The sequence below is a fragment of the Phalacrocorax aristotelis genome, chromosome 25 (genome assembly GCF_949628215.1).
Source record: "Phalacrocorax aristotelis chromosome 25, bGulAri2.1, whole genome shotgun sequence".
In the NCBI taxonomy this organism is placed as follows: Eukaryota; Metazoa; Chordata; class Aves; order Suliformes; family Phalacrocoracidae; genus Phalacrocorax; species Phalacrocorax aristotelis.
Window position 1 is genome coordinate 1,006,130 of NC_134300.1, and position 267,611 is coordinate 1,273,740.

General features: G+C 56.5%; 22 protein-coding genes and 2 long non-coding RNA genes across 67 annotated transcripts in view; 10 read left to right on the top strand and 14 right to left on the bottom strand.

Moving 5' to 3' along the window:
* The first annotated feature begins 780 nt into the window (after positions 1–780).
* Positions 781–5,266, top strand: LOC142048235 (uncharacterized). Its single transcript, XR_012657441.1, has 3 exons — positions 781–866; positions 1,641–1,795; positions 2,002–5,266. It is a non-coding gene; the product is annotated as an uncharacterized LOC142048235 (long non-coding RNA).
* A 2,380-nt stretch (positions 5,267–7,646) lies between these two features.
* On the top strand, positions 7,647–21,583 carry ADAR (adenosine deaminase RNA specific). Of its 3 annotated transcripts, none has more exons than XM_075074836.1 (15): positions 7,647–7,870; positions 9,993–11,534; positions 13,177–13,366; positions 13,474–13,631; positions 14,034–14,175; positions 14,367–14,584; positions 14,835–14,991; positions 16,014–16,185; positions 16,771–16,864; positions 18,248–18,376; positions 18,477–18,610; positions 19,102–19,284; positions 19,766–19,878; positions 20,442–20,569; positions 20,828–21,583. In XM_075074836.1, exons 1-15 carry the CDS (start codon positions 7,662–7,664, stop codon positions 21,066–21,068), a joined length of 3,810 nt encoding a protein of 1,269 aa, XP_074930937.1. In that variant the 5' UTR covers positions 7,647–7,661; the 3' UTR covers positions 21,069–21,583. The 3 variants fall into 3 exon arrangements, with proteins under 3 accessions (XP_074930937.1, XP_074930938.1, XP_074930939.1); XM_075074837.1 differs by having other exon boundaries at positions 7,760–7,870; positions 13,177–13,379; positions 13,493–13,631; XM_075074838.1 differs by lacking the exon at positions 7,647–7,870 and adding an exon at positions 8,663–8,829.
* A 1,847-nt stretch (positions 21,584–23,430) lies between these two features.
* On the bottom strand, positions 23,431–27,208 carry CHRNB2 (cholinergic receptor nicotinic beta 2 subunit). Its single transcript, XM_075075047.1, has 6 exons — positions 26,795–27,208; positions 26,130–26,275; positions 25,987–26,031; positions 25,474–25,583; positions 24,402–25,362; positions 23,431–23,768 (listed from the first exon to the last, which is right to left on the bottom strand). Exons 1-6 carry the CDS (start codon positions 26,835–26,837, stop codon positions 23,598–23,600), a joined length of 1,476 nt encoding a protein of 491 aa, XP_074931148.1. The 5' UTR covers positions 26,838–27,208; the 3' UTR covers positions 23,431–23,597.
* Positions 27,209–27,550: 342 nt separating this feature from the next.
* Positions 27,551–36,151, top strand: UBE2Q1 (ubiquitin conjugating enzyme E2 Q1). The gene is made up of 13 exons (XM_075074934.1): positions 27,551–27,929; positions 29,222–29,326; positions 29,681–29,785; positions 30,131–30,181; positions 32,293–32,433; positions 32,993–33,077; positions 33,554–33,614; positions 34,155–34,245; positions 34,348–34,406; positions 34,676–34,724; positions 34,968–35,063; positions 35,235–35,301; positions 35,726–36,151. The coding sequence occupies exons 1-13, from the start codon at positions 27,645–27,647 to the stop codon at positions 35,755–35,757; spliced, it is 1,227 nt and encodes a 408-aa protein (XP_074931035.1). The 5' UTR covers positions 27,551–27,644; the 3' UTR covers positions 35,758–36,151.
* A 3,606-nt stretch (positions 36,152–39,757) lies between these two features.
* SHE (Src homology 2 domain containing E) lies at positions 39,758–44,005 on the top strand. The gene is given in 7 exon segments (XM_075075003.1): positions 39,758–40,024; positions 40,026–40,290; positions 40,928–41,054; positions 41,887–42,195; positions 42,685–42,835; positions 42,941–43,060; positions 43,499–44,005. Coding segments are annotated over 7 exon segments (1,290 nt in total). The 5' UTR covers positions 39,758–39,893; the 3' UTR covers positions 43,686–44,005.
* A 938-nt stretch (positions 44,006–44,943) lies between these two features.
* On the bottom strand, positions 44,944–48,338 carry IL6R (interleukin 6 receptor). Of its 3 annotated transcripts, XM_075075028.1 has the most exons (10): positions 48,179–48,338; positions 47,242–47,496; positions 47,033–47,156; positions 46,702–46,886; positions 46,458–46,618; positions 46,230–46,374; positions 46,104–46,147; positions 45,895–45,973; positions 45,708–45,816; positions 44,944–45,630 (listed from the first exon to the last, which is right to left on the bottom strand). In XM_075075028.1, exons 1-10 carry the CDS (start codon positions 48,258–48,260, stop codon positions 45,441–45,443), a joined length of 1,374 nt encoding a protein of 457 aa, XP_074931129.1. In that variant the 5' UTR covers positions 48,261–48,338; the 3' UTR covers positions 44,944–45,440. The 3 variants fall into 3 exon arrangements, with proteins under 3 accessions (XP_074931129.1, XP_074931128.1, XP_074931131.1); XM_075075027.1 differs by lacking the exon at positions 45,708–45,816; XM_075075030.1 differs by lacking the exons at positions 45,708–45,816; positions 47,242–47,496.
* Positions 48,339–49,084: 746 nt separating this feature from the next.
* Positions 49,085–59,582, bottom strand: ATP8B2 (ATPase phospholipid transporting 8B2). 6 transcript variants are annotated; one of them, XM_075074948.1, is made up of 27 exons: positions 59,387–59,582; positions 58,175–58,233; positions 57,376–57,489; positions 57,093–57,191; positions 56,842–56,903; positions 56,618–56,690; positions 56,184–56,254; positions 55,935–56,014; positions 55,551–55,709; positions 55,388–55,476; positions 55,117–55,313; positions 54,184–54,392; positions 53,917–53,960; positions 53,676–53,841; positions 53,414–53,602; positions 53,097–53,212; positions 52,786–52,950; positions 52,588–52,699; positions 52,343–52,448; positions 52,066–52,210; positions 51,796–51,979; positions 51,378–51,601; positions 50,959–51,042; positions 50,495–50,740; positions 50,212–50,350; positions 49,989–50,119; positions 49,085–49,887 (listed from the first exon to the last, which is right to left on the bottom strand). In XM_075074948.1, the coding sequence occupies exons 1-27, from the start codon at positions 59,415–59,417 to the stop codon at positions 49,600–49,602; spliced, it is 3,582 nt and encodes a 1,193-aa protein (XP_074931049.1). In that variant the 5' UTR covers positions 59,418–59,582; the 3' UTR covers positions 49,085–49,599. The 6 variants fall into 6 exon arrangements, with proteins under 6 accessions (XP_074931049.1, XP_074931048.1, XP_074931047.1 ...); XM_075074947.1 differs by lacking the exon at positions 59,387–59,582 and adding an exon at positions 59,164–59,293; XM_075074946.1 differs by lacking the exons at positions 58,175–58,233; positions 59,387–59,582 and adding an exon at positions 57,580–58,146 and having other exon boundaries at positions 50,495–50,560.
* A 922-nt stretch (positions 59,583–60,504) lies between these two features.
* AQP10 (aquaporin 10) lies at positions 60,505–62,657 on the bottom strand. Its single transcript, XM_075074817.1, is given in 8 exon segments — positions 60,505–60,625; positions 60,701–60,920; positions 60,990–61,028; positions 61,031–61,108; positions 61,189–61,225; positions 61,227–61,338; positions 61,423–61,530; positions 62,527–62,657. Coding segments are annotated over 8 exon segments (846 nt in total).
* A 309-nt stretch (positions 62,658–62,966) lies between these two features.
* On the bottom strand, positions 62,967–64,948 carry HAX1 (HCLS1 associated protein X-1). 2 transcript variants are annotated; one of them, XM_075075065.1, is made up of 8 exons: positions 64,811–64,948; positions 64,390–64,595; positions 64,128–64,279; positions 63,972–64,017; positions 63,738–63,853; positions 63,471–63,621; positions 63,255–63,397; positions 62,967–63,108 (listed from the first exon to the last, which is right to left on the bottom strand). In XM_075075065.1, exons 1-7 carry the CDS (start codon positions 64,861–64,863, stop codon positions 63,279–63,281), a joined length of 843 nt encoding a protein of 280 aa, XP_074931166.1. In that variant the 5' UTR covers positions 64,864–64,948; the 3' UTR covers positions 62,967–63,108; positions 63,255–63,278. The 2 variants fall into 2 exon arrangements, with proteins under 2 accessions (XP_074931166.1, XP_074931168.1); XM_075075067.1 differs by having other exon boundaries at positions 64,390–64,571; positions 64,811–64,914.
* A 1,694-nt stretch (positions 64,949–66,642) lies between these two features.
* UBAP2L (ubiquitin associated protein 2 like) lies at positions 66,643–98,868 on the bottom strand. 17 transcript variants are annotated; one of them, XM_075075312.1, is made up of 29 exons: positions 98,806–98,868; positions 94,816–94,945; positions 94,167–94,244; positions 93,620–93,730; positions 89,846–90,014; positions 89,414–89,509; positions 88,631–88,676; positions 88,247–88,359; positions 86,539–86,598; positions 82,936–82,988; positions 81,357–81,442; positions 80,723–80,894; positions 79,644–79,842; positions 78,115–78,392; positions 77,121–77,293; positions 76,177–76,366; positions 75,511–75,565; positions 74,882–75,056; positions 74,612–74,684; positions 73,745–73,940; positions 73,560–73,648; positions 72,817–72,870; positions 72,088–72,169; positions 70,368–70,585; positions 70,173–70,278; positions 68,888–68,955; positions 68,367–68,564; positions 67,880–67,930; positions 66,643–67,253 (listed from the first exon to the last, which is right to left on the bottom strand). In XM_075075312.1, the coding sequence occupies exons 2-29, from the start codon at positions 94,903–94,905 to the stop codon at positions 67,158–67,160; spliced, it is 3,375 nt and encodes a 1,124-aa protein (XP_074931413.1). In that variant the 5' UTR covers positions 94,906–94,945; positions 98,806–98,868; the 3' UTR covers positions 66,643–67,157. The 17 variants fall into 17 exon arrangements, with proteins under 17 accessions (XP_074931413.1, XP_074931410.1, XP_074931408.1 ...); XM_075075309.1 differs by having other exon boundaries at positions 78,115–78,395; XM_075075307.1 differs by having other exon boundaries at positions 86,524–86,598.
* Positions 98,869–98,903: 35 nt separating this feature from the next.
* On the top strand, positions 98,904–102,783 carry LTAP1 (lipid transport auxiliary protein 1). Its single transcript, XM_075075323.1, has 7 exons — positions 98,904–99,120; positions 99,799–99,900; positions 100,160–100,268; positions 100,488–100,541; positions 100,858–101,024; positions 101,157–101,215; positions 101,640–102,783. Exons 1-7 carry the CDS (start codon positions 99,052–99,054, stop codon positions 101,836–101,838), a joined length of 759 nt encoding a protein of 252 aa, XP_074931424.1. The 5' UTR covers positions 98,904–99,051; the 3' UTR covers positions 101,839–102,783.
* Positions 102,784–110,526: 7,743 nt separating this feature from the next.
* Positions 110,527–127,071, top strand: LOC142048449 (uncharacterized). 13 transcript variants are annotated; one of them, XM_075075352.1, is made up of 11 exons: positions 110,528–110,736; positions 114,057–114,190; positions 115,025–115,142; positions 115,395–115,465; positions 116,257–116,332; positions 117,392–117,454; positions 117,617–117,686; positions 119,504–119,582; positions 121,492–121,555; positions 123,997–124,130; positions 125,167–125,333. In XM_075075352.1, exons 1-11 carry the CDS (start codon positions 110,605–110,607, stop codon positions 125,231–125,233), a joined length of 1,008 nt encoding a protein of 335 aa, XP_074931453.1. In that variant the 5' UTR covers positions 110,528–110,604; the 3' UTR covers positions 125,234–125,333. The 13 variants fall into 13 exon arrangements, with proteins under 13 accessions (XP_074931443.1, XP_074931453.1, XP_074931450.1 ...); XM_075075349.1 differs by lacking the exons at positions 116,257–116,332; positions 123,997–124,130 and adding an exon at positions 116,823–116,898 and having other exon boundaries at positions 125,167–125,345; XM_075075342.1 differs by lacking the exons at positions 116,257–116,332; positions 121,492–121,555; positions 123,997–124,130; positions 125,167–125,333 and adding exons at positions 116,823–116,898; positions 120,245–121,102 and having other exon boundaries at positions 110,527–110,736.
* Positions 127,072–129,725: 2,654 nt separating this feature from the next.
* On the bottom strand, positions 129,726–130,867 carry LOC142048239 (uncharacterized). The gene is made up of 2 exons (XR_012657442.1): positions 130,177–130,867; positions 129,726–130,050 (listed from the first exon to the last, which is right to left on the bottom strand). It is a non-coding gene; the product is annotated as an uncharacterized LOC142048239 (long non-coding RNA).
* A 7,997-nt stretch (positions 130,868–138,864) lies between these two features.
* Positions 138,865–143,013, bottom strand: SSR2 (signal sequence receptor subunit 2). Of its 3 annotated transcripts, none has more exons than XM_075074988.1 (6): positions 142,926–143,013; positions 141,504–141,658; positions 140,873–140,971; positions 140,376–140,484; positions 140,128–140,205; positions 138,865–139,810 (listed from the first exon to the last, which is right to left on the bottom strand). In XM_075074988.1, exons 2-6 carry the CDS (start codon positions 141,656–141,658, stop codon positions 139,700–139,702), a joined length of 552 nt encoding a protein of 183 aa, XP_074931089.1. In that variant the 5' UTR covers positions 142,926–143,013; the 3' UTR covers positions 138,865–139,699. The 3 variants fall into 3 exon arrangements, with proteins under 3 accessions (XP_074931089.1, XP_074931088.1, XP_074931087.1); XM_075074987.1 differs by having other exon boundaries at positions 142,806–142,956; XM_075074986.1 differs by having other exon boundaries at positions 141,864–142,932.
* Positions 143,014–155,112: 12,099 nt separating this feature from the next.
* Positions 155,113–165,090, top strand: CCT3 (chaperonin containing TCP1 subunit 3). The gene is made up of 14 exons (XM_075075477.1): positions 155,113–155,359; positions 156,782–156,843; positions 157,297–157,347; positions 157,444–157,506; positions 158,424–158,520; positions 158,895–159,012; positions 159,203–159,389; positions 159,861–160,010; positions 160,493–160,625; positions 161,088–161,169; positions 161,293–161,473; positions 162,766–163,011; positions 163,900–164,031; positions 164,721–165,090. The coding sequence occupies exons 1-14, from the start codon at positions 155,329–155,331 to the stop codon at positions 164,823–164,825; spliced, it is 1,638 nt and encodes a 545-aa protein (XP_074931578.1). The 5' UTR covers positions 155,113–155,328; the 3' UTR covers positions 164,826–165,090.
* Positions 165,091–165,187: 97 nt separating this feature from the next.
* Positions 165,188–169,511, top strand: GLMP (glycosylated lysosomal membrane protein). The gene is made up of 6 exons (XM_075075478.1): positions 165,188–165,290; positions 165,751–166,008; positions 167,099–167,281; positions 167,430–167,648; positions 167,814–168,091; positions 168,426–169,511. The coding sequence occupies exons 1-6, from the start codon at positions 165,216–165,218 to the stop codon at positions 168,592–168,594; spliced, it is 1,182 nt and encodes a 393-aa protein (XP_074931579.1). The 5' UTR covers positions 165,188–165,215; the 3' UTR covers positions 168,595–169,511.
* A 784-nt stretch (positions 169,512–170,295) lies between these two features.
* Positions 170,296–173,456, bottom strand: TMEM79 (transmembrane protein 79). The gene is made up of 4 exons (XM_075075479.1): positions 173,355–173,456; positions 171,583–172,425; positions 171,129–171,342; positions 170,296–170,832 (listed from the first exon to the last, which is right to left on the bottom strand). Exons 2-4 carry the CDS (start codon positions 172,313–172,315, stop codon positions 170,628–170,630), a joined length of 1,152 nt encoding a protein of 383 aa, XP_074931580.1. The 5' UTR covers positions 172,316–172,425; positions 173,355–173,456; the 3' UTR covers positions 170,296–170,627.
* Positions 173,457–174,481: 1,025 nt separating this feature from the next.
* Positions 174,482–202,119, top strand: SMG5 (SMG5 nonsense mediated mRNA decay factor). The gene is made up of 22 exons (XM_075075468.1): positions 174,482–174,633; positions 181,400–181,498; positions 182,114–182,237; positions 182,892–183,048; positions 186,190–186,279; positions 187,582–187,671; positions 188,605–188,683; positions 189,283–189,408; positions 189,829–189,897; positions 191,807–192,015; positions 192,160–192,297; positions 193,392–194,090; positions 195,916–196,085; positions 196,371–196,446; positions 197,127–197,302; positions 198,400–198,558; positions 198,768–198,827; positions 199,659–199,818; positions 200,211–200,301; positions 200,921–200,995; positions 201,346–201,484; positions 201,885–202,119. The coding sequence occupies exons 1-22, from the start codon at positions 174,557–174,559 to the stop codon at positions 201,966–201,968; spliced, it is 3,147 nt and encodes a 1,048-aa protein (XP_074931569.1). The 5' UTR covers positions 174,482–174,556; the 3' UTR covers positions 201,969–202,119.
* Positions 202,120–208,143: 6,024 nt separating this feature from the next.
* On the top strand, positions 208,144–213,313 carry PAQR6 (progestin and adipoQ receptor family member 6). Its single transcript, XM_075074818.1, is given in 6 exon segments — positions 208,144–208,432; positions 208,512–208,600; positions 211,982–212,136; positions 212,341–212,497; positions 212,616–212,748; positions 212,958–213,313. Coding segments are annotated over 6 exon segments (909 nt in total). The 3' UTR covers positions 213,044–213,313.
* A 1,306-nt stretch (positions 213,314–214,619) lies between these two features.
* BGLAP (bone gamma-carboxyglutamate protein) lies at positions 214,620–215,677 on the bottom strand. The gene is made up of 4 exons (XM_075075135.1): positions 215,557–215,677; positions 215,193–215,237; positions 215,037–215,103; positions 214,620–214,842 (listed from the first exon to the last, which is right to left on the bottom strand). The coding sequence occupies exons 1-4, from the start codon at positions 215,615–215,617 to the stop codon at positions 214,710–214,712; spliced, it is 306 nt and encodes a 101-aa protein (XP_074931236.1). The 5' UTR covers positions 215,618–215,677; the 3' UTR covers positions 214,620–214,709.
* A 1,064-nt stretch (positions 215,678–216,741) lies between these two features.
* On the bottom strand, positions 216,742–221,441 carry PMF1 (polyamine modulated factor 1). Its single transcript, XM_075075144.1, has 5 exons — positions 221,182–221,441; positions 220,984–221,089; positions 219,419–219,519; positions 218,565–218,760; positions 216,742–218,201 (listed from the first exon to the last, which is right to left on the bottom strand). Exons 1-5 carry the CDS (start codon positions 221,424–221,426, stop codon positions 218,148–218,150), a joined length of 702 nt encoding a protein of 233 aa, XP_074931245.1. The 5' UTR covers positions 221,427–221,441; the 3' UTR covers positions 216,742–218,147.
* A 993-nt stretch (positions 221,442–222,434) lies between these two features.
* Positions 222,435–232,419, bottom strand: SLC25A44 (solute carrier family 25 member 44). 4 transcript variants are annotated; one of them, XR_012657464.1, is made up of 7 exons: positions 232,282–232,413; positions 231,145–231,274; positions 228,156–228,265; positions 227,074–227,809; positions 224,955–225,082; positions 223,421–224,405; positions 222,435–223,061 (listed from the first exon to the last, which is right to left on the bottom strand). XR_012657464.1 is itself a non-coding variant. In XM_075075142.1 (6 exons), exons 4-6 carry the CDS (start codon positions 227,693–227,695, stop codon positions 224,214–224,216), a joined length of 942 nt encoding a protein of 313 aa, XP_074931243.1. In that variant the 5' UTR covers positions 227,696–227,809; positions 228,156–228,265; positions 231,205–231,274; positions 232,282–232,413; the 3' UTR covers positions 222,435–224,213. The 4 variants fall into 4 exon arrangements, 3 of the variants coding, with proteins under 3 accessions (XP_074931243.1, XP_074931241.1, XP_074931242.1); XM_075075142.1 differs by having other exon boundaries at positions 222,435–224,405; positions 231,205–231,274; XM_075075140.1 differs by having other exon boundaries at positions 222,435–224,405.
* Positions 232,420–233,735: 1,316 nt separating this feature from the next.
* SEMA4A (semaphorin 4A) lies at positions 233,736–239,599 on the bottom strand. Its single transcript, XM_075075137.1, is given in 16 exon segments — positions 233,736–234,473; positions 234,592–234,704; positions 234,789–234,955; positions 235,045–235,160; positions 235,261–235,450; positions 235,704–235,854; positions 235,934–236,103; positions 236,199–236,329; positions 236,440–236,556; positions 236,669–236,777; positions 237,229–237,327; positions 237,426–237,488; positions 237,614–237,774; positions 238,928–239,068; positions 239,553–239,577; positions 239,579–239,599. Coding segments are annotated over 16 exon segments (2,382 nt in total). The 5' UTR covers positions 239,585–239,599; the 3' UTR covers positions 233,736–233,850.
* A 5,790-nt stretch (positions 239,600–245,389) lies between these two features.
* Positions 245,390–267,611, bottom strand: part of LMNA (lamin A/C) — a 23,363-nt gene continuing 1,141 nt past the window's right edge. Inside the window, exons 2-12 of the mRNA XM_075075139.1 lie at positions 251,207–251,363; positions 250,919–251,044; positions 250,625–250,795; positions 250,396–250,521; positions 250,068–250,288; positions 249,774–249,978; positions 249,530–249,637; positions 249,221–249,340; positions 249,037–249,135; positions 247,482–247,739; positions 245,390–246,861 (exon numbers count right to left, since the gene is read on the bottom strand). Coding sequence (XP_074931240.1) covers positions 246,829–246,861; positions 247,482–247,739; positions 249,037–249,135; positions 249,221–249,340; positions 249,530–249,637; positions 249,774–249,978; positions 250,068–250,288; positions 250,396–250,521; positions 250,625–250,795; positions 250,919–251,044; positions 251,207–251,363 — 1,624 coding nt within the window. The 3' untranslated portion in view covers positions 245,390–246,828. The remainder of the gene's footprint in view (positions 246,862–247,481; positions 247,740–249,036; positions 249,136–249,220; positions 249,341–249,529; positions 249,638–249,773; positions 249,979–250,067; positions 250,289–250,395; positions 250,522–250,624; positions 250,796–250,918; positions 251,045–251,206; positions 251,364–267,611) is intronic.

Consider the following 267,611-nt stretch of genomic DNA (forward strand, 5'->3'; position numbering starts at 1 on the left):
TTCCCACTGAGCACTGCTAAATCCAGGCGACGAGTCAAAAGCCTTGCTCAGAGCCTGGCAATGCCGCGCCGTGAGCTTTGCCTCGCTCCGTCAGCGAGCGGGTGCTGAGGCAGCAGCCTGAGGGACCGGCTGCCCCAAAGCGCATCCCCAGACGTGGGGCAGGAGGGTGCCAACAGGCATGGCCAGCCCCCCCGCCCCGGCTCACCCAGCTCTGGGTGTTGCGGGGCCAGCGGAGGAGGAGGGGGGTGATGTGCAGTGGTTGAATCGTGATGAATTGATAAATTGGGCTTTTTGTTTTGAGCTAATACCGGTAAATCCTAAAAATACCTCCAACAATCTGGGGGACTCTTTGATAGGTGGTTAAAACCCTCGAGCTTTGTTTCCAGTATTAGTGGCTTAGCGCAGCAAAGCCCTAATGTACGAAGGCAGCTGTATTTCTCATACTGCCCACGGAGACAAGGCAAAATTCGTTTAATCTTTGTGTGCGGCATGAAATCTGTTTTTATTAATGGCTTGGGATTAAGGCTTCTCCAAGGAAAAAGAGAATCACGTCCACAAGGCAGACCTCCGCCTCCCTGCAGCCGTTTGCCCTTCGCTTTCCCAGCCCGGGGAGGGAGGAAGGGAGCATGCTGCTGTCGGTGTGAGGGTCTGGGCATCTTCACCCATCCCAGTGCGACGTGCCCACGGCAGCACCGGCGCGTGTGGTGACGGGAGGGGAAGTGCACTTTGGAGGAAAGCGGGGTGGGGGGGAAGCTATTGTTTTGCTCAACAGTTCCTTGCAGATAGAGCTTCTTATAAGCAGTGGGGAACTGCTGACCTTCCAAAAGGGAGAGGAAAACCACAAGCAAATGGCTCCACAGGCACGGGTTTGTATTGGCACCTGCCCACTGGGAGCAAGAGGGACATGGGAGGCAGCTCCCGGGGATGAAGGAGGGCAGGCAGGGACCAAGGTCTTTGGATCAGGCTCTGCGTATGCACACAGGCAAGAAAACAGCTCCAACACTGAGCTACGGCTTCTGCACAGTGGCATTTCCCTGGCTCATAAGCTGTGAGCCTCTCTCCCTGCGGAGCAGCTCTTGCTCCCGAGGGGATGGGGTGGGTGGTGAGCAAGGGGGAGCCATGGCTTCCAGCTGGGCCCAGGCAGAAAAACCTCATGTAAACACCCTCCTGCACTCGCTGCAGAAATAAAATGAGCTGGGGCCCTGTCCTGCAGCTATTTACATCTTGGATGGGCTCTTTTTCCAAGGCGAAATCAAGGCTGCTCGGTTGCTAATGCATCACTCCAGCCTTGGGATTCCAGGCACCAACAGGGTCATTTGTTACTGTTAATTACCCACGCGGCGGTGTGAGTGTGCAGGCCAGATCGCACCTTCAGAGAGGTCTGTACAACAGCAGCCAAACAGTTCGGCACTACAAAAACTGCCCCTGAGCCCTCGAGAGCCCAGAGAGGGATGCTCTGGCTCCTGCTCCGGGGCTGTACCGCTGGGATTCGTTAGTCACTGCAGCCTGTGACAGTGCCGCCTTTGCACGGTGCCACGCAGGGCCGGAGCTGCGGGAGAGGGCTGGCAGGGTGTATTTCAGTTCCTGAGCTTCCTGCTCAGGCCACAGCATTTGCACATCAACTTCCTCTTGTCTCCCAGATGAACCTGCAATTCCCGTGAGCACCCACGGAGGATGCATCTGCATGAAAAAGATGCCAGGCCTGTGCTAATGGCTTTTGTATCCCTTTGCATGGTTTTCAGGATGGAAGAAGCCATCTCTGCTTCTTAAAGCCTGCTGGCCTGGCGCTCGCACGGTAAGAAGGGTTTCTCAGCAGGGATCAGCTGTAAAATGCAATGATAAATTACACTTTTCTACCTAAATGGGTATTTCTCGGTTTTCTGCTGGGGAGCAGCTGCTGTGCTGGAGCAACGGCAACTGTCGCGAGCCGGCTGGTGGTGGGGGCTTTGCTGCAAAATGTGCAGACTAGTTATCATCTCGACCGTCCCTGTATTTCAACAGAACTGGGGACCCAGGGCCAGGAGCGAGGCGTGACTCCTGGGTCTGCTGGGGAGAAGCCGCTGGGTGACAGAGGAGCCCCCACAGCCACCCTGTGCCACGGGAAGGTGTTGCACAGGTCAGAAGGACCAAAGAATTAAAGCCATAAGGTGGCATTTCCAGAAGTGCTAGAGATGTGGCTGGGTGCTGCAGGGGGGTGAGTTTTGATGCGCTTGGCAAAGTTGCCACCTAACCCAGCGCAGCCTTTGCCAACACAGAGCCCGGTTTCAAATCCATGCAAGGGCTTGGATGTCCTTTCAAAAGTCAGGAGGCAAAAGGCAGAGAAGTAACTTCACTGAAAAGGAAGTTAAGATCTCTTCCATTTGAAAAATAACCAGATTTGGGTGAGGACCAGTGAGCGTTTCCCAGGTGAGGCCAGGCACAGGCACGGAAACCCCTGTGACGGCTCAGTTACTCGGGATGCTCCCAAGCACGCCCCTCGCTGTGGCTCGGTGTTCGACCGGCGCTACACGGCCAGCTCTCCTCCTTCCTGCTCTCGCTGCCCGGAGGAAGCTGTAGGAGCTGAGGTTCTCAGGTATGGAAGAAGCACCATCAACCCCGCACCATTCCCTGTGGCTCCTCTCCTCCCTCCACCACGCCAAGCTGTGCTGGCGCGGGGCCGGGGAGGACGCTGCTTGCTCCAAAGCTGGCACTGAACGTTGGTTGGGAGCAACAGGTTTTGTACTAATTAAAGAGGAATCAATTAGGCTGCAAGATATTCAGCCACCTGGTGCTTCTGACTATTTTTTCCTCCTCCTCTTTTTCCTTAATGTGCTGCTGCTGCCTCCAGGGAAGTCATGAAAGAAGCGAGACACGTTCCAGTTTCTTGCTTTCTTTTAGATTAAAAAATGCTGTTTGTAAGGAAATCTGTGCATGCTGACCAATTAAAGTGCTGGACGTGTCCCTGAGATCTGCAACGAGCATCTCCTGTGCCATCCATCACTCCCTCCAGCCGCCCTCCCGCCTCTCCATCAGTGTGTGTCGCTGGCAGTTGGTTTGTGCTGCATGGAGGAAAAAAAAAAACCACAGTGAATAAAGAAAAAGCGGCAAAGGAGGTGTAATGGGAGGCACAAAGGAGTCCAACACAGGAGGAAGCCCTTTGGAGACCCGGCTGCGCCAGGCTTTCCCCTGCGAGGCGGTCCATTAGACTCTCTCTGTGCTCAATAGCACATAAATCAAGAGGAGCGGAGGGAGGCGGCTGCGCGCCCCGGGCACCCCCGGGGCTTGCCGAGCGCTGACCTTGAAGAAAATGGTGGGGTCAGCAGGGAGCCCGGTGGCAAGTACCGCAAGCCACGCAGGTGAAAATCGGACGCTGGCGTGGCGGCGAGCAGCAGGGGAGCAGCCGTGGAGAGCTCTGCCTGGGGCTGCATGGGATTCCTTTTACCCACGCGGGCTGATGCTTTTCCCACCCACGGCTCTGCCCTGGGGAGGGATTGTGAAATCTCTTTGATTTGTCTGAGTGCACGATAAAGCCCTCTTGCAGATAAATCATCTTTAATATTAAAGATGAAGGAATAGCAAAGGGCAAAAAGGGGAACCTGGGCTTGGATGGTGATATAAAGGTCACAGAAGAGAGTATTAATGTCGTGTCGCCTGACGCGTATTAGGAAGCTCCTTGAATTCTGGCATTAGAGAGGATTCATCAGTTTAACTGATTCACTCTCTGGGAACTGCTGCATCAGGTGCACTAACTCAGAGCAGTGACAGTAACCCCCTTCTCCTTGCTGGTCCCCCTCCAAGAACAAGCTCTGAGAGGTGCTGGGCAGCTCGAGGTCTGTCCGGGGTCCCCATCTGACACCCTGCAGTGGTGCTTGGGCCATTAACAAAGAGATTACAGCTCGGTAAAGGAGAGGCTGACGAGTTGGAGCCACATCAAGGAGAAATGCCGGCACCCGAAGCACGCTTTGTTGCAGTGGGAGCCACCGGTCTTCCCACAGCCCCCCTCCAAGCCGGAGGAGCCCCGGCCATCATGGCACAAGGCTGGAGGCGACCACTGCAGGGTAGGTCTTGCCAAGCAGACACTGTGATGGCTATAAAAACACGATGGATGAGCCCATTAACATCCAAGAGCTAAAGGTGAAGGCTGTGCTCACGTGGCATCCCCTGCCACGCGGGTGGCTGCGCCGCAGTCTGCCTTCTCCTGCCTATTTTCAAGGGTACTTTTTGTAACAGCCGGAATAAAACTCTGCTGCTTCCCACTGCTGCAGCTGCCGTGGGAGTCACCGCGCCGGCTCCTTCACCTGCTGCAGCTGTGTCAGCCCCACCTGCCTTTCCCTGCCGGCTCCACGGCGGCTCAGAGCCAAAGATGAAGGCTGTGGGAGCAGCCCGTCGCATCCCTGGAGCATGCTGACGCCCGAGGGGGATAAGCATTGCATGGACAGAGGTGCCAGGAGATGTGGCAGAGTCCTCCCTTCTCCTCTGCTCGGCACTAGGAGCTCTCACGATGAGTAATCGCTGCTGATGTCTCGGGAGCACAGACATGGCAGCTGCTGGGGCTGCATCAAAGCTCAGGTTCACTTCTTTGCTAAGCAGTGAGGAGCCTTGAGAGAAAAAGCTTGTACAATGCCCTGGAGAGCTCTGCTGCTTCCCCATCCAGGAACCAGCCCCTCAGGAGCAGGAGAGGGCAAAGCAGGTGAAAAAAAATCACTTTCTGGAAACCAGCGCCTTTCTGTGGTGTCCCGACCGAAGCCCCAGGCTCAGGATGGGGCAGAATCTCCGGTGCATTACCTGCACTATGCTTATAGCTACAATAAAAATCTACTGGAAGAAGATAAAAGGGGTTTTTCCCCCTCCAAGGGGAAGCGAAGGTACTGGAGTTATGGAGATTTGCCATGCTGGTTCCCAGCTGTGCATCTGCAGCCAGACAAGAGAAAGAGCAACGTTTGGGAGGATGTGGGAACCGACTGGGCCCAGTTCCTCACTCCACATACGAGAAGCCTGGAGCGCTTGATGGACACTTCTGCAAGAAGGCCAAAACCTAATTGAACCTCTTGCCTCGGCAGTGTGAAAGCAGAGATTGCCCCTGGGGTAGAGGGGAGCAGGCACCGGCAAGGCTAATAACGCACCACTGCTCGCAGGGCTGCCTTCCATTAGAAAATGCAGTCAGCTGATTTAGGAGAGTAACAAAATGTCCCCTTTGCAATCAAGCCATGAGCTTTTATCTCTCTTGTAGGAACAGGCTGCCTTCGAGAGCGAGGAAGTGATATTTTAGAATGTCTAATAAAGCAGTTTAAAATGAAACTCTGCGGAACAATAGCCTTACTGAGAGCTGGCATTTGAACAGAAAGTCGGGTGGGGGAGCTGTGCTACAATTTATTTCCTCTCATTTCATTTCATAAGAGGGAAGCAAAACAAAGCAGACACCTGAGGCATCTCCAGCTGGCGCTGGAGATTTAGCAAATGCTGCCATCGCGCGGGGAAGCTTTTGCTCAGCCCTGGGGAAGAGGTCGGTTTGGGGGAGCCCCCAGGGGAGCGGGGTGGGGGGCAGGATGAGCCCCAGCATCCCGGGATGCTGGCGCCGGGCGAGCAAAGGAGCCCTCTCCATCCTCCGCCAAATTCTGCAGGGATAACGCAGGTACCCACACGTAAGCCGGTTATCAGCTGGCAGCTCCTCACCTCCAGCACAAATTGACTCGGCTTTACGTGGCGGTGATGTTGGGAGGCCACTGGAGCTTCTGCTAGCGTGGAGCCGACACCACGGCTGCGTTAACGCCAGGCCTTCGGCAGCCAGCGGCTCTCCCATTCTCCCAGCCTGTTCCTATGGAAACGGGTTGGGAGTCTGCCCAATTTTCCATAAAAAAAAGAGAACAGAGAATGAACGTGTATCGATTAAGTGGCTATTTGTCGCATTTAGGGTGTTGCAATTCGAGAGGATATATGGCCCCATAACACCAGCTATAGATTATTTCATGGGCAGGGTAGATCACATCGACTCAGTGGAGAGCAGTGCTGTAACCTTCCCGTTCTGCCTTAACAGCAGCCAAGATGAATCACCTTCACCGAGGCTGGGTTAAAGCTTCAGAGTGATCACAAGCAATTAAAAGGGGAGAGGGGAAAAAAAAAAAAAAGAACAGATTGAGGAGTTGATTGTTGTGTGCTCCGCATGCTGCGGAGTCATTCGTGCTTTGGCAGAGTTGGGTGGGAGATGCTGCGTACGTGGACTGGTAGTGCCTGACCCTCGGCATTTGCGGGTCTGCGTGAGCCTCTTCCCAGGCAGAGGAGGGGTTGTGCTCCCAAATCCTCCTAGGAATGAAGATGTGACAATTTCACTGGTGAAGGGGTCCGTTTTTAGAAAATGAGTCTCCCTATTACAGCAAAAAAACCAACCAACCCAACCCACACCAAAACCAAACTGGGAAACACAAGCCCCCAAATCTCAGAATCCAGATATCATCTGAAAAATACCCCAAACCCTGAAAAACCCTCAACCTCAGCTCTAAAAAAACATCACTCAACATGAGCAGCAGCGGAACCTGGCAATTCTGGGGCCTGACTCACTCTTTCTGTGTGCCTGTGGTGACTCCAGGCTCACTGAAATGCCTTCGCAAGCCACAGGGAAGCAGCCGCAGTGGGCGCAGGGTCCCTGCCTGGAGGCACATGCAAGGGCCACCATCTCTTTGGGATGGGCAATGCTGCTAGCAGGGCCCTGAGGAGCTCATCCTCACGTGTTTTGCTTGTTCATGGGCATGTGCAGGCAGATGGCCCCCTAAAACGCATCCAGAGCCCACGAGTGACCCTTATGGCTCCCCGCTGCATCCACCACCCTGGCGGAAGAGGGGCTGGCGTCCAACGGTCCTCGATGCGATGATCACTCGCCGTTGCACCGCAACACAGAGGCGCTGCCCGAGCTGCCAGCAGCCTCTGAGCCGTACGAACCGCTCGTGGTGCCGGTACGCCTCCACCTCTCCGCTGGCGCTCAGCACCGTCACCGCCTCGGCGCTCGGATCCCTCTGCCAGATGGTAAATGACACACAACTATTTACACGCACGCGGCAAAGCAGCAGACAGGAACAATCTGTTCTCTGCCGGTAGTTTTCTAACTCGCACGATTAGGAGGGTTTTGCCCACGAAAGGGAGGCTCTGCCAGGAACAGGCGCTGTGCCTGGCTTGGGATCGGGGAGGGGAATGTCTCCGTCTTCCCAGGAAGGACTTGGGGGGCGACGAGGCAGGGGGGCAACGACTCGGGCCTCGGCAGAATCAGGCGGCTCCGGTATTAAAACACAGGTATTAAAATGGGGGCGAGGGGAGTCCCACGGGAAATGGGGAGTCCCAGGAGAAATGGGGAGCCCGTGGAGGAGGGGGAGCCCCGCGGGGAACACGGGGGGCCCACGGAGGGAGGGGGAGCCCTACGGGGAGGCCCTCTGGGGATGGAGGGGCGGCGGGGAGCGGCAGCCGGGGCCGGGGGCAGATGGACCCCGATCCTCTCCCCGGGGGTTCCGACGCCCAGCCGACACGCGAGCGGCGCGCAAGGCGCCTGCGCGACGGGGCTGCGGCGCATGCGCAGTAACGCACACGCACGGCGCCGCCTCGGCAGTTGCTCCCGCTGCGGCGGGCGGTGCCCCGGGATATAGCGGGAGCGGATGCCGCCCCCTAACTGCGGAGGGGGTTGTGCGGCTTGTCCTGCAATGGAGCGAGCGAGGGCGGCGAGCCACACCACGCCCGGCGTGCGAGGGCGGCACGTGCCTGTGCCGCCCTTGCTAAACATGGCCGCGCACTTTGCCCTGAGGGAAGATAGCTGCCGCGTGGCTCTGTGTGCCCTGCGCAGGCGCGGGAGGGCGCTCGTTTACGTCATCAACCTGCGCCGGCAGCGGCGGCAGCGGCGGCAGCGGAGGGGGTAAGGGGGCGCGGCGGCCGCGGCGTGGGAGCAGGGACGGGCCCGGCCTGGCTCCCGGCCTCGCCTCGGCGCTAAAGCTTGGACCCCGCCGGGCCCTTGGTGGCGTCGGGGCCGCTTGCGGGCCTGCTGGGCCGAGTAGAGCCGAGTTGTCTGTCCGGCCCGCGGTGTCCTACGGCTCCCGCCGGGCCCGGTGACACGGGCGGGATGGGGACGCGCTGGGTGCGGGCTGCGATCCGGCCTCCAGCGGGAGCAGCTCCGGGGCTGCGGAGCGATTGTATCCCAGCAGCGCCGGGGTTCGGTGGGCCGGGGCGGGCGGCACGGCGCTCTCCACGGGGCCGTTCCTCTCTTCGGGTGCTGCTGGTGCGGCTGGGTCGGTGGCTGGGCCCCGGCCCGCGCGGAGCCTCCGGGCCTCGGGGACCTCCTGCGTGCTCCGGGCGCCTCCTGGGCCGCGGGCGGCTGCACTGGCCCGCACGGTTGTGCTCGGGCCGCACGCACCCTGCCTTGCTCGCTGGGATCTCTGTCTGAGGGGACGGCCGTTCCCGCAGCCCCTCCCGCACCGGGAGAGCAGTCCCGCCCGGCCGTGCGGAGCGGGATCCCATCCCAGCGACAGCTCGGGGCCGGCCGCCGGCACCGGGGGAAGGCGCTTCCCTCCGGAGTTTGCTCTCCGGGCCCAGGCGAAGCTGCGGCCGCCGCTCGGGGCTCCGAGCGCTCGCAAAGCCGGAAATCCTGCCCCTCGCTGGGGCAGAGCCGCGCCCCACCCGCTGGCTCCCGGGGCGGGGAGGCGGCCGTTATGGGAACCGAAACCGAAACGGGGATCGCAGCCATCTTGCTGCGGTGGCCGGTGGCCTGCAGCCTGCCTGGCGCCGCCTCCCCTCCCCGGGAGATGATCTGCGTGTCGGGGTTTCTTTCCATTTATTTTTTCACAAAATAAGGGAATTTGGTGTATGGATGAGACTGAGGTAAGAGTGTATTTTTACAAAGCCCTCTTCTTGCCTGCTGGGATTTCCGCCCTGCCTTTGGCTCGAGGTCACTTTTAAAACGAGTTCACTGAGTAGGAGGGCAGTGGGGCCCCCCGGTGGAGCTGGGAAGCGGGGAACCTGCCTTGCTGCACGATGGTGGCCACTGGGTGCACTTGGAGGCTGTTAATGAACTTGTTTAATGAAAACGAAATTTAAGTTGTCCTTCAGGTGTGTTTGATGAAGATAGGGAGCTGTATGGAGATAAGACTTGCACCAGAAAAACTATCTTTATGAAGATAGGTGACTTAAAGAGGTCACCAGGAGGAAGGTAGGGTGGGAGGTACCTAGCAGCAGGTATCAGTTGCATGTTTTTATCCACTCGGTTACACAAACAGCTGTTGCCAAAGAGCTAGAATATATGCTTTTTAAAAAAGCGCAGGATATTAGAAGCTTAGACTTGTGTCCTGTACCAAAGAGGGGTGGCACAAATGTCTGTGATATGAGTGAAATTTGGGCTACAGTCCTAAAAAACTTTTCACACCGTTGCCAGCTGCACACCTATCCAATTTCTCTGCATGTTATCGCTTTACTTCCCCTGTGGCGTGATGCTTTACAGGTCACATAATCTCCAGGAAGCAAAGGACACCTGGTGTTTCAGACTTTTTTTATCCATGAGTCTAAAAGCTGTGCCAAGCCTCTTGCTGTCACACAGGACAGAGCTGCGTGAGCTGTTTCACCTCGTTGTGCTCCCGTTTCTCCAATTGTAAAGCAGGCCTGAGGTCCTGCGTTCCTTCAGGACAGAGGAGTGATACTTGTGTTTCAGAAGCACAGGGTGAGCCTTTGACAGAAGGCGTCACGAAAAGACAAACTGCCCCTCTGCAGCTAGCTGGAAATTAAGTCGAGTGGGAACAGGGTTGCTCTTATTAAAGCTGTTTCTCATGGTTTACTTGCCCGCTATTTCTGACTGCTGGCTTCTGTGCTGGGTCGACAGAGAGTTTGTTATTTGTGTTCACATGAATAATTTAGACTCGGGTAGAAAACAGGAAAGTTTAAGCGAGGATGCTTGAAATGCCTCGGTAACAGAGAAACAGTTTAAACTGCGTTTCTGGAATCCTATAGTTGTGTAAATTGGTTCTGAATTCCTGTGTTTTCCCTCCTAGCAGGCTCAGGACGGGAGAGTGCAGAGTGAATCGCAGCTCCCCTTCTCCGGGTACGCAAGCGGCCCGATTCACACGTGTGTCCCAGCAGTGCGCTATGAACAGAGGCGCTCGTCGAGGCAGAGGCTTGTATCTTACCCGGTCAAGACGCAACTGCCCCAGCACTAATCAAGGTTTTTTTAACCGCCCTCATAACCCACAAGAAACTAATCAGGAATCCTTTTTACAACAGCAGTTCATAACAGAGCAGGACACTGAAGTCTGTTTGCTTCGAGGACAGGGATCACTTGACGAATCACGCATCAAAGGGGTGCGAGCTGCGGTGCCGGCTCCTGGAGAGAGTTGGCAACCCAGCCACAGCAGAGCGGGGTGGCATAGGTTCTCCGGCAAGTGTCCGTGGGTAGAAACTTCACCACGTTATTGTCTTCCTCAATACCATCGTCAGGAGGACTCAGAGGGAGATTCTGACACCATCAGGCTGAATTTCCAGAGACTGTCTCTTGCTGGACAAGACTGTGAACAAGAAATTCTGACGATTTTCAGGCAACTTGGCGAGGGGGAGACTTGTACGGTTCATGATCTTGCACGTAAACTTAAAACTCACAAGAAAGAGGTCAACCGTGTTTTGTATAAACTCCTTCGAGAAGGCAAGTTGCAGAAAGGCGGAGAGACGCCGCCGCAGTGGAGGATTGCCAGCCCAAGCACAGGGAGAGAAAGAAGCCCCGCTGGCCGCGGCAGTGGTCGCACAGATCCAGCTTGTGAGAGCAGAGGAGGAGCAAGGAGCACAGTTGGCTCAAGAGTCGCCAATCCCGTGATGGCTGAGACGAAGGACAAAATCTGCAACTATTTGTTCAGTGTGGCAGAAACAACAGCGCTGAACCTTGCCAAAAACATTGGGTTTTCAAGGGCCAAGGACGTTAATGCCTTTCTTAGTGCTCTGGAAAAGCTGGGAGATGTCCGCAAGCAGAACACAAACCCCCCACGGTGGTCCCTGACAGACAGGAAACGCGAGCGGATGCAGATGAGGCTGAAGGCCAGTGCGGTCACACAGACGGCAAATACCACACATGCGTCAGGTTTTCCACCTTCCTCTCTTCTTCTGTGTCCCCAAGAGATGACCGTAGCTTCACCAGCAGTGACAACGTCGGAAGAAGAAAGTATAGAAAACGGACAGCAGCCTTTGGGGCAAACTGATCAGAGCGATGCCAGCGACACGGAAGCAGCCCTGCCTGAGGACATTAAACTCGAATTCTCCAGTTTGAGTAATTATGATAACTCTGAAAATGGCAAGTGGGCCATGGATGATATCCCAGATAATCTGAATGCTATCAACAAGCAGCCTGATGAGTCGGAATCCATCATGAATTCCCAGTCTTCCCCCAGTTACGCTGCCCAGTTTGAAACTGCTGTACCATGTACGCCCGTAGAGAAACTGATGGCTTGTCAGGAGAAGAACCCAGTGAGCGGCCTTACTGAGTATTCCCAGTATACATACCAGCACTGTGAGTTTGCCATGCTGGAGCAGAGTGGACCCTCTCATGAGCCACGGTAAGAAAACTTCCTACCTTTTCTGAGCTGACTTTTTGTTTAAAATGATCTGACTTCAACTGACTTCCCCTGGTCTACAGATCCCTTCCAAGGGGAGGAGGTGGGGTGGGCACTGATCTCTTCTCTCTGGTGACCAACGCCAGGCCCCAAGGGAACGGCAGGGAGATGTGCCAGGGGAGGGTTAGGCTGGGCATTAGGGAAAGGCTCTTCCCCCAGAGGGTGGTGGAGCCCTGGAACAGGCTCCCCAGGGAGGCATCGCGGCACCAGCCTGGCGATGTTCCAGAAGTGCTTGGCCAAGGCCCTCAGAGCCACGGTGTGAATTTGGGGTGTCCTGTGCAGGGACAGGAGCTGGGCTCGATGGTCCTTGCGGGTCCCTTCCAGCTCAGGGCATTCTATGATTTGCTCAACTTTGTCCTGAAGGGCCTGCTCATTAATGCTTAGTTCATTTTCAGAAGGATTAGGCTAGTTTGTTTTTGTTTGTTTTTCAAGCTGCTGCAAGAAATCAAGGAGACTAAAAAAAGGCTAAAATTGAACCTCAGGTAGCCCAGTTTTTGCAACCCTGCACCTTATTCTGAGCAGCAAAGGTCAGATTCATCTCTTCAGCTAGGTCCTGTCTGATTTAGTCACTTGGCTTTCAGTTGCATGATATAGGGAGAAACTGGTATTTCTAAGATACCTCTCAAGACGCTCTCGCCCTGGAAGTAGTACAAAGGGAGCCCAGAACAAAGTGCTTGGGTGCAGATGTTGTGGGCCTAATGAGGTGAACCTACTCCGGACACTTCTGTGGTGCAGCAGGTCAGAGTGGCCTCTGTGAGCAGAGCATGTGGTATGACGCTAGGGTTTGTGGAGTCCTGCTTCCCCTCGCTAAATCGTGGCTGTTCCTGAGCACCAGCAAGGCGGTGAAAAGCACCATATATGCCACAATGGAGTATGTCAATAGATCTGCTAGACAGGAAAATTGGCCTAATTTCTAAAGACGGAGTTCCAGGCTTTTTTTTTTTTTGTAAGGGGGATCTGAATGCATTCAGCCCCAGAACCCCTGTCCAGATCCGGTTTGACCTGTTCTTGTCGGGAGCAGGTTTCCTCTGTATAGGGCTGGAAGACAGAAGAGAAGCTGTGTTTGTTAAAGTTCCCAGGGAAGAGAGAGACAGACGCATCAGAGGCAAGAGGTTTATGTTAGGCAGCACCTCTCTGAGACGGTGTGAATGCACTGGATAGCCAGGGAAAATGCCGGCCGGCTGAGTGACCCCAAGTGACCAGGTGCAGATGGAGCAGCACAGGCTGCTTTTAAGCTTTCTTCATCCCTATGCAGGAGGCATAACTGAGCTGCTCTTGCATACAGCCATTACACGTTTCTGGTGCTTGTGGAACAAGGCAATTCATCCCGTTCCTTCAGAGCAAAATCTGGAGTTGCTCCTCTGTTGTGAACAGCTCTGGAAACGCGATGACACGAGGCCCAGACACAGAGCTATCGAGTACCCTTGGTATTTTTGTCTTCTGTGTGTGGCAGCCAGGGTTTGCTCTCCCAGCCATGAGCTATCTGTTCCTTCTCACTTGAATTCCAAGAGCAGCCTTACCTGCTTCCTCTGAGAAGACCACACTTTTGCCTCTCGATTCACCTCTTTGGTTTTGTCTTTCAAAGATTTAGGTTCCAGGCAGTGATTAATGGGCGCCGATTCCCACCAGCAGAAGCAGGGAGCAAAAAACTCGCTAAACAGGAGGCAGCAGCTAATGCTATGAAGGTCCTGATGAGCGAAGCAGAGAATGGAAGACATGGAGGAATTAAATGTGAAGAGGAGCTGTTTCCCTCTGACAATTCTGAAGTGGAATTGGTGGGTCTTGGTGGTTTTGGTTTTGGGTTGGTTTTATTTTTTTGAATTGTGAGGCTGGTCGAACAGTGTTTAGCCTGAAACTGGTTTCTTCCATCTTCTTGCTGTAGCCTTTGCATCCAGAGCCAGAGCCATCATCTGCCCCAGCTCATCTCAGCCTGCTTCCTGGGAAGCACCCTATCAGTGTGTTAATGGAGTATGGACAAAAATCAGGGAACACGATTGAATTCCAGCTGCTCTCTCAGGAAGGCCCGCCTCATGATCCCAGGTACGGCATATTGTTGTCAGCTTTTGGGGGAGGATAGAAACTCTTTAATACCTTTCCTCTTCAGCATGCAGCCCATATTCCTGGAGTCGTCACTGACCTAGCTGAGTGCTCCTCTTGTCCAAGGAGTCTGGGCATGGCTCCTCCAAGACATCTGCCTCCAGAAAGAGACCAAAACCAACGCCCTTTCTCAGAGAAAGGGTGCTGTTTCTTCCACCAGACCAGGAACAGGTTCTAGTCCTGTACCCTACCTGATAGTGCTCTCCTGGGAGTATTTAGGGCCATCGTGGTGGATTTAAATTGGAGATAACGCTGAAGGATTTAACTTGAACTGGGAGAAGGGGATAATAAACAGATGGAGATGCCTATGCTTAACACTTCTCATATGCTATAATGTCCTGTCAGGTTCAGCTACTGTGTGAAAATGGGTGACCAAATTTTCCCTGCTGTGGTAGGAAACAGCAAGAAGGGAGCAAAGCAAATGGCAGCAGAAGTTGCTGTGAAGATTCTTTCTGGAGAGTCTGTACCCCATGTCTTGCCTGAACAGGTACAAAGAGCTTCTTTATAAGACCCAAGTGTTTTGGGTTGGGTTCCCCCCCGCTTTATTTCATATTCCACTGGATTTCACCTCACAAGGTCACGTGCTGGCTCTAGCAGAGGTTTGCTGAGGGCTCTTGGCCTGTGGTAATACCAGCTACTCAGTATTTAACAGCCTTTTCCTGCCTAACTCTGCTCTAGCCTGTCATGAAGCCCCATGGTGACCAGTCCATGCACAGCTGTGGACCATGGATCGCCACTCCAGATGAATCCAAGGTGGTGAAAGCGAAGGGTGTCGGGGAGCTCATCAAATACCTTAACGTCAATCCTGTCAGTGGCCTGCTGGAATACGCCCGCTCCAATGGGTTTGCTGCAGAGTTCAAACTCATTGACCAGTCAGGACCTCCCCATGACCCCAAGTAAGTAGCTGCCTCTGTCCAGGAGGAAATCTTGTCCTGTTGCTCTTGTCCTGGAGAAAGGGCAGAGAACACAAAGTGCCTGATGCCATTTGAGATGGCAACAGGCAGAGCTGCTGCCTCTTCCAAACCTTATGTCTGGATGACAATAAGCTACCTCCGCTCCCCTCTTCTCTCCACTGAGGGAATTTAAAAACCAGACTCAAATCCATAGGTTTCTCGGTTTCTCAGAGGTGCGTTGCTGTCTTTATAGGTTTGTCTATCAGGCAAAGGTTGGAGGCCGTTGGTTCCCAGCTGTAACTGCGCACAATAAAAAGCAGGGCAAGCAGGAGGCAGCTGATGCTGCGCTCAGAGTCCTGATTGGGGAGACAGAGAAGACTGAGTGCATGGAAGGGATGAACATCACTGAGGTAAATCTTCTTCCTCCAAAACTGGGACAGCTTTTGTAGCCCTGCCTGTCCTGTGCCGTTCAGTCCAGCACAAAAATACCTTCAAGATCAACTGTGAGATCTTTGTTCTCTGAAGGTATAAATAAACTGGTGTTTTCCTGAAGCGGGTTAGGTGTTTCCTCAGGGTACATTCATACTCTTCCCTCCTGCTGGCATCTGCTTTAGGGCTAAATTGTCATTGGATTCTTCCACGAGTTACTGAAATGCGGTCCTGTGGTGGAGCAGGAACACGCTCATTTTTATTTCTATGGCTTTTTTCTTTCTCCTTCCAAATTCCTTCATGCCGCATGAAAAAAATGTGCGTCACCCCAAAAAAAATCTCATGCATCAGATAAGAGCAAAGCTCTGGTTGTGTTAGCATGGCTGTCCCAAACCTGTGCTGCTTTAAATCACACTTAAGAGTTTTGTGATCTCTTAAAAACCCCGTTCCAGGCTGCACAGCTGAGCACAGCAGCTGTGGCTCTAAATAGAAAAGCCATCAGGGAGGATTTGTCAGTCAGTCGTGCTAGAGGAGGCAAGTGCCTGTCTGCAATGGGAGTGACTGCAGTCTCCTCACAGGCACCCAGAGAAGGAATTCCTCCAAAGTCAGTGACAGATTCCCTTGGCTGAGTCTCTGGGAACAGGCAAGATGGGTTTTCTTCCTTTGCGATGAGGGTTTCCCCTGGCAGTCTCGGGAGGCCATTCCTCAGCCCATTTCGCTTGCTGCCAGGCAGACAGCTTGCTGCTGTCTCTTAATGATGCGCTCAAAGCAGAACTCAAAACGTTGGACAGGAATTTCCCAGAAATCCCTAAAAGAACTTCACCCACCCCTTGACACGATACTGTCCACGCACTCAACCCAAAATTGTGCAGCCTGTAGCTCATGTTTTCTGTGTGCCTTCTGCTTCGGTAGCTGTGCTTCAGGTTAGCTGCTGCTCGAGCCGTTTTGTTGTGTGACCTGCTCGTGATCTCTTAGCAATCCTGGTCTTGTGTCCCTGTTCCAGCTCCCTGTGAGCGGCAGTACCCTACACGATCAGATGGCTATGCTGAGCCACCAGCGCTTCAACACCCTCACTGCTCGCATCCAGCACAGTCTGCTGGGGCGGAAGATCCTGGCTGCCATCATCATGCGGAAGGGAAACAAGGGCTTGGGAGTGGTGGTCAGCATCGGAACGGGTATGAACAGCTTCTTCCAGCGTAAGCTGAACTGTCACTTCCCCGCTAGATTCCCTGTCAGCTACGACTCGGGAATGGCTCTTGCTGTAGGCTTCTTCAGAGAGGGCAAGAAACGTTCCCAGGGCTCGCGTGGTGTCACAAGTGATCTGGTTATAGAGAGAGAACAAAGCAAATGTGCCTCCAGCTATGTTGCTCTTAATCTTTGCTTGCATTGCTACGCGCTAGTGTGTGCACCAGAGCATGGATTCCTCGCGTCGTACAGCACAAGATCCCCCAGCTTCTCTCAGCTGCACGTACCTTGGCTCCCTTGCTAGTTGGCTGCCATGCTTCCACCCAGGGTGGTGGGCTGAAGAGCGCTCGGGAAGGGACGCTGTCCCTAAACTTGTGGCAGTTTAAGTCTCTGCTGTCCTTATAGTGTGTGCTCTTTGTCCCTTTATTTTCCTAACTGCATCAGGATAATGATTTAGTAGCCAGCGTGCTGCTGCTCAGGAGCCGAAAGAAATACAATTTGAAGCAAGATGAAACCCTCCCTCTTTCTGTGAAGCTGCATGTTGGCTTTGACACTCACCTTTTTATTTATTTCAGGTAATCGTTGTGTGAAAGGAGAAGAGCTGAGCTTGAAGGGGGAGACAGTGAATGACTGTCATGCAGAAATAATTTCTCGAAGAGGCTTTGTGAGGTGAGACAAGGGGAAACCTGAAGGAGAGGGGCCTGCCAAGAGGTGCTGATCCATTCTAGAGGGTTGTAGCTGTGACAGCTCTGTCGCCCTGAGAGAGGCTGTGATCCTCTAACACTACTGCTTACCCATGTGTTGTTAAATAGAGGGAAGTTATTTCCAATAAGAAAGGGCCATGCCTGAATGGTGCCCAAATTAGTACCGAACTGGAGACTTGCCAAGAGCCCAAGGGCTGAATCTGACGTGCTTAAAATAAAGCATCCCGCCGAGGCTGCTTGGCCGGCACGTGACGTGCTGTTTCAGTCTGAGCACAGCTCTGAGCCAAGGTGCTGGGGAACCTGCAGGCCAGGTCCCCCTGTGGCCTTTCTGCATCTGGGTGTAGAAGGCTTCAGGAAAACGTATCGAATGTGTTTGCGTTGATAAGTTAGAAATCCTTTCTCCTCGGTTGGAAAGGGTTTTCCCAGCTAAACTGCACAATTGTTCTCTTCCCTTTGTAAACATTCAGTGTGGCACTTTTTTTTAAACTAAAGTCAGGTGAAGTTGGCCTTGTTAATGGCTGCCCTTCCAGTTATGAATAGCAGAGCCAGCGGCTTTCTTGCAGCCCTTGCCCGCTGCCACTATACTCTGCGTTCCTCAGCGCCGGTAGGTGTTGAGGGCAGGTCCTCAGCAAGCTGCACTCTTGCTCTGTCTGTCTGAGCTGCTGATCTTGACAGTCACGGCTGCTGGGCTGCTCTGGCACCGCAGAGCCTGTCAGAGATGAGAACAGTGAGCTCCACATCTCCTTCCAAAATAAGTCCCTGCACGGGCTCTGCTTGAGGAGTGTGTGAAGCTGCAGTGTTTTAGTCCTTGACGCTATGTTGGAGACCTCAAGGTTTTTTCCTGGCCCTGGATAGAAGCAGCCATAAAAGACCCAGTCATTGTAAACAGATCGTGGGGTTGTGCTAATAATATCACTTGCGTTCAGCTGCCCATGGGGCTGTTTACTCTTAATGCACACTCGGTGCTGACTAAAGGTGCTAGGTTAACAACCTTGAAGTCTTCTTCACACTTGGATCAGGTGCACGCAAGCAGCTGCCAGCCAGGCTCCTTCCTCTCTCCTGCCAGTGATTCTGTCTGCTCACCTGACAGAATGCTTATTTTCTATTGCGTGTCCTCTGCACGGTAGGAAATCTGCTGTGTTTCGTGCCTTTTCTGTAGCATCGAATGCTATTTGTTGGCTTCCGAGTATTCTCAGCCGTGGCTGCGGGTTCTCGCTCTCCCATGTAGCAGGTCTTGGTGCGACAGAGGCAGAGCTTGGGACCCTGCCTGTCCTGGGCAGTGGTTTGATTGAAGTGCTCCTTGTCGGAGGAGCAAAGCAGTCTTTTGACATGATTTTGTTATTTTCAGGTTTCTCTATAGTGAGTTGATGAAGTATGACCCATCTAATCCTTCCTCCGCAGAAGAGAGCATTTTTGAGCCAGCAGGAGGGAAGAGATTCAAAATAAAGAGCAGTGTTACCTTTCACCTCTACGTCAGGTTTGTGCGGAATTGTGCAGGGAGTGACCGGTGTCAGCAGCGCTATCGCACCCCTGGCCCTGGAGAGTCAGTGCTAACCTGGGGAGTGTTTGTTTTCTAGCACAGCACCTTGTGGAGATGGGGCGCTCTTTGATAAATCCTGCAGCGATCAGGCGAGCGTGGTGGGGCAAGCCCAGCATCAGCCTCTCTTTGAGAACCCCAAACAAGGCAAGCTGCGGACCAAGGTGGAGAACGGTGAGTGTGTTTGCTCCCTGCGTGGTGAGGTGGCTCCAGTCCTCTCTCTGAGCCTTTCTGGAGCTGCAGAGTTTCCTTACCCCTCTCTGTGTGGTGCTGTTGTGGGATTTGAAGCATTCAGGACCCAAACGGGACGGGTAAAAGGGATGGGGTCATTCCAGGGAGTCCCTCCTCCTTCCCCACGCTGCCTGTTGAACTGCCACACTAGGAAGAGTATGGCTGAAGGTTGCTGCAAAGCTTATATATCTCTGACCTCCCTTTCAAGCACTATTGTTGTTCTGCTTCAGCTGTGTGAAAATGACTCGTCTGTCATCAGTACTGAGTTCCCTTTTTCATGGGGTACTAAACTGTCCCCCGAACCTGGAGACAGACTGACTCCAGAGGTCACTCCGTGCCTGCGCATAGAAAATAGTTTATTGTGCAGTTGCTGATGGGGTGTTGATTTATTGAATATCTGACTCTTTACAGAAAGCTTTTCTTCTCTTGCGCAGGGGAAGGCACCATTCCCGTGGAGTCGAGTGACATAGTGCCCACATGGGATGGGATCCAGCACGGGGAGCGGTTGCGAACCATGTCCTGCAGCGACAAAATCTTACGCTGGAATATACTTGGCTTGCAAGGGGCGCTGCTGTCCCACTTCATAGAACCGGTTTATCTCAGCTCTGTCACACTTGGTATGAGACCCGCCGTCCTTTCTGGGTTGGGCTGGACGTGCTGCCCCGCTCCTTAGACCTGGGCCGCAGCGACAAGCAACGTCCCTTCCCCAAGCGGTGGAAAAGCTTGTTTGTGGAGGCTGTAGGAGTAATAGACTGAAACGTCGTTCTTGGCAGAGCTTGCGCTGCTTGGAAGTGGAAAGGGAGTTTGTGGATTTTATGCTGTGGGTGGAGTGGGTTTTTCTCCAAGGTTCTTGGGTTTTTTTAGAAGGCACATGTGATCTGGGAGGGTGAGACAAAAATTGCCTGTTTGTGTCTTCGGTGAGAAATGTTGCAGTCTATAAAACTTCATCTTACACATCTAGGGTACCCGTAGCTGTTGCTGAGCCACATGGCTGCGAGCTCCCTGGCGCTTGTGAGAAGCGCCGTGGCTCTTGGGGTTTGGCCCATCCGTCACCTGGGCCATTCCTGTTTCCTAATGCCTTCACGTCTGTCTTCACAGGTTACTTGTACAGTCAGGGTCACTTAACACGTGCAATCTGCTGCCGCGTGGCGAGGGATGGGAACGTGCTGCAGGGAAAGCTCCAGGCTCCGTATCATGTTAACCATCCTGAGGTACTGCAGGCTGGGCGCCTCCTCGTCTTTCCATCCCCCTTTCCACCTCTGCCCTTGGGTTCGGGCCTCGCTCTGCAGGAGGGTCACCTGGCAGAAGCCAGGGTCAGGAGGCTGATGGCCAGAAACTGTCACTTTTGTCATCCCACAGTGTCTGGGGGTTACTGGCAATGACTTGGTGTGGGGAAAAAGGAGGCCAAGGTCGCCCTGGTAGCCTTCAGCTTAGTAAGAACCTAGTGCTTGCTGCTCTCAGGAGTTTTGGATGAGCTGAACCCCTGCCTGCAGGGGGCGGAAACTCCTTGGACTTCACATGCCCCAGATGAGATCAGACCTAGCGTGGCTGCCTTGAAAGGAGCAGCAGCAGCAGCGGGGCCCCTTGAGTGTGGGGTAACTGGGGTTTTAACACGCAAAGCACCAAGCAGCTGGGATGGAAAGTAAGCACTAGGCTCTGGCACAGGTGAGCGTGGGGCCGGGTTCCGTGTGCCCAGTCCCCTGGCAAGAGGGGCCCCTTAGCAGAGAGCTTGCGCAGCGGGACTGGTGCTGAGAACCCCTCTTACCTCACGCAGGTTGGGCGAGTCAGCGTATACGACTCCGCAAGGCAGACGGGCAAGACGAAGGAGTCCTCGGTGAATTGGTGTCTTGCTGATGAAAGCGAAGTTGAAGTCTTGGATGGCACAAAAGGGAAAGTAGATGGGTAAGAGGAGCCTTTCCTGACGCTGCTTTTCTGTGTGGGGCAAGAGGGGCGGCTCTGAAGTCGTTGTGTACTCTCTGTGCTGTTACAGCACCTTACGTGCGGGGGGGGCTGGAGAGGGGAATGTCAAACTGATGTAAGCGAGCGCACTTGAAGCAAAACAAAATACTGCCCGGCCCACTGTTTTTTATCCTGTGCCCCCACTCTCTTTGCTCTCCTGAGTGTCATGTCCTTCGTTGCTGCCTTTGTCTCCCTTCTCAGACCGAAGCTGGAGGTGTCTCGTGTGTCCAAGAGGAAAATGTTCGCCCTCTTCCAGCAGTTATGTGCCAAGAACAACTGCAAAGATCTGCAGAACTTCTCGGTGTACTCAGAGGCGAAGGAGGCAGCCATGGCTTACCAAGAAGCCAAGCAGCACTTCTTCAGCACGCTGGAAGAGATGGGCTACGGCAGCTGGATCCGCAAACCCCAAGAGGAAGATAATTTCTCTTTCCCTGGTGCATAATGAGGTGCCCTGTGTGCGTGTGGGTGAGTGTGCACAGGCATGTGCACGGGTGTATGCGTCCTTCTTTCGCCACCACCTTTTTGAGGCGGAATCAGGAGCGTGCAGCAGTTTCCCCTGTAGGCCTGGCTGCCTTCTCTCTCTCTTGTTACTCTGAGACCCTGCCCTTTCTCTTTTTAAAACATGCATGAAAATAGTTGTCTTTTTTAAGCTAGGGCAGGCTCAGTCCCTGTTTGCTTTTATGGTTTTGTCTCCTCTTTTTTTTTTTAAAAGAAGGCACAAGAAACCAGAGGGATTCTTGGACTGTGAGCTCGAGACCTTTGAACTGTGCACTACAGAGCCCTCTGGCAGGTTTTGAGGCAAATTTTCTCTTCTGAGGGGAGAAAAAAAAAATGACTGGCTGGTTTTCTGTGTCTCTGTTGGAAGATGGCTGGGACACAGGACTGAGCTCTGCAAGACAGCCGGCAGGACCAGCATAACATTCCGCACTAATAATAAAAAAGAATTTCTGTACTAGAGCTGGCTCTGTGCCACAGGTGTGTCTCTGTCCTGCAGGGTGAAAGAGGGGCCCTGGGTGGGGTTGGGAGAGGAATGGAGGTGAGTTATTGTTTGCTAAAAGATGAATGATCTCATGTAGAACTGGGGCCGTTGTGAATTAAGCCTCCTCCATTAAACAGGGGCTCATCGGGCACAGCTGGGCCCGCGCAGGGCTGGAGTGTGCCCTGAAATGATGGGGCAGGGTTCTCCTGGCTCCTTCCCCCGCTCTGGCTCTAGATGGCGTATCTCCGCTCCAGTCCTGGCGGGCTGGAGGCTGGTGGTGGCTGCAGGCCATGTTGTGTGCTTGGCTCTGAGCTCAACCACGTGCCTGGCACGCTTGCGGAAGGTGAGAAGGAAAAACGCTGTTCCTACGCGACAGCAAATTTATTGGATGTTGTAGAGCAGCCCCTTTCCCGATGCCCACCTTGTGCTGGCTTTGCCTGGGACAGGATCGTTGCTGCCGGTGAGACGGGATAGAGACCGCAAAGCCCTCGGCATGGAAGCGTAGCCCAAACTGAAGACGACAAGTCCTGAGGCAGGGGAGCCCAGCCTGGGGCACGAGGCCCCGGCTCTGGCTGTGCCTCAGGCTCGTACGTGTCTGCCTGCGCAGAGGAAAGGGCAGACGTGCTGTGGCTGAGCAGGTGAAACGCTGGCCGGATGATGCCCAGACACAGAGCAGCCTCAGCATCCCGCTCTCCCCTGGGCATGCGACAGCACGAGGACAGAGCTGGGGCCTTCTCTGGCCACGGTGGCCCCCATCTTGCTGCCAGCGGCTCAGGGTGCTGTGCCTGGGGCTATCGGGGCTCCCGTCGTGCTACCCCCACCCTGCTGTTCTCCTGGGACTTGTGTGGCTCCCCTCCCTCCCAGGGTGCAGTGGGACCCCCCTGTCCTGCCCTTGCCCAGGGCTGCACCATCACAAGGGGCTGCGGAGGCGGGAGAAGCCCCTGGCACGGGGCTGGCACGTTGCTGCTTTAGGGGCAAAGCTCTTAATGGTTAGGAGGAAGTGCTGGAGCATCCCGGAATTTCTCTGGCTGGGTGAGGTGCTGGGTTTTATTAAGTTCTAGCACCCCCCTTCCCCGGGCGCTGTGTGCGGCTGGCCGCTGCCTGCACCGTGCTCCCCCCAGCACAGAGGATTAGTGGTATTTATAGCAAACAATCCATTTCAATTTTCCCCGATAAGGCCAATTTCTGCCTGCGAGGGTGAGTGTGGGCAGCGCTGCTGCCACTGCCCGACCAGCCAGGGCTGCTGCCACCTGCGCCCACCTCAAGTTGTGATTGATTTGTATTTTCCTCACCCAATTTGTCTTGCGGCTGTTCTTGGCTCCAGTGCACTGAGCCTGGACTTTAGCAGGGGACAGTGGCACTGCTGGAGCAGCCCCCGGCACTCGCTGCCCTGGCCCTGCCTGCAGCTAGGACCTAAAAATAGCTCACCTTGGGGAGTCAGAGCAGAGCAGCCCTGTTCTCTGCTCCTGCTGTGTCAGAGTGGCTCTGCCCGGCTCCTGGGAGCCCTGGGGACAGGGCAGGGGGCTGGCAGGGGCTGGGGTCTGCCTGCAAGGGCTGAGGCACCAGCTCATGGCCCCGCATGGCCTTGAATCGCCACATCAGTGGGAGGAGATGCGGTGACCAGCCAATGCTCCCGGGAGCGTGGGAGGCAGCCGCTGCACTCCCTCCCTCAGGAACTGGGATTTTCCTCTTCCAGAGCCCATTCCTCCCCAGCCTCTTACCTTGATCACAGGGAGCCAGAGCCCCCCAGCCCTGGCTCCATCCTGCTCCCTCCTGCCCTGGGGTGGGAGTGGTGTGGAATGAAACAACACTAGAATGAACCCCCTCCTGTGTCAGTATTTATTGGTTTGCAGTGGCTACCGGGAGCCCAGCACCCAGCTCTCCAGCCCTGGGACTGGCCAGCCCCTGGCTCAGCAGCGAGGAAAGGGCATGGAGCCCGTGGTCCCCTGCTGTCCCTGGGGCTGGCGGGGAGGGCAGGCAGCCGCCCCAGCACTATTTGGGGGTGGGGGTGCGCTGGCCGAGCTGCAGCAGGGAGTTGGTGGCGTAGTTCTGGAAGAGGGGTTGGAGGAACATGCCGACAGTGCCAAAGACGCAGACAAAGACAAAGATCCACAAGAAGAGTCGGTCGATGACCATGGCCACGTACTTCCAGTCCTCGCTCACCTGTGTGGGGCCGGGAGAGATGCTGGGTCAGGCTGAAGCCTCCGGTGTCGCCTGGCGCTGCCTGTGCTGCTGCTGGCAGGTGGCTGGACTGGGAGCTCGGCGGCTCCGCGGAGCTCCAAATCCACTCCCTCAGCACTGCGGCTCCCAGGGCTGCCTGCCAGCCTGCCATGGGCCCCACAGGGCTCGGTCCCCCTGCTGCCACCCACGCTGCTGAGCCCGGGAAACTCATCTCCCCAGTGGGCTGAGCTGGGAGGGGGGGCAGCGTCCCCTGGCCCTGCAGCCCCACATGGTGCCGGCTCTACCAAAATCTGCGGCCTCATGGTGCCGTGCAGGGTCAGGCCTCTGGAGCCTCCCGGGTTCCCAGAGCAACAACTTCAGGCTGGGGCTGCAGCAGTGGGTCGGGGGTCAGGGCTGGGCCCCCTGCCCAGGCAGGGGCTGTGGGGGGTCTCTGCGGGGCCGGGCAAGGGAGCCCCTTGGTGCTCACGCACGTCCCTTCCTGCAGTGCAGCCTTGCACACACTCTGCACCCCCTGGCCATACGCACACACCCCCCCAGCCCTGCATGCACACCACATCCCCCGCTCACCCCCTGCAGCCCTGACCCCTCCGCCATGCGCTGCCCACCCCGACTCACGCTCTGGTCGTCGTCCTCGCTGCGCATGTGGTCGGCGATGAAGCGCACGCCGTCCACCGCCTCCTCCAGCCCGCAGGTGCAGCCGGCCGTGGGGGCCGGCGCCTGCCCCTGCCGCTCCTGGTAGCTGTTGAGCCCCTCGGCCTTGGCAGTGCCGGGGTTGGCGTAGCAGGCGCAGGTGCGGGCGCCGGCCCGGAGGAAGAGGGTGGCGGCGGCGGCGCGCTCCTGGGTGTGCCGGCGCTGACGCAGGCGCTGGCGCGCGCAGTTCTGCCGCGGCTGCTTCATGAAGAGCAGCGCCGGGAGCTTGTGGAGGAAGAGGGTGCGGACCCAGGGTGGCATGGTGTGCGTGGTGGGCGAGCGGTGGTGCACGTTGAGGACGCAGACGCTGGTGACGATGGAGAAGGTCACCAGCACCATGGTGAACATAAGGTACTTGCCCACCAGTGGCACGTCCAGCGAGGTGGGTGGCACGATCTTGGAGATAAGCAGCAGGAAGACGGTGAGGGCGAGCAGGACAGAGATGCAGAGCGTCATCTTCTCGCCGCAGTCGGATGGCAGGTAGAAGACGAGGATGGCCAGGGAGGTGATGAGGATGCAGGGGATAATGAGGTTGATGGTGTAGAAGAGTGGCTTGCGTCGGATGATGAAGTCATAGGTGATGTCCACATAGGTGGAGTCATCGGGGTTCTCGTTGCGCCGTCCCGGCAGCGCCACGATGTCCCACTCGCCGCTGGGCGTGAAGTCGTCCAGGCTGGCCATCTCGCTCTTCAGCACCAGGTCAATCTCGGTGCGGTCATAGGTCCAGGAGCGGAACTTCATGGTGCAGTTCTGCTGGTCGAAGGGGAAGTGCTTCACCTCAATCTTGCACGCGCTCTTGTAGATGGCCGGCGGCAGCCAGAAGATGCTGCCATCATAGGAGATCACCGCGTTGGAGTAGAAGGAGACCTCGTACATTCCGTCGGCGCTGGGGCAAAGGGGTGCGCTGTCAGCCCTGGCCCTCCCCCAGCAGTGCCGCGGCACCGCCCTGAGCCCTGGATGGGGTTGAGGCACCCCACACACCCCCCAAACCACCTACTTGTTGTAGAGCACCACATCGGGCAGCCAGATGTGCTTGGAGGGCAGGCGGACCTTCTTCATGTTGTCAAAGTCCTCCGGCTTCCAGGTGAGGCGGTAGTCCTCCCACTCCTGCAGACAGGCAGGCTCAGCCCGGCCCAGCCACGGGCGGGGGTCCCCGGGACAGAGCGGGCACGGGGATTCCTGGGGCAGGGTACAGGGGGGGCCTGGGGCAGGGTGGACAGAGGGCTCCCAGGGTAGGGCGGACAGGGGGGACCCAGGACAGGGGGGGCCTGGGGCAGGGTGGACAGAGGGCTCCCAGGGTAGGGCGGACAGGGGGGACCCAGGACAGGGGGGGCCTGGGGCAGGGTGGACAGAGGGCTCCCAGTGCAGGGGCGTCCCAGGGCAGGGTGGACGGGGGGGTCCCAGGGCAGAGGGGGCCCAGGGCAGGGTGGATGGGGGTGCCAGGGCAGGGTGGTTTGAGGGGCCCATGGCAGGGGGGTCCCAGGACCACAGCAGAGTCCAGGGCTCCCACCTGGGTCAACCAGACGTTGGTGGTCATGATTTGCTCCCGCTCGTGCTGTGGAGAGAGCAGGGCTTGTTACTCGGGGTGCTGGGGGTGGGCTGCAGGTGTCCCCTGTTACTCGGGGACGGGGAGCAGAGTCCTGGCCAACTCACCACACTGATGAGCTGCGCCAGTGACACCATCAGCTGCACCGTCACCAGCTCGGAGCCGTTGGTCGCCGGCCGGATCAGCTTGTTGTAGCGTGCGGGGTCCAGCAGGTACTCGACCAGCCGCTCCTCCGTGTCCGTGCCCAGGCTCCCTGGGGGGCGGTGGGAGGCTGAGCCCCACGGCATGGGCAGGGCCCCCCCGAGCCTCCGGACCCCCTGGGCTGAGCCTGGCAGCTCGAAGGCGGGCGTGACAGCGCGACAGTGTCACCGTGTGCGGGTGTTGCAGCCGACGCAGGCTGCTCTCAGGGCAGGGGCGGTCGGGGGAGGGCCGGGGGGCTGCGGTGCCTGGAGGGGGCAGCTCCGGGTGGGTCTGGGAAGGGACGGGAGCCCCGGTGCTGCGGGAGGGCCGGCCTGCGCCTGGGGACCCCTCCCCGCCCATTGCGGGTGGCCGGAGACCCCGGGCCCGGCGGTGCCGCGGGGGCCGCAGAGCCCCGGGGGGGCGGGAAGCGCCGGAGGCGGTACCGTGTCCACGCCGGGTCTGTGCGGGGTCGGGACCGGGGCGGTGCCGGAGGGTCCGGTGCAACAGGCGCAGCTCCGGGCCCGGCCCGGTCCCCTCCCCACCCCGCCGGTGCCGGTGCCCGGCCCCCGCCCCCGCGGCCCCCGGCACTTACGTCTGAGGGCGGCGAGGAGGCAGAGGACGCGGAGCAGCGCCATGGGAGCGGCCCGGTGCCGCCGCCGGTGCCGGTGCCGGTGCCGGTGCCCGGGCGCTGTCCCCGGTGCTGCCCGCGCTCTCCGCGGTGCTGGAGCCGGCGGCGGCGGCGGCCCGGGCGGGGCGGCCCCGGGCGGGAGGCGGTGCCGGGCGCTGCGCCGGGGCCGCCCCGCGCTCCCCGCTCCGCCGCCGTCACCGCCCCGCCCCGGGACACCGTGGGGGGGCAGCGGGCACCGCGGGGAGGGGGCGGGATTCCCCAGCCCCGCCGCCCCGGGCCCCGCACAGCGGCAGCGGGGGGTGGGGGTGGGATCCCCGGGGGGAGCGGGGGGAGGGACACGGAGCGGGGCAGGGAGCCGCGGGGGTCGGCGCGGGTGGGGGGGAGGAGCTCCCGGTCAGAGCCCGGGCTCCGCAGGCCCCCCGCGGCCCCAGAGGCGCCCCCGGCCCCGCCACACACAGGGGCCCCGGGACCCCCCCGGGCCTTGGGGACCCCTCGAGCCCCCCCGCCGGTGCCCCGTCCCTCGCCCGCCACGTGACCCCGCGGGACACCCCCCCCGAGGGGCGGGTCTCGCCCCGCCCGCTCGCCCCGCCCACTCTCCCCGCCCCCTCACTTCCCGGAGCGCCTCCCGGCCGTCACTTCCGGCTCGGCGGCGCCCCGCCCAGTTGCGCGCGCGCTCCCGGCGGTTTGTGCCACGCCCCTTCCGCTGGCGACGGGAGGGGTCACTTCCGGAGAGCGGGGCCGTCCCGCCGCCATCTTGGGCCGGCTCCGGGGGCTGCGGCGGCGGCGGCGGCGGAGCGGGTCCCTCCATGGGAAGATGCAGCGGGCGGGGGCGGCGGAGGCGGCGGGGTCGCAGGCGGCGGCGGGGGGACCCGGACGGAGCGGGGCCGAGGTGGCGGCGGCCCCCGCCGGGCGGCTCCTGAGGCGGGAGCTGCGGCTGCTCGAGTCCATCTTCCACCGGGGCCACGAGCGGTTCCGCATCGGCAGCGCCTGCCCCGACGAGATCAGCTGCGAATTCGTCCCGGGGGCCGGGGCCCGAGCCGGTGCCTCCGGCTCCCGGGGGCCGCCGCCGGGGCCCGTCCGCATCCACTGCAACATCACGGTGAGGCCCGGTGCGGCGGGGCCTGGCTCCGGGGGCACCCCCGCGGCCGAGAGGCCGCCGCCCTCCCCCCCGCCGCGGTGTGGGAGCGGGGGCCGGGGCTTCCGGCCGTTGGGCGACCGCGGTCCGGGGGAACCCGGGGCCGTTGGGGGGGTGGGGTGGGGGGTGGGGACCGGCCCGTGCGGCCTGGGGCGAGCTGGGCCCGAGCCCCTGGGTGGCCGCGGCCGGCTGCGGGGCTCGGGGGGAGCTGCCCCCGGGGCCCGCGGGAGCGCGGTGTGGGCCACGCTCGGTCCCTGAGCTCCACGGGGCTCACTGGGAAGCGTCTCCCGGCAGAGCAAGGCCCGGGGCCTCCACCCTCTCCCTCAGGCAGGCCCCGGGGGGAGATGCCTGGTAGCGCCTGGGGGGACACAGGGTGCCCTCGCCATCCTGATGGCCTTTTCCTCCTCTCTACGAGAGTCTGCACCCCCCCTTTTCTGTGATTGCTCCCGGTTTTTTTGCGGGGGGTAGTCCCAGGCGGCCCTGATCAGCGGTGCCTGGAGGAGGGGTTACTCGTGGCATCAGTGTCAGGCTTTTTGCATCTGCTCTGGGTCATCTTCGGCTGGATTTTAGGGGATCTTGGTTCTGGGTCAGTTTGCAATGGGGTGCAGATCCCATCAGCCATGGCAAACTACAGCTGGTGTCGCAGCTCCAGATGAGGAGCAGCAGGGTGTGGAAAGCCCCCAGCGCAGATGCTGAACGGGGCCAGCGTCCAGGATTGTCCAGAGGGGAGACTTGGGAGTGTTGACAGAGCCTGGGGTAAAGGCGCCTGCTTGGCCTCTGCCCCCGCACGAGTGCTGCTGGGTTGCACATACCTGACTCTCTTCCTGCAGCACTTCTGGTCCAGAGCTGGTGAGGCAAGAAAGCTGTGGAGCAGCTGCAACGCCCTTGGTGTCCTGTCTTAACTGCTTTCCCACCCGCAGAGGCCACGGTGACCGAAGGGGGGCCCAAAATGTCACCACCCTCAGTATTCCACCCCACTCCCCTGGGCTGGGGGGAGGTGGCACAGAGCTGAGCCAGATCAGCATGGCTGGAGCAGGGGTTTGTTTTGCCCTCAGCCCCGGGATTAGCTTGGAGGGTGAATGCAGTCACTCACGGGTCGTTCTGCTGATCTCTGCGGTCTGGAGGGATCCGTCTGTGGGAGACGTGGGGCTGCGGCTCCCTGTCCTGCCTGGCTCACCACTCTGTTCCCCACCAGCTGCATTGGTGGGATGGAGGCAGTTGCAGCAGCTCAAACACCACCTTTTCCTTTTTTCCAGGAGTCTTATCCAGCTGTTCCCCCAATATGGTCTGTGGAGTCGGATGATCCAAACCTAGCAGCTATCCTGGAGAGGCTGGTGGAAGTCAGGAAAGGAAATACGCTGGTAAGAGGGTGCTGCCTGGGGAGCGGGGAGGGGTGGTGAGAGGCTGGCTGCTTCAGGAGGGTAAAATTCCTGCTGCGTGCCTCCAGCCACTTGAGGCCAGGGGTATATCTGGTCTCATACAGGTTCAGGAAGTTTGGCATGAGCAGCTCTGGCCTCTCTGGAGTTTAATGCTGGGATGTGATTTCTTTCCCCACCCCACCCCATGACCACCACTGATTGGAGCTAGAAGGAGCGGCCCCTGGGCCTTCGCTCGCTCATTTGTGAGGGAAAGTGTTGCAGCACTGAGGATGGCTGAGGCTTAGCTTGGCATGTGGGTCTCTGCACTTCTCTGATGCTTGTCTGGTCTCTGGACAGCTTTTGCAGCACCTGAAGCGAATAATCTCCGACCTGTGCAAACTCTACAACCTCCCCCAACATCCAGATGTTGAAATGCTGGACCAGCCTCTGCCGGCAGAACAGGTGGGTGACTTGAGAGAAGACTTTCTAAGTTCATAAAACGAGTTCCCTGGAGTTTGCTTTAGAGGTTGAGGCTTCCTAACTCCCAGAGGAGGAACGCAGCAGGTGAGGTGTTGATCTCCTCTCCTTGGGTGGATTCCTGCCCTGGGCGATGCCAGCCTGCTCCGCTGGGCCTCGGTGCTGTTTAGCTGCTCTGACATAGTTTTCTATAAAGGTTCTTGGCTTCACTCTGCTTTTGACTTGGTTCTGCTTGTAAATCCCGGCTTCAGAAGTGCCTGGGAAGGCAGGGGAGCATTGCCCCAGGAAGCTGATGGTGCAATCTTCGTCTCTGTCCTCTTTTCCCTGCAGAGCACACAGGAAGAGGTGTCCTCTGAAGAAGAAGATGAAGAGATGCCAGAGGTAAGTGCTGCCTTGCTGTACAAGGAAGTACACCGAGAGCTGAGCACAGGGAGATGCCCGCTGAAAGGTGCGAGGGCACAGGGGTTGTGTCTGGGAGGGGCTCGTGGAGTCCAGACAGGGAAGAGCCTGCTGTTTGGCTCAAAAGCTAGGTAGTTCTCAGTGTTTTGCTGCTGGGGGCTGGGGTCCTGAGCCACAGGCGGGAGCGATGTGTTCACAAACCGCAGGGGACCGCAGCAGCTGAGAGGCGTAGCTGTTGCCTCCAAAGGCATGCAGATGAGCTGAGAGTGGAGTCCCTTAGACAGTTTCTCGGCTCACGCTGCTGGGCGCTAGAGCCTGAAATTTACTCACGAGCGATGGGATTTCCAGGTTGTCATTGCTGGTGGGGAAATCACACTGTGAAAATGGGACTCCTGCAGAGAGGATTAGGTAGGATGGCTGAGTGTGCAAGCTAATTGGCAGGAGTGGCAGAGGCAGCCATACTTTACTGCAGGCTGAGAATATCATGCTGCAAAACCCACAGGCTTCGGTTGTTTGGTTTGCGGTTTAGAGATATCTAGAAGTGGGTGGAATAATCTTGGATCTCCATGGTGACGTTTAGCGATGCCGTGCACACTTCTCCTGGGGTGTGAGAGGCACGGGCACCGAGTCAGCACTAGAGAACCTGGGGGCAGGTCACTTAGCAGCAGCACGCCTAGCAGTTGTTGGGGTTTTAGCAAAGTTAATAGCTTGCTGAATCAAGGCTGGCCGTTGCCAGCTTCCCCAGAGGAAATGAGGAGGCTTAAATTGGTACCATCATAATCTCGCATATCTGCAAACTTGCTGCTTCATGGCAGATTTGTGATGTGTGAGTCCTCGTGCTCCTACGGGCTAAAAAAGAAACCCTCCGGAACTGAGTGTTCCCCCCATGCTTTCTGCTAACACCATGCATTGTTGTGCAGGGACATCTCTCGCTTAGAGCAAAGGTTTCTTGCTGAGCGGTTGGATTTGTTGGGCTCTTCTGGAAGAGCAGAGCAGCGCAGCAGAGCCGTGCCCTGGTGCAGAGATGCATTATGCAGGTTAATCCACTCGAGGGATTTTCTAGGAGGATCTATTTTCCTGTGTGACAGTCTAAAAACGTCAAAGCCCTTCCAAAAATGCTGCTCATCCGGAATAGCAACAGCTAGCCTGGAGAGGCCGAAGTAAACACTTGTTCACAGGATTTAATACGAGCGCTGGAGCTGTGCGTACCCACGGCCATTTGCAGGCAGCTTCCCGGTAGCTGAACCCTGTGTGCTGACACAGGGCAGTAGCCACTGTGCATGGGGAGAGGTCTCTGCAGTGGCCCCTGACTGCTGCGACTGGTTTTTACTGGTTATTAACGTCAGGGTCTTGCATGCATCAGGCTGACAAGCCTTGTTGTGGAAAGGGGTGGGGGGCAGAGCCTCTGCCGGCACTAGGGAGAGCATCAGGGGAGTGCTGTGTGGTGGAGAGCTGAGCTGATTACAAAGGGCCTCCAGACACGCTGTGAAACGTCACCTCTTTTGGCGGGGGAAAATGTTCTGCGCCACTGAACTTTGTGTGCGAGGGTCTCTCCTTGTGCTGCTGGCACCTGTGTTTGTGTTGGGTTTCTGCTCGTGAAGGGGGAGCAACGCAGCCCAGCGGCACTGCACCGAGTCTGCGCTCTGTTCAGCTGTCCAGAGAAGCGGCACGAGGCTGCTTGAGGCACGTGGATGCCAAGGTGCAAGTGCCCTTCAGTTACACAGGGCTCGTTGGGGAGCATATGTAAGATTAATGGCTAATTATAAACAGGCGTGAGACTTGGCAGGGAGGAATCCAGCGAACAAAGAGCTTGTATGAGGCCAATTTAATTCTGGAAAGGAAGTGTGCTGCTCTGCCTGCTGGCTTTGGTACGGGAGGGTGGCGGGGGCCTAGTGCCTGAAAATTCTTCGTGGAGAATGCCCAGGCCTTGTGTCTTCCACCCCATCTGTGCCTCGGATCAGGGCCTCGGGCTTCCCGGGGCGGGAGAGTTGCACCAGGAATCCTTTGTGGTTCAGGGCAGCTTCCATCTGCAGTACTCGGAGCAGGGAGAAGCAAAGGTGTGTCTCCTGCTAGATGTCCTCTCCCCTTCCCAGGACACTGAGGACTTGGACCACTATGAGATGAAAGAAGAAGAGCCAGCAGATGGGAAGAAGACAGAGGATGAAGGCATTGGGAAGGAAAACCTGGCCATTTTAGAGAAAATAAAAAAGAACCAGAGGCAAGATTACTTAAATGTACGTGTCACCCAGCGGGCGGGTGGGTTGGGGAAGCAGAGGGGCCCGAGGGCAAGAGCAGTGGAGGTGCCTGCTAGCCTTAAATCAAAGGGGCTGTCTCTGGCCAAAGGTACAGCAGTGGCTCTCAGGGGCTGGCGTGGCTGATGCAGAGAAGTCTGTGAACTGCCTCTGCAGCTCAGGGAAGTAAGTGTGGGCCTCGGGTACCCCTGAGGCATCAGTGCTGTGTGGGGCAGCCTCCTGCAGTGAGATCTGGGCTTCCCCTCTGCTCGCAGGAGCTGCGCCTCGCTTTGGGCCTTGGAGGTGGCTGGTGGGTTGTGTTTTTACACTCCTGGGCTGAGATTCTTACTCAGTTGAGAGGGCACAGGGGTGTTTCTGCGGCAGCTGTGTGTATTTGGGGCAAGGGAAATTGTAGGGGGAAAGGGAAAGACTGAGAGGTGGGGGGTTTGGTGAGGTCTGGAGGCCCCATGGGAGTTCTAGCTCGGGCGTTGGCCTCGTAGAGCAGCGGCCATGGTGGGTGCAGTGTAACAGTGCAACTTCCCTCCTCCCAAATTCCTCGCAGGGTGCAGTGTCTGGGTCTGTGCAGGCCACCGACCGGCTAATGAAGGAGCTCAGGGATATTTACCGATCACCAAGTTTCAAGGGCGGTAAGTTCTGTGAGGAGCTCAAGGGAGGGGGATGCTGCTCTGCTGTTCGTGCTAGGGTTTTCCTCCTCGTTCCGGGTGGCACCTGACAGGCCCGAGGGCTGTTCTCTGCTCGGCTGGGGAGAGGCTCCCTGGCCTTGGGTGGTTGTGGCTCTGTCAAGAGTGAGCAAAACTGCCTTACCGTCCCTGTTCCCTGCTAGTGCTGGACGGAAGCGAGGAGCGTGCTGTGGGTGGGAGGATTGTCTTGCTTTGAGTGTGATGGTGCTCCTACCCCTTTCCTGAGGCCAAGGACTCGGGAAAGAGCTGTTGTAGGAAAACTGCTGCCCTCAGGATGGTCCTTCTGGATCAGCTCCTTTTCTGGGGAGTCTGTGCCAGGCTGAGGTTGTGCTGCAGGGCTGAGGGCGTTGGAAATCTGGGTGGTGGCTCGACCCCCTGTTCGGTCTTCCCCTGTGGTAACACAGCTCTTCTCTGCCTTGCAGGATACTATGCAGTTGAACTAGTGAACGACAGCCTGTACGATTGGAACGTCAAACTCCTGAAGTAGGTGGCATAGCTTGGGATCATGATACTGTGGTGGATCTTGGTGGTGGGACCAAAATGTCCCCGTGAGCCAGAGGGGAACTGAGCAGGGCAGGGGAGCACCTGGCAGACCTTGGGTTAGCCTCCTGGGCAGCTTGCGTGCTGTCGCCACATCAGAAAGGAGATGACATCTCCAGAGAAAAATGAGATAATCTGAGGGCTCTGCAAGTCTGTCTGCTGTTCCTAGAGTCCTGGAAGAGGTTCATCAGACAAAACCCCAAGCTTTCACACCCTCCAGACACCACTGCTGCCTTTTCCTTGGGCCAGGCAGTCTTTATTTTTAACCTGGCAGCATGCAAAAAGGGTGTGATGGTCTTCTCTGCAAACCGGGAGCAGAATGCTGACAGCCCGTGCTGTCACTGCCCTCTGGGTGAGAACCTGAGGGCCCGCGTGGCAGCCAGGTTGTGCAGGTACAGTAGCTCTGGGGTTCGGTGGCAGCGAGCACGGCTGACTTGAGGTGCACGACCTTGACTCTGACCCTCTGGGGTTTTCCTTCGGCAGGGTTGACGAGGATAGCGCTTTGCACAACGATCTCCAGATCCTCAAAGAGAAAGAAGGAACAGATTTCATCCTGCTAAACTTCTCCTTTAAAGTAAGGCTTTCCTGTACCTCCACGTCTTCGAGATAGGCCTGCCTCAGTGGGTTGCCAGAGAAGACATTTCTCAACAGCTTTGCTTCTCTTGCCTTGTTCTAGGATAACTTTCCTTTTGATCCACCGTTCGTAAGGGTTGTGTCCCCGGTGCTGTCAGGGGGGTAAGTAACTGCCTGTCTCTGCTCACCGAGGTCTCCAGCACTGCTCCTGCAGCAGTTTTTGCTAAGAGTTTACCCAGCGCTTTGCAGTCCCGTAGTCTCCCTGATACAAGTTTGCAGCAGCTCTCTGGGAAGCACAGACGGGGCGGGGGATTTCTTTCGTGTGTTTTTCCATCGGGGACCCACTCTGAGAAAGCGGTTCCTCTCTGGAGCAGCGGGCGGGTGAGGCTGTGTCCGCCTCTGCCGTAACTTTGTCCCGTTCCTTCCCCAAGGTATGTTCTGGGTGGCGGTGCCATCTGCATGGAGCTACTTACAAAACAGGTGGGTGCTGGCCGGTACGTTGTGCCTGGGTAGCTGCCGTTGTCTGCCGTGCTTTGTATTTCTGCTGCTTGGGGCCTGCTGGCAGCCGAACCCTGCCTGTACCCCTGGCTGGCAGCTGCCCGGCACGGCTCTGCAATGCCTGTGCCGGGCTCGGGAAGGCCCTTCCGCTGCTGTGGGGAAGCGCAGCCCCTGGGTGGGCGTCCTGTCCGTGCAGGCCTCACCGTGCTGGCCTCTGTCCCTCAGGGCTGGAGCAGCGCGTACTCCATCGAGTCGGTGATTATGCAGATCAGCGCAACTCTGGTGAAAGGGAAGGCGCGAGTACATTTTGGAGCCAATAAGGTAGGGCCCGGTCGGTGTCAGAGAACTTGAGGAGTGGTTGGTGGCAGGAAGGGGGCAGATGAGGCCCGAGGGACAACCAGCTCTGTGGCAGCGGTTCGCGTAGGGAAGGCGTGTGGGGCGGCCCACACTGGGTTCTAGCTGGACTGACAGTCACCCTGGCTTCCCTTGCAGAACCAGTACAGCCTGACGAGAGCCCAGCAGTCCTACAAGTCCCTGGTTCAGATCCATGAGAAGAATGGTAAGGGCTGAGGGACAGGGCCTGCATTTCCCCTTGCTAGTCCGGGCTCCCCTAGGCCAAGCATCCAGACGAGCTACTTAAGGTTTTCTTTCTGCCCCAAGTGTAGAGATTACCTGGAGTGAGGTGGCAGCTGGTCTAATGCAGCGCGTGTGGCTGCAGCATCGCTCTGCCCTTCCCTGCTGGCCCCGCTGATCGGTGCTGGGCTCCTTCAGCCATAACCAGAGACAGCGCATCGTTGTCCGGGTGGTGTTGGGAGATAACCCGGAGAGAGAGCCTCCGGTGACCCGGGAGACGCGGCCCTTTGGAAGTGGGACTTTGTGCTTGCGCTGCCGCTTCCAGCAGCTTTTCCAGCTGCGCGTTTCCAGGTGTAGCTTCGCATTCCCTGTGCAGCTTCACCCCTCACGGGTCTCTCTTCTTGTTTCAGGCTGGTACACGCCGCCCAAGGAGGACGGCTAACACGGATGCTGGCGGGACCAATCTGATTATCTTCTGGATGCTCTACTTGGATCTCAACGATGCCTCTTGGCTTTCTCCCAGGATGTAATAGCTCTGCCTGTTGCAGGACAATAATGGCTGTTAAAAACTCTAAATAAACTGTTTAAGCAGTTGGACTGACCTAAAACACTTGCTGGACCCTTGCTAGCAGGCATTCTTGTTAAAACAAACTTTTGAGCCTCTTCTATCGCTGGAAACTTTTGACTCTACTCCGGTCTAGAGCATCCTCCTTACCTATGCTATGGATTTAATTTATTTTCTTATTTCATGTACACTGCTTTTTTTTGTTACAGTGTATGATGGATGTGTATGGAAAATGTATCTTTGGAGAAAAATTACAGTTTGTTAATTTGAAGATGCTACTCTGACTAATTCCCCCCTTCCCCCCCGCCCCCGCCAACGCTGCTGCTGGGCGGATGGTACCCGGTGCTGGCAGCAGTGGGGAGCAAACCCCACCGCAGCGGCCGTGCCCCGCCGCCTCTCCAGCCCTGGCTGTGGGGCGGGGTGGTGGGACGGAGCCGTGGGGGGCGCAGGAAGCACCCGTGTGTTGGCCACGCAGCCCCTGGACAAGCCGTGCGGGAAGGTCTGGAACCGCTGCTGTAGAGGAAGAAACCCTTTTTTCTTTTTTTTTTTTTACTATTTTTTTCAATTCTTTTTTGGCAACAGGGAGCAGGACTCCTGTCCCCTTCTCCCCTAGACCACGAACAGACTTTTCCTTTTATAAACTGCAAACTTACACCTCTGGAAGCGGCGAGGGGAAGGTGTGTAAGCCTTTCCTGTGTCCTGCCGTGGATGAGGGGTTTGTAGGTGCGCCCCGGGGCTGCCGCCTTTCACCCCGTGCTTCTCCAGGGCCTGTCTTGGCCAGCGTGTGGAGGCTCTGCTGGGGCAGCGGGAGCTGCAGCCCTTCGCCCTGTGTCTCCCCACTAACCGCGCGTGGAGGTGGAAGGCGGCCGGGCCCCTGCCTGTGAGAGCTGTGCTGAGGCTGAAACCTGCTGAATGAAGGGGAGTGGGGGCAGCGCTGGGTGCGACCACTGCTCCCTCTCGTCCCTGCCCAGGACTTGCTCCTGCAGCAAGTGGCCTGTTTCTGCATGGTTTTATTTTATTTTTCCTCCTCAAACCATCGCTCCTGAGCCCCAGCCTTGGTGGAAGGTGTTGCTGCAGTCGTGCCCTGGTGCTTCGGGGCCTGGTCCTTGCTCGAATCCCTCATGCTCTGTCCTGAGGCTGCTGGAAGGGGATTTGGATGTTGGAGCTCCTCTAACTTCTGTGCTGTGTCCTCAGCTGGAGGGCATAGCTGACTCATTAGTGTCAAAGCTGGGCCATCAGTATTAATTCACTGTGTTTGAATAAAAGTTGTTAGAAAAATCAAAGGGCCTCAGAAGTCCATTATCTCCTCCAGCAGCTGTTCCCCTCTTTCAGTGGTGTTCTGCTCTGAGCCTTGGAGTAAAAAGATGCTGTAGGAGAGGGATTACTGAAGGCTGCTCTGTGCTTGCTGCAGGAAAGGCTCCAGCCTCAGCTGGGGACTATTTTTAAGTGCTTTGCTGAAGGACTGGAGGGTTTGTGAGGCTGAGCAGCTCTGCCCTGCCCGGTGCTCTGCTCCTGGCCCCAGCCAGCTCCTGGTGGGGTCCCAGTGCTGGGGGGCACAGAGGCAGCTGCATTCGCTCCCCTCTTTAGCTCAATTAGCACCAAGGAACCTGCTGGGGAGAGGGGGTTAAGCTGGTTTAATGAAGGTTTAAACAGCTTGTGGTGTTGCTGTTTGATGAGGCAGGGGCTGCACCTGCTGACCCCAGTGATGGGTCGGGTTTGGGTATGCCGAGTCGGCTGGGAGAGCTCACAGCACGCCCGCTTCTAAACCCTGGCAGCTTTCCGGGCCCTGCAAGACCCTCCGCCGCTCGGATGCTGACCTGGCGGGCGTTGAGGCTGGAAGCGTGGTGGGAACAGCGCGAGCTGGCGTCTGGCAGGCTTCGCCTGTCCCGACTGTTCTCACCCACCCCAGCGTCAGGATCTGTCCCGCTCCGAGACGGGCTCGGCGCTCGTCACCGCCGTGCTGGCTCGGCTCTTGTTTTGGCTTCTCGGGGAAGCAGGCGCATGGTGCCATCTGTCACTGCTGCTGGAGGGGCTCCCACAGCCTTCCCTTGCAGGCGCTGGCGGGGACGGGGACGGGGAGAGCCTTCCTAAAGGAAACGCGTGGATGGCGCGCCGCAGGGACCGCCGCTGCGGCACAAAGCCACGAGACGGTGTTGCCTGTGCGCCCGTCCTGCTGTCGAGGCCCCGGGAAAGATTAAGGGGGGATTTAAAATCTGCCAAGGAAAGAAAATGAGCCGGCACCTTTCCCATTAAGCCAGCACCCGAGTTTGCCGGTGGAGGCACAAAGTTTTCCTTGGCCTTGAGAAGGTGAAGCTGAAGCCGGCCAAGATCCCACCGCCAGTTCGGGCGCCAGCCTAACAGCGGCGCCTCGCCACCGCGAGGCACATCCTGCCCGGCAGCACCGGCGACACGGAGCTGCCACCTCTTCATACAGCGCTGCCGGCAGCCCTCCACCTCCCTGCACCCGGACGTGGGGCGCGGCACAGTGCTGGGAACGCGGCCCTGCTGAGTTGGGGTCTGTTCTTCCAGTGCCCCCTCTCAGCAGCAGGACCTGCCACTGCTATGTTTAGGCTCTGGCTGGTCCTTGGGGACGTTCTCCAGCCCCTACAAACAGGAGGAGCCCGTGTCCTGCCCCGAACCAGGGCAGCCCTGTCCTGGGGGAGCATCTTTACCTGCAAAACACCATCCCCATCCCTTTCTGTTGTGCTGTTGCACATGGGTGGCAAGACCCACCCCACCCCACCCCCACCCCCCGAACCACGCCACCCTGCAGGAAGCCAAATCGCTGGGCTCGGCCAGGGTTTTCCGGCAAGGTCTTGGTTCAGCCAGCAGAAGTAGGTCTTCGCTGATGTGGTGTGAACCACAGCCGCCATGGCAGCGAGTGTGCTGGGGCAGAACCCTCACCCCGTTGGGCTGTGCACGGAGGGATCTGTGGGATCCGTGCACGGGTGGGGTCCGTACTGGGGGTCTTGCATGGGGGGGGGTGGGGCTGTGCACAGGGGTCCATGTACAGAGGTCTGTGCAAGGGGGGGGGGGGGTCTTTGCGTGGGGTCCGCATCCAGGGTCCGTGTGGGAGGGTCCATGTACAGGGTCAAGCCCCCTTGTCCCATCAGCCAGGCAGGGTTCCGAGGTCTCCCAGCCCCGACGGGACGGGACGCGCCCCCGCCCCGCCGCTCTCGGGGACCACGCAGCCCTCGGCAGCCGCCGGACGGAGACCTCGGCGCGGGGAGGTCGGGCCCGGGGCTGTCCGAGGCTGCCGGGGCCGGTGGCCGCCCGCCCGGCCGGTGCCGCGCCGTTCCCCGGGGCCGCCCCCTCCGGATCTGGGCGGGGAGCGCCGGCCCCGCCGCCCCCTCCGGCCCCTCCGGCTCCGTCCCGTCCCGTCCCGTCCCGCCGCCGCCGCATGGGGCCCCCCGGGCCGGCCTGAGCCCCCCCCACCCCGCCCCCGCAGCCCCGACGCCCCCGGAGACGGGCCCCGCCGAGGAGCCGCGACGGGACCCCCGCGGCTGTCCGGCCCCGGCCGGACCCCCGGGAGCACGGAGAGACCCCCCCTCGGGCCCCTTCCCCGGGGGCAGCGAACCGTCGGAGCCGCCCCGGGGCTGCCCCGGCTGGACCCCCCACGGACGCCCGTCGAGACCCCCGACTCGTTCCATCGCTGGAGCAAAGACCCCGGCCCCACCGGGCACCCTTCCCCGGGGCCAGGGACCCCCGGGGCGACGCGGTCCCTCCCCGGGACACGGGAGCCCGCACCCCTGGGGGACCCGCCAGCCGTCCCCGCGGGGGCGAAGGACGCCTGGAGCCCCCCGCCCGCGCCGGGGGCGAAGGCCCCGGACCCCCTGCTCGCATTCCCCCCCTCCCGGGCTGGCCCCCGGCCGCCGAGAGTCCCGCTCCCGGGGCCGGGGGGAGCCGGGCTGCCCCGTGCCCCCCGGCTGAGCCGGCCGTGAGCCGGCAGGGAGGCCGTGGGGCGTCGAGGAGCCCCGGGGGGGGCCGCGGCACCCTGCCCCTCCCCCGGCCCCATGGCGGCCAAGTGGTTCAAGGAGTTCCCCTCCAACCTGAAGACGGTTTCGGAGAGGGCTCGGCCGGGCAGCGGGAGCCTGGGCAAGAGCCGCAAGAATTCGGCCGTGGAGCTGGGGGGGTGCCGGGCCGGGCCGGGGGGGGGGCAAGGAGGGGGGCGGCCGGCTGTCGCGGGACAACCTGCAGGGTCTGCTCCAGGCCGCTACTGGGAAGATGCGGAAGAACTCGCGAGCGGATGGGGGGACGTCGGAGGGACCCCCCAAAACCTGCGGCACCTACATCAACCGCCTCATCAAGGTGGAGGCGCAAGAGAAGAACGGGAAGGGGTACCCGAGCCCCCAGCCCGCCAGCCTGCCTGCTCCAGAGCAGGATAAGGGGAAGACCCCCAAGACAGAGACGGTAAGGGGGTAACTGGGAGGGACTGGCGGGGGGGGGGAGGTTAAAGCAGCACTGGCAGCTTTAAACTGCTTTGGGCTCTGGCTCATTAGCCCAGCTAACCCCAGCCTTTCATCGCACCCGGCTCTGCTGCCTTCAAATCCCGTTCAAAGCTCCCTTCATCCCAACCACCCTTCATCTGCTGGGTGCGGGGGTGGGTGGGGGTGGGGGTGCTCACTGGGCCCCCTCACCGTGTCCCACCCTGACCCCGGCACTTTGCTGCTGGTTAAACAAAGGCTGACGTAAGCCTTTTTCTGGGAAGCAGGACTTTCACCCCACAGCCCTGGGGTGGATGGGAGCCAGTCGGGGGTGGGGGTGGCACCCGGTCCCCAAGCCCCCCTCAAGGCTCCTCCTCACTGCTGGAGTGTGTAGAGATGGGTGCTGCCCCCACCTAGAGGTGCTGCCTTCGTGGGGTTTGTGGCATGGCTCCATCTGCCCCAGATGAGCTGCTGTGCTCCCCTGTGGGCGCCAGTGTCCCTGTCCCCTGCCTGGCTCTGCACTGGTGGCGTCCCTGCCACCTCCTCCCACTCCACCACCACCAGCACACCCAGTGGGACCCACGGCAGCCCCTTGAGGCCGATGGTGCCTGTCCCCTCCCCAGGTCATCATCCTGGAGGACTACGCCGATCCCTATGATGCCAAGCGCACCAAGGGGCAGCGGGATGCTGAGCGCCTGGGGGAGAACGATGGCTACATGGAGCCCTACGACGCCCAGCAGATGATCACAGGTACGTGCTGTGCCATGCCGTGCTGTGCCACAGCGGCACGGCTGGCATCGCGCCCCAACCAGGAGCGCGCGGCCGCCCTCGGAGCCGCCCGGCGCGGGAGGCTCCGGGAACAGGAAAGCTGCTTGCCGCTTCCTGCGGCTGCGCAGGGCCAGATAAGGAGCAGGCGTGAGGCCGGGCGCTGACCTGTGCCCGCCGGCCCCTCGCCTGGTGCCAAAACCTGTCTCCAGCACTCAACAGGGTGAATGGGCCGGGTTCAAACCCCTCAATGCCACCCTGCTGTCCTGGGAGTGGGTTACAGGACCCCTGGGGGTCTCCTGCAGCCATGCCCCCCCAGCTAGCGACCCCCTGGCCGATGCAGCGGCCGCCCAGCTGGCCAGAACAACAGGAACTGACTCGGCCGGAAGCTGGAAATAAAAGATTTGCTGCTGATGGTTTTTTTCCGTGCGGGGCAGCCCGGGCTGTTTGGCGGAGCCCGGTGCCGCAAGGTGAAGCGGGGGGGCCAGAGGTGGGGTGTGAGCCCCCCGGGGTGGCCCCTCGTGGGGCTAAGCTCCCGTGTGGGGTGTAGTATCCTGCCACCGCAGAGCCCGGCCGGTCCCACTGGCGTGTTTTCGGTGCCGGCAGCCTTGGGTCTGCGACAGCAGGCCCAGTGCCATGAGGATGGGGCCCTTTCCTGCTCCTCCCAAGCCGGTTCCCAATGGGTCATACCCAGCATGGCGTCCCTGGGCCACATCCCTCCCCAAGGGCAGGCGTCGGGAAGATGGAGAGGGGGGTGGGGGGTGGTTTTCTGGGGACACACAGGCCCCCTCCCTGACCCACCATCCCTCCCTCACAGAAATTCGCCGGCGGGGCTCCAAGGATCCCCTGGTCAAAGCCATCCTGCTGCTGGACGGCCCTGGAGAGCCCGGGGAGGGGGGCAGCAAGCCAGAGGCGGCCAAGTGGCCAGCGGGCAAGGAGGCAGTGGGGAAGGGGCCACAGCTCTACGACACCCCCTATGAGCCCGGGGAGGTGGTGGCTGGGGGGACCCCAGAGCGCAGGGCGAGGGCCGGGGATGGGCGCCTGCCTGAGAACGACGAGCGCCCGGCGGGCGAGTACGAGCAGCCCTGGGAGTGGAAGAAGGAGCAGATCGTCAAAGCGCTGTCAGGTAGGGGACAGGGGCACGGGTGGGGATGGGGACAGGGGCACGGGTGGGGATGGGGACAAGGACACGGGTGGGGATGGGGATGAGGACTGGGATGGGGGCAGCTATGTTTTAGTGGGGCCTGTAGCAATAGGACAAGGGTTAATCATTTTAAACTAAAAGTGGGGAAATTCAGACTAGATGGAAGGAAGAAATGTTTTACGCTGAGGGTGGTGACACTGGCACAGGCTGCCGGAAAGGTGGTCGATGCCCCATCCCTGGAGACGTCCCAGGTCAGGCTGGATGGGGCTCTGGGCGACCTGGTCGAGTTGAAGATGTCCTTGCTCATGGGAGGAGGGGGGGTTGGACTCAATGAGGATGGTGATGGGACTGGGGACAAGGAAGGGGACGGTGCTGGGTCTGAGGATGGAGGCAGGGAAAGAGCTAGGGATGGGGATGGAGATGGCATGGAGGGGGCTTTGGGGGAGGCTCACATCTCACCCCCACCCCCAGTCCAGTTTGAGGGCTCGGAGCGTCCCAAGGAGGAGGCGCAGCGGCAGCACCTACGCCAGAAGAGCTGGAACCCCAAGATGCTGAAGCCGGTGGGCACCGAGCACAGCGAGGGGGAGCGGGTGGACCCCGCCTTAGCACTGGAGAAGCAGCCGTGAGTTGTGAGGCTGAGCCACGTGCGGCAGCCGGGGTCGGAAACGGCGGGGGGCCGCCAGGGGCTTTGCCACTGCTCAGTGTCCCGCTGGCATCCCCCATGCAGCTGGTACCACGGGGCCATCACGCGGGCCGAGGCCGAGAGCCGGCTGCAGGCGTGCCGGGAGGCCGGCTACTTAGTGCGCACCAGCGAGACCGGCAGCGGCAAGTACTCCATCGCGCTCAAGTGAGTGGCTGAGCAGCTGCGGAGCTGGGGGGTCCCAGCCCCGGGGGGGGTGTCCAACACTAGAGGGATGCAGCAGGTCCCAGCCTGGAGGGGTGCTGCGCAGGAGCCCCCCAGATGTTCACGCCAGAGCCCTGATGGGGTGGGAGCACCGGGGTCCCAGGGGATGGCACCTCCCCCAACCTGCGGGGGGGACCAAGGCATCCTGGCGCGGCGCTGGGGTGTGGGGGGGGGGGTGGCGCGTCCCCCTCCCCGGCGCATTGTCGGGAGCGCCGGTGGCGTTTCCTTCCTGAGGAAGCAGAGCCCCTGTAGCCGAAACAATCGGAGCTGGACGGGAACAAACAGGGGTGGATGCGGCTGTGGCCGCGGGGCGGGTGGGCGCCGGGGGCTGGCGGCACCGCTGATGCCCGCCGGCTCCACTGACGCCCGCTGGCCACCCAGGACCAGCCAGGGCTGCGTCCACATCATCGTGGCCCAGACCAAGGACAACAAGTACACGCTCAGCCAGGCCAGCGGCGTCTTCGCCAGTGTCCCCGAGGTCGTGCACTATTACTCCACCGAGAAGCTGCCCTTCAAGGGGGCTGAGCACATGGCCCTGCTGCACCCCGTCCACTGCAAGCTGCATTAGCGCCCACTAATGCCCCCCCAGACTGGCCCGTGACCCCCGGCCCCAGGGCATGGGGCAGGGTCCGGCCCCAGCGACCCCCGTGGTCTGGCAGAGGACCCCTTGGCTGCATCCCCAGCCCTGCGGGGACCCCGCTCCGGCCTGGCAGCTGCTGCCCACCGCTGGACTGCAGCAGGGCTGTGCTGCCCTTCGCTGGGCTGGATCCTGCCTGCCCTGTGCCAGAGCCGACCCGCTGCAGGGCAGCCCCTGGCGCTGGGGCGGGGGGACGCAGCGAGACTGGGACGTGTAATGAAGTAGTAAAATAAACTTGTTGGCTGAGAGGAGGCAGGTGGTCCGGTGGGGGCTGCAATGGGGAAGGGATGGGGCAAGGCTGGGGGGCTTTGGTGGGCAAGGGATGGTGTGGGGTCTGCAGAGGTACGGGGGGAGGGCCTGGGACCTGCAGGGATGGAGCTGGGGGCTGTCATGTGGTAGGGATGGGGCTGGGGTCCTGCAGGCACCAGGAATGGCAAGTGCCCAGGGTGTGGGTGCTTGGCGGGGTGTGGGGGTGCGCAGTGAGATACCCAGCCCCTTCCCTGCCTGGGGCCTTGGCGGTGGGGGGGGCTGCTGTCAGGCTCTGCTCTGCCAGCAGCAGGGCTGCGGTGCTGACTGAAACCAGGGCAGGTTTCTGGGGCCAGGGGCCCATCAGGGTTGAGCCCGGGTTCCAGCCCATCACCCCTCCCCAGGGATCACCTGCACAGTGGAAGTGGGTGACTCAACCCCACAATCAAGCCAGCAGGAGCCATCATGGTTTCAGGGGGGTAGCGGTATCGGGGCTCCCCCCTACCCACACATCTGCATCCTGCCAGGCTTTTTATAGAGTGGGGCCAGGCAGAAGCAGGGGGAACGCGGTGTCCCCAGGGTGCCCGGGTGCCCGCGCCCCTCACCGTGCGGTTTCCTGCCTGGGTGCAGCTGCAGCTACCCGGGGCGTTGCACAACCCAGCATGGCCTGGGCTGCTGCCAGAGGCACTGCATGGCATGGGGGGGGACACGGCCTGGCAGGGGGCTCAGCACAGGGTGCACAGCCTGGGAGGTCAGTGGCGTGGGGGGGCATGGCATGATTAGGGAGCACAGCGAGGCATAGGGTGCATGGACTGGGAGTGCACGGTCTCAGCTGGGGGCTGCACAGCCCAGCCTCACCCCACCACCCCCTGGAGTCACTCCCAGGCAAGGGAGGCTGCAGCGAGCCCTCCATTACTCCCCCCCCCTCAAAGCACCCACTCCATTACAAATCCAAGGCATTTATTTAAGGGACATGTTTTGCCACATTTCCCCAACACGTGCTTTAAAAATAAGCCCCAGGGGGACCAGGGCAGAGGGATAGAGCTGATCCAGCCAGGCCCCCTCCTCCCCCAACACCCACGGCACTGCAGGGGCTAGGCCCTTCCCCATGGGACCCCCCCCAAACCTGGCCCCACAGGCAGAGCTCAGCCCTGCTCCCACGCTCCAGCATGGCCGTGCTTCCAGTGCCTTCACCCCTGGCCACCCCAGCTTGGCCATGGCCCTGGAGCTGCCCCCCGGGACCCATCTTGGGGGCCCTGCAGCTGCTTCTCCATGGGGCTTGCACTGATTCCCCTCCTCAGAGGCTGCTCCCAGCCAAGGGGCCTGGGGGCAGCTTTCAGCACTCCTGAATAGGGGGTGGGGGGCTGCTCCCAGGACCACATCCCAGCCCTGGGACCCCTGCCTGACCTGCAGGCACTTGCCAGTGTGGCCAGCCCCTGGCTACTGCCCTGAGAAGAAATAGTCCAAGTTGGTGACATGGAGAGCCCCAGCGACTGGGGAGCTGGGGGACAAGAGCAAGGGGGTGTCACTGAGTGGGGGGCTGGGGGGGGCCAGGGGCACCAGCATGTGCTGCCCCTCGCCCTCCGGCTTGGCCCCCCGCTGCCCATCTGTGCGCCATGTCTGCCAGTACCTGCAGGAGGGGAGAGTGGTCCCAGGTCAGGAGGGGCAGGTGGAGCCCCCCAGTCCTGTCCCGGCCCTGGCACTCACCTCACCACAATGCCAAGGAAGAGGGTCATGCCCAGGAGCAGGCTCCCCCCGGCCACCAGGAAGGCGTAGGGGGACGCCACGGAGCGGGCACTGGCTTCCACAACAGCCACTGCGGCAGAGAGGGCGAATGGGATGAGGGACTTGGGGATCCAAACCCCCCACAGCCAACCCAGGGACCCCTCCTCACCACCAGCACCATCAGCAGCATCTTCCCCGAAGAGCTCAGGGGGCAGCGTGACCCCGTATGTGCCATCCTCCGTGGGGAACTGCAAGAGAAGGCGGGGGGCGCGATTGGGCGGGACAGCCCCCCCACCCTGGTGTCCCCTGTCCCACACGGGTACACGAGACCCAGCCAGAAGTGTGTCACGTCCCACTGCGGCTGAGGCTGCGCCCTACCTGTGAGCTGAAGGGTCCCATTTCAGAGGTGAGGTCCCTGGGGTCTGCAAGGTGAGGGGGGAACGTGAGGCTGGGGGACCCTGGGCTGAGCCCCCAGCCTCTAGGCCACACGCCCCCCCCTCCTACCTGTCCAGGGGGTGCCCACCGCCTCCTGACTCCACTCGCTCCACGCGCCATGGCCGAACTCCTCCTGCGCCCGCACCTGCACCACATGCCGCGTCCCCCGCCAGGCATCACGGATGTCCAGCCACGTTGTCATCACCTGGTCCACCTGGAGGGGACACGGGCAGCTCGGTGTTGGGGACAGCCTCGCTAGGGCTGGGAGTCAGCCCCATGCTGGGGAGGGGGTCTCACCTCTGTGAAGGCCTGGGCAGGCTCGGGGCGGTAGCGGACCCGGAAGCGGAGCCAGTAGAAGCGGGGGTCCCAGGACGAAGGGTAGGACCAGTTGACCCGCAGCCACTGCGGAGCTTTCTCCAGTGCCTCTACTGTCACGTTGAGGGGGGGATCGGGCTTCACTACCAGGGAAGGGAGGGCTCAGGGCCTGGCACCGTGCTGCTCAGCCTGCCCTGGCCCCCAGCAAGAGGGGAGCGGCACTCACGGACACTGCTGAGAGTGATGATCCTGTCCTCGCCAGCTGAGCCACCCGCGCCGTTGTTGACGCACGTGGACACCACGAGGGGTTTGGTGTCATCGGCACCGGGTGGCACCTTCACCCGGCAAACAAACTTCCGCGCTTTGGAGAAGTATCGGCACCGCTGCTCGGTGGCATTCTCGGCCGCGAACCTGCAGGGACGTGGCTTGGCTGGGGCCGTGGCGCGCACAGGGCACGGGGCAGCCCCAGCTGGCCTGGGGGAGGAGCAGTAAAGTCCCCTGTGTCCTGGCCTGGGGGGTCCCATCCCAGCCCCAGGTAGGTGCCAGGACGCTCTCACCTCCGCTTCACCCACAGCATCGCCCGTGTCCCCGGGGACGGCTTCGCCCGCAGCGGCCACTCGCACAGGACGTCTTTGTCGTGGCTCCGCCGGTAGCAAGAGACCCGGGGAGTTTCGGGGGGCTCTGCAAGGCAGGGAGGCGCTGGGGGATGGGGGACGCTGGGCCGGGTAATGTTACGAGGGAAGCCCCTGCCCCGTCGCGGACCCACCTTCCACCAGCAGCCGCAGGGAACGCAGTGGGTGACCCCCCACGTAGCAGCTGTAACGCCCCGAGTCGTCGTAGCGCAGCCGCTTCAGGAGCAGCGTGTTGCCCTCCGCCAGCCGCCGCCTGCGGCCCCCCACCGCCGCTGCCCCCTGCTCCTCCACCTGCCAGGACACGGTGACATTCGCCGCCGGCCCCTCGTCCCGGCAGGTCAACGTGATGTTCGCTCCTGGGCGTCCCAGCACCGTGTCCCTCGACAGCCCTGGGCGGGGGGGGACGAGAGGGGATCAGACAGCGGAGGTGAGACCCCGCAGGTGTCCCCAGAGGAGGGGGGCACCCCACGCCCAGCAGCTGCTCCCTGTCGGTATCTGCAGGAAGCACCAAGCGGAGGGAACGGCAGCTCCTGCTGAGCCAGCGATTCCCCTCCGAGCCGGGCAGCTCCGACCCCAGCCCCGGGATGGCCGGTGCGGCGGTGGGACCCCGGTGGCAACGGGGCTGCGGGAGAGCCGCGGGCTGGGGCTGGGGGTCCTGGGGGCCCGGCGCTGGAGGGGTTAAGCGGCCGGGCTGGCCGGCGGCACCCGGCCAGGCCTGGGCTGGGGCCAGGGAGGCCGCCCGGGGCAGCTCTCCCGGTTCTCGCAGCAAAGGTCACCCAGCAGCGCGGACCTGCTGGTTCCCGTCGGCTCCCGCTGCCGGGAACGCACCCAGCACCCACCCAGCCCCCGCCGGGGTGGCCCCGACCCGCACCCCGCCCGTCGCCCCGGGCCCGGCCGAGCTCCGCCGGGGCGGCCGGGGAGCCGTCTGTACCCGCTCCCCGTGGCCCGGAGCCGCCGGTACCGGGAGGGGTTCTGGCCCGTCCTCCCCCAGCCCGAGGAGCTCCGCCGCGGGGGAGGGGGGGGCTTTGCCGGCAGCCTCCCACCCCCCGCCCCCGGGACCCCCACACTCACCCGCGGGGCCGCAGGGCTGCCCGGCGCCGGCGGCGGCGGCGAGGAGGAGCAGCGCGGCGGGGAGCGGCGGCGGCCGCGCCATGCGCCCGGCCCCGGGCACGGAAACATCGGCGGAGCCGCCCGCGGCGCGGCCGGTGCCCGCGGTTGTGAAACCGGGGGGGGGGGGGGGGAAGGAGGAGGAGGGGGAGGAGGAGGGCGGCAGCACGTGCAGCCGGGCGGGGCGGGGCCAGCCAGCACCGGGACGGGACGGTCGCCCCCTCCGTCCCCCGGTGCTCCCGGTTCCCCGCACCTGCGGCCGCTCCCGCCCCCCTCCCCAGGACACAGCACACGGCAGAAGCTGCTCAGAATTTTTTCTTTTTTTATATATAAAAAAGCTGGTTTTTGGTTCTATTTTTTCTCTGTGGACCCATAAAATGATACAATTCCACAATATAGAAATGTGTAATAAATTAGATGCCCCAATCCTCGCCCCCCCCCAACACAAAAGAACCCCCAAACACCCCCAAAAGTAGACTCTGGCCCACGCCAGAGCCTGTCCTGAACAGTTTCCTCTTTGGTATCAGGGAGAGAGCAGCCCCGGGCCCCCAACACCCCCCGGACCCCTCTGGCAGGGACGGGACGAGGCCCACCCGCACCCCCGGGAGAAGGTCCTTGTCTCCCGGGAGCTGGCGAGGAGGAGGAGGAGGAAGCAGAGGCCAAGGGTTGTGCAAGACCCCGGGCGTGGGAGTGAATCACGGCAGCCTGCAAACACCCCTGCTTCCCCCAGAAAGCAGGAAGGAGCCAGGGAACGCTTCCCCTTTCCCACCCAGGCGAGGGGGCCGGGAGATAGTGCCACCCCTTGCTCCCCCCCTGCCAGCGCCCGGCCCCCCTTGCTCTCTCCATAACCAGTCGTGCCAACGCTGAGAGAAACAAGTCGCTCTGTAAACGTGGAGGGGTTTTTCCTTCCTTTTTTTTTTTTTTCTGCTGTGTTTGTTTGGTTTTTTTCTTTTTTTTTTCCCCTTTTTTTTTATATAAAAAGAAGACACGTGGGGGAGGGGTGGGGGAGGGGGCAGGGCACTGTCACAGCCCCCCCAGACCCCCGCACCTGCCCGCGGTGGTGGCTCTGGCATGATACATTCGCATGTGATGGGGTATTTGCACTCTGTGGAGGTGAATACTGACAGAGGAGTGGCCCAGGGGGCTGCTGGGGACAGCGTCCGTCCGTCCATCCAGCCCAGGGACAAGGAAGAGTATTTTTTTTTTGGTTACACTGCAACAGTCCAGACTCCTTCAAACCTCAGGACCTGGGCCCGCATGGCCCCTGGTCTCCACACAGCACCCCAACCCACAGGAGGGGCTTGGCTCCCCCAAGCCACGGCGAGAGAAGGGGGCGAGGGGAGCCCTGGCTGCATGGGAGGGGACACAACACACCCCCCCCAGCCTCACACCTTGAGCATCTTGTCGGCCGCGCCGCTGGGGCTACCGGTGGTGCTGCTGTCGCTGCCCTTCTTCTTGCGCAGGGTCTCGATCCAGCCGGCGCTGGGGCGGGCGGCGAAGCTGGAGAGCGCCAGGGAGCTGAGCCGCATGTTCTTGCCTGACATGATGAGCTCCCCAAAACCCTCCTGGTGGGAGAAGGCGTAGCCGGAGCGGCGCGAACCCACGCGCCCCACGCGCCGCATGCACCGGTGCTGGGTCTTCTGCTTCTTCCGTACCAGCTGAGTGTAGCGTACCTGGGGACACGGCCAGGGGACAGGGTCAGGGACCTGCAGAACCACCTGCCCCCAGGGGACAGGACTCCACGTCTGCTCCCCCCGCGCCCACATGCTCTCACCGTGTCTGAGAGTTCAGGTTTCAGGTCCAGCTTGAGGAAGCGGAAGGCCACGACAGGCATGATGCAGACCACGGTGGTGAGGGCGATGGTCAGCCAGACGGCGGGCTGGGCAAGTGTGTTCTGTGCGTTACCTGGGGGTGGGGAGGGGATGAGTGGAGCCAGGGCTCGGCCGGGGCAGCGCCCTGCTGGGGAGGGGAGCAGCACTCAGCCCCCAGGGACTCACCCACGAAGCGGAACTGGTTGGGGAACATCTGGAAGAGGCCGTCACTGTGCATGGCAAAGAGGATGGCAAAGTAGGCGGCCAGGCTACCCCAGATGAAGAAGTGGTTGATGGCCGTCCAGAAGCCCGTATCCAGCCCGATCTGGAGGCGAGGGGAAGGAGGGGGCAGGGCTCAGGGGACGGTCGCGGTGCTCCGAGCACGGCTGCAGGGCAGGAGGGGGCCCAAACCTTCACCCACCCTTTGTGCTACAGGCGAGGGGCTGGGGCCGAGCAGCCGCTTCCCTACCTGCACGCTGACGACGATCACAAGGGAGGTGGCAACGGTGACAGCAAAGGACTGGTAGTCGGCCAGCTGGGCACCATCGTTGCGGGTGGCGTCAGCGAAAACGCCGTAGGGGATGAAGAACATGAGGACAGAGGTGTAGATACCCTGGGCGATGCAGATGAAGAACTCCCGTTTGTTGAAGAGCAGGTTCAGCTGCCCAGGCTCGTAGAGCTTGGGGTACTCCATGCTCCGCTGCTCCGGCACATCCTGGGGGCACAAGGCACTCTGGGCACCTCCCTCCAGCCCCGGGCAGGCACAGAGCCTGTTCGCTGGGGGCTGGGCCAGCCTCCACCACCCACAGAGGGACAAGGACAGCCCAGCCCGGGCCCCCAGGCAGCCCTTCCTCCCACACGGTGGGCCATGCAGGGAAGCTGAGCCAGCTCCTCACACAACCAAGGACCCCTCCCCACAGCCCCCCGCCGTACCTGGTCAAAGACGCCCATGGCGAGCACAGGCAGCGACGTGTAGACGATGTTGTACAGTGTGATGAAGTACTGGTCGTACACGGTCTGCATGAAACGGAGTGCTCAGGGGGACGTGAGACCTGCCTGCCCCAGCTGGCCCCCGTGTCCCCACACCCACAGCTGCGGGGAGAGGAAAGCTGCCGCCAGCCCCCCCGTGGGTGCCCACCCCAAGCAGAGTGGGGTGCTGCTGCCACCGTCTGGCAGCCCCAGCCATGTGGGCTCCTCGCACCCACGGCACGATGCCACGTTCTAGAGGGATCCCAGGCTGCACCTGCTGGTGCAGGATGAGGCCCCACAGGGAGCCCAGGGCGTGCTTCTGAGCAGAGGGGTCCCGCAGGCAAAGCCTCCCCAACTCTGAGCAGGAGGAGCCAGCAACGCACCTGCGCTGAGAAGCCGCAGAAGAAGCCAAACCAGAAGTGGACCATGGTGAAAGCGAAGTTCTTGTAGAAGAAGTAGCAGAGGAACTTGCACATGCGTAGGTAGGACCAGCGCCCGTGCACCAGGAGCAGGCGCTGCAGGAACTTGAACTGTGAGAAGGAGTAGTCGGAGGCCAGCACCGCCTGGATGCCCTCCTGCCCGCTGATGCCCACCCCAATGTGGGCAGCTGCGGAGGGAAGAGACATGTGGAGTGAGGAGAGCTCTGCCAGGAGCACAGGAGACTGGGGGTGGCACCCCCCCCCCCAGTGGGACTGTGCTCCTGCAGGGCACAGAGGGGCAAGGACAGAGGCTGCCACGGGCCCTGGGATGGTGCAAGGGGGGACCTGTCCCTCCTGCGGCTCCCCAGACCCCAGGACTTACTCTTGATCATGCTGACGTCATTGGCCCCATCCCCGATAGCCAGGGTCACAGCTTTCTTGTACTTCTTCACCAGCTCCACCACCTGGGCTTTCTGCAAGGGCGTGACACGGCAGCAGATGACAGCCTTGCAGGCACATGCTGTCTCCAGGAACTCCACCTCCATGTCAGCCTCCAGCGCGTGGGCCTGCGAGGAGAGCGGGAGGACTGTGGGGGGCACGGCCCGCAGCCGGGCACAGCGTCCCATCCAGCCCAGCACTCCCCAGTCCCTACCAGGCTGTGCCCGTTGATGACCAGGGCATATTCGCCCGCGATGGCTTCCAGCACAGAAGTGAGCTTGGAGGAGGAGAGTTTCTCCTGGTAGGAGAAGCCATTGCCCATGGAGCGTGACGCGTCCATCATCTTCTCCCGCGCTTTCCTGAGGAGAAAGAGAGGGGTCAGGGGGCCCCGATTCAGGGCACTTCCATAAGCCCCAGCTCCCCCACGCGCAGCCGTGCCCCACGCTGGCCCCATGCGTGTCCTCTGCCCAGCCCTGCCCCCCGGCCCTCACCTGAGCTCCTCTCGCACCTCCAGCACAGTGTGGCCCGTAACCACAAACACCTCCGTCATGTCGTCTGTCAGCATCTTGCAGGAGTAGCCAATGTTCACAGCTGTTTCTAGGGATGGGAAACAGGGGCTGAGCCAGGGTCAGCTCAGGGGGGAGTATCTGTCCCACAACCCCCAGGCAGGTGGGATCCAGCCCATGAATGTCCTTGTCTCCAGCCAGCCCAGACTCCCACCCCAGCAATGCCTCACCCTGTTTGTCCCCTGTCAGCACCCAGATCTTGATGTTGGCCAGCGTCAGGATGGCAATGGTTTCAGGGACCCCCTGCTGCAGTTTGTCCTCGATGGCCGTGGCTCCAAGCAGCTGGGGGGCACCAAACAGGTGGGAAGTCAGCAGGGGCCGCCCTCCTCAGCCACCTCCCCACCACCCAGTGCCCCCAGCCCACGTACCATCATATTGTGCTCCACCTCATCGTAGAGCCGAGCCAGGCGATCCTCACGGGCCTCGGGGGCAGTGCCAGCTCGGTGCAGCCGCTCAGACCAGTCCTCGTAGTAGCTCTCCTCCAGGTCTTTGTAGGCCAGCACCAGTGTCCGCAGCCCCTCGCCAGCATATTCCTGCAAGCGGCCCAAGCTGGGTGCATAGGCAGACCCTGACGGTGTCCGCGGATCCTGATCACCCCCAGGACAGGGCACACACCAGGCTCTGCGCTTCTGGGCAGCCCCTCTTCCCTTCCCGGCCCGCAGGAGCCTGCCCCACTCACGTTGAGGTGGTCAGTGGTGACGTTGGTCAGCTCCTGGTTGATCGGGTGCAGGCGCTCCAGCAGGATGGTGTCAGCACCTTTGCAGTACAGGCGGATCTTGCCCTCGGGGCTGCGGACTGCAGGGAGCAGAGGACACGCTGCCTGGCTCAGGGGTGCAGCAGCAGGTCCCACTCCAACCCCTGGCCATGATCCCACGATGCCTCCACAGGCATGTCACCGTTTGTGCGGGGCTGGTCCCCAGCACACCGCACGGAGCCCCCCAGCCCCACCGTGGCCCTCCCAACCACGGAGCCCCTCTGCCATGCCCAGGACCTCACCGATGACAGACATGCGCTTGCGGATGTTGTTGAAGTCCAGGATGGCCAGCAGTTGGTAAGTGATGGCTTGACCCAGCTCATGCACCGTGATGGTCTTGGGCGTGCGGGACCGGAACACGAAGCCGAAGTTTCTGGCAGCCGTGACCAGCGCTCCCTCGTCCGGGGACTGAGCCTTGTAATACAGCTCCCCTGGGGACAGCACGGCGAGTCAGAGCCGGTGCCACGCACCGAACCACGGACAGGTCCTGCCCTCTGTGCCCACCTTCGCTCTTCTCCTCGGACATGACGGTGTGGCAGAGCGAGAGCAGGCGGAAGAATTCATGCACGTGGGGGTCTCCCAGCTTGACGGCTTCCAGCAGGCTGGGGTCCCAGAACTGGAACCGGGGGTCGGCCAGCGGGTTGAAGGAGAAGTCAACTGGCTCTGGCCTCTGGCAGGGGCAGAGGTGGGGTTACCCCCCTGCGGCACACAGCACAGCCAGGCACTGGTCCTGCAGCACCCTTACCTCTCCCAGCTCCGCCTTGTGACCCAGCACATCCTGCACGTCACCTGTGAGCCGGGGCACGGAGTTAACCAGGACAGGGACCCAACACTGCTGCCCCACCGGCACCCACATCCAAGGGGCCACGGGGCAGAGGCAGCCCCACAGGACTACTGCTGAACCCCCTCATACCCCAGCTGCCCCGAGTCCCCCAGAGGGTCTGCAGGAGGGGAGCCAGTGCCCCCACACCCCACAGGCAGACCCAGCCTGGCCCCGGTGCCCTGTGCTCACCATAGCTGTGCCCATTCACAGAGCACTTGCTGAAGACCATGATGTTCTGGGTGAGGGTGCCGGTCTTGTCGGAGAAGATGTACTCCACCTGCCCCAGCTCCTCATTAAGGGTGGTGGTCCGGGCCTCGGCTGGCGTCCGGCGCTTGGCACAGTACATCTTCTTATCCCAGTTGATGAAGTAGCTGTGCCCGAGACGGATCACCTCCACACTGCAGGGGGGGACAGTCGGTCGTCACGGGGGCAGGGCAGCACGCTCTGCTGAGCCAGCGACGGGCACACACACGCCCAGCCCCTGACTCCCAAGCACCTGGGGCACCTGGGCACCCAGGGCCCCCACACTGCTTGCCAGCTCCCACGCCCTTCCCCAGGGCTGGCCACACCCGCTCCTACCGACAGCCACTGCCAAGCCAGGGCTGGGGACACGGGGCCTGGCACTGAGGGGGCAGCCTGCAGGGCTCCCCGGGCATCTCGCACACCTACGCGCCCCGAACCCCCTCCCTGGCCCCCAGGGCAGACAGCAATGAGCTAGTGGGAGGGGTGGGGGTGACACGTTCTTACCTCGGGGCTAAGGGTGACAGAACCCATGCTGGGGAACGAAAAGAGAGAGAAATTAAAAGAGAGAGAGAAGGGGACAGTGCAGGAGCCTGAGAGCTGCAGGAAGGCAGAGCAAAATAACCAGCATGCAGCCAGGGCAGGGAGAGACAAGCAGCCAGACAGACACAGCCAGGGGGGCCCCGAGGAACCTGTGGGGTCTCAGGTCTTGGGGGTATCCCCAAGGTTAGATGTGGCCCATCACCAGAAGACCAGCTTGCGCCCACCCCATGCACACAGCTCTGCCCATGGGTCTCCATCCCCCCTCCCCAGAGGGCACCCCTAATCCCTGGTGTCTGCCCCTCGCACACCCCCAGCCCAGCCCCTTGACCCCTGCCCTACCTCACGTAGAGCGAGATGGGCACCACAGTGTTGAGGATGATGATGTAGGACCAGAAGGAGAGGAAGCCAGAGAAGAAGGCACTGTGCACCCCCTCGTCCCAGGGCAGGTAGATCTGGAAGCAGACGCCCACCTCGTGCTCCCAGATGGCATTGCCGATGGCCAGGATCACCCCCATACACACCAGGAACCCGAAGATCTGGGGACGGGACAGGACATCAGAGCCCCAGCCGGGCCAGAGCCGGGGCTCACTGGGATCTGCTTTCCACATACCCAGAGCACCAGCGTGTTCATCAGCCGATCGATGCTTGTCCGCTTGAATTTGGTCCGGCCGCTGTTCTGCATCAGTTTCGTGTCGGGCCCTAGGGAGGGGGAAGGGAGTCAGTGGGGTCTCTCCCTTCCGTGCAGCGCAGCAGCAGCAGCTGCCCGAGCTCACCTGCAAAGATGACAAGGCCGAAGCACCACTCAGTGTTGCGCAGGACACAGCCCCGCAGCAGCATGTTCTGGTTGCTCAGGGGGTACTTATTCTCCTTCCAGTACAGCGTCCCGCCAAACTTGTCCAGCTTGTTGTTGGGGGGTTCACAGATCACCTCGCCTGGGCGCAGGGGATGGCTCAGCTGTAACGTGCCTTCTCCACGTGGCCAGCTCCATCCCAGTGCTCCCAGCGCCGTTCCCAGCTCCCCAGAGATCCACTTCAAGCCACAGGACCACGACACCATTTGGGATGGTCCTGGTCTCTCCAGAGTGGACCCACACCAGGTTGATGGAGGAGGAAACCCAGGGGCTGCCCCGCTGCAGAGGACCGGTCGCAGGCACTCACCATCAAACCGAGCCAGCTTGCTGGTGTCACCCAGCTCTGAGGTGACGGGGATGGCCTGCCGCACCTTCATGTTGGTCTCTCTGTGGGCAAGGAGGCACCACGCACGGGGTTGGCAACAGCCTGGCAGGGAGGGCCTTCACAGACGCTCCCCAGTTTCAGGTCCCAGGCAGCTCCTGCCCTACCTGCCGCCCGTTCTCACTCCTACCTCTTGCCTTCCCCTGGCACCCGAGGCAAGCAGGGGTTACCTACCCATCCAGCTCCGCAGTCTCTATGTAGCACAACCCATGGGGTTCGCTGCTGGAGAGGAGGAGGAGGTCAGCCTGCCGGGAGAGAGACGTGAAGGGTCGTGCTGACACTGGGGCTCCCCTGTGCCTTCCCCAGGGAAGCTCCCAGCTCTCGGACACCAGGGGCCAGCAAGGTCTGCAGAGCTGTGTGTCATCAGCAGGGTGCTGCCAGCACCCTGGACTGGACACCATTGCCTGAAGCACATGCATCAGCCAAATCCCCAGAGCTCAAACATGGCTCAAACGCTACAACCTAAATGCAACTTCCAGGCTGGAAAGTCCCTGACGTCCCCACCCCAGGAGGTCAGCACAAAAGCAGAGGGGGTGCAGCACCACACCGTGCTGCTGTCCCTGTGCGCCACCCAGCCGGGACCGTGCTCATCTCGGGGCCACACTCACCGCCACAAACTGGTTGTTCTCCAGCTTGATGATGTCTCCAACACGGACATTCATCCACTGCTCCTGCCGGAGGCTGCAGAGGGACAGCGGGGTGGAGTTAGGCAGGAGCCAGAAGCATTGCTTCTCCCCTGCCCCACTGCGCTCTGCTCCCACCTGCAGCCCTGTGCCGCACCCCACAGTGCCCCATGCCCCCTCCCCAGCTGCCCCGTCCCTGCAACACTCACACTCCGCTGATCAGCACCTGAGACTGCCTGTTGTTCACCTGGTTGTCGCTTTTATGGCGGAACTGGGTACAGAGGGGAAGAGACAGCAGCGTCAGCCTCTCTGGGGATGGGGTCCTGCATCCCTCCCCCTGCAATGCCATGGCCCCGGGCACCACACATCTGAACCAGGGTCACAGCCCCCTGCCCAGCCCCAAGCCCCCATACCCAGCTGACAGCCAGCCAGGTAGAGGGGCATGTAGGGCACCACTCACATAGTCGTCGGTGGCATCTTTGACAGCTGTGATGGTTAAGACAAGAACCAAAGGCACGATAGTGGTGAACCAGGAGAGCGAAGATATCTGTGGGATCAGCTGGGGACAGGGAGCGGGAGTTACAGGGGACAAGGCCGGCCTCAGGCCCACACTACCCCTGCTCGACGGTGCCAAACCGCTGCTTCCCAGGGGCAGGACGTGCCCTGGGCCCTCCTGGCTGCCTGGCCAGAGAAGGACAGCACAGGGGGCAACTGTCTGCCTCCCTGGGCCCCCCAGCACTCACCTGCAGGATGAGGAGGAAGAGGAAATAGGTGTTGGCCACTTCCTGGAACTGCTCGAAGAGGTTCACAGGCAGGAAGGTGACGATGTTGTACTTGGAAGTCTTGATGCAGTTGCTCTGGGAACGGATGGGGTGAGAAGGGGGTTCATGAGTTGCTGAGGCCCCGTGACCCCCCAGCATCGCTCTGGGGGCAGGGCTGTGACTCACCGTGTGCCTAATCTGGGGGCTCTGGACAGCAGCCTCAAACCCAGCTCCTGCCCCTGCTCTACCTCCATGGCAGCTTCCTCGAGGAGCCAATTCCTCCACCTCAGTCGCCAGCCAGTACCCAGGGACCGGGTTTCCCTGGCAGCAGCACCCTCCCCTCCCCCGAGGGTCGCCCCAACCCAGACCCCCTGCTCCCCGCCCTGCGGCGAGGCCAAGGCAGGGCCTGGTCTGGAACAGCCAGAAATAACCTCTGGCGTGGAGGGGGAAGCCAAGGTGAGCAGTGCCCCTCCCCCAGCAGCTCCGGAAGCTCGTAATTAGCCAGACACAGAACCGCACCAGGGAACCTGGCAGGGGTGCAGGCAGAGCTGGGGGGGCTTCAGGCCCAGGCAGAGAATGGGGGGCTGCATCCCCCACCATGGGAGTGCGCCATGAGCACGGCGTTAATGGCCCGTCAGCAGTTTTCTCAGGGACAAACATCTATTTTTAGCCATAACCTCCCCCTCTGCTGACCCGGAGGGTGACAAAGGCCCCAGCCCCCCAGACCTGCCCGAGCTGTGGGACGAGGCCCCAAGGGCTGGGGCTTGGCCATCCCACTCACCGCGTACTGGAACTTCTCGTTGTACTCCCGCGCGTTGGCTCGTACCCGCCTCTCCTCCTCTGCAACACAGCGTACCCCATCAGCCTGGAGCCCCAGCACCCCAGACCCCTCCCCCTGCACCCCCAGACCTCCTTTCTGCACCCCGCAGCCAGCCAGCCAGCCCGGCTCCCCTGCACCCCAAAAGCCCCCCAGACGAGCCCAGGAGCCCCAGACCTCCAGGGAAACAGGGAAGCCCCCCAGTTGTGTTGTGTGACCCTGTGCTCCCCCCACGCCAGGACCCACACACCTGCACCCCCAGACCACCAGCCCTGCTTGTTTGTACCCCCAACCCTGCATCTTCAAACCCTCAGTCCTGCACCCCCAGACTCTCAGCCCTGCTTATGTGTACCCCTGGACCCTCAGCCCTCTTCTTCTGCACCCACAGACCCTCCAGCACTGCTTACCTGCTCCCCCAGCCTTGCTCCCCTCCACCCCCAGGCCCCCAGCCCTGCACCCCCAGACCCCCAGCCTTGCTCCCCTCCACCCCCAGGCCTCCAGCCCTGCATCCCCTGGCCCCCAACCCTGCACCCCTCCACCCCCAGGCCCCCAGCCCTGCATCCCCTGGCCCCCAACCCTGCACCCCCAGACCCCCAGCCTTGCTCCCCTCCACCCCCAGGCCCCCAGCCCTGCATCCCCAGACCCCCAGCCTTGCTCCCCTCCACCCCCAGGCCCCCAGCCCTGCATCCCCTGGCCCCCAACCCTGCACCCCCAGCCCCCAGCCTTGCTCCCCTCCACCCCCAGGCCTCCAGCCCTGCATCCCCAGACCCCCAGCCTTGCTCCCCTCCACCCCCAGGCCCCCAGCCCTGCATCCCCTGGCCCCCAACCCTGCACCCCCAGCCCCCAGCCTTGCTCCCCTCCACCCCCAGATCCCCCCAGCCCTGCTGAGCAGCACCCCCAGACCCTCCAGGCCGGCGCCCCGGCCCGGCCCGGCCCTGCCCGCCCGCACCCACCCGCCCCGCCGGGGGCGCGGAGCCGTGGCCACTTCTCGGGCATCTCCCGGGGCACCGTCATGGCTGCGGGGCCGCGGCGCGCCCCGGCGGCGCCATCCCGCGCTGCCGGTGCCCCGGCCCGGGCCCTCCCGCCCCGCCCCGCCCCGCCGCGTTGCCGGGGCAACGGGCCGCACCGAGGCCCACCGGGGCCTACCGCGGCCTACCGGGCCCCCGCCCCGCTCACCTGGGGCCCGGCGGGCCGCGCACCGCTCCATGGCCCGCGGCCCCGCAGCCCATGGGGAGCGGGGGGCCGGGGCCGGGGCCGGGCCGGGGGCCGCTGCCGGGGCCGCTGCGGCCCCGCTCCCGCTGCCGCGCCGCTGCCGCCGCCTCAGCGCCCCATGGCCGCGGCAGCGCCGGTCGGCGGCGGAAGTGATGGGGCGGCGGGGAGCGGCGGAGCGCTGCCCGGGGGGACGGGGCGGGCCGGGAGGGCGGCGCCGGGGGGTCCCGGGGAGCGGGGGGCAGCCCCGGCGGGTACCGGCTGCAGCCTCGGTGGGCCCGGGAGGTCCCAGAGTACAGCCCCAGGGAGGTCCTGGGGAGCTGGGGGTGGGCTTGGGGGGCCAGAGGCAGCCCAGGGGGGTCTCAGGGAGCCAGAGGGGTTCCTGGGGGGCCAGAGGCAGTCCAGGGGGTCCCAGGGAGCTGGGGGGGTCTGGGGGGCAAGAGGCAGCCCAGAGAACTGGGGGAGGGGCAGATCCTGGGGGGCCAGAGGTAGCCCATGGGGGTCCCAGAGAGCCGGGGGGAGTCCTGGTGGGCCAGAGGCAGCCCAGAGGGTCCCAGAGGCAGCCCTTGGGGGTCCCAGGGAGCTGGGGGGTTCTGGGGGGCAAGAGGCAGCCCAGAGAACTGGGGGAGGGGCAGATCCTGGGGGGCCAGAGGTAGCCCCAGGGGATCCCAGAGAGCTGGGGGGTGTCCTGGGGGCCAGAGGCAGCACTTGGGGGTCCCAGGGGCAGCCTCAGGGATCCCAGGGACAGTGCCGGTGGGTCCCAAGGGGGCAGCCCCTGCTCCCCAGCAGCACATGCCCCTGGACTGGGGTCCTCATGCAGCCAGGCTCTGGTGGGGCTGGGGACTGCTGCCTCCCTCCATGCCCCCTGTGCTGCTGTCCCCATGTCCAGACATGCAGCACCCCATGGCCTCTGGGCTCATTTAATGGTGTGACTGGGGCTGCGGGTGGGACCATGCTGCTGGCTCAGGGCGGTGGGGCGTCCCTGGTGTCACCAATTCTGGAGCAGCGTCTTCCCAGCATCCTCCCTGGATGACATCTCAGTGTCTGGGGGGATGGTGGTGCTGAGGAGGTCCATGGAGCTCAGCTCAGCTCGGTGGGTCGCCCTCCTCTGCCAGGTGATGTAAAGCCAGGAGCTGATAAAGGGCTGAGCCCACAGCCACCCCCAGCAGCGGTGCCACCATCAGCATCCACCACCACCTATTGCCCCTGCTGGGGATGGTGCATGGTGGGCAGGGGGTCATCCCTGCCACCCCCCTACCTCACCCCCTTCCCTCTGCCCACCTGAAGAAGACCTCTGTGTCCCAACTTGCCATGTAGGTGAAGAGCCAGGGCCCAAACGCCTGCATGGGGTTCATGGGGCAGCTGCAGTTGAAGCCCACGGCCATCCCGATTGAGAACATCAGCAGGGCCATAGCCACTGGCTCCAGGCCCTTGGGGACACCCTTGTTGCAGGTGTCCAGGATGCCCGTGATCAGCAGTGCCGTGCCCACCCCCTGTGGGGCTGGCGTGGCAGGTCAGCGCTGCAGGGACTGACACCGCTGGAGGCATCTGAGGGAGCCAACACCAGCACCCTCCTGGTCCAAGAAGCTGTTGGAGAGGGACAGGTAGTGGGGTAGGTGGCAAAGGTGGAGGCGGTTTCCTGGGGGCTGGAGGCATTGAGGGTCCCATTGCTGTAGCAGCAGACGGTGCCTGCGGAGCAGGGGCAGAGCCCAATCACCCCGGCAGGGCTGTGGTGTTCCCCCACCAGGTGCCCACCCACCTCCCCATACCAGAACAGAGGGTGTAGATGGCTCCAGTGGAGATGAAAACAGCCCCAGGTCTGCACGGCCATGAAGATGGGAAACTTCCACCAGGGAAACTGCTCCAGTGGGCGCGTGGCAAGGGAGAACGCTGGATTCAGGTGGGCCCCTGCATCCAAGCTAGGGGAGGGGCTGGGAGCAAAGGGTCCCAGGGCATCTGGAGCCAGGGGACTCTGGGAGCTGGGACTCCCTTCCCAGCCTCACTGGAGGCTCCCCTGCCGTGTAGCCACCATGATGGCCAGGGAGCCCGTCAGCTGAGTGGTGAGGATGTTCCCCTTTGTCCCAGGGCTGGTGACCACCCATGCCAAGTTGCTCAGGGCAACCAGATGGAGAAGAGGGACATGGCTTCACTGCAGCTCCCCGGCTCTCGGCTGAGCCTCCCCCACTCCCCAAGGGCTGCTGCCCCACCACGCTGCAGCTGCTGGTGGGATCAGCGCTGATCTCAGGCAGCAGAAGGGCAGCGAGGCGAGGGCTGCTCCGGTGCCTCCACCTGTGCTGTCTCTGTGGGTTTGCTCCCCCATCCCCTGGGCTCCAGCTTTGGGCACTGGGTAGGGACAGGCAGGGAGGCAGTTACTGCTCTTGCTTGTGGTTTTGGCGGCAAGGTAAATAAATTATCAGCAATTAAGTAATCTGCTTCCCTGGGGAGACTGCAGGGAAGGGGTGCCACCAGTGCGGCCGTGGTGTCACCATTCGCTGTTGCAGGATGCAGCCCAAACGCCAAGCACGGCTCCAGAGCCCTCAGCCTTTGCCTGCTTCAGGGCAGGGGGCATCAAAAGCACCCACTGCCCAGGGCCGCTCCCTCAGGCACCATGTGGCAGCGCCTGGGCCCTTATTGTGCCAGAGCCACCGTGGCAGAGGCCGTACCACGCCACAGGAACAGGGTCCAAGTGAGAGGCCAGGCAGTGCTGAGTCACTTGGCGAGCATGGCACAGTCCCAAAACCCCCCGGCAAGGGATGGGCAGGGGAGCCCTGGGACCCCCAGTGCCTGCCACCGGCCCGCAGTCAGCCCTGTCCCTGCACATCCAGCCGCATGCCCTGCTCATGCTGAGCGTGAGGACAGCCAGCAGCTCAGCCAGGCGCTCCCACGCCAGGTGGCTCCAGATGCAGAGCAGAGCCTGGGCCCCTCTTCAAGAAGGAAGTGGTGCCCATGGGACTGTCTGGGAACAGGCAGCAGCAACAGTGGTTGGTGGTGCCTCCACCCCAGAGCAATTTTATGAGCCCTGGGGCTGGGGTGGGTGAAAACACACAGACTTTAAACCACTCAGGGCCACAGCACAGGGAGATGCCTGAAAGGGACCAGAGTCTCACGTGGGGCCGGGGACAGTGGTGCCTTGTGACGAAGGCATCCCCCAGCACCAGACCTGGAGAGAGCCCTCTGAGGGTCCCTGAGCAGCCATGGGGAACTGAGACCCCATGCTCAGGTGAGCTGGCACAGGCATTTCGCCTCCAGGGAGCCCCCCTCTTTCCCTGCTAGATCCCTGCCCAAGCACAACTGCTAATGAAGAGGCCTTGGAAAGGTTCCCAGGCCCTTGAGAGCGGCCCAGGGGAGGCATTAGCACAGCACTGGGCAGGCAGGGAAAGGGGAGAGGGAGGTGGGCAGGGAGCTGCATGGGCACAGGGCCAGGGCAGAAGAGCGCAGTGGCTGCCTGTAACCGTGAGGCAGCCCCCAGGAACTGCCCCAAGAGCCATATGGGTCCCTGCCTCCAAATCGGGGAGGTTCCAGCCTGAAGGAGCCTGGCAGGTCACTGTTAGCATAAATAGACTTTATTGCTCTGTACACATGCACACACACACATTCGGCCCCCACAGGGGTCCCTGCAGCTCCACAGCACTCCAGAAGGTGGGCAGCCCCCCAGCCCAGATGCCAGCTCCCAGTGGGATCTGACCCATCTGCAACAAAAGCAGGTGGTGAGAAGAGGCAGCTGCCCACAGCCCGCCCTGGATGGAGCCGGCAGCCCTGACTGCCACAGCCGGTGTCCATCCCCACAGCCCTGGGAAGTCCTGGGGTCCCCCCAGCTCACACCCATCACACATACAGGGTGCTTAGCCGTGGGGCACAGCTACCAGCTCGAGAACCAGCGTCGGAAGAAGCTGCCCAGGGTGGATGAAGGGTCGCTCAGGTTGGGCGGGCGGAACTCATCCTGCCATGGCCATGTGCCTGCAAACTGTGCCAGCTCCCCTGGGAGAGCAGGGAGAGCTGGCTCACAGGGGACCCAGCCAGCTCCCCTCACTCTCCCCAGTGCCCCACTCACGGTCATCCATGTTGACCACCTCCTCCCGGTAGTCCTTGCTCCGCCCATCCTCTTTGGTGGTGGTGATGAAAGCCTGGTCCCCCCTCCGGCGCGTCACCGTTGTCTCCCAGCAGCCCTGGCTGTCCTGCACGGTCCGTCGCTCCTCCACTGCCTGCGCAGAGCACCAAGCCATGAGAGGCGCCACCACCCTGGGCTCTGCTCCTTGGGCCAGGGATGGTGTTCTCAGGTCACCCGTGGCCCATCGCGGTACCCACTGGGGACACTCACCCCATCAGGGAGAGTCACTTTGGTGATGGAGACACTCTGGAAGTAAGAGTGGGACTTGGGCTCGTCAGGTCTCAGGATAGTCCCCAACCCCGCAGAGGACACTTGGGAGTCCAGGTCTATGGGGGAGAAAAGAGATGGTGACAGCAGCGTGGGAACGTGTCCCAAAGGCTGCGGCAGTGCAGGCAGGAAGAATGGGGAAGGCAGAGGCGCCGCGGCCCGGCTCCTGGCACCTACCTTGGTCTTCCTTGAGGCCAGGAGGAGGTGGGTGAGCGTCTTCCAGCTGCAAAGCAAAGCCACCTGTTGGTGACGGGGAGGCAAAGTGCGACACCGCAACAGCAGGCTCCGATAGCTGCCACAGCCAAGCCTGCGCAAGGCAGAATTCTCACCTACCCCCAGGAAGGGTCTCCAGGGCCGGGCTGGGTCGCTGCCGTGCTCAGGGTCTCCCGGGGATGCGCTGGGAGCGGGGCTGTCCGGGTGCTTCAGCATGGAGTCCCGCAGCGGCTGCCCCGTGCTGCCCTCGCCAGGGCCGGGCAGGGGGCGCTCTGGGGAGCAAAAGGGGATCAGGTCAGGCCAGGCTGCCCAAGGGGCCCCACTTTGGTCCCCCCAGAGCCCAGCTCAGCCCCCGGCGGGGGCAGCCCCTTCCCATTCCCACCGAAGGGCTGTGGGGGCCCAGCCCAGGACCCCCCGAAGACGCCCAGGAGCTCGCCCACATCCCGGAACAGCTCCTCGAAGGCGCCGCGGGACCCGCCGGGTCTGAAGCCGAAGCCGAAGTCCTGAGGGGGCTGTGGCAGGGACGGGCCGTCATCCTCCTCTTCCTCCTCATCCCACGCCGTGCTGCCAAAGAGCGGGTCCCGGGGCCTGTGGGACCGCGGCGCTGAGAAACACCCGGGCCCGGAGCAACCGGACACCGGGACAGGACCCGCGGGGCAACAGGGGACTGCTGGAGGAGAACCGGGACACGGCCTGCGCGGGCGGTGTCCGGGGGGGGGCCGGACCGGGGTCTGCGCAGCCGGGGGAACCAGGGGCACGGGGCCGGGAGCGGCGGGGGCCGGGGGGGGTGGGGGTGCCGGTACCTGCGCCGCCCCGGGAACCCGAAGAAGCCGCGAAACGCGTCGTAAAAGTTCATGGCGCTCCGCGCCCCGGGCCGCGCTGCCGTAAAGCGCCGGGGCCGCGCAGCGCCGCAAAGCGCCGCCGGGTGTCGCGAGGCCCTGAGGGAAGGCGGCCCCGGGGCTGCCCGCCCGGCCCCGGCCCCGCGTCCCGCCCCGCCGAGGCCCCGCGGTCCCGGGGCTGCCCCGCCCGTGCCCTTGGCAGGCCGGAGCCTCCCCCGTCCGGCCGCCCCAGGGCCGTGCTGTCCACGGCTGAGGTGGGGCCGCCGTCGCCGTGCTGGGGAAGCCGCTCCCGCGGGGGTCTCTCAGAGAAGGGCCGGGGGGGGGCCCTGCACAGCACCCCGATGGGGCTGGGGGTGCGCTGGGCTGTGTCCTGCACCGTCCGGGGGTCCTGCAGCCCTGCCAGGCGCCTGGTCTTCGTGCCCCCGGCTGAGCGCCATCAGTGCATCCCACCACTGATACCCCCAGAGCACAGGGCAGGGCTGGAGCCAGCTCCAGCTTTGCCCCCCTTCCCCGAGGCAGGGACCCCTCAAGCCCCCAGCCCCTTACCTTGCAGCAGCTCCCGCACTTTTCTGAGGAGGGTGATGGGGGACTAGGAGTCCAAGGTGGCATCCATGGCTTCCCCACCCCCTACACTGGGGATCCCCCTCCTGTGACAGCCAGTCCTTTCCCACAGCCCTCACAGTGAGGAGGGGGCTGGAGAGCACCCCCTGTGCTGGTTTTGGCTGGGGAACACTTAATTTTCTCCATAGCAGCTAGCACAGGGCTGTGGGTTGGATTTGTGCTGGAAGCAGTGGATGGAAACCCAGGGATGGTTTAGTTCCTGCTGAGCTGGGCTTGCACAGAGCCGAGGCCTTTCCTGCTCCTCACCCACCCCACCAGCGAGGGGCTGGGGGGCACAAGGGGCTGGGACAGTGACCCCAAGGTATAGAGCTGGGGGGAAAAGGAAGGGGGCACATTGGGAGCGATGGCGTTAGTCTTCCTCAAGTCACCGTTACGCGTGATGGAGCCCTGCTGTCCTGCCCCTGGGAAGGCCTGAATGAGTGCCTTGTTTCGCTTCGCTCGCACACAGGGCTTTTGCTTTACCTATTAAACTGTTTTTATCTCAACCCACGAGTTTTCTCACCTTTACTCTTCTGATTCTCTCCCCCAGCCCACCGGGGGAAAGCGAGCGAGCGGCTGCGTGGGGCCAAGTTCCCAGCCACAGGCAGGGGCAGCTGCGCAGGTGCGGGGGGAGGCAGAGAAACAGCGAGCAGGGGCCTCAGCCCAGGGAAGGGACAGGGAAAAGGGGGGTGGTGGCCCTGTGCTGGGATCCCGGTGCCCAGCACCACAGCTGGGAAGAGGAAAAATCCATAAAAGGGGAGGGGAAAGAGGAAAAAAAAGCTGGGGAGGGGTGGGGGGAACCGCTCCCCCCCCTCGCTCAGGGCCTCCTGCCCCAAAAATACGGAACCAGGCTGAGAAGGGAGGTATTAAAAAATACACACATCACTTTGTGACCTTTATTCTCTTTAGTAAATCACCCGCAGGGGGGCTTCAGTTGAAGTGACCAGTTTGAAATGAAAAATACAAGATCTGGACTGCATAGAAAAAAAAAAAAAGGACAAAAAAAACCAAAACCAAAAGCAGAGGATACTTACAGCGTGCAAGGGGGGGGGCAGGACCTGCGCTTGGGGCCCGTGGGGAGGGAGGGGGCACGGATGGAGAACGTAAAATAGGGGGGTGCCCTCCAGGGCTCCTCTGGGCCTGTGGCAGAGAGCAGCGGAGGGTGGGCGAGGAAATGACAGAACTACAGGACGGCGTGGGGTTTTTGTTTTTATATACAAGACACATTTATCCATTAAATTTAGAACACGGTACAAAAAAAACACTTCAACTAATTCATCTTACAATGCTGTTCATATCAATTACTGTTCTTATTCCTAATAATAAGGGGGTTTGCTGTAGGCGACTCGCAGCTTCCACTCCTTTGGATCCGAGAGGTTCTGGGGCAGCAGGAGGTGGGGGGAGGAGGGGAGAAAGGAGTAAAAACCAAAAAAGGCCCCTACGGCAAACGGTTCAGAATCTGAATGCAGAGAGAGGAGAAAAAAAAAAAAAAGAAAAAAGAAAAAATACAAATTCTATATTACATACAACAGGAAAGGTGGCTGAAGACAGACAACGCAGAGCCGCCTGCCGGCCTGCCCTGCCCTGCCCAGGGCCTGCGGGGCCCAGGCGCTGCCCCGCAGCAGGGCGCTCTCCTCCCCAGGATCCTTCGGCGTCGCGTTTGGTGGGATTCTCTTCCGGTAGCAAGTGGTGGGCGAGGGCCGCCCCAGCCTCAGTTGGCGCCCCAGTTGTAGCTGTTATAGGCAGACTTGTTGGCCTGGGATTTCTGGGGGATGGAGCTGCCTTGGCTGCGCTGCCCGGAGCCGCTCTGCGGGAAGGGGGCGAGAAGAAGCGGGGGGTTATCGAGGGGAAACCGGTGTCTCTGTCTCCGGGGTCCCAACCCTGGCCTGCTCTGCAGGGCGACGCTGGCACGCCTCGGGCGGGGGCACCGCCGTCCCCCGCAGGACGGCTCCAGCCCGCAGACCCCAGGCGCTGTGGGCTACGGCTCCTCGGTGCTTGCTGACCCGCCTCAGCCCAGCGCAAGCTCCCTGGGGCCACCGGCGCCGGGGCGCGAGCTGCCTCCTGCACTGAGCAGCCAGCCGGTGGCCCTCACGCCATACCGTCTGCCGCCCCAGCAGCCAGAGGACCCTCCCTCCGCTCTGCGCCTTCCTCCAGACCAGCACCATGCCAGGACCGCAGGCAGCGAAGGCCCTGGCAGCTCCACGGGGGCTGCCGCGCGGCAGGGAAGGGGGGGAAAGCAGGGGAAGGGGTCGAGCAGGGGGGTGTGTGTCTGTGCGCGCGGGTGTGTGTGTGTGCACATACTGACTGAGGGCCTCTCTCCTCGCCTGGCGGGGCCACGGGGGGAGAAGGAAGGGGCTACGTGAGCCTGGGGGGCCTTAGGGGCAGGGGGAGACCCCAGGGCAAGTGCAATGCATTATCAGAGAGGTTCATTACCTGGTCTTCCTGCTGGCGTTGGCAGCACAGTATCATCTGCAAATATGGAAGCTGTTGCAGTACCAGGATATGTAAAATAAAGGGACAAACTATGACAATAGAAATCCACGGTTAGACCTGAAAGCTATGGCGGGATCGTGGCTGTGACGAGTAACCCCTTCGCTGCTGGCCTGTGGAGCCGCCACTCCGAGGAAGGGGGAAGTCAGGGCGTACCAGGCATGTCTGCGTGAAGGGGCACTACCCGACCGTACCTGGTACAGCCCGGCAGCAAGGGGGCTGTGCCGAGTACCCCCCAGTGGAGCACACCCCGGGCCTTCCTCACCTTGTCCTCTTATCGGCCCTGTGTGTATGTGCAGGTGTGAGCATGTGCGCGTCACCGCGTGTGTCCGCCGCAGGGCATGAGGGAAGGAGGGAGAGGGGGGCCGGGGGGGAGCAAGAGCCCTAGGAGATACCCCAGCAAGGGCCAGGGGGCTGGGGGGCCGCTTACCTGCCCGTCCTGCTGCAGGTGGTGGTGGAGGATCTGTGAGTGGGGCTGCTGATGCGGGGTCAGGATGTGCATGAAAGGGGTTGGGGGGTACGCCGCCGCTGTCGCAGGGTTGATGGGGCCGCCGCTGCCCAGTGCTGAAGGCAGGTTGAAGGAGGCTGCCGGTGTTCCAGTGTGAAATCCCTGCTTCTCGAAGGACTGCTGAGGAGGAGACACCAATGGCAGAGTAAGGGCTGGGAGCTGGGCGGCTCTCCCCTGCCCCTGGCTGGCAGCATGCCCCTTCCCAGCTCTACAATTCATGGGCCTGGGAGTCAGCGTGTGGTGCAGAAAATGGACAGAGTCTCTGCCCATGGCTCTTTCTGGGCTTGGAATTGCTCGAAGTTGGGAAAGGCCAAGCATTTCCCTTCTCTCTGGCTGGCTGCTCTAAGGGGAAGAGACCTCACTACCCAGGGAGGCCGTCTCAGAGCTGGGCTTCCGCTCCCTGGCAAAGCGGCACCTTCGTGGAGCGGACACCAGACACTAACCTGAGTTTTGGAGTAGACAGAGCCCGAGATGTCTGGCACTCCTGTATTACTGGATGTCACAGATACACCTGGGGAGAAGGAAAGGCAAGCATTAGGCAGCAGCCACTGGTTCAGCAGGAGCTACTGCTGCTAATGCTAGCATCAGGTTGGTGGAGAGCTCTAGTGGCCAGGTAGGGCCACAGACATCACCCTAGCGAGCAGGGCCTTGGCAAGGCCGAGATGCAAAGTGCCTGTACAAGCATAAGTTCCGCTGCTCTGGACATGAGCAGTTTCTGAATGCTTCCAGAAACAAATTTAGGGGCCTACTGCCACGCAGAGAAACACACATTCTTGAAGAGCCCAGAAAATAGAAACACTGAGAAGAGCTGGGGGGATGCGGCAGGCAGACAAGGAAACCAACTCCCAGCATGACACGGTAGCAAGAGCGGCCTGAGAGCTCCTTGGCTGTAAAACAGGCTGTTGCATGTAAAGGCAACAGCTGGGGGCTACGATGGTTGGTGCAACAACTGGCAACGCTGGCACCCAACCCACATTTGATGCAGGCTGGTGGTGGTACAGAGGAAAGCCTCAGCAATCATTTAAGGCCTGGAAAAAATGTTGAAATTAAAGAGGTTTGAAAGACACAGTACCAGGTGACCTGGTACAGAGCTGAAGCGTGTTCGCAAAGAGAAAATAGGGTCTTCAAGGGCTCTAATGTAGTGAAAAAAAGGCACAGCAGAAATTTAAAGGCTGGAAGAGGGACCCAAAGGCAGGCCCTTTATGGTCAGCCAGACATTAACCTGTGAAAACCAGTACTGAGACAAGCAACAGGTCCACGACCTTCTCACATCTTTGAATCAAGAAGGACACTTTAGAAAGCATGCATCTGCCAAACACAGGAGTCCAACAAGTCCCCAGCCCCAAATCTGGAATAATTATTGTTCTATCGATCACATACCAGCAGTACAAAAAAAGCCAAACCCAACAAACAGAAGCCAAAACCCCAAACAATTCAGCAGCTAAAGCTCTCTGATGCAAGTCCAAGGCCCCAGCCATCTGGCTGCTGGGCACAGAAGAGGGTGTGAAGTGCTCCGTACTCCTCAACCCCACTCCAGACCTCGATGCAGAACAAGCCTGGGCCTTTCCAAGGAGAATCAAATGACCTGCGAGTTGCACAATGGCGATTTTCCTCCCTTACTGCTGGAGGCAGTAAAACAGCAGTCCCCTTACACCGCCAGCGAGACTGCGAACAAGCCCTGCCACTGTCGGTAACTGCTGCTGAGAAAGATGCTCTGTTGGGTCTTACCAGTGCTGTATCCATGAGAGCCATAGCCGCTGGGCTGCTGAAAAGGGGTTGCTGATGCGTTGACGCTAACATTCACACCATGCTGCTTGGAAGAGGTAGGAGCAACCTACAGAAAGGAGAGAAGCAGAGTGAGGAGAGGCTTCGCTGCATCACCCTCCTGCTGCACCTCCACGCCTCGCCTCTGGGGAAACTCACAGGGAACACGGCGGGCCCGTATTGGAAGGTGCTGGGGAGCCCTGGTACCCCTGTGTAGTACGGCAGACTGGTGTAACTGTAGCCAGGAGGCAGCGCTGCGTTCAGGAACGTCTGCTGCGTGGTGTGGTGAGTCTGGGTCTGGCTCTGCTGAGGCTGGGCCAAAGTTGTTGCAGGAGCGGGGGAAGAGGCATCACCTCGGCCAAATTTTGTTAAATCACCTGGAATGTGAGAGAGGAGAGGAGACTGATGAACAGACGTGTGAAACCCTGGCCCGTTCTAGCTCAGCCCAAAGGTGTCCCAGCCTTTTGATCAACGGTGACTTGAATCAACCTCCCTCCTACAGCTCCTGAGGCCTGCAGCCCTTGCAAGCCCTCAGACCCTTGCACGCTGATAAGGCTAAGCTGTTATTGCTCTCCTCATCCCTGAGAGGAGGCCTTCACAGGGGAAGGGAAACTCACAGCAGCTAAGCTAGCGCTGCACCGCCTGATGTCAGCCTACGACCCGGCACTGAATAAACCTGCCACTGGCAGCAACAGAGCCTCGATGCCAGAGCTCTCCCTAAGCCCTCTCCATGCATCAGTAGCAGGCCTAACACAATTCAACTCCCTCCAGAGCCAGGCCTAAGGCCGGGGCAGCAGCCCAGGGGCCCTGCCCTACTTGCAAACAGCTCCTCATTGAAGAGGAGAGTCAAATATCTTCCAGCTGAGGATGTGTGAATGGCTCCTTTTTACAGCAGGGCTCACGCCTCCCTCTCTCTTGCTGGTGGCATGGAGTCAAACACTGCTGCAGAGGCCCAGCAGCCCGCAGAGAGTACTCGGAAATACCACTTCCTCTCTCCCCTGTCTGGGCACTGTGTGAGGGTTGGGCTGTGGGGCTTGGGGAAGCTCCCTTTGCTGCTTCTGTATGAGCACCTGCTTGGCTCTTCCATCCAAACACTCTCCCCATTCAGAGCTCACACAGTAAGTCAGTGAGAGCAGCGTGAGCGCTGCCCCAGCTCACAAGCGAGTCCAGGATAGCCGCAAACGTTAATTATCACTGATGTTAACTTGGCAAATTACACACGCTGTAGTGCCACACTCGGAGCTTGGGATTTCGGCCTCAGTGTGCCAGGCCAAAGCACTTCCCCACAAACAAGCTCTTGCCGAAGCAGGGGAGAAGCGGTGCTGGAAAAAGAGCGATCCACAAAGCGCAACAATTCCTAAAGCACATGAAAGCTCAGCACAACCCCTGCCTGCTGCGCATCAGCAGTGCGAATAAACGCACCTACCAAAGTCAGTGAGAGATCAGCCACCCACTGGGCATTTGCTTTGAGTCTGACACGTCCTAAAATGCCCTGTTTTTTGTTGCACAGATTAAAAAAAAAGTAATTTCTCCAGATTTTGTGTTTCTTTGTATTTGTACTCTAAGTGCTTGAGACGCACTGCTTAACCCCTGCCTCAACATGACCTGAAAAGCAGTTCTCCACTTTCACGCCTCACAGATTCTTTCAGCCCCTCCTCGCTCCCTTTCCAACTGCTGCATCAACTCCTACTTGTCCACATCTTCCTGGTAACATGCCTCGACACGACCAGACGATCAAAGGGAAATCAAGAATTTAGCTGCAGGGGAACCTGCTCCAGACCAAAGGCAGTGCAAGAGGCTGGTGCAGATGTAGCGCCAGCAGACAACAGCACTGGAACACCCGATAGGATATGCGATCAGCGCAGTCTCTTTTCCCTACCAGAGTACGGATTGCTGCTCAGGCTGCCATCTCTTCCAGTCAGCGGGGTGGTGGGTGTAGGAAATGGGATGCTGTAGTAATCCTGAAGGATAAAAATCAAAAGGAGAAGTTTTAGGAGCTCTGTCCAAATATGCAAAGCAGTATCTTTTGGAAAAGGTGGATTTCTGGACTGCAGCTGCTAGATATGTTGGAGTATTGCAGTTTGGTCAGCCATGTCATGGCTGATAACAGCCTACAGCAACCCCAGGTTTTGTAGCATGCACCATCCCTCCCATCTGGCTATTGGAAGAACCCAGTAAGGTCTACTGGTATGCAGTCCTTAGACTGCCTGGACTTTCCCCTCCACTTCACAACACAAGGGTCATGTCATATTGCTAAATAAAACCCATTCTCATAAAAGTATTTAGTTACTGCCTCTTTCAAGGATCAGAGGCAAGTACCTACGACAGCTCCTCACACCATGTCAGGCAAAACAGCTTTGCCTGCTGTCGCTTTCTCATTCGCTAGCCCCACCAGCGACACCGCTGTGCTCCTAACTCCCAAAGTTCAAAGGAGCAACTGATTAACTCCTCCCTACTGCCACGGAGAGGTGTGTCCGTTTAGTACCCCGTTTGGCCGGCTCTTCAGGGCTACCTCACAGCCTGACCCGTCTGTACACTCAAAGCACGCAGCACCGGCGAGCTGTTAGACCAGCGGAAGCGGCGTGTCCGTGCCAGCTTCAGTACTCACCAACGGGAATCTCGTCTGGAGCATTTGCAAGTCATCATATCCATAGACCTGTGGCTAGAAAAAGAGCAGGGGATTATGTTCGGGACACAGACTAAATAAAGACACTTACTAAACATTAGATAAAGCCAGAAGCAGATGATCAGAGGCTACACAATTACCTAGGTGCAGGCAGCGAGCACTCGCTACCGCAAGACTGACGCTGCCAAGAGCGTTTTTCTGAGCTGCTGAAACGAAGAGTGAGCACCAACGCCTAGCACCGCTGCTCCAGGCCACAAAGGCACTTCACAATTTTCCTCTAGAAATTATTCCAACACCAAAATTTGTCCTCACCTTCAGAAGAGGGCTGTGACACACCCCTACACTTTGTGGCAGTTGCCACCCTTGTCCTGTTTGGCCTTTGACAGACCACGTTGCTAATAGAGCTCCACGCTTTCAGGAGCTGCGCTCTGACCACGGGCTGTTGCTCCCCAGAGGGTGGGGAGGCTGTAGAGAACAGGCAGACAGAACCTGCTCTGGGATGACCACAGTTAGAGACATTTGCCCCCAAGGGCATATGGATTTCCTCTGCTACTGTTTTAGGGGAAAAAGCAGGTCTAAATTCTTCCCATCTAAGGCAGTCCTGCTGGGCTGATGTTACAGTTTCTGGTCTCTCTCCTACACACATCCCTCCCTGCTAGCTGAAGACAGCCTAGGAGGGATCTAGTGGCATGACACAACTGCCAAGAGCCAGCTGTCCCACTCACCGGATAAGCATGTAGCAACCCTGGAGCCATGATGTATGGATTAGGCAACAACGGTGGGACTCCAGGAGGGAGATTGGGAGGGGCTTTTCCTGAAAAAGGAAAAGTTCCACAGTGAAGCAAACAGCAGGAGCTGTCTCTCTCAGCTTCCACACCCTCCTCCTGTTTAGCAGTATCCAGGAAAGCACCTGATGTTGTTGCAACGGAGCTGCGAGTCGAGGCTGTCACCGTGGAGTTACTACTGAGGCTGAGGCCCAGGCTGCTGACACTGCTGAGACTGGATGAAACGCTTACGACTGGCGGGGCAGCTGACACTGTGCTGGAGGAGGTGGAGAAAGTGCTAGCAGAAGAATGGAGGCTTGCTTCACTCTCCACACTTGTGTGCTAGGGAAGGAAGGGAAGAGAGTGAGGAGACCAGGCAGATGGAACTGTGTGCAGAAATATTGCAGGACACTGCCTACTCAAAATATTGTGCGGCTCTGCACCCGGACGCTCCCGAGAGCCTGCAATGAACTCAGCTGCTGCAGGCTACAAAGAAACCTGCTTTGCATCTGGCTTAAGTCCAAAGCCCTGATAGCAGCCAACCCCTAATGCTTCCAAGCCTCTCGCGTGGCTACGTCCCAACATGTCTGAACACTGCCTTTGCGGCAGGAAGATTTATTCTGCTGCTGCAGAAGCCAATACCCAGGGACTCTGTACTGCGGGAGCTCCAGCAGTGTATACGTTCAAACAACGACACTCCATTAGCTACCAGTTTGCTCTGACGTCTGGTTACAACTCTGCAGCACTTTCAAGAGCTGCTACAGGCTCAAAAGCAGCCAACGCTATGTTTGAAATGGGCAGGGTGTCAAAAGCCTCGAGCCAGAGGTGCATATATAGTGTTCTGACACAACCCTCCATCCTCTCTCCACTCAACGCCCAAACTCCAGCGGGACTACCAGCAGCCTGGCAGCTCCCGTCCCAACCACAGACCCTGCCGGCCGCACGCCCAAGGTCAGGCACGCCTCTCCAGGGCAAGCATGGGGAACACAGCGCTACAGCACACCTAGACTCACCAGAAGAGTTGAAGTCGATGTTCGCCCAGAGGATGTGGATGAGGACAGACTGTTCTGCTGGGTGGGTAACGTACTGTGGAAGGAGGAACAAAAGGTTGTCAAGCCAAGGGGCGAGGGTCACAACTGGTCGCACCAGGCCAGGTCCCACTCCCCATCTACTCGGATGGGATGAGCCATCTCAGTCTTCCCCACTGCATGAGACAGACTTTGATGTCTACTATGGATCCCTGCTTATCTAGTTCTGCCTCTCTAGAAATCCATCCACCTCACCTGCTGAGTTGGGTGGTGGTTGTACTGGGGAGTTCCTCACTGTGGCTCAGGCTGCTCAGAGCTGTTGAGTGTTGGCTGGCTGTTGTCAGCAAGGATGACGCTGATACCCCATCGCTGAGGGGCGTGATACTGGGAGCAGAGGGGGAATCGGATTTCACTGCGGGGCCTGTAGCACCTGCGAACGAAAGCCCGGGGTTAGGGGCAGGTACTAGCTGCTCCTGGAGGGCAATTCAGTGGTGAGGATCAGCGAAAGCTCGGCTAGAGGAGTTGGGAGATCTGCGGGTTCCCTCCCTGCTGCCAACCAGTGACACACTTGTGACAGCGTCACTGTGTTCTACGTCTCACTACCCCAACACTGCCATTGGCTCTGCAAAGAGCTTCAAGACCTACAGATGAGGTGCCTTTCACAAACAAATCAGAGTAAATTGTCATCAGGGAGTGATTCGTTAAGGATCTCATGTATCCATCAGCAGAAAGCTGAACATTTCGAGGCAAGCAACTAATCCAGTGGCAGCAATTAGTCCAGCAGGGAAAGGACTTGCTATTAGCACAAATAAAGCTTTTCATCCAAAGCAAAGAATACAAGCAGTTCAAGAGACTCGGGACACCCACTGCACCAACAGTCTTACCTTCAACGGCCTGTGTGGTTTGTAACGGCGTGGGTTGTACAGAACTGAAACCATTCTGAGGAAGAAGAGAGAAAAGAGTACTGGGCATTGCGGCTGCTTGTTTCCAGAGGCAGATCTAGTGCCAGCCCCCTCCCACACTCCCTCCTCAGTTGTCAAAAAGCTGTGCTACCAGCACATGTCACCAGACTGCGTCGGGGTCAGTCCCAAGCTCAAGCAGCCCAGTGCCAGCATGACCCCCAAGTGCATATTTGAGAAAGCAGTGCAAGAAATTTCTCTGTTCCTGGTAGTTAAGACTCCTCAACCCAAGTCTGTTAGCCAAAATTCATGTTACTGAATTTGCGTGCAGCATGCAAGAATTGAATCCTTAAGACAATACTAAACCCTTAGCCTCAACGCCACCCTGCAGCAGGATAATTATGCGTGACACGACACGTGGCCTGATACCAACTTAAACACCGTTAACCCCTCTGGCCCAGCCCCAAGTTAAGTAACATAACTAAAGCCTCTGGCAGCAGCCAGAAGAAAGCTCTCAGGAGAGTCCACTAGCTGTGTAGTGAGGCTGGAGAATCACAGAAACACTTGATAAATGACTTCGCTTCTCCCTGCGACAGTGCTTCACACACTATGCTTACTCAACACACAGGGTGAGCAAAGCTATTTTCCTACCTTGGCCTGGGTCAGATCTTTCTGGGGCGAGGAGGAGATTGAATTTGGGTATCGCCTTGTCTGGGTGGATCTCTGTTCGTACAGTGGTCCCTGAGCGCTGTTCTGGGAGGTAAACGTTGCTGTCTGTATTGTGCCGCTCTGGTAACCAGACTCCTGGCTTTGATTGGACGAAATTGTGGATGAAGATTCACTACAAAGAGGGGAAAAAAAAGAAAAAAAGAAAAGGAGTTTACATTTTCCTCCAAAGCAGCCCTGCTGTAAGCTGCGGACCCAGACTCTCGGCTCTGCATTTCGGATCTTCAAAATAAAGAGCCTCAAACATTAGCATAAAGGCACCACACAAAGCAGCCAAGCAAACCAAGCAGAGAAACATACCCCGACAAGGGCTAGCCCAGCCACAGGAGGATGCTGGCACCTAGCTGCAGTCTTGCCTCCCACACTGCTGTGCTCTAGGTGACATTTCATGAACTGCCAACCACTCAGGTCGCAGCACTCAAGGGACCGGCCAGATATTAAGGGTCAGCCCAACAGGAGACAGAACCACTTCCCTTTGGCAAGGCATCGTCACCCCAGACACACCTACTCCACTGCACCCCAGTCTGCCAGGCAAAAAGCAGGGCAAAGCACACAGAATCTGCTCACCAGGGACAAGGAGCAGTTGTGCTGGGGGGGGTCCCCTCCTGTGTTTCAAGCAACACAGTTTAACAACAGCAGGAAACATCTGCTTTCTGTATAAGTACCACAGGCCAATCAGTCATAGAGCTGCCTGAATGAGTCTGCTGGCAACTTATGCTTTGCTGTTGCATACCTTGTCCCCCCTTTGTGACCATGGTGCAGTCAGAAAGGGTCTACTAGTATGCCGCTAACCAAAGTCCATGGGACTAGCTACCTTTCAAAGCTACCTGCTTGGATTAATTGTTCCCCTCCTCACGCCTGGTCCTCACCTAGCCGTGCTGGTGTACAGGCTGCTTTGAGATTGGCTAACGGCAGCACTTGTTGTGGGCGTCGATTCGTACTCCGCGAGAACAGGCTCTGAACCAAACTGTAACGCCCCAAACTGCAGGTTTAGCCCTGAGATATCCGCTGAGCCAGGCATTTCCACCGCAAGCGCAGGAATCTGCGAGGGAGAAAAAGCAGAAAGGGTCAATCGCTGCCTGGGATAAGCACAGAAAATCACAGAATCACAGCATGGCAGGGGTTTGCAGGGCCCTCTGGAGATCATCACATCCCACCCCCTGCGTGAGCAGGCACCCCCAGAGCAGGGGCACAGGCCCGCGTCCAGGCGGGGTGTGAATGTCTCCAGGGAAGGGACCCCACAGCCTCTCTGGGCAGCCTGTGCCCCTGCTCTGGCACCCACACAGGGAAGGGGTTTGTCCTCATGTTCAGGGGGAACTTCCCGTGTTCCAGCTTGTGCCCGTTGCCCCTTGGCCTGGCGTTGGGCACCACTGGAAAGAGCCCGGCCCCATCCCCCTGACACCCACCCTTCAGATATTTATAAGCACCGATGAGATCCCCCTCAGCCTTCTCTTCTCCAGGCTGAACAAGCCCAGGTCTCTCAGCCTTTCCTCACAAGGGAGATGCTCCAGCCCCGGACCATCTCCGTAGCTCTCCGCTGGCCTCTCCCCAGCAGTTCCCTGCCCTTCCTGAACTGGGGGGCCCAGAACTGGACGCAGCACCCAAGATGTGGCCTCACTAGGGCTAATGTGGATACTAAATGACTTTAGTACCCACATTTCCCAGCACACGAGGGTAGTTACAGGCTTGCATCCTCTGAATTACACTGTTCGACCCAGACAGGTGAGCTTTTCTCTGTCACCCCCTCAACACCCAATGCTAACCGCAGGAAGGTCAAGCCCTGCCCTTCCCTCAACAACCCAAATGGATTTTTCTGCAGCTCTAACACAATACAGTGCCTCCTTCCCCACCATCGATCCGCACCTTTGATGTTAACGATGCTTTTTTCTTTTGCTGCTTCAGCTTCTGCTGTGCTGGCTGGGGACTGGAGGACTGGTTATCCGAAGACCCCGGGGACATCTGGGGAACAGGGTTGGTTTTGCTGGGCAGAGGCGAGGAAGGGGGTGCCGGCACGGTTGTGGAGGCAGTCACCACAGGCTGCTTCTCCTGCATGAACACTTCTATCATGGTTGAAGTTGACGTGAAGGCCTGACGCTTGGTGAAGGGACTATGCACGGAAGAGTCTGTCGGGTTCTTGAGATCTACTGGGGGAGACAAGAGCTGACTTAGCAGGGTTTGTTTCCTTAAAACTAAATCAAGTTCTGACACTTCTCAGCATCAAGAAAAATAAGATCACATCACACTACAAATCCTCCTGGAGCCCGTTAAAATCAGAGAGCAGGGAACCCCAGCAGCTCCACTCCCAGCTTTGTGCTCTCACCACTGTCAACACCGAGCCTTTTAAGCCCTTCTCCCCTCAGATTCTTCCACCATCTCCACAGGACAAAATGAACTTGCGCAGCAGAAGTCCTCCATCCTCTAAGAAAAGCTGGACGTCAGAGTCCTTTGTGTGGAGGCACCGAATGTCAGAGGCCTGACACTGCTTCGCTCCCCCCCTCTGCCAACACTGCTGCATTTCATTGCCTGCTCTTTCCCTGGCAAGTACTGGGTATCCTCCACACAACACCACTCCTCGGGGCTGCCCACCCTCAGTCTTTGCACAACTGCACCACCCTCCTCTTTTGCCTAAGCCTTACCGCAGCTTATTAAAAAAACAACTCCTATTCTCTCTGACTCTCCTCTGTGGCTCCTTGTCTGAAAAGATCAGGAGCTGCCAACGCTGACTGTTAATAGGACAGGGCTCGATTTTTCTTCAGCTTAGATTTGAACCAGAGCCATTTCCCTATAGCAAGAAATAAAACGCACAAGCTGAAAGAAACGGCACTAGCACTCGGCCACAGCAGGGCTCAGCATCTCATCTGAAAAGCAAGAGCCTCTCTCTTAACCACTGTTTATTCCCTCATGCCAATCCAGAGGCAGAGTTACTTCTTGGCATTTAACAGCCACCAGAATCACATTCCTTTAAAAGATAACATCAGGTCAGCAGCGAGATGCGACCAACAAGCATTGGTATTCGGGAACTATTCCCCAGAGGTGACCACTTTCAGACCCCTTCTCTGTTACACAGCCTTACACCAGGAAGCAGCTCTGCACACTGTGAGGGTCTCGGGAACGCCAGGTCCCTGGCCCTGAAGCTGTCTGGCATGACCAAGAGGGAGAAGGATTCAACTGCTCTAGGTACAAAAGGACCAGGGAAAGACTCATGAGCACTATTACATTTTACTCTCACAAACTTGGACCCGTGGTTCTTTTAATTTCTGCAGCACAGTTGGCTTGGTTGTGACCTTGAGATCTGGCCCTCCACCAAATCCCTCACTCCGCTGCTTGCAGCGTGGTTTTGCAGTTCTGGGAGAACGCGCTCCTCTCTGGGGAGCCGCGCTGCTTTTCCTTACCATACTGCACAAGAGACGAGGTCTGCGTAGTGGATCCCATGTCCCAAGAAGCAGTGGTGCTCCCACCAGGCTGGGTGTGCTGAGCAGCCAGCTGAGCCAGAGCCTGGGCTGTCTTGAACTGCTCCAGGAACTGAGAGCCTGTGGTACTGCTGCCTTTGGCCTCCCCGACATCTCCAAACCCTTTCCCCAGCATGCTCACCTGCAATTTCAGCAAGGACATAACAAAGTCAACATCTCCCTTCGTTTGGAACTTGGCTCAGAGGACAGATACATCTCTTAACGTAAGCCTGAACACACTTGTACCCTGCTGCTTCTCCCTGGGTGCCTCAGCTTAACGCTCTTGAGCTCCAGACGCACACAGACACTGCTGGCAAGGAGAGCTCGTACTTCTCTCACAGCCTGTATTGCATGTGACTGCAGGTACACTTAGCTGTTGCCCAACCCATGGCATTTTACAGTGCCATGGAGGCTTACAAAGAAAGTTAACAGATAAGACCTTTAAAAGCGTACTAAATTATTCACATGCACTCGGATGCACTAAAAAAAGACAACCACCAGGAGAACGTGGCTTTACAGTTAAAGTGGTTTTGAAAATCCTTCCTGAACTACCTTCCTGTAAGTGCACAATTTTTATTTCTTTTGCTGAAGTTACACAAAGAAGCATCTGCCCAGGTCTGTGCACATCCCCGATTCAGATCGATGCCTCCATCCTTCCCGTTAGTAATGCCAGCATTTCATCCCGCACCAAAATCCCAACCAGTTCCACTTCTCAAGCTGTTGAATTTGCAAGCCCGGGACTGCAAATTTTCCTTTCCTCTTGCGTGGGAAAGAGGCGTGTGTTGCAAGTCTGACCAGGGCAACAGGGGAGGAATTATCCCAATTATTTCTAATTAAGCAATGGACTTCATGCCTCTGCATTCAGAGCAGACCGGCGAATCACGCAAGCGGAGGACTCTGCCACCCACAAGAAGCGAGCAGGTGTCAGAACTGTATTTCCCATGTTGCTCAAATGCAGAGAATGTCAGGGAGACCAACACCTGCCAAAATCCGCACGCTGGCAGCGACCAGCATTTCCTTACCATGCTGTGGTGAGAGAAGGAGTTACCAGAAGCAGGCTGGGATATAGCATTTTGCTTGGAGTTGCTGAACACCAGTGGCTGGGCCAGGGAAGGAGTCTGGGATGACTCCAGGTTTGTTGACTCATTCTCCATGGAAGATGGCGTCTTTCCTAGCAGGACTGCAAGATCAATTCTGGGTAAAGAGAGAAGATAATCCACTGAGGTTAACACAAGTTCTGTCGTACCCCTCGCGCCCATTACAGCGGTATTCTACGTCCAGCCTCATAATTTATAGCTTTTACTTTACAAATTGAATGAATTTGCAGAATGTTAACTCACAACTGCCAGTAGCAACCTCAAAAGGACAGACACCAAGCAAGATCCTGCATGGCTTTCTGTTTTAAAGCATGTCTTCCATTAATTTAACACAGCAAAATGCCCCCAAATCTGAAGAACCTGCAGCAGAGCCTAGAAAAACTCTAATCTAGGACTAGGACCTGGAAACTCCTAACTCAACTTTCCCATTTAAATTCATCTCATCTTATTCAGAGCTGCTGCATTTAGCTGGCTGCCAAGGTTCAGTCTGAGATGGCAAATTGCTCTAGGACTTGTGCGCCACTTTTCCCATGTAAACAGCATTGCCACAGGCTATCACCTCTGTCCAGCTGTGATTGTCACATTCTCGGCAGGCAGAGGCACTGAAGACACGTTGGAGGCGGTGAAGATCTTCGTCTCAGACAGCTGAAAGATTTTCAAAAAAAGGGAAGAGTCCAAAGTGAGAACAGCATCTTGGGACTCCAAATAAAGCACAGACATTTGAGACAAACAGCCACAGAAAGATTCAAGAAATTCAAGTGTTTAGCCTTAAACTTCTCTAACATTCGGCTTCCATCAGAATCAGCTTCTATTCCATTTGTTTCTTCTCAGGCAAGTGCACAAATCACCTGCCAGTGGAAAAAACCCAAATCCTTCTAGAAATTTCCCACAGTCCTCAAATCCACTAGGGCTGCTGGGGCCTTAGACAGGCGCTCTGAATCGATGGTACGCAGCACTGATCTGCAAGCCCACCACACAGGTAGGTGCAGGCATCGCTAGAGAAGTCAAAGAAAAAAGCTTCAGACCCATAGTTAAACTTCCAGTGATCCTGGCCTCACCTGGGTGATGTGACCAGAGACCAACACATCTACTTCAACTACGGAAGGGAAAACAACATTGCTCAAAAATGACTGAAGGGGAGGTTTAATGACCACCTGTGATTTAGCCTGGAACATATCTGAATAGGAACAGCTTTTATTCCAGACTGAGGAGCTGCCAGCAACTAAACTGCAAGAGTTTTAAAGCAAAATAAGGAACCCCTGGGAGCGTATCACACACACTGGAGGAAAGAAGGGCTATCAAAGGCTCTTTTCAAGCAGAGACCTGACTGAACAGACAAAGAAGCTGCTTGCATCTGCAAACACAGCAGGAACACTTCCTTCAGATGGTGTCTGGAAAGCAAAAGCTTTCCCTTCATGCCCGTTCTGTGGGCTTAGCAAAAATGAGCATGCAAAACCCGTAATAATAATACTAAAAAAGCCCAACCCTGCTCCTGTCTGCAAGAACAGAAGTTCTCCCTTGATTCAGAGAGAGACTGAAGCCCATTTCAGAAGAAACTCATACAGAGGCATTAAAAGCAGGCGATAACAGCGTCCGCACTCCCCTGAAGGAGGCGCCAAGGAGAGAACAAAAAGCAGCACTATGCTCAGAAGAGCAAGTCAGAGGGTGAAGCCAAGAGCTTCTGTTCAATCCGAATCACAAGGACCAGTAGAGGCACGTGACACACACACACAAAACTGCTGCTGCCTCCTCCACAGGCACATGGTGCGGATCAAAGGCAAACCTTCCCAAACTGTCACTCCACCAGAGGAGAAGAGCAAGAGTCTTGCGCAGAGTCAGGCCAGTTTATGGAAGAATTCAATCATACAGTTGCAGGAAACGAGAAGACCAGACTTAGTGCCCTGGGAAATCCCTTCCTGTCTTGGGCTCCTTCCTACAACAAGCTCTACTTCACACGTACTTTAGAAGCAGTAATGTTTCCTTATTCATCACAGCTCCTGGAATTGGGAGCCTTGCTCGGGCTATGCCCATAGTTTGGAGAGGATGGGTTTTGCGCGCCTCTCGTAGCTGGGTGTGTACAAACAGGACGGCAGCCTGCCAGCAGATGCAGGGAGGAGGGGGGTTTGGAGAGTACCTACATCTTCATTCCAGTCCTCCGTGCCCCATTCTTCTGTCGCTGCCCTCCACGCACCTACAAGGGTAACAACAGGTACAGAAGTTAGGTGTGCATCAAAGCTCTACCTCCGAGAGCCAAGGAAGCACTGGGGAGCTTTGCAAGCAGCTGAGAGGATTTCTATTTGCCAACCAGACAAGTTAGAGCAGTCTACCCACCCCAACCCGCGATTCATGGGCAAGGCACCGCGATGGGCTCGCCTCAGCCTTGCTTGGGCAGGCTAGGCTGAAAGAGAGAGACCACTGGGCTGGCAGCTAGGGCAACGCACACACCCGACACCGAACAGGGTAGCTGAGCTTGGCAAGGAAGCCCCAGCATCGGCCCCAGCCTACTTGTGCCATTTTCCTGATTCCCCCTCATACTGCAGTAGCTGCAAGTTTCTGCACCCAGGAGCAGACCGTGTTACCCCAGCAGCTCGGACAGAACACCCCCTGTAGGGGCTTCCTGCCAGCTCTTGGGCAGGACCTCACCAACGGTTAAACCTTAAGTTTCCATGAAACTCAGGGACAACGTGGTTCACATGGTTCATCTTCCCCATCTCCCCCCTAAAAAAATGTTGAAACCCCACTGCACGAGGACCTCCTGTGCTCAGGCAAATGGGAATCATAAAGGAAAATTAAAGGGACTAAGCAATTCCCACATTTTCTGTGACCAATTTCAGAGACATGCTCAAAGCAAGTAGTTTAAAATATCAGGGAGAAAAGCACGAGATTTCAGCCGCAAACCAGCACAGCGCAATTTGTAAGAGAGCAGAGTTTACTGGAAAAAAAAGTTTTGCCAGGCCGCATCTTCAACTTGTTCTGTCCCTCACTTCGATCAGTTTAACCTCCGTACTTCAAATATTACGTGGCAACTTCTGAATCCATTAGGCAACTGAAAATTAGGTGTGGGATGAGAGCAGGAGCATTTTACACCCCAAAAAACTCACAGCATAAAGCTAGCCCCGTTTTGCACAGCTTGTTCTCAGCCCATGCAAACCAGATCCACAAAATCTGACAGAGCCAACAGGGTTAATCCTGGAGACATGTACAAGGACAGAACAAGTTGGCATCAGCCCTTTTATAAGCTGAAAGCCTTTTACAGCATAAAAACATAGCACGTAGGGAATGCGAATGTTGTGGATTCAGGGGCAAGGCGCAATCAGGCTTGCTGAGGTTTTGGAGGGAAGGACACAGCAGAGCTTCCCACATACACTTTAATTAGGGGGCCAAAATAGCCAAACAACTGCTCGTCTGTAAGTCAGGGATTTAGTGCATGAAATAAGTATATTATCAGTAAATTGTTCTTTTTTCCTTGTTGTTTTGTTTTGTCTGACAAGTTGAGCCAATTCAAGAAGCCTTCCTTGAATTCTTCTTTTTTTAATATTCAAGTTAGAAATACAGTTGTCAATACAACATGACTTCCTCGAGTGCCAGGAGTCTCAAGGCACACTGCTCTACCTGCTCCAGCCAGAAGCATAAGGAGTTCAACACATTCAATGCAAAACACATCTGGGGTTTAAAAACCCAGATTCCACCATTCCCTAGATTTTTTTGTGCCCTCACAGCAGTAGCAGGAAGGCTCTTTTCCAGATTTTAATGGATCAGAAAGGTCCTACCAGCTCAACCCTTACCCAAGAGGTGACGTGGGAGCTGGAGGTACCTCTGTCAGCTGCAGCTGGCAGGGGAGCGCAGGAAGCTGCAAGGGTTGCCCCAAGAAGAGTTTGTGCATGTACGAACGTGGCACAGGGCTCTATTAGTCTTGCTCACTTGGGGGAAATGAAAGGAAGAGCAAAGCGGCATGAAAAGCAGAAGGAAATCCTGCAGATAAAGAGCAGCCATTGATGGGGCTTTCCTGGCAAGTCTACTTCGAGTACCGGACACCTATTCAGCACGGCTTGTGTTTAGGAGGCCTGGGGGTGCTGGGCTGACAGTTGGAGTTGATGATCTTCGAGGTCTTTTCCAACCATTATGATTCTATTCTATGATTCTATAAAAGGGACAGGTGGAAAATGCAAGACCCGTGATGTACAACCAGGCATTCGCCAAAAATGCTCCAGAAAGCTTCCTAACCAGCCCAGTGTGTTTAGATATTTTTTAAAAGAAACTGAGTGTATCACTCTCCATTCAAGCTCTTCCAAAGGTGAGCTGCAATTCAAGCAACACCCTGACACTTCTAACACCATTTCAGAAGTGTCATCTTCTGACTGGGAATCCCTCCTCTATGCTTTAGGAAAGCCCTTCAAAGATCTGCTGGTCTTTAAGTTCCTCAAACCAGGAAAAGGGGAAAAAATAAAATTAAAATTCAATAGGCATCTGCAAATAGGAATGTGCTGAAAAAAAAATCCCCTCGTGTCTTCAAGATTCCCCGCTGCTCCAAACACACTATCTCTTAACTTTAAACTGGGAGATGAGCAACCAGTTTGCTCCTCCTGCAGCCCATCAGGTGGTCGGCCGCTATCTCAGTGGCTGGACACATGCTCAATGCCTCAGCCTGGAGGAGTGACAGACCCCAAATCCCTCACTCTGCACCTCAAAGGAATGTAAACCCAAACAAAGCTAAAGCGTGGCGGCAGCACTGGAGCAGACGGCCTTGTGCTGCCTGCAGGAGTTAAAGATTAACCCAGAGGCGAGACCCAGGAGATGCTCCGAAGCAACAGAAGCACTCCAATCCCGTCTGCCTCCGGGCCCCTGCAACAGCCTCCGTGGTTTCAACACTCCTCCTCCTGTCCTGACCTTCAGGAGCAACATGGCAAGTTCCTCCAGAAGGGCTCTTATTCTTGACTTCCAGACCTCAGGTCAGACGGAGGAGATGTTAGTCAAACAGTTTTGGCCTTACGGACACTGATGGGATTTGGAAGGTATAAGTGAACTGGACCATCGCATGGGTGTCTCGTGGCTTCATAAAGCATAAAGGTGTAAGAGCAGGAAATAAAGTGGCCAGGCACTGAGCAGCTTTGCCATCAAGCATCCCGGTCATCTCAAAATCCATTGCAATCTTCAGCTGCAGGGCAGGTCTGCTCAGGTGAAGAGCTGCTGGGCAGCAAAAGCAACCCAAAGCAACCACCAAGCACGTTGCATACCCAGAGGTAGCCATAAGCAGAGGCAAAGCGCTGCGATAGTTTAGCCAGACTAAATTCCCCTTGCAGCAGTGTTTTGACCCTCAGCAGAAAGGCAGCAGGGAGGCCAGTGAAGTGATTGCTGCAGAACTGAACTGCCGTGCTGAGGAAACGGCACGGGGACAACGGCAATGCACAGCTTGCTGGATGTGAGACAAAGCTGCCTCACGCTTCCTCCCCTCGGGTGGGACACACTGTCGTCAGTGCTGTGGACACGGAGCTGCTCTGGGTACCAAGAAGCAGTGGCTGAAGTTAAAATTTACATAACCCACAAGAATTTGGGTTAACCTCTCCCAATTTACATTCAAAGTGTCAGTATTAGTAAAAGCACAGTCAGAACAAACGTCAAATATTCATTAAAATTAACAAATTAAGAGAAAGAAGAATGACATATCCACAGATATTTAATTTTAAAAAAAAGCCGTAAAGTAAAGGTATCCGGGGCAGTTAGTGCACCTGGATGTATCGTACCAGGAGCAGTGTCATATTTTCGGGGATAATTTGACCCCTCACCCCCAATGAAATCAAGTCCTGAAACAAAAAAAAAAAAAGAAAAAAAAAGAAAAGACAGACAACCGGTGAAACTTTTGACTTAAAGAAGCGAAGGCGAGTTTCATTGCCCCCATTCACACCAGTCACATTGTACCTGTGGATACTGGTAATTTAAAGAGGTGCCTGCGGCTACTGAAGTGGAAGCAAAACCACCACGCACACCACAGGTGAACGGCATAGTTGCATGATAAACTTTACAGCTGTGTTGTAGTACTGGAGCAAATCTGAGTTGTTCCCTCCAAAAAATCTTCAGTTCCCCCCAACCACACTCTAACCCACGTTGTTCCACAATTCTACAAAACACCAACACACAAAAAAACCCCACCCAAACACACAGAAGCCTGTTCAGACCAGACACTTGAACTTCCACCGTGCAGAGCTCATCCATCCCTCTTTCCTCCAGAGACAAGCGCACCCATTAACCTTAACACATGCCTACACTACTCCCTCTGGTATTTAAAGCTCCATTTCTCAGTCGGCAAGATGATGATCACTCAATCTGCTAGTGTTTTACAAAACCATGCTTATTTTTTACCCTTTTCAAAACAGCTCTCCATTTTCTGGCGGGGGGGGGGGAACCCAAACCAAAAAACCCCAAAGCAAACAAAATACCACCAAAACACAAACCAACCAAAATCCCCTACACTAACAACGTGTAGTAAAAGGTATCAGAGTTCACTTTATTCCTCTCTTTCCAAATCTATCGGTTTTTCAGCAAACACAAGAAGTATGGAAGCAGCCTAAAGCAACATTAATACGGTTTTGAACGCTTCTTATAACTCAGGTGTGATATTTACCCGAACGCTCAAAAATCATGGAAAAATAGTTTCACTTCCTGGTGGTGCAAGACTGCTCCATACAAAAATAACCCCAAAACCACCGCTCTTAAAAACCCCCACATGAACAGACTACTTACGATTAAGGATTGTCCCTTGCGACTCTGTCCAGTTATCACACTGCAAAATCTGAGTTTACTTGTGTCTTACAATAGTGTGCGTACTTGAAACAAACAAAAAAAAGGACCATTTTTCCAGTGCAAGAGAACGTGCAAGGGCAGGTGGGTGTTCCCGAACCACCCAGTGAAGAAGCGTTTGCTTCCGACAGGCAAGCGGTGAAGGTTTCTCTTCAGCTAGCTTGCTGCAGCAAGGCCTCAGCCTACAGCAGTTTGAGCAAGATGACCATGAAGGAGAGAATGTTCCATATGCCAAAATCAAGAGCTAGACATCTGAACTCTGAGCAGTATTCTCTGGAGGCTGTGCTGAATATTGGGGGAACTTGAATGTGTTTATCGCACTACAGTTTATTAAAAAAAAAAAAGAATTTTCCATAGAGGCAACATGGTTTCTACTGGAAAACAGAGAGTTCCCTCTTGGGCGACAGCGTGCACACAGGCTCACCCACAACAATCATCCAGCTCCCAGTTTCCAACGTGGTCACCCTGACAGGTGCAAAGGCACCTCCAGCTGCAAATAAACAGGGTCGCTGAAATCCATCCCTGAAGCAACCACCTGTGCCTCCATTCCCGAGCCAAAGACCTACCCCGAACCTCCTCCACGCAACTGGATGGACACAAAATCCACTTACCTCTAACTATAAATCTGCGAACGCACGCGTGAAGACCACTTACTTGTGCCATCATCCGGCTCGAAGCTGCCAGTGTTGTTCCACGTGTTGTTGTTGCTATTCCCGTAGCTCTCATCCGTGCCGGCCGGCTCGGCATAGTCAGCTGGGTTGAAAGTTCTGTAAGAAATATGAGGATGGAAATTTTTGCTCCCTCTCCTTAAGTGTTTTAAAAGCAACTGATTTTATTCAGACCATGACACATTTCAGAGTCTCAAAAGACAGTTCTCTCAGCAGAGGGATGTTTCAGCTACACCAGCCGTTCCAAATTTAAGTTAGCATGATGCAGTTTTGGCTTTATTAACAAAAAAAGGAAAATTGGAACACAAACGCCTGACGCAAACAGTACTATTCATGCACAAAGACTTTTATTTGTACCAGTGAAACTCACCCCATGCCTTGGGCAGAAAATCTTCCCCCTCGCCTTCCAGAGCCACCTGTAAAACACAAACATATGCACTGCTGAGCACCTCTCTTGACTCTGAGTCACCGGGAAAAGAAACACTTGAACAACATATGGAGTTCTGATGCCCAGAACATGAAAGTGGTGAGGATCTTCCTGAGTTGATGGGATTTCCAGCAGTGTCTTTAGATGTGTGGGCATGACCTCAGCTGGCTGGCAGTATAATTAGCAATGCATGATTCCAGGCTCAGATGAGGTTTCCAGCTGGCACAAACCATAAGTGCCAGACCCCAGGTTCTGATTTCTGCAGTGTGTGTCCTCAGCAACAACTCCTGAGCAGCACAGACTTTGTGGGAAAATGAGTTTCTGCCGCTGAGTACTTGAAAACCAAGCCAAGCGTTCACACAGCAATGGTGCCCAGAGACATGCGGAAGAATAGGGAGGATCCAGATTCTGTTGCTAACAAGCAGTTGGCCCACCTGCAAATAGCCACTTTAGTTTTCTTCACTTCCCACACCTATACAGTAAAGCCCTATTTTTTTTCCAACTCCACACACGAGAGGCAAGAACTAGATACTGTTTCTAGCATGCTTAAGACGGGGAAGCAACACGTAGGCACTAAGCGTAATTATGAGAACAGAAAAATCAAGTGCTTATTGTCAGTTTGGCAATTCCTCCCATAAAAGAGGCTTTCAAACCTCATGGAGGAGATAGCTATGCTGACGTAACTCTTCTCCTCCCACCCCCTCTGACCTCAAACCCCATGTGTACCTCGGCCTCGGCCACGTCCCCGCCTCCCTCTTTCCGTGCCTCTTCCAGAAGATCCACCGCTCTTACCGCCGTCTAGTCCATTCTCCTGGCCCCGAACTGAAAGACAGAACAATGCAAAGACAATTTCAAGACTCACCCTGCTTTAGGGAGGATGCAAGACCAGACCTCAAACACCAAAGCACAGTAGCTGTGTGGGAGACCGTGCCGCCAAACACTCCCACAGCTTCTTTTATTTAAGCTGATGGTACTGAGGGTATCACCCAAGGAATCATCTCAGGCAAGGGAGCATCAAACGGAATGCCACACACCCAAGGACGGTTTTCCTCAAAAATGCATCTGCTTAAGAAGCTTTACTGACAGCTTTTATGAAGCACAAAGTGCCTCGGGGCGCATTGTGACCGTTACGGGTGTTATTAAAGGGCAGGTCCATACACTCTCTTCCACGGCTGGCACCTCGCCCCCGCCTCGGTGGCCCGCCGCGTCGTCTGCTGAAATCCCGATCCCTTTCCCGGTTTTCTTTGCTTTCTTCACTGGGTTCTGTCTGTCCACTCTCCTTCTGTCCTGAGACACCCTTCTTCTTCCCGACCATTTCCCAGGAATGCTGAAGGTTTGCAGAGGGGAAAGAAGTTAATCATAGTTTGGTCGATGCAGGATGCAAACACATGCATATTTAAACATGCTACAGACAATATAACACGGGTTTCCAGAAAAACGGTTCCCAGACCGATTTTTTTTAGAAGAGTCTATCAGCCTACACACAGTACAGCTTCTGCCTTCAAGGAAAGCTTTCGTACAGCTGACTGGCATGCAGTCTGAGGTACCAGGAGATGAGATATTCTACTTCTGCAAAGATCTACTAAACCTCTTAAACAGAGCGGGCATGATACTCAAGATCAAAGCGTGGATAAATTTATCACAGAATCATTAAGGTTGGAAAAGACCTCTAGGATCACTAAGCCCAACTGTCAACCCAACACCCCCAGGCCTCCTAAACCATGCCTGAAGTGCCATGGCTACATGTGTTTTGAACCCCGCCAGGGACCGTGACTCCCCCACCTCTCTGGGCAGCCTGTGCCAGGGCCTGACCCCTCTGGCAGGGAAGACATTTTCCCTCACACCCAACCTAAACCTGCCCTGATGCAGCTTGAGGCCGTTCCCTCTCGTCCTGTCACTGGTGACTTGGGAGCAGAGACCAGCCCCCCCCTCACTCCAGCCCCTCTCAGGCAGCTGCAGAGAGCGAGAAGGGCTCCCCTCAGCCCCCTCTTCTCCAGACTAAACCCCCCCAGCCCCCCCAGCCGCCCCCCAGCGCACTTGTGCTCCAGACCCTGCCCCAGCCCCGCTGCCCTTCTCTGGACACGCTCCAGCCCCTCAAGGCCCTTCTTGTCCCGAGGGGCCCAAACCTGAGCCCAGCATTCGAGGTGGGGCCTCCCCAGGGCCGAGCACAGGGGCCCCATCCCTGCCCGGCTCCTGCTGGCCACACCAGTGCTGACACAAGCCCGGGGGCTGGTGGCCTCCTTGGCCACCCGGGCACTGCTGGCTCATGCCCAGCCGGCTGTCAGCCAGCACCCCCAGGGCCTTCTCCGCCGGGCACTTCCCAGCCCCTCTGCCCCAGGCCTGGGGCGCTGCCTGGGGTTGGTGTGACCCGAGGGCAGGACCCAGCCCTTGGCCTTGTTAAACCCCACACAACTGGCCTCGGCCCATGGATCCAGCCTGCCCAGGTCCCTCTGCAGAGCCCTCCTGCCCTCGAGCAGATCGACACTCCCGCCCAGCTCGGTGTCATCTGCCAACTGACTGAGGGTGCCCTCGATCCCCTCGCCCAGATCATTGATGAAGACACTAAACAAGGCTGGCCCCAACCCTGAGCCCTGGGGAGCCCCGCTGTGACCGGCCGCCCGCTGGGTTTAGCTCCGATCACCGCAGCTCTCTGGGCTCGGCCGGCCAGACGGTTTTTTACCCGGTGAAGAGTCTACCCGTCCAAGCTGTTATCCTGTTTAGTGGAAAAAAATACCCTGCCATTTCATATAGGTCACTGTTTTGGGGAGCTCTCAGAATAACCCAGGTAAATGTTCCAAAGTGCTCTGCAGTCAACATTTCCAGTTAAGTTATTCTCTCAGATGCAGAGTGATTTAACAAAACCCCTCCCCCAAGCAGCAGCTCACAGGGAGGGGAGAATCACAGAGTTTATCCAACAGGCAAGTTCAAGTCATCCCAAGTTCAACTGTAAGAAGTCAAGCACGCCTCCAGCTTACTGCTGTGGGCCTGCATTGGTTTATTTTACAACAGCCTGCAGCAGTTTCTTACCCTTAAACTGATGCTGCACACTGTTAGAACAATTAAAAATAGTCACAAGTCATTGACAAACACCTGAAAACAGAACTGACAGACAAGTAAACAGCTGGTTTTGGATGCAACATGCAGGGATGGTGACAAAAAAAAAGCCCAAACCCTAAAAACCACCAATGAGGCACAAACTGCCTCCAAACCCCAGGCTTCTGAAGTCTCTCCCCACAGGTATCTGGCTCAGAGGAAATTTCGGAAAATATTTACTCTGACTCCTGTAATTTTAAGCCAAATCTAACCCAATGCAGCTCCTTTACTGTTTGAAATACGGTATGTTGTGAGTAACTAGCTCAGCAGGTGAGTGGTCTTCATCAGCATGGGAGTATGTGAGCAATTAGCAAGCCTGTTTCTTATCAGAAAATCCCCTTTCTGGGATTGCTGCACAAGCTGAATCCAGGCCAGAAGCAGTTCCAAGACCGCTGGCCAATTACAGCGCAGACACTGCCTGCGCTCCGTGCTGCGGGTACCAGCCCGCAGGCCCCCCATGGCACTGCAGCCTGGAGAAGTGGCAGGCACTCGAGGGCTTCACCCTGCCAACTCCGCTTCTGCCTCTACAAATCTTCCGCAGTAGCCATGTCCTGCCCTGCCTCTCACGCTGCTGGGCATTTCAGCTGCTCGAATAAAGGAGGTACTGCTACATAACACGGTTTGCTGTACACTATCCTGGATGCTATTTTCCTCAGAAACGGGTTTATCTAGGAAATAAATTGCTGCGATAGCAGGAGTTTGTCATTTAACTAGAAGCTGCCGGTTACAAGGGATGTGGAGGAAAATAAAGTCACGGCAGAGCTTTGCCTCGACAATGTGTATTTGTATCATCCCCCTTTCTAAAAGGATTTTCCAACAGCTGTTTTGTTCAGTTGTCAGTGGAAAGGGCTTTCTAAAGGCATGGAAGAACCCTTACTCGTGACGTACTGAACTTGGCCGGTGCCAAAGGCAGCAAAGCACCTGACACTGGGTAGCAGCTACGTTATATAGCCCGAGCTGTCCAGCTCATCCATCCATGCTCAGCGCTAATAATGAGCAAAAAAAATGAGCTAATGCATAATATTCTGAAGTGATATTTAGAGCCTCAACTCTACAAAGAGTTGAGTCAGCTTCAGCCAAACCAGGGCACTGGGAGGATACGTTTTATCAGCGGCAGTTTGGAAAGGTCTGATATTAGTAGGCTTTTTACTGGGCTGTAACAGAACTTGAGTCTCTGCTGTCTTTGTCACAAAATGAACGACATCCCACACACCAGGCGGAAGGTTCCTCCTAAGCAAGTGCTCACTTGTTCTCCGAGCTGACTTTGGCTTGCCCGAGACAGGCATCTGGGTGAGTGACAGCAGTCGAGCCTAACTCCCCAGAAAACAAACAGCAAAAAGGCCCTCAAAAACGTGGCACGGGCAGCAGCGCACAAGCCAGTCAGCACACGGCTAAGAAGTGAATGATGTTTAGGGCCAGAGATACACAACTGCATTACCCTAAGAGAAACGAACCACAGCTAATGCATACCTGCCTTTCAACACAGGTCACTCAGCCCTCGTGGGAAAAGATAAGTTACTTCACACTCACAGCAGTGTGGAAGCTTGTACAGATGCCACTGTGCTGTTGTCAAAGTGCTTGGATTCAAAAGGAATAGGAAGTAAATGATTTATTGCATTTTCCCCTCTATTCCATTGGGCTTGCTGGCCACACCTGTATTCTGGGCAAACCTACAGGGAGCAGCGTTAAGAAGCCAGGACACAATCGCACTTTACGTGCTACTTGTGGAACTAGCCAGTCATTTTGGCTCTCGTTATCTAGACATTACTGTGTGTCTTGTCTCCAAATATGCAGTTACACTGAACTAGGCCTCACCAGATTTACAGGACCCAATCCTACCGTGTCCGGATTGCCCTCCAGCAGCACGTTGATGGCTCTGTTAACATCTCCGTTGCAGTCGTGCAGAGCAATCACACACTCGTCCTGATTCTTGCCTGTGATGTCGATCAGCTGTAGAGAAAACAACTCCACGGTCAGCACGTTCCAAACCAAGACGGCACCAAAATCTCTGTGGATCTCTTAGGAGGCAAGCAAGCTGAATCCCAAACCAGAAATCCTACACAGAAATGCCAGGGTTTGGAAGTCTCCCCAGCCTTCTCAGCTTAATTATGTCCCCTCAACAAGAAGTAACTGAGGGTGGGAAATTTGGAGTTACCATTGTTTCACCACAACCCAACCTACAACTTCCTTTTCTCAGGATAACACCATTCCCTGCATTCTGGAGCTCAACACTGGGGCAGGCACTAGAGGCCCTGAAAAACAGGCCAGTCCAAGGAAATCCAGGGAGCAGCTGGCCACATCCCTCCCACCCCCCAACACGTTCACAGTACTCTCGGCATCAGTCTCGCCTTCCCATCAGAGTTCACCCTCGCTTTCCACAACTCACTTGTTTCACCTTCTCCTCAAAGTCAGCATCGTTGTGGTCCGAAATCATCTGTGCAAGTCGAATCTGTTCTGCAGTGGCCTAAAGAAATCACATGGAGAGAGAAAGCACGGTTAGGGCAGCTCATTTCCAACAAACCTTCCTCCAAAGGCCATACAGCTTCCCTGAGATCTCTGGAAAGGAATCGATATGACGAAGAGGAGGCACAAGAGTCAGAAAGAGCAAAGGTTCAGAAAATCAGATGGAAGAGAAGCGAGTGAAGGGAGTCTGGAAGAAAGGGACGTACCGCTGGACGGCCTTGCGGCACCAGGTGAGCAACGATCACCTAAACTATGTCCGTTTTGAGGCAGACCTTACCACCGCCAGAACATCAAGACTCACTGCGGGCGGCTTCTCAGCCACTTGGATTCACTAAAGTGAACGGGGAATGGTCAGATGGAAGTAAAAACAAATCTCAGCCCCCGCTCCCGCTCGGAGGCACCGATGTGGAAATCCCACTGTCAGTGGCCGCTCAATTAACCTGGCTCTGCGAGCAGCGCCCTGCAGCACACGGGAAGTTCGTTAGGCCAAGCCCAGTCATTAGCACTGGGCCAGGCAGGAACGCCTGGTCGCTACCTCCAAGCTAACTGGTTTCCATGGACGCTGCCCTTACCTGCGGCCGCTGCTTGTGCTGTGTCTGGCTCTGTGTCTGTGTCTGCTCCCAGTTCCCCCGGGCTCGGTTAGTGCCCACCGATGTCATCATTTACAGTATATACAAATAACAGTATTTACAAGGTAGAACTCTGTGGTGGGTCAGGGGAAAAAAGAGAACAGACTGTTAGAAACCAAAAACAAAAGGCAGGACCAAGACTGAACGATCGCGTGGGTGAGGCAGCCAGTACATCCATCGCAGGCCCCCTCCCTCCCCACCACTTCCCCAAAAGCCACAGCGGGCCAGCCTACCATTTCCACATGCCCCCAAGACAAAAAGGCCACTTGTACTTCTCGAGGTTTCTCTACCGCTACCAGGGCAGAGCACTCGGAATGAAACATCACCTGCATCCAGGTGGGAACAATCGGGACCCAGGAGCAGAAGTACTTGGGGAAAAGGGTTTAACGACTTGCTGCTAAAATGCAAGGGTGTGAGCGGGCACGGATTTGCCGTGACTGGGGCCGTAAGAGGCTGCGGCCAGCAACTGCAGCAGGGAATGCCTGGAAAAAAGCTCTGAAGAAACTGTGAGAGCAGAACATCTGAGAGCCTCAGACACATCAGCTACTTCCCCTTCTCCTTTCTTGCCTTCAAAGCAGGGCAGGGGAAGCAAAAACATTCCCGTAATAAGTGGTGCTACAAGTTTGTGGGATATTGTTTTAAAAAATACCGCCCTTGTAGAACTGCCCATTTTTGCTTGCTTCAACTACTCCCCACAACTGGAAATACTAAGATTTCTTCTACCAGAGTATTCCAGATTAAAAAAGTACCAAAAAAGTGAACTAGATGTCAACAAGGAATAACAGCCAGGAATGTCGTTACGTTACTGCTTGAGGCAAAACATCAGGCCATGGAGCGTCCAAAGCAAACGGAGTTTTATCGCCTCAAACTGGGCTTCTGGCCCAACCCGGATGGTTAGAATGGGATCAGCACCGAGTTGTTTCATCCCGCCTGTCCGTCTCCCAGACACAAGAGATGCCAGGCACATCCCAAGTCATCAGCGGGACTTGCTGCTTCTGACCCCCAAAATCTCAATAATCACAAACTTCCCATTTTGAAATATTAACAAGACTGCGACACCTTCCTCCAAAGCAGCAGGGTCTGCTCCAGGTACTGGTCCTGCAGGCAGATGCTCGGGACAAGGGAAGGAGCCCGCAGACAGAGCGTAAGAGTGGGGAGGAAACCCAAGTGAAAGGAAAATCCAACCTTCAGTATGTGATCTGAAACATTGCTTGTGAACACCAACATGGCAGCACAGAGCAAGACCTGGAGCGCATAGCAGGGAAAGCTCAGAAACAGCATTAGCAAACAGCCCTGGAAGAACTGGGGAGTCTCTTGTCAAAGTCCACGAGCACAGGGCTCGATGCACACGCCAACGCTGCTGCTCCCGTCAGCTTCTAAGCGTGCGTTTGTAGGCAAGTTTTCAAATGCAATTGCTCCCGCAGCTTCCCACAAAACCTCCGAAGTTCACCCTTTGGGGCCACCCATGCCTCGCGGCAACTTAAAGACACAGTTTTCCAGCTATACAGTGCCGTTTCTTATCAGGAAACAATCCAAGCTACCTGTCCAGTCACCAGAAGCCCCCGAGGTGCGTGTGACACTGAGCAGATCTAAGGAAGAGCACCAAACCTGGACTTCACCCAAGGCAGAGCAGACAAAGCCTCCTGGGCTACGCAGCCGTCCCTCCCACGCTCCACGTGGGCTCTGTCCGCACGGTATTTATTTTCGCTCTCCACCACTACGTCTCTTCCAGCTCCAAGTGTTTCACGCACAAACAAATTGTCATATTAAACCAATTTGGCAGCAGACCTGCAGGCCCAGAGGCAAGCAATCCTGCGTGTTTGCAGTAACTTAATCTGCAATTTCAATAGGATACAGTTCCAGCAGCCTGCCGCCCCGAACCTTTGTGCAGTGGCTGGGCATTGTTCAATAGCTGCCACGCACCGCTCTGCCCAGCTGCATTTCTGCCACAATTAAATCATGATTATTTCTTCTTTTACATGTAAAACCACAAGAAAAACATCTATTAGAGAAATATCAGCCAGGCCCTGACCCTGCTAAGGGTAAGCAGGCATCCTCACGCAACACCCCAGGTGCTGCACTGAGGGAAGAGGACTTGGCTGCTGCCAATTTCTTGCTCAGTCCTGTAACTTCAGTACGGCTCACGGGCAACATCTGACTGGAAATCTTGGTTATCCTGACACTTGAACAGGCCCTGTGCAGAATAAGAGTTTACCAGTTCAAAGCAGTTTTCATCAGAAGTGTTTTACCCACCGCCCCCCTCTTTTTTTCTCTCTCTTCTTCCAAAAGTGCATATATAAACCCATAAATATTCACCCAGAAGGATACGATAAAAAAGGGCAACTCCAGCCAAAGCGAATCGTGGCTGATCCATACCAGACAAACCGCATTAAACCAGGCGAACGCTTCTGTTTCAAGACAGAAAGTGATGCATTCGCACAGAATTTAGGGAAAACAAAAAGCTCCGCAGCTACAGGTTACAAGATCTTTTCTTGAAAGAAGCTGCAAGTTAACGTGACGTGCTTTGCCGTTACCCCTTTTCCTTTTCTGAGCACACCGCTACTCGCCTTCCACGTCTAGAGAGGAGTGAGTCTTGGCTACATGAAACGTGAAGTGCGGAGTCTCCGGAAAAAGAGGTGATACAGAAACGTAACGAACGGTTCATTTTATTAGAAATTTCAGGTAAGTTACAATTTTAGAACAAGGATCTGTCAGTCACATCCGCTATCCCTGGCTGCGTCAGGCCTGCCAGCTGATGCTAGGCGAATGCCGGCACATCCCAGCCTCAGTTTCCCTGATCTGTTAATACAGAAAATTGGTATTTCCATCCCCCTCTGACAAAGCTTAAATAACACGTGCAAAAGGCTCCTAAGCTCCGAAGGAAAGGACCACAGAGGGGAAAGGTTTTGGAAAGATTTTCCTAGAATATGGGACAGAATAAGCACCCGAAGGAGCCCAACACGGGGGGCCGCTTTACCGGTGTCGTGGCTTTTCCTCCGGAGCACACTGCAGCTGCAAACCCAGCACCGCCGGTGCGTGCAGAGCACAAGATATTTTTTGTTTTGGGGGGGTGGGGGAGAGGTGGGGGTACCCCCAGATACGCCATCAGAGGACCCCGGCTCGGTCGCCGCCGGGGCGCCCCGCACCGGGGCGGAAGCGAGCGCCGCGCAGGGCCTCGCGCTGGGCACGCGCCCGCGGCCGGGGGACTGCTCCGGGGACCACCGAACCGGCGCCGCCCGAGCGTTCGCGCGGGGCCCGGCCCGCACTGCTGCGCCGCCGCCGGTGACGGCCCCGGGGCGCCGCCGCCGAAAGGGCGCCGGAGGCGGGGCCGCTTGTACGCGCGGAGGCCCGCGAGCGCGGCAGGAGCGGGCGGAGCGGCCCCCATTGTTAGCGGCGGGGCCGGGCGGGCCCCGGGAGCACGGCAAGGCCGGAGCCGCCCCGGCCCCGCGGCCCAGCGAGCCCGGCCCGCGGCACACAATGGGGGCGAGCGAGCGGCCTGGGCGGAGGGAGGTGGGGGGGGGGGTCGGCGGGACCCGCGGGGCCGGCCGGGAGCCCCCGCGGCGGCGCGGCGCCAGGCCGGGCCCGCACCCGGGAGGCGGGCGAGCGCGAGCCGCTTCCGCCCTCATGGCCGCGGCCGCCATTCCCCCCCCCTCCCCCCCCGCCGCCCGCCTCCAGCCCGCCCTCACCTGCGGCGGCCGCGCGCTACGCCAGCCCCCGGCTGCAGCCCGGCCCACTAGGCCGCGCGGGGCCCGGCGGCGGCGGGGGCGCGGCGGCCGCCCCCGGAGCGCAGCGGCGCGGCGGGGCGGGCGGCGGCGGGGTCGGGCGGACCGAAGGGCGCGCGGGGGGGGGGGCCGGGGGGGGCCGGGGAGCGGGATTTAAAGGGGCCGCGCGCAGTTACCGGAGCCGCCGCCGCCTCCGCGCAGCCAACTTTACCTGGGTCTCACCACACTGACAACTACCAGCGGCGCCCGCCCCCATCACGTGACGAGGGCGCGGGGGCGGGGCCAGCCTGGCTTCACCCACGTGACGCGCGGGGGGGGCGCTCTCCTGGCGGCACGAGCGGGTGACGCGCGGCGGCGCGCCGCGTCACGTGAGAGCGATTCCTCGCCGCGTCACGTGGTGGGGGCGCGGAGCGGCTTCGGCGGCCGCCATGTTGTGCGGCCCCGGGCCGGGCCGGGGATGGCGGGGGCCAGCAGCAACTGGCTCTCGGGGGTCAACGTGGTGCTGGTGATGGCCTACGGCAGCCTGGTGAGCCGGCGCGGCCCGGGGGACCGGGGAAGGGGGCTCTTATGGAACCGGGCCCGGGGTGTCCGTGGGGCTGGGGCCGGGCCCGGGGTTCCTGTCAGGCCCGGCCCGGGGTGTTCGTAGGGCTCCCGTGAGGCCGGGCCCGGGGCGTCCGTGGGGCTGGGATCTCTGTGAGGCCCGTCCCGGGGTGTTCGTAGGGCTCCCGTGAGGCCGGGGCGTCCGTGGGGCTGGGGCGGTCCTGGGTCCCCGTGAGACCGGTCCCGGGGTGTTCGCGGGCTCCCTGTGAGGGCGCACCCGAGGTGTCCATAAGGCTCCAGCGAGACACGTCCCAGAGTATCCGTGGGGAGCTCCTTTAGAGCCGGACTCAGGGCCCTTATAAGGCTGGGCTGGAGTGCTCGTGGGGTCCGGGTATCTGTGGGGGTAGGGAGAGGACATAATTAGGAGCATCTGTGGCGGCTGGGCTGTTTGTGGGGCTGGCCTGGGCGTCCATGGGGCTCCTGATGAGCTGAACAGGAGCCCCTGTGCTTGCCAGGTTTGGTGGAGGAGCCTGTGGTTGCTTGGCCTGGGGTGTCCACGGGTTGGGAACAGGGTGTCAGTGGGTTGTGCCCAGCCAGGCTGGCCATGAGACCCCCGGGGTGCTGCTCGGTGTGCCTAACCCCCATCCGCACTGTGACGGTCCAGGTCTTCGTGCTGCTGTTCATCTTTGTGAAACGCCAGATCATGCGCTTCGCCATGAAGTCCCGCCGTGGCCCCCATGTGCCTGTTGGACAGCATGCGCCCAAGGTGGGTACGCACAGCCCCGCGGTGGGGGATGTGCCCTCCCTCCGCTGCGCTCACAGACCCGTCCGCGCCCAGAGGGGCAGGCAGGGTCTGCTCCAGAATTGGATGTTTCCAGGAGCTGCCACCTCAGTGTGGTGATGGGCACCTAGGGTGGGAATGGGTTTATTTCAGAGGGGCCCCAGGATATCACTAATATTGTCCCTGTGATCTCAGAAACAGAGGAAGTACTCTGTAAATGTTGGGTATTTTTCCTCCTGCGCAGGATTTAAAGGAAGAAATCGACATTCGTCTGTCAAGGGTACAAGACATCAAGTACGAGCCCCGGCTGTTAGCTGAGGATGACAGCAGGCTTCTACAGCTGGAGACACAAGGTACCCTCTCTCATTCCAGTGCTCATCCTGCTACAGCAGGTCGTTCCCCTGGGGCTGAGTTACCTCGCTGGCCTCTCCTGTTGTCTGTCCCGTTGCAACATCACATTTGGCAAGCTGACACAAGATGGTGTCTCTGCACTCTTGTCCTGTCTGCTTTCCCCACCTCCCTCCCGCTGCCAAGTTTTGCAGAGCTTTCAGTTTGGGTTTTCTCTTTGCCAGGCTGCTATAACTACCTGTACAGGATGAAGGCGTTGGATGCGATCAGAACATCTGGTAAGGGAGCTCAGGGCAGGAGTGGGAGGGGAAGGGTGGAGAGACACCATGGGTGGAGGAAATAAGAGTGTGACGTGTTGGGCAGCAGCCTTGTGATAAGGCTCAAGGTCCTTGTTTGAGAATAGCAGTCACTTATCCCGTCTGGGGCTGGTGGCCCAAGGATCTGCCTTGCTCGTGCGTTGGGAGCAGTCAGCAAAGAGGCAGCAGATGTGGTGGGAGGTTTAATAAGCTGCCAACTTCTGACGTTGTCCGTGGGTGAACACAAGCATTTTTACCTGCACTTCAGTTGTTTGTGTTGTGCCTTTTTATTTTCCAGAAATCCCGTTTCACGCAGAAGGCCGGTACCCAAAGTCTTTAATAGGGAAGAACTTCTGTGCCTACCTGCTGGAACTGCGGAATTCCAGCACCTCCTTCAAAGGCATCCGCAAAGCCTTGATCGACACCTTGCTGGATGGGTACGAGAGTGCCCGCTACGGCACTGGGGTAAGCGCCAGCGCTGCGTCGCCCAGCCCCAGCAGCAGCACGGGGTGTTGCTACGCTCCAGTCTGATGGCTGGGCTGAGGTTGCGCTGTCACCTTGGCTGGGTTTTCCACGTTTTTTTCTCTTTGTGTGCAGGTCTTTGGGAAACTGGAATATCTGCAGTACCAGGATGCTCTGAACGAGCTGGCAAACATGTAAGTGTTACTGCCCGGGTGTGTGGCTGGGCTCGGTGGTGGCTTCTTGGCCCCGGCAGCCCATCGTGAAGGTATGAACAGAGATGGGTTTTGGGGCAAAAACCAGCCTCTGAGACACAGGCTGTTCATGCCTGTCTGTCCTTCCAGGTTTTCTTACTCCTTACAGCCTGTCTGTTAATGTGTTTTTGGGTTTGATACTTGGTCACAGTCCACGTTCCTGCTTGTGCTGGCCACTTTGAGCCGGGGACCCTGCGCGGGCTCCAGGCCTAGCACCTGCAGAAGCCCCAGCCTTGGTTTTCAAAACCGCAGCAAACACCATCGTCCTGAGGGCAGATCTGCCTTGTGTTGGACAGATGGGTGCAGTGGTTGAGCGGCTCCTGTGGCGAGGGTGGCAGCTGTGAAGGTACCTCTCCTCTCCCTGCAGGACCAAGGCCCGGGGAGGCAGCAGCCAGCGGCAGCACCAGTCAGCAGCGAAGGACCTCACCCTCTCCCCCGAAGTCTCCAACCCTGCCACCATCCAGGTCACCTACCTGCCTTCCAACCAGAAGAGCAAACGTGCCAAACACTTCCTGGAGCTGAAGAGCTTCAAGGACAACTACAACACACTGGAGAGCACCCTGTGAGCCGCGCAGGGAGCACTGCTCCAGGGACCTGCCACGAGCAGAGCCCCTTGCTGGGTGCAGCTGGTGTCCTGGGCAGGTTTTGGCCACAGTTAGGCGTGCAGACAGCCTTGGGAGGGAGCGGCTGCGCTCTTGGGTCTCTCTCTTGCACGATGTTGGAGGTCGTCGCTCGGCAGAGGCTCCGTTTCAGCTGGTGGAGCTCGGCCCTTGCCAGGAGCCCATTGCAAAGCGGTGCACCCGCCTGCTGAACCCAGAGGGCATTGGCCCAAGCGGCCTCCTCTGCGGCGGGCTTTGGACACGCTTCAGGCTTGAGGCTTTGAGTCCAGCAATGTCTTGGAGCCCTGGCCCTGCGAATAAACTCTGATTAGCTTTAGCTTATTTATAAAAGACATCGATCCCAGCCAGCGCTCTCCTCCACCTGTCCTCTTCCCCTGTGACGGATGGCAGGGCTGATGCCGTCTGTCCATCCTGTCTGTGTGGGTCTCAGGCTCTGGAGCCGCTCATCTGTTCTTTCCAAAGGGTGAACGCTCTACATTTCCCTGTGGCACTGTTGCTGCCAGCAGCTCTCAGCCGGGCGTGCCCAGCCTGCCTGTGTGCCCAGGCCATGCACCAGGGTGCCTGGACGGAGTGTAAATAGTTCGGTGGCCAGTTCTCAGCTGCTGTGGACATCTTGGGCAGACAAATACCAGCTTCGAACGTCCCGTCTGTCCTGCCAAGGGGTTGTTTCTTCCCACTCTCACCAGCACCTCGTGTGCCAGCGGCTGCTGAGCCCCCGGGGCCGAAAGCTCACGGCCCCCAACTTGATGTCTGCGTCCTGCCAGGCTGACGGCAGCACCCGCTGCTCACCAGTCACCGCAGCGTGTACCGTGTGGGGCGGGGACCCCTGCCCTTCACCTGGGCCTCTGCACTCTTTTTAATTGCTGTTTAATAAAATGACAGTTACCCTGAGCAGGATGCGCGCCGTCAGCCTCTGGCTGCAGGGAGCCCTTCCCTGCCACATCCAGGGCTGCATCCATCCTCGCGCTGCTGCCCCGGTAACCGGGGCGCCATTAACGGTGGGGCTGGTGCAGAGGGTGGTTGAGGGGTCCCTGTGGCACCAGCCGTGGCAGGGGTTGGGGAGGTGGCCGTCCTCCTGGCAGCGGCTGAGGACGGGGGCGTGTGACATCCCCCTCATGCAGGTTAAACCCTGGACCCCTGAAATAGGTTGCTTTGGCTGCAGGTCCTGGCGAAGGCGAGAGCCTGGGCAAGGCTGCTGGAGAGGCAAAGGGAGCCTCAGGGGCTGAACCCCCCGTGCTGGGGGGCAGCAGGTGAGGAGGAGCCCTGGCACAGGGTGAGGTGGGGGGCAGGTGCCGGTGACCCCCTGGCACCCCATCTTGCCCAGCCCATGTCCCTGCAGCTGCGGGCAGGCGGTGCGGGGGCACCCACGGTGCTGAGGGAGGATCTGTGCCGCGGGGCGCGGCAGCGGAGAACGAAGTTGGAGCTGCAGCTTGCCAGCAAGGAGCAGGCGGTGGTGAGGCTGGGCATGGGCAGGTGCACCCAGCGCTGTGCCGCCAGGGTTGGGTGGTGACCCCCTTGTCACGCTCCAGTACCGCATCCTGGGGGACCGTGCCTCCCAGTGCCAGCAAACTGGGATGGTGGGGTTCAGCACCAGCTCCTGTGCCCAGCAGATCCGCTGAGCTGCCCTGCACTGGCTCCTCCAGGACAAGCACCAGCAGGAGCTGCGCCAGCTCGGGAAAGCCGCCTGCGTGGAGCGGCTGTGAGTGCCCGACCTGGCGGACTCAGCACCGGCCTGGCATCTCCCAGCTTTCTGGCTGAGAATAAAACAGGTTGAGCGAGATGGGGGCTGCGTCTGCTGCGTGCTGGGACGTGGGACAGCCCTGGGCAGAGGTGGAGGGAAGGGGCAGCCCAGCACAATTGCCTTGGCACGGATCTGGCAACGTTGGCCTGCGACCCTACACGTGCCGGATCCTGCACATGCGGTCCAGGCCGTGGCCACACCAGGAGATGGCAGCATGGCCAGCGTGCCTCTGCCAGCCCTGCGTGCTCCGTGGCCATGTCCGGCTCCCGGCACGGGTCCTGCCGTGCTGTGCCAGAATCAGATGTTCGCTTCTGTCCCACGTCGTGTGGCATGACCCCGCAGCGACGGGGAGAGGAGCCTGGCCAGGCTGGGTGTGATGCTCCCTGGCCCCACTCACCTTCTGGCCACCCCTGAACCCCTCTCTGCTCCTTGACTCGGGGGGCCCCATCTCTCGCCTCCCGTCCCCGCTGCCTGTGCCCGACCTTGGTGTCTCCCGGCCCCAGGGCCCATCAGCGCCTGCCCTGGCTCTGCTTATTGACAGGGCTGGGGGCCGCCAGGCCGGCACCCCCTGCCCACGGCCCTTCATTAGCTCAGCTGTCAGGTTGTATCACATCAGCCGCTGCAGCACACGCGCCTCTGGCTCGCAGCACCGCAATGCTGCCACATGTGTCTCTGCCATCCCTGCTGCCACCCTCCTCGTGTGGTCCTGCCGTCCTGCTGCCACCCCCATGGGGCTGGAGCCCCTGGTCCCCCAGCCCAGGCAGGCAGCGGGGCAGGGGCTGTGCCACTGTCCCCCCCATGGCACTCAGGGCTCTGGCTGCCCCATGTCCTGCCCCATTGGTGCCTCAAAGTTTGAGCCCCCGCAGAGCTGCCAATGCCATTGCCAAGGTCAGCGTGTCCCGCTGCGGCAAAGCACCGGCGTGATGTGGGGACACACGTGCCCTCAGCACCCTGAGAGACCCCGTGGGTCCTCGTGGCCAGACACCGCCAGCCAGGTCCCAACGGCCAACCCCAGAGCGGGTCTGGGGTCCTGCCTTTGTCACCCACCACCCAGAATGGCAGGGCCGCATCTGCATGAGGGACGGGGCAGGGCAACAGGTGGTTGCCCCCTCTGGCCGCACTGTGGAGGGGATGTTCCTGTGGACAGGGGGTCCCAGCAGCTCCCCCAAAGCGAGGGGATAGGGACACAGGAGATGGGGACATGGGGCACAGCCCCCCAGCGCCAGCCAGGGCTTGTCCTTGGGCAGGGTCATGCGCAGCCCCTCAGTGGCGCAGAGCCTGCCGGGACAGGGCCGGCTCCCCGGTATCGATGGCCCCGCTAATGACAGCGGAGTGTGACCAGGGGCAGGAGCAGGCAGTGTGGGGCCATCGACCCATATCGACTGGCAGTGCTCAGTGGCAAGGGCGCGGGGGTCTGCGGAGGGGGCAGGGGGACGTTGATGGGTGGTAATTAATGGGAACGAGGCCACATGTGTGGGGCCAGGGCGCTCACCGGCTGCGTGCCCCTACCACGTGCAGCTGAGCGCGGTTATAAATGGTGGCTGGGAGGCCCCTGAGCCAGACCGCCGAGGAGCCCCCCAAGCTGGCCCAGGTAAGTCAGTGACGGACGTGGGGTCCCCTCAGCCCTGGGTGCGCAGGCATGGGTGGGCAGCGCTGCCTGCCGTGCTGCACTACACCATGTCATGGCGTGCCTGTCCATGACATGCCATGCCGTGCCATGCCATGGCGTGCCGTGCTGTGCTGTGGCAGGAGACTGCCTGCACTGCCCTGCTCCGGCTTCGTCCCGGCTGCAGGACGCCTCCTGCTCAGGCACCAGATCCCGGAGCATCTGAATGCTGGTGCAGCCGCCCAGGCGGGCTCCAGATACCTGGGTGGTGCCCTGGGGGTTCCTGCCTGGGCAAACAGCGAGGAGCTAACCCACCTCCTGCTCTCAGCCTCTCCTTCTCTCCTTCTCTTGCAGGGAGCCGAGCCCCAGCTCCTGTCTACCTCCATCTGCCCCTGCCTCTGTCTGATATGTTTGATATTAGGTTGTTTTATTGGAAAACCAACTAAATATCAAACATATTCTTACAGCGCCAGGGATGCCCAGCGCCAACCCAGCGAGATGCTGCATGTGTCCTCCCGTGGGCAGGGGGGTCCCTCTGTGCCCCTTCCCACACCCCCTGCCCACCCTCTCGCTGCTGCAATAAAACCCATCTGCCCACAGCGCGCCTGTCTCTGCAGGGCCGGGGAGAGCGAGCCGGGAGCTGCCACCCCCAGGAGCTGGCAGAGGTTTGGGATGGTGGTGGGGTCAGCATGCACCACCTGTCCCCCCCGCTCACGCCTGGGATGATCCCAGGACAAAAGCGCGTGGCCCCCTGCCCACCACTGGCTCCACTGCCCCAGTGCGTGGGGTTATTTATGGCTCCCAGGGTATGGAGGCGCAGCGGCTGCTCGGGGCCCTTCGTGGGCACTATCCCTCCGGGCGCCCTGCCCAGGGAGCGGGGAGCTGCTGCTGGGGTCGGTCTCTGTCTCTGGAGTCCCTGGGTGCTGACCCCCTCAGCCCCCAAAACCCGTCCCTGGGTGGGAGCCGTGGGTCTCCACCGTGGGACATCCCGAGCTGGCTTGTGGGGCTGGCAGGACCTTGTGGCCAGCGCGAGGAGGCTGCTAATCCCCGGGCTGCGTAGGAAGTGCCGCTGCTCTCCCTGAGAATTCCTCCCCGCCCCGAGGGAATTTGCTCCTCCAGCTGCCAACAGCATCTTCTGCCTTGCTGCCAAGCACCAGCGTGGCCAGAGCTGGGCTCGGGGCTCAGCAGGCTCCTGGGGGGCTCTTCCCTGGATGCTGGGCTCAGCTCGCCCGTTGCTCCCTGCTGAGCCAAACAATTTGGGCCAGGGGCTGCTGCTAAGTCCCTGCTCTTAAAATAGTGCCAGGCTGAGCTCACCGTTTTCCGTGCTGCCCCTGAGGACGGGTAAATGTCAGCCTGGGGGCCACCAAAACATCCCAAGCTGCCAGTGGGGTGCAAACTGGGGGAGCTTCACCGCTGGTGCCGCACGGACCCAGCTCAATGCCCACCCAGCATGTCCCAAGGGAGTGCAGGTGGGAGCGCAGTGTCCCCGCGACACCAGCCAGGGTGTCCCATTGCACGGGGCGGGGGCAGGCAGCTGGGACAATGTGGGACCCCCCACTCACAGACCTGCTGCTGCTTTTTATAACCACCCCAGCTGTCCTTAGGAGCCCAAATAAGGCTGCGGCTGCCCAGACCCCCCCAGGACAGACAATGGGTCCCGAGCACAGACTTTTTGGGAAGGTGGGGAGGCGGTTCGGCCCAAGAAAGGCAAAGCCCCCGCACCAGTGGGCAGGGCAGAGTTGATAAACCGGGCAGCGGGGCAGCAGGCAGCACTGCTGCCCTGCCTGCCCCTTGCCCTTCCCGCTGCCCGCCACCCCGCCGCCGGCACCCGTGTCCCACTGAGGATGGAGGCCATCAAGAAGAAGATGCAGATGCTGAAGCTGGACAAGGAGAATGCCCTGGACCGGGCGGAGCAGGCGGAGGCCGAGCAGAAGCAGGCAGAAGAGCGGAGCAAGCAGGTAGGGTAGGCGGCAGAAGCCCCCAGCCTGGGGGTGTTTGGGGGTTGCCTTCTCCCCCAGACCATGCTGAGCCCAGACCCAACACAGGCTCTGGCAAGGGGAAAAAGGGTGTGAGAGCTGCCACCGTCCCACGGCTCAAAGACTGTGTCACGATGCCATGGGGCATCCCAAGGACTGCACAGGGCTCAGCCCCTGCCAGCTGCTGTCATGTGGGACAGGGATGGACGCTGTGGGGCAGAGCTGGCCCTGGTATGGGGCAGGAGGGATGCCGTGGGGCAGAGCTGAGCCTGGGATGGGGTAAGGAGGGCTCTTCCACCGTGTGGGGGTCCAGAGGGATGTCCACATGCAGTGACTGCTGCTGCCCTTCCAGCTAGAGGATGAGCTCGCTGCCATGCAGAAGAAGCTGAAGGGGACAGAGGACGAGCTGGACAAATACTCCGAGGCCCTGAAAGATGCCCAGGAGAAGCTGGAGCTGGCAGAGAAGAAGGCGGCGGACGTACGTATGGGGCGCAGGGTGGGAGCTGGGTTGGCTACTCTCCCCTTGTCACCCTCCTGGTGGACTGCAGCCCTTCCCTGCAGCCTTGGGGACGGAGGAAGGTCCCTGTTCAGGCTCAGTGTGCTCCTGGCAAAGCTGTGCGGGTGTCTGGGAGCAGAGAGTGACCCCAGAAAGAATAGACCCTGGGGAGGCCACCCACGGACAAACGGGGGACAGAGGGATGCTGAGAGGGGGTGGTCTCAGCTTCTTCCCAGGCAAGGACAGCCCGGGCAGCCTGAGAGCAGGGTCAGAGCAGGCCGGGCAGCCAGGCTTCGCAGAGCAGGGCATGGGGACCCCCACGCTGAGGGCAGAGCCACAGCGGCTGGCGGCAGCCAGCAGCCCCTCGAGCATGGGATTTGGGGTCCGATTGTGTCCCCAGGAAGCTCTGAGTCACGACTGCTGTCGGAGGAGCCGAGCTCCACAGGAGGACAGAGCCCTCGTCTCCACAGGCAGGCGGAGACTGCGTGGGCAGCGTGACAACGGCACAGCCCAGCTATTGTTGGCCACTGTTTCCAGGAAAACAATGGTGCGAGTGGTGCAGGGTTTCGCCTGCCAGCCGCTCTCCTGGGCACCACGTGGCACCGCGTCTGGCCCCGCTCATCACCTGCCGGGATCTGGCAGCCGGAGGGGCTGTCACCCCATGGGGCCACAATGTCTCCGGGGTCGAGCGTCAGGGCTCTGCAGACCTCCCCTCCTGTGGGAGCCAAGAGAAAGCCCCTGGCTCCTCTCCCTCAACGGGCCCAGCTCTGACGTCCAGCCTGGAGGCAGGAGCCTTCCCCTCCTGCTATGCTGCTGATGCTGGGCCATGGGCCATGGGGAAGCGCCCCAAGCCCCGGCACGGCGCCTGGGCTGGCTCTCGCTGGCACATCCTGGCTTGGAGCTGGGAGCGAGCCAGGGTGTAATCGGGAACTCTCGAGTGCTCCTTGAGCCCTGGGAGGTTCCTCAACCCTGTGGCTTTGCTTGCGGCTTCCTGTCCCGGCCCTGGCTGAGCGTGCCGGCAGTGCCGGCCCTGCGCCGGAGCACGGCATGTGCTGAGTACGGCATTGGGGAGCCCTTTCCCTCTTGCACCCTTCTTCCCTCCCATCACTCCCCACTGGCATTTTTACACTCTCTCCCTGCCGTCACACCTCAGCGCCGAGGACCACATCCCCACCTGCTTCGCAACAATCCCTTTCTGTGCGTTTGGAGCCCCCTTTTTTCTGGCTGCCACCCCTCAGGGTGGCTCTTGGGGCTCCCCCAGGTTCGCCCTGGCATCAGGGAAGCAGAGGGGCAGGAGGAGGGATTTCGCACCCCGGAGTGTTGGATGAGCAGAATTTCATCCAAGCCGCCTCCCGGATCCTTCCAGCCAGCGGGAGCACGCAGGGTCAGGCCCTTTTGGTCGCCAGCTCATCCCTGGGGGACGAGCCAAGCCGTCTGGCCGGCCGAGTGCCGAGCGTGTGCCAACCCTCTCCGCGCCGGCAAACATAGCCCTGGGGCATGTGCCTGCCTGGCTGCTGAGGTTTCTGGGAGGTGGTGCAGGGGCGGCAGCCCAGCGCCCCTTTCCCTTTTATCTGCGTGCCTGAAGCGCTGTCGAACAGGCTTTGTGGTGAGCAAGGGCAGCGACAGGTCTCGGTTATGTTTTTGTTGAGCTCTCGGGGAGATCTGTGACCCTTGTGGCACAGAGGAACGCTGCTCACAGCAGCGTTTTCTGCCCTAACTGAGACCCAAGAGTTTTAGTAATGGCTAAAGCTGTTGCAAGGGCAGGTTTTAGCACGTGGCAGCGGAGCGGGCGTCTGGCAGCGGCGCTCTGCACCATGGCTTGGCAGAGCCACCGGGTGCCGGAGCCCCGGCCCCGGGGAGGAGGGAGGGGAGGGTGGCTGTGGGGGCTTGGGACTGGCGGCACCCCGGGGCTCTCCATGGCAGGAGCGGCAGCGGGGAGGTGGTGTGTGAGCTCAGCGCCCGGGAATGCAGCGCTGCTGCGGCTGGCTCTGCCCGTATAAGGCCCACGGGTCTGAGGGATGGGCGGCCCCGGCCCCACAGAGCCCCCGGGGCCACAGAGCTGCCTGGCCACAGGACCCTGAGGCATGGGGGGCACCGTGGGGCTGGGTGGGGGCCAGTGGGTGTGGGCACCCACGTGGGGCAGGACATGGAGGCCTGGGTGGGGTAGGCTCCCAGGATTGTGTGGGGCCGGCCCAGGTCCTCAGGCCCCTGTGGGACTGTCCCTGGATCATGTGGGGCAGGTCCTGGTGTCCCCCCACCCACATGGGGCAGGTCCTGCCGTCCCCCCCACCCGCATGGGCCAGGTCCCCGTGCCTCCAGGCCCATGTGGGGCAGGTCCCGGTGTTCCTGTGTCCCCCAACCTGCGTGGGGCAGGTCCTGGTGCCCCGAGGCCCACGTCGGGCAGGTCCCAGTGCCCCACTCCTGCGTGGGGCAGGTCCCCGTGCTCTCAGACCTGTGTGGGGCAGGTCCTGGTGTCCCCACACCAGCGTGGGGCAGGACTCGGTGTCCCCAGGATCATGTGGGGCAGGACCCGGTGTTCCTGTGTCCCCCCCCACCCGTGTGGGGCATGTCCCTGTGTCCCCCCACCAGCGTGGGGCAGGACTCGGTGTCCCCAGGATCATGTGGGGCAGGACCCGGTGTTCCTGTGCCCCCTCACCCGCGTGGGGCAGGTCCCGGTGCCCCACTCCTGCGTGGGCCCGCCCCGTGCCCCCGGGCCCGCCGTCGCGGAGCAGGATGGCCGCTCCCCGTCTCCATGGCAACGCGGCGGGGGGGTGGGGGTGGAAGTGACGTCACTTCCCGGGCGGCGGGGCCGGCGCGGCGGGTTCCGGTATTTCAGGGCGGGGCCGGCGCGGCGCGCAGCGGAGCCGAGCGGAGCGGGGGGCCGGGGCGGAGGATGGCGGGGGCCACCACCATCGAGGCGGTGAAGCGCAAGATCCAGGTGCTGCAGCAGCAGGCGGACGATGCCGAGGAGCGGGCCGACCGCCTGCAGCGGGAGGTGGAGGCCGAGCGCCGCAACCGCGAGCAGGTACCGCCGGTGCCGCGGGCCGGGCTGCGCCGGGGGTCGGCTCCGGGAGAGGCGGCGTCCCGCCGCCGGCCTGTGCCGCCTCCCGGCGGGCTGTTAGCGGGGGTGCGGGCGGCGCTTCCGCGGCCGCGGCGGTGCCGGGGATCGCCCCGGGCCGGGCCCGGGGGGCAGCGCTTCGCGGCTGCGGGAGCATCGGCGGGGTCCCGGCGCGGGGCTCCCCACTCCTGCGCGGCCTCGGCGCGCAGCGGTCCCGGCCCTGCGCCGCTCGGCCCCGGGGGTCCCTCCCCCCGCGCCCGCCCCGTGTCTCGGGGTGGCGGCGGCTCTCCCCGGGGTCCCCCGGACCCCAACCGCGACGCCTCGGCCGGTGCCACGGAGCGACTGGGGCCGCAGGGAGCCGGCGGATCTTTCTTTCGTCGTTACCGGTGTCCCGAGCCGGCGGGGGCCGAAAGCGGCGGGTGGGGGGAGCCGAGGCGGCTGGGGAGGGCGCCCCGTCCCCGGCCGGGCTCCCTGCGAGCTGCCGGAGAGGAACCCGGCCATCTTGTCTGGCCCAGTGCTGCGAGCACAAAGGTGTGAGTGGCCTTGGCATGTGCTGATAAAATGGAAGTGATCTCACTCGTGATGCTGCCAGTGCAGGAGCCGAGGGGAAAACTCCCGAGCTCTACATCCTGCCGAAATCCCAGCCAGCGGGGATCTCCGCTGCCCGGGGCAGGCTGCCCGCAGGACCCGCAGCCCTGTGAGAGTGCTGGGGGGAGGCAGGGACTGGGTTGGGGCTGCTCGGAGGGAGGGAAGGAGCAGCCACGGCACAGTTTGAGCTGTCGAGCGCCTGCTCTCGCTGCTCCAGGCAGGCAAGGCTGGCTCATGGTGGGGTCGGTGGATGGGGTGACACAGGGCAGGCCCTCGCCCGTGACTGGCTTGGTTGGATCTGAGCGTGACTCTCAGCAAATTTGCACAGTGGTTTTGCTGCTGATTCTGTTCGAAAGCGAAGCTGAGGCTTTCCCACCCCCAGTGCCCCAGCCTGATGTCTGAAGAGCGGAGCGGTGCTGCTGCTGTGGGGCTGATCAGGCGTTACTACTGAGGCTGATGGCAGAAGCTTCTGCTGCACAGTGGGACGAGGCCACTCCCAGACCTCAGCTGGGCTCTTTCTTTGCAGCCACATAAGGAATTCTCTTGCAATAGCAGCGTTGTCATGGGAATGTGCGTGTTTCTCCCAGCTCACTGGAGCCTTGCTACAGGGGAGAGAACCAGTGTTCCCAGTGTAGTGCTGGCTTGTACTCATGCTGTGGCCTGGCCTCTGGGTCCTGAGGAATGTCCTTGTTAGATCTCTGACCTGGGGAGTGATGGTGAGCCTCGAAGGCCGAGGTGAGCTCTGCCCTTGCTTGCAGTAGCTCCCAGTAGCTCCCTGACTTAGGGCTTCCTTCCCGAAGGAAGCACGGAGAACCAGAGTGTGCTGCTTGGCCATGGGGCTGCCTGCAAGCGTCACCCCCGTGCTCTGGGGAAGCCTGACAGCTTCAGCTGTATTGAGTGAGCAGAAGCAGGAAGGGAGGTGTAAGGACCCTTCTGCAGAGGGAGAGAGGCAGTTCCTTAAAAGCAAAGGTGTTTTTTTGGGTGGGTTAAGTGCTTCCTGCAGGAAGTCAGGGCTAAATGATGTGCTTCAGGGGGTCAGGAAATGGAAGCCTGCTCTGCTGGTGTGTCTCCATCCCTGGGAGAAGGAGGAGGCTTTGCACCTTGACAGTTCATTGCCTTTTCAATAGGCAAAAGCCGTGTGTCAAGCAGTCTCCCTCCCAGTTCTGTTTAATGTAACGTTTTGTTCCTCTTCGAGCAGACCACTTCCTGCTCCGGAGGAGCGTGCTGGCGGTGCTGGCTCTGGGGCAGCTGCTGCAGCACTGCCTTGTTTGAGCATCAAAGTGTTGCGGGCTTCCCTGGTGAAGAGCAGGGTGTGCCGGCATGGGAGTTCCCCTTCAACTTGTGTTTTCTTACAACCTCATCTTGAAACATGCTGCGGGGGGGTGCCAAGTGCCTGGCTGCCCACTGGGGGAAGAGCTCGGACAGCCTCTCCCAGGAACTGAATGTGATTTGTGTCGATCCCTGCTCTAACACTGGCTTCTTTCATCGCTCTGCTCCTGCCTCCTTAGGCACGATGAGAAGTAGCGTGTCCTCGCAGGCTGCTTTGTTACAAGTAGCTGGGATATTTCATATATGCCTGGCATGTGCCTGTCTCTGTAGGAGATCGCAGTGCTACCCTGAAATGGCTGCAGCCCTGTCCATCTTTGTACAAGTGCAGTAATCCTGCTGGAGGGCAGGATTCTGGGTTCTCCCAGGGCGGCCCAGGTGGGGTGTCACTGTCCCCAGAGCATCTGGGTTTCCCTCCAGGCTCTGCTTGGGGTTGATGCAGACTGGGCTGTAAGCAGATGCCTTGTGGTCGATAGCAGTGCTGCTGTAACAGGGCTGGCTGGGGTGTTGTGATGGCTTCTGATCTCTGATTCATTAAAGCCTTTGTCACTTTTGTGGTCATGCTTCTGGCAAATGCGTGTGCCTGTAGGCTCTCGGCCATTTCCCTGGCTCCTGGCATGTACAACTGAGCTGAGGTGGCTGTCTGCATGTGGCTGTTGCTGGGGAGCAGCCTCCTCAACCTGTCTCAAGACTGTATTTGAGGCTTTTGCTCTTTCTTTGGCTTATTAGTGAATCACTGGGAGGAAGGAATCTGGCTCTGTGGGGCTTGAGGCGCTGTGGTTGTGGGCACTACAGTGATCGGCTGAGCCCCGCTGCTGCCTGGGTCAGGGCAGTGCTGTAGAAAGCCTGGCCTGCCAGTGCCCTGTCACCGCTTGGCAGACCTCTGAACCTGAAGCTGTTAATCTTTCTCATGTTGCTGATGAGAGAGCTTGTTGCAAGCAATGCTCACGTCCAGGTCACATGAGTAAACTGACTTTGTGCTAAATGGTAGCTGTCACAGAGCTCTGGTGTGGCAGATAAATAGGACTGTGATTGATGGCCTGGCAGGATTACAGCAGCTGCAGAGGAGACCCATTAGTGTAAGTCACCTACTTAGTGTTTATGGCTTAAACTGTCATGTCAGCTCAAGCTGACAGGCAAGAAACCTGCAGGATGACCGCTGCATGGACAAAGTGTGTGTGTGTGAAATGTGAACCTTAACACGCATGCAAGCGTGTGGGAGCACAGCCTCTGTAAGAAAGTGGATAAAGCATCCTGGCTTTGTTTTGGCTTCCCATGTGCTGCTGCTGACCTGAAGGCAGATCTCAGCTGCCCCTGCACTAACTGCTACTAAACCTGCTGCAGACTGAGTCACCATCATCTGCTCCCTCTAGGCTGAGGCAGAAGTGGCATCTTTGAATCGCCGTATCCAGCTGGTAGAGGAGGAGTTAGACCGAGCCCAGGAGCGCCTTGCCACAGCTCTGCAGAAGCTGGAAGAGGCAGAGAAGGCTGCAGATGAAAGTGAAAGGTGAGTAAGGGCTGCTGCGTTCAGTCTGTGAGACATCTCAGATGTGTTTCTGACTGAGGGCCTGGTGCCATCAACCTCTTGGGCTTCCTGGAGGGTGGGAAGTAGATACCACATCAAGGCTGGTTGTGGGAGTCAGTACCTGCCTATGTGGAGCAACTAAAACAATGCTTTTGACCTCGAGTGAGTATCTTGGAACCGGAGGCTAAGGAGCGAGTAAGTGCTGTGTGCTGGCGTGCATCCCCACCTCCAAGGGAGGAGAAATAAGTGGTTTCTGGGACATGGTTGACTTGTAAAGGTGGCTGCCGGTGGGGAAGCATCTCTTCCTGCTGCCTCTGCCAATATCCCCCATTCTGGCGGATGTCCCCTGACCTGGTGGTGTGATTCAGAGGGGAGCGGTCCACTTCCAGTTGGCTGATGTGCTTTATCGGTGAACAAGCTGTAGTGAGCAGCCTAGCTGATGTCCTGCCATAAAGAAGGACTTGGCTCTTCCTGAATTTCAGCCTGCAAATGCTTGGCTCAGCCATGCGGAGTCCCAAAGGCAGCCTGGTGTGTCCTTCTCGGCAGCACCACATATCCCTTGGTCCAGGAGCCCAATGAGCTGCTGGAGTAACACTCCAAGGAACAGTTAATTCTGAGCAATCAAGGTTGCTGTATTTGCGTCAGCCAAGCAGTGTCTGCCTTCCTGTGCTACTCTCTGGGCTTGGAGGTGTCATGGCTCATAAGGAAGCAATGTGGTCCTGGGGGAGCGCTCTTAATGCTCTGAAACTCATTACACTGCTGGCTTGTACAGGATTGTTTTATATGTCTCCCCTGCCTGTGCTTTCTTTTGGGCAGAGGCATGAAAGTCATTGAAAACAGAGCTCTGAAGGATGAGGAGAAGATGGAACTGCAGGAGATCCAGCTCAAGGAAGCCAAGCACATTGCAGAGGAGGCGGACAGGAAGTATGAGGAGGTGAGACCCTTGGATGCTCTAGTACAGCTGACCCTGGCCAGGAGAGGCGGCTCCTCTTCCTGCTGACAGGGCTTTCCTCAGGAAACCTGGGGGGAGAGCCTGGCTCTCAGCAGAGCTACGTCAGTGTTCCCCTGAGCCAAAAGACCCTGGCAGCTGCAGTGACTCCTGCAGGCATTCCCTTTACTCCCTCACACAGGCTGCAAGTACAAAAATCCATCTTTTTTTCCTCTTAACTCCAATTCTCCCTTCCAGGTTGCTCGGAAACTGGTGATCATAGAAGGAGATCTGGAGCGTACTGAAGAGAGAGCTGAGCTTGCAGAGTCGTGAGTAATCTGCTTGCATGTAACTGGCACGTCTACCTTTGCATGGGAACTAACACAGCATTTCTAACCTTGTTACACAAGGCCTGAAGCACACAGTCGGTTTAGGTCCTCAGATAGTTGGAAGCACTCTCCTGCTCAGAACAGAATTAGGTCCGCTGAGGATGGAGAGCTTGCGATGATGTGATTTGCCTTGCAGTGGAAACGTTCTGCCCCCTTGCATGGAGGGACTCCCTGCTAGCGAGGCCAGAGAGTCCTTTTCCACTCGGTATTCACCAGCACCGCTTTGTGCGTACAGTCACGAGATCCTTACACGTTGCTACGGGGCATGTGAGTGCACAGCACTTGTCCTAAAGTGGCAGAAGCCTCCTGGGCCAGGAGCTGAAGTGGCATGTGGGATGTCCAAGGCAGAACTGTGGCTAAAGTGGGTCTCTGGCCTCTTAAAATACTTGCAGTAACTGCTGCAGAATTCTGCACTGCTGAGCAGCAAGCTGGACTTCCTCTGCTTGGAGTGACACACAAATTGTGGTTTTGGGCTCCTTTAACATGTCTGGATGCTTTAGCTGATCCTTGAGGAGCTGGTCAGGGCCTTTCTGTACTTGGGCCTTGTCTAACAAAGTTAGTGTGTATGCAGCAGTAGCGCTGTGCTTCCTGCCCAGACATGCATGTCATGACCATGACTCTTTTGTGTTTTTCCCCTACTCCCTTTTTTGCTCTGTGGTATTGCGTTATTGGTGCTCCTTTTGACCCTTGCCCCCACCTGGCTTGTGCCATCGTGTGACCGTCACTAACAGTCGTTGCCGGGAGCTGCAGGAGCAGATCAGAGTGATGGACCAGAACTTGAAGTGTCTGTCTGTTGCCGAAGAAAAGGTACTAACCTTTCCCTTCTTGAACCATTAAACCAGAACTCCTGTGGTCTTCTTGCTACGCTCCTTCCCTCAGCTTAACTTGAGTCTTTCTCTCTCCTGGAATGTTCTGTCCTCTATGCCCATACTCCTCTCGAGTGGTGGTGGCTGTCCATCTGTCTGTCAGAACAGCTTCCCTCCTTACAGCAAACTAAACATGCAGTTTCAACTTGAAGACTCCAGGTCTGGCAGAAATCTGTGTCCACATCTCAGCTGCTCAGCTCAGTGCCCTGTGCATGTGCTGGCAGAATACTTAAAATATGAACTTGGAGGTGGGAAGGGAACTTGCTTTCCGCACAAGTGCCTCAAAGCAGGGTCCCATCCAGTCTGATCACAGACTGTCTCCTAAAGAGCTTCCTGGTCTTCCCTGTACATGGATTCACTTCTTGTGTCTCCTGTCTTTCCCTCCCACTTCTTTTCCTTTTTCTCCCCCATTTCTTTACAAAACCCCACAGTAAATGTTCCGAACTGGAAGAAGAGCTGAAGAATGTCACCAACAATCTCAAGTCTCTTGAGGCTCAGGCTGAGAAGGTAGGGCTGCTTGTCCAAGGGCCAGAAACATTTCTGTTTTGCTAGGAGGGTGTGTGACAGCAGAGCACCCACTGGGATGGAAGTGATGCAACTGCAGCCTTAAGCAAGCAAGGAGAGCGGTGCTTGCTCTCCTGGGAGAGCTAACGGATTTCAGTGCAGGGCTAATGTTGACTGTAGAAGCTGGGAGTGTGGGAAGTTTGGCTGTTCTTCCCTGCCTTGGGGCAGACTTGATCAGCCAAGATGTTTATGCTGCTGGGATGAGAATTTTTCTGCGCCCAAGTCTGTTTACGTGCATGATGTGGGACTTGCTGCCTGACCCAGTTCTATTGGACTAGGGGATGGATGTGACCAACTCCCAGTTGGAAGTTTCTGTGGGCACATGCACTGCAGTGAGGAGTTTAAGCCTCCCTACAGCTACACTGGGCTCTGTGGAGTGGGAGGTACCTGGGGCTGCTGAGGGCAGCTGATTGCTGACTCTTCTCCTTTTCCACAGTACTCTCAAAAAGAGGATAAATATGAAGAAGAGATCAAGATCCTGACTGATAAACTCAAAGAGGTGAGTGACCATGTTGGGATCACCCAGCTGGGTGAGCTGGCCTTAGCTTGACTGGGGAGAGACACGGAGGGTGGGAGACTTCATGTCCTCAGGGTGATGGCTCTGTAGTCCTTTGCTGTGTCCCAAAGCTGTTGTACTACCTGGCTCGCTTCTGTCTGGCAGGCGGAGACCCGTGCTGAATTCGCTGAACGGTCTGTAGCCAAGCTGGAGAAGACCATTGATGATTTGGAAGGTACATTTTGGGGATGGGAAGCCAAAGAACATGTGGTGAGGCGTGGGGAGCTGAGGAAGGCTGTCTCCCAGATAGCTGGAGAGTGGAGACACTGCTTTGCTCCTCAGTACTTGGAGCACGACCTAACTCGGCCCCAAGGTGAGGCTTGGTGCCTCTGGGCTCAAGAGTCATGCCCCGTGTATCTGCTCTGAAAACAGCTCACTGGCTGTGCTGCGGCAAGTCTCAGGCTCCTGATCCAAACACCTTGCTGTATCTGACTGATAGTGACAGATAGCATGGCTGGCGTATCTTGATTGTGATGCCCTCAGGAATGTAACTGGATTCCTATCCTCCAGCTAAACCCATTTAAGGAGTGGCGTAGGAAGAAACCACCCGAACTCAACAGGAATTGGTTACAATAATATACTTTTGTGCAGAATCTCATGCACGTGGCTGGCTGCTGTGGACAGTATTTGTGCAAGTCAACCACAGCAGTCAGTCTTGCAAGAGCCCCCGTGAAAACTCAGACTCCCCAGGGTTGGTCCTGGTTCAAGATTAAATCACCAGCAGCCCCATCCGTGCAGCGTGGTTGTCAGCCTGTGCCAAGGATGGGTTCCTTTCCTCCTCCTGTTCCTGGTTACACAGTACTTCAGGAGCACTCCTGAGGCCAGCTGTTGCAGAATCCTACCTTTCCCCAAGCTGTGGAAGAAGATTCCCGCTGTCTCCCTTAAATCTGGGGCTGTGGCTGGATTCTTCTGTGGATAGCTGTGGCTGGAGTGGTGGCGCTGGTAAAGCACAACTCTTCCAGGCCTCCTGTCTTGACCACAGCATGTGCCTTTGGTCTTTTAGTGCCAGGTCTTGGAGATTCCAAGCCACATCCTACCATCTGGAGTCACTCAGGAGGTTTTTTATCTAGAAATAGCAATGGTGTCAGCTGAGCTGTTCCTGAACTGCAGCCAAGCAGCAGACTGAGCCACCTCATGATCCAGGACAAGCTTTTATTGGGAACTGCAAAAACTCCTCCAAATCCCTGCATGCTCTCCTTGAAACATGGTGATCAAGAGTTGGCTCCTGTCTCCAGCCTTGCTGCTGAAGTGACCTAGTTTATGATAACTGACAAAGTTCTCTGGGCTCTGTGAAGCTCTTAACAACATTACCAGCTGTACTGTAGCCTAGGGAGCCAGAGCTGGGAGAAGTCTGTGCCAGTTCTGCACAGTGCTCAAGGAGTGCATCGGTACAAGTTTCAGGACTGCCTCCTCCCCTGAAGGCAGGTGATCTGCCTGTCTGCTCCATTACCTCATGGAGATCACAGGTGTGGCCTGTCTGCTCAGCTCGTGTTGCCTAGCTGTGTGCTACAGAAAGGGAATTCCCTCTGATGCTCAGGACTATGACATGACTGACTTCTCCCAAGCTGGTTTTTGTATTGAGACTGAAGGTGAGAACAAAGCACCTCCACCGATCTGTGCCCTCGTTAGGGAGAAGAGTGCTACACCTAAGTGGATGGAGTTGCCCTTCCCTCCTCCTCCTCCTGTCAGTGGTTCTTGCTGACCTAGCTGGGCAGCATGTTCTCACAAGCTGATGGGGTTTGAGTTCTTGGCTCTGCTCCTCTCGGAGCTGGCTTGTAGCCCTGGGAGGCACTTGCTGCTCAGACTGTCCTCAGGCTGTTGGAACCTTCCCGTTCATTGCTGGGAACTAATATGGAGTTGCGATGGCTCCACATCTAACTTCATTTTCTTCCGTTCATGAATCCCATACTGCCTTTCCTGCCCCAGGGTGTTGGAAGAACTCCTGCCTTCCCTCATTGTTTCCCTTTTGTTCTCCTCCTAAACCTCTTCTAGATGAGCTCTATGCCCAGAAACTGAAGTACAAAGCAATTAGTGAGGAACTGGACCACGCCCTGAATGACATGACTTCCATGTAAATATGAGCTGGCTGGTGTTTGCCTCTCGCTTCAGCAGGCTAGACCGCCAGAGCTTGCTTGGTTTGCTGTGATTATCTTAGTTGGAGAATCAATGGCACTGTGTTGTCTAGGTTACTTCTACAGATCTCTGCCTCGAGGATTGTGGAGGCTTCCCTGCAGCATGCTGTACTCTAACTCTAGGTCCTTGTGATCTGCATGTGTAACACTAAGTGCTGTGCTGGCCTGAAAGGGTTCTGACTTGAACTCTGAGTGCAAATCCCAGTGGAACTGGGAGAGGCTTCCTAAGGTAATGTCGGCTTAGTTGCCTGCTGGAGCCACTGGGCCATGGTCTCAGGATTCCTGATGGAAGAGGCTGTGGATTGCGCTCGAGTGGATTCCTTAGGAATTGCTGTAACAGGCTTGAGATGAGCTGGATCTGTGGAAGTAGCTGAACTCATTTCTGCAACTTTGCTACTCGGCTTCTGGTTCAGATTTGCGGTAGGTTCTGCTAACAGCTGCTCCGCACAGTCCTTACCACTAACCAAGAAGAGGCCAGGTACTCGCACTGCAGCGGAAGAGCCTTAACTTAGCTAGCATCCGAAAGCTCCCTAAGCAAAGTTTGCTGTGCACAAACACTTAAGCTTCTCTTAAAATTAGTGTCTCCTTCTGTCTCACACAGATAAGTCTTGTGATTCTAAACTCCACTTCGGATTTGCCTCTCTGCTTGGTGGCTTGTTCTGCATCTGCACCCTGCATTCGTGCTCTCGTCATCTTGCTCTGAATTCCAGTACCTTTTTCCAGTCACTGTGCACAGGGCATCCCTGGGAACGAGTGCTCTAAAGACACTGAAGCTTGACAGCAGCAGCAGCAGCCCCCCCCCAGTTATGCTGCACTTGCTCCTAAACAAAGCTCCCTCTGTTTGACCCGATGTGCCAGACACTGCTGTGCTCTGAGGGGCTGCCCTTTCAATGTCTGGGTGTAGCTGGGAGTATGTTGTTCTCATCTGCATATCTTGTGTAGAGCCATAAAGCTCCTTTTGTATTTCTCTTGCCTCTTGCTTGAGCATAATGTCACCTTTTTTAAGGAAAACAATTCTTGTATGAATTGAATGGAACGGCTGGTGCTTTTGAGAAATGTGTTTCTAGTGACCACTTGCTGCTTTAGAGTAACTGTTTTAGTGTTGCCTTCAAACCAGTGTAACCCTCATCACCCTTGGTGTGGAATACATGGACTTCATTAACACACTGGATTTTTCCCTTTGGGTGTCTTATTGGCTCACAGCTGTGAATTGCAGCTCTGCAAATGGCGCCTTGGTGTGTGGCATGCTCTGTAGGGTCAAATGGGAGGCTGGGGTCTGTAGCAGGAAGCCCTCAAGCTGTGCCTGCTTCAGCCTGGCTGAAGACACTCCTCACACCTGCCTGCTCTGTAGTGTTCACCGACGTTGCTGAATGCTGGCTTGCAGTGGGAATTCATGACACCTGATAGTCACTAGGTCACCTGCAGGGTGTGAAAGCTAATAAATATCGAGTGAGCTCTGGCTGGTTTCCAAGTGGACAAGACTGGTTGGGTGTGAGGTGCTGGCTGTGCCTGGGAGGGGGGGGATGTATGGCCCCTTGCTTCAGGAATGAGAATGCACTGCAGCAGGGCTGTGGGCATCTGAGCCAGGGAATCTGTGTTTTGCAGAGTCCCCCTTCTCCCCATAGAGGGGCTGAGGGTGACGGGATCCTCCTGGGAGTGTGGCATGAGGCTTTATACTGAGCACTGCAGCTGGTGACAGGCTGCAAACACTTGACGTGCATCACCGCTGCTCTGAGTTTGTTGCTAGTTGCTCTGATATCAACACCGATCAGCCTCTCATATCTGTATGTGCTGCCTTGCGGTGGCTTGTCATACTGTTTCCTTTCTGGATGGGTTCATCTGCCACAGTGCCCGAAGAGCCCTTCATGAACAGAGTTTTGATGAAATGGGACACCTCCCGTGGTTTCCGCAGGTTTGTGTCACTCCGTTCTCCACACAAATGGCACTTGCAGTAAGGATAGTCCAGACACGCTGAACTGCCCCAGCCTGTTCTCACTCTGTCTTCTGTGTCAGGGCTATCCCCTCTCTGCCAGGTCTGGGTGGGGAAGGAGGGAGCATTCCTGCAAGGAGTTTAAAAGTGTAATAGCTTGGAAAGCTCTGGCAGATGGTGGTCTGACTCTCCTGGGGTATGGTGCAATAACTCTGCCCTATAAGTACAAAGCAAGAACCTGTAACTCCTTGGTAACCGAGCCTGCAGCTGGAGTAGGGGGTCTAGATCCTGTGGGAAGGGGCAGGGATTCTGTCACAAGTGTCTATGTGGAGGCTTCCCAGTGTTCAGTTGCCAGCTCTTCCCAGGTGGGAGGTGGCACCCTGCCCTTGTGAAACAGCCTCTTTCCTCATGGGGAGGTCCCATCAGCTGCGGGTTTATTACAGACTCGCACCGTGTGGAGCTGGTGGCTCTGCGGTTGCACAGTGGTGTTGCAAAAGATGTTATTCAAGGCTGGGCTGTGGCAGGCCCTTTCCCTGCTTGTCCTGATGGAACTCCACGCTGGGTGGTGGATGGGTGGGTGGGTGATGCAACTTCTGCCCTGGGAGGTTTTTGACAGGCTTCTGGTCTGACTGGATCGGTAGGCTTTTGCAGGCTAGTTACAATGAGCTGGACTGTTGACTCATGAGTGCTGCAAATACAGATTAGCTGACCAGGAGGTACAGATCCTGGAGCTCCCTGGGTGGCAAGGAAGGCTGCCCTGTGTGCTGGGTGGAGAAGGGAGGTGGCCAAACACTGCCCCAGCAGACCTGGGCAAACATTCCATGTTGAGGAACAGTTCCTGAGATCTGGGAAGGGTCACGCTAATGACTTCAGTCTGCTCCCTCATGTGGGTGGATCATCTGGTCCCTTTCTGCAAGCAGTAACCCTTGCTTGAAGGCTGTGAGCTGTTGCACCAGTCTACAGTCACTGGTAGTTCTGACTGCAGTTCACTCCCATCCTTTGCTAGTCTGGAGACCCAGGACCAGACCTGATCACCTGGGGCTGGAGACTGGCATCAGGGTGCCCAGCCTACCTGCTTGGAGTCAGCATGGAGGCTGGAGAGCAAGTCCCTAGCTGCAGTGGTAGCTGATGTGCAAGGTAGGCTCTGGTGTAGGCCAGGATGGGGTGCACCTGTCCCCCATACTACAGCTTCCCTCAGTTTCTAGTTAGATTGCAGTGGGACAGAAATTGTTGGCTTTTCTGGCTGTTGCTTGGTCCCTCGGTGGCTTTAAAGAGGGGACAATCAATCAGCACTACTACCTTCTGTCCTGCAGAGTGAGGTGCAGCTAGAGCAGGTGCTGAGGGCTGAGAGGCGCTGAGGGTAGCTGGGTGAAGGTGAGCTTCCCTCCTTGTGTGTGGCTGTCATGCTGGAGGGACTGGCCTGAGACCCTCTGGAGAGGGGAGCGCGCTTTGGCTGCTCCATGTGAACAGCTTCACTCATGTCCTGAATCTTACCTGGCCAGGTCTTGTTCAAGAGCAAAATATTCCTGGGTTGAAAGCTATGAGGAATGGTGTAGATACCCTTCCGAGGGTGCCCTAGATTCCATGGGATCTTGTAGTACAAGGATTTCAGAAGAAGCCTAAGGCCAGCAAGAATTGCTGTGCTTTATGCTCATTGATCAGGCAGAGGCAGCACGCTGTGCGTATCGCTACAGTTTGCGATGATTAGTTCTGCCAGGCTGGAAGCTGTTGAATAAGGAATTTTCACTGCCTGGAATTCCCCCAAACGCAGGTATTGGAGTTGTCAGGCTGGGAGGACCCTGCCTGCGTAGATGCCAAACTGGTTCTCTGCGGTGGCTGGCTGTGGCTGACAGGCTGCATGGCAGGACAGTGGCCATCCAGCCCCAAGAGATGACCTGTACTGGGAGAAGATCAGGCTGGTTCTCCCTTTTCCCTGGAGTTGCTGATGAGCATGTGCACTTGGTACCAGCCTTGGGGATGAGTGTGGCCACTAGAGCTCTGCGAGGCTTTAAGGACAGGGACTGGGTGGGAGGTGAAGGCTGTCAGATGCAGTGGCAGTTTGTGGCCTGCTCATTTAGTTGTTCTGGGGTAGGCATGAAGTAGGAGCCTGTGCTCCAGAGCTTCCTCTGTCCTGTACGTGGAACAGATACTGCCTTCAGTTCTCATCTGGACGTAGTGGGTTGTTATGTGGCACAAAGGCATGTCCTTGGAGGAGTGTCATCCAGGTCGGGTATGAGATGCAGTAATTCTCAGTTCTTCTGGTGTCCCTGTCCTCCTGTTAAAACCCCATCGATCTCACTGCTGTGTGGTGTGGCTCACTCTAGAAGGTGCTTCTGGGTCAGCTGTAGTAGGACTACTTCTTTCTGCAAAGTGCTCCCCAGGCTTAGAGCACATGCCAAGTCTCTCTCCTTACCTGGGTACAGCCCAGCCTGCAGGCTCCTCCTCTTCTGGTGTCCTCGTCTTCCTTTTGTTGCCTTTGCAAGCCCTTGGCAGCACTTCCATTTCTGCCTGCGCTTGGTTTCCTCTGTGATCTTCCTGAGCTGAAACGCAAGTTAGAGTAAGACAACCCTTTGTTCTCCCCAGCTTCATCTGTGTAATAGCTTAGACTTGATCCTCAGAGGCACGCGTTATGGAGACAGCTTATTTGATGTGCTCATCTTGGTAATCTACTAACCTTCCCTTTCTCTCTTTTTCTCTCTTCCTCTTGTTTCCCCTAATCCTGTTGCTGCTGCAGAGCGCCTGTACAGTCAACTTGAGAAAAATCGCCTGCTCTCTAACGAGCTGAAGTTAACGCTGCATGATCTGTGTGACTGAGAAGGGGGCCCACTAATGCCATTAAACAAGCTTATTGCGACCACCAATGCTGTGGACCACAGTGAAATCTGATCACTCTTAAGACTGGCAGACTTGCAAATTTTATGCAATTGCTGCTCTTTAACGGGGCATTTGAATTTATCCTTTAATTTATTTGTGTGGGTTTTTTTATAAAGGTAACCTCTATTCTTGGTGAAGTAACCCTTGGACTTGGCTGGTTTTTGAGCAGTCTTGTTCACTTGTCCAGAGGGTCCTGCCTGGCTCCTCCATGGAACCAGCATGGCTGCACCCACAAAGTGAGGGGTGGGGTGAAGTTAGGCTTATGTCTGCTAAAAGATGCCTGTCAAAGTGCTACAACTTCATTTACTATTAGCTGGATGACTGTAGGATTTCCTGCTGCATGGAATGATGGCTTCTAACAATAAATGACTGACCTTGTGGTCTGTAAGACACTGCACACCTGTAAGTGTAAGACACTTTCCTATATAGTTGAGTTCCTAACCTAGAAGGTTTGGGGGAAGCGGTCATTCCTGGGGCCTGACCCCAGTGCAGCTGCAGAGCCCCAGAAGGGCTTGGAAAAGCTCATGGACATCTTGAAAGCAAGTCCCAAAATCCACAGCATGAAGCTGTGTATTGAGTGGCTCCAGGGAATCTTTAAATGCTGCAGTTGCTAGTGCTCTAGGAAGGCTGCTTCTTGCTCTGCGCATGGTTTCTCACCCTGGGGAGGTTGGGGAGTGCCTTTGAGAAACTGCCTGTACCTAAAGGATGTCTTTCTACAGCCTGTCTGTCCAGTGTCCCAGCGTGTGGATATCTTCAGTGGTATGGGTGGGCTCACCTTTGGAGTAAAGCCTACCTAGAGTGCTAGTTGCTGATCTGAGCTCTCCTCCTGGCTTAAGGAACATGTGAGAATTGACTGTGCAGCTGCCTGTAGTCTCAGGCAGAGTTGCAGAACCCTTGCTCCCACCTGCTCCCTGCCTGCCCTTCACTGAAAACAGCCTCTTCCCTGCTGTCCTTGAGGCATGGTTGTCTGTTCCCTGCTGCTAGGTAGTTACGGTCTTGGTGACCAGCTTGGCCTCTCTGTCCTGTGCTGGGGGGAAGCGGGGCACAACCAGCTGTAATTCCAGGGAGTGATTTCTAAGTGTGTGTTACCTCCACGTTGCTCTTGGGTGGCTTGCTGGGCCATGGGGGTCTGCTGTCTGGAAGTGTTGAAGCCCTGGGGAAAGCTATGTACAGTTGGAGGCACCTGCATGCAAAACACTGCCTAGAGCACTGGCTAAAAGTACATCGTGACCGTGCTGACTGGGAGCACCGGCAATGCGAGAGGCAAGGGCTACAAATGAGCCAGGTAACTTCAGAGCTTCTAGCTGCACCCAGCCAGGCACTCCCGGTCTGAGGACTTGCTGCGGTAGCGTGCTGGGAAGGGGCTATAGCGCAAGCTTTCTTTGGCGAAGGTTTCTCGGTTTTCTGAAGCTGACTTGTAACTCTTGACTCTTGCTTTCTGCCAGATAAACTGAAATCCACCAAAGAGGAACATCTCTGCACACAAAGAATGCTGGACCAGACCCTGCTAGACCTGAACGAGATGTAATGGATCCCTGCCACTGCCTCTGCCACACGATGCCTGGGGGGGCCAGCCCAGCTGCTGCTGACCTCTAACCCTTGGGGACCAGAGTTTACTTTCTGTTGCCAACTTGACCAAACACAAATCTTTTGCCTCGGGGTTAAAGGCCATCAGGTTGGGCAGAGCTTCAAACAGCGTTATTAAGGGAAATAAACAATGCAATAATGTTTGGGGAGCATGTTTGAGATGTATACATTTTGTAACTACCTTTTTTTTTTGTAGCAACCATTGTAAACATTCCAAATAACTTGTGAGGCTGGTGAGCTACACTTCAACCCTCTTGGCTTTAAAATTTGGTAGTAACCTTCTGTTAATCAGCTCTGGTTCACCCTGCTTTGGCAGGGGAGGAAAGAGGGTGGGATGGTTCCTAGCGGTGGGCCACTGACTTAGAGTAGCGGGGCTAGGGATGGGAGCCTGCTGGGAAAACTTCCTTTCCAGGAGCTGTTTGTCAAAAGAGCAGTTGTTTCTCAGCTTTAAGGTAACTCTGTGTTGTGGAGAAGCAACTTGGGCAAAAGATTTTCTTTTTCTGTTTTTAAAGCCAAGCCTGTTATCTGAACAATTGAACCTTCACAGGGGTTGTGTCCCATCTTCCCCACCGCTGCCAGTGGCTGCTTCCTTTCCTGTTAGGCTTAGAGAAGCCATGGCCCCTCTAACCTATTGCTACACAGGGGTTGAATTTGCCTTCACTAAGTGCTGATGCACCAAGCTTTATCACTTGTTGCTGGGTTACACTTAACAGCTTAAATACAACAGCCTTGTTTTCTTGGAAGTTTTTTTTTCGCCTACCCTGAGGGAGGGAACCGAGGCCTTCCCTCCTGGCCAGGAGTGCTCTTAGTGTCTTAAGGTACAAGCCATCTTGCTGTGCACTGCTGACGTGTAGTTGTTGTGAGGCGTGAGTGTGGAGACGTGTCAAGCTTGCGGCGTGTAGCTTGTGGTTTGAGCATGCTGCTTGGTCGTAGCAGTTTTAGGGGCCAACCTAGAGGAAAAAAACCCTACCAAGTGTTTTGATACTATATTGAAAAATTGTCTTACTGTCTTTTGAAATAAAAACAACTTCCCCCCACGCTGCTGTGTGGCTACAGAGCTTTGCTGGGCGCGAGCTGCTGCGTCGGGGGAGGCGGGGAGGGGGTCGGGCCGCGGCCTGCGCCCGTCCCTCAGGGAGGGGGGTGAGGAGAGGAGCGGCCGCGCTCGCCTGGCGGGAAGCGGCGGAACGGCGGGCGCATGCGCACGGCGCAGGGCGGGAGCGCCGCCGGCGCCGTTGTGGCTCCGCTGTGCCGGGGAGGGGGGCGGGCTCGGCTGCCCGCTCCCCGCTTCCTCCTGCCGGTCTTGCTGGTGCCTCTCTCCGCCTTTTAAAAGTTTCGGTTTCCCTTTGAGCTAGAGGCTGAGGGGGGGCTGCTATTCCCGGAGAGCGGGAGGAAGCAGGAAGGTCACTCAGCAGACGTCCCCTGAGTGATGTGGCGAAGCAGGGGCGGTTGCTCCTGCTGAAAAAGGGAGTGGTGTTGAGGGGAGGGGAAAAAAAGGCTGTGAGGAGCCTTGAGGGGGTGGAACCGTCTGGTAACACGGCTGGAGAGAGAAGGGGCTAAGGGAGGCAGTACAGAGGAGGGGGCAGAGGCTTGTTTTCCGAGGCGAGGGAAAGGTTTGGAGGGCACAATAGCCTGTCCTGAAAAAAGAACCCAACCCTGAGCTCAGGATCTTCCTGTGGGGCGGTGGCATGGCTGTGCTGGGTGCCTGTAGTCCAGGGAGCCCCTGCAATCTGCCAGGGAGCGGGTGACTGGGGGGTGCTGTCCCTCCTGCTTGTGCTTAGCTGTGGGACGCCAGTGTGCGTAGCGCACGGCTTTGAAACTGAAGTTGGCTCTTCTCTGTTTGATGGGCTGCTCTCTAAATCAGAGTCGTTAACTAAACCAAAGATTAAGAGAGAACGGGCCTCGGAGCTTGGAAGTCCTGTGTCATGATTGCTTTCGTGCCACTTTTGTGCTGTTTGATGAACTATGTTTGTTGAAGAGGGTTTAGATTCAAGAATTAGTTTTTCATAGAATCATAGGATCACACAAACCAGAATGGTTTGGGTTGGAAGGGACCTTTAGAGGCCATCGAGTCCAACCCCCTGCCATGGGCAGGGACATCTTCAACTCGATCAGGCTGCTCAGAGCCCCGTCCAACCTGGCCTTGGATGTTTCCAGGGATGGGGCAACCACCACCTCTCTGGGCAGCCTGTGCTTGTGCCTCACCACCCTCACACTACAAAATTTTTCCCTTATATCCAGTCTAAATCTCCCCTCCTTTAGTTTAAAACCATCACCCCTTGTCCTGTCACAACTCACCTGGCTAAAGAGGTCGCTCCCGTCTTTCCTATAGACCCCCTTTAAGTACCAAAAGCCCACAATAAGGTCTCCCCGCAGCCTTCTCTTCTCCAGGCTGAACAACCCCAGCTCTCCCAGCCTGTCCTCACAGCAGAGGGGCTCCAGCCCTTGAATCATTATTGTGGCCTCCTCTGGACCCACTCCAACAGCTCCATGTCCTTAAGTTTTCTTAAGTTTTCCTTCTCCATGTCTTAAGTTTCCTTTAAGTTTTTACACCATATTGGATACTTTGGAGGATGAATAATGACAGCCTTTCTGCTCCTGTCACTAACTCCTATCCAGAAGGGTTTCACAGTGACCATAAGTGCTGGTTGCCTCATGGCTATCTGCACTGAAATCTGTTTATTGGCAGCAGAAAGACGTCTCTGTTACAGAAATTGGCAACACCATGTTCTCACTGATCTAGGGCAAAATGTGATTCAAGCTTCAGGTTTCCAAGCCAATTTAGGAGCGCTTCTGTATTAATCTGCAGATTAATAACTTTTGGTAATAGAGCTGTATTTCTTAATGAAAAATGCATTATCACCATTAGTTGCCATTGATGGTTGTTGGGAGCAAGAACCATTATTTAGGTTTCTTGGGAGCAAGAACCACTTATTTTAGGTTTCATTTTCTACCCAGTAGACAGGTGGATACTGGAAGTGAAGCAAGAGTATGTGATCACTGTAGAAGTCTATGACACAGGCAGCACTAAAGTATATTTACCTGAAATTAATTTGTGTTTAGTTAACATCGAGCAGCTGCCAAAGGGAGTGCCATGATGTGTTACAGATATTTAGCACTAATAAGGAAATGAGAGAGAGAGAAGAACCCTGGCTGTGTTATCTCAGTCTCTCTCACACACACATTTCTATTCACATTTCATCCATGCCAACCTTCTTACTGTGTCACAAACCTCGACAGAAATGCTCAGTTCTGGGTGGGTGTGGAGAGTGCATCGGGTTTTCCTTGGAAGGGGACACAACTTTCACTGATCTCTGTCAGTCTGCAGAACCTGAGAATAACTCACCATTTTTCTAAGGAGTATTTTGAAGAAATCCCATCTTCTTATAATGGGTCTTACCATATACTTCAGGTCCTGAAAGGTGGCATCACAGGGGTAAAAGCTGGACTGGTTTCTCTTCTTCTACGGGTAAGAGGCAAAGGTGTAGTAATCTTCAGATTTTTTTTTCTAGTCCCTCAGGTCATAAAATAATACTCTTGTTCACACCTGTGTGAAAGGAACTGCTCTGTGGTTCACGTTACACCATGTTTCTCCTGCAAGAGCAAGTTACTCTCTACAAGGTTTTCACAGACAATGCCTTCTCTAGTTTCTGCAGTTGTAAGCAGTCCAAGGCACAGATCGGACTCCCTCAGAAACATGAGAAACCAGGCACTTTGTTAGAAAGGCTGGGTAAAAATGGAATTACAGCAATGACTTGCAAACCTTCTGCTCTGGCGTCAGAGCAGCGGCAGCTCTTACCTGAGCTGCGTGCAGCGTGGCTTCTTCTTCCCTGGACCCGGTGCAGGTCCATGGCACACTTGCTCTTTGCCAGGTAGTGTCCTTGCAAACGATTTACGGACAAAGTTTTGGAGTGAGGGTGTTCCAGAGACCATTCTCTACAGGTGAATCAGATGTAGTTTTTGAAGCTGATGAGTTTCAAAGCAGAAGCAAGGTATTCCATGCCAGCTGGCCTCAGCACCTGAGAATGTGCATTAAATGTGTTCAGGAACTAATATAAATGTAGCCACAGACTCCTGCTTCTGTTTTTTTGCAGAGCAAAATACTTTGGAGGCAATCTAGCATGTTACAGCAACATTGTGCTTACCTCAAAAAAGAAGCAACTGATTTCAACACGTGTTTTTTAAGCTTACATCCTAAGCACTCAGTACAAATCTCCGTGGGATTTCAGACCTGTTCAGGCTTGTATAAAGTGTCTAGTTCTGTACCTGTCATTTGCTAATGGTTAAAACCACAAGGTTTCTCCTCTCAATGGTAAGCTGCTTGGCTTGAAGGATCGCTTCCTTTTTTCCCTGTGTTTGTAGGCTCTGAGGCTTGCTTCCCCATACCACTCAGCCATGAGCAGGAGGTGAAGATTTGCCTTCCCATCAAGCTCTGACCTCCTTTCCTTGCATTTCCACACCATCCCAAGGAGGTCTTGTTTCAGTATAAACTTCAGGTGAAGTAGGCTATGGGTAGGAAAATCATTAAGGCCATCTTGGTGTGAGAGCCTCTTCCAGAAGAACTTAGTTAAAACCGTCCAGCTAATAGAGGCTCAATGAGAATCCTGAGCACTGAACAGGCCAAAACACTCTCATTTTCCTTCTTGAGCCTTGTAACAGTTCTATTCCCACACTGCTCTCTGTTTAGCCCCCTCCAGCAAATCCCATTTTTTGTTGATAAAGTCATGTACTCCTTTCCTTTCTCCAGAGATGTCACGCTCCTGTCCTCAAGTGTTCTTTCCCTCTTTCATGTCCCTTTGTTGTCGTTTTCTTCGGTCACATGCCTGTATTCCTGGGTCGCTTGCTGTTCACTTGGCTGTACATCATTAAAGTTCACTGGACTTTTGAACTGTTGACAGTGTTGTGTAAGTGTAGGAAGAGGCAACAGAGGTGTACCTTTTCCCTGTTCTTTCACAAGCTCTGCTCCTTAGTTACCTGGGATAAACGGTTTCCCTGTGTCTTGGCTGGAAAAAATTGAGTTTATTTGGTTTTACTTGAATTGTAAAATAAGTCTACGTGTTTTTCATTTTACTTCTGACAGCCCGTTGTGAGACGTAATATAGAAGTTTAAAAAGTACTGTGAGATCCTCGGCTGAAAAAGTTATGGGAGTGCTGCTGCTGATTTTGGTTGGGTTTGGGGGAGTTTTTTATACTGTTACTCCATAGCTAAGCCAGTACTGCTCGCTTCATTACAGGAAATAATCCTGTGGTGAACTGTGTGGGCTGAGCCCAGCGGAGCTTTGCTTATGTCAGATCAATGTAGTTGCCTACCAGCGATCAACGTAGCTGATTTGAGCAATGGCTTTTGAGTAGAATACCTCCTTTCTGTAAATTTAACTTCTCTGTGATAGAGGCACAGATGTGTATTTTCTTCAGTTGCTACGTCTTTGCCTCTCTGCTTTCAATGATAGGTCATCCCTTTGCAGCCTGGATTTTTAAGCCTAGAAATTTATGATCTCTGTTTGGGATTCCTGGGACCGGTTACAGCCTACCTGTGTGTATCTGACTTGCATGAGTTGGAGGTGGATCTCACTGATAAGGTGATGCAGTCTTAGGGAAGCTCCAATGTTTCTAAAACCTGATGTAGTAGGATATATTTCCCTTTCCACAAAAGAGGAGGCAGCACCAAGATAGATTTAGGATTAGGCATCCAGAGGAGAACATGGATACAGAGCCCTCAAGGAAGAATGTATGAAGCACTCTCCTCCTTTCTCCTCTCCCCTTCTCCTTTTAATCTAGCTTGAGATTGGCAAGTCTCTCGTCGTTACCATTCAAGTCCTGGGTTTTCAGCAACTTCTCTTGCGGAGAAAATACCTCAAGTACGTGAAGCTGCAAGCAGCGTCTCCTATTGTTACACTTGTGTGCGTATTACAGTTGGCAGGTTGGAGCACTCTTAAGTGCTAACTGATAACATTCACCTTGTATTGAAAAAACAGAACTGATAATTACAGAAGAAAGCCTATTTACAATGCCCTTGCTATTTGCTACCTCACTGTGTAAATGTTGGTAGAGTGCATGAAGGGTGTCAGGACTGTAATAACCAGTTTTAGCAGTGAGTTCTCAGGAGAATCTCCACTTACCCTGCTTGTAAAGTGTTAATGACTTTCTAGATGACTCTTTTGGCAGGCTGTGGCAATTAACTCATATTTGTAAAGCTCTTTGAGATTCCTGGATGCGGGACCAAAATGTTTTTTCATCTCCCACTGTCTGTGTTTCTGTGTTACCACACGGGCATATGAAACACGTCTGGAACGGTGATATAGCTCTGCATTCATTCAGACCTGGTAGCTCAGTCCATAAATTTTCTTTCGACAGAGGAATTGATTCCTTCACACTTACTGTATTTATTAGATGGTATTTTGCCGCTCAGAGCTCTATGCGTCCCCTCTTTCGGACTATGGGTATCTCAGAGTTCAAGCCTCAATAGTATAATAGGCACAACCTGCCAATTAGACAGTCCCTGCCTGAGTTCTCTCTCAGTTATCACACAGGAGATGGACGGTGAAGTCGCGGTAAGGTGTCTTCACAGGGCAATGGATGAAGTGGGAGAATATCCTGAACTGTACGTGCTTTGAGCTGTTGCTGGCGGCCACACAACTGGTAGCTACAGCCTGGGACAAGATGGGAAGAAGATTTACTTCTGCTCCTTGGAAAGTTGAGGTAGGAGCACACAGCTTTTAAATCTGCTCACCTTTGAGTGTTCCTGACCCACTGCAAATCCTTTTTTTCAAAGTTCTTTAAGGAAAACAAAAAATCCCACTTATGATGATATTCTGAAGCATCAATGTTTTATGTCTCTTAAAATTCATATACAAAAGGATCCTATAAATAATTGTTGTCAGGGACTGTTGATACTCTGTATTTTGGCAAAGTATCCATTGGTTTCTCCTAGTCCTTTCATTCAAAAGGCAGGATCACTTCCCTCAACAGAAATCTCTGTCCTCTGTAATAAATCTGTGCCAAGATCTCCTTAGACAGGCTCATGTGATTCAACACTAAAAGTCCTAATATTCTGTCTAGTGATGTTTCAAAAAAAGAAGTGTGCATAACACTTTGCAGCAGAATATTTTCCCTTTTCCCAGATCTTTCCTCTTAAACCGATTCCAAAGAAAGTCACTTTTATTCCACACAATATAGTGCGGGTGAACATTATTTCTTCAGAACAAGTTAGAATTGTTCACTCCCCTTCACCTATTGCTTCCTTTCCCGCTCAGTATCGGTGTATTTCAGGAGAGGTGTGCAACAGGCAACTGGAGACATTAATCCCCTAAACCCCAGGGTTTGGATTTGCTGATATATGTATGTCTGTTTTCCTCAGTGACCAGCTTGTGTTTTATTTAACTATACTTCAGGTGATGTCAGAAGGTAGCCCCAGCCACAGTCCATCATCTAGTTCTCTGTCACTAACTGCTCCGTTGCCGACTTGGACAAGTCATGGCAAGGACAGTCGGAACAGCTGTGATAGATGGTGCTGTCCCAGCACTTAGTGAAGACACAGGAAAAGTTACTGGCTTTTTTACAGGTGTCTTTCCATTATATTATTTTCTGTCTCATTCTTTCCCTTCTACTTGGAAAGAATGTTAATGGTTTCTCCTGCTTGCCTTGACCTTGAAAATCTGGCCTTGGAAAAAGCTCCCATTAATGGCATATTTGTTCTCGTCTTGTACTGTGACAGCTAAGGGGAAGAGGTGATTGTAAAACCGCTGATTCAGTTTAACTTGCTTCCCATTGAAAGCAAGAGATGAGGCCGTTACAGCTTGGGTGGGAAACTGCTATTTCTCCACGTGTTTTTCTTTTTTATTGCTTTCTGGTGCCTCCAGGGGGGTATTGTTAAAGGCAATATTCAATCCATGAGAGAAGGCAACAGGAATCAAAGAGCTTTGAAAGAAATCTAAGTGTGTGAGTCTTGTCAGCAGTTACCAACGTTGTACAGGTGGCAGGTAGTGCCTGCCAACACCGGGGCTCTGCGCCTGCCTAACCTCCCAAACAGCCCAACGTTCTCTCCCTCTCTGCCTCTCATTTTTGCCAAGAGGGCCACCAAATCCAGAACATCCCAGGATTGCTCCCACACCAAAGGGGCCACCACTAAAGCTATGACTGGGCCTCACTGGCCCTTGGCAGCCTGTGCTGGTTTTGGCTGGGATAGAGTTAATTCTCTTCACTGTAGCTGGTGAAGTTCAATGGCACAGTGATGCTTTAGGTGCTGTTAAGTAGTGGCTCAGTGTCGCTAAGCAGCGCCTGTAGTAGCCAGGGACTTTTCCAGCTTCCCCATGCTCTGCCACATGGGCAAGATGCCGGCAGGGGCAGGGCCATGGCCAAGACAGCTGACTCCGACTGGCCAGTGGGATATTCCATACCATATGATGCCATGACCAGTATATTAACTGGGGGAGTTGGCTCGGGGACTGGTAATGGCGGGTCGGTGGGTGGTGAGCAGCCGTGTCACGTGCTGTTTGTTTTGGTTGTTCATTCCCCCTTCCTTCCACCCCAGGTTTCACCTCTCGTTATTTTCCTTTTCGTTACATTATTATTGTTGTTGTTATTATTGTTTTAACTATTAAACTTCTCTTATCTCAACCCACAAGCTTTCTCACTTTTACCCTTCTGATTCTCTCCCCCATGCCGCTGGTGGCAGTGAGCGAGCGGCTGCGCGGGGCTGAGTTCCCGGCTGGGGCTAAACCATGACGCTGGCACAGAGGGCAAGGAGGCACAGCTGCAAGAAGGGGTTCAACCTGCTGGAAGCAGGAATGCCAGAGACAAGACTCCTTGCGTAGTTTCCCTCAGTGATGAGACACGGAACAGCCTCGGCAGTGTCTCGTTGACCACCCTGGAACGCGAGCACTCAGGGGCCCAAGCTCGGGGCTGCCTTTGGGCAGCATAGCTGGGCTGGTGACAGGCCCATGGCCGGGCTGAGGTGCCCCATGCCACCACTCTTGGGATTGGTGCTGGTGCCAGAGCACATAAGGAATCTGCATGTGAGGCATCTTTGCAGGCTCCATATTGAACTGCTTGTTGCAGTAGGACTCTGCCCAATGCATTGTTCATTAGATTTTTCTTTTATGTTTAAGCACAAATGTAGGTTTTAATTTGCCTCAAGGGGTACCATAAAAATTTCCCAACAGTTTGGAGTCAGAAATGGGACAGCTGCACGTTGGCAGAAGCAACCAGACTGGAACCAGTGGGGAGACCCAATGTGGTGCCACCACAGGAGGTAAGAGATCGTTGCAAAATCCCTCTTGCACGTGTTGTTCTCCCCTTCCGTCTCCTGGCTGGCCGTCACATCAGCGGTAAGCAATCCCTATGTTATTTTAGTTTGTGCTTGTAATATAAAGAATGGGGGAAAATGAAGGGGAAACAGAATTAAAAGGGGTTTTAGCCAAATGAGAATAGGCTCATTTTGAGACTTCTGAAAACTTGGGTCATGCTCCAGAGGCTCCTCTGTGGGTGAAAATGAATCATCTTCTGTTTGGGTCCAGGTTTTGAGGGGATGAAATTGAGGTTCTGCCTTCCTGGGGACCCCAAACCTCCCCTGGTCTCTGTTCCTCCCTGCTGAACGTCATCCCTCCATCCCTTTGCCACACCTCTCCGCCTACCCCAACATGTACATCGTGTACAGGCCTCAGCTTTGTGCTCCCTCAGTTTCATACGGACCTATAGTGTGGCCAGCAGGAGCAGGGCAGGGATGGGGCCCCTGTGCTTGGCACTGGTGAGGCCCCACCTCGGATGCTGGGCTCAGGTTTGGGCCCCTCGGGACAAGAAGGGCCTTGAGGGGCTGGAGCGTGTCCAGAGAAGGGCAGCGGGGCTGGGGCAGGGTCTGGAGCACAAGTGTGCTGAGGGGCGGCTGAGGGGGCTGGGGGGGTTTAGCCTGGAGAAGAGTGGGGTGAGGGGAGCCCTTCTTGCTCTCTGCAGCTGCCTGAGAGGGGCTGGAGTGAGGGGGGCTGGTCTCTGCTCCCAAGTCACCAGTGACGGGGCGAGAGGGAACGGCCTCAGGCTGCGTCAGGGGAGGTTTAGGTTGGGTGTGAGGGAAAATGTCTTCCCTGCCAGAGGGGTCAGGCCCTGGCACAGGCTGCCCAGAGAGGTGGGGGAGTCACCGTCCCTGGGGGGGTTCAAAACACATGTAGCCGTGGCACTTGAGGGCATGGTTTAGGAGGCCTGGGGGTGTTGGGTTGACGGTTGGACTTGATCCTAGAGGTCTTTCTAACCTTAATGATTCTATGATTCTGTAAGCTGAATGAGAGTAGGCTCTGAAAGCTCTTTGCTCTGAGGGGATCAAGTCAAAGCTCTCTCTTCTTGGGGATGCCTGAACTTCTCCTTCTATCCCTTTGCCATACACGGACCTTAGCTTCATACTCACTCGCTGAGAAAAGTCAAAAACTAATTCGGAAAATGGGTCAAAGTTCCTCCTGTCCAGATCCTAAAAGCCCATTAGGCTCCACGTGCCACCATTACGGCACACAATTAGGAAAAACTGGGGGTGGGCTGTCAGTCCCACTTGCCCACCAGCAGAAGGGCTACACTTATACCAAATCAGAACTGCAGTTTCCAGACGAGGGAACCTTTCACGTGGATGGATTAGCTGACCTCACGAACAGTTGCTGGCAGAACTCTGTAACAGCTAGCTTACAAGATAGTAATGCAAAAATGAAAGAACAAATTTTAGAAAATGAAATCAGGTAAAAATGAAAATAAGGATCCTTCTAAAACTTCAGCTGCAGCACCGGAATCTCTGTACCCAAGCTTAGTAGATGGTGCTGCTGCCCCAGTCCTACCCTTGAATCTGATCCTCCAGTGACACCAGACACCCCACCTTACAGACAAGGTGGTGCTGGGTTCAAAGAGGGCCGAGATCCAGGCAAGAATCCCGAGAGGACAGAAGGGTCCATGATGATACTCCAGGGATGCGCCAATGTGCATGTGCTTGTGAACCTAGAAAGTTCTGTCCCTTTGGCCCAGGTTACAGGGCTTAACATTGCAATGAACTCCTCCCCTTGCCCCTGCTCCAGCTTGGATTTATCCACAGACTGCAGTCCCTTAGGGTTGTACCTGCTCCAAGTGGAGCCTTACCTATGCGCCACAGTCTCTCCAGAGGTACACCTGCTGTGGCACAGACTTAGCCACAGTGGCTTTGAGGTGCGCTTGCCTTCTCCATGGGCCACAATGCCTTCAGAGATACACCTGCTCCAGCACGGCCTCACCCACAGCCACAGTCCCTCCAGAAGTGAACCTGCACCAACATGGCCTTGCCCATGGCTGCAGCCCCTCCAGGGGAGTCCCTGCTCTGCCGTGGGCTTGCCCGTGGCTGCAGCCCCTCCAGGGATGTAACTGCTCTGTTCTGGGTTAATCCATGGCCACACACTTTGAGGTGCTCCAGCGTGACTTCACGCACAGCCGCTGATGCTTCAAGGTGTACCTTCTCCAGTGTGGACTTATCCTTGGGCCACAACCCCTTTGGAGGCAGACCTGCCGTGGCACATACATAACCACAGCCACAGACGCTTTGGGATATGCCTGCTCTCGTGTGGACTCCTTCATGGCCACAGACGCTTCGGGGTGCCCTGCTCCCACATGGGCTCATCCACCAGTCACAGTCCCTTCGACTGGAGTTCACACTGGAGTTCCAGCCTGACCCGTACAGCAGCACAGAACCAGCAGCGATGCCACGGCCGTCTGCCAGCCCAGGCACCTGGCCATTGCTGTGATCAGAACGTTCCCAGGCATGGCAGAGTATGGCGATAGGCACTGCAGCAAGCAGCGAAAGCTAAAAGCAGCCTCTAACGAGCACTCGACTTTAATATACAGTGAGACAAGCAAGCCTGTGGCAAGCACAGAAGCTGAAAACAGCTATGAATTCAATCTAGCGCACTGCAATCAAATCCTTCGTTATCTCAAACCCTTCAAGCCCCACACTGGGTGTCAAAAGTCTGTCGAGGTTTAGCCCCAGCCGGCAACTCAGCCCCACGCAGCCGCTCGCTCACTCCCCCCCGGTGGGATGGGGGAGAGAATCCCAAGAGTAGAAGTGAGAAAACTGGGCTGAGATAAAGACAGTTTAACAGGGAAAGTAAAAGCTGTGTGTGTAAGCACAGCAGAACAAGGAATTAATTCCCTCCTTCCCATGGGCAGGCGGGTGTTCAGCCATTTCCAGGACAGCAGGGCTCCATCATGCCTAACAGTGACTGGAGAAGGCAAACGCCATCACTCCAAAAGCATCCCCCCTCCTTCCTCCTTCCTCCCCCAGCTTTATACGCTGAGCATGACGTCGTATGGTGTGGGACATCCCTGGGGTCAGCTCTCCTGGTGTGTCCCCTCCCGGCTCCTTATGCAGAGCATGGGGAGCTGAAAAAGTCCTTGACTAGTGTCAGCACTAGGCAGCAACAATGAAAACATCTCTGTATTATCAACACCGTTTTTAGCACAAATCCAAAACACAGCCCTATACCAGCTATGGTGAAGAAAATTAACTAACCCATGGGTTTTCTCACTTTTACTCTTCTGATTCCCTCCCCCATCCCACCGACAGGGAGCGCGCGAGTGGCCGTGTGGGGCCGAGTTACTGACTGGGGCTAAACCACGACAAAACATTCTGGTAACAAAGGCACGATGTTCACTCCAGCACGGCCCAGGATTCCCCGGCCGCCGCCACCACGCTGGCCAGAGCGGGTCACACAGTGCCACAGGAGCACGGCACAGCCGCAGCTGTCCAACGCTCAGGGCAGAAATCACCCACCTCTCACCAATGCAGGCCCTCATAGTGCTGCCACCTCCCCCACAGGAAAAGCACAAATCGATGCCCAACATGCAGCCACAGCGGCATTTATTTATGGCTGTGAAGAGAAATCTTATACTAGGGCTTGGAGCCCTCTGGGCCCTCTTTTCCATTTATTTTATGGATAATGTAGTTCTTTGTTTTACCGACCGTACGCCCCTTAGCTGCTTCTGAAGGCAGCCAAGTGCCCCCAGGACTTCCTGGTAAAAGAAAGGCAGGCTTCTTTCACGGCGTTCATTTTATTACAAAATCCTCAGTACCTCAAGACACCTCAACCCTGAACAGAGCAACCAGAAAGAACAGAAACGCAGCAATGAACTGCTCACCAAAATACAATGGGCCTTTCTAGAGAACAAGCATCAGCAGGGACCTCCCATGCCCCACCCTGCAAAGCCACAGCTCTAACAGGCTGTCAAAAGGCGGCCTGGTTTTGTCACTCTAACAGAGCTCCTTCCCACAGGTGTTTCAGCAAGGCAGGCAGCATTTGGAAGAGCGGGGCCCCGAGATTTAATACATCTGAGATGGCAGCCGTTTGGCCGAATGGAGTCTGGAAGGCAGCACAGATGGCAGAAACACTGTGGAGCTGCACCGCCCCGAGCAGGCTCCTCCAGGCATTAACTCATTCGCATCACGGATGCGCCAGCACTACGCCTGCCACGGAGCGAGGGGTCTCTGCTCCGAACACGCAGCCAAGGAGCTTTGGGATTTTCAGTTGGGTTGATTCCCCCTCGCCCGCAGGGTGGAAGCGTAACCCAGGCAGCGCTTTGCAGGGGCGACTGGTGCTGATCCCAACACACCTGCTGCTCTGGGTGGGTTCATGTTTGTTCTTTCCTGAGCTCTGGGGTGCTGGTGGCATTTGACTTTGCTCAGTTCTTTTTGGTCTTGGGGGTGTCATACTTCCTCTTGCTCGAGTACCACAGCAGCAGTGGGATCCCAATGGAGGGCAGGGTCATCACACCAAAAGCTGCCCAGTCCAGCTAGAAGGAGAAATTGTTAGAAAGAAGTCAAAACAAATAATGTACAGATGAGTCTTATAGCCACCAGATCTACTCTCAAAGCTTCTGGCTCAAATCCCACAGCGCCAGCTCCTTCAGAGGTAGCTGGGGTACAAACTCTTTGCTTTTTCTGTGATATTCTTCCAGACAACTGATACAGATTAATTGCAGTCCATGTCAGAGTTTTCCAGGGGACTGCAGTGCAAACCAGACACACACCACAAACTGGCAGAACACCACCGTGCTGGGCTGCGCAGCTGCTGCAGTACCATTTCCATTACCGATTGAAAGGTACTTACAAAGTGAGGGGAGAACCTCCTGTCAAACTCACGCTGAGCCAAGATTCCTCCCTGCCCAGGAGCGCTAGTGAAACCAACCTGAAAAAAGGAGGGGGGAAAAGAGTATTTGCCACCTTTCCTTCTTGCAAGAGCCTGTGCAGTGTAAGCGTGCAGGGACATGCATCACCCCCTAACAAGCAGTTCAAAGAGCACAGTCAGGTGTATTGGCTGTCCAATTTGGGCAAGGATCCTATAAATAGTCAACTCACCACAACCTGTCCACTCTCCTGTGCCAGGTACGTGATGGTAGCGGAGGTGAAGTTGAAGTAACCAGCTTTGAGAGGCCGCAGAACCACGGTGTGGGACACATTACTTGCTCTGAGCGCCGTAAGTTAAGGAAAATAGTTGTATTTCGAACAACAGTGAGGAGATGAGCAAAGAGCCTCAAACCACGTAGCAAGTCACTCCTGATGACAGATCCGAGTCCTCTGTGGTTACAGACATCCAGACCCACCCAAGACATCCAGACCCTGCCAAAATCCAGCTGCTCCTCGTGCCCGGGCAGATGAATAGCACAGGGACCCAGCCCTGTTTGCAAGGGCTTCCTTACACAGCACTTCCAAGAACAGAGGTTTGCGCTCAATACCCTGCCCAGGTCCCGGCACTGGCACGCTGGCATTTCAGTGACAACGAATGGCGACAGGAGAGCTACAGGACGCTTAGGTGTAAGGAGCGTTGGGAGACATTTCAAAACGTGAAAAGATACGGAGCGATCCTGTCCCACTTGACGTTGAGCATCCCAGAGACAATGCCAAAATCTTCTGGGGGGAAAGAATCATCCGACAGCTCCACATCTAAAGCAGCACTAAATGCAACAGAGGGATGAGAAGAGGATCTTAGACTCAGCATTCTGCTCACTGGGGACCACGCCAAGAGGGACGACAGCTTCACACTGACAATTCAGGAAGAACTGTTTTTTGAAACATAAAAAAGCACTAATAGAAGATGGGGAAGTCGAGGTGTATTACAGGGAGACTGCGGAAAGAGGAAAGCAAAGCTGAGAGAAACTGCACAAAAAAAATAAGACAGGAAACCAGATGTGAAAGCGCTCACAAAGCCAAGAAAGGGAGGCTGCACGCTTGGGGAGCAGAGTGTCACGAGACACAGAAGTAACTACACCAACAGCTAGAGGAGCCACGGCACGAAAGCTGGGACAACGAAACAGGAAGAAAAAGGCAAGCTGCAGGTTCAAGCCCTCAAACGCTGGCGGCAAGCTCAGAGTTAGGGGGAGCAAAGGTCACAACACATCATGGAGCCTAGAAATAGCCTCACACCCTGCAGACGCACACACATAACATTTGCTCCTGGTCAGTGTTAGAAGCCTGGACAAGGATTACCTGGAGCCAACGTTGTAGATGTTGTACTGCAAAGTCAAGTCCTTGCCCTCCACTGCATATCTGTTTAATAGAGATTTGGAGGCAAGGAGCCTGGCGCCTTCCTCACAGTGGGCCATGTAAAACAGGGCAAACACAGCGAGAATCAGGAGCTTCATCTAGAAGCAAAAGAAAATGGAACATCATTGATAATTTAATTGCAAAAAGAACCTGAGCAGGACAACTAAACAAGACAGTTCAGGCATTCTCGTGTCGGGGGACATGAACAGCTGTATACTTCACAGCAGTATTGATAAAGGATTATCACAAGCTGGCAGAAAGTTACCCTGGCTCCACACAAGCCTGCAACTGCCCCTGAAGTACCTGTGCACTTTCCTGTAAGGATGTAAGGAGTGGCGTAGCGGTGTCCCACATCAGCAGGCAGAAAATACAACGGCTTTCTCCCTTTTCAAAGCCCTGACAACTATCACTGCCCTTTATCACACCTCAGTAATCAGCAAAGGTCTCAGAGCACAAAGCCTTTTCTAGGAATCTTCAGAGCCTTGGCAATTAACAGTTTCACCAGCCTTAGCAATTGACGGTTAATTGCCATTGTGAAGCATAGCACGGTCTTACACAACCGAGTTAGCTGTTCTCCCTGTCAAATTCTCTGTTCTTCTCAGAAAGTACTAGTTCCTCCTTTCCAACATTTGTTGTTCTTTCCTATTTCCAGCCGCTGAGGTACCACCGACTCCCTCCAGTGGCCTTTTGGTCCCCAGAACTCCCTGCTTCAGGCCACGTGTCCCAGTTTCCCCAAGCCCAGCATGTCTGGAGCTGCCTTGCTGAGTGGGCAGGGAGACCACACGGCCATTATATACAGAACCAGCTAGGAAACTCGTTAGTGCTTTTAAATGCAAAAACTGCTCGTCCATCAGAGCCTCCTCTCTCTATGCCAGAGGACCCTTCCTTCCCCTCAGCCTTCTCTTCTCCAGGCTGAACAAGCCCAGGTCTCTCAGCCTTTCCTCACAAGGGAGATGCTCCAGCCCCTGACCATCTCCGTAGCTCTCCGCTGGCCTCTCCCCAGCAGTTCCCTGCCCTTCCTGAACTGGGGGGCCCAGAACTGGCCGCAGCACCCCAGATGTGGCCTCACTGGGGCAGAGCAGAGGGGGAGGAGAGCCTCCCTCGCCCTGCTGGCCACACTCCTTTCCATGTACGCTGGCCTCCTTGGCCCCAAGGGCCCGGTGCTGGCTCACATCCCCTCAACACTCCAGCCACCCCCACAGACCCTGCCCGGGATCCCCCCTCCAGGAACCCGGGGACACGTACGCGGGGACCCGCCACCGCGCTCCTCCCAGCCCCACGACCACGACCACGACCACGACCACGACCACGACCACGACCACGACCACGACCACGACCACGACCACGACCACGACCACGACCAACCGTCTCTGCCCAGCGGCGCTCAACGGAAGGCCGAGTCAGCGCAGAGGCACCGGAAGTACCGCAGGCCGGAATATGGCGCCTCAGCGGCGGCCCGAGGCACGCTGGGAAATGTAGTCTCAGCCCTCCCGCCAACGGGCGGGGTCGACACTCCGCGCCTGCGCAGAGCGCGCCTCCTGCCGCTGCCCGGCTCCCGCTGTGGCGGGGAAGGAGCGTTGAAGCACAGCCTTAGAAGCGTCTGCAAAACACCAGGTTTTACTCCAAAAATACCACTTATAAACCCTCTGGAGGAGAACACAGAGTGCTGCCCCCTGCCCTGCCTGCCCTCCCCCGGGCGCCGCAGCCCCCGAGCGGGGCAGGCCCTCGAGCGGCAGGACAGGCTTGCACTGGGAAGGTGCGGCTGAAGCAACGCACCTTGCCAGGGCTCGGCTTCCCCTCAGGGAGAAGGGGACAAGTGGCCTGAACCTGTGATTTGGGAAGCCCATTGCTGATGTTAGTCTTTTGGGAGAGAAAAGAACAAAGCTGCCAAGCAAAGATGTAACACAGGGTCCCAGAAAAGGCCATACTTCTCCTCCTTTGCCTACTGCTCACAATTCTCTCCATCTGTTCTTGGGGTCGGTGTGATTCTCCTCTTACCTCCTTCTCAAAGAACTCTGGGAACCAGGGGGAAAAAGAGGCGCCTTCCCGACTTTGTCTTCAGGTAGTGACAAGCACACAGAGCAGAAGTCTGATGACTGCCATGGCGCAGAGTGTTGCCTCAAACGTATATATACTTCTTGGACGAAGTGGAACAGTGCAGGAGTTAGTAGTAGTTAAAAAAGCATCACAGTTTGGAGTGGAAACACCTGAGAATTTTAATAATGCTTGGCCCAGAGAGGAGGCTATTAGCAACAAATACCTCGTTGGCAAGAACCTCCTAAAACAATACAAATCAGTAGAACTTCAAGGACAGACAGTGGGAACATCCTGCTACAGAGAAGGGTGTCAAGATAAGGGAAGGCCACAAATGCATCGGCAGCGATAAAAGGGAACATCTTGGCCAAGAAGGCGCCGAAGCATGGAAACTGGGGGAAGGTTATTCTGGCAGGGGGAGATTGCGACCACCAACTCAATACAGGGACGAAAGGACAGACACACCCCACACCCCTACAGCCCCCGCTCCTCTTGAGCATGGGCAGTGAATTAAAATCATACTGTATCTTTAAATTGAAGTGGAGAAGATACCAATGGAAGAAGAGGATGCTCAGTCAGGTCAATGGTTATGTATTGGAAAGGTGTGGTGTGTTAACTTTCATGTATAAATGTGAAAAAGGAACCATAGTAGTTGTGCATGCTGGGAGGAGAGATCCCGTGGGATATCTGGAAAGCAAAGGACACGTAGTGAACAATCCAGGCTCGGACTGCGCGGACTTAATCTGCCTGGGAACAAGAAGGCCTCAAGGATGTTGCGAGTTAAAACCGATGGATGTAGCTATTAATAACCACTGTGATTTTGTATTTTCCAAGACTTACGAAGGGGCACTGTTCAAATTTACTGTGGGGACGTGTGGGATGGCATTACGCCTTCCTGATAAGTTGCAAATTCCAAGGTTGGCCACAGGCACTGCTCTGTCAACAGGGGCCGCATCCCATCCCACCGGCGGGAGTGTCTCATTACAGGGTAGCAAAACCAGGCGGGAGTTGCCGATGCTGCTAGTGGCTATCCTTGGGATAAAGCCCAAGGCCGTGCTGACCAACTAACAATAGGCTTGTATATAATAAACAAGAGGCTTGTGTGTGATAAGGTGGCTGCAGAGCTATATTAACCGCGCTGTGTCTGTAATAAACTGGCATTTGCTTGATCATATTGGTCGTGTGCGGTGTCCGTGACTTCCGCGTCAGCAAGTGGCGCCCGAACAGGGACCCCCGGATCGGAGTTGGATTTTCCGACGGAGCCGAAGACGGAGGGTGCGGAAGCCGGCCGTAGGTGAGTGCTGCCCCGGCACTCGGGAAGACACTAGCACAAAAGATTAGATCTCGCCCTGATCAGGCGGGCGGCCGGGGAGGAGATGGGGTCCACCATGACAAAAGACGAGTCAGCAGTGGTTAAGCTCCTCCAACATATCCTCTCAATGAGAGGGCTGAGTTATGACTCGTCTACCCTGAAGGCTTTGCTATCTTGGGCAAAGGAAAAAGACTTGATCCCCACAGCTGGAGCCGTCTTTGATGTATCAATATGGGAAAAAATAGGGGCAGAGCTGTGGGAAGAAATAAGTAAAGGATCCAGGGAGGTGAGCAAATTCCCCACCGTGTGGAGGTTGATTAATGAAACATTGCAAAGCACGAGGGCTGAACGGCAAGCTGTGGCGTCTGCATTTGCGGCTCTGACTCCAGCCGACGGGTCTGCCTCTGCGACTGGCATGCTGTTCCAGGGTCCAACGATCCCTGCCGCAACCCCGGCTCACACTGCAGGGGGGGTCCGAATCCCAGCAGAAACTGCAGCCACAGCTCACGCCGCCACACATGTACCAGCGCCAGAGGGAAAAGCTGCAGAAGATTTTCTACCACCACCAGATGCACCACAGTCAGACAGTCCTCGGATTTGTGACGACGCCGACCCACCACCCCGACCCTCTTCACCGGCGCCGACCGCTTCACTTTACCCTCCCGTGCCACCTTCTTCTCCACCGTCATGTTGCGAAGAGGAGGAGGGGAGAGCAAACGGTTTGGGGGATGCGCAATTGCGGGAATTGGTAAAAAGGCTGGAAACTTTAGAGGCTCGCCTAGGGGCGCCGCTGGAAAAGTTACCAGCTCCTCTGTCTGTGCCATGCCCCGGACCATCGGGGTCTAACCCATTCGTCCCAAATGAAACACCGGGTGGGACCAGTGCTCTTGCACCGATGCCAGCGCCACCAGTGTCGGCGGTATTTGGGCAAGGGTTGTTGGCGGGGGGGCGGGAGACCCATCCATGCGATGGAAAGGGGTGATTCGAGATGCCATGATAGAAGGGCAGTTTTTGCCACTGGCATTTCCAGTTATAGCAGATAATAATGGGAGTGGGGTGTGGGAAGCGTTGGATTGGAAAATGTTGAAGGAGGCCAAAAATGCTGTTACTCAATATGGGTCAAAATCACCATATACTCAGTCCGTGTTACAACACATTTTTTCGTCACAGTTATTAACTCCTTATGACTCTAGGATGATTGTCCGGATGCTGTTGCCACCCTCGCAGCAGCTACAGTTTTTCCAACATTGGCAGACTGCCTGCGGTAGGGCAGCCTCGATACCTCGACAGCAGGGTGATCCTCTGTTTGGGGTACAGGCTCAGATGCTAATAGGAGCAGGGCCTTTTACGCGACCTGAGTGGCAAGCGCAATGTGCTACCGAGGTGTTGTAATTGAGCCAAGAGTTAGCTTATAGAGCCCTTACTAACGTGCATGATGAGAATACCAGACCTGCCTTTACCACAGTAAAGCAGGGACACACAGAGTCGTATGGGAAGTTTATCAATCGCTTGCGTGCTGCAATTATGGCTCACCCAGATATGGACGAGAGCACGAAAGGAAAATTCCTAGATGTGCTTGCTTTTGATAATGGTAATGAAAAGACTAAAAGAGCACTCAGCGTGTTGCCGAGGGGCTCTAACGCAGGGCAGTTGTTGGAGGCCGCTAAGCGAACGTTAGAACAAGAAAAGGCTACCGTTATGGCCGCAGCTGTGGGTGCAGCAGTTAAGCCATTGATCTCAAGAAACCAGGGGGGAAAATGGGACAAAAAGTGCTTTAATTGCAGAAAGCTAGGTCATGTTAGGAAAGAATGTAGGAGTCTAGTTAGCACTGAGGGGCGAGGAAACAAGTGGTGTACAAACTGCAAGAAAGGTACCCATGACACTCGGGAATGTCGGAGATTGGGAAACAAGGCGCAGAGCGTGCCGCACCCGCGCGTGACGACACAAGTGCAGGGTGCTTGGACCGCTGCGCCGCCGCCACAATCGGCAGCGCCGGCGTGGACCTGGCGACAGCAGTAGACGTGACTTTAACAACATCACGGGTTCAATTAATTGATTCAGACCAACAGGGACCGCTAGGGCATGGGCTAAGTGCATTGCTTATAGGCCGTTCCTCAATGTCTCGAAAAGGTATATTTATAGTACCAGGGCTCACTGATGCAGATTACTGCGGAACCATAAAAATTATGGTATACACCCTAACGCCACAGCTCACCATACCAGCACAATCAAAAATAGCTCAATTAATACCATTTCACGCCTGTGTTCCTAAAGCATAATCAGTCGTGTGTGGCCATGGAGGTTTTGGGTCCACCGGTGTGCCAAATGTGTTATTAGCGATCGATATCACCAGGAGAAAACCAGAAGAAAAGGTGACAATTACGCACCAAAACGGGCAATCCTGCGTGCTGTCGATGCTAATTGACACAGGGGCAGATGTAACCATCATCCCCGCAACAAAGTGGCCCTACAACTGGCCACTGGTACCGGCAGCTACCAATGTCGTGGGGGTTGGAGGTGCACAACGCACAATGATCAGTAAATCTCCAGTGTCATTTAGCTTTGAGGACAGTGCGACAGTTACCACAAGGCCGTATGTAATGCACCTGCCTGTAGCTCTTGTAGGTCGAGACATATTGTCCCAGATGGGAGCCCAGCTTGTAACCCAGCATTTCTAGGAGCGGCCATGGTTAAGCAGCCCATTTTAAAACTCACCTGGACCACGACGACACCAGTGTGGGTAGACCAGTGGCCGCTAAGACAGGACAGGCTGCAAATTTTACAGGACTTAGTAAACGAACAACTAGAAGCGGGTCATATCGTGCCTTCTGCAAGCCCTTGGAACGCTCCCGTTTTTACCATTCAGAAAAAATCCGGCAGATGGCGGCTACTGCACGATTTACGAGCAGTAAACGCTGTTATGCAGGACATGGGGGCACTACAGCCAGGATTACCTTCCCCTGTAATGATCCCTGAGGACTGGGATTTGCTTATCATTGACTTAAAAGATTGTTTCTTTACTATTCCCTTGCATCCAGACGATGCAGAGAAATTTGCATTTACGGTACCGACAATTAACAAACAAGAGCCGGCGAAAAGGTATCAATGGGTGGTGTTACCTCAGGGCATGAAGCACTCACCTACGTTGTGCCAAAATTTTGTAGCAGGGGCTCTACGGCCATTCCGAAAGCAGCACCCATCCTTACTAATTTTTCACTATATGGATGACATATTGGTTGCCGGTGAAAAGATGGATTTGGAAGGAATATTACAAAAGTTGGTAGAAACCTTAGCGCCAAAGGGACTTAAAATAGCCCCAGAAAAGGTGCAGCGCCGAGGTCCATGGCAGTATTTGGGCTGGGCCATTACCGGGAGTGCAGTCCGACCACAGAAAATCGAACGTAAAACAGACATTAAGACCCTCTCAGATGTTCAAAAATTGATGGGAGACATTCAGTGGGTAAGAGCTGTTAGTGGAATCACTAATGATGATTTAGCTCCTCTAATGTCCCTCTTAGGAACCACGACCAAAGCCAACGAGCGACGGAGTCTATCAGTAGAACAGAAACAGGCGTTAGATCAGGTTGTGGAAAAAATTCTAACAGCTACTGAACAGAGAGAAGTTGCTGCTTTGCCTTTGCAGTTTCTGATTGTTAATTCGTCACCCAAACGAAGGCATTTAGTGGGACTCATAATGCAATTAGACAAACAGCACATCAACATTCTGGAATGGGTATTCTTATCTTACCAACCCGAAAATACAGCTTGTACACGGGTCGAGCTGTTAGCTAACATAATTATTAAAGGCAGAAGAAGGATTTGGGAGTTATCGGGACAAGAGCCCACAACGATATTTTTGCCTATAGCACAGAGCTATTTGCACTGGCTCTTAGCGACCTCAGAGACAATCCATATCGCTCTTGCCAAGTATCCAGGTACACTTACTAACAACTATCCATCAGCAAAAATTTTATCACTATTGCAAAACCAGGAATTTGAGGAAATCCCTTGCAGGTCAGAAGTACCAGTGGAAGGACTCACAGTATTCACCGACGCTGGAAGGAAATCAAAACGAGCTGCTATTGCTTGGCACAGCAACAACCAGTGGCATCATCAGCTCCTTACAGGGAACGCCACAGACTCTTTGCAGACAGTCAAACTGAGAGCAGTCTTGTGGGTTTTTCAACGCTGGCCTGACGACCCTTTAAATGTAGTCTCGGACTCACTCTCTGTGGTGGGAACGGTACAGCGCTTGGACCGCGCCATGATCAGAACTCTAAAAAATAACACCTTATATATGTTATTGATGCAGCTTTTGTTTTTGTTGAATCAACGCAGAAAACCCTATTTTGTGACACACGTTCGCAGCCACCAGTTTAATCAAGGTTTGTCTATCGGAAATAACGTAGCAGACAAGCTAGTCGCTGCTGCTCAGAAAAAAATCACAGTGTCAACCTGTTTGAGCAGGCCCGTTTGCCTCATGAATTTTTACATAAATCCGCAAAGGTGTTAGCAAAACAGTTTAACTTAAAGCTGTCAGATGCCCGAGGCATCGTGCAGTCATGTCCGGCTAGCCAAAATCTGGGATTTGGTCTGGGTCTTGGGGTAAATCCTCGGGGCTTAGGAGCCTTGCAATTATGGCAAATGGACGTCACTCATATTACAGAATTTGGGCGTCAGAAATATGTGCATGTCAGTATTGATACTTATTCCCATGCATTGTGGGCCACTGCTCAGACAGGAGAATCAGCCAGACATGCTGTGAGGCATATGCATGCGGCCATTGCTGCTTTCGGAACTCCTCAGGAAACAAAAACAGATAATGGCCCTGCATATATTTCACGAACATTCGAACGCTTTTGCCAATTGTGGGGCATTTGCAGAGTAACTGGCATACCCCACTCCCCTGCAGGACAGGCCATTGTGGAACGTGCGCACGCTACCTTGAAATCGCTGTTGGGAAAACAAAAAGGGGGAGAACTGGCTCCTTCTGAACGTCTTGCAAAAGCGATTTACATTCTAAACTATTTGAGGTTAACAGGAGACCGTGACTCTCCTCCAATTGTAATTCACCATCTGTCATTGGAATCGGGACTGCAAAAAGCTGACTCGGTAAAAGTACAGTATCGAGATTTAAAAACTGGGGAATGGAAGGGTCCCGCAGAAGTAAAAATGACCGGTCGAGGTTATGTTTGTGTTTTGACAGACGAAGGTCCACGGTGGGTGCCTAGCCGCTGGGTGAAACCATGGAGAGAAGATCTGGGACAGCAACGGTCGTTGCCCTGATGTATTTCCTCCTATCATTCCTCTCCATTGTTGATCTCGGCCACTCGTGGATTTCGTATGAACCTTACAGATAACTCCAATTCAATTTACCAGCAACTAGATCGACTTAAGAAACTAACCAATGAGTTAAAAGCTAGCTCTCTAGGCCTTGATTCATGGTTAACTGGGTTAGGTATCTCAGGATGGGTAAGAGTTTTAATTGCCCACAGGCTTGTGTTATTATTAGGATTATTATTAACTGTGCTAATATTAGGATGTGTTTTTAAGTGTTTCATGAAAGCAGTAGAGCGCACGATGACTGGAGCCTGGATTGTTCAAAAACAAAAAGGGGGATTTGTGGGATATCTGGAAAGCCAAGGACACGTAGTGAACAATCCAGGCTCGGGCTGCGCGGACTTAATCTGCCTGGGAACAAGAAGGCCTCAAGGATGTTGCGAGTTAAAACCGATGGATGTAGCTATTAATAACCGCTGTGATTTTGTATTTTCCAAGACTTACGAAGGGGCACTGTTCAGATTTACTGTGGGGACGTGTGGGATGGCATTACGCCTTCCTGATAAGTTGCAAATTCCAAGGTTGGCCACAGGCGCTGCTCTGTCAACAGGGGCCGCATCCCATCCCACCGGCGGGAGTGTCTCGTTACAGGGTAGCAAAACCAGGCGGGAGTTGCCGATGCTGCTAGTGGCTATCCTTGGGATAAAGCCCAAGGCCGTGCTGACCCACTAACAATAGGCTTGTATATAATAAACAAGAGGCTTGTGTGTGATAAGGTGGCTGCAGAGCTATATTAACCGCGCTGTGTCTGTAATAAACTGGCATTTGCTTGATCATATTGGTCGTGTGCGGTGTCCGTGACTTCCGCGTCAGCAAGATCCCCCATGCACCTGGTGCCAAATACAGTAATGCCTGCTCCTTAATGCACCCAGTGCTAAGGAGCTTCACTCCTGGTTTTCAGTGACAAGAGGACCAGTTCCATGAGGAGCCGCAGCACACCTAAGACAAAGACAGCAAACAGCTCTGCTCAGCTCACCAGTGCTGCCAACTGCACAGAGTCTCTGTAAAGCGATGAGGGAGAAGAGGTTGAGTGTAGGGAGGAAGATCTGGGATAAATTCCTCAAACATCAGGCAGGGCGCCTCTCCTAGTGCACAGACCCCAAAACTGTACCTTCATGTATTAGGGACGCTCTGCTGAACTAGCCCCACACCAGAGGGGTGCCACCCTTCTGTTTCCGACAGGTTGGGAAACGTCCTGACCTCCCTGGTGCAGGACCAGTAACAAAACAGAAAGCCACTGGGCGTGATTTCCACTGCTGGAGGGAGCCTCAAGAGGTCACCTGTCTCCATGTTTCTCAGGCAGTGGCCTGCAGACCTCAGGTGGGATAAGGGCCACAAACTCACACCTCTGTACGCACACTCCTCCTCACCCACACAAATGAACCGCCCATGAATCTGCCTCTCCAGGGCCCAGCCGCTGGCTCCTCATACCTACTCTTTCAAGGTTCCCCACTCACAACCTTTGCCGAAAGCTCTGCATACACCACTCTCTTCTTTCCCTGCTGAACCATGCAGTGCTTATCCAAAGCTATGGAAAGCATCACAGAGCTTAAATCACTGTTGGCCACCTGCTGCTGAGGCACTGCAACCATAGGTGGGGCTTCTCTCACCCGCACCTCAGCAGGGTTCGTTGCAGTGTCAGGAGAGGCTAGTGATATCCCAAAGAAAAGATAATTTTCTTCTAAGAAATAAAAATTAACCATGTGAGCCTTGCAAAACAGAATTTGTCAGCCAGAGAAAAGAGCTGAGAGATAGGGAAGTGTTTGGTTTACAACTATATCCTTGGAGAGAGCTGAGAGACTGATAGAAGGGAACATCCCTTCCAGTGTCCCGTTCTGTGCCCCCAGTTCAGGAAGGGCAGGGAACTGCTGGGGAGAGGCCAGCGGAGAGCTACGGAGATGGTCAGGGGCTGGAGCATCTCCCTTGTGAGGAAAGGCTGGGAGACCTGGGTTTGTTCAGCCCAGAGAAGAGAAGGCTGAGGGGGGTCTCATCGGTGCTTATAAATATCTGAGGGGTGGGTGTCAGGGGGATGGGGCCGGGCTCTTTCCAGTGGTGCCCAACGCCAGGCCAAGGGGCCACGGGCACAAGCTGGAACACGGGAAGTTCCACCTGAACGTGAGGACAAACCCCTTCCCTGTGCGGGTGCCAGAGCAGGGGCACAGGCTGCCCAGAGAGGCTGTGGGGTCCCTTCCCTGGAGACATTCACCCCCCGCCTGGACGCGGGCCTGTGCCCCTGCTCTGGGGGTGCCTGCTCACACAGGGCGTGGGACGGGGTGAGCTCCAGAGGGCCCTTCCAGCCCCCGCCATTCTGTGATTCTGTGATTCTATAATCCCGCCTAAGAAGACACTGAAAACTGGGTGATCAAGTGTAGAGTCAAAGAGAACAACTAATTGGGATGTTGATAAGAACTAAAATTAAGTGTCCTTTAGGTGAACTATCCTCATTATAATACTAAAAATCATGCCCATAGGCCAGAAAACCCCCTACTCAAATAAGCACCTGAATCTCTGAGCATGCGTGGTTTGAACTTCAAGTTGGAATGAGAAAGAAGCTACACAATTATTAACCGAGGGGTGTGAATATTAGCTGTGACTGACCCATTGGACTGTACAAATGCCTCGTAGTTTCTCAGTGTGGTGTGCTAGCTTTGTGGAGTTACCACCCAGCACCCATCTTTGCACAAAAATGAAGTGAATAAAACACCTCCGCTCTGTGTGTAGTCTTCACACACCGGGCGAAGGAACCCGCTTTTCGAGATAAAACTAGAAGCTCAGAGCTTTTGAGAAAGAAGAGGTTTGAGTTTCTCTGCGCAGCACCTCACTCAAGCAGCAGTTGGCCATCGGAGGTTAATGCATCCAACCTACTTCTATGTATTTTTCTTCCTGGCTAATGGTTGGTGGGTCCACGTGAGCTGGAAGAGAGCAGGTAACTACGAGAGAGGAAGAGAGATACTGTAAAAGCTGGTTAAAGAACTCTCTAAGACTCAATTAGAGTGATGCCTGACCACTCTTGTAGTAAAGACATTTTCCCTCATATCCGACCTAAACCTCCCCTGGCGCAGCTTGAGGCCGTTCCCTCTCGTCCTGTCACTGGTGACCTGGGAGCAGAGACCAGCCCCCCCCCTCACTCCAGCCCCTCTCAGGCAGCTGCAGAGAGCGAGAAGGGCTCCCCTCAGCCCCCTCTTCTCCAGGCTAAACCCCCCAGCTCCCCCAGCCGCCCCCCAGCACACTTGTGCTCCAGACCCTGCCCCAGCCCCGCTGCCCTTCTCTGGACACGCTCCAGCCCCTCCAGGCCCTTCTTGTCCCGAGGGGCCCAAACCTGAGCCCAGCATTCGAGGTGGGGCCTCCCCAGGGCCGAGCACAGGGGCCCCATCCCTGCCCGGCTCCTGCTGGCCACCCCAGTGCTGACACAAGCCCGGGGGCTGGTGGCCTCCTTGGCCACCTGGGCACTGCTGGCTCATGCCCAGCCGGCTGTCAGCCAGCACCCCCAGGGCCTTCTCCGCCGGGCACTTCCCAGCCCCTCTGCCCCAGGCCTGGGGCGCTGCCTGGGGTTGGTGTGACCCAAGGGCAGGACCCGGCCCTTGGCCTTGTTAAACCCCACACAAGTGGCCTCGGCCCATGGATCCAGCCTGCCCGGGTCCCTCTGCAGAGCCCTCCTGCCCTCGAGCAGATCGACACTCCCGCCCAGCTCGGTGTCATCTGCAAACTGACTGAGGGTGCCCTCGATCCCCTCGCCCAGATCATTGATGAAGACACTAAACAAGGCTGGCCCCGACCCTGAGCCCTGGGGAGCCCCGCCGTGACCGGCCGCCCGCTGGGTTTAGCTCCCTTTTATCGCTGCCGATGCATTTGTGGCCTTCCCTTATCTTGACACCCTACTCTGTAGCAGGATGTTCCCACTGTCTGTCCTTGAAGTTCTACTGATTTGTATTGTTTTAGGAGGTTCTTGCCAACGAGGTATTTGTTGCTAATAGCCTCCTCTCTGGGCCAAGCATTATTAAAATTCTCAGGTGTTAGTTTCCACTCCGAACTGTGATCCGTTCTTAACTACTACTAAGGCCTGTGCTATTCCATTTCAACCAAGAATAATATATATATATATATAAACACACATTTGAGGCAACAATTCTGGTGTGTTGGCCGGGCACAAATCAAGCACATCATGCCCACCACAAAAGGCACAGTGAAACCTGCGATATTTTAGTTTTTGTTCAAGGTATCAAGACAAAGCCTTGTTATTGAGCAGAACAATTTGAGGTGAAAAAAAAAACAAACCCCAGACAAGCTGGAAGCTTTTCTAAGCTCGGAACTGGGTTTGTGCGACCTTTCCCTTTCCCTAACGGTGAACAACCGGACGGGGCTGACCCGCCGCCCTGAGACAGAAATGGCTGCTGTGAGGACGCCTCACGGCTGCGGGCCGAGGGGCGCCGCTCCGAGGGGACACCAGAGCCCCCGGGGCACTGGGGGTGTGTGTCTCAGATCTCGCTGGGACCCGGCGGGGCGGAGGTGCGGGAGAGGTGCGGGGGGGCCCCGCCGGGAACTACCGCTCCCAGCATGCCGCGCGGCAGCGCGCCTCTCCCATGGTGCGCCGCGGCGCGGGCGAGACCACAGCGCTGACGGGATGGGGGGTGGGCGCTGAGGACTTCCCTTTTACACACGGTTCTCAGAGACCGCGACCCGCATCCCGGCTCCGGTGCCTTCCAGACGCAACGCAAAAGGCGGAAGGAAAGTGTCCCCCATGCCACCGCTCAACGGTTGCTCATCCCCTTTGCGTATGTCCGGTGAGTGTCCCCCCCCCCCGCATCGTCCCTACGCTCGGTGCCGGCAGCCCGCACATGCGCAGTACCACACGGCCCTGCCCAGCGCGCCGCGGCTCCACGTTCTGGGGCGTCGCTTCTCAACCGAACCGCGGTGAGCGCCGAGGAGGAGGAGGAGCTCTGCCTTCTTATTGGGCGCCGGGTCCGCGGTGCGCGGCGCGATTGGTCCTTGCGGGCAGGAGGCGGGGTAGGGTGTCGCGGCACGGTGAAGCGGCAGTTCTCCAGAAGGTTCCGCGCCGGGTGCCGCGATCGAGCCGCCGCCGCGATGATGGGCCCGCGCCCCGTCCTCGTGCTCAGTGAGTGCCGCCGCCAGCCGGGCCGGGCTCGGGGGGGGCTCCGGGGCTGGAGGGCGGGCGGGAGGCGCCCGGTCCCCCTTTTCCTCTGCTCTTCCCGCCGCCATGTTGGTTCCCCCTCGCGGCCGGGCGCTCTCTTGCGGGCCCCAGCTGGGCCGGGGGCTCCTCTCCTCCGGGGGTCCCGCTCCTCTCCTCCGGGGGCGGCCGCTGGGCCCCGGCGCCCCCTCACCGCCTCTGCTCGGTCCCCGCAGGCTCTCCCTGCCGCCCCGCCCCGAGGAGCCGCGACCCCACCCGCCACCTCGCCCGTGGCCCCGCTTTGCTCCCCGCTAAGCCTCTCCTGGCAGACCTTGGCTTCTCTCAGCTCTGTTCCTCCCCGCACGTTGCTTCGTGCTGCCCCAGCTGAGCCCCTTGCACCGCGTGATTCCTCACCACCCTCCGGTACGAGACTTCCCGGGTTTTGCCGCCGGCGTCTCTCATTCTCTCCTTCCCATCTGCTCTCCGTTAACCCGCGGGGAGGCTGTTGTAGCCCAGGGCCCCTGTATTATGCGTACCTTATTCTTGGTGCCGCTTTTGCTGTTGCTTTATAGAGTCGTTACGGTTGGGAAAGACCTCTCGGATCATCGAGTCCAACCGTCAACCCAGCACCCCCAGGTCTCCTAAACCATGCCCTCAAGTGCCACAGTTATATGTGTGTTGAACCCCCCCAGGGATGGTGATTCCTGCACCTCCCTGGGCAGCCTGTGCTCATGCCCGACCTTTATTTTGTTCTGTTTTATAAATCTGTATGCACGCAGGTCCACTCCTGAAGTAAATCTGGGCTCGCCCAGTCTAGGCTTGTAGTAAAAGAAGAGCAGCCCCAAGCCTAGAGATTCTTTAGGGCAGAGCCTCTTGGCAGCTGCTCCCCAGATACGGCGTAAGCCTGTGGTAGAGCAGTGGCTGTTCACCCCATCGTGCCAAAGGCCGAGCAGTACCGATGCATAAAACTTAATTTTAAATCAATGTTCTGCTTACTGTGCACGAGCATCTGTCACTCTTTTTGACTGAAAACTACGGTCCGGCAGTGCCTAGGCTTTGTGCGAGCTTGCGGGTTCCAGGGAATCGCCGCTGTTTGATTTTCCTGGGGGAAAAGGTTGTATTTCAGGGCTGCCAAGTTTTGTCTCAGTTGAATTATGATGCTAATCAGGAATGCTCTTATAACAAGGAATGTTGTTTTTCACTGATGCTCTTCTAATAATACGCTTTATTATAGTGGCTGTGGTGTTTATATTATAAACTCTTCATTTAGAACAGGTCAAGTGTGTGTGACTGAGAGGGTATCTTTGATGTATTGTCAGTATCGCTGTTTCAGTCTTGGACTTCTTAGTAAAATCAAAGTTATACTTGTGTTTTAATATGGTGGGTTTTTTTTTCCCCTGTATGCTTTAGGTCAGAATATGAAACGTGAGTCTGGAAGAAAAGTCCAGGCTGGAAACATCACTGCTGCTAAGGTACCGTATTCTTGTGTCAGGCTATTTTGATTTCTTTTTTTTAGTGTGTTTGTACATATATAAATACTTAAGAGGGAAAACTGGATCTGAAGCAGGTTTTCTTTAGTCTGTATGAATTCAGAGTAGAAGCAGCATAGAAAATTAATTTTCAGTGTTAAAATAATAGGTGCAATGTAACTGAATATGGAAGGGTTTAACCCACCAAAACCTCCTTCTCTGCAAAATCCCAAAGCGTGTAAGTGTTGACGCCTGATTTAGATAATTTAGTGTGGTGCTAGTGCTCGTGTAATCCCCATGTTCTCATTCCCACACAATTCTTAACTTCTGCTGCATCTAAGCACCTGCAGAGTCATTGGGTTGCTTAAATTTGGCAGTGGCTGCTTGTTTCATATAGACTAGGGGTGTTTTAGACTCTGATGCCCTCCTGTATTGCCTCATTTCTTCTCTTCCTAGACTATTGCTGACATTATCCGAACGTGCTTAGGACCAAGAGCTATGATGAAGGTAGGAACTTTTGGTGAAATACCCGTGCCGTGTACGGAGCGGAAGCACTACGTGTATTATAGGTCGGTGCAAATCTTGCTTCTCTTTCGGTTGCAGATGCTTTTGGACCCCATGGGTGGGATTGTGATGACCAACGATGGCAATGCCATTCTTAGAGAAGTAAGTTCCTTCTAAAGGATTGTCTTGCTTAACGTGCGAGTTGGAATTGTCCAGGATACGTTTCCGTAGCTGCTGTTGGAACTGTTATTTCATCTTCTGTCCTGAGAGCCAGCAAGTACTAAACAGCAGTACTGAGAAAGGGTGCTTGCTGGGGAGGAATTAAGTATTTCCAGCAAACGCTATTCCGCCTCAGAAAACTAGGGGTGATCAGTTTTCATGGAGGTTTTACAAGACTGGTGTAAATTCTATGGTAGCTGTAGCTAGAATCATAGAATCATTGAGGTTGGAAAAGACCTTGGATCATCAAGTCCAACTGCCAGCCCAACACCCCCAGGCCTCCTAAACCATGCCCTCAAGTGCCACGGCTACATGTGTTTTGAACCCCCCACAGGGACGGTGACTCCCCCACCTCTCGGGGCAGCCTGTGCCAGGGCCTGACCGCTCTGGCAGGGAAGACATTTTCCCTCACACCCAACCTAAACCTCCCCTGGCGCAGCTTGAGGCCGTTCCCTCTCGTCCTGTCACTGGTGACTTGGGAGCAGAGACCAACCCCCCTCACTCCAGCCCCTCTCAGGCAGCTGCAGAGAGCGAGAAGGTCTCACTTGCATCAAAACCTTATGAGTAGGTGCTTGCTTTTACAATGCCAGATAATTAGACCAAGAAATCTTTGTCGTCCTTCTGCTGCAAGTGCTGTTGAAATAACACCACAAAAACCAGTAATGCCTGAAAAACTGTGGGAGACACACTATTATGAAATACAAGGGCTTATTTCTGGTCTCAAAAAGGAAGAAAAATCTTTGCCATAGTTGGACATAACCCCTTTGGTTGTTTAAAAGCTGTGGTGTTTGTTCCGTTGACCAATGCAAGTTTCAGCTCTAGTATTGTGGAACAAACACTCATCCCTTGCTCCTGTACAGATTCAAGTCCAGCATCCAGCTGCAAAATCAATGATTGAGATCAGCCGTACTCAAGATGAAGAAGTTGGAGATGGGACCACATCTGTAATTATCCTTGGTAAGGAGCGCGAATAAGGCAAACCCCTTACACAGGGTTAAGGTTGAAGTTTGCCCTTTTTGCTTGTTAGAGCCCAGTAAGTATGCCCTAATGAGACAGACAGTCGTTATTTACCAACCCTAAAATTGATCTCTTTGGTGTTTACCTTGGAAGAGCGGGCTGGGTTCATCAGGCCCTTAGGTGGTCAGCTCTGTGCTTTGGGAAGTTGGGTTCTTTCCCTGAGATAAGCGCAGTTAAGTATAAAGAAAGGTAAGGGTGATGTTAGAGCTTTCTACGGGGATAGCAGATATTGTTTAGTCTGGCGTGCTCTTCTGTCCTGACTGCCGACGGTTCTGCCAGCTTACCTGGGGAACTCGGATGGGTTTGTTTTTCAGCTGGAGAGATGCTCTCTGTTGCCGAACACTTCCTCGAACAGCAGATGCACCCAACTGTGATCATTGGGGCTTATCGCAAGGCTCTGGATGACATGATCAGTATTCTAAAGAAAATTGGGTATGTATGGGCTGGTGGGAGTTAGAGGGAAGGGATGTGGGGTTTCTGTGCTGCTTAAAGATGATTCTTCAGGGAATCATGTTCATAAAATATAACTTAATGTAATTGGAGAGGGACTCAATGGGATTATGGATAGATTGTAGCCTGGAGTAATACTCAGTTTACTGTTTGGTTTTTTCCTTTGTGTCAGCACTCCAGTGGACGTGAACAACAAAGAGATGATGCTTAAAATAATAAAGAGTGCTATAAATACCAAGGCAATAAACCGCTGGTCTGACTTGGCCTGTAGCATTGCTCTTGATGCTGTTAAGACTGTGGAGTTTGAAGAAAATGGCAGAAGGGAAATTGATATTAAAAAATATGCAAAAGTAGAAAAGGTGAGTACGTCCTCAACCATTTCTTAGCTGTGTGCCCCTCTCTCCCCCTGAGCTAGTTGCTCCTAGGATGCAGTAGGAAGAATATTTTGCTACTGCTCTGCAGTCCGCAAACATGACCCTTGAAGATATTTTAGTCAGTGCTGTCAGCCTTGCTGGTTTACAGTGAAACCAGGGGCAGTTATTTCAATATTCTTCTAGAATATTTGTCAAAAAGTTGTTCCGGTTTCCATCTTCCAAGCGCATGTTGCCCAGCAATAGGATGTGAGCGGTTTCTCAAGTTCTTCCACAGCTTTTCACTTAAATCTAAGTCAGCGCCCGCCTAAAATTAACTCAGACTGACCTGGGCGCGTTGTGGTTACATGGGAGAGCTCTCCTTTTCCAGTACGTGGGATGGATGGTTTCGGGAGCGCAGATATGTGGGTTTTCGTGGAGTAGCCTGGCTTGCCTCATTTTCTCCCTTTCTCGTGTCAGATTCCAGGCGGTTTCAGTGAAGACTCCTGTGTTTTACGGGGAATCATGGTGAATAAAGATGTAACTCATCCCAGGATGCGTCGCCTTATTAAGAATCCGCGCATCGTCCTTCTGGATTGTTCGCTAGAGTACAAGAAAGGAGAAAGCCAGGTAAAGCAAGTCCTGTCACAGCTGCCGGCAACTTGATTTAAGACGAGTAAAGTGACCAAATCCAGACAGAGCTGGTTAAAAGCACGAGTGGCAAAAGGTTCTCTTCGCGTTCTGCCTTTCAGAGACCTTTTGCATGTAGTGGCTAATTCTGCTGTGGGGTCAGTCTGCTGGAGAAAAAGGTAGAAAAATACATCTGAGGCTGCAGTGCTTTTACTTACTGAAACGAAAAATCACCGTAGCTGCATCTAAGTGATGATGGTCAAGAGTCAAAGGAATATTTCTGTGCCTTAATTAACACTAATCTTAAGCTGACACTGTGTCACGGTTTATTTGAGCAGTATTTTTCATGGTGTCGTCCTTAACTCTTCCCCAGGCAGTATTGGAGGAGTTAAGATCGCTCAAGCCAGGGGATCTGTGTCTAACTCAGTGAAGGGTTTGGGAGGAACAGAGTAAGATATTTATTTACATCTCTTTCTGTGCAGACTGATATTGAAATAACGCGGGAGGAAGACTTTGCCCGCATCCTGCAGATGGAGGAAGAATACATCCAGCAGATCTGCGAGGATTTGATGAGAGTCAAGCCAGATCTGGTCATCACAGAAAAAGGAATTTCTGGTAATAACATACGCATTCCTTCTTTGTGTTGAATTCGTCCTAGTAAGGTTGATGTTGTGTTAAATGCACTGTTCAGTAACTTAAAAAAAAACCCGAAAACAAAACACACAAACCCACCCCCCCAAATCCTAATTTTTAACATGACCCTGGTTTTGGTTTGCTTTTTAGCTTCCTAGCAAACAGTTCTACGTTGCAGGCATTGAAGTTGGTTCTTGAAGTTGCCTCGTGAGTGTGGACATTTAGAATAATACTTGCTTTTCCAGCATTTGGAAACGATATCAAAATATAAGGGAGGATGAGTCTGGTGAAGCGTGGAAAGCTGCACCATAATTTTCCCTTGCGGCTTGGTTTAAGAAGCTACATTTAGGTTTTATTTCCTGTAAGCCCTTTTACTTTAAAGACATGCAAAGTTTGTCATGATACCACCGATTCGTCACTAAAATTGCACAATCCTGGTTTCAGACTTGGCCCAACACTACCTGATGAAAGCCAACATCACTGCGATCCGCCGAGTCAGAAAGACGGACAACAACAGGATCGCCAGGTAAACGGTGTCTCCTCGCTGGAGCCTGTCCTTGCCCTCCCTGGCCTGGCGCCCTCATCGTTATCGCACCCTTTCACCCCAGTTCTTACTGGCGAGCGCCTGACGTGACTGTTTGCGCGCTAGGGCCTGCGGAGCTCGCATTGTGAGTCGCACGGATGAGCTGCGGGAGGAGGATGTGGGAACTGGAGCCAGGCTCTTTGAAGTTAAAAAAATAGGAGATGAGTATTTTGCCTTCATCACTGATTGCAAAGACCCCAAGGCTTGCACTATCATTCTGCGTGGAGCCAGCAAGGAAATCCTGGCAGTAAGTTTTCACGTGTTCTGCTTCGCCTCCTGTCCTGGTGTGCTGGTTCTGGCTGGGATGGTTAATTTTCTCCAGAGTAGCTGGTGTGGGGCTGTGGGTTGGATTTGTGCTGGAAGCAGTGCTGATAACCCAGGGATGGTTTAGTTCCTGCTGAGCCGGGCTTGCACAGAGCCGAGGCCTTTCCTGCTCCTCACCCACCCCACGAGTGAGGGGCTGGGGGGGGCACAAGGGGCTGGGAGGGGACACGGCTGGGAGGGTGACCCCAGCTGAGCCCAGGGCTGCCCCACACCACACGGCGTCACGCTCAGCACATGGAGCTGGGAGAGGAGGGGGAAGGGGGGGATGTTGGGAGCGATGGCGTTTGCCTTCCCCAGTCACCGTTGGGTGAGATGGAGCCCTGCTGTCCTGGGGATGGCTGAGCACCCACCCGCCTGCCCGAGGGGAGGGGCGAAGGAGTTCCTTGTTTTGCTGTGCTCGTGTGCGTGGCTTTTGCTTTCCCTGTTAAACTGTCCTTATCTCAGCCCATGAGTTATCTCACTTTTACTCTCCTGATTCTCTCCCCCATCCCAGCAGGGGGGAGCGAGCGAGCGGCTGCGTGGGGCGAGTTGACGGCTGGGGTTGAGCCACGGCACCTGGCCAACTTCTTGGTGTCAATAAGTTATTGCTTCCTCTTGAGCAGCTCCTGTGGGCCCTGTCCACTGGGGCAACGGGCACAAACAGAAACATGGGAAGTTCCAGCTAAACATGAGGAAAAAAAAAAAACCCTTCCCTGTGCGGGTGCCAGAGCAGGGGCACAGGCTGCCCAGAGAGGCTGTGGGGTCCCTTCCCTGGAGACATTCACCCCCCGCCTGGACGCGGCCCTGTGCCCCTGCTCTGGGGGTGCCTGCTCACGCAGGGGTGGGACAGGATGAGCTCCAGAGGGCCCTTCCAGCCCCCGCCAGTCTGGGACTCTGTGTGCAGATGAAGCAAGCGCAAGTTTCCTCTGGGTTCTGGAGTGACAAAGAATTCCTGTCTGGTGGGCTGTACTTTCAGCTGGTGGTGTGCTACAGCTCCCTGCAACCACTAAATCATAGAATCGTTAATGTTGGAAGATACCTCTGGGATCATCAAGTCCAACCCCCAACCCAACACCCCCAGGTCTCCTAAACCATGTGCCACGTCTACACATCTTTTAAATACCCCCAGGGACGGTGACTCCCCCCCTCTCTGGGCAGCCGGTGCCAGGGCCTGACCGCTCCTTCAGCAAAGAAATTTTTCCTAATACGCGATGTGTGTTTTTATGCCTGTTGCAGGAGGTAGAGCGTAACCTGCAGGATGCCATGCAGGTGTGTCGCAACGTCCTCATGGACCCGCAGCTGGTGCCAGGAGGTGGGGCTACCGAAATGGCCGTTTCCCACGCGCTGACTGAGAAGTCCAAAGGCATGACGGGCGTGGAGCAGTGGCCCTACCGCGCCGTCGCCCAGGCTCTGGAAGTCATTCCCCGAACACTGATCCAGAACTGTGGTGCTAGTACCATCCGCGTGCTGACCTCGCTCAGGGTAAGGCGCGTGGCACGGGGTCGTCTGAAGGGGTTCAGCCCCTTCCTGCTGCGTTGTACCCCCTCAGGCCAATCGTCCTTCCATCGCCAGGCCCCCGGGGAGCGCGCAGCTTGTTGTAGTAGTTGCAGAAGGGTTTTACATTAAAGGAAAGCTGTGTTGAAGTAACAAGATCTGTAGAACCATAGAATCATTAAGGTTGGAAAAGACTTCTAGGGTCATCAAGTCCAACCGCCAACCCAACAACCCCAGGCCTCCTAAACCATGTCCCCAAGTCCCACGGCTACACATCTTTTAAATACCCCCAGGGACGGTGACTCCCCCACCTCTCTGGGCAGCCTGTGCCAGGGCCTGACCACTCCTTCAGTAAAGAAATTTCCCCTGATCTCCAACCTAAACCTCCCGTGATGCAGCCTGAGGCCGTTTCCTCTCATCCTGTCACTGGTGACTTGGGAGAAGAGACCAACCCCCCCCTTGTTGCAAGACTGTTTTGGGTTTTTTTGCATTAGCTGGGCTGCAGACATTTTAACTAAAGTTTGGTGCCAAATTTGAAAGCGTGAAAATGGAATTAAATAGCTTGTTTGGGGTACCAGAGTTGAAAAAGAAACCAACAAAACCCTGAGGATGAATAAAATCAAAACCTTCCATTGAGATCAGATGGGGCAGCACAAGAGAGACTATCTCCGACTTCTGATACAATTGTTTTAGGTAGTGCTCGGTGACACGCGCTTGTATGAACTCCAAAACTGAGGAAATTCTAACGACCTTTTACTCTTTTTTTTTTTTTTTTCTTTTTTTTTTTTTTTTCCCCGAGCCCGTGGTCAGTTTGAGTTTCCAGAAGATGCATTTGCTGCCTTACTCGTGGGTGGTGACCTTTCGCTCTGCTTACAGGCAAAACACACTCAAGAAGGCAGCCAGACGTGGGGCGTGAACGGCGAGACTGGAGCCTTAGTCGATATGAAGGACCTGGGGATCTGGGAGCCTTTAGCGGTCAAACTGCAGACCTACAAAACAGCGGTAGAGGTAAGGAGAGGTGGGGGAACTTAAGAGCCTCTGCAGGGTGTCCTGGGAGAAGGGGGTATTACCGGTGTGCGTTCGGGTGTTGGGGTAAGCCCCGCAAGCGGAGCGGGGTGCGTGGCGGTGTTCCAGACACAGGGGGTGTGGTGACGAGGGACGCAGCACCCGTGGGAGCCCATACTTGGGCTTTCGGAGGGGTTGATTTTTAATCCTGTGGCTAAAATTTGTTGTGTTTCATCCCACCTTTTTCTGCAAGCGGGTTAGTCTCACAGGGATGGGCTGCTCCGAGTGACAGCGGGAGCCGTGGCTGGGAAATTTGGTGCCAGCCACGTGCTGGAGTCCAGTGGGTGGCTCTGGGAGCTTCTGCCCTTTTCGATGGTCTTGGCCTCATGTGAGCCACTCCCCATGTTAAAAAATCCCCTCTGGAGCATTCGCTGGCCGGAGTTAGATCAAAGGCAGTTTTCTGAAGGGATGCTGCGTTTCTTTCTTGTAATCAGCTAGAAATAATGCGTGTCCCCTTTTCCGTGGGGCGCCGGGCTCTGCGCCCTTTCCCCTGTGCTGCCCCGGCCCGTGCTGTGCCGGGAGGGTCATTTAATCGAAGGCAGATGGTTCTTTTGGTGTGAAAGCCCGGTGGGTTGGGTTTTGTTCTTTGGGATGAGCTCCTGACTAGCCCTGGGGCCGGGGTTTCTCCCCAGACTGCAGTTCTCCTCCTCCGCATCGATGACATTGTTTCGGGGCACAAAAAGAAGGGTGATGATCAGAGCAAGCAGCCCCCTGCGCCGGAGGCAGCCCAGGAGTAATGGGTTGAGTCAGCGCTGGGAAGAACCGGGCACCTTGGACTCGACGAGGGGAAGAGCTCGATGAAGCGACCCCGGCCCGAGATGGAGCTGGGGCAGAGTTTGGCTGAAGCCTGCGGGAGGGATTGGGGAGGGGAAACCACGAAGGTGGGGAAGGGGCTGCTGTCTCGTGTAAGTGACGCTGCTCTGGGTGGAGATACGATGCTTAATTTAAGTGTCGGGAGTGTAACTTCTCCTGTTCGCACCTAAAATAAAACACGTCGTTTCAGTCGGTTTGTGCATTTAATGCGGGTCACGAGGGAGGGTGGTAAAAAAACCTCCCCTTGCCGAAGGGCGGCGGCCCCTTTAAGGGGGCGGCCCCCGCGCGGTCACGTGAGCGGCTGGGCTCGCAACATGGCGGCGGCGGCGCTGCTGCTGGCGGCGCTGGTGGCGGCGGGCGGGGCAGGCGCGGCGGCGGGGGGGCGGCAGGTGAGCGTATCCCCGCTTCCCCCGGGGGCCCGATCCTGCGGGGGGCCGGGCCGGCGCCCGCCCGCTCCCGGCGGTGCCGACACCGTGACCCAAACGTGCGGGGGTTTGGGGAGGGAAGGGGCTCTCTCGGGTCTCCCTGCCCCCCCCCCCCCGCCCCGTCCTGCCACGCGGGGCACCGTGGGCCACCCGTGCGTGGGGACCCCGCGCTGCCACCCCCCGCGGCCCCTTGTCTCCCCGCCCGAGCCGGCGGGAGCACCGCGGCCGGGGGCCGGGAAGCGGATCGCTGCTCCGAAACGGCCGGAGGCCGAGCGCTGGCCCAGCCGGTTTAGCAGCGTTTGGCCCGTGGCGGGGCTCCGTGGCCAGCAAAGCCCCCAGGGACGCAGAGGCAACTCACGCACCCGTGCAATTCTCCGCCGTGGGGCAGGACCGAGTCCCCCAGAGACCTCTCCTTCCTCGGCAGGTGTCTATGCAGTACAACCCTGGCTGGAACAACTCCTCTGTCAACCTGCTCCACGTGCGGGCGGTGGGGCCCAGCGACACCCTGCACTACGTCTGGAGCAGCATTGGGGCCCCCACGGTGCTGCTGGTGGCTACGGAGAGCAGGAACAGCACCCTGGGCATCAACTGGAACCAGCTGCTCTCGCCTGCTCCTGCAGGTGCCATCTGGATCGACCCTCCCAGCAGTGTCGTCTACTCCGCTGCCGTTGTCTTCACCAAGGTACCGCTGAGGAAGGCGGCCCTGCTCCGGGAGAGCTGCCCCATGGTGGGGGGGGCTTGTTGGGGCAGAGAGAGTCGGTCGGCAGCTTTCCCAGCTGTAGCACAACAGCCCCTTTTCACAGAGTCACAGACTGGCGGGGGCTGGAAGGGCCCTCTGGAGCCCATCCCATCCCACCCCCTGCTGGAGCAGGCACCCCCAGAGCAGGGGCACAGGGCCGCGTCCAGGCGGGGGGTGAATGTCTCCGGGGAAGGGACCCCACAGCCTCTCTGGGCAGCCTGTGCCCCTGCTCTGGCACCCGCACAGGGAAGGGGTTTGTCCTCATGTTCAGGGGGAACTTCCCGTGTTCCAGCTTGTGCCCGTGGCCCCTTGGCCTGGCGTTGGGCACCACTGAAAAGAGCCCGGCCCCATCCCCCTGACACCCACCCTTCAGATATTTATAAGCACCGATGAGACCCCCCTCAGCCTTCTCTTCTCCAGGCTGAACAAGCCCAGGTCTCTCAGCCTTTCCTCACAAGGGAGATGCTCCAGCCCCTGACCATCTCCGTAGCTCTCCGCTGGCCTCTCCCCAGCAGTTCCCTGCCCTTCCTGAACTGGGGGGCCCAGAACTGGATGCAGCCCCCCAGATGTGGCCTCACTGGGGCAGAGCAGAGGGGGAGGAGAACCCCCCTCGCCCTGCTGGCCACACTCCTTTCCATGCACCCCAGGACACCGCTGGCCCCCTTGGCCCCACGGGCCCGGTGCTGGCTCAGGGTCACCTCGCTGCCCCCCAGCACCCCCAGGGCCTCTCAGCAGAGCCGCTCTCCAGCAGGTCCCCCCCAGGCTGTGCTGGTGTGGGGGGTTGTTCCTCCCCAGGGGCAGGGCCTTGCACTTGCTCGCTTACACACTTTTGTGTCCTACCCTGGTTGTCTCTGGCTTCAGCAGTGATGGTGCATTGAGATGTTTGGCCAGGACAGCTCCTTTTCAGCCTCCTCCCTCTCCCTCGTGGCAGTGGTAGCCTGGTGCACAGTGGCCCGGGGGCCAGACCACAAAGCGGGGGCGTCCACAGCCCCTGCTGGTGCCTCTCAGCTCCCCTCCCCTTCCTTCCCCCCAGGTGTTTGAGTACAGCGAGGCCAAAACACTAGAAGAGTTCTTCTACCCCACGTACGACCTGTCTGACTTTTCCTGGGACAGCATCAACCGCACGCTGAACCACACGGCGCTGACAGCTGAGTTCACAGGCATCCCGGCCACTGACCCCAGCGGCAGCTTCTCCAACGGCAGCCTGGGATTCCGGGTAAGCCCGCAGGGGTACGGACTGCGCCGGGATGCTATAGGGCGAACACAGTGAATATCGTATCCAAAGCACCTTCTAGGGAGGGAACGTTGCTCCTTGGTGTCGCAGCCGGTGATCGTGCTGTCCCTCTGACCTGGGTCCCCTGCAGGTGACAGCCTACGAGGCCAGTGGCCGTGACGGGCCCCTGCCCAGCCTCCTGCACACGGCAAACAGCTCGAAAGTGGAGTTTGTCCTGGCTGGGGTGGCTCCGCGGGGCAACAGCTCCCGATTTGCACTGGAGGTGGCCGTGGTGGAGGAGACGGGGGTGGTGCAGAAGCTGCGCTCGGCACGCTCCATCGACGATGAGTACACCCCCACCATCTTCGAGGTGAGCATGGGGTGAGCGCCGGGCGTGGGGACGGCTGCAGGAACGAGGGTGAGGGGGGTCTGAGGCAAACAGACTGGCCGAGCTGCGGCTGCCGGCTGTGGCTCACGCTGCCGTGCAGACCAACCCCTGTCCTCGCTTCACCGCCCGTTCCTCTCCCTCCACCAGACACTTTCCCTGGTAGCTGAGTCCCAAAACGACAGCTCCACGCTCAGCTTCCTGCAGTGGAAAGCGACAGCCTATGGCTCCCAGACCCCCAGGCGCGAGGACAGCATCCAGTGCCGGTCTCGTGGCCTGCAAGCAGCCAACTGGACCCTGCCCGTGTCCAGCATTGTCCACGCCTACTTTGGGGAGAGGGTGGGCAGCGCCTACACCATCAGCGCCATCAATATCTCTTTTGGGGGAGAGGATGGAAAGGTTTACCAGGAGAAGCGCTACCTTATCTGGTGAGTGGGACCTGTCGTGCATGAAATGACGCTCTCCCAGCCACTAATAACTTGCCGTTTGGGGAACTGCTACGTTAGAGGGTTTCTCTGTTGAATAACTACCTCCTTTCAAAAGTCTGTGTTTTCCTGTGATCTCTTAGCAAGGAGTTTTGCAGTTTTTTGAGGCATTCCCTCACCTCTCCCCCAGTCCGGGAGGCCCTTCTCCTGCCCTGTGTGGGATCCTGCCAAGAAATCTTGATCTGACCCTGTCGGGGTAGAAAGCCCCAGCTGTTCCACCTGGGGGACACAGTTGATCCCCATCTCTGTGGCTGATTTCTCTCATCCCCTCCTGCAGGTCAGCGCTGCTGGGCTTTGGGCAGCCCCCCAAGGACACCTTCTCCCCCCTCGTCATCTCCATCATGGCTGTGGCGCTGGGCACCCCCGTGGTGATGCTCCTGGTGGGCAGCTGCGTGGTCCTCTTCGCCCAGAGGAAACGCTACTCTGAGTACGAGCCCATCAACTGAGGAGGATCGTCCCTGGGGAGACCCCCAGGACCCTTCTTGTCAGCAGGAAATGACCACGGCTGCTGCAGGGGCTCCGAAGCCTGCAACCTTCTCTCTGTCCTCCCTCTTTCCCTGCAGTCAAGGCTCAAAGGGGACCAGGGCAACGTTTGCAGCAATTGCCCACATCACGTGTCCCTCTGTCCTGCTCCCTCCTGCTGCCCAGGTCCTGCAACTGATTACTCTTCCTCCTCTGTTTTCTCCTGATCCATCCGGCCAAGGGAAGTGACCCAGAGGAGCTGGTCAGGGTTGCCTTGAGCCACGGAAAGATCTTTTGCGAGAAGATCTCTCTCTCTTCTCCCAAGGGATAAAACCACTGTCGTCGTGTCTGCAGCCAAGCAACAGCTGGGACTGGCTGTGCCTGGGCTGTGCCACGTCCAGAGCGCTCCAGGGCCGCTCGGGTGGCTCCAGCCCAGGAGCGGGGCTGGGGGACAGCGCTGGGGACCGGTTCTGCTCCCGGTGTGCAGGGTGCCTTGCTGCTTCCTGCTGTGCTGGGGGCATCCCAGAACAGCCCCCCTCAACCCGGCTGGGGCTCACGGGACTCCTCAATCCCCAACAGGCACTTTCTGCTGTGCTGGCCTCAGTGAGGGCTGCCGGTACAAAAGGGAAACCCAGTGCTGCTTTGCAGCTGCTGCTTGAGCTCAGGTATGTCCTGTCAGCCCGCAAGGGGCTGACCCAGCCTTGCTCTCAGTTAACTGCAGCCAGTGGCTCTGCAGGGCTGGCTCAGAGGTGCTATCCAGGTGCTTGAAGCCATGAGGCAAGCGTGGTCCGTGGCTGCTCTGTGTTCACAGAGGTATCGCGTCACTTGGGAGTGTGCTGCGTTTTTCACGTTCTCCATCACTGACTTGTCTTTGACCAAATAAAATGAATTTCTAAGAGCAGTTTCTTGTGCAAACGCTACATTATGGGTGAGCACGGGGAGAGCAGCTCTTGGGCCTCGCAAGAATTAAAGGGTGCTGGAACTCAGCAGGAGCCAAGGTGTGAAAAGAGGCGTCCGAGAGGAGGGAGGCTCCCTGCCCCTGGATTGACTCGTGCCTTGCAGCAGCGTGTGGTGCTCTGGGGCGGTTTTGCCTATGAGCTGTGGGGTCAGCGTGAGCCCAGGCTGTGAGCCCTATCCCTGCTCAGAAGGGCATTTGAAAGAGTCAGACTATTCCCATTCTCTCACCCAGCTGGGCTGCAGTGGGCGAACGGCTCCATGATACAGCGTTTGGCGACGGGAGGCAGGGCAAGCTAAACACTCGGCAGGTCTAGGGATGGAAGGGCTTTCCCTTTATTTGGTGGATTTTTAACCACCCCTGGGCGGGGATCAACCGTTGCCAGCCCAAACCTGGTGCCATCTCGCCCATCCTGCTGTCTCCCTGCTCCCTCCTTGGGGCAGGGCTCCCTCCCTCCTACCAGGCCAACTGGTTGGTGAACCAGCTGCTGGACCTCGGCCAGGAGGAAGAGGGGGAGGAGGGACAAGCCGGGCGGGACTGGCCACGCTCCCATGCAGGGACCCGGGGCGGGACGCAGGGTTGGGACGCTGTTGCAGCACTGGGAGATGGGACGGTTTCCTCCTGGAAACATCATTTTGGGGCTGGATGATGGCATCCTGTGGGTGAAGTCCTGGCAGCAGCGATTCCTAGGGGAATTTAACCCACTTTCCCCAAAACAGCTACAGAGCCGCTTGGTGAGGGGCTTTATTGGGCAAAGCCAGCTCCAGCAGGTTAGGCAAATCCCACCCCAATGCATCCTTGTGGGACAGAGCTCACCGGCTCTTGCTCCAGGCCCTGTTCGCCCTCCTGCAGGAAGCTCCCAGTGCAGTGCAGAGGGTTTTACAGCTCAGCTCTGTCAAACCTGGGTGCCCAGCAAAACCTTGCTGGGTCCAGGCAGGGAGCAGGGCCCAGCCAGATCTGCCTGCACCCCTCCACCTTCAGGGCTCACAAAGCAGGGCGGTGAGGAGGGCTCAACCCCTCTGCACCATGGGGTCCAGGCACCCCATCTCCCTGGGGCCTCCCTCACCCCCAGTACCGGAGTTTGGCTCCACTGTCCTTGGACTGGTCCTCAGGCTTTGGCGTTGCCACAGCAAGGAGGTTTTCGGGCTCCAGGATGAACATGCTGTACAGGTTCCAGAGCAGCATGGCCAGGAGGGGCAGGAAGGTCATGCTGAAGCCAAAGGCACGGAAGGAGCGCCCGATGGCGTACGACAGCCAGTAAATCAACCTGGAGAGGACACGGAGGTGCAGGCTCAGCAAGGGTGATGCCCTGGGGCTGGCACCCAGCTTCGCTCAGGGGTTCTGACCCCAGCGAGGGTTTGCCAGGCATGGCCGCTGTGGGAATTGGGATGAGAGATGGAGCAACCCTTCCCCTGCGCTGGCATGCCTGGCTGTCGTTGGCCAGGTGAGGTGCTGCCGGAGCAGGAGTTTGCACCAAGGCATGCCGGTGTTTGCCAGCACTGACAGACCCCGTTTGCACCCTGGGCACGGCAGCAGCCCAGGTAGGGTAAAGGAACCACTTACCGGGAGATGGCAAAAAGCCCCGTGAGCAGAGGGATGAGCTTGAGGACCTCCTGCGGGAGGTAGGTGGCCAGCACAGCCATGTTGAAGAAGTAGAGGATGAAAAGATGGACAGACTGGGAGACGTAGGTGCGGTGGATCTCCACCTCCTGCTGCAGCTCCCCGAAGGGCTCTAGTGCGGAGGAGCAGAAGCGGGAGATGCCGCTGATGATCATCCCTGGGGGACAGAGAGAGGGGCTGAGCCGGTGCCCAGTGAAACTGCATTTGGGCCCAAGGGGAGGACCAGAGAGATGCAATGGGGTGGGAAGAGGGTAGAAAAACTCAGTCTGCTCCTCCTGTGGGAGCACAGAGCTGCAAAGAGCTCAGCCCCAGCTCTGCTCACCACTCCCCACAACCCAGGGCTAATGCAACCCAGCGAAGGGGGCGAAGGGCTTTGTACACCAACCCCGTGGCTCACCCAGAACAATGGGGAACGTGGCAAAGGCGGCGCAGCGGAGTGTGTAGACCAGGCGGGCGCTGACGGTGGGCAGCAGCGGGGCATCAAAAGGCAGGAAGACGTAGGCCCCATAGATGAGGCAGGGGCAGAGAAGCAGGGCCCCCACCACCGAGGCCACGGCCTGGAGGTTGCCGGTGCCGCAGTCGCTGGTGCACGGGCACTGCAGCCCCTCAGTCGGTGGCTTGGACACTCGCTCCCCAAAGCCCAGTGGGTCCCTGTACCGCGAGGGGCTGATGGGAATGAAGACCTGCTTCTGGCGGAGGCTGTGGGGTCTGTCACTGTGGGGGATGTAGCCCTCCTTGCCCTCCTCCTGGGGCCATGGGGCGGGTTGCTGCTTCTGCTTGTCAGGTCTCCGCTCAATGCACTGTGGGTCGATGGGCACAAAGACGTGGGCTGCCATCATGGGCAGCCCAGGGGCTTCCTCATCTTCGGCCTCAGCTGGGGGGCCAGTAAGAGTAGCCTCCTCGGGGTCTTCGCGGCCCCCTTCAGGACTTGAGCGCCTCTTGGTCTCCACAGGCTCCGGCTGGCCCCGGGTGCCCTGCTGGCACCGGTCCCATGGCAGGGTGGCATCAGGGTCCCCTGAGTGTTCACCCGGGGCTGGTGGCACCTTATCCACGTGGGCAGCTGGGGCCACCTTCCCCACCTCCAGCAAAGCCAACTCCTCAGGGGGCGGGATGGGATCAGCGGCAGCCATGAGAGTGGCCGGCTCAATACTGCTGGGGATGCAGCTGGGGACTGGCAAGAAACTCTCCTATGTTTTGGGTTGTCAAGAGAGCACTAGATTCCTGTCCCTTCCACTTCACCCTGTGCCAGGAGAAAGACAAAAAACCCAGCAGATATTAGAGGTTTGGGGTCATGCACAGAGCCTGTTACAAGCTTGGATGCGAATCGGCAGCCGCCACACCTCGAGTCCCCAGCACCTGCCTGCCTTTCAACTATTAGGAGAAAGCAGATCTCCACATCCCCCTGCTCCCAGCCCACGGCAGCGGGGTCAAGGCATGTGGTACCAGGCATGTGGGCACCATTGCTCAGAGCTGGGTGCCAGGTGAGCCCCGGCTGTGTCGGTCTGGCCAAAAAATGGGGGCAGCCTGGGAATTGCTTCCCCACATGGCTAAACATCCCGGGGTTTCTGGCTGGGCACGAGCCTTGTGACTCGGGGGAGCTGGACACTGCCTGGCCAATGCAACTGGCTCCACCCGCCGTTCCATTCCGTGCCAGCATCGGCCAAGCCCCGATACCTGGGGAGAGCCAGCCAGGCCGCATCTAGGAACCACAGCTAAAGCCAGGATGAGCCAGATTTGCTGCCTTTTGTGGCTGAGGCCGATCTGGGACCGGCACAGGAGGCTGCTGGGTGCCACTTGCTGCGGGGGAGCCAGAGATCCAGGCAGAAATCTCACATTTTTCCCTCTTAGCAGGGGATCCCTGTATTTTAGCCCATCCCAAGTGTTTCTGGCTGCAGGCATGGGAGCCCCTGCAACGAAAATCTCTCTCTTTCTCCCTTCTGGGCACATTCATCCTTGCACCTCCAAAAAGAACCCTGGCCTGGCCACAGGCATAGAAAAACTGAGGCAGAGAGTGGCGCGGGGCTTCACCTGAGGTCCACACAATGGAGTATGGCTAAAGCAGCTTCCTGTTTCCTCACACACCTCCACCTCCCCTCTCCCCACCCCACTCCTCGCCCCATGGGACACGGGAGAAAGGCGGTTCTCTGTTCCCCTTGCTGCAAAACTTACTTGGAGAGAGGTGGGGGGCCATGGGGCTGGGGGCTGTGCGGCAGCGGCAGCTGGGCTGGGAGCCTGCGAAATGCTTCCACGTCTCTCTGCTGTCTGGATTTCAAACCTGTTTAACCAGCTAAGGTGGGGCCGGGCAAAAGGGGCAGGCGCAACAGCCTCGCCCGATGTGGTGCTGAGGTGGCCCCTCAGCACTGTGCTGGCCCCCCTGAGCCCCATCCCGTGCCCCTCTGTGGCATGGGGCAACCACCACATAGGGACGAGCGCAGCGCAGAACGTCCCCCTGCCAGGGGGTTTCTGTGCTGGGGGGGTCTGGCAGCAGGGCCAGGGCCTGGTGGAAAAGAAGAAGCCCCAATGCTTGTCTGCCATGGCAGAGAGAGGACGGGCCTGGCTCTCCGTCCGGGCTGGTCACACCATGGTCACGCCATGGTCACGCCAAGGAGGTGAAGCACCAGAAAGATGAGGGGTCCTGGGGAGCCCCCACCCCAGCAAGCAGCACCCTGCCTTCCTGCTACACGGTGGCATGACGGGACTCCCGGGGCTGGGGAGGAATTCCTCCCACCGCCCCGTCCAGCCGGGCCGCTCTGCACCCCCACAGCGATGGAGGGTGGCCCCCGTTTGAGCCCCCAGCGTCCCGCTGGCGCTGAGGTACCAAGGCAGAGGGATGCCTGCCCCACAGCTCCTGCCAGGCCCATGGCGTGGGGGAGCCATAGGGCCCACCAGGCCCAGGGACCCAGCGTTTGGTGCCGGCCCGCCCCCGGGGAGGCGGGGGGGTACTCCCGCGGCCCTCAGGCCCGGCTCCAGCCATCAGCGCCTCTGCCCTTGTCCGGCTCGTTGAACTGACGCCGGTGCGGCCGCCATATTTGCCAGCACTAAGTGCTGGCGCGGCGGCCTTGTGTGTGCGTCGCGGGGGGAGGGTGAACTCTCGCGAGATGACGCCGCGCAGCCGCCATGTTGCCAGCAATAGGTGCTGGTGCGGCGAGAGGGCAAGTTCTCGCGAGGTGAGGCCGGCGCCGCCATGTTTGCCCGCCGCGCTCCGGTCTCGCGGGAAGTCTCGCGGGAGCGGCGCGGGGCAGGGGACAGCCGCGCAGCCATGGCGGCCGAGCGGGCCCGGGGGCGGCGGCGGCGGCGGGGGGGCGGCGGGGCGGCGCGGCCGGTGCTGAGGGGGCGGGGGGCTGCGCCGGGCCTTGCCCTCGCCGGGCGCCATGAGCCAGGGCGGCGGGGCCGCGGGCGAGAGCGGCGAGCCGGAGGCCAAGGTGCTGCACACCAAGCGGCTGTACCGGTGAGGAGAGGGACATCGCGGGAGGGGAAGGCGAGGGGAGGATGAGGGACCGGGGGGGGCAGATGAAGGCGGTCAGGGGAGGTGAGGGGACCGGGGGAAATGCGGGGGGCCGGAGGGACGGGAGGAGGTGGGGCGGGGTCCGGAGGAGGCTGGGGGGCCCGGGGGAAGGGGATGGGGAGGGGAACCAGGGGAGCTCCGGGAGCCCAGGCGGGAGGAAAGGAGATGGGGAGGATCCAGAGGAGACCGGGGATGACAAGGGTGGAGGGGGTTAGAAGGGGGGGACGGACCCAGAGGAGACTGAGGACCTAGGTGAGGGGGAGTGGGGGGATTTAGGGAAGATTGAAGGGGAGGAGATGGGGGACGGACCCAGGGGAGCCTGGAGAGGGGCGGAATCCAGGGGAGACTGGGGGGAACCGGGGGAAGGGGTTTGGAGGGATATTCAGGAAAGATGGGGAAAGGAGATGGTGGGATTTGAGGAAGGCTGGGGGAAACAGGGGAAGGAAATGGTGGGATTTAGGGAAGATTGAGGTGGAGAAATCTGGGGGGGATCCAAGGGAAGTGGGCAGTGCTAAGGGAAAGAAGGGGGAAAATTAGGGAAGACTCGGGGGAAGGGAATAGGGGGAAGGGGGTTGTGTGGGATCCAGAGATGAGCAGTACATGGGGTGGGGGATGGCACTGGTGAAAAAAGGGTGTGGGGGATCCAGGGGAGACAGTCAAAATGAGGGGTGGTGGGGGAAGATGGGGGAACTATGGAGAGATGGGGGGGGAGAGGGAGGCAGGTGGGAGAGTAAGAAGGGGATCAGGGGAAGGGGTATGTGGGGCACCCAGGGAGATGGGTCAGGACATGGGAGATGGAGGAAGGGGTTACGCAGAATTCAGGGACGCGGGGTAGGAGGTGGTGGCTGAGGGGGAAGGAGGTGTGGGGATGCAGTGGGATAAGGGCAAGATGTGGGGGGCATCCAGGGAGAGGGGGGCTGGAGAGGGGGTCCCTGGCATTGGCAGCAAACAGGGATTACGAGGGAAGCACTGGAGAAGAGGGTGTGACAAAGAGGAGCTTGAGCCAGGGTATTTTCCTGCCGTATGGAGTGCAAGACTGCTCCAGCTGCAGGTCTTCCTACTAAAACACTCCCTGGGACTCCACTCTCACTTACACCTCTGCACTGTGCATTGGAAATAGCATCAGAAGACAAGATTCAGGAAAAAATGATGGCCTTGGTCAGCTCTACCCAGAAGGGATGAGGTGCCATGCCGTCAGCGCTGAGATGCCTGGCTTCTGCTCTGCTGATGACTTGTTTTGTGAGTGTGGTCCAGAAATTGTCCCCTTCTGTCTCAGTTTCTCCATCAGTAGAGCAGATACATAGTGGAGTTTCAGCAGCGACAGTGTGGTTTCTAAGATGAGCAAAACGATGAAGGCAAGAGGTGGATTTTATGTTGGCGTCTATTTTCTTTTTGTCTTGCCAGCTTGCTCGGTGACATTGAGCATGTCCTTTCATCTTGTGGAACCTCACTGCCCTCCTCTAAAACAGGGCAAGGCTTGCTTCCCTCTGAGAAATCTTGCAAGATCCTTGCCTGAAAGTCCAAAGCAGTAATAGCAGGTTTGAGTGGTAGTTACTCAAATTTGTTTGTTTCCTTGATGCGCTTCGTACAAACACGTTCCCTCCGCTTTGAAGTTACATTGGGTTCATTTCTATTTCTTATTGCAAGGTCAGTGGTAAAACACCATGGCTTGGCTTACCGGAGGTGTGGGCTGCATCGTCGTGCTGGAAGCGCCTCCGGGGCTGTGGAGCTCAGTATCTGCTGTCACATTGAGATATCCCGTTTGATCTTGGGGGTGGCTTCCCACACCTGCTAGTAGTTGAGCTAGTGCAGCGTAACACCTTGCCCGCTCCCACCTGAGGCGTGGTGGACAGGATTGGAGAGGACGTATGTGCTTGCAAAATAGAATGTGTTTCGTTTAAACCACCTTCATCATGGTTTAAGATGTGTTTTACTCTGGTCACAGTGGACCAGGAATGTGTGTGCTTCTTACCTCACCTGAGAAGTGGTACCTCACTGTGCCATCGAAGCTCACAAGGGAATGTCCCTTGACCTCATACGAGATTGGTCATCAAGGCAAGGAAGCAGTTGTTTTCTGTTTAAATTATTATGTCAGAATAAGGTGTGTGGATGCTTTATGGCATTTTTACAGCCGAAGAAGAAAACCACACTCCTGTAGAGATGGCTCTTCTCTCAGCTGGAAATAAGTATTGTGATTTTAGTGCAGGATTTATAATATCTGCAGTGGCCACAAATTTTCTTGCTGCATAGGTGAGAGCTCTCTTAGTGAGCTTTCTACCATAACAGTCTCTGTCAATTCTTCTCTATTTCAGCCTGAAGTTCAGTTAAATGAAGCGGTAACTTCCTGTCCTCTGAGAAGCTCGTTGTGCTTTGTGTGATGGCTGTCTCTGGAAACTTTTGGCCGTCAGATTAGACAATCAAAGATGTTAGAATGTCACAGTCCTGGCTATAAACTATGCTTACTTGGGATCAGCTTTGTGTCTGCTTGTGAGAGCAGTGGGGGTTGAGCTCAGGTCTCCACAGTCCGTGGTGAGTATGTTGGCCATTGGAGTGTCCTTTTGGAGATGAGGTTTGCCCATTGCTGCTTGTAGGATGGTCTTTGATCTTCTCCATTTAAGTCTTTCTGGATTGATAATCCCCAAGTTTCACCGCAGAATGTGGCAACTGGATTATCCTGGGTGCTGTTTTACAGTGTATGTTTTAGCGTAGGGTGACTGGATTAATTTTACAGATTTCTTTTTTGGATTCTGGGTAACCATTAGCTCATTGGCTTTGCATTACTATTCTTGTCTGCCAGCCTTGTTCTGGGCAGTATTATTTGTGTACTGCCACATGCCAGAATACAAATGAATGGCTGCAGTTCCTTTTCCTGAGAAATGTCTTACTCCTCAGAGGCTGTGGCTCTCGGTGATGTATTAAGTAAAGGAATATAGAGAGGATAAATAATCCTCCCAGCCATCTTGCCCCATCCCAGAACGTTAGTGGCACAGAAGGAAAGTGGTAGATCGGTGTCCGTGTGGCTGAAGAGGCCTTCACGTTGGACCGTTTCCACACTGCTTGGCATGATGGGCTGTGCTTGGTTCTTTTAATAGACTGGCATCTGACTTGCCTCCTCTGTGGTTCTGATGTCCTGTCTGAAAGCAGCGTTTAAACCCAGCAGGTATAGAAATGGTTACTGGGACAAAATTTGGCCTCTTAACTGCTAAGCAAAAGTCAGCCCGTGGTCTCAAGCCACCCAACGCACAAGTGAAAAACTGCATTTTGATCAGTGCATGGTCTGTAGCACCTGTGTTGATGTTTCCTAACATTTTTGAAGGAAGGTTGGCTCCTGTACCTTTTTATCCTCACTGTGTCCCCTTTCCTCACCGCTGCGGACATAGGATCCTTGCGGGCTGTCACTGGCTGCCACGGATTGCTCTTTACTCCTGCCTCCACCTCCTCCAGCAGCACCATGGAGCTCATGCTGATAAGAAGACATTTTAGCTTGGGGTCTGCCTTACGGCTCGGAAACCCACATCCTAAAAGATAAACCTTGCTGCTTTCAAGTCACCAACTCTCTGTTTCTTTATGAACCCGTAAAAAATATCAGAAGCAGCCAGTGTCTCCATGTGCCCGTCCCTGGCTGTTGTAGGAAACAGGGTTGTATGGGAGACGTCCTCCGGGATGCCTTCCCCCCTGCGCTAGAGGGGAGGGTGAAACACCCTGCAGTGTCCCCGCTCAGATAGCCCCTGGAAGGAAACCTTTCTGCACTTTGCATTTGGCAGGCGTTTGAGTCCTGTGCCTGTGAGTAGGCATTCCTTAACTGCTTGATCACATTTCTTACCCACTGATACTCTTGGCAGCCAAATAGCTGTCTGTTTGCCTGCAACTTGGAAAGGGTTCTGGCGACTGCTTTTTGAGTAATTCCTGTCATTTCATGGGTGTCGTGCTGCGCAGTATCAAGATGCGTTTCTGTCACTGCTGAACGCAGTAGGTTTCTTAGATGAGGTTTTGTGACCCTTTTTTTTTTAAGATATTAAAAAAAAAAATAGAGGCTTGTTTGGCATGTGAACTACTGACAGTAGGAGAACCTGGACCACGTGTCCATAAAAGAATCTGAATTGAATAAATGGCAGGAGAAGGAGTCGGCATTGAGCCTTCAAATACAGTTAGCTTGCAGATGAGGGTTTGGACACATGGGTTCACACCTGCACGTGTGACATCCCACCCTAAGGGCTGACCATATTCTTGGATGCAGGTGTCAAGTGCTTGTACTCACTGTGAAATCATTTCCCACCTTGAGGTGTCGGTGACATGTAAGCTTGTATCAGACACGCAGCGGCTGCCAATTCAGTGCACAGTGAACGTGTTTTTACAGCTATTTTGAAGATGTAGAGACTGCCTGTTTTGGGAATAGAAGATGATAGATTCTTCTCTCCGGGAATCAAATGAAAAAGCAGTTCCCCTTTCTTCTGGTCACTCTTCTGCATAGGAGATGGATCAGTTCCCTGTGAGCCACGCTGTTTGTTTCCTGCTGAGGGTCTTTGAGAGTTACAGTGACAGGACATTAGAATCACAGGTTGCAGTAAGGATACGTTTGTTGCCTGCTGCTTTGTGGAGGTATATTTTGGGGAGATTAAACGTGTTTGTTTTTTCTCGCCTCCTCACCAGTATGCTCTGAGCTTGGATGAATGCTTTGTACTTATTTCCTTTTACCTGTAAACCAAAAAGCATTTTACTTGCCTGCCTTCCTTGCTGTTGAGGGTATTCGGTTGTTAGAGTTTGTAAAGGACCTTCAGGCCATATGAGAAAGATGCTGGTGAGCAGAAGAGGCTGTGGATATCAAGGTTAGTAGGAGACTTTTGTGTGTGATTCTTACTCTGTTCTTGGTGTCCTTCATGATTATTTGGGAAGAAGTTGGTTCGACTCTGGTGTTTTGGTCTCCCAAGCCATTGTGTAAGGCACTCCTATCCTTTACACTTCTTTTCTTCTGTCGGGTTCTGTGGTTTACTGAAAACAAACGAGATTTCCAGTTACCCTTGGATCAAAGGCTTCCCGTGACATAGCATGCGATGGCACATTTTCTTTTTCAGCTCCTGAATGTTCTGGGGTTTTTTTTCAGGGAGGTTCCTTTTGGTGCGGTGGGTTTGTGGACGGGGATTTGCCTTGCTAGTAAGGGGCTGCTGTATGAAACTGGCTGTTACTTTACAGTAATATCTGTAGTTTTCAAGGAAGTGGTGGTGGTTTTAGCCTACCTCCTTAGCACATGGTTTTGAATGCTCTTGCTTGCACATGCCATGCGAGTGCCCTGTATTCAGTGTGGCAACCATTTGCGCATGTGCCTGGAAAGAGGGTTCAGTCATTGCATTGTGCTGTGAGTGTGACGAGGGAGTTTGTGTTCTGCGGATGATGGAGATTTTGGGGAGGGGGAGCAGGCTGGTGGCAGCATCTAACTGTCCTTCCCTGCAGAAGTTTGCTCTGGTCAGGTCTTTCTCATTCTCTATTTACAGTGGATCTTGCTTGTCTTCAGCTTCTTGTTCAAACAAGTCTCCGTGTGTGGCAGGCTTACCAGCAGGAGCAGTAAAGGTATTAGAGCAAGGGAGGAATGAGAGGTTCTCCCCCTGAACCTTGCATCTTATCTACTAGTACCTGTGGAGTTTGATAGCTAATGGCTTGGAGGACATAACTCTTAAAGAGGAACATGGAGAGTCGACAGCTGGGAAAAGTTTATTTCAGGAGTCAGTTTATTGACCTCAAATAGAAGCTTAACAAAGGTGGAGGTTTAGAGATGATCTCTCTTGGTAGGAAGGGCTTAACATGGCTGGTTGATTTTGCTTTATCCAACAGCTATTGATGAGGGTATTTTCTCTCAGCTTCTGTGAGTCCCTGGTTTTATTTCACTGCATCGTTCTGGAATTGTAGCCTGATTTGTTCACAGCGAGAAGCTTTGGAGTGCTTGAGATTTTACACATGGTGTGGTATTCCTCCTCCAGGAGGAGAGTCTTGGGCAGTGATTCACAGACATATTTTTTTGCATGACTCAGTTGTTCGGAGGCTGCTCGGTCTGCCTTTTTGCTGGCTTTCAGGGGAAAAATGTCGTAACAAATTTAATATTTTAGGCTGGTTTTGAATATCTCTGTTACCTATCACTGAAAGATCTTTAAGGGCTTTAATGAATGAATCACTGCAACGAAGATCGGGAAGTTTTGGCAAATGAGAATGACGTGAGCTGCCTTTTTTCATAGAGAAGTTGGTAAGGAAACAGGAATTGGTGGAGATTTGACTCAGCCTGTCAAAACAGTAATTGTTCAAAATCAATCAATTTTTTAATCATAGGGTTTAAGACATTTAAATTAATCTGAGTGCATGTGTAGCATGATGTAATTGCTGAGGTTAAAAGTTGCTAACGCATCCAAAGACATTTCTGACTTGGCTAGTGTAGAAATAATTGACATTTTTGACCAGGCAGGCCGTGATAACTGGAGATTAAACAGCTGATTTGCAGCAAAATCATTACAAAGTATGTTACTCTGCTTTTTTCTTCTTTCCATAAGCCTTTTAAAATAGAGTGCAGAAAAGCAATCAGTTAACGTTGTGCGGTGGTATAATGCGGCTTGCTAATAACGGAATTAACTAGGCTAGTATGGTTCTGTGTAGGCATCCCAGATTTCATGGAATAATCCCAGACAACCTGCTATTCTGAAACTCTTCTTTCTGTGTTACTTTGCAGAGCAGTGGTAGAGGCCGTTCATCGATTGGATCTCATCCTTGGTAATAAGGCAGCGTATCAAGAAGTGTTCAAGCCAGAGAACATCAGCTTGAGGAACAAGTAAGTTGGGCAGGGCACTTGTTTTTTGTATTTGGCCGGGGAAAATCCATGAGAAGCTACACGTGGAGGTTTTGAATCTGCAGTTTCACAGTGTATTCGGCTGACCTGGGATCCCTCCAGGTTTTTGAAGCAGAGGCTAGATTTCAGGTCTGTATTTGAACAGCACCTAACCATACAGCCCATGGCTGGAGGCTTTCCTGGGTGGTGTTGTAATACAAATAAGTCGTCTTCATGTTGGCCAATGCCTTCCGTGTAATTACCTTTAAAAAACTGTGTGGTGAAGAAACTTCTTATGTGTGTGTGAAATCTTTTACCTGGTTCAGAGAGTGCCTAGCAGGGATGATTTTTTTTCTTACTAAACTTTTAAGCCGTCAAGACAATTCTTGACATCACTGCAATTCAGGAAGCTGCTGATGGCCAGCTGAGCCATGGTGACCCGTTAGGCGTATGGCTTTTCCCAATGCTCCTGTGTGGGAGTGATACAAACTGTACTATCACCAGGTGGCCTACTGATCCATCGTAATGAATTCAGACTTTCCTCCTCCATGCTTTTGTAGCGGGAGCAGTATTTGAAGCTGCTGTAGCTAAAGGTGAATGCTCCGCTCTCTCTCTCAGGCTGCGGGAGCTGTGTGTGAAGCTGATGTTCCTGCATCCAGTTGATTATGGAAGAAAAGCAGAAGAATTGCTCTGGAGAAAAGTTTACTATGAAGTTATCCAGCTCATTAAAACAAATAAAAAGGCAGGTATCTATGGCTCGGGCATGAGAGAGTCTCTGGCTGTGCAGTGGGTGAGAGCAAGTTAAAAGCTTCATTTCCTTGGAGGAGCTGTGGTCTGAGCACAGGGCAGGAAGACAGGCACTCCTGAATTTTAACCGAGGAGCTGACATACACTTTTTGTCTAGCTGTGGGCAGGTAAGCATCAACGATCTGCTGAGAGAGCTGCCATTGCAGAGGATATTTTGACATAATTTCCTTAATTTTTGTCTTCCCACCTTCAAAAGAGACACATCTCCGTGTAGAACGATGGTCTTAAGAGGCTTTGTCAGTGCTGATTGTTTTCACAAGAGCTGATCACTGGAAGATATTCCCAGTATTCACACGTATTTTCTAAGGCCATGAGCGCTCTCCTGGCGATCGAGTTGTCTGAATGCATTTAAGGTGCTCTAACCAGACACCTCGATTTTATTCATTTGTTGTTGCAGCAAGTATTTCTTCTTGATGTTGACCCTTAGTTAATACCACTAAATCCAACAGTGTCAAGCAAGACGAGGCACAGAACTGTGCAAAACCAATTACAGCTGAGCTGCCTTCCTTCGTACTTGGTATAACTTGGGTGGCCAGCCTAAAACGTTACCCGGACTGTGTTAACATATTCTCATTCTTCTTCCCTCCAGCACATTCACAGCCGTAGCACTCTGGAGTGTGCGTACCGGACTCACTTAGTTGCTGGCATAGGATTTTACCAGCACCTTCTCCTCTACATCCAGTCTCACTATCAGCTGGAGCTGCAGTGCTGCATTGACTGGACGCACGTAACGGACCCTCTAATAGGTTAGTGCCTAGTCTGTTGGACTCGTGGGTAAGGGCTCAGCCCCAGACAGGTGGCATCCCCTTGCTCTAGTCATCTTTGTTTCAGCATTCAAGGGATTATCTTTTTTTTCCCCTCTCTGATTAGCCATTTATCTGTTTAGAACAGACTGCCTGCCCTGCTCTTTTTTCCGTGGCACTGTTTTGTTGGGGTTTTTTAACACTAAACCTGGGAAGAAGGAAGGGTTTCTAAAGGGAAGAAAATGCTGCTAGAAAATTCCTTAGAAAGTGTTTGGTGAGGGCAGATTTTTTATGGAAAATTGAAGAGCGCTTCTGGCTGTACAGAATGTTTTTAAAAGCTTAATTAAAGCAGACAAGCAGGCCGTTGGGGGAGTAGGTGCTTGTAATCAACAGATTTTTGTCAGGACATCCTATTCACTAGATGGAAGACAGTGTTCTTCCTCTTGGGTGTCCCTTCTATCTGTGCTCCCTTCATGTGCTTCCTAGTGGTACTGTGGGTAGCTTTGAATCTTGGACTGAGAACATGAGGAAGCTTCTGTAACGCAGTAAGGTATGTTAGCTGTCTCAGGTGACTGCTCTGTGCCTGCCCTCAGATGCAGGGTAATTTGAGGTATCTTGCCTATTAGGGGAGGAAGAATAAGAGCGTTTGCAGGCTTGAAACAGCTCAAGGCTGCATGTGCATTCACATCCTGGATTGCCTTGTAATGGGTTGTTCACCTTTGCTCCTGGGCTGTGCTCAGTGGCCTCAAGGCATATGTTTCCCTTCGGGTGGGTCCAGGTGAGAAATGGAACCTCTGTATGTCTTGTGAACTGTATTAGCAAGGGTTTAATCGACACTCTTCAAGCTGGCAGGGGGGAGGATGGCAGAAACTGGCGTAAGAGAAGTTAGTAGGTCTTTAGCAATTGAACGTTTTAGTTGCTGGTATCTTATTCTTAATTCTGGGAGATGATATTATCGCGATAGGCTTTGAAATGCCGCTTTAGAAGGCAGATGTCCCTGGCAACTGTTGCTTTGAGAAATGTATCTCAGTACTGCAGAACTAATAAATTCTCGAAGTGTGCGTTCCAGATGGGTTTGTACCCTGTGGTGCCTGATTGCATTTGAAAGGCTCCCCTTACTCAGGTTTCTTAATGCGTTTAGGATCTTTAATTAAAAGGAAGCAGCAGATGAGTACGTAACTGGATAATAGAGATGTAACGTTGCACATCCGGAAAAAGATGGATGTGTAAGAATCCTGTATGAACTACGAATTAGGGTGGACACAACTTGACGGTTATGTAGGTGGGAGCAAGAGGATTCCAAGCAACAAAGAAAGGGAGGAGACAGGTCCAACAGCATCCATGGACACAGATTTGAAGATCGTGTGTTTGTATAATGCAACTCATTGAATGCCTGTTAGTAAGTGGGAACTATTCCTCACTGGTCACTTAAGCCTCCAGATTTCACTTCCACTCCCTTAAACTAAGCCAACTCAGACTGCAGGCTGGACTAGTCCTAAAATCTTCCTCTGGGATTCCTGCTTGAGGGAAATTTTCTCCTCCAGAAGGTGAAAGTCCTCAGCAACAGGAAGACTGAACCTAGACCGAAGCCACGACACGGGTCTGCCCAGTGGCAGTGAACGCTTTCTGGAGGGGAAGCGTGAACGCGGTAGCCTTTGCCTCCTGATTGCTGGCTGAACTGTGGCCCACCTGGCTGGGGAGAAGGTGCTGGTGGGAAGATGGGAAGCATGGTCTTGCCAGCAGCAGCCCCTCCCAGGAGCTGAGTCATGTTTGATGGCTTAAATTCGTTCAGATCAGCTGGCTGGAGCCCCTGTTTCTTTTGACACTTTCCCCTGTGTGAACTGTTTTGTTTGGTTTGTTGTTTTTTTTTTAGTTCAGTATAGAATAGACTAGGCTGTTTCTGTTGGAAGGGATGTACAAAGATCATCTAGTCCAACTGCCTGACCACTTCAGGGCTGACCAAAAGTTAAAGCGTGTTATTAAGGGTATTGTCCAAATGCCTCTGAAACACTGACAAGCTTGGGGCATCGACCACCTCTCTGGGAAGCCCGTTCCAGCGTTTGACTGCCCTCTTGGCAGAGAAACGCTTCCTCGTGTCCTGTCTGAACCTCCCTTGGTGCAGCTTTGAACCATTCCCATGTGTCCTGTCACTGGGTATCAGGGAGAAGAGACCTCCCTCTCCACGTCCCCGCCCCAGGAAGCCATAGAGAGCAATGAAGTCATCCCTCAGCCTCCTTTTCTTCAAACTAGACAAGCCCAAAGTCCTCAGCTGCTCCTCAGAGGACATTCCTTCCAGCCCTCTCACCTCCTCTGGACGCAAAGGTAGTTTTGTCTGGAGGCTGTTCTTCCTACCGGACTGCAGCTGCCCTGTCTACAACACAGATTTGCTGTCCTGATTTTTCCCTTGTGTTACTTCTCTTCTTCCCTTTTTGGTTGGCCAGTCCCAAATCTAGGTCTCGGTCTCGAGACAATGAGTTTGTTTCCATCTTCAGCCTTGGGGAAGGTATGTATGCTACTGCCAGGTGCAAGAGTGCTCAGACTTTCTGGCTTCCAGGAATTTGCGCCAGCTCCTGTCCAAAGGCCTCATTAGTCATGCTAACAAAATCAGCCTCTCAACAGGCCTTATTGGCTTGTGCTCTATGCTGTGTTAACACAATCACATGGCTTGTAGGCAGGAATTGGCCTTTGTCCTCTCATCTGAGTGCAAATGGAGCCAGGTCTCTGCGGCATACCTTGTAGACAAAGCCTGAGTGACAGTCATTTCAGTGACTGTTAGAGATGCAGTGGCATGCACTGCCCCTAATCGGCAGGGGATTGAAGGGGGGGTGGGTGAGTATCACTGTCTGCAGGTATTTTCTACATTCTTTTTCCACATTTCAAACACAAGAGTGAACCAGGTCTGTAAGATGCCACAGGTGGTCTGTAAGATGCCACAGGTGGTCTGTAAGATGCCACAGGTGGTCTGTAAGATGCCACAGGTGGTCTGTAAGATGCCACAGGGGGCAGCCAACAGTGTGGTCTGACCATGAAGTCTTTGTTTGCATCCGGTGACATGTTGGGTCTCGGGCAGAGGCGTAGGCTGCTCATGTGTCTTTCCAGCAGCCTTTACCTAATGGTGTATGTGATTTCATATTTCTCATGTAGGCTGCAAGAAACCTGTGTCTGCATCAGAGAAGGAGATGGAGTGGGCACAGATGGCATGTCACAGATGTCTGGTTTATCTGGGAGATCTAGGTAAGAACAGCATCGTCTTTCAGGGCAACCTTTAATACGTCAAAAAGATCGTGTCTGTACCGTGCTGAGTCCATCATTAGTCACCAGCCGTAGTTACTTGCAGGCACTGGTTCCCCTCGGACACGTTTGCCAATGACTGGTATAAGCTGAAATCGTCGTGCTTAACTGAACTGCTACAAATTGCAGAAGCTTTGTTTTAGGGCATGTAGGTGAGGAGTTCGCTGTTGATAAACAGCTCTACCCGTGGCTGTGTAAGAATGGAAGCCTTTGCTTTTATTGATGTTGTTTGGACAGTGGGAAGGAAACTCAAAGTGGGCCAACTTCTCAGTTCAGACTTGCTTTATGGAGCTGCTGTTACCAGCACGAATGTGACTGAAAATCAGATTTGTTAAGCAATATTGCGCATATTTCCAGAGCGGTAGGCTGCTGCAGAGCCCCAGGTTCTTTGTCATTGTGTCTGGCTGCGTGTCATCCTTTTTATAGCAGACGTGTCTATCCCGCAGTCACGACCTCTTGCAGTGTGTCAGCTTCTTGCTTGATTGTGAACGTGTGGGAGCGAAGGCAGGGAGAAAACACATAACTGAGTGAAAAACTGCTATTTCAAGTGTGGCGCGGGTAAATGTGCTTGACACGCAGCAGCCTTCAAGCTCTTGAAAGCTGTTTGGCGTTACTGTTGCACGTAAATCAGCCTAAAAATGGCATTGCGAATAAAAGTCTTGGGGGGAGGGGTAGTAAGAATGACTTACCTGGCTGGTGGGAGAGAAAATGTGCTCGCCTCTTCACAATGCTTTCACCTAAGGTTTCCAAAATGCCTACTGTTGTCCAAACGAGAGAGAGAAAATAAGTCCAATCTATCCACAGCCAGGTGTTTTATTGGGTCAGCTGACTTGCTTTAGATTTTACACTCAGCTGTAGTAGAATATAGTCTGTTTGAGGTACTGGAAAATGGAGTACTGGAATTTATCTTTTGAGGATAAATGAATTGGCACTTAAACGCATGGAGCAGAAGAATTTCCTCCTTTTGCTTACGTCCCGCCACAAGTGTTGTGGGATATCCCCTTTGCTTGAAGTGGCAGTGGTTGGGATGTGCGGAACAGTGCAGTTAAAAGTGCTTCAAACAGGCCTGGCAACCCCTGTATGTTTCTGCGTTCTGCCAAGAGCGGTTCTTTGATGGGTTTGTTGACTTGGCCGGTATTTCTAGTTTTGTGGTGTTTTTAATCTGTAGGGAAACTGCTTCTCTGCAGAAGGGAAGAGAAGACGCTCCTTCTGGTTTCTGATGTGCGGTGTGTGGTTTTCTTTCAGCTCGCTATCAGAATGAACTGGCAGGTGTGGACACGGAGTTGCTGGCTGAGCGGTTTTACTATCAAGCCCTTTCTGTTGCACCACAAATTGGTGAGTGAGTTACCATGAATTTTTAGTCATTAAAATCATGTTGCTGCAACCTAAGAACAATACTCTGTGATACGACGTTGGTCAGGGGTATGGCCTGCTGCTGAGAGAGGAATGGTTTTATCCTCTGGTTAAAATTACTTCCTTCTCTGACAATCTCTTGCTGGCAAGCCAAAGAGAGGAGTTAAAGCAAAGGTGCTCTTGGCTGCTGACCTCAACTTAGTCATCTGAAAACCTCTGAGAAGCTCAGACTTCCATGAATGTGCTAAAATTGTGCTTGTCTGGCTGAGGGAAGATCCCGCTGTCCATTGCCAGGAGCAGAGCATTATCGGTCATCTCCCTCTTTTTGCCCCTGCAAAAAAAAAGCCTCACATGCTGGTTTCTCCTTCAGAAGTGACTGCCTTGTGAGAACACCTTGTGGCAAGAGTTGAGGGCCTGTCTTACCTTAGAAAGCGTGTGATTCCAGAAAAGTGTTTTCTCTGTGCTGTCTTTGCAGAGTTCTCACCGAGTTGTTTGATAGGCTGATCCCAAATACCAAAGTGAGAAAAATTAACCCCAATGAGCTGGAACATGAAATCACTAAATTATTAAATGCTGATAAGAAGTATGTGTCAAGAGGAATGCAGAGTCAAGGCCATGGCATTATTAATACAGAGGACGAGGCATTGTTTGCTCTGCTTTCTTATGGAGATAACTGGCAGGATGGTGGGGAGGATCTAGAAGCACTATAAAACAGGGGGGGAAAAAAAAAACCCAAACAAACCTGGTTGGCAAAAGGATTGAGCAGTCCAGACCTTTGTACTGCAGCTTTACTAGTGCCTGTGTCTCTTGTCTTCCCTCCTGTGTGGAAATACAGTGAGAGGGAAAGGATCTGCTTTCTAGCAGGGCCGTTGAAGAGTTGTAAGTTAATTCCGTTGCTGCTCTCTTTGATGACAGGCATGCCCTTTAACCAGCTGGGGACATTGGCAGGGAGCAAATACTACAACGTGGAAGCTACCTATTGCTACTTACGCTGGTGAGTGTCTGTGAGGATCTTGGCTTTCTGGACGGAGAATCAGTGCGTTGCAGTTGCTGGTACCAGATTCTTTTCTCCTTTACTTTGAAGTTGTGACTGTTTTCAGCAGATGAGTTTCAGGGGAGGGGGAAGAGAGACGGGTTTATTTCACCCTTGAGCAGGACTGATCATAAGAGCGAGCCTTGGTCAAACCAAACCGTCACGCTGGTCGCTAAAATACATGTGCGGGGCTGCACTTGGAGGGCAGGGTTTCATCTGAGACCCTCTGCCTGTGCTAGAGAGCCAGGTTTGAAGTGGGGTGGAGGTGCTGAGTGAGGCACCCCGCAGAGTGAGGTGGGTGGAATTCAGTTATCTGAACATGGCCCTAAGGCACGAATTTGAAAAGGTGCGTAAACATTGCAGATGGAGCTGTGGTGCAGCTTGAGGTGGCCTTCGCAGACATCAGTGGGAGTTAAGTAGCCCAGTGTGTTCAAACAAAAGCACTAGGTACCCATCTTCATGCTTAGATGCCTGAATAACTTTCTAGTGAATTAAAGCCATAAAATATGAGCAACCTTGTGGCAAAGTAACTTTTGATGTGTTCTATTTTGGTATCTCAGTATCCAGTCTGAAGTGTCCTTTGAAGGTGCCTATGGGAACCTGAAGCGGCTATACGACAAAGCAGCCAAAATGTATCACCAGTTGAAGAAGTGTGAAACCAGGAAGTTGTCTCCAAGCAAGAAACGGTGAGAGGGAAAAGAAAAGGAGAGGGGTGCAGGCTGAGGGTTTGCAGTGCCACCAGTGTCGTCCTGTGGGTTCAGAGGAGTGTCTTTCTGGGAGGTGGGAACTGGTGGATGGCCTGTTTGAGGCAGTGACTGTTCCCAGAATTTTGAGAGCCCCAGTCTAAATCCCGTTCTTGATCTCTTGGGTCATAATTTCAGGAGAAAAGCTAAATACTGGCCAGGTGTAGAGTTTGAGGCAAGAGATTTTCTCACTCTCCCCTGGAGCTGGTGACTGTTCATGAGGGTTGAGGCATATTGGTGAAAGTTAGAAGCATATAAGCTGTCTTTTTTCTCAAGTTTCATCGGAATGTAGTTTTCATTCGAGCCCCGACTTACCTATTAATAGAGCCCTGCTTTACAGTGTTTTCTTCTCAATCTTTTTAGAGGCAAAGACATTAAGAGGTTGCTGGTGAGCTTTATGTACCTGCAGAGTCTTCTGCAGCCAAAAAGCAGGTAAGGTTACAGAGGATTATATCTTCTATTGACAACCCACGGTGGCAGGCATTCAGAATTGGAAGAGACTGTTCCCTGTAGGATACAGGGCCTGTGCTGAGGCTTTCAGCTAAAAGGTCCAAGACTTTAGTCATCTAACCTTGCAGGGAGAGCGAAGGAGATTGTCTTCCAAGAGAGGCTGAAATACCAAAGGGTTAAATACTTTGTGACTCTGCTAAATCAAGCCAGTATCTGAGTGAAGGTTGAACTCCTGAGCCTCGCGGCTCATCTCTGTGCTGCGCTGTGCCTTTGGTGTGTTTTTGCCTCGTTCAGTGATCAAATGCTTTTTCCTGGCAAGCGCTGGATTTAGGCTGATAGGACAGCAAAGAGTCACCGTCCGTACGCGTGCAGGGCTGTTGGAAATCTGTAACTAAATACCTTGTTCAGAGAAACAAGGAGCCTAACCTGTTCCTCTTAGAATAAAAGGGAAGTTTTGTACAGCTGTGTGATTTTTTTTTTTTTTCCTTTATTTGTCATCTTTGATTTTCTCTGTCTCTTCTGGGAGGTTTTCAGGTGATTGTAAATTAACCTCTTATTGCTTGAAATAGAGCAGGTGTTTTAAAGGGCTTATACACAGGCTACAGTTAAAGTCATCATGGAATAGTTTAGGTTGGAAGGGACTTTCTAGGGTTCCAGTCCTCCCCCAGAGTAGGGTCCACTGTGAAGGAGGATTCAAACGTGAAGTCAGATGAGGTTGCTTAGAGCCTCATGCAGCTGAGTTTTGAATGGATCTAGGGGCAGAGATTCCACACCTCTGGTCCCCGTTCCAGTGTTTGACCACCTTCACTGTGGAATTTCTTTTTCCTTGCATCTAGTCTCGTTTTCCTTTTCTGCAGCTCGTATCCATCACTTCCCTCCTTTTGCTGGGCACTGTTGAGAAGAGTCTTACTCTGTCCTCTCTAACCACCTATTTGGTGCCTGAAAACAGGTTATACCTCCCAAGCCTTCTCTCTTTCAGGCTGAACAATCGGGATTCTCTTTTCCTCTTCTCATACATCATGTTCTCTATTCCCCCTGCCCGTTCTCTGCTGGACTAAGTCCAGTTTGTCAGTGTTTTGTTGTTTGGTTTGGTTTTTTCTACCAGGGACCCCAAGCCTGGATGCAGTATTCCAGCTGCCGTCTTGTGAGTGCCTCAACCTCCTGGCTGTGCCCTTGTTAATGCAGCCCAGTATGGGATTAGCTTTCAAATATTGACTTATACCAGAGTGGAACTTCAAGACTCTTTTAATATTCGCTTGAGACATATTTAGCATATAAGAAAATCGGAAATTACTTCAGTTTCCCAAGCACTTTGCCCGCTGAAAAGGATTTGCTAGATGTTTTGCAGATGGGTTTATTTTGTAACTAGGAGACTCCCATAGCCCATTATGCTGTGTGCCGTGGGTGCTTCCTTCGAAGCAGCTAATGCCTACAGGGGATTTTGGAGTATTCGTGTAGGGCTGCAAGTTAGAGCCATGGGAGGAGGAAGAGGAGAGCCCCAGTTTGTGCGCTGCAGTGTAATCCTTTAACTGAGCAGTGGATCCAAAACTTTTGCTACCTTTAGCACTGAAGTGCCCTGTGCATCTTAATGGCTGCTGCCGGAGCTCTCGGGGGGAAAAGTCATGTATTTTTGGTGACCCATCTCTTTGCAGGGAGGTGCTCTAGTTATTGTTTGTCTTTAGTTTAGCAGCTTTGGAGAGGAAAACGTAATCTGAATCATCTCACTTACTTCCCAAAGCTGTTGTTGCCTGCAGGATATTCCCTGGTGCTTCATCCTGTCTAGTGCTAAAGGATAGCCTAACTGCCAATTTTGGTTCAGTTTCCATGCAGACGTTGCCAGGAGCTTGAGTCTTGAATAATAATTCTTGTTTATTTTTTTCCCCTTGTTAAGCTCTCTGGATTCTGAGCTGACATCTCTCTGCCAGTCTGTGCTGGAGGATTTCAACCTGTGCTTGTTCTACCTGCCCTCACCTCCTAATATGAGCTCAACTAGTGAAGATGAAGAAGAGTACGAGAGTGGCTACTCCTTCCTTCCTGATCTCCTGATCTTTCGCATGGTGATCATCTGCCTTATGAGTGTTCACAGCCTCAAGAGAGCAGGTAACCAGTGCTTTATTCAGCCATTCAGAAATTCAGCGATTGACATTCAGCGGTCCGGTTAGGCTGAAGATGTTGTCTTAATTGGCATTCATGTTTTGGGCTAGTGGTGAGCCTCCTCCACCTCACTACGCTGTCTTGTTGCAGGTTCAAAGCAGTACAGTGCGGCCATCGCTTTCACGCTGGCCCTCTTCTCTCACCTGATAAATCACGTCAATATTCGCCTGCAGGCAGAGCTAGAAGAAGGGGAAAATCCAGTCCCGGCCTTTCAGAGTGATGGCACAGGTAAGAGGAACAGACAGCATAAGCTGGGACTCCCCGCTTGCCTGCCTAAAGGGCTGGCTTTTACTTTTCTTTCCTAAATCTCCTGGGCACGGGTTTTGTAGTGTAGTGCCTGAGTGGTGTTAGGGACATCTTGGTCTTTGACTGCTGGGCTGAAATCCCTGAAGATGGGTCATCAGCTGAGACAGTCTCCACTTAGACACTCTCTGAGTATCAAATCATCACAGGATGAAAATGGTGCTTTCCTTGTCGTAAGGAGTTCTCTTTCTGTATCTCTTGGCAGCTCATTCGTCGTCTGCTTACCCCAACCCATGCTCCTTATTTTCTCTCTCTCTTTTTGCTGTTATTTACGGGACTCTTTTCTCCTCCACTGAGGAGATGATCTCAGGTGAAGCCACCTGGGCGGAGCAGCATCTAAGGGAGGCAGGTCCTGCTCAGCACACCTCATCTCTGCCCAGACAAGAACAGACCTTCGGTTTGCGGGGGATCTTGTTGAGCAGAAAATAAAACTGCTGAATCTTTCCCCTGCGAACAGTCAATTTGTAACTTTTCACAGAAGACAAGACTAGAGTTTTCCTGGTCAAAAGCAACAGTGAATGACTCTTCCCTTGCATGGGTTTTGAAGCTGTCAGGGTGACACAGGGCTGCTGGAAGGGCTGTGAGCATGTGGGTCAAGGAAGGGTTTAGGTCAACTCAGTCTAGTTAGAGGGTGGAGTGGCTTAATCAAGATGACTGGCACATGCCCTTGTCCTGCTTGGTGAGTCACTTGGCTCTTGGGCTGTAGAAGGCTGGGGAAAAGATTTCAGATTCAACTGTGTATTTTATGCTGGTCTGGCAGCATTCAGCACTGCAGCTGCCTGATACTGGAGCAGCACGGGTTGGGCAGTAGGAATCCAGGCTTCCCAAGTCTTTCTGGGTGCCTTTTAGAAAGTGAGTAATTTTTCTAGGGTTGCCATTTCTTGTTCTCTTGTTAAAGGCACCAACAGAAGTGATGGCTGAAATTTGTGCTACTGGTTCCCTAGGCTCAGGGCTGGCAAGCAGCTTGTGTGATGCATCGGGACTTTCTTAACTTGTGGTCTCATTTTAAATGCCTGCAGATGACCAGGAGCCGCGGGAGCCCTTGAACTCGATTGAGAAGGAAGCTGAAGCTGACTTGGCCAATCACCAGCCCAGTGAGGAACAACGGAAAAATGACTGCAAGAAAAGCAAGAAATACTCCCGCCTCTCCTGTTTGCGCCGCCGCCGCCACCCGCAGAAGGTGGATGAGAGTGACCTGAGCGAGGGTTTTGACTCTGACTCCAGCCAGGGCTCCACAAAGGGCAGCGATGGCTCAGAAAGTGGCTCAGAGAAGAGTCATGAGGAAGCAGAAGCTGCTTTTGATGTGGAGACGGACTCTGACATGAACAGCCAAGAATCTCGGTCCGACTTGGAGGACATGGAGGATGAGCCAGGTGAGGAGGGAAGCGTCCGAGGCAAAAGCGGGCCCAAAGAGGCCTTAAACTGTGTGGATGGCAGTGGACTGGGGGACTCCAAGAGCACAAGCATCTCTAAAATTGAGGCTCCAGATCCAGCAGTCAATGGGCCAGCTTCCCTGAGCACTAACGACACAAGCATAGCCAGTAATCTCCAGGCCATGTCTACCCAGCTGTTTCAGACCAAACGCTGCTTTCGCTTGGCTCCCACTTTCAGCAACATCCTTCTGAAACCAAGCAGCGAACCACCCATCTTGAAGGATGGACTAGAAAGCAAGCCATGTGTCAACGGAGATCTGGAGAAGCCCGGCTTGACAGAGCAAGGTAAGGATGGGTGACCTCCTTCGAAATACTTGTTGTTGCAGTTCTGTGTAGAAAACTGCGAGCTGTGGCAGTCTGCTAAAAGCCACCCCTTCTCTGGCGCAAGTTCTGCTCTGGCCAGGTTTGGAGGAGCAGGTTGCCCAAGTACTGGGCAGGTCTTGGGTTGGGTGTTTCCTGAAGGACGAGCTTTACTCTTTCTGCCTGACACCCAGGAACATGTGCACGGAGCAAAGGAAACACCTGCAGCCAGCCAGGGTTACCTGTTCTGCTCAACAGGCTAAATGCTGATCAGCTCTGATAATATTCCAGCAGGGATTAAAAATTTGGATTATCTTCCCTTTTCCCATGTGAAACCTTTGTAACCAGACACTTACTAGTACTTCTGGTGATGGCCGGTGCAGTTGCTGTGCAGGAAGTTCTCTAGGAGATGTCACATTATCAATCCTGCAAAGCTGTCATAGGAGCTTGTCTGTAAGACGAGACCTAAGTGCATGCAAGAGGAGTTGAGGGCCTCTCTCTGTGACCCTCTGAACACTGCCTCACTGCGTGCTCAGGGCTGAACCAAACTGCAGATGCACAGCAGGTGGAGCTGCAACGTCTCTATTACCAGGCAACTTGCACACTGAGTAACATTCTGGGGAAAACAGCTTGAAAGGGAGATCTGATGCACTACAGGGAGTTGTTTGTATTTCAGATAAAACCACATGGGCCTGTTTGGTCTTGTTTGTCATTCCTCCCAGCTTCCCTGGAGCAAGGAAACATTTTTGCGTCATGCTGCCAAATTCAGTGGGCCTGCAGCACTGGCAAGATTCAGGCTTTGCCTGGGCCAGGGTTTGGAGGGGGGAGTATTAGATCATATTAATGTTTACTGGCTCCCGGCATCACTTCACAGCCACTTGAAAGCGATGGGGGTAAAGGAAGAAACAAACGATTTTTGGTCTATTTAACATTTTCCTTCAATGAGTTACACAGATGTTGCAGCTCCAGGATCACATTTGAATAGTGTGGCCATGATACTTTTATAGACGCAGAAGATGAGAGGTTGAATGAATTAACCCGTGTGCTTTTTAGCTTTGAGCTCTCCTTGCCTCAGCTGTGCTGTTTCAAAACTCAAGCTATTTAATGGTCTTAACACTCTATCAGGGATGGTTTCTGAATAAATTACTTCCTTCCTTTCGATTCTGAGGGATTGTTGAATGATAATTGATGTGCTAATAGGCAGAAATTACTGCAATTAAAATAAGGGACTGTAGCAGAATGCATCGTTGATTCCCAGCTTGCTGCTACCTCAACCTCAGGTCATTCATGTAGCTAGCATGCAATTTCATTGCCATGCTTTGAGATCCCCAGGTGTCTGTAGAATTACAAGATTGTGAAGCATGTTCAACATTTAAAATCACCTGGGCCCTGGGTCAAAAAACAGCCCTACAACTTTCTTCTCTGGCATAGTCCAAAGATCGGTGCCTGTTGAGCTAAACAGTGATTGCTGGCTCTGTTCTCTGCAGTAAATGATACGGTCCTCGTGCCAATGCGTGCTGCGTCCCCCTGCTCTGTTAGTGAGCGTCTTTGGAGCTGCTGCAGGGGTTAAGGCATCTGTGAAACTTTCACAGGGAGATTTTTATCAGTCTTCTGCCAGTGAAGAAGACAGTGCAACAGCAATGCATGCTTATCAACAGCACTGGGGACAGGGAACTGGATTTGTGAGGATGTGCAGGCACCGAGAAGTCCAACTCAACTCTTACCAACCCAGCACTGTTCTCATACCAGTAGGGCTTGGCTTCTCAAGGGGTTTAATGTCTGCCATCCTGCTTTTCCCTTTATTTTCCAGATGATGTGTCTGACTCTGAGGAGAGCATTTCAAGTAACAAATCCTGCAGGAATGAGCGGTCCCTTCAGGAGAAGCTAGAGATCGTGACCAACGAAGGGCTGCTTCTCACTGTCAAGGTGTTCCTGGACTGGCTGAGGACAAACACGGACCTCATCATCATGTGTGCTCAGGTGGGGACTGTGCTCGGTGTTTGGTCCAAGGCTGCATCTGTTCAGTTCCCCCGGGCTGGGATGCTACGGGCATATTGAAGCTACTGTCCCAGTCACGGACAGAAGGTGATACTAAATACCTCACCAGCTGAATTAAGATAACCTTGACCTGACAAGTGTAGTGAAGTTTACTCTTTATAAAAGCATTCTGATGTCTCTGAAAGATGCTGGAAAGCCCGAGCAGCCTGGTGATTGCGTACATCTGTCTTGATATTTTCTGTGGCCTTCTGTGTTCTGTTCCTGCAGAGCTCTCAGAGCCTGTGGAACAGGCTGTCTGTGCTCCTGAACCTCCTGCCTTCTGCTGCAGACCTGCAGGAATCAGGTACGGGAGGCGGAAGTGGAAATGTAATGTTTCAGCAAGCCTAGCCATCAGTGACTCCCATGGTGTGTGATAGATCCCGGGGTGAGAGATTTGCTAGTGCAGTTTGCTTATAGCACGATGGGAAGTGACACCATGCACGTGTTGTTTTTGTCTTTAAACACCAGTCCAGTTAAATACTGCCCCGTAGACTTTAGCTCTATTAACGCATTGTATATAGCTGACAATATACCTGTGTGCACCGAGTCTGTGTGTGACCGGCATGATAGGAATTAACCGTCAAGACTGTAAGTAAGGGTGCGATTTGTGTCATGGCAATCAGGGGAAGCTAGTTTTGAAGCTCCAAATGCTCATGATGTGCCCTGTACCTCAGCCTAAAGATTCATGAGGAGCATAGTTTAAACAGGGACGCTTGTCTGTTGGACCGAATGGGGACGCTCACCCTCCAAACTACAGTTTTGCTGAAGCGGTGCACCTCAGCAAGTCGTTTGGGACAGTTACTCTTCATATTGCGGGTGACCTTTGCGTTCCTCCTTCAACACACGCTCACAGCACACGTGTAATTTAAAACCTCTGCCCTTGATCATTACAGCTTGTGTGCCTTAAAGCAGTTTTCCTCTTTGTCCCCACATCGGTTGTTTAAGCCACCATGTATTGCTGTGCTTCCCCTCCGTCCTCTCCAGGGCTGGCTCTATGTAATGAAGTCAAGGACGTTCTGAGTGGTGCTGAGCTCCCGGACCTGAAAGCCAACTTGCTGCTCCCAGAAGATGTGGCCCTGCGAAATCTTCCCCCTCTGAAAAATGCACACAAGAGGTTTAACTTTGAGCAGGACCGGCCCATTTTCTCAGCAGTTGAGGAGGTGAGTCAGGGTAAATCCTGAATCTTGGTATGAGCTGCATTTCTGGAGGAGCAGCCTGTCTTAGCTGTGCAGACGAAGATCTAGTTCTTTCTTGCCAAAAAAGGCTCCAAACTGATTTAAACTCTTGAGTCTGAGATGGGTTTGGTGTTGGTGGTTGCTGCGGTCATCTGCCTATCCAAAAATCGGGCTTCAGAACATTGCCTGTCAGAGTCGTTATGAGCGGAAGCACAGTCACATGTTGACAGCTTTGCTCCATGAAGTCTTCTGACTCGGGGCAGAAGACTTGTTATCTTTGCTCTACCTTGAATGAAGGGAATTTGGTTGGAGCTACAGTATACTTCCTGTGATTCCTCTCTAGTAAATGAAATAGTCAGAGAAACCTCACTTCACGTGGCACTCCGTGCCCTCATAGAGCGCTTCTGTCTGTTTTCCCAAGAACGAAGGGCCACGGTGATCATTTCTGGGTAGTGGGGGTGTGCAGAAAAAGGCAATTGTTCTTCTCCTGTCTTGCCTTGCCAGAGCAATCTGATTCCTGTGGAGTGGGGAACACGTTAACGTCCTCTGCCTCAATTTGAGGGCACTGTTCTGACACATGACGTGGGACCCATGTTTGTTAAATCATGGTCCAGCCGCCTGAGGTCTTGAACGTCATCTCAAGCTGCCGGAGCAGCTGGAGCAAAGCGCAGCCATCTCACGTCCCATGTGAGCTCACCTTTTGCTGCCTTTGCTCAGCAGCCCAGCCAAGGGTAGTGCCTGCCCCAGAATCAGATCTAGGTTGTTGTTTTGTTCGCTTCCTTTTCCTAGCACTGAGGGCTTGGGCAGAGATTTATGGGGGAGAGCCTGTTGAGGTTTTCTCAGCTTTTGTTGTGCTGGGGAAGCCCAGACTGCAAGCACTTCTAAGCTTTCTGGCCAGTTCTAGGCTTTCCTGCAGTTCTTGTCTTCAGAAGCACATCTCCATCAGAAATGTTTCCTTTGGGTTTTTTTTAATAGCAGTTTCTGCCGTTTCAAAACGCGTGAGCTTCAGGGTCGGAGCTGGCTCAGGCTACAACCCCCATGGGGGAGATACAGCTGGTGATCGCCTGTCTGCTTCTTTGCAGTCCGTTGTCCGGATTTGCTGCATTCGGAGCTTTGGCCACTTCATTACCCACTTGCAAGGCAGCATCCTGCAGTTCAACTCGGAGCTCGGGATCTTCATCAGCATAGCACAGTCAGAGCAAGACAACTTGCTGCACCAGGCCCAAGCCCAGTTTCACATGGTGAGTTGGCAGAGGTGGGCTAATCCTCTGTATTGGGCCCAATTTCCTGTAGATTACTGTTAGATTGTAACTATAATCACAGATCTTTGGTGGGAGATGAAAGCCTTGCTCCTAAAGCGTCCCCTTTTCACCCTGTCTGTGGAAGCGTGCGCTAGTGTCAGCTTGTGTGTTTCCTGCTAACTGATATGGAAGTTTGTTTTTGTAACTAGGCTGCAGAGGAAGCTCGTCGGAACAGGCTAATGAGAGATATGGCTCAGCTTCGCCTGCAGGTAGGAGATGGTGGTTCCAGCCTGAAAACTTGGCAGGGTAGTGGCTGAAATGTCTGAAACTACAAAGGGAAGGGGGAGCTCTCTGCCCCCATCCCACACAGAGGCAGTAAGTCTGTTCTGCAAAGACAGAATCATAGAATATCTCAACTTGGAAGGGACCCGTAAGGATGATCGAGTCCAACTCCCTGCTTCTTGCAGGGCTGCCTAAAACTAAACCGTATGCCTAAAAGCGTCGTCTAGAGGCTCCTTGAACTCTGACAGGCTTGGTGCCATGACCACTTCCCAGCGGAGCCTGTTCCAGTGCCTCACCACCCCCTCAGTGAAGAACCTTTTCCTTAATGTCCAATCTGAACTTCCGCTGATGCAGCTTCATTGCATTTCCTCATATCCTGTCGCTGGTCACCAGGGAGAGGAGATCAGCACCTCCCGCTCTGCTGCCCACCTTGAGGAAGTTGTAGACTGCGATGAGGTCACCCCTCAGCCTTCTCTTCTCCGAGCTGAACAAGCCAAGTGGCTTCAGCCACTCCTAAGTCTTGCCCTTGTGACCTTTCACCATCTCGGTCACCCTCCTCTGGACACACTCTTAAGAGTTTGATGTCCTTACATTGAGGTGCCCAAAACTGCACGCAGTGCTCGAGGTGGGGCCGCACCAGTGCAGTGCAGAGTGGGGCAGTCACCTTCCTCTGACCCAGTGCCTGCACCCAGCCCTCTGCTCCGTGTGCTGGGGGGGTTGGAAGGGCCTGACGGAGCTTTGCAGGGTGAGTTTTGCCCTGTTTGATCATTTGTTTCAGCGTGAATGTGAAACAAGAGTCTTTGCCTGTGTTTTTTCAGCTGGAGGTTTCTCAGCTGGAGGGAAGTCTCCAGCAGCCCAAAGCACAGTCAGCCATGTCTCCTTATCTTGTCCCGGACACCCAGGCCCTCTGCCAGCACCTGGCTGTTGTCAAGCAGCTGGCCACCAGCGGGAGGTTCATAATCATCATCCCTCGCACAGGTATGGGGACTCCGCGTGAAATAACTGAGCCTGCCTTCCCCTCGTTCCCTCCTTGCTAGGAAGCAAGCCCCATGGGCCAAGGCGGTGTCTCTCTCTCTCCTGCTGCCGTCGTCCTTTACCTCGGCTGGAGCAGCCGAAACACCATTTCCACGTGTCACTTTTGGGGCCTGTTTTATTTGTGGCCCATGCTTGGAGTCTAACACAGTGTATTGGAGAACAGCTCTAAAGAGGCGCCCTGTTCACCCTCTGCTTCGTCTCCCTCCTGTGGCAGCTGCTGCCGCTGGGCGCCAGAGGCAGTTCAGTGGGATGAGGTATTCTTGACCCATGTGATTAGTTTGCAGAAGTATAGCTGTTAGCGAGATGTTTTTGCTGCTTTTTTTTTTTCCTGTTAGTGATTGATGGCTTAGACTTCCTGAAAAAGGAGAACGCAGGCGCTCGGGACAGCATCCGCTATCTGGAGGCAGAATTTAAAAAGGGAAACAGGTGAGACTGTTTTGCCTTGCTTTTGGAATGGGTGTATTTTGGGGAGGAAGAAAATGTCGGTGGTGGGAGCAGCCTGTGCTGCCAAGGGAAAGCCAAGCCTCAGGAATGCGCTTGGAGAGGGGGAAAGTGGTGAAGCAACATATTCGGCAGCTGGTTCTCCAGATGCGCTTGTAGTTGCAGCACAGCCATGAAGTGTACCTGCTTCTGAGATCTGGAGGGAGTTGCATGTCTTTATCAGTGTATAAAACTGAGCAGTAACTTTTACTGAACTGCTGGGAGGTCTGGAAGAGCTGTGCTGCTTTATTGCCCAGGTTAGCTGGAGAAGGACAAACAGCTGTGCTTCTGTGAAGACAAACTGCATCTTCAAGGCCTGTGTCAGGGCTGGTGGGCTTTGGAACACTTGCGGTATTGTGAACCGCACACAGCGATGGTGATGAGACGGGAGGAGATGGAAGGGGCTTCACAGGGGATTCCTGGGGCAGGCCTTTGGGTGGTATTTCGGCTGAGAAAAGCCAGCTTTGTGAGAGTCCTGCAGCACACGGTGGACCTGCTGTAGAGCGTTGACTTCAGTCTGTATGAAGGTCTCCATGTGAGCTCAGTGAGTCCCATCTTTCCTTAGGTACATTCGTTGCCAGAAAGATGTTGGGAAGAGCTTTGAGAGGCATAAATTGAAGAGACAAGATGTAGATGCCTGGTAAGATTTACAGCATCTGGGGATGTCTGAGCCTGATTCCCATCAGGCAGGCGGCTTTGGGAAGAGGTGTTAGCACTGGGACCCATCATGCAGCTTGCTTGATTTGGTGCTCTACGTGAGTAATTATAAAATCCCTAGAGAGGGTGTTAGGGCACCATCCATCTGTGCGTCTCGCATAGCACCGAGCGCTTGGGACTACGAAGGGTCTCAGAAAAGCCCTCAACAGGCAACAGAGGAACAGTCCCGCTTTCCACATGTCCTCCTGAGCGTATATGAAACTGTTTGCACAAACGAGTGGTCTTCACTCTGCCTTTCCCCTCTGTTTCTCTTCTCTTGCCTCTGTCTGGCAGGAATCTCTATAAAATACTGGACAGCTGCAAACAACTGACGGTGTCGCAAGGAAGCGGAGAGGAGGACACCACGGGAATGGTCACCATCATCACAGGCTTTCCACTGGAAGACCCAAGCACGTTCTCAGCACCCATGCAGGTCAGTAGCTCTTCGGCTGGCTGAGCTGAGTCTTTCTCCTTCCTAGCAGGATTAAAATCTGGTTGATGGGCAAGAGGTTTTCTTTTTTTTAAATGTTTATTGCCTTGGGTAATGACTGTCCTGGATTTCCCAAATTTAGTTTATAAGTCATGGTCCCTATTTCCTTGAAGGCCCCGTGATTTATCATGCTTTTGTGGTGCAAAGTATCCCAGGGGAGGTGGGAGAAGTAATTCGCATGTCTGTGCAGGCCCCTCATGCCAGAGCAACTTTAGCACGAAGGAGAGAGAATTGGGCCTTTTAACCATGACAAACCCTGCCTGAGAATCTCCCAAGTTGTGAAGGGCAGCCCCCTTGACAGGGCAAGAAAAAAATAACCTGTTTTGTCTCTCTTCGCTTGCAGTCTGCCATCCAGGCAGCCGCCAATGCCAGCGTAGAAATAAAAAATGTTCTGGAGTTCTACAAGCAGTGGAAAGAGATGGGCTGATGTTCAGAAAGGCATCAGGTTGGTGTACCTTTCTCTCCCCCTCTCGGAACGTGCAGCGTCTGAACGAAGGAAACAAAAATCCAGACGACACATAGACACGAAGAAGCAGCAGCAGCAACAATAACAAAAAAAAATTACCAAAAAAAAAAAAATTTAAAAAAGGAAAAAATCCGATTTGGACACACGGACACCCTCCACCTGTATCCCGACCAGACGGCTGTACATCTCCGACGGCGCCAACTGCTCTGAGAAGAGAGAGGCACCTCGGCACGGCCGAGGCAGAGCTCTGCCCTTCTCCCATTCGGCAGAGATGGGCGAGAGGCGGGCAGTCATTCATTCCCCCCTCATTCCTCCCCAAAGCTTGCTTAGTCATCTGAAACGGGCAGGCGGCTTCTAAAGCGTGGACTTGACTTAAATGAAACCAAACCAGTGCAGCAGAAACGGAGTCCTCCTAGCCTGGGAAAGAAGATCCAAAGAGCTTTTAGCTCTTGTTTGGCAATCTGGTGACAGGAAAGCAGATATTCTTTTTTTTTTCCTCCTCCTCCTTTGAATTAATGATTTTTCAAGGGTTTTTTCTTTTTAATTCTTAGTTTTTATATATATAAATAATATTAAAAAAGAAAAAGTGGAGTTCCTTTGGGGTTCTGGATACTCTTCCAGTGTCAGAGAGAAAAGGAAACAATTATGCTATTTAAAACGGGGGGGAAAGCGCTTAATATAATTTTTTTTTTCTTTGAACAAGCATATTTATTTCCTTTCCGTGTCCCCGATGGAGCGGGCTCAGTGCAAAGGGATGTTGGCCTGCAAGGAGAGAGCAGTCTGAAGTGCCCCCATGGGCCGGGGGCACGTCCTTGCTCTGCTTACAAGCTGCATGCTTCATGAGCGACGAGAGGTCGGCCGGGCTGCTTGAGAGAGGTGAAAAGGACTGTGTTCCTCCTTCCCCGGTCCCTCCTGCTTCTTTGCTTCCAGCGTTACACAGTGGAGAGGAGGAGTGGAATCCGGCAGAGTTGCTGCAAGAGAGAGAAGAGCCGTGTGGGATTTAAACACCGATAAGGCGCAACCACTTCGCTTGAGTGCTGTGACCCTGGGATGGAGCTGACATCTCCGAAGGACCCAATGCCTCTCTTCCCCCCCCCCCCCCCCCCCCGCCCTTTTCCTTTTTTTCCTTTTTATTTTCTTTTTCTCTTCTAAATTTTGCAATGAGGTGTGGAGGAGGAAGGAGGATCTCAAAGCCATTATCTCTTCTGCTGGTGGTTCGGACACACCACTGCTGCTATGCCATGCTAGAGAGGGTGGCAGAACTTGAGTTTTTGTATCCCCCTTCCTCACGCCCCTCCAGGGTAGGCAAAGGCAGCGCAGTGACCGCCACTGCCCAGGACGGAGCTCCCAACCGTTCAGTGCTTTTAGCATCCCCAAAAGAAGGGATGACGCTACCTGGACGGATGCTGGAAGAGCTGATCCCCCGTGTGACCTGGGAGGGACCTTTCGGACATCCTGACGTCCTCCGTCCTGACAGCACCTCAAGCAACCTGTGTCTGACATCCTGTCACACGCTGATGCTTGGAAATGAAGAAACGGGTTGCTCCCGGGAAAGCAGAGCGGTGGGAGATAGGCTGAACGGCCTCTTTGTAGTTCATCTGTGTCAGTGTACTCGAGAAACAGATGTCTCCATCCACATGAACTAACAGCAGCTATGCAAGTAAAAAACCACTAGTCTTCTATGTTTGTGTGTTTGTTCACATGAGCCGGCCAGAAGCTGCTAAAAAAGGGGCATAATATGGAAAGATATAATATGGAAAGCAACATACTCCAATCTGTGCAGACTTCCTAGCATGACGCATTGTACTGGAGTGGCAGGATGTTCCTTGTTTTCAGGTAAAAACTTTAAAAAAAAAAAAAACCAACACAAAAAACCAGCATAAGTCCCAGAGGATTCATTTCTATTCCAGTTTCAGTTCCTTTGCAGCATGCAGCCTTGTAGCACAGCAGACAGAAATGCTGAGCTTTAAGTTACTGCTGGAGTTGGCCTTACAAGGTCCGTACCTTGTGGTCTGAAAGGCAGGTGGAGCGGGGTAGGGTGGCAGCGTTTCCCTACAGGTTTTTCCTTTTGCAGCTTCTTCTGAAACTCACGGTGCTTTTCTAGGCTAAGCCAAGGAAACATAAGCAGAACGGCAGGTCAAAGGCTCTGGCTCATCTTGGGTGTTTCTAGAGACCTAAGATGGGCTGTGAAGTTGGTCAGTCACTCTTGCCTCCAGCGCTGTTGGTGTTTTTATTTGAACCCGTGTGTCTAGCTCATTATTTTTGTTTGATGGTGTGGGAAAAGAAAAGAGAATCACCTTGTGGAACTTGTCCTTCAGCGTATGACCTAGAGCAGTGTGGTGACGGCGAGAGCAGAGTCGCCTCCCCTCCTGCTCTCCCTGGCTTGGGGTGTGCTCCTCAGGCCGAGACACACTCCTTGCTCAGTGGGACGGATAGCTGGGGGCCTCTGCTTTTTTTTTTTTTAACTTCTGCTGAAGAAAACCATCCACCTCCTTACTGCAAAGCACAGCAGAAGGGGCTGCAGTCTCCAGCTCCCTCCTGGAGGCCTGCTTGAGCTGGAGCCTGGCTGTTTGCAGCCCTGAGAGGCCTGTCATTCCCTTCTGGCTGAGTGATGCAAAGCACTGGGGCTTGGTTAAGAAAAGAGCATTGCTTGGCTGGAATCAAAATAGCGAGGAGCTGGAGCCATTCCTCAGCCTTGCTCTGGGCCAGGTATTCCCTTGGCCACAGCTGGATCTCGAGGGGAGAAAAGAGCAGAGCAAATAAAGCAGTGACCCAAAGGGAATACCTGTCATGCCGATCATAAGCGGCTGGCTTCATTTTGCTCCCCAGGCTACTGGTGGCGCAGGCTGCGAGCCGGGAGCCGAGTGCTGAGGGGTTAGGGCAGCAGATGAGCTTGGTGCTGGCGCTGAACAAGGTGGGAGCGAGGGGGTCACAGTCCAGTGTGGAGGATGGGCTAACGCAGTCCATCCGTGCCCCAAACCAGGCTTGTGGCTTGTTTGGGCTGGAGGCAGAAGGCAGTTTAAGAACAAAAGTAAATAAACCTGATGTTTCTGTAACAAGAGGTTGCTGAGCTGCAGCGAGCCCACTTGGGGGCCACGGCGTGAAATCAGAGGGCTTCTTTCTAAAAGGCAGCAAGACTGTTGCCTTACTTTCCTCAAAACCATCCCTTAGTAACCGCCCTGGTCTCCCGAGTGGTTGTTTTAATATTACCCTGAAGGTTTTTCTCCTCTCCAAGCGTACAAGGCCATAGCCCTTCAAGAGGGAAGCTTAACGGCCCAGTGCCACCTTTCAGTACATCGCACCTCTGGGCTGAGTGGGGAGGGGTAGTAACCTTTCAAAGGAGGTACCTGAAGGATCCCAGTGCCACCCTGCTTCCTCTCCAGACCGTGCAGCTGTGGTTGAGGACCCAATGAGTTTTTTTTTCTGGCTGTATGTCCCCAGTCATATACATGAAGCTGAAAAAGTGGGAGATTTCAAAGCTCCAGAGCAGCGGAGCTGCAAAGCGGCCTGAGGGAAGAGGGCAAGCTGTGTCCTCCAGGCTCAATTTGATGTCTTTAAGACTGGGGTAAAGGAAGACACTTCTTAGCCCCAATCCCAGTGCTCACGAGGAGTCGGAGTCTCCTCCCTGGGTATAAATCGATACAGCTCTGCGATGTCCAGGGGCCTGTGCCAGTTTGCTCCACACAGCATTTGGTGCATTGCTTCCAAATCCCCACCGAGAAGCCGAAAGCAGGAGGCCGGTTTCCCTGGCCTGGTGTTCCCCGTGTTGGTTGCTGATGCTAAGCAGGGCTAAAGCAGACTCGAAGGTCCGTGGGGAGGCTCTCTGTATCCTGGCTTCCTGCTCTGCCCGTGGCTCCTGAGCGCTGTGGCTGGGCTTTCCCCAGAGCTCACCGCAGCGTAGTCGTGCCAGCCTGAGAGCGAGCCGACTCGCCAAGTGAGCGTCACGCAACGATTGAGCTGTGCGAAAGCTGCTCTGCTCCGCTGCTAAGCCATATGGTGCTATTTCTGTACCAACTCGAAGCTTGCAAAGACCAGCCCCGAGCTAGTCGTGTGCTGGGAAGGAGAGCCAAAACAGTCTTCTGGGCCGAAAGCCTTGGTTTTTCTGTGGTTTTGTGTGTTTCTTGGGTTTGCTTTTCTTTTCCTTATCACCCTGCTGAGCTCTCGGGAGTTTATGGGGTGAGCCGAAGCTGGGTGGTTTGTGGTGGTTGAGGCTTGCCGGGTTGGCCGTGGAGGCAGCACAGGGGCTGGGGGCTGTCCCCATGCCGTGCTTGGGGGACTTCTGCTCGGTGGCTTCACGGGCTGTGCCAAGCGACTCTTCCTCCTGCTCCCATCCTTGCTGGGCTCAATGCCACCTGCAATGCCTTTGCTTGCATCTTCAACTTCTTTGTTTTTCCCCTTCTTGATGTCTAGCGGAGCTAGCCAGGCTGGCTGGGGCAGAAAAGGTGGGGAGAATGGGGCGGCTGCAAGAACAGAGAAAAGCAGGAGTGTTGGCGCAGGATCCCTGTGTCGCTGGTCCCGCCTCTGTCTGCTGGCAGGGAGAGGACTGGTGCTTGGTTAGAGGCGAGGGACAATCGTTTCTCCCTCGGTCCTCCTTTTGTAGCCCAAAACAAGCCCAGCCTGTGGTTTTGTGCTTAGATAGCTCTCAGCGGGGCACCGACGGGATGGCTGTTGGGCCCCAGCTGGGATGAGGAGGAGCTTGGGGGCTCTCACGGCATTTGTTGACTGTGATCTGAACGCATTGACTAGCTTAATAAAATCCAAGATGTTCGTACCTCTTCTTTTGTGGTGATTCCCAGCCCAGCCCGTGTTCCTCCTTCGCAGCCCCCGAGCTAAGTCCATTTTTGATACGTGAATCCACCCTCAGACGTGCGCTTTGCCGACCAAACTTCCTGCTTTTCAGGAAAAAAAAACCCACTTTTGCCATTCCCAACCCCTTTGAATGTTATTTGGTTTGAGCGAGGGGAGGCGTAACCTTGGTTTGCTTTTCATTTGATGGGATGAGATGGAGGTGGGTCCCTTCCTTATCCCTATAACAGCACTGTACAACAGAACAGCCTTTGTTTCTTTGCCCCCTGGCCTTTGCCGTTCGGGGGAGCTCATCCCCTTGCCAGGGCTCTGCATGCTGCTGCCCGCAGGAGCATCCCCAACCCCAGCAACGTTGTGATCGGCAAAAATAACCGCAGTGGTTTATTGGGTGGCTTCTCGGCTTGGTTTTAAACGGGGTGTTTAGAAAGTACGCATTTTTAAAAATGTGTAACTTGTAAGCGTTAATTCGAGGTGCCTTCAGGAGGCTTGGTTTCGGGGGCAGAGCTGGGCAGCACGCTTGAAGTCAGGCTTTTGAGAGTCTGTGCCAGGCGCTGGTGACTAGGGAAGCTGGGGGCGGTGTTTTATAGGGGGGAAAAGAAGAAAGTCTTCCATTCCCTGTGTTCATTTACACCAAAGTTCCTTTATTTGCTCTGCCAGTGGAAAGCATCGAGCCAGGCAACAATATAATTTACTCTCCCCCTCCAGTTCTTTGGAGGCTGCCAGCAGTAGGAAGGTCGGAGAGGGGGGTTGTGAAAAGGCGAATCTGGCTTTCAGCCCCCAGCGGGAGAACGAGCTGTGGGCGACTTCTTCCCGTGAGGCGAGACGTGCCCTGCGTCCCAACGCCGCTGCCGCAGTGGCACAAAAGGGACCCGTCGCTGCCAGCTCTGTCCCCTCCAAAGGGGCTGGAAACGCTTCTTCCAGCTTGAGAGGGCTGTGCCAAGTCGCAGCCCAGCATTAATGCCTCGGCAGGGGCTGTGGGTGTGCTACCTGCCCCGTTAACGAGTTCTGGGCCTCCCTTCTCGGTCGGTGTAGGCGGCGTGTTGCTGCAAGGGGGTGCCCCACACCCCTCGTGCTGGAAACGAACCGAGGGGGTTCGCTCCTGCACAGCTGAAGCAGGAGCAAAGCCTTGTAACCCTGACCAAGAGCTGGGGCTCCTGGTCCTGCTCGCGGTGGGGCCAAGCTCTCGGGGAGCCCCACAAGCCTCCCTCTCGGCAGCCCCGCTCACCGGCTGTTTTCCTCCCTCTCTGTGCCTCCACATCCCGCTTCTGCCTGTGCAGAGATGTGATTTCCCCGCCTCGGATAGGTCCCTGCCCAGGGTTTGCTGTGCTTCATGCAGGTTATTTTGGAGGGGCTTTTCAGCACCTCCATCCCCGCACAGATAGAGCAGGTCCCTCTGAAGGCAGGCGACACCCCAAACCCTCCCACCGGCCTCGTGGCAACGCCGACCAGAGAAAGGCAGCTTCCCCTTGGCCAGGGCTGCCGGTGCGCCGGGGCCCTGTACGCAGAGCAGCCTCTTCGTACCGAGCGCGGTGGATTTGAGCAGCTCGTCCTGGGGCACTGTGGCTCCCTGCCCTGTGCCCAGCGCCTGCGGCCGAGCCAGGAGCATGAGCCCTCCAGGGGTAAATAAACCCCCAAAGAGGAGGGCTTTGAAAGCATCAATCCCACTCAGTTCAACCCTCTAATGCCTGAACGGTGCAGCATCCAGCCACAGCGTGGACGCCTTTGCTGGCATTTGCTCCCATGGACTGAGACCTCCAGCCCTCCTTGTGCCCTCAGGACGTGGTCAGGTCAGTTGGGGATGGTTTCCCAAACTTGTTCTTGCTTTCTCCACCTCTCTCCATCTCCCAGGTCTCATCTCCAGCACTCAGGAACCCCGCGGTGTAACCTGGTGGGTGTTTGTGTTGGGTCCCTGTGTGGACCTGGCATCTGGCTCCATCACCCGCCCCAGCTCCCCCAGCTGAAGAGATCACTGACATTTAAAGTCACAGGATCACAGAGTCCCAGACTGGCGGGGGTTGGCAGGGCCCCCTGGAGCCCATCCCGTCCCACCCCCTGCTGGAGCAGGCACCCCCAGAGCAGGGGCACAGGGCCGCGTCCAGGCGGGGGGTGAATGTCTCCAGGGAAGGGACCCCACAGCCTCTCTGGGCAGCCTGTGCCCCTGCTCTGGCACCCGCACAGGGAAGGGGTTTGTCCTCATGTTCAGGGGGAACTTCCCGTGTTCCAGCTTGTGCCCGTGGCCCCTTGGCCTGGCGTTGGGCACCACTGGAAAGAGCCCGGCCCCATCCCCCTGACACCCACCCCTCAGATATTTATGAGCACCGATGAGACCCCCCTCAGCCTTCTCTTCTCCAGGCTGAACAAGCCCAGGTCTCTCAGCCTTTCCTCACAAGGGAGATGCTCCAGCCCCTGACCATCTCCGTAGCTCTCCGCTGGCCTCTCCCCAGCAGTTCCCTGCCCTTCCTGAACTGGGGGGCCCAGAACTGGATGCAGCCCCCCAGATGTGGCCTCACTGGGGCAGAGCAGAGGGGGAGGAGAACCTCCCTCACCCTGCTGGCCACACGCCTTTCCATGCCCCCCAGGACACCGCTGGCCCCCTTGGCCCCACGGGCCCGGTGCTGGCTCAGGGTCACCTCGCTGCCCCCCAGCACCCCCAGGGCCTCTCAGCAGAGCCGCTCTCCAGCAGGTCCCTCCCAGCCTGTGCTGGTGCGGGGGGCTGTTCCTCCCCAGGGGCAGGGCCTTGCACTGGCTCTGGCTGAATCCCATGAGGTTCCCCCAGGCCCAGCTCTCCAGCCTGGCCAGGGCTCGCTGGGTGCCAGCATGGCCTGCTGGTGCATCAGCCGCTCCTCCCAGCTTGGGATCGTCAGGGAACTTGCTGAGGTGACACTCGATCCCAACATCCAGGTCACTGATGGATGTGTTGAACAGGACAGGACCCAGCCCAGACCCCTGGAGAACACCACTAGTGACAGGCCTCCAGCCAGACTCTGCTCCATCGATCACAACCCTCTGAGCTCTGCTGTCGAGCCAGTTCCCTGTCCACTCGCCCAGCCCACACTTCCTTAGTTCACCTGTGAGGATGCTGTGGGGGACAGTGTCAAATACCTTAGTAAGGACAAGATAGATAACACCCACTGCTCTCCCTTCATCACCCAGCCAGTCACGCCATCGTAGAAGGCCGTCAGGTTGGTCAAGCACAATCTTCCCTTGGTGAATCCATGTTGACTGTTTCTGATAACCTTCTTGTCCCCTACGTGCCTGGAGATGACCGCCAGGATGAACCGCTCCATCCCCTCTCCAGGGACGGAGGTGAGGCTGACTGGACTAGGGTTGCCCTTTTTGAAGATTGGGGTGACATTTGCTGTCCTCCAGCACCTCTCCTGTCCCCCACGGCTATTCAAAGATGATGGAGAGTGGCTCAGCAAGAATATCCACCAGCTCCCTCAGCACCTGTGGGTGCATCCCATCGGGGCCCATGGATTGGCGACGACCCAGTTTGCACAGGCGGTCTCTGACCCGATCCTCCTCACCCGCTGGTAAGTCTTCCCTTCTCCCGATCTGTGCTCTCTCCTCAGGATGCCTGAGGGCAGCCTTAGCGGCAAACACTGAGGCAAAGACGGGCATTCAGTAACTCCCCCTTCTCTGCACCCTGTGTCGCCAGGGCCCCTTCCTCGCTCAGCAGTGGGCCCACCGCATCCCCAGGCTTCCTTTTCCTGCTGGTACCCAGAGCCGCTTGCCAACAGCCCCTGGCCCTGACGGAGATGCATACGCCCCTCCGGCAGCACTTGGGGCGGCAAAACCCCCCATGCACAGTGAGGGGTCTTGCATCCGGGGGGTTCGGGGGGGGGGATTTCAGCCAGAGCAGGCAGCGAGGCCACGGCAGGCCAAGCGGCGTGTCCAGCACAGCGCAGCCCCCGCAGAGGGGCGCCGGCAGCCGCTTCCACCGACGACGGAGGGACCCTTTGGCCACTTTGAACCACGGCAGCCCAGGGAGGCACCTGGGGAGAGGGGCTGTGAGCTGCAGTGGTGGGGCCGAGCCCCCCAGCCTGCGGCTGGCAGAGGGGATGCCCAGCATAGCATCGCCCACCAGCGCTCCTCCCTGGCGCCGCTCTCCTCCTGCTGCACACAGGGCGGTGGGAGGTGTCTCTGGGCTCTTTTGGGTTGTTTTGGGTTTTTTTTACTTTTATCCCCCTCTTCTAAACCTGGGTTTTGGGCTGGGTGGGGGGCACTCAGGACTCCCCTCGTGCTGCTGGGCTGCTTTCCCCTTGCTGTGCCTCAGTTTCCCCACTGTGGCAACGCGTCCCCAGCCTCCCAGATCAGTGTCCTGCTTCACCCTGGTTCCTGTGTAACACAACCTGTCTGGCTGGGCCAGGGCTTGGGGGGCTGGCAGGGCATCCACGGGGCTTTTCCTCCTCCTCGGTGGCCTGGTCCTAAACCCGCGTCTTCCAGGGACATCCCCAGAGCAGGTAAACAGGGTTGGGAGCCTCCACGGGGAGGGGGGATGCGGTGAGGCAGGGGACAAGGGCAGGATCTGGCTCTTTGCTGCAGCCCCACCCCCAGCCCCAACTTCTGCCAGCCCCCACCCATGACCCCATGGCGCTCACCCCATCCTGGGCCTGGGGGGCCCGATCCTGCTTAGACACCCCGCCACCCCCGCTGTGGCTATCTGGAAGTGTCAGAGAGCCGGCTTTGTTAATCGCATCTCTGGCAAAAGCCACTGGCCTGAGCCGAGACCCAGCCTGGGGGGCGGCTGCCCTGGCTCCTGCAGCCCCATCCCCGTCACCCGGTGGGCTCTGTCCCACCTCCATGGGACAGGGGCTGTGGGCTGGCGCCCCAGCTCCTCTAGCCCTGAGCCCTTTGGCCCTGCCATGCTGACAATAAAGTGGCCGTAGATCTTGAGGGTCCATCGGGTACCTTGGGTACAGGCGGCTGGGTGACGGTGGGGCTCTGCCCTGAGGTTTCGCGCCCCCCCCCCCCCCCCCCCCCCCCCCAGTTCCCTCATCCAAGGTGGAAGAATCCCCTGGGCTCCCCACCCAACCTTGCTCCAGCTGGTGAGACACTCCCAGCCCATCCTGCCTCAGTTTCCCCACCCACCACGAGGCCGGAGCAGCTCTCTGGGGCTGCCCCACTCCTCCCAGTGTGTCCCGTGACCAGCCCCACTGTCCCCACAGACCTTCTGGGAGGATGGGATCATGTCAGGGCACCAGCACCCCAAGAGCTCAGCCCGTGACTGCGTCCTCAGCTCCTTCCAGAGGACGAATGAGACAGTCAACACCTGTACACGTTTCCTACTGACCTGGTGGGGGACAGGGACAGAGATGAGGACGTGAGTAGGAACAGTGATGGGCATGGGGATGCGGGGTGGGGACAGGAATGGGGATGAAGATGGGTGTGGGGACAGGGACCGTTGAGGAGATGGGGACAAGCATGTGGTGAGGAGGGGCTGGAGATGGGGATGGGGACAAGGATGGGACAGGAATGGGGCTGGGGACAGGGATGGCGCTCACCCCCATATATGCTGTGCCCACAGGTGTTTTGTGTGGCCCTTCTGGTGCTCTCATCCTCCTGGAGCCCCACCGCTGGCCCCTGCTCATCTACCCGCGGCTCATCTGCCTCTACCCCTTCGCCTCCAGCTGCGCCCTCGCCTCCAGCCCCGTGTTGGCGCCCGCCGGCCGTATCTGCTCCTTGTGTGACTCCGGAGCCCTCAGACTCACAGCCTGGGTGAGCCACTGCAGAGACGTCCGGCAGCGGGATGGGGATGGGGGCAGGGACAGGGAGCCACTGGCCCCGTGATGCTCTGTTTCTCTTGCAGGCTGTGCAGTTGGCTATGGTGCCTGTGCAATGCCAGACCACTGGGTCAGCAGCGTTTTGCACCGTTAATTTGTCCCCACGGCTGCTTTTAACTCCTTTGTCTGCACCGGCCTCTCCTGCTACTCCCAGAATGGTTTGGGTAAAAGCACCAGTGCTGCAGCTGGATGGAAACTGGGGCTGGAGGCTTCCTCCTTCTCAGCTTTGGGGTCCTGCAGAGTCTCTCTGGGGTGGGTGGGGGTGTGTGTCCGTCCCTGCTCAGGCTCAAAAGCAAAGGTGCTTGTAGGGGTCCTCGCTGTTGGGGCTGACGGGTCCGTGCCCCCACCCCGTTCCCTCACAGCTTCCCTGAGCTGGAGCGTCCCCGGCTGAGCGAGGCGCTGCGGACGGCGGTGTCGGTGTACCCCTTCCTCCACGACATCATCTAGCAGCTGAGTCGGGGTGTCCCAGGGCAGGGGTCAGGTGCCACCACCACGGGGGGGGTCCCACAGTGCTTCCAGGGGTGTTCCCCCACCTCCCCACAGCTCCTCTTCTGCTTCTGGCGCAGTTGCGCCTGGAATGAGGCTGTGGTACTGCTACCACCTCCTCTTCGCACTGCTCACCCGCTTCTCCCGCGCATCCCACCAGCCTGAGCGCCCGGCGCGCGGCCGCTTTGCCTGTACCGGAGCGCAGCAGCCCCCGGTGCCTCTCCCCAAAGCAACCCCTTGCAGCAGGAGCTGGGCAAGGAGTCCCAGCACCCAGGGTGACTTTGGCCTCTCACCCCAGCAGGACGCAGCCCTCAGCTCTGTGTGCTCGCCCCGGGCCTGGCTGCGGGGCCACCTACCCACCCCCAGGCTCCCCGGCACCGTTGGCACTGCTGGACTGGCCCTTTTGGGCAACGCCGACATCATCGGCGCCTTCGCTGCTGCTCTGTCAGCAGCCCAAGCGGCCCCACCGAGGCTGGGCACTGTCGGGACCCACGACGCTGCGGGGTGAGTGGCTGGGCTGCAGGGGCTGTGGGCACCCAGATGTCCTGGCACCCCCAGAGTTCCCCCCTTCCACACATCGGGAGAAGAGGGTGAGGGCTTCAGGTGCCTGGGTCCTGCTGTTGGGTGTCTTCGGGTGCCATGAGGTGGTCCCCCTTCCCAGCCTGCACCTCCTACAGCCAGCCAAGCTCCCCACCCCCCCAGTGCCTCAGTTTCCCCACCTTCTAAATACGGCTAACCCGGGTAGCAGCCCCGCGCAGAGGCACCCAGCCCCAGGGCGTGGGACCCCCACAGCCACGGACCAGCGCACTGCCCTGTTCCCCAGCAGGATCAGCGCAGTAACCCTGCGTGGGGGGGTGAGTGTGTGAGTGTGTCTGTCTGTCCATCCTGTGCTGTGGGCCTTCAGGATCTGTGGGCAGGGGCCCCCAGGAGGTAAATTTGGGGCAGAGGAGACACGTCACCCCACGTGGGGACTCAGCAGCAACACTACAGGTGGTTCAGGGGCAATAGGAGAGACAGCCCAGCAGCCCCCAGCACAAGCTGCACGTGTGTGTCCGTCTGTGCATGCTGGGGGTGCAGGAAGGGCGGGGACGCCGTGGCTGCGGCAGGGCAGAGCACCACCCCTGGGACTAGTGTCCTACTCTATCCCCACTTCTGCCCCCAACCCTGGCCTTAACAAAACGGTGCTTTGCGAAGGAACCCCTGCCGCTGGGAAGGGCACGGGGCTCGGGGGCACGTGTAGCAGCCCCGCTGCCCCCCAGTAACCCCACGCCTGGGACAAGCAGCTTTAAATTAAACCGGAATAGTGACGGTGCAAGCGCTGGGCTCAGCGTTGCCAGGGACAAGCACCTGATGGTGATGGACACCGCTATGCCCCGGAGCCTTTGGGTGTTGGGAGAGGGAGGAAGAGGCGGCGGCTCCTCAGCTTCGTGGGGACGACGTGGGGTACATCTGCTGCGGTCTCACACCCTCAGACTAGAAAGGAGCTGGGTACACCATTTGTGCATTTATTTCTTGCCACGGTTAACAGAAAGGGATGTCGGAGGAGGGCTGCTCGGGGGAGGTCGGCGCTCTGAGCTCAAATCCAGCACCCGCAGGGCCGCGGCCCGGCTGTGGGGGGAGGTGGGGGCTAGACGGGGCCGTAGAAGCGCCGGTACGCCTCCTGGAAGCCGATGTGGTCAGCCAGCTCGTCGCAGTTGGGGTTGAACTCGCACACCTCGCGCTTGGCCTCCAGTGGGTCTCGCACGACACCGTAGACGCTGCTGGGGGTGGATAAGGGGTGCAGGGGATGTTGGAGGGTCCCCAGACCCGTTGGGGCTGGAGGCTCCTGGGGGGAGGGCCCAGCCAGCGGGCCCCCTCCCAAAAGCAGGATCTTACTGTCCGTGCTGGCTGGGGAATGTGTGCCCCCACCATGTTGTCACGCGGAGGGGGGATTTGGTCCCTGGTCAAGCACTACCTGTCATAGACGTAATTCCTCTTGTGTCTCCGCACCACCTCGGCGCTGGCGCGTTTGGAGACAAAGGCTGCGGGGATAAAGCGGGGGGTCAGGGAGAGCCTGGCCGCCCCCCCCATCCCCGGGGCGGCAGGGCCGAATCCAGCCGCAGCCACTCACCTTCGGAGCTGGGCGAGTCATCTGCGCTGATGGAGCGCTCGGCGGCTGTGAGGGATGGCGCAGCAGTCGGGACAGCCGGTGGGCTCGGGAAGGCCCCATGCAAGCTGTCGCCTCGCCCTGCTCCTCCTTTGGGGGCTCTTATCCCACCCTCTCATTGTGACCCCTCACCCAGAGCCCCTCCAGCCTGGCAAAGGGAGCCCTGAGCCCTGTTCCCCTGCTTCAGCCCCGCGCCCTCCGCCCCAAGGCTCAGCAGAGCTCTCTCCAAGCCCCTTTGCTGCCTCCAGCTCTCACAGCAGAGCCCATCCCAGGGCACGGACCCCTGTCCCCCTCCCCAGTCCCCATCGCCCCCCCGGACACCCCGTACCTCTGCGGCAGAGGCCAAGGGTGAGGAGGGCCAGGAGGGTCAGCAGGGCGAGGGGCTTCATGGTGCCTCTCTGCGCGGGAGCCGTGCTCGGTGCAGCCCCTCGTCCCCGAGCGGCTTTATAGGGTGCCGCGACCGCCATCAAGGAGGGGCCCGCGTGGCCCTGCCAGGGCTATTTCCAGCACATCCGCTGGGGCCGGGAGCCACCAGCACAGGCAGCAATTGTGGTTTGGGGTAAACTTGGTTCCCCCGTGACCGGCCAGAGCCCATAGGGAGGGAAACGCAGCCCCGGGCCAGTGGAGATTTGCTGGTGGGCCCAGCCCTGCCAGCCTGGCAGCACCCAGTCCCCCAGCCCCTCGCCAGGACGGGAGACGGGGCGCTGGCGGGACTCCTCGCTGCGCTCCCCAGTCACTGACCGGTCTGTCCCAGTTCCCACCGCTGGATCCCAGCGGGGCTGCTGCCACACTAGGAGAGCTTGCCAAAACCCGTGGGGGTTTCCCCTCCACACAGGGCCAACAGGGACTCGTGGGCCAATTTCTGCCTCGGGGAGCAGCACGTGCTCCTTCTGTGGCACTGTCCTCACAGCCCCTTGCCGGGCGGACCGCCACGACCACGGAGAGGCGAGCAGGTGCCCTCGCCCTCGCTCTCCACGCAGCTCTCCCATCCCGCATCCCATGGGCAGGTGCTGCGTGCCAGGGCTGGCGCCTCAGGCGGTGCCCGTTCCCAGTAACAGGACCTCAGGAAGAGGTTCCGCACCTCTTAAAAACCCAAAACTGGGCTTTGCAAGAACAAAGTGTGCTGCTGGTGTGGGCTCAGGCACGAGCAGCAGAGAAGGGGAGTGGAGCGGCTGGAGAAGTAGAATCTCTTGTTCATCCATCCTTTTACTTCCTACCCTCCCTGAGACCCCAGCAGCGCTCAGGGTGCTCACCCTCCTCCAGTCTGCCCCTGCTGAAGTCCAGGAAGGCTCCGAGCAGCGGGAGCTCCTGGGGCTGCCTGGGGTGACATTCCTCTTTGGGATCCTGACCACTTTCCAGACTTTCAGATCCTATAAATCCCAGCCCTGTCCTGAAAAGCGGAACTGGAGGCTTTAGGGTGGAGGAGGAGAGAAATGCTGAAGCCAGAGCCTTTGTCAAACAAACCCATAAACTATAGAGTACGTAGGCCAAGCGCACACAGCGGGAGCCAAGACCGGGGGAACAACAGCTCCAATTTATTTAGATTATAATGCAGCGAGGGAAGGCTTGTTTACGACAGAAGGAAAATATGCCTAAGTCAGTCAATCGCAGGCTCTGGCTGCCTCTAATTGAAAACAGAGGTTTGTGCTCGGTGGAAATCACCACTGTTGTTCTCAGAATTTGTATTTCCCCACCGCACAGGGCACAACCTCTCCTCGGGACAGCACGCACCAACGGGCGAAGGGCACAACAGGCACGGAGGATGAGAAGAGCAGAGCACCTGCTGCCCTCGGCATATCTGGTGTCTGCTGGAAGCAGCCTCGCAATCAGCCCTTGTCAGGCTCAGTAAGACTCTCCTCATGATCTGCCCAGCCCAGAGGAAGGACCTTTTCTTCCCTTTAAAGGAACACCTCGCTTGCAGGGCTTCACTAACACCCCGCGCTGGGCGGACTCAGCGAGTCCCTGCTCCCCTGGCTGGCAAACTTCCGATGAGAGGCTGAAGAACAACTCCAGGCGGGTAAAACCCAACCCAGTTTGGTTCCGGGAGCCAACGTGGAGGTTTCACGGGAAAGCATTAAATCCCTTTGCCAGGAGCCCACAAAGCCAAGGCAGGGCCGTTCCAACCTCTGCTCGGCTCCACGCACACACGGGCGGCACATCCCCGGATGCTTCACGCTGCGTCCTCGGAGAAGCGCCCTCAGTGTGTATCTGCTGGGAGGGAAGCGGGGTTGGAAAATAACTGAAAAGAATAAATGGCACCAAGGAACTCGATGCGATAAAGCGGCTGCTGCCACGTCTGTTCTGACAGGCCGCGGGTTGACAGTTGTTTAAAGACACGGATACTGAAAAGGAACACTGCAAAAACACGGCAAGAGTCCAGTGGGGCTCTTTGCACCCCAGCTGTACAAAATGCCGTGGCAGCGTGTACCCGACTGCGGGCCTCGTGTGCTACAGCTCCCTGGCTCCTCGCTCCTGAGCACGGCGCAGCCTCTGTGCGTAAGGCACCGATTTTTCTCTAATGCGCACCCGAAATACCTTCAAAGGCCACAAATTTGGCTTTAGCAAGTTAGAATCATGCCCGTCACAGCGCTGAAGAGGCGTGTGAGTGTACAGACGTGCTGTGGCTATCAGATCTGCGGGGTTCTCCTCCCTGCTGAGCCGAGCAGGGAATAGGGAATTGTCCTCTATTTCCAAAGATCCCGATGTGTCTTTTTTTATTTCTTCACAAACTTTGATCAAAGCGTTCAGGTCCGGCAGCTTTGCAGTCCCGGCGCAAGCTGCTTCTGGCCTGACAAGATGACGGTGAGTTTGCGTGGTTGGCTTATGCCATGCACAGAGTCCCACTTCCCAGCGCGTCGTCCGCGCTTCCGAGGGGAGGATCAACACCCCCCACAAAACACGCAGACTCTCCCCGCGTCCTCACTGGGTCTCCTGGAACATCATGACGAGTTCTCGTTGCTCTTTACTAATTGCCTGGAAGGAAAACAACCACCACTGAGCTCAGCAAAGTGCTTTTCTCCACAGACGCAAGCCTTCAGGACGCAAAGGAGGCTGATAGAAAACAGAGCTTGATATACACTGCCATCCCCTGCACGTACGGAACACAACCCACAGAAACATCCCATCCGGCACACAGGAAAAAACATCCGAGACCTCCAGGGAAAACGCCCAGGCCTCCCAGGCTGAGTTTAGCAGTACTTGGATCCTGGCGAGGCCTTTGATAAGTGGAGGGCTTAAATATAGTGCAGCCGTTTGCTACTCAAGCCATGGAACAGCATTTCTTTCAGGCTGGTGCTGCAAAGAGAAGGGGGTCTTTATTTATTTGTTTATTTTTACCTGCCAGGCATGTTTGCGAGCTTGTATCAGCCGCTGCAGCTCCGCAATCCTATCCCTCCCCGCAAGCACAGACTCCGCTACCTTCCCGTTCTCTTCCTCCTTCTCCTTCAGGACCTTCCGCAGGTGCGACCTGTGCTTAAGGAGGTACGGCACCATCGCGCTGCGAACATCCTCTTCCGGGATCCCGCTGGGACGCCTGGGAACAACCGGGACGTGAAGCAATTTACCCCTGGCTCTCGATGCCTGAGCACAGCGAGGAAGTGCGCGTCTAAGGGGCGCCCCGCTGCGCAGCCCCCTGACGCCGCACCTGAAGGGATGGAAGAAATCTGCCCCAAAACTCTGCCGTTAGTTGAGGCCCGGAGACAGGCAGGATGTAATTAACTTCCCCAAAGACAGAAACAAGGAATGGGGATAACGCTTTTGATTACAAGACCCAGCCTGCCTTCAGGGTGAACAACTTGCAGTGCCTGCTGAGCCCCTCAGCAAGGCATCCCAACAAGAAGTGTTGATGGGAGCTCTGCTATCAGAACAGTAGCTGCGGCTAAAACATTCCATCAGCACTTCGAATTATTCAGAATTGAGTTTACCTCCCTTCCGGTCTCAGCGGCACTAACCTCCTCCTTGCACTGAGGAAGCATAAATACACGACCTAGAGAAGCACAGGTAAAACCTTTTTTTTGGATGTTTTAGACGTAACGACATTGCTGTTAAGATACACGAGGTTTGAAAGATTCCCTTACGGCACAAGGCCTACAGGGCACGTCGACATGACACAGGGACCGACTTTCACCCTTGAAGGAACCTGCCTCCACACGCGCACGCTCCCCGACTGCCTTCCCCAAGACCATCCGTACCATGCAGGCTCTTCCTGGTTCTTTGCCTCCTCCACGATCTTATCCAGTGAATTAAAGAGCATCTCCAGATTCCCTTCATCCTTGACCTCCTGGATCTCCTCCTGTGAAGGAAGGACACCACGGGGATTCAGCAGGACCCGAACTGAACTGACACAGGCATCAACCCACTTGCGAGCCCTCGCTTTTCCCTGGATGAAGGCTACAGCCCAGGAATCACCAGGTATTGAGTCAACACCCCGGAGGTATTTATAGGGTAGGCGGACGTGGTGCTTAGGGACATGGTTTAGTGGTGGACTTCGCAGCATTGGGTTTATGGTTGGACTCAGTATCTCAAGGGCCTTTTCCAACCTAAATGGTTCTACAGGTCTTTCTGGGGAAAACAAAGAGGTCTGGAAGAATCTCTGGGGACCACTCTTAACTTTTTGGTTTTGCTGTTCCAGGAATGTATTTGTTACCTACTGTAAGAGCTACCAAGATGATGAGGGGATTGGAGCACCTCTCTTATGAGGAAAGGCTGAGAGTCCTGGGCTTGTTCAGCCTGGAGAAGGAAGCCTGAGGGGGGATCTCATCGGTGCTTATAAATATCTGAGGGGTGGGTGTCAGGGGGATGGGCTCTTTCCAGTGGTGCCCAGCGCCAGGCCAAGGGGCCACGGGCACAAGTGGAACACGGGAAGTTCCGCCTGAACATGAGGACAAACCCCTTCCCTGTGCGGGTGCCAGAGCAGGGGCACAGGCTGCCCAGAGAGGCTGTGGGGTCCCTTCCCTGGAGACATTCACCCCCCGCCTGGACGCGGCCCTGTGGCCCTGCTCTGGGGGTGCCTGCTCATGCAGGGGGTGGTTAGAATCATAGAATGTCCTGAGCTGGAAGGGACCCGCAGGGATCCTCAAGCCCAGCTCCTGTCCCTGCACAGGACACCCCAAATTCACACCATGGCTCTGGGGGCCTTGGCCAAGTGCTTCTGGAACATCGCCAGGCTGGTGCTGTGATGCCTCCCTGGGGAGCCTGTGCCAGGGCTCCACCACCCTCTGGGGGAAGGACCTTCCCCTAATGCCCAGCCTAACCCTCCCCTGGCACATCTCCCTGCCGTTCCCTCGGGGCCTGGCGTTGGTCACCAGAGAGCAGAGACCAGCCCTGCCCCTCCTCCTCCCCTTGGGAGGGAGCTGCAGAGCGCCATGAGGGCTGCCCTCGGCCTCCTCTGCTCCAGCTGAACAAACCCAGGGACCTCAGCCGCTCCTCGTTTCCCCTCTAAACCCTTCCCCAACTCCGTGGCCTCCTCTGGACACTCTCCAGTAGCTTTATACCCTTCATGTCCTGCGGCGCCCAACGCTGCCCACAGCCCTCGAGGCGAGGCCGCCCCAGCGCGGCGCAGAGCGGGACAATTCCCCCCCTCGCCCGGCTGCGATGCAGGGCTCGGTGCCCCCCAGGGCACGGCTGGCTGCCCGGGCACGCTGCTGGAGGAGTCTCTTTCCAGAGCTCCCTTCCACCCCCCACCATTCCGCGGCTCTGAGGGACCCCCGCGGGCCGGGCGCCGCCCCCGCCGCGAAGGCTCTGCTCCCCCTTTCACCTTGATGGACGTCTGCAGCTGGGATATAAACTGATCGTAAATGCTCCTCGTCACTTCGGGCTGCAGTTTGTAGAAGCACCGGTAGCAGTTCGCGAACCGCTGGTAGCTGCGAAGCGGGAGGGGCGGGGGGGTCACCGCCGGGCCGGGGCCTCCTCAGGCCGAGCCCCCCCCGGGCGGCGCCCGCCGCTCCCGCCTCACCTCCCGGCTGCCACCAGCTTCTCTAGGAAGGTGTCCACCACGGTGTCGAACACCTGGGCGCGGCCCGGCGCCGCCGACACGGGCGAGCCGCCATCACCCCCATCGCCGCCCGCCGCTGCCTCCTCCCCGCCGCTCCGCGCCGCCGCCATGTCCAGCCGCCCAACCGCCCCGCCGCCAACGCCCATTGGCCACCGCCACGGCGCGGCGCCGCTACCATTGGTGGTTGCGCGGCGGCCCCCGCCCATCCCGACTGCGCATGCGAGGATGGGCAAGCTCCACCTCCTCTGCGAAGACGAGCGGGAGGCCCGCCGGGGGCGGGGCCTCCCGGGAGGGGGCGGGACCCCGGGAGGGGGCGGGGCCTCCCAGCTCGCCCCCCAGGACGGGGCAGAAGGGCTTTAAGCATCAAAAAACAGTAATAAAAATCACGGCGGGCTGACACACGTCATCGGCCGCGTCACGGCCGGGAGCAGCGAGCCAGCCTCTGCGGGAGAGAGACGAACATAACCCTCTGCTGAGATCACTGTGCAAACCCCCCCGAGCCTGCCCGCCAACTGACTGCTATTTATTTATTGAAATATAACGATCAAACCTGAGGAATTCGAAGGGGAAAGAATAACCCAGGTTCAGCACAGAGAGGGGAAATGCAAATTCTTCCCCCTTGCTAAGAGAGTGCCTGCAAGAGCCAACCACGGGCTGTAAAGCAGGACCTGGGCTCACAGGTCACCTACAGTTGCCCCGCCTTCGCCTGGTTTCTCTTTAAATTTTATTATTTTTTCTGGCGTGTTCAGCTTTGTGTGCAGTCACCATCGTTGTTTGGTTTTTTTCGGGCAGCCTCAGCTGGGCAGGTCTCTCCTGGCGCTACTCAGAAGGTGAAGCATTAACACCAAGCATCGCCATGACACGACAGGAACGGGCAGACGCCCTTGGCAAGCGCGCTCACCGAGACTAACGCGCTGCTGAACTCCGGTGTCAAACTGAAGGTCTCTGAAGTTTATTAGTTATCAAGAACTTTGCTGGTTAAGAGAGGACTATCAAGCTTGAGAGCATCTCCCGGTATTTGTGCCGTCTGCCACTCCCGTGACACACACCGACAGTTACCCTGCTGGTCATCAGCACAGCCTGATTATTAGTGTTTCCTTTTAATACTGGTATTACTACCGCCTTTGTGCGGGAACGGGGCTATGGTACACTTGGGATACCTCCTTGTAATCTCACAACGCCGCTGTTCCCCCTTTTTAGAGCAGACTCCCCTATTACAGAGCCAACCGGCATCACCTTTTAATCAACCAAACCACGACAGAGAGCAGCTTGCAGAACACACAGCTCAAACAGCTCTGTCAGCGGCTCAGGCATACATCGCCTTATTTAACACTGCAGAAAACACAGGTGGGATTAAAAGGCCTTTGATGACTCATTTGCAGCCCCATTAAAGGGTAATGTATCTTATAACCAAGTTCTGCCCTTAAACATAAAAGTCTCTCTCCAACTTCAGCAGCATCTGTCCATACTTGTTCCACCTCCAGCCTGGGCCGAGCTGCAGACGGTGGGAGGAAGGCAAGAGCCGCGCTTAGCGAGTCCCAGGTGAAAAGACAGCTAAGAGCCTGGCAGCAGCCACAGTTCGGCAGGATCAACGCCACGACCAAGAATTCCTTGTTACGGCGCCGAGATGAACAGAGGCGGCGATACATCTGTTACGGGGAGGTGTTCTCTCTCACCTCTCAGACACACAACTAAGCGGAAAGAGCGCCGTGCGTGGGCTGGCAGCGCGAGGGGCAAATCTCAAATACCGAGACCAGAAGAGTGAAGTCAAACAATCCCTTTGCTCCTCCTCCCTCCCAAAGAGCTGCCTCTTGCTTCAGCACTCGACTGCAAGTTTTCATCTGGTAAAAGACACAGACCGTAGCTTACAATTTTGATCCAGCAAGAGCGTGCAAAGCATAGTCCTTGCCCTTCCCAAACGGGATAAGCAGGATTTGAACTTAAATTACTAGTGAACCATTACTTCTTATTCAATATGAACATGCCAATCAGGTTTGAACTGGATCAAAAGCCAGTACAAGCTTTTTTTTTTTCTTCCCCACCTCACACCCAGCTGGAGCTCAAATCACGTTTGGTTCTCACCCCGGCCGCTGGCAGCACAGCAACCCGACACTTCTAACCTCTGCATTTCTTTGTGCTTAAACTAACTGAAGGTGGGAAGTGGCAGCAGCCACCCTGACCGTGCAGTATTGACACTCACATTGAACAAGGCCACGGAACAACCACTCAGTCCCCCAGAAATCAGAATAAGCTTCCCTAAAATAGAAAAAATTAAATAACAACAGATTAAAAACACAGGTTAGGTGTCAAAATCGCCATCGGCTAATTACAGTCAACTCAACCCGCCGATCAGCCAGCTTGCTGTTTGAAGGATGAGAGATAGGAAACATTTTTGAAGAACATACAAAAAAAAAGGTATGTACAGATCTATTCGAAATGCAGCAAATCAGGTCTTAAGTGGTTCCAGGTTACTCTCGTCTCACATCTAGAAATAAACGTGGGTGATTGGAGAACTTGACTTGTCTATTCTACTCTTCCAGCTTCCCACAGCGCAGCTGCAGTCAGCGCCCAACCCACCAGAGGGCTCTGCTGCAGCCTGTTAGGCTCGCTTCCTCGGAAGTTTGGCGAAGTCTAGAATAATTTAAAGAATAAACTGGCTTTTTGCTTCAGCCAGTAAGTCTTTAATTTAAAAAACAAGAGGGAATTAAGAACTTGCCAGGATGCGCTCACGCACCTGGCTGCTCTTGAGTGAACTGTCACAGGTAAACAGCATCGCTGAAGGTCCCGTTTTGATGGTTTTAAGCAGAAACAGCAGCAGAGCATCGTATTACAACCAAATCTAAAGAGGTGAAATGGCAGTTGCTCTTGTTCCTGCCTTGTCCTGTGGAACCAGCGAGAGACAAAGGAGAGAGCAGCTGCCTCTCCTCCCGAGCCTTCCACCGCAACAGTCCAAATTCAGAGGGTTCAAAAGGTTTCTCTTCCAACAGCTGCCTCTACCAATGTCGTGAATCCACCAGCTCTGGGCGGAGGCTCAGCTTCTTCAGAGTTTCGTACCCCACCACAATGACGATGGTGGAAGGAGTGGCTGAGATGATGCGGGCGGAGAGGCCTTTCGTCAGGCCCCAGGGGCCTTCCTCTGCCATGAGCTGTTTGAAGGTGAGGATGATGGAGCTCTTGCCTTCCACCTGCAAAGCCAGAACAAATATTCACAGAGCTGCCACACTTCATGCTGAGCTGCCCTGGGTTTCTGCTCCAGCTGGAGACTTTAGACACTACAGATCAGCCAGTACAATAACCTTGATCTGGTCTCCAGAATTGCCAGGGGCAGGAAAAAAGAAGTCCTAAAGAGGCAGCAGTAAGTGGGATTCTTAGACCTGCCTCCTCCTCCTTCCCATCCGCGCCATCTAGAAGGGGCTGGAGCAACACGACAGCTCGAGTCTTACTAAAACTGACACTGCTAGAAGCACCTCTGCTTTTCTGAAGGATGCCACATCTGCTGGGAAACCTCATTTGCACAGTCCAGGTAGGCGAAGCCAGCCTTGCTACCTGAGCTGCCTCCTATTAATGCCAAGTGCAAGTTAAGCACCATGACATCTAGGACAAAACAATCCAGGAACAGAGAGAGACGGGGAGTCGTTTACTGAAGCCACAGAGATCAAAGAGCTGAGACCGAACCCCACCCCAGCGTCACGCTGTTGTTGCGGACAGACACGCCAAGCAGGCTGAGCTCTTACCTGCACCCGAGCCCTGACAACATCCATGGGGTTGGTGAGCGTGGAAGCCGTCGCGGCCGCAAGTGGCCCCGATATAGCTTGGAGGAGGAGGTGGGGACAGTCTTTCGGAGTCAAGCTAGAAAGCTGTTCTGGGAACAGGAGAGAGAGTAAAGTTTCAGACAAGTGGCTCCTTATCAGTCCCTTAACTCCACCTCCTAATTTAGACTGATCTGCAGCGGGCAGAACCCCTGACTTACAACCTGTCACCTCCTCCCACAGCATGTCTAAGCGGTGCTTTCTACAGCAACCAGAAAGTCAGCAAAGCGCAGGAAGCAAGCCCGCAAACACCCTGGCGGCTTGGTGCTCCATCGTACAGCCTCTGGTCTGCTCAAACACCAGCTCTCAGACCTGCTGGGCAAAACCAGGGCAGGATAAGCTTCTATGTCCCCAAAAGAGAGCTCAGAAACATTCACGCCGCCCTTTAAAAGGCAGGGGGAAAACCTTTAGACAAGGCTATCAGAAGTTGTCTGCAGAGATTCGCACAGATCCAGAGAGCTGTCGCTACCACCGAACACACCGTCCAAGAGATACCTACAAGGCATCCTGCTATGTACTGCTCATGCCGGGGATTTCCTCATTCTGCTCCTACTACCTGGCAAGCAGGAGCTGAATCTCCCACACTTTTATTGGTTAACGCTGTATGGAAGGCAGTCCAAAAGTCCCAGTTTATTTGGATGATGTGGTGGTTGTGTCTATCTGGCACGAGGGAAGGAAGCCGCTCTGCTCGTGACCCAGAACGCTGATGCGAACCGCTGCCAGCAGCGTACTTTGAGCCCTGAGGAAGGTTCAGTGACCCCTGCTGCCGCCAGCCGGGAGCAGCACGCTATCCAGGGACAGGGGACCAGAAAAAGCAGCCAAAGAAGAGATGCATTGACAGCTGGGGCTTACATTTAACATCACCTTGATTTCCATGGCAGAAGACTAGGAGAGAGAGCAAACATCTGAAAGAGGCAAGCTCCGTCCTCTCCATATCAACTTGCCTGTTCTTAGATGACTTTTTGTTCTTTTGAACCTTTCTGGCATGAAAGTCTTATAATTAACGCAGCGGATTTTGGTACTGAAAATTGTTGACATGGAGAGTGAAGGGAGCACCCCCAAAAAGTTCAGAGACACCAACATCCCAAGCTGCTGCTGCTGCCACTGAAATGCGGCAGTGGGGCGTAATCAATGCTCCCCATTGTTACCAGAATGCGCCCTCTGAAAAGCAAGCGAGACATTCGAGACACCTGTATTTTTCGAAGCAGGTGATTTCTAAGATATGCTTTAAGCCTAGTACAGTGAAATCTAAGCCTCTCATTATCATCGCTTTTAGGCAGATTGCTATTAGGTAAATATTAGTCTAAAAACCACAGGCAAAGCTGCATGACAAATCTAAAGGATTATCATGGGTGGGGGAGGCAGAAATAAATCTTATCTGCCCAATATCTTCAGTATTTGGGATTACCAGAGCTGAGCCTGGGAGAAAGAACACGCTGTTAAGCGTAGTTTTATATCACAAGCCTTGGTGCCAGTTTTAAAGCTACAGAAACCGAAGCATGATCCTAAGACACAAAACCACATAAGATCTGGCCTTTGTCTCTGCCTGTTGTTTGGTTTTACTACGAGATTTGTGGCTCTAGAAGTCTTTTTGCCACATAGGAGACTCCTGAGTCCACGTGAGCTGAAAGACGAGTCATACTTACACGGCGGCTTCAAAACTCTGCCCAATGCCAGACAACAGCCTTCCTCACTTCCATGCAGAAAGTAAGCATTATTTGGGATTAGCGGAAGAGAAAGTTAAAGTAGACCTAGAACCACCCAGTTTTAAGTCCTCTAGCACTCAGACCCCTATTCTTTAACTCTGCATTTAAAACAATGCTGCCCCGTTGAAGTTCCACCCAGGATCTGCAGAATGGGTTTAAACTGGACAAAGCTATTTGTTTCAAGACAAGTAGCTTGGTTCTGCTCCCACGGCTTTGGTCCTGCTCCCATCCCAAATCAAAGAGAGAGCAAATCACGCTGGGTCCACAGTTTCAGAGTTGATCTGAGGGACTTCTAGGACTTCTGGGGTAAGACATGTTCAAAGTCTCCTTTCACTTACCGGCATAGAAGTGGTAGAAGGGCCACCAGACTGCACTGTTGGGAATATAGGTGAGCAGCGAGGCCACATAGCCCCTGTAGAAGCCTCTAAAGCCGTCAGCCTTGAAAATCTGTACAATGATGTCCTTGGTTTGGCCAAAGACCAACATCCGCTTGCCGTCTTGGTTCTGCACCTTAAACCTGCCCATGCTTTCCCCCTTCCTCTGCATCATGAGATGCTGGGAGATCACATCGATGGGCACCGTGATGCTCTGGGCCACCAGGGAGGCTGAGCCGCCTGCCACCAGAGACTTCACGGCGTTGTTGTTGTTGTACCGCGACACATACTTCCGAGTGAGCTCATACGTTGTCACGTAGCACTGTCCAGAGATCAGGGTGAAAGTGTTGACCAGAAAGCCACGGTAGAGCCCAGCTGTCCCTTCTGTCCGCAGGATTTTCACGAAAGCATCAAAAGTCCCGTTGTACAAGCTCTTGCCCTTCTGAACCTGCAACCGTGTCCGGATGAGCGTGAAAGGGTAAACACTCACCCGGATCATCATAGTCATGCAAATCCCGAACACGTAGAATTTCCTTTTGTCCAGGTGCTCCCACTCAATGATGGGGATGTTGCGTTTGTCCTCCATGGCTCCTGGAAGTGGGGTAGGAGGGATGGAACGCCCCAGATCTACCTCAAAAGCACAGAGCAGATCCAGGCGCAGCCCTCCTATGTTGACTGACTAGGTTGGAAGTGCTGGCATCTGAAACGAGAGACACTTTTTGTAGACAAAGCACCCGAGCTCACCAAAGCAGCCTACGTCACCTAACTTTGCTCTGTACTTCAGGAAAAATCAGAGAACCTCTGCATAAACCGTTCCGCTGGCAGAGCGGTGGGACTGTAACCTCAGGAAGCAGGGCCGTGTCACGTGGCTGATGGCGGCACCTTTTGATGTCACCATGGCTACTTGTTAAACTCTAACAGCAGCCCGCACACACACAGTTCTCACTACGGTCCAGACTACTCCGCTGCAAAGCAAAGCCTGCCAGGCTTTGCAAAGCAGTTTGAGGCCTACAGAGGAAGAGCGCTGCTCCCACAGCAAGCACTACCTTTTAACGAGCGCGCAGGAATACGAACTGGCAACCAAAGCAGCTTCTCCCAGTCATTCCGGGTCTGTGATGCTCCCAGATGTCAGGACATCACTTCTCAGTTCCAGGCTCTGTGCAAAGAAGGAAGGGACAAGTGTCCGTTTGTGTTCCCAGATTCCCTGCACAAATTAGACATGTTTTTTTCTGGGCATTTCCATTTCAACCTTTCTAAAGCTGGAGGGTGATGCAAGCCAGGGAAGGGAGAAGAGGTAGGTGAAAAGAGGAGCAACAATGGGAGAACAAGGCAAATGCAGCCAGCCATGCAGAGCCTCCACACTGATGACAGAGACCCTGAAAAGGGTTAAAAAATCACAGGCCAGGGATCTCTCAGCTGAGCGGTGCCTAACTGTGCTTTTCAGCTAAGGGGAGCAAAGTTCATCCTCACTTCCAGTACTGCATCACCGCTTCTGGTACGAAAGCGCTCACAAACCCGCCATCCTTCCAATTCTGGCAGCATTCAGAGGACCAAGGACTGAGGGACAAGGCAGGGATATCCTGCTTCAGCCTCTTCCTGCAGTCCCTTCCCGAGCCCAGCTCCTGCCCCTGATGCGCTATCGCTGTGTCTCATCCTGCAGGCAGCCACGTCCCAGCAGTCACCAACAACTGCCTCCCCAGGACAAGACTCTCAGTAGCTCCACCCGCCTCCCTTTTGGCTGTAATTTGCTCTAACCTGGTGCATGATTAACCAAGCTTGGAATAAGCTAACCTCCTTGCAGGGCCAGGCATATACAAGCAAAAAGAGAAGAGCATCTCAAAAATCACCCCAACATGAAACTGGTTATTTCACTGACCACAAGGACTTTCTTTCCATAACAAAAAAGCCTATAGGTCTTCAAGAATAACCGACTGCTGAATTATTAGAGAGGGCTTGACTGCAGCTGCACGACAGCTCATATTCCAGGCTCTGGCAAATGGGTACTCAAAGCCCGTGCACAGGCACGGGCTGAACTGTTGGAAAGCAGAGCAACGCCAAGCAGCTCCACTTGCGAACGCAGAAACTCGAGCGAGTGTGCCAAAAGCAGAGATCTGAAGACAGATTCACTCCGAGCCCAGACCGAGTGAGAACTCAAATCTAACAGGAGGCGCAGCCAACACCGTGCACCGATCCGGGGGCCATTTTACGTTATCAGTATAACGCAGGAAGGGCACAGCATAAATGTCTCCAAATTTCAGGCTTTGTGAAGAGAGCTCAAACAGGCAAGAGCCATTTGGTTAGAAACGCAAAACCAAAACAACGGGCAATTATTTACCTTTGGCACAGAGAAGAAATTGTGGTTATGAAATTATGGGTGGGGAGGGTGCTATTAACAGGCCATTTTATTGCCTATCTGCCAACAAAACACTTGCTTAACATCAGCAAACAGCGTTACAGGCTGCCGAGGCTCCTGCTGATGGAGGGTGAAGTTAAAAATACTCAAGGGCATCTGGGTCCAACAGGGAGGGTGGGGTAAACCCTGCTTTTCCTAGTACGAAGAAAACTACACTTCATTGTTGCAGTCAATTGGCTTGACAGATAACGCATAACAAATGCCACAGCTTGGCTAAACAAAAGTTGTATTGCTTTAATTATAATTGCAGTATTACTGGTTCACTAATACAGGCATAATTAAACAGCATAAACCTTCCTGCACAGGAATTATCTGCACACAGAACCTGTGAAAAACAACATCTTGTTTTTGTTAGGAGTCCCACTAGCTTAGTATTTCATGAAATAAAATAAAATAAAGCCTAGCCAATGCAATTTCCTGGTGAAGCCTGAGGTTTTAATCCACACTCCAAATTTCTCTGCCAGCCAACAACTGAACCATACGTAACAGAGCTCCCCACATGAAAGGTAAGGTGTACCTGCTAAGAAAAATCCTCATTGCTGCAACAAACAAATAAATAATAATAATTATTTTTAAAGTATCCTTGATTTTTATTTAGTTTTATGTGCTGTAATGCTTTGTTTTTAGAATTTTAGCCACAACCTCCTTAAGGAAATAACTGTCCTTTCTTTGGACTGTAACAACTTCCATTCAGGATCGAAATTAGAAAGACAATGTCACTTTAATCCCAGGGCGAGCAAGCAATCAAAGCCACGAGTTCCTCCTGCGGGGAGGTGAGAGGGAAGGCATCCTGGCATCACCAGGGATGCTCCCATTTGACCACCGCGGCCACAATTCTTGCTCTGCCAAGACGAGAGTTTTGCTCAGAGCATTTATTTTTCCAGAAATTAAATCGAGGGCTTCGCTCAGAGCAGCGACCCTGTCGCATCCAGTTTCAGTAACTCTCTGATGACCTTTCAAGTAATTCTGGGGAGATGGATATAAAAGTAATTGCTGAATCTCAAAAGAACTGACCTGCCCTCCAAAGGGAAATACAAGTACCCCAGCTTCCCTCCGAGGCCACGGAGCTTGTGCTTGAACAGCTGCCGCACCAGAACTACACTTCAACAGATCTATACAGGTGGTGACTTCTCACCACGAAGAGAAAAGCATTTCTTGAATTTCTGCCCAGAAATTAAAGGAGAGGATCACCACGCAGACTACCTGCTTCTGCTCTCTTGCTAGTTTGCGGTTTGACTTACAGGATTCAGCTTCAGTCTTCTAAACACAGACCGCAACTTACTATGCGACCCTGCCAATTTATCTCCTTTTGAATGCAGCCCCACCAGTCCGTTCTCCAAACGATTTCTGCTGCAGCTGGATCTAAATATGATTCTTTGGCAAATAAAGACAGGCCTTTGTGTACCCCTGACCAAGGATGTCTCCTGCCCAGCATACTAATGACCTAGCACGACGGCCTGGGAACCATCCAGAAGCAGGCGGCGAGTCTGCCTTTCTAAGCCCCCACCGCTATACGCGGTTGCCTGTGGAGATCCTCTCAAGTGGGAAAGCATGAGATCAAACAAATCCACTACAAGTCTCTCAAATCTGAAGCCTTTTATCTGTGCCACGTTACGCCGAACCTGGTCTAAGTAGGCAGCTCCGTTTTCAAAGTCTTTACTGTTGGACTCCTTTAAATTTACCCCAGGATGGAAGCGGGTATAAAAACAGCCTCACTGAAGATCTGCAGTTCCTCCATGAGCAGTTGTCTCTCTGTAAATGAGGAGGCAGAGACACTCTAAGGCCAGCATTTCCCAACACCCACAGCCTTGCGCTGCCTTCCCCCTACCTCCTGTATGCAGGGGGCTGTGGGCAGGGGGCAGGCAGCCGGTGCAGCAAGCTGCCCTCCTACCTTAGAAGTAAAGCTATCGGCGCTTGTGTTTGGCCAGAGACAAAAAAACCAAACCAATTGAGGTGTTTTAAAGGCAGCGAACATGTGCAAAGTTTGGCACAGGACCCTCTCAAGGTCACTGAGTGGGTTAGCAGTTGTGCAGACAAGGGCCACGGAGTTGGGGAAGGGTTTAGAGGGGAAACGAGGAGCGGCTGAGGTCCCTGGGTTTGTTCAGCTGGAGCAGAGGGGGCCGAGGGCAGCCTCATGGCGCTCTGCAGCTCCCTCCCAAGGGGAGGAGGAGGGGCAGGGCTGGTCTCTGCTCTCTGGTGACCAACGCCAGGCCCCGAGGGAATGGCAGGGAGATGTGCCAGGGGAGGGTTAGGCTGGGCATTAGGAGACGGTCCTTCCCCCAGAGGGTGGTGGAGCCCTGGCACAGGCTCCCCAGGGAGGCATCGCGGCACCAGCCTGGCGATGCTCCAGAAGCGCTTGGCCAAGGCCCTCAGAGCCACGGTGTGAATTTGGGGTGTCCTGTGCAGGGACAGGAGCTGGGCTTGATGGTCCTTGCGGGTCCCTTCCAGCTCAGGGCATTCCATGCCTCTAAGAAGCCTTTCCCAGCACCTGGGCTCACGTCGCAGGCGCGGCCCCCCTCTGCCGCAGCTTCAATTCCTGCAGCCCCGGAGGCGCAGGGGACCTCCACCCCTTCCCCCCCGCCAGGCTCCTCAGTGCCGCAGCACCCGCCTCCTCAGGCAGCGGCTCTCGCACCGAACTGCGTCCTCCGGTCCCGCCCCAGGGTCCCCGCCCCCCTCCGCGGGACCCCCGCCGGGAGCTCCCCGCGGCTCACCCGCCCCGCAGCCCCGCGCCCCAGGCCCGGCCTCCGCTGCCCGCTCACCTCAGGCCGGCGGGCGGGAGCCCCCCGCCCCGCCGCGCCCCGCCGCCGGCCGGGCCCGCCGCCCCATGGCCGCTCCCCGTCGGCGCCCGCCGGCCGGAAGTGAACGGCGGCAACGGCAGCTCGTCGGGACCTCGCGCGCCGCCCGAGCAATCAGCGCTCGAGCACCGGCGCCATCTTGGGGAAGGGCTGACGCCGCTCCGGAAGAGGCCCCGCGTACTTCCGGCCGCAGTAAAGAGGACGGCAGCCCGCGGAGCCCCGGGAAGACGCGCAGGGAGCGGACGGCGCATGCGCACAGCGGGAGGCCTCGCCGGTGCCCTCACCTTAAAGGGACAGCGCCGAATTACAGCTCTTAAAGGCCCAGCGGCCCTTAACGACTGGGTGCGACTCCTCTGTTTCCCGAGAAGAATTCACGTGCTGGCTGCTGCTAGGGCAGAGGGCACGGCAAGGTGGGGAACACAGCAGAGCTGCACAGAAAGGAAGGGAGTGATGAGTGGGGGTAAGAGGGCCATTTCCTCCCTCCTGTGGAGTGGGGGCAGGTACTCCCCCAACTCCTCACCCCTTGCTGCACATGGATGCCTCTCACACCCCACACACGGCCCATGCATGCATATTCCATGCACACGCCGCATGTGCGCACATACGTCACGCCCTCACACGCCGGACATGAACGCGCATGCGCGTGTTGCACCTGTGCACGCCTCGAACACCCTCACCTGGCATGTGCACGCACGTTCTGCAAACACGCTGCACGTGACTGCACGCTCCCACGTGCCACAGGCGTGCACATACACCCAAAAGGCCACGCGGCCTGGGGCTGCCCCCCAGGGCGGCTCCTCGGATGCGGCTGCACAATGCGGTAGCTTTTCCTTTTTAATAAAAAAAGCAAGTATACAAGAGCAGAAAAATTTACAACTGGTTCATCTTAAAAAAAAAAAAAGGCTCAATGTCGTCAAAAAAGCAGCAGGGGCCAACCCTGGGGGGGGCAGCTGGTGAGAAGTGGGGGGCTCCACCACCACGGCTGTCCGGGGTCAGGGTGATGAGGTGTCCCCCCCCAGCACCCAGGTAGGTGGGAGTGGGGTGGGGAGGTCTGGCAGTGCAGGGTGGGTGCCTGCGGGGTTGGCCCACGGACCCCATCCAGGCTCAGCTTTTCTCCCTTTTGGAGCTTTTATGGATCCCAGGGTTTTTTTCCTGGGGCGACACTAGTGCCAACATCCACCAACTCTGCCCATCCCCGCCCCACGTCCTTGCCCCATGGCCAAGTCCTGCCTTTGGCCCTGTATCTTTTCCCCCACGGCTACGTCCCTCCTCTGTGTCCACGTCCTTCCCCTGTCCCCATGCCCTTCCTTTGCTCCCTATTCTCCCCGCATCCCACCTCCTTGCCTCATCTCACCCCCTTGCTGCCTCCCCACAGGCCCATCCCACCCTGCTGCCCCTCACCACTACCCCAAAATATTACCTTGTATTAAAACACGTGTATTAAATTAAAAAAAACACCAAACAAACCCCTTCACATTCATATTCCACACCCCCCCATTGCTTCCCCACAGTCTCCCCAACCCGGCGGTGGCATCACGCCGTGTCCCCTGCCGGGACATGGAGTGTGTTGTTATCAGGATCGATGTCCCCATCGAGCTGGAGGCAGCAAGCGCAGGAACCTTCCTCCTGCTCGGTGGGGACCACAGGTGCTGGGGGGTCTCCAGTCTCCCCGTTGAGGGGTACCTTCTCCCGGTGCTGGGATGAGGGGCTGTGGGGTGCGCTGCACCCCCGCACCTTGCTCCTGGCTTTGAGCTGGTCGTGGTAGGCGAGGAGGGCCAGGCAGGCGGCAGCAGCCAGCGTCACGGCCAGCAGCACAGTGACAGTGACAAACTGGGGCCAGTAAGACCGGGGGGTGCCGGGGGCTGAGGTCCCCCTGGCCAACCCCTCCTCGGCCAGCTCGTCTGACTGGGGGGCTGCCCCACTGGGGTCCTGTAGCTGGTAATGAGCCACGGTCCAGGTGTAGCCGTTCTCAGTGGCCTGGCACTTGTAGGTGCCAGCAGTCCCCCGTTGCATTATGACCACCAGCGTGTGGTCAGGCAGCAGCTCCGTGTTTCCCCGGGCCCCCGGACCCCCGGGCTGCTGCCAGCTGTAGTTGGCCAGAGCGGAGCGGCGCGGACACAGCAGGTGGACCATGGCGTTAAGCGGGGGGCTCAACTCTGTGGGGTGTGGAGGGGGAGAGCAGGGTGATGCAGTGCACCCCATGAGCCCTCTCCCACCCTCCAGCCCCCATCCCACTGCACCCCCACCCCGTCCCACTGCGTCCCCATACTCAACTATGTGCGGCAGGATCCTCCTGTCCCCCCCAGGCTCGGGGCATGGCCACGCTCCTCCCGCGGTGGCACATGGTGGCTGGGCTCCCCGCCTCGACGTCCTGCAGCCACGCGCTCCTGCGGCCGGGAGAGCGGCATCAGCATCCCCCGTCCCCTCCGCATCCCCCTTCCCATCCTCACCCTACTGCCTCTCCAGCTCACCTGTCCTTGGCGGTGGCGGCGCGGGTGGGCTGGCAGGAGCCCTCGAGGCTGTTCCAGGCGCAGTAGGGGTCCCGCGCTAGCATGCACTCGGCACAGCTCCGGTGCAGGCTGCAGTTGGCCAACGGGATTTGGAGGACGCCACCAGAGTAGCCCACATAGAGGGTGCCCTGGGGAGGGAGAGACATCGGGCTGAGCCTCCCCGCTGCACACCCATGCTGGGCTTGGAGTGGGCTCTTGGCTCATCCCCATCCCCTACCTTCCCTGGGGCCAGCAGTAGGTTCTTCACCGGCTCTGGTGTCCTGAAGAGCTGGATGCTCTCCACGATGTGGGGACCCCCAGGCAGCTCCACGGCTTTGTGCAGGAAACCCTCCGCTGCGGGAACACAGGGGACATCACTGGTGGTTTGGGGGGGGCCAAGGAAGGGGTAGGAGGGGTGACCAGGCACCCTGTGTGTACCCCCACGTAAATGCACCTGTGGCCAGGAACATGACACGGTAGGTGGCCCCTGAGACACCATGAGTCTCATCCACCGCGATGCGTGTGTACGTGACGTCCGTCTTCACCAGCAGCGGCTTCCCCTGGGTGGGTGACACCTTCCCATCCATTAGGAAATGGTCCTTCATGAAGGTGAGGGCTTTGTCAGAGGAGGGACCCATATAGCACTGCAGGGAGAGAGGAGTCAGTGCTGACGTGGGGAAACTGAGGCACAGGGAGGAAGGGGGACATGCCACCAGGCTGCCCCGCACCAGCATCAGTTGGGTGCAAAGAAACGCCCCCCCCCCTTCCCACCCCGCCTGCAACACCGTCTCACCCCAATGCAAGCACACAGGGCAAAATGGGACAGATAAAGCCCTCCCCATGGGGACCAGCATCATCCCCCGGGAGGGTCGTGTCCCCCGGGTGGGCAGCACTCACGCTGCCCGGCCGAGGATTCATCTCGGGGCCGCTGTAAACCGTCCAGCGGGAGCTCTCCTTGTTCAGCTCCTTGTACTTGCCCTCGAAGACCTCTTCCAGAGCCTCCTGGCTGTAGGCGCAGACGGCTGCGCTGCCCGCCCTGCCCGCCTGCCTGCAGGGACAGCAAGGGAGGCATGGGGAGGATGCGGGTCCCCGGTGCACCCGCAGCACCCCTGGGTGCTGGGACTCACCACTGCGAGGTGAAGACAGCATAGAAGTCGGCACCGCCTTCGCGGCGGGGCAGAGCGAAGGCGTGATGGATGACGTTGAAGGGGAAGTGGCCGGGCTGCGAGCACACCAGCTGGGCCTTCAGGAACGTCGTCCACTTCTTCTGCAGCACTTTGTCCCCCCCGACATCGCTCTGCAGGAGCCGGGAGGATGCTCAGCCCCGGGGAGACAGGAGCTGGGTACCCCTAGCGTCCCCCATCATCGTCCCATCACCATCCCCACACCCACCTTGCAGACACGGGCCACCCGCGGCACCAGGAGCCGCTCGAAGAAATCAAACTCATCGGCCGTCTCCTCAAAGAAGAAGTAGACCTTGTCATCTCCAGGGATGCTGAAGGAGGCCACGAAGGCGGCGTCGGCTGTGGGGCACGGCCAGGGCGGGTGGGTGAGGAGTTGGAACAAGGCACCCCCTGGCACGGGGAGGGTGAGGGGGGCCAGGGGTCCTCCCAAGGACTCTCTCCCTGCTCACCCGAAAGCCAGCGGAGGAAGGCATCTGTCTTGAGCAGGGTGCGGCTGCCCAGCGAGCGGGAGATGATGGGCTCGTTGCCCTGGAAGTTGTTCATGGTGCCGGCGTAGAGCTCGCCGTCTGCTCGGGGATGGGGTGGGGGTGAGCCGCGGCTGGGACCCTCCCGCCATCACCCTCTGCTCCATCCCAGGGATGGGTGCCCACCCACGGGGGCCACTGGCCCCGTACTCACCCACCAGCAGGGCTGTGTAGGTGTGCTGGGGGTCAAAGGGGCACTGGCCCTTCCCATCCAGGAAAGGTTGTCCTCTGCTGTTGGACACCAGCGTGAAGTTCTCCAGGTGCTGTGAGAAAGGGCAGAAAAATCAGCTGACAGAGTTAAAACAAACCCAAAATTTGCAAGAAATGGCTGTGGACTCCCTCTGGCCTGTGGGGAAGCTGCAGAGCTCACCACATGCTCAGCAAGTGGGGAAACCGAGGCAGGACAGGATGTCTGCGGTCACCTGAGGGAACCGGCACCCAAAGTGAGGGGTTTACCACCTGCATCTGACCTGGCAGATGAAAAGCTGCTGGCAGCCATGGTTAGAAGAAACACCATGGGCTCCTTCAGTGCATGAAACGCAAAGGTTCATCCAGCACCGCATATCCAGGGGACTTCCCGCGATACAGTTAGCTCAAATCCCCCATCCCCCTGGTGCTCCCGGGCCAGTGTTTTGTGGCTTCTCACAGCAATGCCGCAACACGCCTGGAGGCCTCCCCCTCCCCCTCCCCGTCGTTGGCTGGGGGGACACTCACGATGTAGGTACACGCGGGGCTGAAGGCATAGGTCCCACAGACGTAGAGGTGGGTCTGGTTCAGGGCCACGAGGACCCGGATGAAGTTGAAGCACTCAGTCTGAGGGGGTGAAAGATCAGAGGTGGGGGCTGAGCACCCCTGCAGCTCGGTGGGACCTCCCCCTCCCCCTCCCCAAGCCCTCCATGGCGCTGTCTCACATCCTGGCTCTTCTTCTTAAAAGCGCACTCGGAGGTTTTCTCGGCCGTGGGTCCCCACATTATCTGCAGAGGGAAAGGAGAAAGCCCACAGCTCCTGAGCCAGGCCATGACTGCCCAGCCTGAGCAGGGAAACAGAGGCACAGGGGAGGGCACCCCCCCAACCTCCCCAAAAAGCGGCCGCTGCTCACCGAGGCTTTGGCACGGATGCTGCCCGGGGTGCCGACGGTGAGGGCCAGCACCCGGTCACGCGCCCCCACGTACAGCTCCTCCTCGCTCTCGTGCAGGAGGAAGATGTCGTAGTGGGAGACGTTGTCCTGGCTGAAATGGGTCAGGGTCCGTTGGGGGTCCCCTGGGATGAGCAAAGGGGGATGACGGGGACCAAGAGACACGCACGTCCCAGCACCACCACCAGCATCAACTCTGGGCGGATGCAGCAATGGCTGCCATTGTGGTTTGTGTCACCTCACGTAGGAAATGAGGTGCGTTGCTTCCCCCACAGCCCCCCATCGCCATCCCTACTTCCCCCTCCAGGTCCCCACCTCCCCTCCTGTCCCCTCTGGGTCCTGCATGCAAGAGCTGGACGTCCCCAGGCTGCAAAGCCCTCACATCCCTCGCCCTCTCACACTGCTTTGCTGTCCAGTAAGAAAGAGAGTGCAATTTTCTGTGCTGGGCTGCAAGCTCTGCCCGTGATGCTTCGGGGCCGTGTCCATGGGGCGATGCTCTGTTTGGGGGATGCACCACAGCCAGATGCCAGCCCGGGTGGGGGTTACAAGCCCCCACGGTGCTCTCAAGCACATCTGGGGCCACAGGCTTCTTGTTTGCCCCCACCAGCCATCAAAACAGGGAAAAAGAAAATGGAGATTTTTTGTAATTCTCAGAACAGTTGCATGGGGAAGGGGAAGAGGAAGTGGCAGCGCAGGCGGGGGCCTCGGGAGGGCACGGCCCTGCTGTGGGGGCACAGACCTCTCCTGCCTGTGGGAACGCCACGGTCCCACAGCACCGCCAAGCCCCTCTCTGCCACATGCCGTTTCTCTGGACACGAAGGCAGGACACAGTGCCCTGTCCCACCGAGGAGGCAGCTTTTTCCTCGGTCCAGGGTGGCCCTGCACAGATCTCTGGGTGCCAGGTGGGTGCCAAAATCGCTCTGCTAGAGCTGGCACCCTCTAGCATCTCTGGGGCGCACCCTGCTCCCGTTCCCAAAGATGGGTGCCAACCAGCCTCATTACATCTGCCCCTGCGGCAGCACCGTAGACTTTTGGATCATCCTGCTGCCACCAGCACCTGTCCCCAGCCCCGTAGCCACTGCCCCACTCCCCAGCCTGGCGCAGGGCTAATGAGATGGGTAACGAGATGGGGAGGCTGTGATGGAGAGCAGCCCAAGGGTCCCTGATGCTGGATGCTCAGCCCTGAAGGTGGATGCTCTCCCCAGCCGATGTCCCCCCCCAACCCAGCTTGTCCCCATCGCCTCCCCAGCCCTTTCGCTCTCACAGTGTCATACTCACCGCTGGAGAAGGCGACACGGGGCTGGGGCTCGGCGCAGAGCATGGCGACCGGCATCACCACACCACAGAGCAGGCAGAGGGCAGCTGCGGGCATGGCGGGGGGCGGCAGGGATGCGCCCCTTGAGCGTCCCAGCACCATCCCTGCAGGACGGGTGAGGGTTAGGGCAAGTGCTGCCAGGGCTGTGTGTCACTGAGAGGAAATGAAAGAGGACTGGGGGGAAGCCAGCACCCGGTGCGGGGGGGGGATGTGGGGCCCTGGCGCCTCAAGTTGCACATGGCCCCCAGATATGGGTGAGAGTTTCCCACTGCCACCCCGGCACAGGCGGAGAGGTCCCCATGCCCTGCTGGGCGCACTGCACCGGGACCCCCCAGCACAGGGGTGTCCAGATGCTCCTGCTTTAGCCCCAACAGAGCCCCGGAGTGCCCGACCCCATGAGGAATTCCTCCGTGCAGCTCCATCAGTGGCCGGAGGGTCCATAAAACTGGGGAGGGGGTTGGGTGGGATGGGACACCCCCCTCTTGCAGCCCTTGCCAGAAGCAATGGGGAAAGAGCAACATCTCAAGAACCGTGTGGTCCCTGGGACCCCTTGCAGGCAGCCACCGAGTCCCCAACAAGCAGCATTACCTCTCTGGCGGGTGAGGACAGAGCTGGCTCATCTCCGCCCCTGGAGCATCGGCACCCGGCAGGCACCTGGCCACAGGGGGCTGTGGCCTGGAGACCCTCGCGGGCCCATGCCCAGCACCCCGCCAAGGTCCAGCTGTGCTGCCAGGCTCCCAGCCCGGCTCGTGGCAGGGCTCGCTGCAGCCCAGCCCAGCCCAGCGTGGCCCCGCCAGGGACTGCGGGAACCAGAAAGTCCTGCTGGAAGAGGACGAGCCTCAGCAGGTTGGGGCAGCGGGCGCCTGCTCCCGCCTTGCCTGCGTTGCATCCCCACAGGGAGGGCAGCGAAGCCTGGCGGAGGGAGCTGGGATGGGAGCTGGAGCGCTCTGCTCCTCCAACTGGGGTGCCCGGATGCCTGGGTTCCCCTCCTGGCTTTGGGGAAATATTTGGGGTACAAGAAAAGCAACGTAATTTCTCCTGCTGACTGCGAGGATCAGCCGTGGGTCTGAGCATCACACCCACAAACAACCACCTGGGGCTGAGCATCACCCCTCTGACCAGCCCCCCGCCCCAGGGCCAAGCATCGTCCCCACAAACAGTCCTCTGGGGCCGAGCATCGCCCCTGACAAACAGTTCCATGAGGCTGAGCATTGCACCCACAAACAGCCCCCCCAGGGCCGAGCATCGTCCCCCACAAACAGCCCCATGAGGCTGAGCATCACTGCAAAAAACAGCCCGCAGCTGTCCTGGCTGCCAGGCTCCCTAGGGGCTCCATCCTCTACTCCAGGCTGCTCTGGGATGGCTGTGGGTAAGAAACCCACTGAAGCCAAAGCCCTGGGGTCCCCCCCAACAGCATAACCACATGTGAGGTACCCCAATATCCTGCTCCAGACAAGGCTAAGGAGCATCCTGCCCTGTCGGGGCCTCCTTACCTGCCTCCCCCAGTGTGACCATCTGCCTGCTGGGACACCAAGCCCTGGGAGGGCAGCGCTCTCCCCGCCACCTTGCTTGGCCAGGACAGAAAGCTCCTTGTAAGTACAGAAACTAGGTTACTCTGCACCGGATTTCCCACTTGGCGAAGGGTTGGCTGAGAAATGGGGCCGCACGGAGGCTTGGACCAGCTGCATTGTTCTGCCCTGGGCCAGAGCCACTGGGGCCGGCAGAGGAGGAGGAGGGATGGGAAAGGGAGCTGAGGCTTCTCAGCAAGGCTGAAGGCTCATGGGGACCATGGCGGGCCTGGGGAAAGCCCCTGGAGAGTGTTCCCCTGGTGTGAGCCAGCTCTGATACAGGGTGTGAAGCGAGAGCAGCCTCAAGGCTGCTCCAGCAGCATGGGGAGCTGAAGCTCCATCACAGCCCTGTCCCTCCTCCTTTCTGGGTCCTCTGGCTGGGGATATGGGGAAGGGGGAGCGTTACAGCCTCCCTGTGCTCGATTTGGCACGTGGAAGTGAGCATCACCAAGGGCCTCTCAACACTGGGGTGGTTTAGTTTTCCCTGGTGCTGTTGGGTTCGCCATGGCCATGGGTGCATGGGACTTGGTCCCCTGCCCCACCCTCTCTCCAGATTCCCTCTAAGCTGGGGAATATTATGCTGCCAATAAACACACATCCTCCTTCCAAAGAGCGGTTTAACCTGCCCTGGGACAGAGCCAGACCCAGCCCATGTGCTCAACATGGTGAGACACGATGGCACAGGGCAGATGTGGCCACATCAGCACTGATCTCCTGGCTGCCGACACTTTCCCTGTGCCTCAGTTTCCCAAACAGCTGGGAACTGGGGTCCCCCTGTGGCAGGGAAGAATGTGGTCCATCTCTGCCGCTTGACCCCAATCCCCTGCCCATGTCCCCCCCACCCAGGAGCATCCCTGTGGCATAGGGGGGGTGCAGGGATCCTTCCGACACCCAGGCAGAAGTCAGGGGCTGGGGCAGCCCAGCTCAGACTGGGGGTGGCTCCTTCGAGCCCCCCTGACCTGGAGCAGGAGGAGGTGCGGGGGAGATGGAAAGCAAGGGGTGGGGGGGGGGATGCAGTAAGGGTATGGCAGGATGCAGGGGAGGAATCTGGGGGGTGATAGGGGAGGGATTCAAGAGGTGGGGAATGCAAAGGGCAGGATGCAAAGGGTGGGGACAGATGTGGGTAGTGCAGGAAAGAGACAGGAGGATGCACAGGAGGGAACTGGAGGGTAGAGGGGATGTGGAACCATGCAAAGGAGAGCTGGGAGGAAGAAAGGGGGATATGGGAGGGGTGCACCAGCAAGAATGCAAGGTGGGGGGATGCAGGGGGGCTCTCTGGGGTTGGGACCTCAGCCCCTTTGTCACTGCCGGCAGTGTCGGAGCTGTCCGGGGGGTCCCCAAGCCCGTCCCCACTATGGCGACCAGCCCCGGCTCTGCCCCACGCCGCCGAGAAGGGGTTCCCAGCCCGCCCCCAGCCCCGTCCCGCTCCCGGGGCGGTGGTACCGACCTGTGGCAGCACCCGCGCCCGGCCGGCCGGGGAGGCCTGGCGGGACCCGCATCCCTGCGGGGCCACCGGATCCCGCTCCCGTCGCCATGGCTACGGCTTACCTCGGCCGGCCGCACCCCCGGCCGCGGCCACGCACGGACACACGGACGAGCTCGACAGCTGGACACACGGCTGCGCACCCCGCGCTCGTGCATAGGCACGGATGGGGTGCACAGCGGCGTGCACGCTGCCACGCGCAGACCCGCACACACGTGCACACACGCATGACCGTGCACACACGCACACACACACGCGTGACCGTGCACACACATGCGCGCACACCCCACGCACGCTGCCCCTCGCAGATGTGGGCAGGCACCCCCCCCCCCCCGTGCACCCACGTGTCCCGTCCAGCACTTCCCTTGACACATTCCTGCCCCCCCCAATTACAACGTGTCCCTCCTGCCCATCTTTGCTTCCTCCATTTGCACCATGTCCCTGCATCCCCATCCCTGCACCCCCATATCCACACACCACATCCCTGCACCCCCAGCTCGGCTCCCCCATATCCAACTGCATCCTTGCACCCCATCCCTTCACCCCCCATCCCTGCACCCCCATATCCACACTGCATCCCTGCACCCCCATCCCTGCTCCCCCACCTCTGCCTCCCTGTCTCAGGCCCCCCATCGCCCTCGCCTGTCCTGGATGAGCCATGCTGCCTCTGCTTGCCGGTGCTACCTCACTTTGGGGGGGCCCCAGAGGTGGTTTGGGGCCCAGCCATGGCACCATCAGCAGCCAGGATCTGGTCCTGCGCAGGTCACGCGTACCCCCGCGCTGCCACAGCACTCTCAGGACCCAAATATGGTTGATGGCACTTCCCCTCCTCCAAAATTCCCTTGCAGGGAAGCCTGGCCCAACCGGTGCCAGCAGATCCCACTTCTTTGGAACCTGCCCTCCTTCCCCTTCCCAGCTGTGTGGGAGTGGGGAGCCCGAAAACAGGATCCCCGGCCATCACTGCTTCCTCCCTCTGCAACAGCCTTCCCTGCACAACCTCAGGTGAGTCACTTTGTCCCCAGCCTGCAGTTGCACAGCCATGCATGAAGCGCCTGGGAATGCCTCCAGCCCTGCTGCTTTGCACCGGCTGGGGGTGCCAGTATCAACACCCTCAAAAGCAGCGAGCTTTTGAACAGGCCTGTCCAGGGGCCCCTTTCCACCCCGTGGTGGGGGTACCTGCCCCACCCAGAGCTGGGGAGCAGGCCCGAGTGCCCCCTCGACTGCTCCCCACTTTCTGCTGCCCTGGTTCCCACAGGGCTTGGAGGTCAGGAGCCTTTGCCTGGGAATCGTAAGAAGCTTGTGCCTCGTGCCTGCCGGCCCACCGGCGCCGGAGGCTTAGCTGGAGCCTGCTGCGGGGAGGCAGAGCTGCCCTGGGCCCTCCCACCCCAAGGGAGAGACCCCAAGGGAGAGACCCCAAGGCTGCCTGGTCTCCCCAGGGGTGCTCTGTGGGTGTCCCACAACATGCATCACCTTAGGGTGCAACCTTGGTGGGGTGGCAGCAGGCATAAATTCACATCTTAAACCACCCTTGGGATTAGCGGGGCAGCCTGACCTTAATCCCCCCGGGCACGCAGGGGCCTGGAGGGGGCCAGCGTGGGGCTTGCGGAGCCCCCAGCACTCACTCAGCTGTGTCCCAGCTGGGTAAACCCTGGTGTCTGCCAGACATTGGGGTCAGTCCTGGCTCTACCCCGTCCCACTGACTGCTCCAAGGCTCCCTTGTGTGAGGTTTGTTTCCCCCAAAAAGCCTGACGGTCCCCAGCGTGTGCCCCCCATGTTTGTCTGCCATACCCAAACTGTGCTCCCACCCAGCCGTACATCCCAGGTTGCCTCCGCAGAAACCCTGACGCTCAGTGCACAGATGAGCGAGGCTGCGCCCCGGCCCCCTGCTCTGGGCTCCCATTTCCCTCTGGCCAGCTCCCTGCGGGAGCCCGGAGCCCGGTTCAGCCCACGGGACTGCAGGAGGAGCAGGAGAAACCTGACCCTGACTCGGTGCTTCGGCTGGAGTTCTGTCACAGGCACTCTCGTGTGCGTTCCCCGTGGGCTGTGTGAGGTCCCTGTGGCCCATACATACTCCCCATGGGCTGTGCAAGGTCCCCACGGGGGTGTGCAAGGTCCCCGTGGAGCCATGGCAGGGTGCCTGGGTCCCATGATGGGGTGTGGGGAGGACCCGTGACATTTCCCCTTGCCTCCTGACCTAATTTCTCCCCGCAGCATGGCTGGGCAGGAGCACGAAGTCCCAGCAGCATGGTTGGTTCCCCCCAGCCATTCAATAACCTGCTATTTTGGGTGCAGCCTCATGACTTTTGGGGCCTGGCGGTGCAGGGCTCGGGGTCAGGCTGGATTCCAGCCTCGGGGACAGACATGATGGAGGGGACATGCTGCAGCTCCGTGGCATTGCCAGCTGTCCAGGGTACCCGTCCGGCATTGCCGCGCTGGCATCCCTGAGCTAGCAGAGAGACGGGGGGCAAAAGGAGCACAGGGAGGGGGTGGCACTAAAGCCAGTGTGTCCCCTGCCACCCCAAGAGCACCCACCTCTGAGATCCCCCCTCCTGGAAAATGGGTGCCTCGGTGAAAGCCCACAAGCCAGCCCAAAGCTGGAAGGTGGCAATGATGTCCCAGAGGCCGCTTGGTGCCCACTGCCCTTGCGGGGCTCAGCCCTGCTTGTACCCCAGTCTGGGCCAATGTGACCCCACGTGGCTGGGGGGACCCAGGCATCTGAGCACTGGGGTGGGGGGTAACCCCACGATGGGTACCGTGGGCACCTACCTGGCTGTGCCTGCGCCCCGGCCGCCTGCCCGCGCTTCCTCACATCACGGCTCCCCAGCGCTGTGCCCGGTAAAGCCGATTACACGCCGGCTTTATGGCTCTCTCCTTCTCCCCAGCATCTCCTCCCGCCTTGCTCCAGTGCCTGGCACGGCCCCGGGGCGGGCAGGGGAGTCCCGCTGGCAGGGTGCCGGGGCCATCCCCATGGTAGGAGCGCTCAGGGTCTGTACCGCCCCAATCTATCCCACCCAGGGGAATGTCTGCTCCCTAAAACCCCAGGGGGTGGAAATCTCTGAGCCCTCTCCCCAAATGCCGTCCTCTCCCCATCAGCACCTCTCTGCATCAGTGCCGGGTCTGGGGGCTCCTGTCCCTGCAAGGACCCCGGCTGCCCCAGCTCTCAGCATCCCTCCCCAGGCACCCCCTTGGCTGAGTCAGGGTGAACGGGGCCACCCTGCTTTCCCCCTATCCACAGTAGGGTGCAGCGCCCCAGCTCTGGCTGTGGGGCTAAAAGAGACAACTACCCCCCAGGCCAAAAGCAAGCGCCACGCTGGGGTGCAGCAAAGTGCCCCCTCAGTCCCTGCCCAGGACAGCAATGACGACAGCACACGGGGTGGAAAGGCTTCGGCTGTATTGATTCTGGAAGAAAATACAGGCAGTAATACAGAAGCTTTGCAAGCACAGATACATACGTGGTCTCACCAGACCCCGCCAGAGTAGGGGGCTTGCGCTGGGGACCTGATCCTGCTGTACTCGAGGCGGGGATGCTGCGGGCGTTCCTCAATCGACAAAAAGCTGAAATCTCTGTCAATGGCTGGAGGGACCCTTGCAGAGAGGGTCCCCAAAATTCCCCTTGCTCAAACAAAAAGCCTCCCTTAGCGCCCTCCTGACAAACCAGCCCTGTCCTGGACTAAGCATCCTTGGCCTCATCCTGCCGTGAAACGGGCTTCTGCGCTCCTGCCGCCGGAGAAGAGCCCGACTAACCACAGCTGGGAAGAACAGGGGTGAACCCCGCTGGATGCGGCAGGCCCCAGGGAGGAGGGCCAAGGGGGTCCCACTGGGTCCGAGCTCGCAGGAGTGCGGTCCATCACCCCATCCGCCAAATCCATCTGGTCCCAGGACACAGCTCCGGTGGGTTTTCACTTCCCCATCTACCCTGGATGCCGTGTGGGGTCCCGTGGGGCTCCCAGCCCTGCTCCGGAGCTGCCCCCACCTCGGTTAAGGCACAACTCGGCTGCTTAAAAAAAAAAGAAAACCCAAAGGGGAAGTGGTGCCTTGGATGGGAAATACAGTACGTGGAGCGATGGGGGTGCATGCGGGCACGGGGCTGGGAGACGGGGTAATGCCCGCGCGGGCGTGGAGAGCCATGGGGGCATTGCCGGGAGCCCCCCACGCCAGCACCGCAGCGAAACAAAGAATTTAACAAGGAAAAAGAAAGGAAATTTTGGGTTCAGGTCCAAAAAAAAAAAAAAAAAAAAAAAAAAGGGGTGTGTGTGCAAAGGCACTGTGCTCTGCTTGAGACGGCAACCCTCCACGGCACGGGCCCCCCAGCGCCATCAGGATGAGCTGCAGCAGCACCGGGGCTCTCAGCGCCTCCGCCCCAGCACCTCTGCAGACCCACTCCTGCCGCGCCGCGGTGCCTGTCGCACGCGGCTCTGACGGGGATGGCTTCGCTTCTCCCAATCCTATATAAAAAGCTTTGGCAAAAAATGATATCATCTAAAGAGCTATTAAACTACAATCTCCTCTTGCATGGCTGTTCAGTAAACACAATTCTTTGGTGTCTTTGGCTGAAGTTTTAAAAAAATTTTGAAGCTGAAAAGCTTTTTTTTCTTTTTTTTTTTATAGAAATAGATTTTTTCTTTACAAAAAAAAATCAAAGCATCTTTTAGCATTTTTAATATATATATATATATAAAATTCCTGCTATAGAAAACAAAAAACCCAACTTTGGTTTTTGATATCTTTTTTTTAAAGGAAAAAAAAAATTTCTTTTGCTTTGGGAAAAAATTAGCTCAAGACGGCCAGGAAACACAGGAATGGTGCCACGGAGTTACATGATGCTGCAGTTTTGCACGGCCTGAGCCTGGGAGGAAGAAAGAAAAAGAAGAAAATGAGAACTAACCCAGGGTTACTATCCATTTGCTCTGGCTGCAAAGGGGGCAGCAGAGTCCAAGCGGGACCCTCTGGATGCCCAGATTATGAGCACCCCTGGCTCTCGCCCGCCCTGACCCTCGGGGTTAATAAATACTGCTCGGCTGAGGTATTTCTAGCACTGAAATCAGAAATTTGAGAATTAGTGGTAATATATGAAGGTAATAATATTGACTAATATTGAGGGTATTAACATTCAAGTGCTGAAATATTCACGTTCCCAGCACGACTAATGCTCGGCGGTGGTGGAGCAGGAGCCGCGGAGGATGAGGGATGCTCCGGGGCTGCCGAGGGGGCTGGGCGTGGGATGGGGCGGGGAGACGCTACAGCCACATCCTTCTCCCATTGCTCTCAGACTCCACGCTCCCCTCACAGAGAGGCTTGTGCAAGCCCGCAGGTGCCCACAGCAAGAGGAAAAGCAGAGAGGAGGAGAAGAAGGAGGGGAAAGGACCCCTGCAGCGCTGCCTTGTTGAGAAAGGATGATGCGGGGACAGGGCGGAGACCCAGCAGCACAGGGACAACCTGGACCCGGGCTGTGGGAACGGCACTGACCTGCCTACGGCGGTTGGAGTTGCCCAGGAGGTAGGACCTGGTCACCAGGCTGTCCCCAAGGCCAATGCTGCCGGAGTCACCAATGCTGCGGTAGCTGCGGGTGACCGTCACGCTGGAAGTGGACGAGCCCGAGGACATGGTGTTGACACCGGTGTTCTGGTTGCCGGACTTCTCTGCCGGCTGACCGCACGTGCCACAGACCACCGTGCGCGAGCGGAGGTTGTATTCACCGGGGTCCCCAGGGCCACCACAGCTACCCTAGATGGGGTGGGGGGGACGACACACACAAGACAAAATGACCTTAGGCACCCACCCGAGCACCTTCTGCCTTGAGCACCCTGCCCTGAGGACCCCAGCAGCACCGGTGTGACCCAGGAGGGCTCTTCATGTTAATCCTCAAAGATGGTCCGCGCTCCACCCATCCTCTCCATCATGTAATTTAAAAATCATAAAATATTCTTAATAATCTTCTTATTATATTTATAATCCCGTATTACTGGGGCTGGCACGCTGCAGATGGGTGAACTGCCCCTGCTGCCCTCTCCTTGCACCCTGGGCTCTCAGCACACAGGAGACATCTTAACTGTGCTTCTCTTGTGCTTATCTAAGAGCATCCTCTTCCTCGCTGCCGGGGAGAGCGCAAGCTGACTGCTTTCCAACGGGAAATTTGCTCTTGGAAAGGATTCAGCCCCCAGACGAATGGGCAGCACCGGCCCACAGGAGCTTGGCTCCTCCACCCAGGGATAATCGATATCCATCTCGGCACGGTTCTTCAGACGCAGAGAACTCAAAGGAAAGCAGATGATGGACTCCCCGTCCTCCTCCTGTCACGCAGAGCCCCGGGGAGCGGCATCTGGCAGATTCACCAGTGTCGAGGCACAGCATGGTGGTGACAGCATCTCTCCGTGCATGCTTGCCGCGGGCGCCTTGCGTGCAAGACAGACCTCTCCCTGCGGGACGGGCTGGCGGGTCTCCTGGGCTGCGGCCAGGGAAGGTTTCTTGGATATGGGGAGAAGCGGCTGCAGCTCTGCTCCTGGCACGCTGCCTGCTCGCTGCCCGCCGCTCTTCCTCGTGCATATTTCAGCTCTGTGAGGGGAGCGATGGGCTGAGAGGAAGGACGAAGTCACCTCTGGATTCGTTCCAGCACCCATGTGAAGCGGAGAGGATGGAGCAGCTGCTGCGGAGCAGTGTTGTCCATCAACTTGCCGCCATCCTGTCCTCCGCCTCCAAGCGATGCGAGGTACCAGCTCAGCCTCCCTCCTGGTTCCTCCAGCCCTTTTCGCGGCAGGTCAAGGTCGCTCAGGGTTGGAGATGACTTCCAGCAAGGTCTCCAGAGCTTTTTTGGCAAGCGGTAATCTTCTCCAGGTGCCAGAGGTCTGTTGGCTTCTCCCGTGTGGTTGTTTCCACAGCAGCCTCCCAACTACCTTCTCCCACAAGGCCTCTCCTGTGTGATGCTGAGCCGCCCCCCACCCTGACTGGGAGCGGAGCCAAGCTCCCCCAGCACCCTCGCGACAGACCCCCCTGGGACCAGCACCTTCCCCAGCACGGTACTCACGTGGTGATGGCGGTGGTGGATGTTAACTTCATCATCGTCCTCATCCTCATCTTCATCGTTGACGATCACGGTGCGGACCAGTTTCCGCATGGCCACCTCCTGCAGGGGACGGGAAAGGAGTTGGGGGGTTTCGGTGTCTGCCAACCCCCCTGTGCCCCAAGTGGTGCTGCTGTCGGGTTCTCACCTCCCCGTTGGAGTTGATCAGGGCAGTGCGCAGGCTGTCCCCGGAGCCCCAGCTGCTCTGGGCTTTCCACACCACATTGCTGGGGGGGCTATGTGTCGCCCCAGCCCCCGACGCCCAGATCTAGGGAGAAAAGCACAGAGAAAAGCAATGTCCCAGGTCTGCAGAGTCCAGACCCTGGGAATGTGGGTCTGACCCCCCAAAAAAGCCACATGCCAAGGAGCCTGTGCCCTGGCTCCAGCTGCTCTGTGTCACCAACAGCCTGGCTGGGTTTGGGATCGCAGCTGGATCCTTCACCAGGCAGTGACTCACCGTGACCACCTGGCCAGCCTTCAGGGTGAATTTTGGGGGGAAGCGGTAGGTGATGGGGGGATCATCCCCATTCTGCCGCTTGATCTGCCAGTTCCCCATTGCCTGGTCCTGGAGAGAGAGCAGCAACCATGAGATCCCCTGATTCCTCCCCAGCTTGTCCCAGTTCACCTCCTGCCCATGGGGTGAAGCGGGGCCAAACTACACCCCCAGGGACCCCAGGGATCCTCCCCGAAGGCAAATGCACCTCGTTGGACTTGTTCCTGAGACGGACGAATCTGCCCTCCAAGTCCACCTCCTCCACGCCAACGCGGCCGCTTGTCCGGGCATGGTGGGAGAAGCTGGTCCGACTCTCGCTGTCCTCCAGCTTCCTCTTCTTGGAGGAGCCCGGGGTGGACATGTGGCTACGGGATGCACCTTTGTGGGAGGAAGGGCTGGGGGACAGCCTCAGCCTGGGCAGGGGGAGAAGGCGAGACGGAGCCAGTGAGGACACGAGGGCTGGAACCCGCAGAGCCCACCAGGTACAGTGCCCTGTGCTCACCGCTCCTCCTCGCCCTCCAGCAGCTTGCGGTAGGCATTGATCTCCATGTCCAGAGCCAGCTTGATGTCCAGGAGCTCCTGGTACTCATCCAGCTGCTGCTGCATCCGTGCCCGCATCTCAGCCATCTCCCGCTCCTTGTCGGAGAGCAGGCGCCGGTTGGTCTCGCGTTCCCGGGCCAGAATATCCTCCAAATCGTGCAGCTTCGCCTCCTTGGCGGCCAGCTGTGTGGGGAGGGAAGGTGAGGGTGACTGCTCCACCTGGGGCCATCCCCAAGAGGGGACCATCCCCGGGGGTGGATACCCAGCAGAATCCCTTGGTCCAGACTCACCTGCTTCTGCAGCTGGCTGACTTCAGAGGAGAGGCTGTCGATGCGGATGTGGGTTTGCTGCAGCTCCTCGTGGGCAGCACCCACCATGTTGCTGTTCCTCTCAGCCGACTGCTTGGCATTCTCCAGCTGGAGGGCAGGACGGGTGGGTTAGCATCGGCAGCACCCCCTGCCCACCAGCACCCCGCGGGGCAGGGTGGGAAGAGGACGGCGGCGCGCGGGTGCTGCTCACCTTCGCCCCGTAGGTCTTCTCCAGTTCTTCTTTGTAAAGCCTGATCTGGGCTTCGTGCTGGCTCCGCAGCTCCTGCAAGGCTTCGGAGAGCTTGCTCTCAAACTCCCGCTGCCGCCCGTTGTCGATCTCCACCAGCCGGGTCTCATGGCGGCGCTTGGTCTCCCGCAGCTCCTGCGGACAGGTCAGGGGACACGGTGTCACCTCGGGGTGGGATTGGCTTGGGGACGGGGACACGACACACAGGAAGCGTTATCCCAAGCGAGCCCAGCACCACGGCGGCACGTCGTGGCTCACCTCACTGTAAATGTTTTTCTGGAATTCAAGCTCTTCCTTCAGCGTCTGCAGCCGGTTCTCGGCATCCACGCGGCGCAGCATCTCATCCTGCAGCTGCTTCTTGGCTTCGCTCAGGGCGCTTTCCAGCTGCAGGGAATTGAGAAGGGCCGTCACGGCGGGCTCCTGGGGACTGTCCAGGCACAGCACCCAGCGCCAGCCGAGGACCCACCGCCCAGCCATGCCCTTGCCCCACAGAGGGGACCTGGGGGGGTCCCTGGAGCAGTTGGGGACGGGGCTGCCACCGCTCACCTTGGCCACCTGTGCTTTCAGGTCCCGCACTTCAGACTCCAGATTCCTCTTCTCGCCCAGGGCAGTGGAGAGCGCAGCCTCCTTGGAGTTAAGCAAAGCCTCCACATCCTTGAGGCGTGCCTGGGCAGTCAGCAGGTCCCCTTCCTTCTTGGCATTCCTGCAACACACCGGACGGCACAGGTGAGCGGCACAGCAGGGACAAACCGTGCATTGCACCCTGCACCCGCGCCCCAAGCACACGGAGCATCACCCCTCTGATTGTCCCCACAAGAGCCGCAGGATTGTACCTAACAGCCACCCACCAAAGGGGCCGGCTGGTCCCGGCCACCCGGCGCGTCCCGCACCGCTTTAGCGGCTGGAAACCAGAAAAGGCTGGGAGAAGCTGGCTGAGCAGGAGGTGTCTCAGGGCTGTAACGCCCGGGTGCAATACGCACACCCACGGCAGGCTGTTACCCACTAGAGGTCAGTGCGGACCAGGCCGGTGCCAGGGTGGCACGGTTTGGCATGGCACAGTGCAGCGTGGCTCGGTGCAGCACGTTGTGGCGTGGCACAGTGTGGCATGGCACAGTGCAGCGTGGCATGGCTTGGTGTGGCACAGTGTGGCGTGGCACGGCGTGGCATGGTTTGGCTCAGTGCAGCATGGCATGGCTTGGTGTGGCACGGTGTGGCGTGGCACAGTGTGACACGGTGTGGCACAGTGCAGCGTGGCATGGCGTGGTGCAGCACGGTGTGGCGTGGCACGGTGTGGCGTGGTGTGGCACGGTGTGGCACAGTGTGGCGTGGCTCAGTGTGGCACGGTGTGGCGTGGCACGGTGTGGCATGGTGTGGCATGGTGTTGTGGCGTGGCTCAGTGTGGCACGGTGTGGCATGGTGTGGCATGGTGTTGTGGCGTGGCTCAGTGCGGCACGGTGTGGCGTGGCACGGTGTGGCATGGTGTGGCATGGTGTTGTGGCGTGGCTCAGTGTGGCACGGTGTGGCATGGTGTGGCATGGTGTTGTGGCGTGGCTCAGTGCGGCACGGTGTGGCGTGGTGTGGCATGGTGTGGCATGGTGTTGTGGCGTGGCTCAGTGTGGCACGGTGTGGCGTGGCACGGTGTGGCATGGTGTGGCATGGTGTTGTGGCGTGGCTCAGTGCGGCACGGTGTGGCGTGGCACGGTGTGGCATGGTGTGGCATGGTGTTGTGGCGTGGCTCAGTGTGGCACGGTGTGGCATGGTGTGGCATGGTGTTGTGGCGTGGCTCAGTGCGGCACGGTGTGGCGTGGCACGGTGTGGCGTGGCGTGGCATGGTGTTGTGGCGTGGCTCAGTGTGGCACGGTGTGGCGTGGCACGGTGTGGCATGGTGTGGCATGGTGTTGTGGCGTGGCTCAGTGTGGCACGGTGTGGCATGGTGTGGCATGGTGTTGTGGCGTGGCTCAGTGTGGCACGGTGTGGCATGGTGTGGCATGGTGTTGTGGCGTGGCTCAGTGCGGCACGGTGTGGCGTGGCACGGTGTGGCATGGTGTGGCATGGTGTTGTGGCGTGGCTCAGTGTGGCACGGTGTGGCATGGTGTGGCATGGTGTTGTGGCGTGGCTCAGTGCGGCACGGTGTGGCGTGGTGTGGCATGGTGTGGCATGGTGTTGTGGCGTGGCTCAGTGTGGCACGGTGTGGCGTGGCACGGTGTGGCATGGTGTGGCATGGTGTTGTGGCGTGGCTCAGTGTGGCACGGTGTGGCATGGTGTGGCATGGTGTTGTGGCGTGGCTCAGTGCGGCACGGTGTGGCGTGGCACGGTGTGGCGTGGCGTGGCATGGTGTTGTGGCGTGGCTCAGTGTGGCACGGTGTGGCGTGGCACGGTGTGGCATGGTGTGGCATGGTGTTGTGGCGTGGCTCAGTGTGGCACGGTGTGGCGTGGCACGGTGTGGCATGGTGTGGCATGGTGTTGTGGCGTGGCTCAGTGCGGCACGGTGTGGCGTGGCACGGTGTGGCATGGTGTGGCATGGTGTTGTGGCGTGGCTCAGTGTGGCACGGTGTGGCATGGTGTGGCATGGTGTTGTGGCGTGGCTCAGTGCGGCACGGTGTGGCACAGTGCAGCACGGCATGGCATGGTGCGGCACAGTGTGGCACGATGTGGCATGGCATGGTGTGGTGTGGCATGGGGTGGCAAAGTGCAGCGTGGCACGGCCTGGTGCAGCACTGTGTGGCGCGGCACGGTGTGGTGTGGCACGGTGTGGCACGGTGTGGTGCGGCACGGTGTGGCGTGGCTTGGTGTGGCACAGTGCAGCGTGCGTGGCTCGGTGTGGCACGGCGTGGCTCAGTGCAGCATGCTGTTGTGTGGCACAGTGTGGCACGGCACGGTGCAGCACAGCGCGGCTTGGTGCGGCACGGTGTGGTGTGGCACGGTGTGGCTCAGTGCGGCCTGGTGTTGTGTGGCACGGTGCGGCGTGGCGTGGCGTGGCGTGGTGAGGCACGGTGCAGCACAGTGCGGCGTGGCACAGCCCAGCATGGCGTGGCACAGTGCAGCGTGGCGTGATACGGTGGAGCGCGGTGCAGCGCGGTGCAGAACGGTGCTGCACAAGGCCTGCGTGGTGCGGCAGCAGCTGGGGAGGGCCGAGGGTGCTGCAGGGTGCAGAAGCTCCCCTGTAGCCAGAATTGCCCTACTTAGCTGGCAGTGGCAGCGCAGAGAAACCCGCGACACCTCGTCAGTGCTGGGAGCTCTCCCTGGAGCAGACGGAGGGTGTGGGCCGATGAGCTGGGGCCGGGGGCTGCCCCAGGTGTGGACGGGCGTCACCATGAGCTCACTTGGTGGGTGCAGAGCAGCGATACCAGCCCGCTCTGGCCCGAGGCCGGGCTCAGCCCCCTCCCAGCACAGCACTGCGATGGGTCTCCCATCCTCCAGCACTGCTGTACAACCTCAGAGGCCCCGCGCCATCCCCTGCCTCCATTTCCCCCCTTGCTTTTTAAGCCCTCTGGCAGCAGGTCAAGGCCGTTTCTCACAGACAGCAGCCTTGAGACACATCGCTGTGTGCCTAGGCAATTTGATCCAACTAAACCACCAAAATGCAACCTGATGCTATTTCGGTAGGGCCTATAAAAAGAAAAGACCCAATGCTCTTTCTGAGGCACCCAGCGGCCATCAGCGCTGGGGTGGCTCGCACTGCCGGCTCATGGCAGAGATTGTCACCCCACCTCCCTCAAAATCGGGTGTAGGACTCGTGGCGGCCGGCTGCGGTGCCCCCTCGGCCGTGGGCGAGCGCTGGCTGCAGGCTGGCGCGCGGTGCACATTCCTGGGGCGGTGAGCATGCACCCGCGCTCTTAGATCATGAGTAAAAGAAATACCAGGGAGGGGCTTGTGGCAGAGACGCTGCTCAGCCTGCCCCAGCTGCAGGATCCAGCCCCAGGGCAGGACGGGGGATGTCAGCAGCAAGATGCTGAGGAGGTGGTTTGACTCCTCTCCTCCTGCCCACAAGGAACCGGGACCCCAGGATGACAGGAATTGGCATTCCCAGACTTGCACGTATGTGGGAAGCTCTTTGCTCGGCCAAGAGCAGATTTTCTGCATTTCTTTCTGCTTTCTGACCTGACCCAGCAGGGAGGACTTTTTCCTGAGATACTCACGCAGCGTGAGGCCCTGCTATACCCGATTAGCCCCCTTCTGCGGGGGTCCTGCTCGCCAGAGCTGGCAGCCCGAGCACCGCGCCAGCGGGTACTTCCCGTGCAACCCGCTCCTTTCATGCCAGTGACTCATAGGACAAAAATGCCATCTGGGAGCAGACCCGGAGCCTCCTCGGCTCATTCCAAGCAACATTTGAGGCTGAGTTTTCCCATCTGGCGGTGGCTCGCCCTTGCAGCCAGCGTGGCCACCCCGGCACTGCCAGCAGGGTTTAATCCTGCTGTCCTTGATCGAGGTAACCACCGCTTAACTCTGGGAAGGGCTTGCCCTTGGCGTTTTGCTTCTGTAGCTCTTTGCTCCCCGCGTCGGCTGCAGACACTTGGGTACAGCCGGGGGTCACTGGCTCGTCGGGGTGGTGCCCATGGCATGCACAGTGCCAGGCATATCCTGAAGCCTCCGGCTCTTTAGGGGACACCAGTACTATTTATAAGTGAAATACGGAGGGGAAAATGCTCCGACTATGTGGTTAACACTTGTGTCTCCGCAGTGGTGACAGATTCACCCTCTCCAGGGACTGGAGGGATTTTGCTCAGGGCAAAACGCACCAATGCCTAGAAAGCCCCATGGTAAGTCCCACAAGACTTGAGGACAAACCCCTTTTCCTTAAAAGCCTCCCGTGCTCGGCTCCGCGTTACACCAGGGAGGAGCAGAGACGGCAGCTCGGAGGCTGGGCTGCAGCGGTGGTGGCTGCAGGGCTGAGTTCGGGAGCGGTTTTGCAGGCAGGAGAGGGGCGAGACGAATCCTGTCCTGTCCTTTCCTCCAGCGAGTCCGGAGGTCTGCGTGACACAGCCCTCTGGGACCTGAGCGTCTCCCCCCACGTTCCTTCAAAACACAGCAGCCTCCAGACAGGATTTCAGCACATCTGCAAGTCTCCTCCAGCGCCAGAGACCCCTGTGCCCACCGGTCCGCGCAAGCCCTGGTGATCCCCGCTCCTGCCCAGCCAGGGTTTGGGTCTTCCCCTCGCCTCCCGTCAGGTCCTGCTTTTATTTCCCCTGCAACGTCCCGGGCTCCAGCTGGCGCTGGGCTAAAAATATAAACTTTCACGGCAGCTGCGTCGCTCCCGCTTCCCTTGGCAAGGGGACAAACAGGGACCTTCCTCCTCCTCCCGGGGGGGTTTCATTGGTCTCCCCATCCTGCCTGCTAGAGCCGAAAAGATCCCAAATCCTCTGCCAGCCAAAAGGGAAGCAGAGATCCACCCCGAAGGGCTGCGTGCCTGCGGCCAAGGGCTCAGCATCCTGCAGGATCTAACCCCCTGTGCCAGGAGAGTCGGGTGTAAAAACAAGCATTTATCAAAGCCAAGAGGAGAAAACACAACAGAGGCACCAAATCCTCAAGAAACAAATGTCTCAAGAGAAAAGATGGAGGGAAAAGGGGCCTCAAGACATTTTATTTTTAGCCTTTAAAAGCAGGAAGGAGAAAAAAAAAAAACAAAATTGCAGCTGAGCTGCCAGAAAATCCAAATGTTAATGGAAAGTTGGACCTCCTCTGACTGTACTCAGCACAGGCACAGCAACAAGCCTGCAAAGCTCATGCGATGGCTTCGAAAAGGGCCAGGGCTGAAGACCCCTGGGGTGGTTGGTCCCTGCAGAAGGTTCAGCGACAGCCCCCGGGATCTGCTATTGCTCCCCTTCACTCTGTCCCGAAATACCAGCCCAGAAACCTGGCAGATCTGGGCACTCCCTCTAGAAAAGCTGAGACAGGCAAGAGCCGCCGGAGCTCACGGGAGGCGAGCAGCTTCGGGCACGAGCCCTGCCAGGCTGGCGGGAAGGTGCCAACCCTCTCCGAGAAGCCAAAGCCCACGAGATGCATTTTAGGAAACACCCTTTGGTTTCACCCTACTACTCATCACCACAAGCCATTTCGGAAGCACGAGGCCGCTCCCGCAGCTGCTGTTCAGCGTTTGCATGCGCGAAGGGGGGACCAATGGGGTGGGATGGAGCCAGTGGGAGAAACAGGCATTCCCCTCCTTCCCTGCCTCCCGATCGCAGCCGCCCCACCCCAGAGAAGGTGCCAAGTCAGGGGAGCTCGCAGCCTCATGCCCCATCTAGAAATCTTTTTGCAAGTCTGCAAATCCCCAGAGACTGCGGGGTTTCCTTCTCACCTTGCTGTCGCGGAGCCAGGTGATGCACCAGCCTGCTCCCCTGCAACCCAGCCACAAGACTGGGGAAATGCTACTCCCAAAAAGGCTTTGCGACATATTTACAGGTTGGGAAACTGAGGCGAGAGAGGCATCATGTGCCCAAGGAGGTTTGTGATGGAGCCGATTGCTGGGAGGACCCAGAAAACCGGCTCTGCCCCACCTTGAGCTTGTTGCTCTGCACTGTGCTGCCTCCAGCACCCGGGGTGGGTGGCGGGGTCTGCTCCCCCATCACAGGGATTGCTCCCCTGCAAAAAAAGACAAGGGTCCCACAGGGCAAGCAGCAGGGACGGCATGAGGAAAGGCGGTCTCGGGAAAATGTCTGCGGTGGGGCAATGGGAATGTGGCAAAGCAACTTCTCCCAGCTCGTGACTCATCTGTGCCGCTGTGCCTTTGCCAAATCACCAGGATAAACGTAAGCTGGTCTCCTAGCAGGGAAGCTGTAAATAGCCAGCGCGATGTATAGCAGGGACAACATCTGCACGGAGCCAGCATCCTGTTAGGCACCAAAACCCCTGCCAAATGGCAGCCAGGGGATGCCAGTGCTGGCTGTGTTCAAGGATGCGTGGAAACAGTCCCCACCCTCCAGCATCAGCTGTGCCAAAGCCCCTTCCCAGTGCCAGGGCTGGGGCCGGCCATGCTGCACGCTCCTGGCACGTTCATCCCTGGGGCCGAGGGACTTGCTCAGCTCCAGGTGGCCCCAGCGCAGCGAGAACAGCTTGTTGGCATCTTCTAAGAGCTGGGCTTCCCCCTCCTGGAACTGGCATCCTAAAAACGAACCAAAACCGCTGCTTCGTTGGGAACCAGAAAAGAGCATTTTGCAGGGATGCAAACGGACCCTTCAGTCTCAGGTTCCCAAAATCTTAGTCATTCCTGTCCCTCCACCAACCCCACCACCAGGAGCCTTGCTGGGAGGTGCGGGTGCATACAAAGTCCAGCGCACCTGGATCCGATCATAGCTGATACCTCCAGGATTCAGCTCCAAATACACCCCACAAAGCCTTTAGGAGCTTGTCTCCTTTCGCTGGATACGCCGGAGCACACGCCTCACGCCCACGCAGCATCTCCCCACAGCCTCGCCTCTCACGATGGAGAAAAGCGATTAGGCTTCATCAGCACTGCAACGAACTGACGCACGCGACCGCGGCGTGGACCGATGGCCTCCTTGCTGCTTAAAAGCCAGAAACATCGATTTCAGAGAATAAACAGTAGATTATAGAGCCTGGAGCACCCCATGCTGGCTGGGGAGCCCCGGTGTCACTCACTCCCCGTTCTGGGCTGTCACGCCAGCGCTGGTGACTCATCCCAGCCTCTGCCAGCAGCCCGAAATGGAAATCCCAAGTCATCAAGTGATGTTGCTGTTTGGGCCGAGTCCCCCCTAGTAACAGCAGGGCTCTGCAGTTTTGAAGATGTAAAAGGGGGTTTTGCTGGCTCCCATGTAGGAGTCGATGGGGGAACGGGCGGCACTTGGCTTTCCTCTGCTTTTGGGGGCCCCAGGTGAGGTTTGCATCAGGCATAAATCTATGTCTGCATAGACAAGGGGCAGGATTTATTCTCCACTGACACGTGCCCCGGCGTGGCACAGGCATAACAACTTCCCTCCGGGTCTGCCGGTGCCCGGCTGCCTGTGAAACCCTCTTTCACAGCTGCCTTTAACTTTTCCAGGGTGCAGCAAACCGCAGGAGGCAGATGCAAACAGGATGCAAAGAGCAAGCGAGCACGGGCTGCTGGGAGCCACCAGCGGCAGGAGCGCGCAGACCCCGGCACCGCTCACGGCTGAGCCTCAGAGGCGAGCGAGCAAAACGAGGGCAGGATTTTCCTACGGATCCACCTTCGCCACCAAAACCCTGGGTAACCTGGAACAAGCAGAGGCCCAGGCCTCCAGGCTGGGATTACATGCAAAATGCCACCCGTTGAAACTTGATTTAGCGAGACTGGTCCAGCCCCAGGTTTGTCCCCAAAGCTGCTTTTGAAGGGCTCAGCAATTTTTCTGCACGGCGCGCAGGAAAAAACCTGGCTCGTGTTTTTGCCTAGGCAGGCGCCAAGGGCACGGCTGATCCTGGGACTTCCAGAGGAGGGCTGGTTCCTCACTTGCAAAAACTGCATTTCCCATTGAAAAAAAAAAAAATCACCAAAGACTTTAAAAACCTGAACATCGCAACCGCTCAGAAAACCATGAGCGAACACACACCAATCCCCGCTTGCCAGCCCAAGCTCGGCACGACCCAAAACCATGTATTATGAACACACCTGCTTGCCTTTTGCTGGCTTCCCATAGAATTTTAGATCTAAAAGGCACGAATTTTAAATCTAAAAGGCATGAATCTTGAATCTAAAAGGCACTTGATGGCCTGGACTTAAACCATCTTAAATATAGATTAAAGCAATAATGTCCTTCATCAGGAAGAAGGAACTTGGAAAAAAAAAGACTGGAATTGTGCTGGAAAGAGAATTTTTTTAGACGTAGCTCAAACATGGCCATACCACCTTCCATGGTGCTCGCTTGCCATCTTCTGAGGACAAGGTTTCGGTAGAAAAGGTGCAAGAAGAAAGCTTGGTTTTCCAGTCCAGGCTTTACTCACAATATGTAGTGTTGTATATAATATAAAAGCCTGTTTAAAGCTTAAGCCTGCGTCGTGCATACTTCTGCCTTTGGGAAGAGGAGAGAAAAAGGAAATTCAAAGTATTCACTGCAATTCTGCGAACACACAAGCGCCATTTCATATCTTTAATAGAATGGACAAATATTCACGCAACAATTACATTTTGGACTGAATGAAATTTAAGGTGTTTTGCTCAGTCTTGACTATCTTGCTCTGAGACAGCAAATTCCAGTTTTTGCAATAACTGGGTTCAAACTTAATAGAAAAGCTTTGTATGTAATTTTTTTTTTTTTACCCCTAAAATGACTCCTGGCGTTGCACCTCCATAGAAATCCCAGAACATTAAATCTACTTTACTACACCCTTCTTTTGATGAATGAGAAGTGCAAAGCCTATAAAACACCACCATAAAGGATGAGGACAAAGCGCGGATTTCCACTGTTTCCTTCGGGGATTTGACATGGGGGGGGGAGGCCTTACCAATGTAATTAAAAACAGTGAGATGAGTCACTCATATTAATCATATCTTTGGGGCAGGGCATATTGGGGCAGGGGACGAAAACAGCTCTGAGCTCGTGTTTCGCTGGGACCTGGGGCAGCAGAGGAGGAACAAGGATGCAAATCCCAGCCCCAGGAGCAAGGAAAGGCTTTGCCACCATGCAAAGTGTGGCGGTGGCCTCCTGTCCCCCTGCACGCACGTGCGGCCCACCAGCATCTCTGTTTGCAGAGCTTTGCAGCCCCTAAGGGAGGTGATGGAAAGCAACGAGGAGGTTGCTCGCTGTCCCGGCTACGCTGCGGGGAGAAAGCTGCTCCCCAGCCGGTGCCTGCTGCATTGCACTGATCCGCAGCTGGGAGCAGCAGCCCTGGGCACGATGGACCCAAGGGAGGCAAAATGGGGAGCAAGCTCAAGGTCTCCTTGTTCCTCTCCAGCAGCAGCAGCTCAGCCCATTTTCCATAAACATGGGTAAGCAAAGCTTCCAGCCGGCAAAATTTGCCTAAGGAACAAAGCGGGGAATTGTTGGCTCCAGCTGCCATCCCTCTTCCTGGGAACAAAAAGGTCTGCTATCCCAGCTCCAGAGCGCAGATAAAGGTGGGCGAGGTGTTTACATTGCCAAAGGTTTGTTTGCATGCAGCAGCAGCATCGAGGCCGGCGTGAGTCGCGCCGGGAGCCGCCTTGTTTGCCCGCTTCAGCTGCTGGCGTGAGTCACCGCTGGCGCTGCGAGCTCCCGGCTGCACAGCCTCCGTCAGGGGGGCTGCCGGGATGGCTCCGAATGCGATGCCGTTGGGAAAACGCAGCTTGGAGCAGGGACAAGCAAGTAGCAAAGACCCACGCCAGTGTTTTGCCGCGCTCTGCCATACGCAGCCAGCACGGCAGATGCTCCCAGCACACCTCTGCCCACTTTCTCTGCGCTGTGGCGGGATGAAGCCCAGACCCCGCTCGATGTGGGTGCAGGAAACAACCGCTTCCCCACCAGCAAGGACTGCAGACTTGGCATCCCTAGAAAGCACAATTTAGACCCAATTGCTGCACGCACAGAATCGCCCTGCAAACGGGGCCACCGCAGGAGGCTTCAGCCTCCCCGTTACCTCCCTCCTGCTCAGCCCCACATGCCCACATAGGCACAGGGCAAGCCCCAGTCCGGCAGCCTTTTGCACTAGAGCGACAGAGCCGAGGCCGGGCTGCAAAAAGCAGCGTCGCCTGCTAGCTGGGACACGCGTGCCGCAGGTTTGCATCTCTGCCCTGCAGATGGCGGCTCCGGGTGCAAGCCAGCCTGCAAAAGCTGCTCCCCCCAGTGCTCTGCTTCCCCCCCTAAAGCCCGCAGCGTGAAGGCTTAGCTTTACAAAACTCCCCCTAATTTTTCCTAGTGCCCACAGGGCTGTGGGGAGATGGCATGGGGGGCGAGTGAGCGCGGCACAGTGCCTTGCAGGGGGGCATCCTTGCATCCCCCCAGGTGCTGCCAGGGTCATCCACGAGCACCCATCACGCCAGGAAGGAAGGGGCAGGCGAGCGTGACTGCCGGAGCGGCGGGGGCCTCCCGAAGACGGGGCGAAGCACGGCCCCACGGCGGCCGCACCCTGCTCCAGCTCAAAGACACGCAGCTGCATGTGACTCATCTCCCTGTCTGTGCCCCAGTGTGAGTCTCCAATCCTCCCCCTCGTGCCCCGCTGCAGTCTTCCTCCCTGTCCCCACAGAGAAGGGCAGGAGATAAAAAAATACCATGGAGAGTGGCACGGAGGTTTTATCGCCACCGTTCACGTCCTGCTTCACTGCCGGGCTGCAAAGGCTCTGCAAGCACAGCCAAGACTGGACCCAGAGCCCTCCCCAAAGCCACCAGCACGCCCAGAGCTCTGCTCGGCCACCCTGTTGCAAGGAGCAGGCGAGACAAGCAGCTCTTCCCAGCGGGGAGTGGGAACTGCAATGGGGCAACGGGCCGCCGCCAGTGCTGGGGCAGAGCCGGGTGCCCATGAGCACCGGGGCCAAGTCTCCTTTGGGCTCCCACCGCTTTGAAGCCCACGTTACTTGTCGATGCCAAGAGCTTGGACTTTTTTTGGGCTCACGTGACTTGGAGCTAGGGCTCTAATGGAGAAGCGTGTCCCTAAACTGTTATTAAATAAAACCCCAACAAATTGGCACTGCCGAGCTCGGCCTCCAGCTGAGCACCACGGCAGGGAGACGCCAAGCTTTGCTCAGCCGGGGCTGGGGGCACCGAGCTGGATGGCAGGAGGACACGGACGTTGAAAGCAAGAGCCAGAGCAAGCGGCTGGAGGTGGCTTTTGTCCAAGAGGGTTGAGAGACCTCAGCTATCAGAAACTTTCCCCCTTCAGAGGTGCTTCTGGGCCACTTGAAGCCCCGATGCAAAAATTCAAAAGCTTCAGAAGAGCCGTTATTTGCTCCTAACCCTGCCTCCATTGCTTCTTTGCTGGGACACGGCACCAATGCCCACAAGGGCACAACCCTGTAATTAAGCAGGGCAGCACTCAGGCGGTGGGGCATTCACCGTGCACGCTCCCCCAGCTGCTGGGGAGCTTTGTTCCTGTCGCTGTTGCACCTCCTGGCTCTAAACATGGGAAGGCAGCAGCAGAGCATCACAGCTGGCTACAGCCTGGAGGATAACCCCAGCCACAGGCACCTTCACCTTCACTGTAGAAAGGAAATTGGTTAACGATTAACAACAGGCAATGCTGAGTCAGCGTCGCTCAGAAACAGAGGTGTCTTAACCCCAGTTTGGTTTTGTGGCATCCCTGTGGGCTCGGTTCAATGCACTCCATTAACCAACTTCCACCCATTTTGGCTCCCCTTAATACTCACAGCCCCAGATTGCCCCGTGGGGCTCGCAGACGTGCTGCCATACCCTTCGTATACCGAAACGGGGCTTCTCCAGGACGGCCAGGAGCCAGGGCTAGTGCACGGGGCGGCAGCTGCCACCGCACCGAGCGGGGCCGGGGGGCCGTGCCAGCCCCTTGCAGTTGTTCAGCTTCACACTGGGGCTATTCAGCCCTTGGCAGGGAGGGGAAGGGAGCGGAGGCAGGTGGGCACCCAGCCCCGACACCCCAGTGAGGGGCTGCGGGCAACCAGCGGCAGCTGTGGACAGATACGGGTTTCAGACGGCACCAGCCTTGGCTGTTCGGGAACACGCTGAGCCAGTCACAGAGGAATAGGCTCGGCAAACAGCCTCCCAAAGATGGCAGGATGGGGAAACGGGTGGCATAGCTGGTGGCAGGACAGGGGGAGGCAATTCCCAGCTCTACCCTGGGACAGCCCATCCCGAATCCCCTGGGCTGATGCTTCCCAGGGACTCCTCCATGCCAGCCCTGATTTTGGCCAGGACCAGGGGCAATATTCTGGTGGCTTCCTCCTACCCTGGCTGTCAGCATCAGGGAAGGAAACTGCTGCTCCGAAAGGGCATGAATTTAGCAAAATACGGAGCTGGCAGCAGCTCGGCGTGCCCCACCCCAGCCACGCCGCTCTCTTCACATGCCTCTGTCGAGCACCGCGCTGGAAAAGGCTCTCACTTCAGCTGGGCTCCAAAGTTTAAGTGTTAATGGGATTCAGACAACTGAAGTGACACGCATAAGGCTGAAAAACACTTGTGGCAGCAAGCGTGGCCAGGGCAGGCTGGGGCGCGCCGCAGTAGGCGCTGTACAGGGGATGGATGCGTTCCCACACCAAAAGCGGCCCCGTCTCCCTTTGCAATTGCTTCTCTTTAATCCCCCAGCTCTGAGGTTAAAATCCTTAATTTGCCAGGGTGGATCCTATTGTAATGAAAATGTTTAAGGCAACGGGATTTCCTCCTGTTGCCCTCATCCCCAGGCACAGGCTGCACGGCGAGGGCATGGCCCGGCCCTGCAGCAGGATGGGGTCACAGCCCTGTCTGGAAAACACCGGTGAACACAGCCAGAGAGCAGAGCCACAAAATGAAAGGGCTGGAGCCCCTTCCTCCACCTGAGATCGTCCTGCTCAGGGAGCCGGGAAAAGAGGGAAGCTGGATGTTTGCACAGACAAGAAATACCCCGCCGCAGAAGCGGCCGGGGGTTAACGAAAGCCTCAGCCTCAAAGCAACATGTCTTTGCCTTTCAGCCCCGCAGCACGCAGGGAGGGCAGGCATCCCTAGCCATCCCAAGCTGCCGGGTGTGGATGTCAGGGGAAAATAAACCTGTCTGGAGCGCCGGAGACTTGGGTGGTGGTGTTTAAGAGCGTCCCTGAGGGGCTTGGGGTGTCCCGGAGCAGCCCTGGCTCCATGCTGCCTGCTCCCCCAAAGCATCAACCAGCTGCACAAGCTGTTCTTTGTTTGCTCCGAAAGGGCAAAGCCTCCTCCAAGCCAAACTGTTCCTTCCCTGGCAGAGTTTCTATGAGACAAAGGAGGGGGGGAGAACAGCCCAGGAGCCTGAGGTTTCTCCCCCACGCAAAATGTTCCAGCGCAAGCATATTGCTCAGCTGCTGAAGGCGACACAGCGGCAGCGCCCAGCCCCACGGCGAGGAGGCTTCCCCCCCTCCCCCACGCTTATTTTTTCAGTAAACTGGTCCTATTTGCCTGCTGCTTTCTGGAAGGTCATCACTGAGCCCAGCACAGGGCAAAATCCATCTGGCATGGGGAAGGGCTGTGGGGTTCACCCCAGCCAACGTGGCACCCTCCCTCCTACATGCTTCGCTCTGCCCTTGGACGAGCTCCAGCCCCCTCACCATCGCAACAACCTTTGGAAAACAGGAGATTTTTCCTTGTTAAGGCCAGGGATGAGATCTGGGCCTGGAGGAAGAGGTGCTGCCAAGGCAGTGGCTTAATCAGGTTAGGGGCTGCAATTCAGGAAGCCATTGCTCATCAGCCGCACTGCTAACTAGGGCCTGGTTCCTGTTTCGGAGGAAGGAGCCGGCCACAGCACGGCCACAGCGCAGCCACCCCTTGCCCATGGGAATGGGGCACTGAGGATCCCCCCAGGACTCCTCTCTTGGGGATGGAGGTACCCACGGGCTGTATCCATACCCACCCGCACCCCCAAACCGGGGCTTGCACTGACAAACGCCTCTGCCTCGAGGATCTGGGATGAGGCGGAGCAACGAAAGGGCTGTGGCTCCTGTTTTCACCCCGTGAGTCAGGAGCCAGCTCAGAGGGAGGGGGTGATGGGCAGGACTGGGGTGCAGAGCATCTCTCCGCAGCAGCCCAGTGCTGTGCTGGAGCCTGTGCCCTCCAAAACCTGCCCCTCCTCGGGGACCGCAGGTCAGGGACACCTGGGACAGGGACATTTCAGGTTGTTCCTGGCTCTCCCCACAGCCTGGGAGGGCACAATGCCAGGCACTGCCAGCACCCCCAAGTCACCAGCCACCCTTGCCACAGCCTCTACTTCACCTCAAACGTGGCTCTGGCACAGTGAGCGGCCACACAGGGCTACGGAGCCGACAGGGAGGCCCAGGAGCCAGGGACACGCATGGCATAGAGCCAGGTGCCCAGAGGGGGGGTCCCTTGTCCAGGGGCCCAGCCAGCCCCTACTGCACAGGGGTGAGGGTCCCCTGGTGCGAGGAGCCAGGGTGGGTGCTTTGGGAAACCCCTCCTGGACCAGCCATCGAGAGCAGCCAAACAACCCAGCTCTGCCCCAGGCTGGCCAGACCCTCCTCCACCCACACGACTCTCGCACCAGTGCATCAGCAGCTGGTGAGACTGGTCTCCTGTTGGCACACCCTGTCCCCCCCCTCCAGCCAGCACCTTTTCCCCCACCCCAGGCGGAACACCCAGCTCCTCTCCCTCCCAGGGCAGGCCCAGCACCCGCTGACTCCACCAGCGCCGGGCACCGTGCCCACAGCCCGACACGCCACGCTCCGGCACCCCCAGCCCTCCCTCCTGCACAGGCAAGACAACCCCGGCCGCAGGCAGCAGCGATGCTGCGGGCGCCGATAACGTGGCCCCAGAGCCGCCTGCCCCGTAGGAGATACCCAGCGCTTCCCCCGGGGTGACGGGGACAGCGAGGGGAGCAGAGGGTGCCGAGCTGCTTATTAGCCAAAGGGTCGCGGCACCGAGGTCTGTGAAGCTGCCCGGGACGAGGCGCTGACCCAGGGGCTCGGGGAGGGCACGCAGAGCCGGCAGGACCAGTACATCCCTGCCCAGCTGGGTGGTGGGGAGTGGAGCAACGTCTGCACCGCCTGCCTTGCTACGAGAGCCGCACACAGGTCCTTCCTGACCCCCCGAATGGCTCTGACTCATCTGCAGGGTCGGGCTCGTGGCTGCCCCGCTCCCCTACACCCGAAAGATTCGGGGCCCCCCAGCCAAAGTGAGCCCTAGGAGCACCCTCGCTGCTTGGCAGCTGATCCATGCCCCTCCCTGAGCGGCTCAGCCACATCGAGAGGGTCCCCAGGGACACGCGATGAGCTGCAGCCCCTCTGCAAGGATTTGCGGGGGGTGGAAAGCAGCCCCGATGCCACCGCCCAAGGAAGCAGGGGCATGCCAGAGGCAGGAATGGCTAGCACCGGCTTCCCCCAGAGGAGCCGCTCTTCCACCTCACAAACTGTGACTCAGAGACGACTCAATGCATCGGAACATCTCTTTCCTTCAGAAACCATGCTCACCACCCGTTCTCCGAAAACAGCGGTCTGAAACCCCACTGAAACCCACCTCCAAACCAAGAATTGCTCTTTGGGAATCCCCCTCGAGTCAAAGCGCGTTTTCAGGGGGAATCTGTCAGCCCTGGGGAAGAGGCACGGCAAGCTCCAGGAGCGCAGCCTGTCGCAGGAAAAGGCTTCACGCATTTTTCGCAGGAACTGCTCTGCAGCACAGCGGCTCCAGGCTGAGCACGCAGCTCTCAGCCAGGGACAGTTGCAGGCCGGGCATTTTTTCTAGCCCTTGAAAGATCATGGCCAAGATAGTTCTGGGTTTGCATAACGCAGCAAAAGCTTTTAGACAGCTCAGCTCCTCAACTCGCTAGCTCCCAGATCCTTGGGATCTGGCAAGCAGGGATCTGCCTCGCAGCGAGCAGGACACAGGCAAAGCCGCCTTATCTAGGGACGGAGCCGCAGCAGCGCACGGGAAACAGAAAGCTAAATATAAAACACTGCGCTGCTTTCAAAGGCAGCTGTAAAAGGCTTCACTCCCATCCCAGTAGGTAGAATATTTATGGCATCTTCTGAGGAAGTTAATTTTAGCCTCATTTAGTACAGACTCAGAACGAGGCGTCCAGAATAAGAAGTGAAAGATCAAATGGAGGAAGAGGGGGTTGCCCCACCACTGCCCAGCCCGGACCCTGCCCCGAGCCAAAACTGATGACAGAAGAGGACTCGCTTGCTCCGTCCGTGGAGCAAGGCTTATGGAGCTGAGCGTGACAGGGCCGCGGTCCCAGCGCCGCACGGGCTGGCAGAGCCCCGGGGAAGCCCAGTGGCTGGTCCCTGCCTGGCCAGCAGCGTGACACCGGCCAGGGAGCCCCATGCAGGGACCCATGTCCTCAGGGCGCCTGCGCTGGGCATCTGCCAGTCCCGAGGAGGGGAGGGCAGAGGCACCCAACACCAGCAGGGAGATGGCGACGAGCTGGGCATTTC

Coding starts and splice junctions, on each gene's coding strand:
- SLC25A44 (XM_075075141.1), bottom strand. CDS start 227,695: ATGGAGGACAAACGCAACATCCCCATCATTGAGTGGGAGCACCTGGAC. Junction 225,083..227,073: donor CTTCTACCACTTCTATGCCG/GTAAGTGAAAGG, acceptor TCCTGTTCCCAG/AACAGCTTTCTAGCTTGACT. Junction 224,406..224,954: donor TTGTCAGGGCTCGGGTGCAG/GTAAGAGCTCAG, acceptor CTGGCTTTGCAG/GTGGAAGGCAAGAGCTCCAT.
- CCT3 (XM_075075477.1), top strand. CDS start 155,329: ATGATGGGCCCGCGCCCCGTCCTCGTGCTCA. Junction 156,844..157,296: donor GAAACATCACTGCTGCTAAG/GTACCGTATTCT, acceptor TTCTCTTCCTAG/ACTATTGCTGACATTATCCG. Junction 160,011..160,492: donor ACAAGAAAGGAGAAAGCCAG/GTAAAGCAAGTC, acceptor CTTTCTGTGCAG/ACTGATATTGAAATAACGCG.
- CHRNB2 (XM_075075047.1), bottom strand. CDS start 26,837: ATGGCGCTGCTCCGCGTCCTCTGCCTCCTCGCCGCCCTCAGAC. Junction 25,584..25,986: donor CCAACGTCTGGTTGACCCAG/GTGGGAGCCCTG, acceptor GCCTGTCTGCAG/GAGTGGGAGGACTACCGCCT. Junction 25,363..25,473: donor GATGTGGTGCTCTACAACAA/GTAGGTGGTTTG, acceptor CCTTTGCCCCAG/CGCCGACGGAATGTACGAGG.
- HAX1 (XM_075075065.1), bottom strand. CDS start 64,863: ATGAACTTTTACGACGCGTTTCGCGGCTTCTTCGGGTTCCCGGGGCGG. Junction 64,596..64,810: donor GGGTTCCCGGGGCGGCGCAG/GTACCGGCACCC, acceptor GCGGTCCCACAG/GCCCCGGGACCCGCTCTTTG. Junction 63,854..63,971: donor TGGCCTCAAGGAAGACCAAG/GTAGGTGCCAGG, acceptor TCTCCCCCATAG/ACCTGGACTCCCAAGTGTCC.
- PMF1 (XM_075075144.1), bottom strand. CDS start 221,426: ATGGGCGGGGGCCGCCGCGCAACCACCAATGGTAGCGGCGCCGCGCCG. Junction 221,090..221,181: donor AAGCTGGTGGCAGCCGGGAG/GTGAGGCGGGAG, acceptor CCCGCTTCGCAG/CTACCAGCGGTTCGCGAACT. Junction 218,202..218,564: donor CTCGCAAACATGCCTGGCAG/GTAAAAATAAAC, acceptor TTTTCCTTCCAG/GCAATTAGTAAAGAGCAACG.
- UBE2Q1 (XM_075074934.1), top strand. CDS start 27,645: ATGCAGCGGGCGGGGGCGGCGGAGGCGGCGGGGTCGCAGGCGGCGGCG. Junction 30,182..32,292: donor AAGATGAAGAGATGCCAGAG/GTAAGTGCTGCC, acceptor TCCCCTTCCCAG/GACACTGAGGACTTGGACCA. Junction 35,064..35,234: donor TACATTTTGGAGCCAATAAG/GTAGGGCCCGGT, acceptor CTTCCCTTGCAG/AACCAGTACAGCCTGACGAG.
- ATP8B2 (XM_075074943.1), bottom strand. CDS start 58,053: ATGTTTGTCCCTGAGAAAACTGCTGACGGGCCATTAACGCCGTGCTCA. Junction 55,710..55,934: donor CAAGCTGGCTCGGTTTGATG/GTGAGTGCCTGC, acceptor CCCTGCGCCCAG/GCGAGGTGATCTGTGAACCC. Junction 53,842..53,916: donor ACAAGGCGGAGCTGGGAGAG/GTAAGGGTGCTG, acceptor TGCCCCTGCCAG/AGGCCAGAGCCAGTTGACTT.
- GLMP (XM_075075478.1), top strand. CDS start 165,216: ATGGCGGCGGCGGCGCTGCTGCTGGCGGCGCTGGTGGCGGCGGGCGGG. Junction 167,282..167,429: donor ACGGCAGCCTGGGATTCCGG/GTAAGCCCGCAG, acceptor GGTCCCCTGCAG/GTGACAGCCTACGAGGCCAG. Junction 167,649..167,813: donor ACACCCCCACCATCTTCGAG/GTGAGCATGGGG, acceptor TCCCTCCACCAG/ACACTTTCCCTGGTAGCTGA.
- TMEM79 (XM_075075479.1), bottom strand. CDS start 172,315: ATGGCTGCCGCTGATCCCATCCCGCCCCCTGAGGAGTTGGCTTTGCTG. Junction 171,343..171,582: donor CACGTTCCCCATTGTTCTGG/GTGAGCCACGGG, acceptor TCTGTCCCCCAG/GGATGATCATCAGCGGCATC. Junction 170,833..171,128: donor GGGCTTTTTGCCATCTCCCG/GTAAGTGGTTCC, acceptor TGTCCTCTCCAG/GTTGATTTACTGGCTGTCGT.
- SMG5 (XM_075075468.1), top strand. CDS start 174,557: ATGAGCCAGGGCGGCGGGGCCGCGGGCGAGAGCGGCGAGCCGGAGGCC. Junction 188,684..189,282: donor ACCTATTGCTACTTACGCTG/GTGAGTGTCTGT, acceptor TTGGTATCTCAG/TATCCAGTCTGAAGTGTCCT. Junction 189,898..191,806: donor CTTCTGCAGCCAAAAAGCAG/GTAAGGTTACAG, acceptor CCCCTTGTTAAG/CTCTCTGGATTCTGAGCTGA.
- LOC142048449 (XM_075075352.1), top strand. CDS start 110,605: ATGGCGGGGGCCACCACCATCGAGGCGGTGAAGCGCAAGATCCAGGTG. Junction 110,737..114,056: donor AGCGCCGCAACCGCGAGCAG/GTACCGCCGGTG, acceptor TGCTCCCTCTAG/GCTGAGGCAGAAGTGGCATC. Junction 114,191..115,024: donor GCTGCAGATGAAAGTGAAAG/GTGAGTAAGGGC, acceptor TCTTTTGGGCAG/AGGCATGAAAGTCATTGAAA.
- UBAP2L (XM_075075305.1), bottom strand. CDS start 94,905: ATGATGACATCGGTGGGCACTAACCGAGCCCGGGGGAACTGGGAGCAG. Junction 94,245..94,815: donor AGCACAAGCAGCGGCCGCAG/GTAAGGGCAGCG, acceptor TGATTTCTTTAG/GCCACTGCAGAACAGATTCG. Junction 79,843..80,722: donor CCTTCTCTCACCACAGCATG/GTAAGGAAATGC, acceptor CTGAAATTGCAG/GTGAGCATGCTGGGGAAAGG.
- IL6R (XM_075075027.1), bottom strand. CDS start 48,260: ATGGCGCGGCCGCCGCCGCTCCCCGCCGCGCTGCTCCTCCTCGCCGCC. Junction 47,497..48,178: donor GCAGCCCTGCGGCCCCGCGG/GTGAGTGTGGGG, acceptor CCCCCCGCCCAG/GGCTGTCGAGGGACACGGTG. Junction 46,887..47,032: donor ATGCTGTGGGTGAAGCGGAG/GTGAGAGCGTCC, acceptor ACGTCCCTGCAG/GTTCGCGGCCGAGAATGCCA.
- LTAP1 (XM_075075323.1), top strand. CDS start 99,052: ATGGCGGGGGCCAGCAGCAACTGGCTCTCGGGGGTCAACGTGGTGCTG. Junction 99,901..100,159: donor TTGGACAGCATGCGCCCAAG/GTGGGTACGCAC, acceptor CCTCCTGCGCAG/GATTTAAAGGAAGAAATCGA. Junction 101,025..101,156: donor GTGCCCGCTACGGCACTGGG/GTAAGCGCCAGC, acceptor CTTTGTGTGCAG/GTCTTTGGGAAACTGGAATA.
- BGLAP (XM_075075135.1), bottom strand. CDS start 215,617: ATGAAGCCCCTCGCCCTGCTGACCCTCCTGGCCCTCCTCACCCTTGGC. Junction 215,104..215,192: donor TGACTCGCCCAGCTCCGAAG/GTGAGTGGCTGC, acceptor TTATCCCCGCAG/CCTTTGTCTCCAAACGCGCC. Junction 214,843..215,036: donor AGGAATTACGTCTATGACAG/GTAGTGCTTGAC, acceptor ATCCACCCCCAG/CAGCGTCTACGGTGTCGTGC.
- ADAR (XM_075074836.1), top strand. CDS start 7,662: ATGGAGCGAGCGAGGGCGGCGAGCCACACCACGCCCGGCGTGCGAGGG. Junction 14,176..14,366: donor CCCATGTCTTGCCTGAACAG/GTACAAAGAGCT, acceptor ACTCTGCTCTAG/CCTGTCATGAAGCCCCATGG. Junction 19,285..19,765: donor TCTCAGCTCTGTCACACTTG/GTATGAGACCCG, acceptor CTGTCTTCACAG/GTTACTTGTACAGTCAGGGT.
- SSR2 (XM_075074986.1), bottom strand. CDS start 141,914: ATGTGGGACACCGCTACGCCACTCCTTACATCCTTACAGGAAAGTGCA. Junction 140,485..140,872: donor AAGTGGGACAGGATCGCTCC/GTATCTTTTCAC, acceptor TACGGCGCTCAG/AGCAAGTAATGTGTCCCACA. Junction 139,811..140,127: donor GGAGGTTCTCCCCTCACTTT/GTAAGTACCTTT, acceptor TTCTCCTTCTAG/CTGGACTGGGCAGCTTTTGG.